The sequence below is a fragment of the Gorilla gorilla genome, chromosome 6, assembly GCF_029281585.2.
Source record: "Gorilla gorilla gorilla isolate KB3781 chromosome 6, NHGRI_mGorGor1-v2.1_pri, whole genome shotgun sequence".
Taxonomy (NCBI): domain Eukaryota; kingdom Metazoa; phylum Chordata; class Mammalia; order Primates; family Hominidae; genus Gorilla; species Gorilla gorilla.
The window spans coordinates 99393827-99682184 of record NC_073230.2 but is presented as its reverse complement, the minus strand read 5'-3'; the positions used below and the strand labels follow the sequence as shown (position 1 = coordinate 99682184).

Sequence of the window (288358 nt, the reverse complement as noted above, 5' to 3'; positions counted from 1 at the left end):
AAAATTTGTCCCTTCAGTCTTCTGACCAACATTCTCCATTCATTACTGTAGAGTTTCCCTCTGAAAGAGGACTACAGAGATAAGATGAGGTCAGTGATAATGGCGATGATGATGGTGATGATGATGACAAATCTGACATTAAAGAAAGTTCAACTGTGGAGAATTCTATTGTGCATTTCCAGTCACCTCTAGGTCAAAGTCAGATTTTTTTCATCGTATATACTTTTTTGATCTTATAAGCCAATTGTATCAGTTAAGTCATCATCATTAGACTGAGTTTAATGAAAGAGTAAAGGTATAACATTTTGAGTGCTTATTATGTTTTAAGCACTGGGCTAGCCCCTTGACCTACCTGACCTCAAATGGCCACTGTCATCTTTAGTATTATTAATGGTGGTTTTCTGCCCTTGCTGCATGTCAGGCTTATCAAGGGACATTAAAAATTATTGATGGCTTAGGCCCTATGACAGAAAAATTACAACAGAACATTTCAAAAGGTCAGTTACAGCCATCAGTATTTTTTAAAAATTAAATTAAAATTTGAAGCCAAGGGAAAGGAAGTATCATCACCTTCAAGATAAAAATGTTATTCCCTCTTATCTCTATTTGGCCAGTTTAGAAAATTCAGGAAGACTGTCTTCACTAAACTACCTTTCCAGCAAAAAATAACCCTATGAAGTATGAGATATTGAAATATTAATTTGCTTTGCTTTTCTCCATTCTTCCTCATAGTCAAAATAAATCAATAATTATAAAATTATTCACCCAAGGACTCTTGCCTCTGAGTCTGATATGCTTTTGTATGTCTTTTCTGTACTAAATTTACTGTTTCCTTTTATAAGTCAAAAGCATGTGTCTGGTCTGGGGAATTCAAGTGAAGAGAATTCAAAATTAGAATGAGGAACATAAAACATAGCGCCTGGCTGTGCCCAGTTACTTAAATCAAGCAAGCTAATAACTCAGGTAGAACCAACTAGCCTTGTTTGATAATCCTGGCATGGAAAGTTACTAAGACATAAAAATCAATTAAAAATACATAATTTAAAAAATACATGTTTTAAATGAGTTTCTATATTGTTTGTTTGTTAATCTAACATGTTCATATGGATAGCAAGGTTTATTCCCAAGTGGGTTGAGTTCCTTTGACTTGTGTAGCACCTTTTTTTATCTAAATTTTTTTTTAATGGAGCAGACATAGAGTTACTAGAAAAATTCAGCTAATGCTCTTCACAGAAGAAGCACAGAAGAGATCTCACAAACAGAAAATCAGCCATCGTAAAATGGTACTGTCAGGTGCACCTTTATCACCTTTATCTATCCATTTAAAAATGAAGACTTAAAAATGAAGTTTACACACTTACCTGTAATCCCAGCTACTTGGTAGGCCGAGGCAGGAGAATTGCTTGCTTGAACCTAGGAGGCAGAGGTTGCAGTGAGCGGAGATCGCACCACTGCACTCCAGCCTGGGCAACCGAGCAAGAACTCCGTCTAAAAAACAAAGAAGGAAAACCAAACCAAACCAAACCAAAACAAAGCAGAAAACACACTTACCAAAGATTTCTAAAAAATTAAAAATCTGGCCAGGTGCAGTGGCTCATGCCTGTAATCCCAACACTCTGAGAGGCCGAGGCGGGCAGATCACGAGGTCAGGACATCGAGACCATCCTGGCTAACATGGTGAAACCCTGTCTCTACTATACAAAAAATTAGCCAGGCGTGGTGGCGGGTGCCTGTAGTTCCAGCTCCTCAGGAGGCTGAGGCAGGAGAATGGCGTGAACCCGGGAGGCGGAGCTTGCAGTGAGCCAAGATCGAGCCACTGCACTCCAGCCTGGGCGACAGAGCGAGACTCCGCCTCAAAAAAAAAAAAAAAAAAAAAATAGAAATCCAAAAATCTACTTTTAGTCGTCAGCACCTTATGTCCAATGAATTGGTTTTTAGTTTTATTGTTTTTAATTTCCATTTTGTTTGTGTGGCAGAAGATACTACTTTTTAATTACACTTCAAATAGTTTGCAAAAGAAAATAATAGTAGCAGTAATTATTATTATTTAAAAGTGGGTTTTTCAATAGAGGTTAGACATTCAAATATGTTAATGACCAACATGCTGAGACAGATACTTGAGAAGCTACATTGCTTTATCCAACAAAAATATAGCCACTATTTCTGTGACACCTACTGTCCAAGACATTTTGCATATATTAAATGACTTAGTCGTTATAAAATGTGCTCCTTATTTCCATTTTGTAAGGATGATAAACGAAATCCAGAGAGGTTAACGAACTGCCTGAGAGGTAGACCAGGTGATTCCCCACCTGTGTCACACCCCATACCAGCAGGCTTTTTGCTCCTCAAGGCTTTATGGCACATTGGTAGAGAGCTCATTGCTGTCTGGCTAGATCAACTATTTGCTTATTTGTTTAGGAGTCATGAAATCCTCTTTGACTTTCTATTGGGTTGGAACTATATATAGGACTTATATATTTCCTACAATTTTACCTGGGAATAAATATATTCTATAAAGACTGTGAGTCGTTAAGATGTCTCTAGTATGGTGAAATACCTAGCATATTTGACAGCTCATTTTTAACATTTTTCTCTATAATACAAAATTATTTTCAATAATAGCCATGGAACAAAATAAATGATAATAATGGCCATAAAAGGAATACAAACAGTTAAAAAATTATTGAACTTTTATGTATAATCTGCCAGAAAAATACCTAAAATAAATGATATAGTATGAAAAAGAAAGTAACATGTTAGTACTTTTAAATTACATTAATGTATTGGACTAAACTATTAGTTATCATAGTAATGGATTAAAATATTGACATTTCTGTTTCTTAGCTTCTCCAAATTTCTATACTTTTAATTAATAAAGAATCTAAAGATTTACCCAGAGGTATAGAATTAAAGTAAATCAAGCCCTTCCTTTATTTGGATAATTGTTGTGTTATTAGTGTTTATTTCTAATTTATCATTTAAATGCAGAACCAGGTGGTACCACAGAGACACAAAATGCACAGAAAAAATCTGGACAAAATATTATGAACTTACCCTAAGGACAATTTTTGTGTAGCTGGGTCTGTGAGTGTTGGATATCAGCTGTGTAGGTAATAGTTATTTGCATTAACTTCCATGTACTATACAGTGTTTATTAGAAGATTAGTAAAAATGTGCTAATTTAAAATTTATGTGCCTATATATTTATACATGTGTATGTATATATTAATTATGCTATATGTTAAATTATGTGTAAAGTAATATATATATTAAACTATTTATTTATATAGTTAAAATACAATAGTAACCACAGCAGTTTTTTAGAACTGTCCTGTCTGATATGACAGCCATTGGCCACATGTAGCTACTTATACTAAACTTAAATTTGTCAATATTTAAAGAAAATCAAGAATATTAAAACTTACTTAAAGAAAATAAAATTTCAGTTCTTCAGTCACATTAGCCATGTTTCACATGCTACATAGCTCATGTGGCTAGTAACTACTGTATAGGACCTCATAGATACAGAACATTTCCATTACTGCAGAAAGTTGGTTGGGCTGCATTGATTTAGAATTTATATCGTCCAAAGATTTTCTTGATTAGAAATACTTTATTACTAACATTGTTTAGAATTACCAGTGGGAGAAGATGAAAAATCAAAGTGACTTTTGGTAGGTATTATTATTACATAACATTTCTCTACAGGCAGTGCAACCCTTATTCCTTTCATTGGGAGCCATCCATTCCCACCACCTTGTCCTGAGGTTGCCATTGCTCCAGTGACCTGTTAATGCTTCTATGGCTTTCACATTCTTGTAGACAACTGGTGCCTTGCCACTTAATCAGACCTTATGCAGAGTATTATTGGTGTGGTTTTGATGCCAAGTTGTTCTACTTCCTCAGAGGATACACCCCATCAATCATTCTCCATCTTTTCTCTCTTTACTGTCAATTCACCATGAATCGAAGCAAGCTGTGTCTTACCTTCATACAAATTTACATTATTGTGCCTTGGTTTATTTTCTCTCTCTAGTCAACTTTGAACCATTTTCATATCCTACTTTTCTGAAATTGAATTTTATGATTCTGTTTGCCTCCCAGTCATTCCTAGTTTCATTATAATCTGCCTTCCGCCTAATCTGTCCTGGCTATTGCCATCCCAATCTCTACAAGAACTCATCCCTGACCGAACCCTATGGACTGAGCCCTAACACCATGATCCCATGGTGTCTATAAAACTTGTCACGGTATACTTGAAAGGTGGATTTGTTTGTCTCTTATGGGCAGGACAATGTAAACTCCTAGAATATGTAAGTAATTCTGAGCCCCAGGACCAAGTTCAGCTTTTTTTTTTTTTTTTTTTTAATGTAGAGATCACTAAGCAAATATTTGTAGAAGGAAGGGAAGAAGGGAGGGAATTTTGATATTATTTTGAATAACCTAGTTGTGAACTCAAGTAGGGGGCAAGAGGACAAGCAATTAAAATAAAGACCATGCATGTCTGCTATCCTTAAGACTATGGAGTCCTCAAGAAGATATACTATGATGGCAAGCAAATTACTCTGCATTTGTGAAGATGCACCTCCTCCAATGATCAGATGTATTACAGATGCATCAATGATACACTGTAAATCGATACCTTGAAATTGTCCATGGCTCTATTCATTTAATGTAAGAAGTATAATAAAGGGTTTGCCTTATGCTAAGCATTGTGCTAGAAACTGAGGATAGCAAGATGACTAAGACATTTCACCTGCCCTTAAGAGGTAAATTTATTTGTTAGGAACAAGACACAAATATTTAAAATAATTATGATGATAATGATAGTTAATGTTCATTTAGTACTCCTAATTTTCCAGCACTAAATGCTTCTCATATATTTTACTATATAATTTACTTAACAGCATATGAGATAAGTATTAATGTTATTACCCTTTTATAGGTGAGGAAACTGAGACAGAGAGGATGAGTAAATTGCCAAAGATAGTACAATTAGTAATTGGTTTAGTTGGAATTGTATCCAGGTAGCCTGGAAACTTGGAATATTTGTAAGGATTTATAAGACTCTGTGGAATATATTTATATAAGACTTTCATTTTAACCCAAATATACGATGTGGCAAGAGAAGGAGTGTACAGGCAAGCATGGGAAGTCTGAAACACAACCAAGTGCAAACTCCTCCCAGGTCCTTAGCCACACATGGATGGACTTTGCCTCCAGAAGGAACCACGGTGAATTGTGCCATAACTCTTGGCTCCAAGTGAACTCAAGGTAGAAGTTACCAGGAGGATATGTCATGTCCCTCTGGCTTCTGGTCAAGCCAGACTGTCTAACAGGTTATGCTGGGTGGAAAGCATCAGTAAACAAACTTGTACTGCAGTTAGCTAGGGAATTCTGGACTTTAAACAGCACATCATAAGTCCCACTATTCTTATCTTGAAAAAGATTCAAAGCCAGTCATCCAGGCATCTCCAGAAATAAGAAACAATAATTCCCAGTCTAGCTTTGTATTTACTCTATCCTATGCAGAAGAGCTAATCATGGTGATGGGGATACAAGGGAGAAAAGTTTAGGAAAAAGCATACTGATGATCCATGAGTGAAAGCATATACAAAACTGCAGAAACAAAGGCTGTTTTCCTAGTGCTCTGCTGGGACAAGGGGTGGACTTGAAATGACATTAATTACTCTAAGCCAGTAAATGTGTTCAGCACTTCAGGTATGTAATATTTATCCACATAACAACCCCATGAAATCAGTTTCCCTTCATTTATAACTGAGAACATTGAGGCTTAGTGAGAAGAAGTAATATGTCAAAACTTAGATGAAGAGAAAATAGAGAAGCACTATCACCCTGTCTCAAAAATAGGTGATTATGATTTTTACAATGTTGTCTGCAGGTAAATGTGGAAAGAATTGAAGGGTTGTAGGTAAAGGTCAATAGAGACTTGTGGTTTTATTTATGACCAAATGCAGTAGAGGATCTTGTTGGTGACTAATAGAATTTTTTTTCAGTTCTTGATAACTTTAAAGACCTTGATGAAAATATTGGGAGTAGTCTCAGGTCAGAAAGACTTGTTCTCATTCAAGAGTCCATCCTCTTTTTGTCTATCAGGAAATGCCAGGACTGGCTAGATAGTGTTATGTTTTTTATTGCTCCCATACCAGTGTTTAGCATGTGATTGACCATCACTCTCCTGAAGAAAAGGACTTTGGAGACAATCGTTGTTTTTTGTTTTTTTTTTTTAGTTTTATCAAGCTGTATTTAATTTTGGTGTGTCAATATGACAGATGTCAAGGAAACTTCTTGGCTTTTTTTCTTAATCTCTTCAGCTTAAGGGGGTGTCTGACAGCCTGATTTTGGTGATGAGCTGGCTGTCACAGCTGTAAGTAGCACCAAGGAGAATAGATAAAAAGATTTTTGAAACTTAAGGGTATATTGGTAGAATTATTGTGAACAGAAGCAGTCCATTTTCTGAAGTGGTTTCATGAATATACTCTATCATGTAGATATAGATATTGATATGAATGTATGTATATTATATATCTATGTGTATATGTGAATATATGTAAAATGATCAAAATAATTTATGCCTGGACTAACTTTCAAACTTCTTATTTTTATTGTTTTTCTTAATCTCATATCTCAAAGAAACCAATTTCTACCAATTCTTTCTTTCATTAAAAAAATTCTAACAGTCTTAGCCATAATTGATTACTATTGTCCATTCATAAGCATTCCATTAAAAAAGAAAGAAACCAGGCCATGGGTTTTAATTTAAATTTTCTTAGCTTAACAAATAAAATTTAAAAATTGAGTAAATTGTTCTTCGAATGCTTAAAAAGTAAGTTTTTATTATTTCCGATGTAATGGGTGCTACTTCTTCCTTCAATATCTTAGTGTGTTTGGTACAGAACAGAATGAGTTAACAACAGTAGCCTGTCTCTGCCTCCTTTGTTCAAGTGACTGCAACTAACTGCAAATTTTAGGGGGCCATGTTGAAACTCCAATAATCTAAAATAATTTAAAATGAATAATACATAGTATTTATGATAAAATGCATTTTATGCCAGATATATATTTTAATGCATGTCAGCTACATGCTCAAGACTGTGGAGCACTCAAGAAGATACACTATGATGGCAAGCACATTACTCTGCCTGTGTCAAGGTTCCCCCTAATGATCAGATATATTACAGGTGCATCAGTGATGTATTGTAAATCAATATCTTCAGATTGTCCATGGCAATTCAATTGATTTGAGTTTCTGGGAAAAAATGACTTGACCAACATATTGGTATTCTGGTTTCATGAAATGTTAATGGATTTTTTTTAAGAAAATGAATTTCTTGGAGGGAATTGAGTAACTTGACATTTCAGCTTTTTTAACATATTAGTCTACAATATGACAGTTTTCCTGATGAATATCAAAGAGAACAGTGCTGTATACTGGGTTTTCCCAATATATTTTTGGAATAAAGGTATTTCTCAAATCTCTCTTTAGGAGGAAATTCTTGATGGCTGAGTAAACCACAGCCATGGGAGAAATACTGAATTACACCATCTTGAGACTACTGGGAAGTGAAGCTAACAATATTTTGGGTTAAAATCAATCTGCAATCAATACACAAAGAAATCCCCACACACATTGTGGAGTTTCTGCTTTATTAATAATCTCTACTGTCTTACAAATAATATACTTCGGAACTTCTTCATGACAAAAACTTAGAATATCCATCAAGAGAATATCATTAATTATTGAAAAAGAAGTACCAGAATTTTACATCTCATTATTAGAAATTTTTCTTCTGCTTTCTGCAGATTTTTGAATTATGGTATTTGTGTGTGGGGGGGGGGTGGCCCTTTTATTTCTGGAACACATAAGACTAATTCACATCCTTTTATAGATTCGGAGTACAGAGATTCTTTATCAACCTTTTCTGAAACTAAGCTATTTCTCTTCTTTAAATTATACACTGTGTGATCCACATGAAGATTTGTAGGCCGTAAAAGCATCATTAGTATACTGAGATGGTAACATGATAAATAGATCTCACACAGATAGATTTAACTTTTGCAACTCAGATCTCTCACAGGAAAATGGTACCTGCTCTGCCTACCTCACAGGGATGCCAGAAAACAAACATGAAAATAATGCAATATGTGTGAAAATCTTTTGTAAATTGCAAAGCAGCCTACAAAGACAAATAACTTTAATAATGATAATGATCATGACTCCCAAACGTACCTGATCATTTCTGGAAAATAGAACAGCTTATAAGTTAGCCAAAGACAAAACATCCTCTGGCTCAAATAGAGATTGTGTCAAAGAATATGTTTCCTTTAAAACATAATTCATTTTAGGAAAACACTAGAGGAGAAAAATAAATATTGATATTGGCGTTCAAGATATTTGTAAAATTTCAGAAATCAGCTCTTTAAGAATCTATGAATACAAAAAGAATTGAGATGAGTAATCTTTGTTTGTTTGTTTTTGGTCTGTTTTTCAACTATTTTTCTTCTTATAACATTGGAAGAGCACAAATCCCAAAACAGTATTTTTTTGAACGTTATTGTGTTGTCCAAGGTAGAGTCATCTTAAGTGAAAAATCTCTGAAGCAGTAAAGAAAATATACTGAAAGTGCCTCAATGATCAGAATGTTTTCTTGTTGAGAAAGTTATATAGTACTTTTAAAAGTACAGGTCAGAGTATGTCTTTGCACTCAATTTTGATTTTTATATAAAATCCTAGATGTTTCTACCACAGCTGGATCTCTAAGGAAGTAGTTAAGAAAAGAAAAATGTAAGCGCAGATAACATATAGTTCTTTTTAGTCCCATAGGAAGCCATAGTGTCATGTTACTGAATAAAATATTTTGAGATTCACACAATTCACATATAAATCTGTCTTAAATATAATTAATATATTTAATATTTTTCAAAATAAACATGACGGTATTAGGTTTGCCATTAAGTAATGGCAAAACAGCAATTACTTTTGCACCAACCTAATACTTTCTGATGATAAATTCAGACAATAAAAAAAGTAAAAGATTATTTAAAATCCATTTTTATCTGTAAGTATATATAATTATTATTTTCATATAAAAACTTCAGGATTTTTTTCTACCATTTTTGATCAGTTTTACTTTAGAAAAATGAAATAATACTGTGCATAATCTTTTATAACTTGTTTGGCACTGAAGTACTTTTGTAGGTATTTTTGTGAACATCATAATTATGCAGCATAGTATTTAGTATGTATATCCAATTCTATTGTAATTAATAGTGTAATTTTTAATAAATTCCTTTTGGGCGTTTGAATGTTTTGATTTTTTTTAGTATAAAATCTAATTGGTGAACATTGTTAAACTAACATCTTTGTACTTTAGACAATTATTTATTTGGGTTAAAGTCCTAGACATGTAGTTGTTAAGCAATATTAAAATTGAACACATATAAAATTGTATACTTATTGCTAGATCTTCATTAATAAATTGTAGCAATTTCTCCCCAATGAAAGCTAGATTTAACCGTTTCACAATGTATATATACTTTAAAACATAGTATTGTACACAATTAGTTATATAGAATTTTATGTGCCAATTTAAAATAAATACATTAATTTGAAAAGTATGTGAGAATGGCCTTTAGCCCATCCTTTTATCATTATGAAAGTATTAACAAGAATGTTTTTTTCTTTCCCAGTCAGATGCAGAAAATGTGAAACCTCATTAGCTCAGTCTGCATTTATTTTATTAATAATGAGGTTGAACATCTCTTTATGTTTATCAGCCATTCTTTTTCTCTGTGTGAAATATGTTAATTTCTATTTTTTCTCTTTTTCATGTTAATTTGCTCAAATTTTTCTAATGGATATTAACACATAACTAGTTTAACATATTTTCTCATCTCTCTGTTTTTTCTACTTCTCTGTGTAACTAAATCACTATCTTTGCATTTGATTAAAAATCAAATACTCTTTTTATTCTGTAAATGACAGGAATCCCTAAGGGAGTGAGAACCAGCTCTGTAAAAGAGACCCTGATACACGTAAAATGAGACCCTAGTTGTATCTATCATGTCTGTGGCTAAGTGCCTCATGCCAAGGTGAAAGCATTCACGTTCATGTTTGGTTGAGTGTTTCTGAGAGTGTGGTCTTAGCCCTCCTTGCAGCAGAATTCATTGTGCTGACTGCTCCACAATAGATTCCTGTTCCCTCTGTATCCTTGTTATTTCCAGGGACAGGCCTAGAACCTGCATTTAATAATTAGGTATTTCTTATACCTGCTAAAGTCTGATAACCTGTAAGTTGAATAATTATTGGGTATTAATCCCTAGATAAATTCAGGACATCATTTGAAGACTATTTTTTACCTTCAGTGCCCCCTCCTCTATGAATGGATCATTATGGAAAGAGATCCACCTTATATATTCAATACATTAAAACATTTAAGTAATTCAATAAAGTGATATTATTGTTTTGTTAGATGAGAATAATATATCATCATATTTCCCTTGTCAGTATGGCTTCCAGTAAGTCCAAAATTAAAATCAATGCTCAGTTTAAGAAATCTCATTGATTTACATTTCTTTAAACCACAAAGTACAACAAAACATTTGGGAAGCCAGGAAGAAATGAAAATAAATGTGCACTTCCCAAGCAACCTAACATAACAGGATATTAAAATGGGCTCCTCTCTTTCTAGCTGGACTAAGGCTTCCAAGATTGAGAACAATACAGTAGTTCTCAGAGTCTTAGATGAGTAATAGCTAACATTTTCAGTGCTCATTACATTCCAGGCACTCTGCTAAGACCGCTAAATTTATTAACCCCTCAAATGATTTGATGAGGTAGAATACTATTATTTACTATTATTTCCATTCACAAATTAGAATATTAGGCATAGAGAGTTTCATTAACTTTCTCATGGTTATTAGGCAGTCTGCTAGGAAAGCTGGGATTTAAACACAGGCCACTGGGCTCCAGAGCACGTGCTCTTAGCTACCAATCCATGCTGGATACTTTATATCCTGGGAGATTATAAAATTAGTGCCAGTGGCATTAGCCCATGAAGACAAAAATATATATTTGGGTGAGTAAGAAGATTCTTAAGGCTAATAATGAGGAATTCATTATTCTGAGAAGAATTATATTCCCTTTAATTTCTCATGGTAAAATTGTGTGTAGACTTCTCCTTCACCTTAAATAAGGAAGAAGTTTAAAGTGAACCTCTGGGAAACTGTAATATATATTCCCAACTGTTGGAGGGTTATACAGAGATTAGTGTCAATTTTCACCAAGAGAAATTGAAACACAAAAGACTACTGGAGTGGTTTTCCTGGCCATAGAGTGAAGAGGGAGGATCTGCATCCCAATTGAAAGGTGGAGGCTTTATCTTGGAGGCTGTATGAGAGAGTTATGTTTGGAAGCTGACTGTGGCCCATTTGCCATCCTAAAAGAGACTTGCTCCTGGAGAATGGCTGAAACAGAAGTTACCCAGGAAAGGAGTAGGAAGCCAACTTGGAAGAAAGCAGCTTTCTGAAGGAGACATTGACCATAGTAAGGGAATAGTTATATGGAAGATGACCTAGAGGAAGTGTTCCTTAGAAACCCCAGATGAACCCCAAGAAGGAACTAGAGAGGGGGCATCTGTCACATCCGCCTATGATGCAACTGACAACCACTCCAGCTCCATGAAACTTTGCTCATCTTTGTGAATCTTCTATTTCTCCTTGTTCTGACCCCTGAAGGTTAGAAATAGCATCATGAAGAATAAAAGGGGTGAAATGAATAAGAGAAAAGACACATCTCCAAATACAGCATTATGAGACTGGGACTGGCCCATGCTGAGGAGAGGGGAAGCCTTTAAAGAACACATTGAACATTTTTAGTAAGAATGAATTTGATTCCTTCTTTTCATTTTAACTAGAAAACAAAATGACTATTTACTTTTTCAGAATGACAGGAATAACTAAGAAACATGAGGTGATTTTTATACCAAGGTAGAGAAGGTCATCCCTACAAAGCATCTAGGGGGTGTCTTATTACTAAAGAAACAATCATCTAAGCAGTCTTATCCCAATCTTCCTGTATTTTAGGAACTGAACGACCAAAGTTTATGAAATTCTTTTATTAGTTTTGTGTAAAACTGGGATATAGCTTATACTTTTGAAGAAGTGTTACATCAACTACTTTTAAACTAACTCATTTCTATTTTCTGTATAGAAGCAGGGGAGCACATTTCATAAATTGTCCCTTCTTCAGAATCTTTTTTCCCCTTCTTATAAAGAGAAGTTCATGTATCTGAGATCTTTGATTTGTGGGAACATAAAAATCAAATTGACTTTACTCAGCATTTTTATAGAGAATTATGTTTTTTGAAAGCCCAATATCAAAGTCTGCTTTGTTCTAATTTAAAAGATAATCAAAGTATCTTCAACACTGGGAAGTCTCCCAGTAAACATGGCTTTATATTTAGCACAATTTATTTGAAAACCGGAAAGTCTGCCAAAGTGGTATAAACATTAACTTATTTTGATTTTAGAAGACAGATATTAGTGAGAAGTAATAAAATATTGCCAGCCTTCATAGGCAACTCATCATCACTGTTAAAACTAAATAAGAAGAAAAGACCCAGTTATGCCTAACATGGACCAATGTTGGTTGAAAGGTAGATAGACCCCATAACTGGCTAGCCACATTTGAAGGCTATAATCATAGAAGATGGGTGAAGGAAATGCACAACACCAAATTTGCAACGTAGACTCATTTGATGAAGGGGAAAATATGGGACATTTTAAGGAAAATGTCAGAGGAAATTGCTTGATAGTAAGAACTACTTATGTGTGATTCTTAAGAAAATTGTCTCCTTAGGAAATTGTGTTCTCAAAATGTCTTAAATAAAAATAGACATAACTGAATATTCTATATTGTGGTCAGACATTAGAAAAATTGTTTTTACCTGTCATAACTCCTCATTCTCCTGAGGAAGACTTAGGATTTGTCTGAGTTTGAGGGTTCTGGAGACGTACTCAACCTGTTTCCCATTCAAGCCTGATAACATGAATCTTAGGCTAAGACCCCATTAAAACCTAATTGGATAATTTTGTACATGAATAACTAAATGCAAATTCAAATGCAAATAGCATATATAAACTGCATAAAGGCAAGGTGATATTACCTATATGATTATTACATGCATACAGCAATCTCCACTTATTCACTGAGAGTTTATTGAAATAAACTCAATACTGTTCTCTTCATGGGAAGGATAAGGAAGTCCTAGCTTTCAATGTGCTGAAAGGCCTGTAGGGAAAAGAAAATAACAGGAATGAGAACACATGCACACACACACACACACACACACACACACACACACACACACACACACAGTTTGATCCAATGAGTAATTAAGTGCTACATTATGGAACACAAGACTATAGGTGTTCAGAAAAAAATAAATCAATGAGAACTGGAATACTGCAGAGGAATTTTCTGAAAACAAAACAAAACAAAACAAAGACGCTATCTTGAAGTGTGCCTTGAAAAGTGAGTAAGTTACAGAACACCAGATTGGAAGTGAGGAAATTTCAAGAAACAGAAATAAAAGCCCACAGGTCCAATGGAGAAAATGACAAGGAAACTGGAGTAGGGAAGCAGCATAGCACAGTGGCTACAAACAGAGTCAGGAGCCAGATTTACCTGAGAGTCCCAGCTCCACTACCTACTGCTGTGACCTTAGGTATTATGTCATCATTCTGTACACACTTCCATTGTCAGTAAAATGGAGATAAACTATCATATCAATTTTTTATGTGAGCAGTTTTGAGAATTAATGAGTTGATATATGTATAAACTTATGCTAGGACTCAGTACCTAGAAAGCATCCAACAATATTGTTGTTATTGTTGTGCAACGGTAGAAGATGTAAATTGTCATGGCTAGAATGAAGCCAAATTATGTAACAATAGCAAATGCCACTTGTTATAGACTAACTGAGCAATAGACCCTAGGCTCAATACTTTGTGTACATTTTCTTCCTTATTCCCAACCACAGTGCTGAGAGGGAAACATCATTTCTCTCACTTTAGAGAGGAAGGGGCTGAGACTTCAAGAAGCAATTTTCTTAAGAATTCCACTGCTGGTAAAATATAGCCAAAGATTTGCAGTCAGATCTTTTGGCCTATGCACCAGTGTTTTTATCTGCTGCATTATAATGCCTTAACCTAAATCCAAGACGGCCCCGAGATTTAGGCAGGGGGCGTGTATCTCAGACCGAAATTTACTGGATGGGTTTGAAGCAGAAAAGAGTTCATATTCTGGAAAACCAGCCAGGTGGCAGCTGGAGGCTGTTGGAATACTCTAGGAAGGGAGGTAAATGAGCTTCTTGTCTATTGGCAGTGCTGAGACCTGCAAAGGTAGAACCAGGATGCTAGATTTGTTCACCACAAATTTTTCACACTATTTTTCACACTAATTTTCAAATAAAATTTACACTATTTTAGTCTGGGCCCTGAAGATGAGACTTCAGTTAAGTATGACTCTTGTTTGTAGAGCCCACCTGACTAAGGATATGGTTGCTTCTGGAAGGCCAACACTGAGAAAGCCTGCAAGAGGGACCTAGGTTCCTTTCACATAAGGCCAGGGCTAAGAGAGTCTGGTGTTAGCCCATATACTTTTCACAGTGCTGGCTGGGTGCATCTACCATTGCCTTCATGAGACTGGTAGTTAGCTTTCCTGTTACCTTGTATTGCATTTCACTTGCCCCATGGGAGCTCATGTTCACATTCTCTGAGCTGCGTTCCATACAAAAGTCACTTAAGAAATAACAAAGTTGTCCTGGAAGACAATGATTGCTCCTAATACAGTTGAGAATTCTATGCTTTGTAGCCTTAGACCCTTTACAAGCAAATAGTAGAAATAAACATCATGGCTAATGCACTTCGGTAATATAAAAGGTTTCTACAAGGAAAATACTGCTAACAGTAAACTGTTTATATATAGAAAAGATAAATCATAATGGAGTGGTAATTTCAGTTTATTTTGTATCTCATTGTGTCTCTCCTTGGGGAACTCCAAGTGCTCTAAAGACACTATCTCATTACTATTTTGAGTACCTCTGAAAAATATGCAGAAAGCATTTTCTCCAATTTTTGTTTAAGGATCTAAGTCACGGAATTTATGCAGCTTTTCAGTGGATGAAAGTGGATTATTCCTTTTCACAGAGAGGATTGTTTCAGTGAATGGCTGATTGTCTGGTAAGATTAGTCACTCAATTTAAGAAAAACAAAAAAAGAACACTGTCCCCAACAAAAACAAATAAGCAAACAAAAAATACCCTGTTAATCTATTTCAATACATGTTTTGGCAACATTTTGTAGACTTGTTTGAACGTCATAAATACAGCCAGGAACAGAATGTGTTTTTCTGCCTTTATCTGCTAGGTAACCAACCACACTGTTAGGTGAAAGTTGTTGATAAGTAAGATGAAATTTTTAAGAAAAAAATTAGGAGACTTGAGGTTTCCAGATAAATGTGTAAAACAGTGGGAATGGAGCTGCTTTTTTCTGTTTTCTGCTATCTCAGTGAGGCCAACCCTAATCAATGACATATCAACATCCCTAACAGAGCATAATCTCTGCATCCAGAAACAATGAATGAGGAATGGTAGATCACTTCCTTAGAGTTTCTAAGGAAATTGTAACGGAGCCTACTAACTGTTTTAGGCATGTGACTCCCTTAAAGCACCTACCTCTTCATGCATAGCTGGAGGGTTTGATGTTGCTGCTTCTCTGCCCACCTTTTCCACAGCGTTCTGCTTCCCCAATTTCCGGCCTTGACTCAGTTGAATAGATTCAGGAATTACTTAAGTTGCAGCATAGTTCTGGAAGATTCTAGTGCTTGTCTTCTTGGTTGATCCTTTTGGGTAAATTCTTCGTAGAACAACTTAACTCAACTTTATTCCCAGATATAATAACCCATATTTTATTGCTCTTAATCTTATGTATAACCAAACATCCTGTTTTTTTCTTAACCGTCTTTCAAAGAGAAAATGTTTTTGAGCTACTATGTACTATGAATGCTGATCTCTGGCTAATAATTAGGAAAGGTAATGTGCCTGTTATTTTTAGTCAGTTTTATTGCATTGACCTTATTTCTTTCAATAAATATTTCAGTGGTGGAAAAAGAGATATTTGAACTGTAAATTCTACATTAGTGTTTTGTTAAATCATTCTACATAGGCACTAGTTTTCAGCTACAAAGTGATTAGAAAATATTGGTTGTATTTGGTCATTAATGAACTGTTTCAAAGCGAATCAAGACCAAGCTCAAGCATCCATCACCATTTCTTTTCCATGACTGACTTACAATAGAAATCTACAGATGTTAATCACCAAGATACTTTTCCTGATTTGTAAAACCTGAGAAAGTTGGGCATTCTCTTATGGCTGCTTTAATTTGCATATTTCCATACAGTGTAAAGCCTAACAGAAGCCAAGAAATTGCTTAATTATTTGCTGATCTTGAATACAGCCCAAATGTTGCTTGAAATGTCTGTGCAATGGTCTTCTCTGCATGATCACCCACTTAGTCTGCTCCATGACTCCTCCTTCACATCTACTGATAGTCAGATTTTCTTCTGTTTGTATCAAGATTTCATGTGATTTATCACATTTTTTTACTTTAAAACATTATAATTGAGTAATATTTGTTTTAGCTTATGCAGCTATTTCCTATCACTTTACAAAGGTCTTTGTTAGGTTGTAAATTTTTTTAACTACACAAGCCATTAGATGTGTACATACTCTTACATCTTTCTTGTTCTTTCCATAAAACGTGTCCTATCTGATGCACAAGGATGATATTAAGGTGAAAGCTTTTTATCATCTAATTTTCATTTTACTTTCACAGTCAGACTGGATTTTCAATGTATTTTTGTTATAAAAATCTGTTACATATCTCTTGTCTACTTTTGGCATCATTCCACCTATTCCTATATAACAGGAAATACGAATAGGCCTCTCACTAGCTTAGATGAATGTTCTATAAGAGAGAAGACAAGATCACTTATTTTTATATTTCTAAACACATTTGAGACTGGTTAAAAGAATATAAAGCTATCTTTTGGCTTAATATTCTTTACTGATAGATCAGATAAAGTAGAAAACTGAGAAATAGCAAAAATTTATGTTTTTGAATTTCTTAACCTTCAAAAATATTTCAAAATTTATAAACTTTGAATTTATTTGTAGCTTGCTAACATCATGTCCTGAAAACTAACAATATAGCTGTAGATATAATGTTGATTATTAGAATTTATAAGATTTTTAGTATAACTTCAAATATTTTAAATATTCTTCTTTGCTTCCTATTGAAGAGAAAACAAGCTCAGGCATGATTATCTCTTTTAGTTGAAGATCTCTTGCCTGTTTGTGTTGTGTGCAGCCTAATTAATTCCATTGAAAAGAATACTTACCATATTCACTGTATTCAGGTAAGAATGTTATTTCTTTGTGTGTGTGTATTTTTTGGGGGGGTCTCAATTTCTTTACTGTGATAAAATATGAATAATATAACATTTGTTACTTTAATAATTGTTGAATGTACAATTCAATGGCATTAAGTTCATTCACATTTTTGTGCATTCATCACTACTCTCTATCTCAAGAAATTTTTCATCTTTCTAAACTGAAACTCTGGATTCATAATACGATAATTCCCCTGCCACCTTTCCCCCAGCTTTTAATAATCACTATTCTACTTTATCTGTATAACTTGATGATTCTAGGTGCTTCACATCGGTAGAATTCTACAAATCATACAATCATTTTGTATCTGGCTTATTTCACTTAGCATAATGTTTTCAAGGGTCATTTTTGTTGTAGGATGTATCAGAATTTTTTCTTTTTAAGGCTGAATTATATTTGTGTGTGTGTGAGTGTGTGTGTGTGTGTGCGTGTGTGTGCACGTGTGTGATGATTTGGCTGTGTCCCCACCGATATCTCATCTTGAATTCCCACAAGTTTTAGGAGGCACTGGGTGGGAGGTAATTGAATAATTGGGGGAGGTCTTTCCTGTGCTGTTCTCATGATAGTGAGTAAGTCTCATGAGACATGATGGCTTTGTGAGGCAGAGCTTCCCTGCAAAAGCTCTCTTTTTTTTTGCCTGGTACCAACCACGTAAGAAATGACTTGCCCTTCCTTGCCTTCTACCATGATTGTGAGGCTTTCCCAGGCACATGGAACTATAAGTCCAATTAAACCTCTTTCTTTCTCAGGTATGTCTTTATCAGCAGCATGAAAACAGACTAATACAATAAATTGGTACCAGTAGAATGGGGTGTTGTTGAAAAGATACACAAAAATATGGAAGATATTATGGAACTGGGTAACATGCAGAGGCTGGAACGATTTGGAATGCTCAGATGATGTTAAGGTGAAAGCTTTTTATTATGTAATTTTCATTTTACTTTCACAGTCAGACTTGATTTTCAATATATTTTTGTTATAAAAAAGTATTACAAATCTCTGAAATTTGGAACTTCCTAGAGACTTGTGGAATGGCTTTGGCAAAAATTCTAATAATTATATGAATAATAAGGTCCAGGCTGAGGTGGTCTCAGATGGAGATGAGGAATTTGTTGAGAACTGGAGTTAAAGGTGACTCTTGTTATGTTTTAGCAAAGAGACTGGCAGCATTTTGTCCCTGCCCTAGAGATCTGTGGAACTTTGAAATTTAGAGAGATGATTTAGGGTATCTGGTGGAAGAAATTTTTAAGCAGCAAAACATTTAAGAGGTGACTTGGGTGCTGTTAAAGGCATTCAGTTTTAAAAGTTTTAAAAGGGTAACAGAGCACAAAAGTTTGGAAAATTTGCAGCCTGACAATGTGATAGAAAAGAAAATCCTATTTTCTGGTGAGAAATTTAAGCTGGCTGCAGAAATGACCATAAATAATGAGAAGCCTAATGTTAATCACAAAGGCAATGGGGAAAATGTCTCCAGGGCATGTCAGAGGTCTTCAGACAGGGCAGCACCCCTCATCACACACCCAGAGGCCTAGTAGAAAAGCATGGTTTTATGGGTCAGACCATGAGTCCCCATGCTGTATGCATTATAGGGACTTGGTGCCCTGTGTCCAGGCTACTCTAGCCATGACTAAAAGGGCCAAGGTACAGCTCAGGCTATGGCTTCAGAGGGTGCAAGCCTGAGCCTTGGCAGCTTCTATGTGGTGTTGAGCCTTCAGGTGCACAGAAGTCAAAAATTGAGGTTTGGGAACCTCTGCTTAGATTTCAGAAGATGTATGGAAACACCTAGACATCCCGGCAGAAGTTTGCTGTAGGGGCATGGCTTTCATGGAGAATCTCTGCTAGGGCAGTGCAGAAGGGAAATGTGGGATCAGAGCCCCCCAACACAGAGTCTTTACTGGGGCACTGCCTAGTGGAGCTGTGAGAAGAGGGCCATTGTCCTCCAGACCTCAGAATGGTAGATTCACCAACAGCTTGCACCGTGTGACCTCTTGCCTCAGCGTGACCTGGATGTGAGACACGGAGTCAAAGGAGATCATTTTGCAGCTTTACGATGTGACTGTTGTATCTAGGAAGTAACTTACTTGCTTTTTATTTACAGGCTCATGAGCAGAAGGGACTTGCCATGTCTCAGATGAGACTTTGTACTGTAGACTATTGAGTTAATGCTGAAATGAGTTAAGACTTCGGGGGGGACTTTGGAGTTAATGGTGAAATGAGTTAAGACTTTGGGGGACTGTTGGGAAGGCATGATTGGTTTTAAAATGTGAGGACATGAGATTTGGGAGGGGCTAGAGATGAAATAATATGGTTTGGCTGTGCCCCCACCCAAATCTCATCTCCAGTTCCCACATGTTGTGGGAGGTACTGATGGGAGGTAATTGAATCATAGGGGGAGGTCTTTCCCGTGCTGTTCTTGTGATAGTGAATAAGTCTCATGAGATCTGATGGCTTTATAAGGCAGAGTTTCTCTGCACAAGCTCTCTTTTTTTGCCTGCTGCCATTCATGTGAGACATGACTTACTCTTCTTTATCTTCCACCATGATTGTGAGGCTTCCCCAGCCACATGGAACTATAAGTTTAATTAAATGTCTTTCTTTTGTAAATTGCCCAGTCTCTGGTATGTCTTTATTAGCAGCGTGAAAGTGGACTAATACTGTGTGTGTGTGTGTCTATATGTGTGCACGTGCACGCGTGTGTGTGTATACGGGCATACCTCAGAGATATTGCAGGTTTTGCTCCAGACCACTACAATAAAGCAAATTTTGCAATACAGTGAGTCAAGGAAATTTTTTTTGTTCTCTCATGCATATAAAAGTTATGTTTACACTATGCTTTGGTCTATTCAATGTGCAATAGCATCATATCTGAAAACAATGTAAATACCTTTTGAATACTTTATTGCTTAAAATTGCTAATAATTATATCAGCATTCAATAAGTCATAATCTTTTTGCTGGTTGCGGCTCTTGCCTTGATATTGATAGCTGCTCATTCATCAGGGTGGTGGGTGTTAAAGGTTGTGGTGGCTGTGGAAATTTCTTAAAATAAAACAATGATGATCTTTGTCACATCAGCTGACTCCTCCTTTCACAAAAGATTTCTCTGTAACCTGCAATGCTGTTTGATAGCATTTCATCCACAGCAGAACACCTTTAAAAATGGAATCAACCCTTTCAAAACCTGCCACTGCCTTATTAACTAAATTGAGGTAATATTCCAAATCCTCTGCTGTCATTTCATCAATGTTCACAGCATCTTCACCAGGAATAGATTACATCTGAAAAAAAAAAAAAACACTTTCTTTGCTCATGCATAAAAAAACACTCCTCATCCATTCAAGTTTTGTCATGTGATTGCAGCAATTCAGTCATCTCTTCAGGCTCCACTTCTAGTTCTAATTCTCTTGCTATGTCCACCACATCTGCAGTTACTTCCTCTACTGAAATCTTGAACTGCTCAAAGTCATCCATGATGGTTAGAATCAACTTATTCTAAACTCCTATTAATGTAGATATTTTGATCTTCTCTTATGAATCACACATGTTCTTGATAGCATCTAGAATGGTGAATCTGTTCTGGAAGGTATTCAATTTACCTTGCTCAAATCCATCAGAGGAATGACTGTCTGTAGCAACTATAGCCTTACAAAATGTATTACTTCAATAATAAGACTGAAAGTGCAAATTACTTTTTGATCCATGAGCTGCAGCATGAATGTTTGTGTTAGTGGGCATCAAATGGTATTAATCTTGTAGAGATCCACCAGAGAACCAGGATGACCAAATATGCTGTCAATGAGCAGAAATATTATGAAATAAATCTTTTTTCTGAGTAGAAAAAAAATCCTGGGCTTAAATATGTAAAACCATGCTGTAAAAAGTTGTGCTGCATTCCAGGATTTGTTCTTCCATATATAGAGCACAAGCAAAGCAGATTTACCATAATTCTTAGTGGCTCTAGGATTTTCGGAATGGTAAATGTGCATTGGCTTCAACTTAAGGTCACCAGGTGCTTTAGCCTCTAACAAGAGAGGTGGCCTGTCATTGAAAGCTTTAGAGCCAGATTTTGACTTTTACTCTCTAACTATGAAAGTCCTAGTATTTCTTATCTTTATCCAATAAAAGGCAATAGAAGGTTCCTTATGCTACATTGAAAATGTGTTGTTTAATGTAGTCTATCAATGATCTTAACTAGATCTCCTGGATTACTTGCTGTGCTTCTACATTATCACTTGCTGCTTCACCTTGCAATTTTATGTTATGTAGATGGCTTCCAATGAACCAACCTCTGCTAGCTGCTGACTTTTCTTCTGCAGATTCCTTACCTCCCTCAGCCTTCATAGAACTGAAGTGAGTTATGGCCTTGCTCTAGATTGGGCTTTTGTTTAAGGGAATGTTGTGGCTGGTTGATCTTCAATGTAAAACTTTCTTGTTATCAGCAATAGGCTTTTTTGCTTTTTTGTCATTCATGTGTTCATTGTAGGAGAACTTTTAATTTTCCTCAATAATTTTTTTTTTACACTAACAGCTTGGCTAAGTGTTTGATAAAGAGACCTGGCATTCAATCTATGTCAGCTTTCAATATGCCTTCTTCAATAAGCTTAATCATTTCTAGCTTTTGATTAAAAATGAGAGAAATGCAACTCTTGTTTTCACTTGAACCCTTAGAGGACATTGTAGGATTATTAATTGGCCTAATTTCAATATTGTTATATCCCCAGGAATAGGAGGGCCAAAGGAGAGGAGGGGAGATGGGGAACAGCCTGTCAGTGGAGCAGTGAGAACACACAGCACTTATGGATTAAGTTGGCCATCTTAGATGAGTATGGTTCATGTCATCCCAAAACAATTACAATAGTAACATCAAAGATCACTGATTAAAGATCACCATAACAAATATAATAATAATTAAAACATTTAAATATTGCAAGAGTTACCAAAATGTGACAGAGAGAAGTGAGCGCATGCTTTTGGAGTAATTGGGCTAATACCCTTGGTCAACACAGGATTGCCACAGATCTTCCATTTGTTAAAAAAGACACCTTCTGTGAAGTATAATAAAGTGAAGCACAATAAAATGTGGCATGCTTGTTCGTATATGTGTGTGTATTCCATTTTTTATTGATATATTCATCAATGGACATTTGGGTAATGCTCACCTTTTGGTTATTGTATATAATGCTGTTATGAACATTAGTGCTCAAGCATCTGTTCAAGTCCTTACTTTCAATTCTTTTGGGAATATGCCTAGACATGGTATTGCTGGATTACATGGTAATTCTCTGTTTAATTTTTTTGAGGAATCACCATATTGTCTTTTGCAATAGCTTTACCACTTTATATGCCTACCAGCAATGCCCAAGAGTTCCAATTTTTCCACATCTTGCCAACACTCATCTTCTGTTTCTCTCTTTTTAAGTAAAGAATTTTAAGTGCCAAAACAATATATGGGAGATTTGTAAGTATATTTTTTTTCTAGGAATTTTGACCACAGCAATATCTAGGAGGGGACTTCCAAAAGCTCCTGAAATAATAGAATTGAAAGATTAAAAATAATAATAATAATAATAATAATAACTGTATTTCTCAACATAAATTTCATCAAGTTCAAGATAGTTTTGTAAACAATGATACCAGACATTTATTCCATCCCTAAAGAATTGAGGGTCCTGAGAACGTAACCATGTCAATGCTATCTTTTTTACATTATTAATGGAAGAAAAACAAGTGCCCTTTAAAGATTTTTTTAAGATTAAGAAACAAAGCAGTAGCCAGAGGAGCCAAATCAGGACTGTAAAGTGTATGCCTAATGATTTCCCATCAAAACTCTTGCAAAATTGCCTTTATTGGATGATAGGACTGAGACAGAGCATTGTCCTAAAAAAAAAGAAGGATTCTCTGGTGAAGGTTTCTTCAGGGTTTCTTTTTTGTTTGTTTTTTGTTTTATTTTTCTTTTGTTGTTGTTGTTGTTGTTTGTTTTTGCTAAAGATTTGGCTAAATTTCTCAAAGCACTCTTACAATAAGAACATATTATTGTTCTTTGACCATCCAGAAAGTCAACAAACAAAATGCCTTGAACATTCCAAATACCATTGCCATGACCTTTGCTCTTGGCAGATATGGTTTTGCTTCAAGTGACTTCCTCCTCTTGGTATCCATTGCTTTGATTGTGCTTTGTCTTCAGGATTGTACCAGTAAAGCTATGTTTCATCTCCTATTATAATTCCTGGAGTAAATTCTCAGGATCTTGATCCCACTTGTTTAAAATTTCCCTTAAAAGCTCTACTGTTGCCTGTAGCTTGCCTGGGCGCAATGGTTCTGGCACCCATTCAGTGGAAAGTTAGTTCAACTTTTTCAGTCAGAATTGGGTTGAGATGTTTATGATGCTGGCTATTTTTTTGTGCTATTAATTATTAGTTCTCTTCAGTTAGAATACTGATGTTACCAGGAATTCTCGGTTGAGATGTATTATTTAACTGAGGACATCCACACAACTGGAGCATTGGACCGGCAATCTCAGTTTTTGTGATAGTGAACAAAGAATTGCAAACTAACACCAAAATGCAAGTTCAAAGCAGAGTTTATTGAAGCACTGTAATATACTCTCAGAGGGAGAGCAGACCTATTTCTGTGAAGTGAAATCAGCCCCTCTTTACAAAACTCAGAGGACTTTCATGGAGGTTTTGTGGGGAGGAGTTGAGGTTTGGGCTATGTGTGAGTGACAAGATGAAGTCATTTGATTGGCAGTTTACGGATACATAGCTAAAATTAAACTGTACATGTTTTTACCCATAATTTGTTAAGAAAAGCCAACTTGGAGGGTGGGGGGGTTGGTAAAGGCACATGTAAATTTTATTATAACGATGGTATAATGAGCTTGGGAATGAACTTGAGGACATAGTTCTGTGTTAGGGGATTTCTACCTGTGCCCTAGTTTCTCCTTCTCCAGGATATGTTGGACACAGATTTTATTACAAACTCCATCCTTTAGGATGGATGGAGTTAGGGAAGTTCTGGGGCTGAATTTAGATCAGCTATGGGCTGTCTTAGTGATAACCTTTTTGTTCTCTTTTCTTACCCGCTCCCAGCTTCTAATATCTATCTAACTACCTAACACTAACAAAATTATATTTTTAAAGACATAGATGTGGATGATCTGCCACTGTGGGATTCATCTTCAACATCAACTTATCCTTTTTAAAATGAGTTATCTATTTGTAAAGTGCTTATTTCTTTAGAGCATTTTCCCCAAAAACTTTTTAAAGACATAAATGATTTCACATTCTTCCACTAATCTTCACCATAAATTCGATGTTTGTTCTTGCTTTAATTTTAGCAGAATTCAATTTGTTCTGATAGGAACTCTCTTCAAATTGATGTCTTATTCTTTTTAGTGTCTCAAACTAGATTCTGTTCAGAAATGCTATAACAAGTAAGTATGAGTTTATTTAGGTACAAAAATGTTTAAAATGTATGCATAGTTTTTTCATAATATGCATTTTTCATGAACTTTTTGAAAACCCCTTGTATCACATTCTCTTCCCATTATTCTAACATGGGCTGGTGGCAATAGCCTTAAATTAATGCTGGTATAAAAGTCAAACCAAGTAGCTATATTCTCTCCAATAATATTAGCTACATCTTATTACACCCGTCTCCTTTTCTAAAAAGTGTCTAGTCATAATTACTCCTACTGAATGAAAAAAGTAGATATTTATTTGTGTAAATTCTTATAATGCAGTATTTATGAAACCTCTACAATTCTCCAAAAGCAGAGAATATACATTTGAATTCATTTAAAGAAACAAAACAATTTCAATTTGATTCAGATAGATCACATAAACTTAATCCCCTCTTTATATTTTTCTTTATTTTCAATGGATCCTATAACATATATATGTCATTTCTATTTTGAGAAAAAAGTCATACAAATAGTCGTAAGCTTTAAGATCTGGATTAATATGCATTATTTTATTTTAAAGTAATGAGTAGGTGAAAGTCAGTGTTATCTAGCATGGAATTTGATCTTATTCTGCTCTTTCAAAAAAGAAATTACAACTGTAAGTAACATATTTTAAGAAGACTATTAGCCAGGCATAGAAAGAAAAATATTGAATGATCTTAGCTATATAGAGAATTAGAAAAAGTGGAACTAATAGGAATGCAGACTAGAAAATGGTTATCAGAGGCGGGGAAGGGTGATGGACAAGGAAAAGGGAGATGTTGATCGAAAGGTATAAGGTTTCAGTTAGACAGGAGAAATAAGATTTAGTGATCTATTATGCAACATGGTGACTAGAAGAAATAATAAGGTAGATTTCAAAATTGCTAACATTATAGATTTTAAATGTTTTCACTAAAAATTAAGTATATGAGTTAATGAATTTGTTAATTAGCTTGATTTAATCGTCCAACATTATTAACATATATCAAAATGTCACATTGTATCCTATGAATATATACAATTATTATTTGCCAATTAAAAATAAAATTTAGGCTGGGTGCAGTGGCTCATGCCTATAATCCCAGCATGTTAGGAGGCCAGGAGTTGGAGCTCAGGAGTTATAGTCCACCTTGGGCGAAATGGAGAAACTTCATCTCTATAGAAAATATAAAAATTAGCTGGGTGTGATGGTGCATTCCTGTAGTCCCAGCTACTTGAGAGGTTGAGATGGGAGGATTGCTTAAGCTTGGGAAGTGGAGGTTGCAGTAAGCCGTGTTTTTGTCATTGCACTCCAGCCTGGGTGACAGAGTGAGACTCTGTCTCAAATAAAATTTAATTTAATTTAAAAAACTAAAATAAATGATATAAACTACAACAAATAAGACTGACATCTAAAATGACAATATAATTTTAATAAATCAAATTACACATAATTATATATTTAATAGTTTAAAAAATATTGCCAATTAACTGACAACTGAAAAGCAGAGAAGGAGCCATTATTCATAGATAACAGATGGGCACATTTAAAGATTCAGGAGTAGAACCATAGCTATTTCTTGATAAGACAACAATATAAACAGTAAGGGGCTTTTCCACAAATGAAGGCACTATCTTAAAATAGAGATATTTTAAACATGAGGTTTTGATTGCTTTAATGACCTAATGCATTCATACATTTAAAACTTACTTAATATCTACTATGTGTCCAGTACTGTGCTAGGCAAGAGCAGACTCAAACAATTCTTTGGTTTTCTAATTCAGGTATTATTCAATTCTTTACAGCCATCATATTTTTATTTAAGAAATGGCTTGTACTACCTAAACTAACTGTAATCTTAAATGAAGTAACAACTTGTAATCAATTTAATACATTCATTGACTAATTCCACAAACATATACTTATTTCCCACTCTGGACCAGACCTTATACTCCATGTTAGTGAGCAGGGATGATGCTTTTCCCTCCCTAAATAGTTCAGAGACATTTCATTATAATTGATCCTGGATCAGTGCACTAATCCAGAGGATAAATCCTCTTTTTTCATTTTTGGTTAGTTATATAAAGCTTAGGATAAGGAACTAAAAAAAAAAGCTGTTTCTTAACCTTTAAAGACACAAGAGTTGGAGAGATTTTCTATTTATTTTCTCAATTCTGTGCTACATTAGCTAATCTCAAAAACTTTCTGGCATGATACCAAAATGAACTGAGATCTTCAGCATGCTTTGAATCAGTCTCCAAATAAAGAGATCATTGAGCTTCCAAATGATGTTGAAACTCATTATCCTCCAACAGGGAAGCATTAAGCCATTATCCCCTGGAAACATTATTACTATGAAACATCTGCAAACATCAGTACATGGTCAGAGATTGATGAGATCCACTTTTTTGTAGATTTAAATATATTCAAAAGGTGAAGAAAATCAATGAACATTTATAAGTAATGAGAGAAAAAAGATCTTATAGCTTAAGCCCATTTTGTAGGATGTAGTAATGTACCCATAAAACTACAGAATTACTTATAAGCCTATTAGGATGTGACATTAATCTTAATGTGGAGATAATGAACATAGCTATAGAAATTGACAATCAGGAATTTGTAAGAGTGAATGCATTGAAATTATGAGCCATCTAAATGAAATAAATTGGAAATCAACAATGGATATAATTGAGAAGCTGGAAGTAGCTTCCCTGTTAGAGGTCACGTAGACTTATGGAAATAAAATAAAGTCATTCAAATATTAATAGCCAATTTTTCTTCCTAAAATCTTTCAGATGAATAGAAAACTCTCAAAATGATCAACCTTGAAATATTTCAGAAGTTCTCTCAGCTTTCCTAAAACTAAGGAAATCAAAATATTCAGAATAACTGTAAATGAGATAGAACTGTATTCTGTGGCTCAGTTGAATTAGGATAAAAAGAACTTTATGTAAATTAAATTAAGATATTAAAAATAAATAAGATAATTGGCCAAGTGTGTTGGTTCATGCCTGTAATCTGAGTACTTTGGGAGGCTGAGACGGGGTAGATTGCTTGAGCTCAGAAGTTCAAGACCAGCATGGGCAACATGGCAAAACCCTGTCTCTACAAAAATAACAGAAATTAGCTGGGCATGGTTGTTTGCACCTGTTAATCCCAACTACTTGGGAGGTCAAAATGGGAATGATCACTTAAGCCTGGGAAGTGCAGGTTGCATGAGGCAAGATTGCACCACTGCACCATAGTCTGTTGCAGTGAGACCCTGTCTCAAAAAACAAACAAAAAACCACAGAGTAAGACCTTGTATCAAAAAATAGGATAATCAAGTATATATTATATATATATATTTAATGTTTAATATATTAACATTAATATACATTTAATGTAATAATAAACATTAATATACATTTAATGTTTAAAAAGTACAGGATCACAAAGTGGTTCTGTGAGCAGTCCTTAAAAACATCTGTCATATTACAGCTACGCTGTATGTTTCAAAATGTTGAACAATTATCACCTGAATCTCTAACCCAGATATTGGAGAGCAATGACCAGGTCCCTATTGGCTTTGCTGGCAATTAAAAGGATGGTAAAGATTTCTTTTCTCATCTTAAAATTGTGTTTGCTTTCCTATTAGCAAGTATTAACATAATATAAAAAGTGATCTAATATTACAGATCAAGGTGTCAAAATTGTTTTCATGTTGAATTAAATCATTGTTTTAAATTATTGAATGTAGAAACTAGCAATTATTACATTATTTCACATACACAGAACAAGAAAAAATGTAGAGTATAGAGCAGTGGTCCCCATGCCCTGGGCTGCTACCAGTCTGTTGCCTGTTAGGAGCCAGGCCATACAGCAGGAGGTGAGCCATGAGCGAGAAATCTTCATCTTTATTTACAGCTACTCTGCATGGCTCACATTACCACCTGAGCTCTGCCACCTGTCAGATCAGCAGCAGAATTAGATTCTCATGGGAGAACGAACCCTATTGTGAACTGTGCATGCGAGGAACCTAGGTTGTGCGTTCTTTATGAGAATCTAATGTCTGATGATCTGCCACTGTCTCCCATCACCCCCAGATGGGACCATCTAGTTGCAGGAAAACAAGCTCAGGGCTCCCACCAATTCTACAATATGCTGAGTTGTATAATTATTTCATTATATATTACAATGAAATATATAATAGAAATAAAGTGCACAATAAAGAATGCATTTGATTCATCCCGAAAGCATCCCTTGCCCTGTCTGTGGAAAAATTGTCTTTCATGAAACCAATCCCTGGTGCCAAAAAGGTTAGGGACCACCTACATAGGCTGTGCTTAGGAGTCATTTTGATATAGATGAATATGCCAGCTCTGCTATTTTTTATACCTGTAATCTGAGACAAATCTATTAAACTTTCTAAATTTAACTGTTCTCATCTGCACAGGGTATATAATATCTATGTCTTAGGATTGTTATATATGGTTACTTCTTATACTTAGTAGACCACCTCACACATAGTACTCTTCCAAAATCATTAGCTATTATTAGTGATTATTATTTAATCATATTAGTTACTAGTGAAGGTGTTTGCAGTGTGTATGGTATAACTGTGGCTTCCAGATACTTGTAGCATACAGATAGCAAATAAGAGTATTTGAGCAGGAAAGGAAAGAGAAATAGGCAAGGCATTCATTCTCTTGGAAAATTCCATGTCATTCTATTTGCATTTTACATTTAACTATCTCTGCTTGAAACACAGAAAAATGTCACTTATACTATTTGAAGTTATTCTAAAATAATGTTATGTATTTAAAAATATTAATACAAGTAGTTGAACAAAATGAAGCTAATTTGAAAATTAAATCAATATTATCTCTAAAGACATAAAAATCCCAGATTTACCCAGGAAAACTTCTGCTATTGAAATGTAGTCACTTAAGAGGTTTGTGAACAGAATTTTTAAAAATCCCAGTCCACAAACCATCATGTCAGAGAGACAATACCTAGAAAATCTAATAAATTATGTTGTATTGACTACATCTGCTGAATAGTCCCTTATGTGAATTCATTCAATCTATTCCATTCTTTGATGAATATCCTTGTTCTAAAAAAAGTCTCAATTTTTATTTCTTTTCTTTCTATTATTGGCTGAAAGAAGCTAGCCATAAACAATCAGGTCCACAGCTGCCTATGAGAATTATGAGGCTCTTTCAGAGTTATTGGGAAACTCCCTGAGTTGCTGCCCTGCAGACTTAGGCTGATTTTTTGCTTTTGGCTCCTTATCTTGTCACTCAATAGAAGAAGGCATCAGAAGGTTACCACCAAGCTGAAATTGAAATAGTCTCCACTGACCGCATGGCATGAACCTTTCATTTTGTTCTCTGGGATGGGTCACTTCTTATTTGTCCATTGTAAATTTGTAGTGTCTATTCACTGAATTCCCTTTCAGTATTTTAAATCAATTTCTCAGGGGCTTCCTAGGAAAACATGCACAAAAGAACAGAATTTGAGATGCCACTCATGAACTTATTTGTCTTGTCTTTGCAAGTAGGATCCAGTCCAAATAAAGGTACAAAGCCTTGGTCAAGAATTTCAGTTTTTTAAACCTTATATAAAGAAACTCACAAATCTGTCATTCCCTTAAGTTAATTATAGTTACCCTATGTTTGCCAGCCTTATAGTGTATATAAAATTGGCTATAAATTAATATTACTAATAAAGTTATTATTTTACTTCTTTGAAAGTAATTAATTGATACATAGTGAATTAATATGCACAGGCAGTTTTATTTCATCAACTATTCTATTGCAAAAATACCAAGTCACTTTTCAAATCTTAATGTTAGAATAGTCATTATCTAAAACTTGAGATAAGAGTTTCATTACTTAACATATAGTGAAAAAGAATTCTTAATTCTATTTTCATTGTAAGTACTTAATCTCTGAGATTTCACCCTTCCAAAATTTCCCACATTCCTGACCCCATGAAGCAAATGGTGATCCCCATTTTGGCATACCAGATTGGCAGGAGCAAGAGGCTTTTGCAGGGATTCCTAAAATTACATGAAGTCATTACTGATATTTGCCCAGTAGGTACTTATTTCACATATTCACTGTTGACAGTTGAACTCAACTACTGGTCTCCTTTAGGACTAGACTTGATTCCACTCTCATTGGTCCATATCTGTGCCATGATAATTGTTAATTTTGAATGCAGTAGTCTACCCCCACTATCCATGGTTTCAGTTACTTGCAGTCAACCTTGATCCAAAAATATTAAGCAGAAAATATCAGAAATAAACAATTCATGTTTTAAATTCCACACCATTTTCAGGAGTGTGATGAAATCCTGCATTGTCCCACTCCATCCCTTTCAGTCATGAATCATTCTGTTACCTCGCCTATTCAGCTGTATTTACTATTTGTCCAGGAGTCAGTTAGGAGCCATCTAGGTTACTGGATTGAAAAAGCCTAGGAGATACAGAGTTCGGTACCATCCGAGATTTTAGGTATTCACTAGGAGTCTTGGAATATATGCCCCTAGGATAAGGGGAAGCTACTGTAATATGTATTGTTGCCCCACTAGAAAACCTGATGCTATGTTGAGGCCCAGGAAGCTACAAATGTATATGCACACACATTATTTCTCTTTCAGATTCTAGTGAGTGCATTTAGAGAGAAAAGCATTGTCTTGTTAGAAAAAGCATGGGGCTGGGAATTTGTCATCCTGGCCTCCAGACACATTTTTGCATTAATTAAATTTCTGCCCTTAGGTAGATCATTTAACCCTGTCTGCATTCCATTTCATCTGGAAAGTGTGAAAGTTTTAAGTGTATATAAAAGATCTAAGATTTATAGAGAGGATATATGTCCATCTAATATGCTTTTCATTTAAAAATTATATTTCCATTTTGGGTCATTGCTAAGTAGAAGAGATGCAGTTGAGAAATGAAATGCTTACCTACCAGTGGACAAATTGAGAAATGTTGAAAAAAGTCCAAATGAAGAGTGAGAGACGCTGAAGGGGAAGGAAGGACAGAGAGCTTGGCTGAGGCTTTCTAAGAGGCCAGTGCTTCCCAGAGAGCATGGTAGGCTCTTTGGATGGTATACAAATATTGTGAGGCCTTTAGTTATCATTTGACGAGTTTCTACTTCAGTAATTAGTGCACAGTTTAAGCACTTAAATAACTGAAGTCTTGTGCTTAAGGTGTAATTAGTCTGAAGAGCAAATGTAATATTATTAAAAATAAGATTGACTTTGTACATCAGAACTATTAATATATTAATAGTACAGCTCCTATTGCATATGATGTAGTAGGTGCTTTAGAAAGGAAAGAAAGTTTAGATGTAAGAGATCTGGAAATCAAACAGTTAGATTATAAAATATAAATTTAAAGGCAGCATAATCAATTAAATATATCCAACCATCACTAAATCTGAAATTTGGAATACTACAATTGACTCCTCTTCTAGCAATTTAAGGAAACAAAATGTGGTATATAATGACCATTGAACATTTATCATTATTAGTAAAGTCTGAACAGGAATTGTATTGCTTTTATTTTATTAGAAACTTCTTGATGCCATTTATATTTATTCACTTAACAATAATCTGATCTAGCATTAACGTCATCATCCTCCCATCCCCATATGATTTTGAGACATATTGTACAATCTAGAAATAACACTGGTAAACATTGAAAACACCTGTAATCACTTCATGACTTAATCATCAACGTAGAATTGAACTCACAGAAAATAATTTGTTTCACTGAGAAGAGAGACTATGGATGTTGTCCATGATTATTGCCATTAAATTTCATCATTCATTATGTGTTTCTGGCTACAGAATGATAAATGAATTTACTGTGAAAGGTAAAACTGCTACATATTCAGGAATATAAAATAAAATGTGGCTGAGAATAAGCATCTAAGTAAACTTCTTCAGATCCCCTGAAAAAAAAAAAATAATTTTCCTGAAAGTGAGTGGCACAGCCCCATAAGCCAAATTTAAAGAACCTTTTGTTAGGCTCTTTAACATGGCAATGGTATGATGTTGGGGGAAGAGGGGATACATGAAAATTCACACTCATAGGCTATGATCTACCTCCTAGGCAGGAACTACTGTCTGAGGGTCACATGATAAGATACCTAAGTGGGTTTGTTTATTGGTTTCCCTGTTTTAGTCTTGTATGGGTGTGGAATATTATTGAATGTTGGGCTTTTTTGGCATCAATTTTTATAATCTTTTGTTCTTGTTTTTTCTCTGTCTCTATTTTTTATGTGTTAACATATGAATAGAACTAGCAGAACTATCAATGTTAAACTACCCTGGTGTTCCTGTGATTAACCCAACTGGGACATTATGCAGTACTATTTGTATGGATTTGGCTTACCATCTTTTGCTTAGAATTTTTCCATCTATTTTAAATGAGATAAGAGAGCTAAGTTTTAAAAATCTTTCATAGCAAATAGTCAAGTAATGTTTCAGACTACTGCATGGTTTTTTCTCTCTTTTTTTGTATTTGTATACATTTATGGGGTACAGGTATGATTTAGTTTCCCTGAAACTACCTATTTGCTTTGCAAAAATTTTCTTCTTACTGTGGAGAGATATTTTAGGAACTAATAGGTCTTTTTAAGGAAACAGTTGTCTGAAGTTTAGAAAATTTTTCAGCTTCAGTTTTTTTCTATTAAATTCAATTAAAATTAAAACATTTTTATTAAAAAATGTGTATGAATGTATCCCATTTTTCAATTCATTATGCATTCTATCTGAACATATGCAGAAAGAGGTGTCTAAATAATGTTTACACATTATTATGATCTTTATGTTTCAGTTTTAGGTGATTCAAAATTTTATTTAGTCATTTCTAGTGCATAAATTTATGTCATAATCATACATAGTTTTAACAGCAAAGAAAGCTGTAATTCTTTTTAAAATAAAATATATAGTTGCCTGTTTTCTTGCCTTTAACATCAATATTGAATCAATGTGCCTCAATATTTTCTTTTTCTACAATTAAGTCTAAATTATTATCACTGCAAATTGACAGCTTTGTGCATAACCTGTGCATATGCTGGGCTGATGTTCCAACGACAAGCACCCTTAGGGTCTGAAGGCTAGGGTCTGCTTGAGATCCATGACCATCTGTTCTGATTGGCCTTTGCCCCTGCCACCTTTGTCTTTAAACATTTGGGCTGTCATCCACAGGTGTATGAAAGAAAATGTTAACTAAACTTAAATGTCATAAATCTTTGTAAATAAAGATTATAAGATATTTTAATATTATTATAAACTAAGACTCAAAAGCAAATACTATATTTTATTTTTCACCATCAGCATGAAAATAATGTGTGAACTAAGAGTTCATTTATCATTTGCTTGTTCGAAACCTGAGGAAAACTCTGACCAGATGACCTGGCTCATAGTTCTAGCAGAATGAGGCAATGACGAGGGGTAAAAAAAGAATCATGAGGAAAAATGACTTGAGTTCCAGATTTGAAACCAACAGAGGTCACCAAAAGGAAAGAAGAAGAAGCTATCAATTACCATAGCAAGATGTTGATTCTGAGTTGGCTCTCAGATCTTCCTGTCTCCCTGCTCCTTTCTTGTGGCAGTCAGGGACCGGTGAATCTGCTTCTTTTTCTGATGCTGGTACTTTAACACTACTACTAATGATGATGATGATGATAATAATAATAATAATAATAATTTTTGCTCTGTTTTCTTTTTCTGAATAGAGGTTTACTTTTGTACCTTACCCAAGAGCAAAAAAGAATTTCCGAAGCCTGGTTATTAGTCTCTAGAGATATAATAAGGTTTTTCACCACTAGCAATAATAGCAAAGAAAAGTTTAATATTTCTAGGTATCATAAGACAAGAGGTCACGATGAAAACTGGAATCAGACCTAGGACCAGTTCTGTGGAAAAGTAGAATCACTTTCTCACATCAGATTTTACTTTCTAGTTCTTTGCTTGCTTCTACTTGTATCTCTCCTCTGAGACTGTTCTATTGAAGGTCTTCAGTTATATCAATGCAAGAATTAAGCATATACACCTTTCAGCTTTTGACTGAAATTATTTCATTTCTCTAGGCATTTGAGACAGTAGCCTATTCTGTTATCTGTGACAGGTTCTTCATAGATGCTGACACAACTTCTCTCATTTTCTTCCATTTTGACCATTTACTCAGGTGCTTCTTTGCTTATATGCTGTAGCCTTCCCCATCACCTTTTAAAAATTATTCTTTTCAGAATATGTAAGGAACACAAACAAATCCATAGGAAAAAATCTAATAATCCAATCAAAAAATGGGCAGAAGTTTTAAATGGATATTTCTCAAAAGAAGACATACAAATGGCAAGCAGGCATATGAAAATGTGCTCAACATCATTGATTATAATAAAAATGCGAGTTAAAACTACAGTGAGATATCATCTCACCAGTTAAAATGGCTTATATCCAAAACACAGGCAATAACAAATGCTAGTAAAGATGTATAGAAAAGGGAACACTTATACACCACTGGTGAGAATGTCAGTTAGTACATCCACTATAGAGGACAGTTTGGAGTTTCCTCAAAAAACTAAAATTAGAGCTACCATATGATCCAGCAATCCCTCTGCTGGGTATCAGTATATCAGAGAGATATCTGTATTTCCATGTTGGTTGCAGCACTGTTTACAATAGCCAACATTTGGAAGCAACCTGTCTCCATAAACAGATGAATGGATAAAGAAAATGTGATACTTACACACAATGGAGTACTATTCAGCCATAAAAAACAATGAGATCCTGTCATTTGCAACAACATGGATGGAACTGGAGATCATTATGTTAAGTGAAATAAGCTACCCACAGAAAGACAAACATCACATGTTCTCACTTATTTGTAGGATCTAAAAATCAAGGCAATTGACCTCATGGACATAATGAGTAAAAGGATGGTTACCAGAGGCTAGGAAGAGTAATGGGGGGCTGGGAGGGAAGTCGGGATGGTTAATGTGTACCAAACAAATAGTAAGAGAGAATGAATAAGACCTACTATTTGATAGCACATCAGAGTAAATATAGTCAATAATCAATATACATTTAAAAATAACTACAATAGTATAAATATACATATAAAAAATCCTGTAATTGTGTTACAGGATTTTTTGTAACACAAAGGATAAATGCTTGAGAGGATGGATACCCATTTCCCATGATGTGATTATTACATATTACATGCCTATATGAAAAATGTGATATGCTCCATCAATGTATGTACCAACTATGTACACAAAAAATTAAAAATTAAAAAATATTCTATTTAAAAAATCCATATATCTTATTGTATGTTTCTTCTAGAGTCACCTGCTCTACCCTGATGCTTTCAAAAACTACCTATTTGTTGACAAATTGCTTCAGATTTCCCTCTTGGGGTTTATAACTGTTAATAGCTACTCAGTTTTTGGTTTGATATCACTGGCTGGCTGCTGCATGTTACTTCACACTGGATAAATCCAACAGAGCCATTTGATCATCCAACAAGAAAAAAGGAGTTAGCTTAGATTTTTCCCTTTGCTGAATGTTCCACTTTCGAACAGCCTCTAATTTCGTAAATGATATGATTTCTCGTCCATAATATCTCATCTTTCACCCAAAAACCCATGCTGTTCTCTTTGCTCAATATCTTACCATCTCTCTCACCTGGATAATTGCAATGGACTCCTACCTGGTCCCTCAGCTTCAAACCTTATATCCTCAGATCTGTCCTGCACTCTGCTGTCAGTAAGGCTTCTAAAGCACAAAACTAATAATTTTGTTTTCTTTCATTGTTTTGGTCCATTTTCTCCTGAATCAGGTATGTATCATGGCAAATGGGGGCCCTTCATTATCTGGCTCTGTGCCTTCCTTTCACTCTGTCCCGCCTTGCAGTTTGAACTTCAAGCACACTGAATTCTTACCAGTTTTCGGAAGATAACAAACTCTGTTGAGTTGTTGTGTCTTTATATCATTGCCCATTCTATTATCTTTCTCTAGAATGCCTTCCTCTCAATAGGAACATTTGCTTTTTTTCTTCCCAGCACTTTGTTTAAATATTGTCTTTTCTAAAAAATTCCTTGACCACCCCTTTCTTCCTTCCTTCTCTCTCTTTCTTTCTTTCCCTTGCTTTCCCTTTCTCTCCCTTCCTTCCTTCTCTCCTCTCTCTTTCCTTCCTTCCTTTCTCTTTCTTTCTTTCTTTCTTTCTTTCTTTCTTTCTCTCTCTCTTTCTCTCTTACCTTTCTTTCTCTCTTTCTCTCTTTCTCTCTCTCTTTCTTTCTTTCTTTCCTTCCTTCCTTCTTTCCTTCTTTCTTTCACGGAGTTTCACTCTTGTTGCCCAGGCTGGAGTGCAGTGGCACAATCTGGGCTCACCACAACCTCCACCTCCTGGGTTCAAGCAATTCTCCTGCCTCAGCCTCCTGAGTAGCTGGGATTACAGCCATGAGCCATCACACCTGGCAAATTTGTTGTATTTTTAGTAGAGACGGGGTTTCTCCATGTTGGTCTGGCTGATCTCAAACTCCCGACCTCAGGTGATCAGCCTGCCTTGGGCTCCCAAAGTGCTGGGATTACAGGCCTGAGCCACTGCACCTGGCCGACCACCTCTTTCTCAGAAGGAATTTACTCAGCTTTATTTCAGTGTTACTTCCATTGTAACGTTTGTGTACATCAATACTGCAGTCCTAATAATTCACTTTACAACTACAACATGCAAAATAATATAGAACTCTGAAAATTGTTGGGAGTGTAAAATGAGATAAGTATGTGAAAATGCCAGGAACATAGCAGGTGCTGAGAAAAGCATGAACTTTTTTTTTTCTATCTATATATTTGCAGAAACTGACTATCTCTGGAGCAATTTTTGTTATTTTTATTAGTTTCTCTAATTAAATTGTTGCTTTTGCACCATTTCTCTAATACAAAAATTTAAAAATATATTTTATTTTGAAGTGTCTGTATGTTTGGAAGATAATGACAGAATTGTGAATGCTGGCGCCTAGATATACAAAGACCAACACCTATCAAGGTGTTTCTTACATTTCTTTTTCAAAGATGGCAATTACTGAATATTTAATTGCTGCATTAAGAAAGATTCGGAACTTGATAACCAGTGAGGGAGGAGGGAGGAAGGAGAAGGAGTTGTGGGGTCTACCCTTTTCGCTTATCTCTTCCTTTCCAACACACCTGCCACTTGAAATCACCCTCATTTACCCGAGACTGCCACAGATGCAGGAGAAATAGTAAGAAAATCTTTTTTGGTACAGGCTCTCTATTGGTGATACTGTTTATATTTAAGTCAGCAGTAAAATAAGATTTGCTTAAAACAAATGCCTAGGGTAGCTTCCTGTGAGTATGGGATACATTTAGGTTGGACATAGTTAGGTTCAATATTTCTCTTATTCTGTAAAGTCACTTTAAACCAAAATCATGTTATCTGAAATACAAATTAATTAACACATCCTATTTAACAAAAAAAAAATGTCAAGGTCTCCTAAGCTAATTAGTGATTCATCTTTCTCAACTATCACTTTTCATCCACAATTAGAGAGAAAGCTTTTGATTGTTGTAGCTATCATTTTTCTAAGTTGTAAAACATGTACTAGAACACATCTTTGGTGAACATATTGTCATCTACCAATATAATGGCACATTAATTTTTTTCATCAAAATGATAAAGTCTTTTGATGAACATATTCTTTGATTTTATAAAAGTGATTAGGTTTCCAGTCCAGTGACTGCGATTTTAAAGGGATTCATTAAACACAGTGGACTAATTATCTTGAGCAGTCATCTTTCTCTGAGTTTTGAAAAGCCAGTCCAAAAGTGAATTTTATTATAGAGTTATTACAGAGAAAGATCTGTAAGTACAAAAGCAGTATTTGAAAGGCAGTATGTAGTGAAATAAGCATAGTCCTATAATCATGTTAGGATCACAAAAGTTTATCCTAAATCCACCATTAAATTGACATTGACTCTTCAACATGAACAAGTTACAAGGTGATGCACAATAGATGATGTGTAGATGAACATCAAGGGTTTTTACACTGAACTATGATGTACTTCAGTCAGCTCCCCAGGTATGCCTCACTTTAAAAACAAACTCATAAATTAACTCTATGGGAGGCACACACATCCAAATCTTTTCTAGTGTCTAGTTCAAATGTTTTTCCATCTTTTTTTTGGTTTGTGCACACTTATTTAGAGAAGGTAAAAGACAGGTCAGGTGTGTGACTGTGACCTGTACTAGAATTCTCTGCCAGGAAAGCAGTTTTGATTTGAAAAATTGCTTTCAAAAAAGTCTGAAAATAAGTAATTGAAACTAAAGTGGAAAATATACCAAAAGTTAATACCGTAAGTTGAGCGAATAATTTCTTGCTCAAATATACTTGGTTTAATGACTCACAGCGTAAAATACAATTATTGTAAATTAATAGCCTATTCTTCTAATGTTTTGGAATATGTATGTTAATTTCAGGAAGTCTCATAAGCGCTGTTTTTCTCATGGCAATGAAGCCAACTTAACCCTAACCTTAAATTGGGGCTTAACAGAAGGATGCATCTCAACAATCTCATAACATGATTCTGGTTTGAATCACTTTCTTGGCTCTGGCCTCAAACTCTCTTCAGCTCCAGACTCTGGTTCAAACATCTACTAAATGTTCTAAAGTTCTTCAATGAAAAAGATTTGTCACTGACTTTCTTATCTTCTTAATGCAAATCATCAGACTGCATTCTCTTTAAATTAATGGCACTGCCCTCCGTATAATCTTCCCAGCTAAAATTCTCAGAGTGCTCTTTAGTCCTCTTCCTCCCTTAGCCCTCCACACCCATTCCCTGACCATATCCTGTTAGCTTCATATCTGAAATACTTCTCAGATCATTTTCTCTTTTCCGGTCTCAGGACCATTGTGTCAATTCCTGCTCCCACCTTCTCTGACCTTGATTATTGCTCTTGTTTTCTAACTGGTGTATCTGCTTCACCCTTACCTAATTTATTTTTATTTTAACTGCCACCAACTTAATGGAATAGAATACAAATCTTCTTCATCTTGCTTAAATACCTAGTTTTTCTCGACGAATTATAGTTTATACTCATTAAAGTATGTAAGTTAGTGTATGGCCCCAAACTGTTTTCCTAAGGGCATCTCCTGCACTTCTTACTTCTCTTTCCAGCCCAACTTTTCATCCTCCATGTCTTTGCACAAACTTTCTTTCTATTAAAAATTCCCTTTTGTGACTTTACTTGTACCTTTCTTTACCTATCACATTGATAGTCATTTTAAGACAGTTAAAATGTTCCATTTATGAAGATCCCCCCAAAAAATTGAACCTCTCTCTATTGTGAACCTCATCAATAGTTTGAGAAAATATTTCTCATATCATATAATACAGAGATTGTCCCCAAACTTGGTAATTCCCAGAATAACTTGAGGAATTTTAAACAACTGAATTTCACATGCCTAGATTCCACTATAAATTTCTGAGTTATTATTCTGAAGATGAGGTCCTACAGGCTCCCTAGTACCTTGAGAGGAATGAATTTACTAAGTCATCTCTCTATTCTCAATCTCCTGGATGATTCTTTGCACAAAAAAGTATCTTAATGAGTAGTTGCAAAATAAAAGATGAACTAATTAGTTATTTAGTTTTTCATTCAAATCTACAAGCTCATTCTGCCCTACTCTCCATCCTGAATCTGGGGTAGGTTGGGCTAGTGTCTACTGAAACTTGACGAGGGTATTTGGAGATCCTTTGGCTCACAGACCTCTGTAGTGTTAAAGAGACCCTGTTAAAGTGAATTGAGCAAGGGCTTTAGAAATAGAACTGGATTCATGCTTGGCTTTACTTTTTTTAGTACTATGATCTTGGACACATTACCTAATCAGGCTGAGCCCCAGTTACTTCACATGTAAAATGGTGATTAGATTAAATGCTACAGAGAAGAGAGCAGGGAGAATTAAGTTAAAGGAGATGGTGAAGGTAAAGCATGGAACAGAGTGGGCATGTATCATATGGAGGTTCCTATTACAACAAATCTTTAGTCATTTTCACTAACTTCATGAGTTAACATCTGATAATAGTTCATCAATGAACTCTTTCTTCCAATATTTAACACATTAAATCTGTAACTATAGGCACAGAATTTTGCTCACCAATTTGAAATAAGATACACAGCTCTCACTCAATTATCATTCAAGAGGAAAACATCAAGGGTAAAATAACTCTGCATCTATGGTCTACAGTCCTGCTTTAGTCTAGGGAAGGTTAAAGAATGAAGACCAATTTAGGGAATATAAAATATTTGGGAAAGTCTTTGGACACCTACCCTTTGTACAAGGCCATTGGAACACTTTCTGGGCTCCCAAAGGAAAGAAGAGTCCACTCACACTAATGTGTGGTATAGAGATACGTCTAGCTGAGCGATGATATAAGAACATTTGTGTATGATGGAATGATGTTGCAGCATTTATATCTACTCATCACTCTCTCTTAATCTTGATACACTTGAACAATAGTAATTCCAAGGTAAGCCATATCATTTAGAATATTCCATTGTTAAACATACTTCAGAGGAAGTTATTAATTGATAATTAATTATTCTATTTTAATTTGGCCAAGAAAACCTATCATTTTGACAACTGTACTTTGAGACCATGCTTCACATGATATTTTTGTTTACACACTACATCTGTGCCTATGTGCAATAAATCAGGCTCAATAGTGTCTTTCCTGTCACATTCCATCATGTCACACTAATAAAATTTGACATGCTCAGGGATGTGGCGATGAATAACCGTATGTGATGACACCTTGGGGAATGCTTAAAAATGATGCTCTGTGATGGTTTCAAAACCTTATGTATACTTCCAAGTTGTCTAAGTAACCTTAACTAAATACATTGTTCCAGCCATGAAAAGATCAATTTAGTTCTTTAGCACCAATGTCACTAAAAGAAATTAACATTTAAGCTGATTAGTAATCACTAAATAACACAGGATCGTAAAATAGAGTACACCTAATATTTCAAAAAAGCTCTACCATATTTCATGTGAATGAGCAGACCAAAGCTGTAAGACACTGATAAGGAAAAACAAAGACATTTATCATAGGTTTAAAATAATAACCATTTGGGACTTCTGTGGTTGTTATTAGCTTCTTTATTATTATATCTCCTAAAATAGTCATTATTTCTAAAACTACTAATCTGGCTTCTGAACTAAATCCCCTCTTCATGCTAAGAACATCATATCATCTAGTCTTTGTCAACATTCTGCATCATTATTCCCATTTACTAGTTGATTAAACAGAGACTGAAGAAGTGGAATTAACAAGCTGAAATTCACATAGCTAATAAGTAGCAGAATTAAAACTAGAATTCAGATATTTTGTGCTGTGTCCAAACACTGCAATTTCCAGATCCTACCAGTCTCTTGTGCCCCTTGGAGCTGAACATTTTCCCAGGACACCATATCCTTGTGGGACTCCAACCACCTTTCCTGGAGACATTGCCTTGTGGTTAGGATTCTCTTCACTAAGAGAAGAAGGGCTAGAGACCTCTATCTGAGAACTGAGAGCTGACTCCTACAACTGTGCAGAGAAACCTCCGCAGCCTGTGAAAGCACACTGGGCAAGCCTACTCTGATTAGTAGCACATTATGATTTCTGAAGTAAAGCAGTCTCTAAAACCCAGCAGGATGCATCTAGAGGAAGTCCTCTTTACACTCTTCTTGAACCTATATATACTAGATTTGGTGCTAAGCTTTGAAAATGAAGCCAACAGAACATTACCTAGGTTACATGATCTCAATAGTCTACAGTTGTATATTAAAAACCACTTCCCCATTGGAATAAACTAATCCACATGAAATAATGGCTTATGTAATATAAACTATTCCTGATTTTACTACTATTTAACTTGGAAGTGGTGAAAGTGGAATATATACTGTAGACTATTGAGATCATGTCACCCAGGTAATGTTCTGTTGGCTTCATTTTATATGTATCTTTTACAGAGATGGGGTTTCATTATGTTGCCCAGACTGGTCTCAAAGTCCTGGGCTCAAGCGATCCTCCCACCTTAGCCTCCCAAAGTGCTGGAATTACAAGGCATGAACCACCACACCTGGCCTTAATAGGAAAGTTTTTGTAAAGAATTTCTTGCTTTTTATGGAGAATTGGTAAAATATCCTAATATCTGGTTAAAGTTGACATTATATATTCCAGTTTGGATAAATATTATCAAAACATTCACTCATATGTTTGTTATTTGTAATACTTTTTCTGATATAGAAAATGCAATATCATAGTGATTTTTAGGGGTAGTTTCTGTAGCAATATGAGATAGTAAATTTTATCTACATTTATTATATATGATTTGTCATAAACAGCATGTTAATAATGATCTACACAGATAATGAATGAATAATGTGATGAATAAGAGGAACATATTTAGGATTTGTCATATGATATGTCATCTTTGAAAAGCTAATAATATTCTTCACTCTCTAGTTTAAGATTAGTATCTGTATATTTCAGTCTGTAGCATGTGGACAACATCCCTTTTCAGGGGCGGGGGGAAGTCTTATTGAATGGGAATATAATTTGCTACAGCTGGTCACCATTTTTTAACAAGTATAGATACACATCTCCCTAGCCCACTTTCTTTTACTTTTTTTAAAAACATTCAATTCCCCAATGAGTTCTGAAGATTTATCATGATTTCATCTCATAAACAAATACAGAACTTTAAATATTGGGATTGAAAATGACTATGAAGATACCATCTAACCGTGTAGTTTTTCCAAATGCATTTTATCTGTCTAACCAAAGTCAAATTCCTAAAAAGCTTTTGACCCAAAAATAGAATATAGAAAAATATAGTTCATTTGTTGATTCAATGCAATGTAAGGTAGATCTGAAATAAAATTCCCAATTGTTTGGGAAAATAATCCTAATACTTCTCATTTACTAATACCTTTAATTTTGTTCCTAAAGTGAAACCACAGCTACCAGCAAAAGCATTTGTTGGGTTGAACTTTTTTTTTTTTAATAGGTTGGGCATCTTTTTATATTTTTGGGCTTTAAATATTCTTTTATTATTATTATACTTTAAGTTTTAGGGTACATGTGCACAATATGCAGGTTAGTTACATATGTATACCTGTGCCATGCTGGTGCGCTGCACCCACTAACTCGTCATCTAGCATTAGGTATATCTCCCAATGCTATCCCTCCCCCCTCCCCCCACCCCACAACAGTCCCCAGAGTGTGATGTTCCCCTTCCTGTGTCCATGTGTTCTCAATGTTCAATTCCCACCTATGAGTGAGAATACGTGGTGTTCGGTTTTTTGTTCTTGCGATAGTTTACTGAGAATGATGATTTCCAATTTCATCCATGTCACTAGAAAGGACATGAACTCATCCTTTTTTATGGCTGCATAGTATTCCATGGTGTATATGTGCCACATTTTCTTAATCCAGAACTTTTATAGTTAAAGCCACAGATTTTTTAGAAAGTTCTTAATCAAAATGCTAAAGATAAAGCTAAGTTTGGTATTGAGTAAACACATGAGAACATATTTTCAGTATTGTTTAAAGACATGGTGGAGAGTGTTACCAGTAAGTAACATTATCATCAAGAATAATAAAAACCACGGATTTTGTACCTATTGTGTCCCTATGCCAACCACCAAAATAAGAGCTTCATGTAAAAACTTTATAGTTAAAGCTCAGTATTTTTTAACTTACAAGCTTTGTTTGTTGAATGTCACTTTTTGAATTGTGAAACCTTGTTTCTGTTATTCCTTTCTTCTTTTGATTTTTTGGTGGGGGTGAGAAGTAAAGGGCTTAATTTATCAATTTTTTGCCTTCAGAACAGATAAATTATTAAAGAATCAGGCAAATGCAATGGCTTATTATGTGTTTTATGAAAAATAGGAAAGAGAGTTAACTCTAATGTTTCCATTTCATTTAGTGTTATCTTTTTTTCCTTTGCTTATCTGTTTGATTTCTATCACTTCTGGGTTATCAGTAATAAGTCTAGTCAAAAGCAGTTATAACAGAAACAGTATTGGTCACTTTTAGCAAAAAAATATATTTTTAATAATTTATGAATTTTCAATGACTAAAGTTGAAGTGGATAGTAGAGCAATGTGTTGAACCTATACCTGCTTCATAAACATTTTCTGCATAGATCTTCAGTTGAAAAGAGACAATAATTCTGAATGCAGGTGTCGTCCTTTAAATGAATTAGATCTATTTTCCTCTTCTCTTCCTTTCTTCTTATTTCCTTCCCCTTTTCATTTTTCTTCCTTTGTTTCTTTCTTCTTCCTCTCCTCCCTCCATTCCTTCGCACTAGATAGGTTGGCAAATATAAGCTGATATTTTTACACAAGGGAATGACCATTTTTACATTTTGTTAGTTTGAAGGGATTTTTTTTCTACACCTAAATTACTCTCTCTCAAATAATGCTTCTTCAAGCATTCTTCAAGGGTTTTAAAATGTACCACCGAAAATACTCATTTTGTTATAAAATGAGCTTTGATAACACTACATATTCTACTATAGAATAACCTTATTAGCATGTAAATGACTCCTAGAATTACGATAGTAAGAAAACCTGATCAAAAATACCCCTTTCTTGACTATTACCATCTTGTGAAGTGTCACAAGATGTCCTATGTGTCCAGGACACTAATTTGAGAAACACTAAACTCAGCCAATTGTAGTTATACATCAGGACCCATATGTTCTCACAAGTGCCCTGTTTCTTTTTATTTTGAAAGAAACTATCATGGAAAACTGGGGGGAAAGTCAGTAAATAAACTTAGGTGGATTGGTATTTTGTAAAGCAATCAAAATGCTAGACAATTTTGTGTCGGTTGCCATAGAATGAATGGTCAGCTCATAGGGAGAAGAACTCAGGAGTTTACATGAAGCTCTTATTTTGATGGTTGGCACAGGGACACAATAGGTATAAAATCCGTGGTTTTTATTTTTCTTGATGATAATGTTACTTACTGGTAACACTCTCCACCATGTCTTTAAACAATATTGAAAATATGTTCCCATGTGTTTACTCAATACCAAACTTAGCTTTATCTTTACCATTTTGATTAAGAACTTTCTAAAATTTCTTCTCTTTCATGTTGTAATCATATAATTTTGATGTATTAGATACACAGCATAACATTATGTTGCTGTCTGAAGCATTAAAATAACATCTGTAAACTTTTAGATATCAGTACCATTGTCTCTAGGCTAAATAATGAGATTAAGAATAATAATAGCACAAATGTATTTGGTGTTTTTTATTTGTCTTGCTCTATACCATATATTTTACATATGTTGTGTTATTTAATCCTCAGAACAGCCATATGAGGCACATGTCATTTCAAGGTATAAATTTCTGTGTTACTTCAAAATATGAAGAAAATGTGATTCATTAAGAGATAATAACTTACCCATTATCACAAGGCTGTTGGGTAGAACCTTCGGGATTCAAATCTTGGTCTATCATATTCAGAGCTGGTGTTCTAAACTCATTATTCTGCTTCATGCTACAACTGAATGGCTAAAAAAAGAAATCAATTTGACTTTTGTAGTGCTTTTCTGCCATTCTTACAGTCTGAAATTTTAAGCATAATTGGGGTATTACATTTACCACTCAGCTATCTCTGAATTTCAAGTGTTCTGCTGATGAGACATGAACTATACAGATGGTGATATGTCTGGGGTTTATACAAAAGATAGAGGATACACAAAGAATGACTTCAGAAGGTGATATATGCAAAGAGGTTAAATTGAATTGATGAATAAAATGATAAAATTGTATTTCACAAAAAAGAAAAACATAAGAAAATTGCAAAGCAGAATGGGAGAAACCAAGAACAAATGAGAAAGCTTTTTTGGCACATTTGTCAAAAAATGTGTATATGAATAATTTTTTGGAAGGCAGAATCCCTTAAGATAGGAGTTTTATCATGTAACTTAAGGGAAGACATATGTGCAAACCCATGTCATGCTAAAATTAATAAACACACTGTACATAAAATTAAATGTCTTTATATACACAGTCTGTAAAGAACTCTTGCACTTCAAATGGAAGATTTGGTTTAAAGAGTGTGATTATGAAGTACTATATCTAGTTTAGATGCCGGGAACCAGAATTAAAAGGAAACTTCAACTTGGTTCAACTTTTCTTAGGAACTAGGAAGTAAAACAAGCCAAACATACAATTATGCTGTTAGATGCCTTCAGAAAAGAAATGAGAGAGTTTCTAAACAGAATCACTGCACCTCAATGTTGACCTATTGTATATCATACCATGTGTTTGTTATCAGAATGTGTTTTGGGAAAGTTTTACAAAACATTTTAATTTATACCTTGAAAATGACATTTTATTTGTATATAAGTTTTATATTACTGGTGGCTATTTTCTGTTAAAGAAATAATTTCAGAATGTCACCATATTTTTCACAATTGTGAAAAAGACTTTCTAGATTTGTGTCCTGTCCCCTGGCGTCCACAAATGCAATGTCTTCAAGTTAGACTGCTTAGTGTGCAATTATTTTATTGAATATTCATTTTCGTGCATTGGGATTCCAACATAAAGTGAATTCCTGTGCTTCAAGAAAATATAGAACTTAATCACCAAGTTGTACATTTAACCTTTGAACAATGTGGGAGTTAGGGGCACCAAACCCCTGCACAGTTGAAAATCCAGGTATAATTTTAAAACGTAACTACTAATAACCTGCTGTTGACGGGAAGTTTTACCAATAACAATATATTAACACACATTTTATATGTTATGTGTATCACATACTGTATTCTTACAATAAAGTGAGCTAGGAAAAATGTTGGTAAGAAGATCATAAGGAAATACTCTAGTATATTTATCAACACCTTAAGTTTGTGTTGTCTGTTTGCAAGACGAATTGTCTGTCTGTAATAGTAGGCAACCACAGCTGCAGACTTTAATCCATGGTACATATCAAGCAATTCAACTTTTTCTTGTAATATCATGACTTTTCTCTGATTTTTGAGAGTACTTTCAGCATCACTACTGGTGCTTTATGTAAGTCCCATAGCATTATTTAAGGTTTATGGCATTGCACTAAACGTGACGAAAAGTATGTGAAAAGTGGAAAGATCACTTTTTACTTCCACACACAATTTATTGGAGAGATGAACTTCCCAAGTGGAGATGATTAACAGATTCTTGTAATATTTGAGCTCACCACAATAGTAGTAGGAGAGGGTTATGAAATTATTACAGCAGTATGTATGTATCACAGTTATGTTTTATCCAGTTATGATTTAATACTGCATCTTTACATTCGGTTATATTTCTCTGGACTGTGAATGGTACCAGGTAGGGTCGGTATTTGTGTGAATGAGTTTTCATAAATTTTAACTTTTTATAATAGATTTGTGTATATTTTAAATGATAAAATAGACTAATTTTTTGCAATTTTTTATGCATTTATGACATACCTTTTTCCTTTTTATATATATTCTTAGACTATGTGGTTTGTCTGCCAGTTTTTTTGAATTGCCACAAATTTCCAAAGAACTTTCCAGTATATTTCTAGAAAATAATTCATGTATGGGAGGCTGAGGTGGGTGGATCACCTGAGGTCAAGAGTTCGAGACCAGCCTGGCCAACATGGTGAAACTCTGTCTCTGCTAAAAATTAAAAAAAAAAAGTTAGCCGGGCATGGTGGCAGGTGTCTGTAATCTCAGCTACTTGGGAGGCTGAGGCAGGAGAATTGCTGGAACCCAGGAGGTGGAGGTTGCAGTGAGCCACGATCGTGCCATTGCATTCCACTCCAGGCCAAAAACAGCAAGACAGTGTCTTATAAACAAATAAATAAATAAATAAATAATCCCTGTATAAGTGAACTCCCGCAGTTCAAACTAGTGTTGTTCAAGAGTCAACTGTATTTTGAACAAAGCAACCAATTCTTGAAAAATGAAGTTGGAATATAAGCAGGATGTACTTTTTATAACGCTTTTAAAGGATTGTGAACAATTGGGAAAAGAGTTTCTAGAATTAATGACTTTCATAAGGAGAATAAAAGAAAAATACTGCAGTAAAAATGTCTTAGAGTTTGAACTCTGCATATTCCAGCTCAGGTGAAACTGCAAATTATGGTAGCTATTATTAAACTAAGCTAAAATCTCAAACAGAAAAATGAGAGGTCCAAATGGTGATTGTTAAGTTATATAACTTGTCACAAAGTTCCTTATTATAAAAGTAACCTCATCTTTTATTATATCTTAAATGCAAATTAAAGAAACCACAAAATAAGACCTTCTGTGGCAATAGCAGTAAAGCAAAATAATCATTAAAGCATAGATATGAAGATTTAATAATATCATACAATATCTATTTAAACAGAAATAGTACATTGTACTTGACTTGAGTAATAGTACATTGTACTTGACCAATAATATATATTTAAGCTTGTTTATATTCAATGAAATCATTAGGGACACTAACTGTCTTGTTAGCAACGAAAGGCTTATCCACAGAGAAAAGAAAATAACTATCCCAGTACTCTTTCTCAGAACGGGCATTTTTCTTCTATATTTCTCTTTGTAGCCTTTCTAGTATTTATAAACTGATTATCATAAGCTTTTTCAGTAGTAACTCCTGTTAAGAAAACACAAATCAATGGTACTAAAATAACTTAAAGCTACATGAAGTCTTTTTAGTGTGTTTGTGCATATGTGTGTGTACTGTGTCTGTGTGTGTATATATATATCTATATATGTAGATATATATACAAACTGTTCCACTGCATTATTTTAGCATATCTGTGAGCTAAACTGAAGGAGGGAAAAAGTAAAAGGATTCAGCTCTAGTTGTACTAAGATACTTAATTTTTATTTATTTTAGGTGTTTAAGAGCAAACTTTGTATTTCTTGCTGTGTGCCTCAAAAGTCCTAATGGGCAATGAAAACCTTTCTAGCTAATGCTATTAGGACTTGTGGTCAGTTGGTTAGTAAAAAGTAACCCCTTAAAGCTGGAAATTGTAAGATGATACACACAGAGCTAACCATTTTAACTTAAGACTATCCCTGAATCCCTTGTAGTAGAGCTGAATACTCTTTTTTTTTTTTTTTTTTTTTTTTTTTTTTTTTTTTTTTTTTTGCACGGGCCTGCTCATGCTCAAAGTGGAGTTGCACATTGTCTTTTCTTGCATGAAACATATCCTTATTCATCAACAATAACTACTAATTTGGGTTCTTCAAAGTACAGTGAGAACTTAATTGATACTTGTGAAGCTATATTGTTACAGGCCGGTCTTTGTTCTTGGAGCTCCCAAGATGGGGGCGGGCCACTCCCAAGATGGCATGAAGCCTTTTGTTCTCTGACCTGGGGTTCTTGGCCTCACAGATTCCAAGGAATGGAACCTTGGGCCATGTGGTGAGTGTTATAGCTCTATTAGAAGCCATGGGTCAAAGAAGAGAACCATGGAACCCAGTGACTAGTGTTCAGCTCAATTAGGACGAACCCGGGCACTTAGCCTTGCAGGAACAATGGCGAGCCTTTAGCTGGATTGAGAGCAGCAATGAGAGCCTTGCTGGATTAGGAGCACAGTGGACACCCTGCCCCATCCGGAGGAGTGAAAGTCAATGGCAGGTCTGTGATGGTGGGGAACAGCAGTGGTGGACAGTGAATGAAACCTCAGCTCGAGCCGGAACAAACACGGACCTGAAGAGTGTACACTTGCAAGATCTAATAGAGTGAAAACAGAGCTCCCATAGGGGACCCAAGGGGGTTGCCCCTCAAAGGGGGTTGCCACTCGCGGCTCGAATGCCTGAGATTTATATCCCAATCATTGTCCCTCCACCCGTGCTCTCAGGCAGTATATGATTTGACTATTTCTTTACCTCCTGCTTTTAGCCTAATTTGTATTTTAGTGAGCCTTCTTTACTACCTGATTGGTCGGGTGTGAGCTGAGTTACAAGCCCGGTGTTTAAAGATAGGTGTGGTCACCTTCCCCAGCTAGGCTTAGGAATTCTTAGTCGGCCTAGGAAATCCAGCTAGTCCTGTCTCTCAATATGAATGTGAAATCTTTCTAGATTTATACTATTTCTTCAATAGTCTAAGGTCATTGTTCTCATACATAATTCGATAATATCTATTCCTGAGCCTTTCCAAAGCACTGAACCTAGTTTTCATAGAAATAGCTCTTTCATTTCAAAAATATTTTATCAGTAAAAAAATATTCAATTAACTTATATAATTAGAAGTAACAAGTATAACTGCCACAAACAGGCTGGGGAAGAAATATATATTCTTATAAGCATACAGGTTTGGATGGTGGGAAGTCAAGTGCTCAAGTGCCCAAGGATGGTATACCCGTCACCTCATCCGAGCTCTAGATACTATGGTTTACAGAGAAATAAGAAGCTATTGGTAAGCCTGCAAGTCAGTTATTTAGTGATAAGTTAAGAGAGCTTTTACTCAAAAATTTCGAAGGCCTTGGATAAAATAAGAAAACAACTTTTAATACACTTCAAATATACTTCAACATGCTGTTTGGACACTTAGACCCCAGACTGTGCAGATCTGTGGAATAGTTATTTAGAAGGCATGCATTTACTGATTTTAAAATGAAGTCACTAAACACTTTCTTTGATAAATTTTGTATGAAAACACATTTCAAGTTGAAATTGGGTATGACCAGAAATCCAAAATTTTACTATTCATTTCAAAATAGGGAAAAATGGATATTTTATCTCATTTAGGCCACAGTGATACTTTAAGTTTTATGTCATGGCCCAAATTGAGTTACCTAACCAATGAAAGTGTCAATCCATTGCCTTTGTAGATGCAGAAACTATGGCCTTGTTCTTTGCAATAGTAAGCACAAATGACAAACTACTTCTAGACCTCCCTGAGCATGGGTAAATCTTTGTTAATAAACCTATGAAATGTGAAAAAGTAAAGGTTTCTTTCTTTTAGTTTATATCTGGAGTGAGCTGGGAATATTGAAGTTGAGGGAGTTGTAGGGAGAAGTATTGGACAGTCTGCCTCCTTCAGTAGAAGGATTTGTGAGTCTCCAGTAGAATCAAGCTTTGTAACACAATCTCTTACTGAGGCTGAATTTTTTCTTGTTTTCTTGTTGCTTTTTATGTGCTTGTTTATTTGGTTTTCCCTGAGGTCCTTGCCGTGGTGGTAGGTTTGTAAAGAAAAAGTCACATAATCCCCATTATATTGCTTGAAGCAAAAGAGAACACTCAGCTCTGCTTCAACACTTTCTCCCCTACAGGTGCCACCACCAGCAGCACACTGCCAATGGGCTTTCCCAAGTTATCTCTGTTCTGCCTTCACACTTCGCAGATGGGTTTCCTCTGCTTCAACAATACTTTGCTCATTCAAAAACCCAACCATTTTTTTACTCATCTTTCACCTCTCAGCCCCAAAACAAACATCTTCTGGCCTTGCATTATTTACCCAGAAAAATCTGGCATGATCAAATCCTGGGCTTATTCTTGGTAGGATTAACACTATGGAACAAAATGCACCAGGAAAAAAAGTGTTTATATGAATGACCAATAAGGCTGGTCTGCCTCTAGCCTTAACTGAACTGTGGTTTCCGGTCAATTTATAACATGTGGTTATGGTGTGAATTTCTATTTAAAAATGCAACAACAGCAGTAATAAATTATTTGGGGTTCAAAGTATTCATTAGGGCATTTATGTCTATTACCTTATTTGTTACTTGTAGTAACTCAATGAAGTAGGCACAAATAATGCTCCTTCTTCTTCTTCTTCTTCTTCTTCTTCTTATTATTATTATTATTATTATTATTATTATTATTTTGAGACAGAGTCTTCCTCTGTCACCCAGGCTGGAGTGCAGTGGCGCTGTCTTAGCTCACTGCAAGCTCTGCCTCCTGGGTTCAAGCATTTCTTCTGCCTCAGCCTCCGGAGTAGCTGGGACTACAACCTCGTGCCACCACACCTGGCTAATTTTTGTAGTTTTAGTAGAAAATGGGTTTCACCATGTTGGCCAGGCTGGTCTCGAACTCCTCACCTCAAGTGATCCGCCTGCCTTGGCCTCCCAAAGTGCTGGGATTACAGGTGTGATCCCCATGTGTGAGCAGCTCCATATTATTATAGATTAAGAGACTAGGGCTTTGGGGGATTAATTTGTTCAAATTCCAATAGCTAGTGTTGGCAAATGTGATCTGAGCCTGGATCATCTTATTTTGAAGTCTGAGATCTTAATCCTGAAGGACATTGCTGTCTCTAATTAATAATTGAGTTATTTTAGACTTGGGGGAACTCTGAGATGCCAAACAATAGGATTTTGAAATCACAAAAGGATCTATTTGAAAGATAGTCCCTGACACTTACAGAAATTGACTTGTTGTATAATTGACCTAAAGTAAGGGGTGACTGGCAAAAGATGTCATGGTCTCATCAAACCCTGTAGCTGAAAGGGCACTTTGAGTTCATGGCACTATATAATAAAATCAGACAAAGGAAGGAAGCATAATAAGTTGTGAACTAGTAACTATGACACTCAGAGACCAATTGAAGAAACAGAGAACATTCTAGAATATCTGGATGAGGATTTAGAATATGTCATTTGATTTGTAAAATATGACTTTTTGACAACATTCAAGAGAATAGTTCCAGCAAAAGATGGAAGAGGGCACCAGTTTGCAGTAGTAAAAGAGTAAATGGGAAGTGAGAAAATGACAGCAGTTAGTATAATCTACCTTTCAAAATGTTTAGCAAGATATCCCAGTTAAGCAATTCAGTTAAGCAAAAATCATGTTGAGAGTGATTGCGGCTATGTCAGTCAAGTTAATCTATACGCAGGAGGTCATTTACCATACTCCTTGTTGACTCTTCCCGCCTATGAAATTCTTTTCTTTTGCCTTGTCAAGTGTTTTACTAACTGTACAGCCACCACTTTTTCTCATTCCTGAATACAGTAAGCTAAAAATTTCTTTCTGACATGTTTTATAGCAATGTAACAAATTTAATGTTCTTAATATACCCTTGTAGAACTTGAAAATTGAAATATAGGTATTTATAAATAACCAGAGTTTATTATGGTTAAGCAAAATTCAGGGAATTGTATCTCACTTATAATTTGAAATTTAAATCATTTGAATCTTCGTTTTCTCCATCTCATTTTGAAGTAATAAAACATGATCTTAGCTTTGGAATTGGTCTTTGACTAGAATAAAAATTTAAGTAAACATTTTGATCCACTAGTAGTGCATATTTCATTCTCACCTCCCTCAAAAGGAATAAACTTTAATAAGTAGAGCTAATTATATCACAGTGCTTGGTGAAAACGCATTCAACAGAAGGTAAGGAGTATAGTATGTCTAGCGGTACCATAGAAAACCAGGGCTTTGAGAGACGATAATTCAAGGCAATGATTACAATTTGAGGCTGCTGCATGAGCCCTCCTGGGGTATGAATTAATCCTTTGAACCTTTCTGTTTCACGTTATTTAACAAAGGACCTAAAATTAATGGTAATACCTCTTTGACTCAAAAAATTAATCCCTGACTATGTGAAACATGTGTCTGGCTCTCCTTATAAAGTTAGATTGAACATTATGAGCTTTTTATTATTTTATAATCCAGCCTACACCATTCCATAGTAAGTTCCTCTCTTCTCTGTATTTATTAATTGTTATAGAGGTAGCTGTTTTTTTATATTTACCTGAATTTTAGTATTTGAGTAATTTAAATAAGTTAAATTATTTTAGATTTTAGAATATCACATAAGTATGAAAATAATTGTGTTAAATCTATACATCAAATATTTAATAAAGCTGATCTTATGTGTACCCTATGACTCAGCAATCCCACTTTAGAAAACAAGTTAAAGAATATTTATTGCAGTTTTGTTCAATTTAGTTTCAAACAAGAATTAACCTGAATGCGCTTCAAGAATGAAATGGATAAATAAATAGTGCTATATTTCTGAAATAGAATACTGTATCAGAGTGAAATGAATAAAATATTGTCACAGGCAGTCATATGAATGGCTCTGAAAACCATAAATGTGAGCAAAAGAAACCAGACACATATACTGATGAATCCACCTGTTATCTGTCTTCTGTCTATCCATCCATCTATCTATCATCCATCCATTTATCCATCCATCCATCCATCCATCATCTAGCTGTATATCTAATCAACACAAGCAAAACTGGCCTATAGTGGGATGAAAAGTTAGAGTAGTGATTCTTATGATGAAAAGGGACTGTGACACAGCATGATGGATATTACAGAACTCTAACAATATTATATTTATCTTTTTTAATGTTCAAATGATATTTTTATTTATATTTTTAATTTTTACAGGTACTTAGTAGGTATATATATTTATGGGGTATGTGAGATATTTTGTTACAGGCATTCAATGTGTAGTAATTACATCAGGGTAAGTAAGGATCCATCGCCTCAAGCATTTATCATTTCTTTGTGTTACAGACATTCCGATTATACTGTTTTAGTTCTTTTAAAATGTATAAGAGATCCATGTTGAATGTACACAACTTTTTGTGCTATCAAGTACTAGGTCTTATTTATTCCATCTAACTATATACTTTTCTGCCCATTAACAATCTCCACTTCCTCTCATCCCACCACTCACTACCCTTCCCAGCCTCTGGTAACCATCCTTCTACTCTCCAGCTCCCTGAGTTTAATTGTTTTAATTTTTGGCTCCCACAAATGAGTGAGAGCATGCAAAATTTTTTTGTGTGCCTTATTTATTTCACTTAATATATTCTACAGTTCCATCTATGTTGTTGCAAATGACAGGATCTCATCCTTTCCTTTTTTATGGCTGAATAGTACTCCATTGTGCATATGTACCACGTTTTCTTTATCTCTCTGTTGATGGACACACAAGTTAATTCCAAATTTTGCTTACTGTGAATAGTGCTGCAGTAAACATGGGAGTGTAGATATCTCTTCAATATACTCATTTACTTTCTTCTGGGTATATACTTAAAAGTTAGATTGCTGGATCTTATGGTAGTTCTATTTTTGCTTTTTTGAGGAACCTCCATAGTACTCTCCATAGTAGCTGTACTAATTTACATACCCACCAACAGGGTATGAGGGTTCCCTTTTCCATGTCTTTGCCAACATTTGTTATTGCCTGTCTTTTGTATAAAAAACACATAACTAGGGTGACATTATAACTCATTTTAGTTTTGATTTGCATTCCTATGATGTTCAAGGATGTGGAGTGCCTTTTTATATACCTGTATGCCATGTTTATGTCTACTTTTGAGAAATGTCTATTCAGATATTTTGCCAATTTTTAAATTGAAACATTATTTTTCTATTGAGTTGTTTGAGCTCCTTATATATTCTACTTATTAAATTCTTGTCAGATGGATGGTTTGCAAATATTTTCCCTCATTTTGTGCATTGTTTCTTCACTTTGTTGATTGTTTCCTTTGCCATGCAGAAGCTTTTTAAGTTGATGTGATCTTATTTATCCATGTTTGCTTTGGTTGCCTGTGCTTGTGGGGTATTACTCAATAAATCTTTGCCCAGACTAATGACCTGGAGAGTTTCCCCAAAGTTTTCTTTTCATATTTTTATGGTTGGAGGTCTTAATTTAAGTCTTTAATTCATTTTGTTTTGATTTTTGCATATGATGAGCAATAGGGGCCTAGTTTTATTCTTCTGCATATGGATATCCAATTTTCTCAGCACCATTTATTGAAGACTGTCCTTTCCCTAATATATGTTCTTGGCACCTTTGTCGAAAATGAGTTCATTGTAGATGTAGGGATATTTTTTTCTGGGTGCTCCATTCTATTTCATTGGTCTATGTGTCTGTTTTTATGTCAGTACCATGCTCTTTTGGTTGCTATATCTCAGTAAGATAATTTGAAGCTAGGTAATGTGATTCTTCCAGTTTTGTTCTTTTTGCTCAGGATAGCTTTGGCTATTCTAGCTCTGTGATTCCATATACATTTTAGGATTACTGTTTCTATTTCTGTGAAGAAGTTCATTGGTATTTTGGTAGGGATGCATTCAATGTGTAGATTGCTTTTGGTAGTATGCACATTTTAACAATATTAACTCTTCCAATCCATGAGCATAAAATATCTTTTCACTTTCTGTGTCCTTTTCAATATTTTTCATCAATATTTTATAATTTTTATTGTAGCAATCTTTCACTTATTTGGTTAAATGTATTCCTAGGTATTTTATTTTGTTTATAGCTTTTGTAAATTAGATTACTTTCTTGATTTCTTTTTCATATTGGTCACATTTAAATGCTACCAATTTTTCTATAATGACTTTGTATCCAGCATCTTTAATGAATTTGTTGATCAGTTCTAATAGTTTCTGGTAGATTACTTAGATTTTTCCCAAATATAAGATCATATCATCTGAAAACAAGGATAATTTGACTTCCTATCAAGTTTGGAGGCTCTCAATTTCTTTCTCATGTCTAATTGCTCTAATTAGGACTTCCAGTATGATGTCGAATAACAGTGCTGAAAGTGAGCCTCCTTGTTGTGCTCTAGATCTTAGAGGAAAGGCTTTCAGTTTTTCCCCATTCGTGATACCAGCCGTGGGTCTGTCATATACAGCTTTTATTGTGTAGAGGTATGTTCATTCCATACCCAGTTTTTTGAGGGATTTGTTTTTAATCATGAAGAGAGGTTGAATTTTATGAAATGTCTTGTCAGTATCAATTGAAATGATCATATGATTGTGTTTTTCATTCTGTTGATATGATGTAGCACATTGACTGACTTGCATATGTTAAACCATCTTTGAGTGATTGGAATAAATCTCACTTGATCATGATGAATGATCTTTTTAATGTGTTGTTGAATTTGTTTTTAAAAAATATTTTATTGAGGATTTTTGCATCAGTGTTTATCAGAAATATTGGCCTGTGGTTTTCTTTCTTTTCTTTTTTTTTTTTTCTTTTTTCTTTTTTTTTTTTTTTTCATGTTTCCTTGCCTGGTTTTGGTATTAGGGTAATACTGGCCTCACTGAATGAGTTTGGAAGTATTTCATTTTTCTCTATTTTTTGGAATAGTTTGAGTAGGATTGGTATTAGTTCTTTAAAAGTTTGGTGTAATTCAGCTGTGAAGTTATATGATCCCAAGTTTTGCCTTGGTGGGAGACTTTTTATTACAGCCTTGATCTCATTATTTGTTATTCATCTTCTCAGGTTTTGAATATCTTCATGGTTCAATCTTGGTAGGTTGTATGTATGTAGAATTTGGCCATTTCTTCTAGGTTTTCAAATTAACTGGCATATAGTTGCTCATAGTAGTCTGTAATGATTATTCGAATTTCTGTGGCATTAGTTGTAGTATCTCCTTTTTCCTGTCTGATTTTATTTACTTGAGTCTTCTCCTTTTTTTGTTAGTCTGGCTAAGCTTTTGTTCATTTTGCTTATCTTTTCAAGAAGAAACTTCATTTCATTGATATTTTGTATTTTTTGTTCGAATTTATTTCTGTTCTGATTTATATTTTCTCTACTAATTTTGGGAATAGTTTGCTTTTGCTTTTTTAGTTATTTAAGATACATCATTAGGTTGTTTATTTGAAGTTTATCTTCTTTTTTGACATAAGCACTTATAGCTAAAACATAAACTTTCCTCTTAGTACTACCTTAGCTGTATCTCATAGGTATTGGTGTGTTGTGTTTTCATTTTCATTTAAGACACTTTAAAAATTTTTCTTCTTAATTTCTTCATTGGCTCACTGGTCTTTTAGAAGCATATTGTTCAATTACCATGCGTTTGTATAGTTTCTGAAGTTCCTCTTGTTACTGATTTGTAGTTTTATTCCCTTGTGGTTAGATACTTGATGTGATTTCAATTTTTTCGAATGTTTTAATGCTCGTTTTGTGGCCAAATATGTTATATCCTTAAGAATTTTACATGTGCTGAGGACAATGTGTATTCTGCAGCCATTGAATGACATGTTACATAGACATCTATTAGGTCCATTTGGTCAATACTGCAGAATAAGTCTTAGGTTTCTTTGTTGATTATCTGTCTAGGTGATCTGTTCAATGATGAAAATGGTGTGTTGAATTCTCCAGCTATTATTGTGTTGAGGTCTCTCTCTTTGGCTCTAATAATATTTGCTTTATATTGGCCAGGCGCGGTGCTCACGCCTGTAATCCCAGCACTTTTGGAGGCCGAGGTGGGCGGATCACGAGGTCAAGAGAATGGCATGAACCTGGGAGGCAGAGCTTACAGTCAGCCGACACAGCGCCACTGCACTCCAGCCTGGGTGACAGAGCGAGACTCTGTCTCAAAAAAAAAAAAAAGAACAAAAAACAAATATTTGCTTTATGTTTATAATTACTATATCCTCTTGATGAATTGACCCCTTTATCAATATTTAATGACATTTTTGTCTCCTTTTTTGTTTGTTGTCTTGAAATTTATTTTATTTGCTATAAGTATAGCTGCTCCTGCTTTGTGGCTTCTATTTGCATGAAGTATCTTTTTCTATTCTTTCATTTTTAGTCTTTGTGTGTCTTTATAGGTGAAGTATATTTCTTGTAGGCAGCAGATTGTTGGGATTGCATTTCATCCATTTGCATCCTCTATGTCTTTTGATTGGGTAGTTTCATCCATTTACATTTGAGGTTATTATCGGTAAGCAAGGACTTACTCCTGCCATTTTTTTTTTTTTTCTGGTGGTTTTGTGGTTTCTTTTCCTTCCTTTCTTCCTTCTTATAAAAGTTATTTTTTATGGTGCTATATTTTAATTTCTTGATTTTTATTTTTTGTGTATCTGTTGTAGTTTTTAAAATTTGAGAGGACTATGAAGCTTGCAAATTACTTCTTATAACCCATCATTTTAAACTGATGGCAACACTGATTGCAAAAACAAACAATAAAACATGCAAAGTGAAAACTAATAAAAACTCTACATTTTAACTTCATCTTTCCACTTTTTGACTTTTGTTTCTTTTTGTGTCTTATTATAATGTTTATATCTTGAAAAGTTGTCATAGTTATTATTTTTGATCATTTCATCTTTAAGTCTTTCTACTCAAGATATGAGAAGTTTAGATACCACAATTACAGTGTTATAATATTCGTATTTTTCTTTGTGCTTACTATTCCCAGTGAACTTTTTGCATTTAAAAGATTTCTTATTGCTTATTAACATCTGTTTCTTTCATATTGAATAGCTCTCTTTAGCATTTCCTGCAGAACAGGTCTCCTGTTTATAAAATCCTTCACCTTTTGTTTGTCTGGGAAAGTCTTTCTCTCTCCTTCATGTTTGAAGGATATTTTTCTGGAACAATTGATTCTAAGAGAAAATACTTTTTCCTTCAGCAGTTTAAATATGTCATGCCACTCTCCTAACCTGTAAGGTTTCTATTGATAAGTCTGTTGTCAGATATTTTGGAACTTCTTTGTATGTATTTGTTTCTTTTGTCACTTTTAGGATTCTTTCTTTATCCTTGGCCTTTGGGAGCTTGATTACTCAATGTTTTGAGGTAGTTTTATTTGGGTTAAATCTGCATGGTATTTAATAACCTTCTTGTACTTGGATATTGATATCTTTCTCTAGGTTTGAGAAGTTCTCTGTTATTATCTCTTTGAATAAACTTTCTACTCCAATCTCTCTACTTCCACTGTAAGGCCAATAACTTAGATTTGCCCTTTTGAGGCTACTTCCTACATTCGTAGGCATGTTGAATTCTTTTATATTCTTTTTTTGTCTCCTCCGACTGTGTATTTTCAGACTGTCTTTAAGCTCACTATTTCTTTCTTCTGTTAAAAAAAAATCTGCTATTGAGAGACTCTGATGCATTCTTCAGTATAGCAATTAAATTTTTCAGCTCCAGAATTTGGTTGATTTTTTAAAAGTATTTAAATCTTTCTGTTAAATTTATCTCATATAATTAATTCCTAATCTGTGGTATCTTGAATTTTGTTTAACTTTCTTAAAACAGCTATTTTAACTTATCTGTCTGAAAGGTCACGTATTTCTGACACTCCAGGATTAGTCACTGGTGCCTTACTTGGTTTGTTTTGTGAGGTCATGATTTTCTGGATGATCTTGATGCTTGTGGGTGTTCATCAATGTGTGGGCATTGATGACTTATGTATTTGCTGTCATCATCACAGTCTGGGCTTGTTTGTACACGTCTTTCTTTAGAAGACTTTCCAAATATTCGAAGGGAATTGTGTGTTGTGATCTAAGTTTGGTCTCTGCAGCCACATCTGCATTAGAGGGTGCCCCAAGCCCAGTAACACTGTGACTCTTATTGACTTGTAGAGATACTTCCCTGGTCATCTTGGCTACTATCCTGGAGAATTACCCAGATTATCATTCAGAGTCTCTTGTTCTCTTCCCTTACCTTCCCCTAAACTAACTGAGTCTCTTTCTCCATGCTATCCTGCCTGGAGTTTGGGGAGGAGTGAAACAGGAGTCCCTGTGTCCACCACACTGGGACCATGCTGGGCCAGACTTGACATCAGCACAGTACTGAGTCTCACCCAAAGCCTGTGTTGACTGTTGCTTAGCTACCATTGAGATTTATTCAAGGTCCAAGGGCTCTTTAGATAGCAGATGGTAAAGCCAGCCAGGGTTGTGTCTTTATCTGCAGGGCAACAGGTTCCTTTCTGGCCCAGGGTTGGTCTAGAAATGCTGTCTGATAGCTAGGGCCTGAAGTCAGGAACATTAGGAATTTACTTGGTGCTTTAGTTTGCTGCAGCTGAGCTTATACCCAAATTGAAAGACTAAGTCCTTTTTACTCTTCTGTTTCCTTTCATCAAGCAGAGTGAGTCTTGCCCCATGTTCACGCCCACCCCAGGCCAATGGTGGGTACTGCCTGAATCCTGATAATGCATATTCAAGACCCAAGAAAGAACTGGGTCCTTTCTTTCAAGGCAATGGGCTCCCTCCTGGCTCAAGGTGTGTCTAGAAATGTTGTCCAAGAGCTAAGGCCTACAATGGGGGTTTCAGGACTCTGCTTGGTGCTTTATTTTACTGTGGCTAAGCTGTTATCCAAGTTGTATGACAAAGACTTCTTTACTCTCCTCCTTCCTCTGCTCAAGTGGAAGAAAATAGTCTCTCCTGGAAATGTTAGCCGCACTGCCTGAGGTTGGGGAAAGGGTGATGCAAGCACTCTCCTGGCTGCCCTGGCTGGTGTCTCACTAGGTCATGTGCCCTGTGAACAGAGGACAGCATCAAGACTTGCCCAGGAATTGCATTCCTTGTGATCTAGAATGCCTTTTGTGTTTATTTAGGACACCAGAGTGCTTTAGCCTGTGGTGATGAGGCTAACTGGAACTCAGGTTCTGACAACTGAGATGGGGAGTCACCCTCTGGCTAGTGCTGGCCTGAATGTTCCCTCTGTGGGTATTGGTCTGAAATGGGGGCCTTAAAACTCTGCCTGGTACCCTACTCTACTGTGGCTGAGCTAGTATCGAAGTTGAAAGGTAATGTCCTCCTTATTCTCCCCTATGTTTTTCTCAAGTGGAAGGAAAGAGTCTCTTCCTAAACTGTGAGCTGCACTATCTAGGGGTGGGGAAGGGGTAACATAAGCACTCCCTTGGCTGCCCCAGCTGGTGTCTCACTGGGTTGTGTGAACCCCAAGTCCACTGACTGCAAGCCCAGCATGGCACCAGGACTTGCCTAGGAATTGCATTCCTTGTGGCTCAGACTTTCTTTCAAATTTATGTAGGACCTCAGCGCACTTTAGCCCATGTTGACGGGGCTAGCCATAACTTATGTTCTGACTTCTGGGATGGACAATTCCTCTCTGGCTAGGGCTAGTCTAAATGGTCCCACCATGAGTGCAAGCCAAATTATGCCTTGTGTTGCTTGCGCTGTAACAGAGCAGCACTGAGTTCCAATGCAATGCCCCACGATCCCTGCAGTCTCCCTTCCCCAAGCACACAGATTATTTCATCGTGCCATGCAGACACTTCTGCGGAATGGGGGAGGGGTGGTCTCCACAATTCAAGACTGTCTTTCTTCAGTGGCTCTTTCCTTGATATCATGTTAAAACCAGGTACTGTGATTGCTCACCTGGTTTTCAATTCTTATGAAGGTATTTTTTGTGAGGATAGTTGCTCAATTTGCTATTCCTGTAGGGGTTAAAAATCACTAAAGGATTCTATTTAGCCATCTTGTTTTGCCTACTCCCTTAAAGTTCTATTGATCAGGTTGCTGGCTATAAGGATGTGTTTACTTCATGAAAACTCATTGATCTTATGATTTGTTCCCTTATTGTGTATAATTTATGTTGTAACAAAATATGCACTTTAAAAAATTTATGTGCTAAGAGCAACATCCTAAGAGACCCTTTATATACCAGTTTATTCTCTATTATGAACCAGACCAATAGAATGCTTTAATATTTCAACCCGTAATCTTTCTGAATTGACAACTAATTGAAATGGAAACTGCAACAAATTAACATTGAGCAGATGACATTTAATTCAAACAGTATCAAATAGGAAATTACCCTTTCTTTAAAGTGCTATTACAAAGAGGTATGCTACCTAATCATAGATACTAAATCACTAACTTTTATTCATTCTGTTTTCAAGAAGCATAGTATTATGGATAGAATTTATGCATCTAAAATTGAGATACCATGTAAAAGACACTTAGAGATATGTTAAAGCACTTATTCCGAAGACTAAGCTAATTTGAATTTGACCTTTTCAGCAATCAAAATTCTGCTAATACAGCATATTTTCCTGTTCATAAAATGATATGTGACAATAGAAAAATTTAGTTCAATATATATCAAAACATGGAGAGGGAAGACTAACACAGTTGTAGCTACTGTCCTTGATAAGCCCATGATAATAAAAACCCCATTAATATTTCCCTCTTGCTGTTGACCAACACTCTTGAGGGAATGTGTTTTGTAATTAATTATCAGAAGCACAATTTTGAAATTACATAAAAGAAGAACAATTAAGTTCACTTTTTCTTGATGACCTTGTACAAAATAAACTTGCCCATTACTCCAGAGAACTCAAAAAGAGCTGAGTTTCTTCTCTCCATTACTGTAACAGTAGGTAGTATAGAGTTGCGCAGTGGTTATGGAAAATTATTATTCTCTGGAAATTATTAGAATTGAATGGAATGTTTTTATTGCTGATTCATATACTCTGATTTGAGCACCAATCATCTGCTTCTGCACAGGATTGTACTTTGGTTACATCTAGAGTTACTTTGCCCATTTCTTAGGGGAAGATATTTTTTCAAAAACATATATGAGTGCATTGCATGTCTACTCTGCACGAGAAAATTTGTTAAATTCTAGCAAGATACTGGAATGAATGCATTATCTGTGTTTTCAATAAATTTATACTAAAGACAAGGCATAAATGCAAGGAAGAAATTAAGAAATTGATACAGGTTATATGTAAAGAATAAAATACAATGGGGGCTCATGTCTGGTAAAAATTAGTTTTGGCAAAAGTGACCAGAGAAGGCTAATAAGTTGAGCCTTTCATGTTGGCTAAAATATAAACATGTGGCAATAGGAGGATAGCATTCCTGGAAGAAGAGTTAGAACAAGGTGCAGTGGATAAAAAAAATGGGTATTAATGGTAATAATGAGTCATAAACCTTGACAGGAACATAAGCTATGTATGGGAGCACCCTGAGGAACAGACCAAAAAGTGTACCGAAGCCAGATCCTGGAGAAATTAAACATTTGTATGTTGTTCATTAGATAAGTGACCTAAATGGTATTCATTTTATGGTAATTATATATAAATTAAACTAGAGAGTAAAAAAAAAGATCCTAAAAACCCAAAGGAGTAATCGAATTTGGTCTGTTCATCTATGCAGGAGAAAAGTAAGGATAAATACTGGTATTAAAAAGTCTGCAAAAATCATTTGCTTTTAAAAATTATTTGTTCTTTCTCTCAGGGAGAAATGCTGTAGATTTCTTTCCAATGTGCCTAAACATTTTTCCCCTTAGCTTCAAATACTGCATTCCTAAGTACATCCACAAGTTCAGGTAGAGCAAATCTTAGATGTGTATAAAAAGTTGAATGATTTTAATTTTCAAATAATACCTTCTTTTATGGCACAATGGCTGTGACAAGATTAGCCAGAATCACAGCACTCATTTTGTGAAGAAAAATATGAAGTCAGTGACAGTCATTTTATTTATGCATCTGTCTGCACATTCACATCTAAATCCTTCTGGCATTTGAATATACAGCTTCCAAATTCAGGATCTTGTCAGGAGGCATGAGTCATTCAGAATCCAGCAGAAATGACAAGCGCTGGAAAATCTTTTTGTGGGTCCTTAATTTCAGTCTTTTATAGAGTTAGCCTTTTTATAAGCTGATGTCACTGTGGAACCAAGCAAACACCAGTAGACAGGCAAACAGCTTCTTGGCTCTCTAACATGCAAAGGCTGGTCTGGTCTAAGATTAGACATATGGAGGCCGGCTCCAAATTAAATCAGAATAGAATGATGGAGTCATTTAGTTTGTGATGTAAGGAGCCCTTAGAGATGGCCTACTTGAGCACTGACACTGTGCAGACATGTTGTGGAGTACTATGGACAAACTTATGGAGTGGTAGGACTGCAATCTTACACACACATATCTTAATCAAAGCAATGTCCTCTGATCTGATCTAATTTAAATACATTTCTAGATTTTCATCTGATGAATAATTCAGAAATCTGCAAACCAAGTCCAGCAGCTTATGGAATCCAGGTTCTAGATTCATCTTATAGACTATGCAACAGTTAGTAAAAGAATAAATGGCATGTGTAGGATCACAGCTTATTACCCCTCAGCCTTCTCTTAGAGAAGAAAAAATGGTTAACAATGTAGTCTATAGTATTTATGATAGCGTAAGTTAACTTTAAATGTCAGTTCTTTCTCTTGTTAAGTTCTTTATCAGTTTGGTGTTCATGTAATTTCATGCTTTCTGTTTATTAATAATAATTTAGTGCATACGTTTCTCTTTTATTTAAGGAATACTCATAATTCTCTCCCTTTACTACAGAAATGGATTTGATCACTGATTTATGTTGTTTCTATCACTCTGTGTTATCTTTATGCAAGTTATTCTATCCACCCTTTATCATTTTTAGAAAGTGACTCAAGTTACTCTAGAGAACTATATTTGGAACAACCCACAAGTTATGTATGAACTTAGATACCAATTTAATATCCATATTATAATTAACATATTTGCCAAAACTAATTGAAATGTACATTTTGACAAAAACGTGTATATTCCTATGGGCAACTAGACAGAATATTTGACTGTTCCAGAAAATCTGGGAGAAAATTTTAATATATTTATGTGGATTTAACAGTGACTTGGCTTAGACAGGTCTTAAGTCAACAGTGACTTAGCTAACGACTTAGACTGACAAGTATTGATCAATGATAAGTATCCATTATTGAATTATGGATTCTAAGGGATACAAAATAAGTAGCAGAAAGAATCTTCTCAATTTTACAAAATAATGAGCAAAATAAAGCCTATTTAAAGATAGCAATTAGAGAATGATACACAAATGTAATTATGGCTTACCATATATGTGAACAGATCGATTTCAGAAAGTGAAAGAGAGTTTGGGACAAAGAGTCCATTAAACATATGGCTGAAGCTATAAACTTGATTTGGACTTTGAAGGAAAAATGTTGTTTGGATATAGTACCTAACACAGAAGTCTTACACATAGAAGATACAAAATATTTCTTGAAGTAAACATTCTTCCAGAGAAGCAGGAAAAGCATGGAGTGACCATGAAGTTTCACTGTTCCTATAAAACAGTGGGAACAGAGAGAACACCCCTGTGCCATAGTAACTCTGAACCTTTTCTGTGTACCTTAGACTTACCCATTTATAAAACAGTTAGTCCAGTAAATAGTAAAAGTGAGAGAAAGTTCGTCTTCAAGTCTCAAAGTAAGCTACTAAAACAACGTATTGAAAAGACAGGATCTGGTCAGGCGCGGTGGCTCATGCTTGTAATCCCCGCACTTTGAAAGGACGAGGCAGGTGGATCACCTGAGGTTGGGAGTTAGAGACAAGCCTGGCCAACATGGTGAAAACCTGTCTTACTAAAAATACACAAATTAGCCAGATGTGGTGGCTTCTGCCTGTAATCCCAGCTACTTGGGAAGCTGAAGCATGAAAATCGCTTGAATCCTGGAGACGGAGGTTGCAGTGAGCCAAAATCACACCACTGCACTCCAGCCTCAGACTGCTGACTGCATTCCAGCAACAGACTGAGACCCTGTCTCAAAAAAAAAAAAAAAGACACAATTTTAAAAAGTTAGTCCTTATATAAGACTTAGTGCATCCAAAACTGTGGAAGTCATGTAGAATAATACGGTCTTATATTAAAATCTATTATGGCTGCACAGATATTGACAGGAAAAACTGACCATTTGAAGTTGATACTTATATAGTGAAAAGTTAACTCTTAGAAAGAAAAATATGAAAAATTAACAATCAGAAAGAATATGTACATATTATCAATTTTATTAGTGATAAAATAATTTTGTAAATAGAAATTATAAGAACACCATTTATGCACAAATAAAAAGAATTTATAAAACAAATTATCCCTACCACAAATGAGACTATCTTAGAAATATTATACACAGTATAGCTAAAAGACTAATTCCTATTCTATCTAAAAAAATAAAATAAAATGGATGCATTTTTAAAAGCAAGTTTGCTCTGACCTACCTAAAAGTTAGGCTTTGGGTGAATAAGAAGATATAACACCTTTTTTATTTTGTATAGAAAAAGTCTGCTTGTTTGATATAGTAAGATTTATATGATAGTATTTTATAAGAACTAGCCCCATATTAGCAGAAAAAAAGGTGAAAACAGAAAGAAATAAAGCAATTTCTGTCATGTGGCCAAATGCATGTAGCCAAAACTAAACACTTAAGTATGAATACTTTCGGATTTTATTTTTCCCTGTATTTGCATTGCTTTTAAGTGTTACTTTTTTTTTTTCCCAATCTTCTTTTGTATATAAAAGGGCAAACAACTTTGTTCGTGTCTGAGGAATAGTTCCTGGTAAAGCCTCTTTCAGCCACCTGGTTTTGAAATAAATGACTTTCACTCCTTCTGCAATAGTAATCTGTTCTTGATTTTAAAAAGATGTTTAGAAAAAGAAAACAAAATACTTGTTCACCTACATGAGCCTGGAGTAATATGATATAGCAGTTGTGCTGCATTTTTGGGGAACTGAGAAAATCATTTTTCTTCTGCTCACTTTGAAAATAATAAGAGCCCTTTGCAATGTAATCTCCCTGAGGAAACAACATGGGGACCTCCACAGGCAAACCACTTTTCTAGCCCCTGCCTTTCTAATCTAAATCTTTCCATCGATATCTGATATATTCTGTCAACCTTGATGACTGTCTTGGAATGTAATTCCAAATTTACTCTCAGCATTTTATTTGCAAGAGCACAAATATCAGAGTCCTTTGATTTTTTTAGAGATTGGCTTAATCTTTAACACTAGACTTGGAATGTTGCTATGCGGGGCTCTGCGTTTGAAAGCAAAACACTTGCAGGGAATTAACTTGAGCCCTTAGTGGTTGGAATTGACCCCCTCAGTTTCCGAATCTTTTTCTTTTGTTTCTGACATAGAAACTCATTTAAATGAAAAAGAATATATTTTCTTTTGTACAAATTTTGATGGATCATATTCTTTCTCACCAGTCGATTGCAAATGGGAAAGTACATCAGTAAAATCATTACATTTTAGTCACTTATCTTGAATGAGTAGAAACTAAGGGAGCTCTAAACAAACAAACCATGCAGAAAACTAAAATAAAGTAAAAACAGTCTAAACAAGTGGTTTTCACACATTCAAATTATAATTGTAAATCAGATGTCTTTTGGCACAAATTATTAGATTAAAGAAATTTGGGAGATATTAATGTGAGACATAAAATTTACTGTAAGCTCTTCTTGTGTCTTGGACTTTGTCTGCATGGCAAAAGTTTGGAGAAGCAAGTGAGTATTCATTTTTTCAACTGAGTAAATCATTGTGGAAACTAGTGAGCCTGAATATTCAGATTCCTTTCCCTCGAATTCTTGTCTCACTTTCATATTTTATTGTCAAAAATATTATATTAACTGACTTCTTTTTCTCCTCAAACATAACTTTGACATGTAAGGATCGTGTTCCAAAGTAACAAAAATTAATGACACTGTGTTAGAGTTCAAAAGAAACTTGTCAACTAACCAAACCCCTCTTTTAGAGGTAGGAAAATTGTGAATGAAGGAAGTCATCACTTCTAGCTGGTAGTAAGGCCAGATATGGACCAGAAGTCTCCTTGATCTCCTACCTGAAAACAGGACTTATACCACATTTGCTTGTGTGGGTTGAGAAAGTCATTTGATTGTGTTTCATTTTACTGTGTTTCTCAGATACTGCATTTTTTTTCTTTTTTTTTTTTTACAAATTGACAAACTGAAGGTTTGTGGCAATGCTGCATCAAACAAGTCTGCATGTGCCATTCTCCCGACAGCCTGTGCTCACTTCTTGTCTCTGTGTTACACTTTGGTAATTCTTACAATATTTCAAAGCCTTTCATTATTATTCTATTTGTTATGGTGGTCCATGATCAGTGATCTTTGATATTTATATTGTAATTGTTTGGAGGCACCAAGAACCATGTTCATATAGAACTGTGAACTTAACCAATAAATGTTGTAAGTGTTCTGACTGCTTCACTGAGCAGCAGTTCCCCTATCTCTCTCCTTCTCCTTGGCTCTCCCTATTCCCTGAGACACAATAATATTGAAATTAGGTCGATTTTTAATCCTGCAATGACCTCTAAGTGTTTAAGAAATAGGAAAGTCATAGTTCTCTCACTTTAAAGCAAAAGCTAGAAATTATTAAGCTTAGTGAGGAAGGCATGTCAAAAGCTGAGATATGCTGAAAGCGTGGCCACTTGAATCAAACAGTTAGCAAAGTTCTGAATGCAAAGGAAAAGTTTTCAAAGAAAATTAACAGTGCTACTCCAGTGAACACACGAATGATGAAAAAGCAAAACAGCCTTATTGCTCATATGGAGAAAGTTTGAGTGGACTAAAGAGAAGATCAAACCAGTCACAACATTCCCTTAAGCAAAAGCCTAATCCAGAGCAAGGCCTTAAATCTCTTTAATTCTGTGAAAGCTGGGGGAGATGAGGAAGCTGTAGAAGAAAAGATTGAAGCTAGGAGAGGGTAGTTCATGAGGTTTAAGGAAAGAAGCCATCTCTATAACATTAAAGTTACAAGGTGATGATGTAGAAACTGCAGCAAGTGATCCAGAATATCTAGCTAAGATCACTGATGAAGGTGGCTATAGCAGGCAACCGGTTTTCAATGTCAGATGAAAGAGGCTTCTATTGGAAGAAGATACCATATACAACTTTCATAGCTAAAGAGAAGAATTCCTAACAGGGGATAATGTGGCTGGTGACTTTAAGTTGAAGCCAGCATTCATTTACCATTCAGAAAATCCCAGACTCTTGATAATTATGCTAAATCTATTCTGTCTGTGCTCTATAAATGCAACAAGAAAGCATGGAAGACAGCACAACATTTTACATCATGGCTTACTGAATACTTTAAGCCCACTGTTGAGCCCTATTACTCAGAAAAAAAAAGATTAATTTCAAAGTGTTTCTGCCCATTGACAATGCACCTATTCACCCAAGAGCTCTGATGAAGATGTATAAGGAGACTGTTGACCTAAAGGAAGAAGCCAAGGCACAAAATATAATTTTAGGTAGTTTACTTGAACCAAGATGAGGCAGCTGCTCGGAAGCCTCGACCCAAGTAACCTTGTGGTATGAGCCCCATTTGGCCTTTGTTACAAGCAGGTTTTTAGAGGCAAAAAAGACAAGGAGCGGGCTGATACAAAGTTATTTTTTAGGAATCCTCATCGGTTTACAGAAATGACAATGATTAGTGATTATCTATACATTGTGAACTAGAGTGCATGGGCCACAGTGTCCAGCATGTGGCATTCTTAGGTTAATTTACAGCTATTTGTGGTGACAGTCTAGAGTGCATACAGCAAGCAGCTTCAAGCGGGGAAGCAGATTGTGACTGCTGCCTCATTCCCATTTCTCTCTGGGACTGATAATTAAGAAGTGGTTGGAATTCCTCAGATAAATTTTTTTCTTTCTTAAAGTTAATGTTTTTAATGCCTGCTAACACAACATCCACTCTGTAGCCTATGAATCAAGGAGTAATTTCAACTATCAAGCCCTACTATTTAATGAAATACATTTCATAAATTTATAATGCCATAGATAGTGATTTCTTTGATGGATCTGGGAAAGGTAAATTGAACACCTTCTCCAAAGAATTAATTATTCTAGATGCCATTAAGAACATTCATGTTTCATAGAAAGAGGTTGAAATATCAATATTAACAGAAGTTTAAATAAGTTGTTTCCAGCCCTCATAAACGACTTTGAGGGGTTCAAGACTTCAGTGGAGGAAATCACTGCAGATATGGTTTTAATAGCAAGAAAAGAGCCAGGCGCGGTGGCTCATGCCTGTAATCCCAGCACTTTGGAAGGCCGAGGTGGGAGGATCACCTGAGGTCAGGAGTTCCAGACCAGCCTGGCCAATATGACGAAACCCTATCTCTACTAAAAATACAAAAATTAGCCGGGCATAGTGGCGCACACCTATAATCCCAGCTACTCAGTAGGCTGAGGCAGGATAATCACTTGAACCTGGGAAGCAGAGGCTGCAGTGAGCCGAGATCGTGCCATTTCACTCCAGCCTGGGCAACAACAGCAAAACTCCATCTTAAAAAAAAAAAAAAAAAAAAAAAGCAAGAAAACTAGAATTAAAATAGGGGCCTGAAGATATGACTGAATTATTGTGATTTCTTAATAAAATTTTAACAGACAAGGAGTTGCTTCTTATGGATGAGCAAAGAAAGTGGTTTCTTGACATGTCGGAAATGAATCTACTTCTGGTGAAGATGCTATGAACATTGTTCAAATGACAACAAATAATTTAGAATATTACATAAACTTAGTTGATAATGCAGCTGCAGGTTTTGAGAGGATTCACTCCAAATTCAAAAGAAGTTCTACTGTGGGCAAATTGCTATCAAACAGCACTGCATGCTCCAGAGAACCTTTTCATGAAAGGAAGAGTAAATCAAAATTGTCAACTGTATTATTATCTAATTTTAAGAAATTGCCACAGATACCCCAACCTTTGGCAATCACCACCCTGATCAGTCAGCAGAAATCAACATCAAGGCAAGAAGACCCTCCCTCAGCAAAAAGATTTTTACTCGCTGAAGGCTCAGATGATTGTTAGCATTTTTTAGCAATAAAATATTTTAAAATTATGCCAAGTACCTTGCTTTATGGAAGTAATGCTATTGCACACATAATAGACTATAGGATACCGTAAATAGAACTTTTATATGCATAGGAAACCAACAAATACATGTGACTTGCTTCATTGCAATGTTTGCTTTATTTTCAGTGATCTGCAACTGAACCTATGATATCTCCGAGTTCTGCCTGTGTTGCATTTTCTTCATACGAATGAATTTTTAAAGTTATACATTCGATTTAGGAAATAAAAATGTTTGCTAAACAGAGAATCTAAAAAAAAATACCCGAACTAAATAGAAACAAGTCTTCAAGAACAACATAAAATAAAAACTAGCTGTGTAAAGTATTCATATAAAAGACAAAATTATCACATATATTTAAGAAAAGTAAATTTTGAAATTATAAAACAAATATTTGTCAATATATTTAATTTCCAGTATTCATTATGAATCTATGAAATATGCAAACAAGAACAAGTGATTAATTTCAATATGGTTGTTGATTAGCTCAGCAGCAACTGATAAGTGGCCATAAGGTACAAGAAATTATCTTCAATAACACAAAATTGCCATCTGAATGCTTTTAAGGCCTCATAAACCCTGATAGAGTGTAAGAAATAGCCCACAAATTATTGAGTTTGCTATCAACTAAATTCTGAATAACTCATCAACTTTTAAGGTTATGATTAGAGGGTATCGATTAACTGTCTTACCCACTGAAGCAGTTGTTATAACTTTAGCAATATTTTAATCTCTCTGTAATGAATCATGAAATCTATATTTTAAAAAAAGTATTTGAATGACATTCAGTGGTATTTGCATCATGAAATTAAACATTCATTACCACTACCATAAAGCAAAAATAAAATTTACCACCAGGACAAACAGCCTATATGAAAAAGGAGAAAATTAATTGCCTGAGGAAATTATGTAGAAAGCAGAAATGTCAAAGTGTGATAGGTGGCAGAGAGAGAAATCTAAACTGGATGTTTTAGCAGTTCATCCTGTAAGAATAGCTTACATGTTAAATTATACTTTGCTTACAGAAAGGTATAATTTACAAAAACTATGAATATAATTTTCATTTTTTGAATGAAATAAATAATTATAAACTCTAAAAAATATTGATCCTGTTATGTATGAGATAATATCTGTCTAGAACTTTTCTAAAAATGGGAGCTTAAGGATTCTTATTAGGAGGATGAAAAATAAATTAGACTCATCATTAACTGTTAACAGTTTGTTGAGATATAATACACTACACATATTTAAAGTGTACAGTTTAACTAGTTGTGACAAATGTATGCATCCATGCATCACTAAAATCAAGATAGTTTAATGTATCTATCACCCTTGAGAGTTATCTAATGCCTTTTTAAAATTCCTTCCTTCTCTCTTTTCACCCCGTTTACCCCTATACCGCTTCTTTCCCTTTCACCCCTCCCTGAGTTCAAAGTACCCCTGAAAACAAGCTAATTACCCATCCACAGGGGAATGGATAAAAAATGGTGGTATGTCCATACAATAGAATGCCATCCAACAATGGAAATGAAGAACTGATATGCACAAAATGGATTAAACTAAAAAAAAAGCTAAGTGAAGTCAGACAAATATAGTGCATGTTCTATGATTCCGTTTATATAAAATCTTATGAAATGCAAAGTAACCTATAGCGACTTATTGTTTTTGAAACTACCAGATGTATATTACCATTACCATTTATACTGAAACTATTCCGGAAAATTGGGAAGGAAGGACTCCTACCCAATTCATTCTATGAGGCCATCATCATTCTGACACCATACCTAGCAGGGACACAACAAAAAAAGAAAACTTCAAGCCAGTGTCCATGATGAACATCAATGCAAACATCCTCAACAAAATACTAGAAAACCAAATCCAGCAGCACATCAGAAAGCCTATCCACCATGATCAAATAGTATGTATCCCAGGATGCAAGGTTAGTTCAACATTCATAAATAAATAAACATGATTAATCACATAAACAGAACTACAAACTAACCACATGATTATCTCAATAGATGCAGAAATGGCCTTCAAAAAAATTCAACATCCTTTCATGTTAAAAATTCAATAAACTAGGTATTGAAGGAACATGCCTTAAAATAATAAGAGCCATACATGGCAAACCCACAGCCAATATCATACTGAATGGGCAAAAGCTGGGAACATTCACCTTGAGAACTGGCACAAGACAGGGATGCCCTCTTTCACCACTCCTATTCAGCATAGTATTGGAAGTCCTGGACAGGGAAATCAGGCAAGAGAAAGAAATAAAGGGCTTCTAAACAGGAAGAGAGGAAGTCAAACCATCTTTGTTTGCAGATGACATGATCCTATGTCTAGAAAACCCTATCATCTCAGCCCAAAAGCTTCTTTTTTTTTTTATAGTCTACTTTCTATCCTTATTTTTTTTTATTCGTATTATTATACTTTAAGTTTTAGGGTACATGTGCACATTGTGCACGTTAGTTACACATGTATACATGTGCCATGCTGGTGTGCTGCACCCATTAACTCGTCATTTAGCATTAGGTATATATCCTAATGCTATCCCTCACCCCTCCCCCCACCCCCCACCCCACAACAGTCCCCAGAGTGTGATGTTCCCCTTCCTGTGTCCATGTGTTCTCATTGTTCAATTCCACCTATGAGTGAGCACATGCGGTGTTTGGTTTTTTGTCCTTGCGATAGTTTACTGAGAATGATGATTTCCAATTTCATCCGTGTCCCTACAAAGGACATGAACTCATCATTTTTTATGGCTGCATAGTATTCCATGGTGTATATGTGCCACGTTTTCTTAATCCAGTCTATCACTGTTGGACATTTCGGTTGGTTCCAAGTCTTTGCTATTGTGAATAGTGCCACAATAAACATACGTGTGCATGTGTCTTTATAGCAGCATGATTTATAGTCCTTTGGGTATATGCCCAGTAATGGGATGGCTGGGTCAAATGGTATTTCTAGTTCTAGATCCCTGAGGAATCGCCACACTGACTTCCACAATGGTTGAACTAGTTTACAGTCCCACCAACAGTGTAAAAGTGTTCCAATTTCTCCACATCCTCTCCAGCACCTGTTGTTTCCTGACTTTTTAATGATTGCCATTCTAACTGGTGTGAGATGGTATCTCATTGTGGTTTTGACTTGCATTTCTCTGATGGGCAGTGATGGTGAGCATTTTTTCATGTGTTTTTTGGCTGCATAAATGTCTTCTTTTGAGAAGTGTCTGTTCATGTCCTTTGCCCACTTTTTGATGGGGTTGTTTGTTTTTTTCTTGTAAATTTGTTTGAGTTCATTGTAGATTCTGCATATTAGCCCTTTGTCAGATGAGTAGGTTGCGAAAATTTTCTCCCATTTTGTAGGTTGCCTGTTCACTCTGATGGTATTTCTTTTGCTGTGCAGGAGCTCTTTAGTTTAATTAGATCCAATTTTGACTTTTGTTGCCATTGCTTTTGGTGTTTTAGACATGAAGTGCTTGCCCATGCCTATGTCCTGAATGGTAATGCCTAGGTTTTCTTCTAGGGTTTTTATGGTTTTAGATCTAACGTTTAAGTCTTTAATCCATCTTGAATTAATTTTTGTATAAGGTGTAAGGAAGGGATCCAGTTTCAGCTTTCTATATATGGCTAGCCAGTTTTCCCAGCACCATTTATTAAATAAGGAATCCTTTCCCCATTGCTTGTTTTTCTCAGGTTCGTCAAAGATCAGATAGTTGTAGATATGCGATGTTATTTCTGAGGGCTCTGTCCTGTTCCATTGATCTATATCTCTGTTTTGGTACCAGTACCATGCTGTTTTGGTTACTGTAGCCTTGTAGTATAGTTTGAAGTCAGGTAGTGTGATGCCTCCAGCTTTGTTCTTTTGGCTTAGGATTGACTTGGCAATGTGGGCTCTTTTTTGGTTCCATATGAACTTTAAAGTAGTTTTTTCCAATTCTGTGAAGAAAGTCATTGGTAGCTTGATGGGGATGGCATTGAATCTATAAATTACCTTGGGCAGTATGGCCATTTTCATGATATTGATTCTTCCTACCCATGAGTATGGAATGTTCTTCCATTTGTTTGTATCCTCTTTCATTTCCACCATGATCAAGTGGGCTTCTTCCCTGGGATGCAAGGCTGGTTCAATATATGCAAATCAATAAATGTAATCCAGCATATAAACAGAACCAAAGACAAAAACCACATGATTATCTCAATAGATGCAGAAAAGGCCTTTGACATAATTCAACAACCTTCATGCTAAAATCTCTCAATAAATTAGGTATTGATGGGACGTATCTCAAAATAATAAGAGCTATCTATGACAAACCCACAGCCAATATCATACTGAATGGGCAAAAACTGGAAGCATTCCCTTTGAAAACTGGCACAAGACAGGGATGCCCTCTCTCACCATTCCTATTCAACGTAGTGTTGGAAGTTCTGGCCAGGGCAATTAGGCAGGAGAAGGAAATAAAGGGTATTCAATTAGGAAAAGAGGAAGTCAAATTGTCCCTGTTTGCAGATGACATGATTGTATATCTGGAAAACCCCTTTGTCTCAGCCCAAAATCTCCTTAAGCTGATAAGCAACTTCAGCAAAGTCTCGATACAAAATCAATGTACAAAAATCACAAGCATTCTTATACACCAATAGCAGACAAACAGAGAGCCAAATCATGAGTGAACTCCCATTCACAATTGCTTCAAAGAGAATAAAATACTTAGGAATCCAACTTACAAGGGACGTGAAGGACCTCTTCAAGGAGAACTACAAACCAAAAGCTTCTTAAGCTGATAAGAAACTTCAGCAAATCTTAGGATACAAAATCAATGTGCAAAAATTTCTAGCATTTCTATACACCTACAGTAGGCAAGCAGAGAGCCAAATCATGAAAGAACTCCCATTCGCAATTGCTAAAAAAAAAGAAGAAAATACCTAGAAATATAGTTTACAAGAGAAGTGAAGGACCTCTTGAAAGAGAACTATAAACCACTGCTGAAAGAAATCAGAGAGGACACAGGCAAATGGAAAAATATTCCATGCTCATGAATAAGAAGAATCAACATCATGAAAATGGCCATACTGCCCAAAGTAATTTATAGATTTGAAGCTATTCCCATTAAACTACCATCGACATTCTTCACAGAATTAGAAAATACTATCTTAGAATTCATATGGAACCAAAAAAAGAGCCTGAATAGCCAGTACAATCCTAAGTGTAAAGAACAAAGCTGGAGGCACCACACTACCTGACTTCAAACTATACTTCAAGACTACAATAACCAAAAGAGCATGATACCAGTACTAAAACAGACCCATAGGCCAATGAAATAGAATAGAAACTTCGGAAATAAGGTCACACACTTACAACCATCTGATCTTTGACAACACGTAGACCAATGGAACAGAATAGAGAATTCGGAAATGAGACCACACACCTACAACCATCAGATCTTTGACAAACCTGACAGAGACAAGCAATAGGGAAAGGACTCCTATTTAATAAATCGTGCTGGGAAAGCTAGCTAGCCATATGCAGAAAATTGTATCTGGACCCCCTCCTTACACCTTATACAAAAATTAACTCGAGATGGATTAAATACTTAAATGTAAAACCCAAAACTATAAAAACCCAGGAGAAAATCTAGGCAATACCATCTGACATAGGCAGAGGCAAAGATTTCATGAGGGAGATGCCAAAAGCAATTGCAACAAAAGCAAAAATTGACAAATGGGATCTAATTAAACTAAAGAGATTCTGTATAGCAAAAGAAACTATCATCAGAGTGAACAGACAACCTACAGAATGGGAGAACATTTTTGCAATCTATCCATCCAAAAAAGGGTAATATCCAGCATCTACAAGGAACTTAAACAAAATAACAGGAAAAAAAACCCTATTAAAAAATGGGCAAAGGACATGAACAGACACTTCTCAAAATAAGACATACATACGATCAACAAACATATGAAAAAAAGCTCAACATCACTGATCATTATAAAAATGCAGATCAAATCTACAATGAGAGAGCATCTCACGCCAATCAGAATGGCTATTAGTAAAAAGTCAAAAAACAACAGATGCTGGCAAGTTTGCAGAGAAATAGGAATGCTTTTACACTGTTGGTGGGAGTGTAAATTAGTTCAACCATTATGGGAGACTGTGGTGATCCCTCAAAGAGCAGAAATACTATTTGACCCAGCAATCTTAATATCTAGGTGATGGGATGATTTGTGCAGCAAACCACTGTGTCACACATTTACCTATGTAACAATCCTGCACATCCTGCAGAGGTAGCCCTGAACTTAAAATAAAAGCTGAAGAAAAAAAAAAAAATTATCTTTATATCTTTCAACTACTAACACCTAAAACAAAACAAAACAGGACAGAACAAAAAGGCCTCAGTGCCTGACTGCAGCAGTTTTAAAAGTTTTTTCAGGGACAATATGCATTGCCACAAAAATCTGACAGGAAGAAAATAAAAAGCAGATGCAAAATATGTGAAAATAAAAGTGACACTACCAGCTCTCCCTTTGTTGATGGCTTCCTTTTGTAAATTGTCTTCCATTAAGTAATGTAGTCTGCATAAAAATCCTTTCATTTTTCTTCCTCTTTTCTTCCATTGGCTGTTTGATTATAATATTTTGTATATACTATAAGAGTTTTCATATTATCTACTTTTTTGTAACTGCTACATGAAAATAAAAAGAGAAGCGCTTTTGAAATTTTAATTATGAGAAAACCAGGAATCTTAGATCTTGATTCAATCTATGTCACTCGGTTACTCATTAGAATTTATATTTTTCTCTTAACAGCACGCTTAGATTCTTGATTTTTCCTTTTCTTGTTATAATAGTATATGCACAGGTTAGTGGATTTAGATTTAGTTTCGTTATATAGAGTTAAAGATATCTTTAGTTAAAGATAGGTGACATTTTTGTACACTTTAGTTTTGAATACTGAAGAAATATCTCATTTCTATGTGAATAAATTATTCTTCAATTGAGTAGCAAATTGGATGCTTAGACATTACTAAAAGTTATTTAAATAATGACACCTTATTAGTATGTTTCCACATACAGATCTGGCCATTAAATAGTGATGAGTAGAACACTGACCTTAGAATGTCCAAGTTTTCATGAAAATATTCACTAAATGAACAATAGGATTAGCAAACAAACGGTTTATTAAACCTTTGCAAATAGATTATTAAATCTTTGCAAATACATATTTTTATTGCAATACTAGCTTGATCAACTAATGATATGATTTAAGGCATATAGGTTAAAATGGGGATAGTTTATGGAAATGCTACTCACACATATGGAGTCATATGTAATTTTTAAAGCTTTTAACTATTAAACAGGCAAAATAATTGGTGTGAATCTAGACATTCTTTTAGTTAGAAATGTTATAAATTGATACCTTTCATTTTACTATTTATAGTAAATGCATAAAGCCCAAAGTAATTTCTAATCACCTTGCATGTTCATGCTCACTGAGTATTTATGTTTACAATAATATTAATAGCGTTTGTAAGACTACATGTTTTCTTCTAATGAAAGCATTATAGAATCAATTAGATCACATTGCAATTAGTGAAAAACACTATAAGCTAGTGTGTTTTATACTAAATAAAAAATAATGTGACCTTGAGGTTACCTGTCACTACTCAAGGAATATTTTCACTGTAAATGCAATAAAAATTAATACATGTAATTACAGAGTGATTAAACATTATTTATTGTTCATCTTTGAGTAGATTTATCTGTTATAAATTGATAAAATTTTAAATAACTGCTTTTTTATAAAGTAGTAAGAATACAACAGAAAATATATAAAGCTTTCTATCAATAACAAAAACAAGTACAAAAAAAAAAAAAAAACCTAGTCCATGTGTACTCCAGCCAAAGGCAGAAATCCAAAAGACATAGTAGCAAAAGGTCATGTCAGGAAGCTAGCTCACCATCTGTAGCAGAAAGCAGAGCCTGTTTTCAGTAAGGAAAATGTATGTTTAATGCAAAGAACATTATTTCTAACAAGTAACTTATCGGGAATATGGAGCCATAAGGAGTTTAGAAGTAAAAAAGTCAGCAATAAAGGGCACTGGTGTCCCCAGAAGGCCATGATTAAGTGTTTGGCTGAGGCTTCTGCTTGCACAGGATTTTTTTCTTCCCTCTCTTAGTTTGCAGCACAAAGACTGGCCCCATTGGAAGAAAAACTTGTTATCCATATAGTGTATCACTCAGTTGGGTACAGTTAACTACATCTCTTCCCTGTGTGAAGAAATCCTTTTTATTAGGCTTTGTGGGCCCATTCTTTACTTACATTGTTTGGGTGCCAGTTATGGGAGGCCAGGCTTTCCCTTTCCCACTGGAGTCAGCATTCTTCAGGGCAATCCTCAAAACTGCAAGACTCCATACTCTAACATGCCAATTTTTTTAAAATTATCACAGTACAGCATATTCAAATCTAATGTCATGTTTTTATATTGCTGTTAAAATCTGAAAAAGACAAAATAACCCAAAACAAAACTTAGAAAATATAAACAAATTAACAGCATAATAGAAATATAAGGCTTTTACTATACTAAGTATTTACTTGAATTGTTTCTATAATCAATATATTGGCCTGATGTGTTAGTTACACTTACACATTTATTTAACAGATGACAAAACAGATCAAATTTCTGAGTGTCCCACACCCATGAGAAACTGAAGCTGTGATTTAAACTCAGGCTGACTCCAGAACGATACTCCTAACCACAAGGATGTACTGCCTTTTCATTTTTAATAACTAGTTTCAAAACTCAGATCTTCCTAGATATTATTCTTACTGGAATCTTTCTATTTTTGTCACTTCCTCAGAATTTATGACATTTTATATACATATACATACATATACATATAAACATCCATATGTGTGTGTATATATATAATATATGTATACATTATATATGTATTATATAATATATGTATAATATATAGGTATATGTGTATATATAAAATATGTGTGTATATGTTATATATACACATATAGATATAAATACATCTATAATATACATATATATTTAAAAATGTATTTGTTCACCTTTGTGTGGTGCTCAGAACTGTGCCTTGTGCTTTTCATGTTTGAACTTATTTAATCATTAGAACCATTCTGTGAGAGTGATATTGTTATCCTCATTTTATAGAGGTTAAGTGATGCACTGAAGATCATTGAGTTTGCATATGGTTGAGCTTGGATTAAAAGACTTTTGTCCTAATCTCTGTACAACCCAAATGCTCTTTACTCTTAATTAGATGTAACATGCTTCCTTCGTTTCTCAAGTTTTCTCTCTATTAGTTAACTATACATTCTTTTAGTATAGGGACAATACCTTCCAAGTCATAAACAATTCCTATAGCCCCTAACACAGTAAGAGTTTAATACATAGTTGGTGAATTTATTTCCAACCTTAGGATTCCTGTCCTGGTTTGTAGAATCTCCAGCTGAGATCATAAATCTCCTCTTAAATTTACTACAAATACTTAGACTCCTGAAAAATGTCTCATGACAACAAACTTCTTACCAAGGAGCACTGATGATTTTGATCATACCCAGAGAATGTCAAGGTCAAGACTGATACAAGAAAATATTGATTCCCATAGATGTAAATATTGTTGACCTTCCTATACTTTCAAGTTTCTACCAATAAATTTCAAATCATGAACAATCTTAGAAGAAATATGTCCCCCACTCCCACACAAATAGCCTTTGGCTAAAAAATTATCTAGGACTGAGGAAATCATTTATGGTTTCTTTCTTCTGTCCACCCCCAACATATTATTTTTAAGTTGTACTTTACAGCACCACAACCATGATTCTTTCCTCCATTCATTTTCTTTTTTACCCTTTGGTCACAAGGGAAATCTGGATTCTTTTGCCCACCTGAGGCATCTGTTTTCTCTTTCTATCTCCATGTTTTCATCATACTTCTCATGTATGTTTTACTTCCCCTTTTTTCTTTCACTTGGCATTCCTCCCTACATGGGCATTCCAGTGTGAAACCACAGTGATATTCAGGCATGCAACTAATGAAGAGGCAGACTCTTATCTGAGCTTTTGCTGACACTCTTAGGGAAAGCTTCATCGTATTTATTTAGATTTTTTAAGATATAGTTGTTTCTTATCAATGAAAGTTATTTTTTTCATTTTATATTACAGAAGAGACATTTTCTACTAAAAAGAGTGTAAATGTTCCCTGCCATCACTGCAGTTTCACAGAATAGAGATTTGGTGATAAATATAACCACTAATGAGGACACAGATTCCAACCCAGAGTAGTAACAGAGCATGTAAGCTGACAAATTCCAGAATTAGGATTTTTTATAGCATAACGGACAGAAGCAAAAGATTCTATAGAAATCAGTTTTTAAAATCACTTACTTGTGCTTTGACCAATTCGAAGTGAACTCAGGACATACAAAATGGAATAACAGACACTGGAGACTCCAAAAGTGTCAGCATTGGGAGGAGAGTGAGGGATGAAATATTACCTATTAGATATATTGTACACTACTTGGTTGATTGGTCCACCAAAAGCCGAGACTTCCAAGAAGCAGAAAGTCCAAGAAAGAAGTGCTGGGAAAATAATCAAAAGGAGCACGTAGTGGAATAATATGAAAAGGATAATAACTACTACCTAAGCTACTGGTCAGAAATAGTGACCAGCTGTAATAGAAGAGAAAATGGGAGATAGTAATAATATACTCTCTAAAGTTTGTATGACTTCCTCTTTATTAATACATGGAGTAAAATCTGTATCATTCTCATTACCAAATGTAGGTTTACTATTTCTCAGGAATACTTTGGTCACCTTCTTAAGCCCCAGAATTAAAAAGCTCATCAAGTGTCATTCATTTCTTATATATCTAAGAGTCAAATTCAAGCCTATTAATTTAGACCCATTATAAAATTGTAACTTAATGAGGCTTATTCTGCTTAGGTATGTACCTGTGTTCCAGATCAGCATGACTATTTCCTTTAAATACACACAGTACTTTAAATCCCTAACATATGATTTTGTACCCTTTATGTTGTCCTTTGTATCTTATGAATTAATCCTATCCTTGCAGGTGGTCTGGGAGTTTCTTGAAAATAGGGATTGTGTATTATTATCATGCACAGTAAAATGGCACAGTAACTCATCCAAGCATTCATAACATAACTAAATCCCTACCCTAAAGCAAGCTCTTTCAAGAGCACCATAGAAATGTGAAGACAATTTTAAAAATAATTTTAGGTGTGAATTCTTTTATCTTTTGATTTTATGTTTTCCTTTCATGTTAGACATCCCTCCTATATCAGAGAAAGGGGTAGCTTCCTCCTTTCTAAAACCAATTTTTAGAACTGGCTAAGTTCAGTGCTGAATTTATTATAGCTACAACTAGTGATCTATGGACTAGCAAAACTCTAAATGCATTTTTTAAAGCTTAGGGGGATAAAGGAAAGAGGAGGTCTCTATTGGGGATGATTCTGTCTTCTCTAGGAGATGGCTTGAAACAGAAAACTTTTATCTATGGCATCCCAAGAATATGAATGTTATTTCTAAATATGTTGTTAAATAGACTTTGATTTTGATTACATGGTTTGAAGAAAGAAAAAAATTCTACGTCTACATTTTAAAGATTCCAGAGATCCATGTATATGTCTTGAGTTTTAGAGACACAAAAATTCTACTCCTTAGACCAACCTCATTTTCCAGATGAGGAAATAGACCCTCCTGAATTAATTGCTCTGCCATTGGTCTCAAAGACAGGAGTCAGGACTTGAATTCTCATTCCAGATCTGCTATTTATCATCTTGCATAAACGTTTGACAAGCCAAAGAACTTTTCCTGGATTAATTTTCTTAAAAAATTGTGGAGATTGCTTCCAATTACCTACCTGTGTGATTATTCTAACTTTCTATTTTACTTTTTTACAATGGGCCACAACTTCTCTTCTATTGTAGCTACAATACATCTCTTTTTAGACTAGTTCTCTACACAGCACACACACACACATACACACACATGTACATACTCACACAAATGCACATACAGAATAGATTGGAGCCCAACTCAGTATGGCTTGTTGAGTTGACACCAGTGGTAACAGTAAGTATGGATTCTCCAAGAGCTGAAGCAGCTGTGACAATCTTGGACAAATGTAAGCTGTTTGCCACAGTATGTGTGGGCTACACCATCAGCGCTGCCATTACGATACACATAAACATTGGCCCCAGTTTCCAGCTAATTAGGCTTTCTGACTCCAGCTCACAAGCATTTTTAGTTAGTTCTCATAAATGCAGGTATATGTGCATAAACTGATGTACAGAACTTCTTTTTGAGGTTTTCTGACGTCACTTATCCAAGTTTTGCAGTTGTATGTGAAGACTATTCAATAGACAAGCATAAGTAGTTTATAGCGGCTCTTTTGGCCCTTGTAAATATCTTTCTCTCAAAGTAAACTACATTTTTTAATTTTTTTCTCACTTTGACACATTTTCTCAGCTTAAAGTTAGTATTTTAGATTTAAGACATAGAGCTTCTGTAAAGCATAATTTTTTTCACAATTTCTAGTATTCTCTAAGTTTGAAATTAAATTACCCACTAGAATTTCAACAGATAGAAGCCTGGAGCAGCCAGTTTGAAATAATGGTGTGCCTTTGTGAACACAATCACTTTTTAAACATCTCTGGTACAGAACAAGTAAACCAAGCAGCAGACTTATTATTAGACATGATAGCAGACGTTCAGGAGAATAGAGAGATGTCGTTGGTGTTTTGTAATTCATCTGACTTGCTTTTTCTTAAAAGCAAAGCCATTGGCTTTATACTATTTTAATATGTCATCTTAGGAGTTTGCAGGCCTGTGTGTAGCACATGTAGAACATAAACACAGCAGAGATTAATACCAGAACAATTTAAGAAGTTCAGAGGAGGAAAACTTACTTGAAATTCACTGAATCTATTTGAAGGGAACATATTTACAATGAATTCCCAAGGAAAGGTGAAGCAGTGGCTAGATCAGCATTGTTTAATGGTCATTTCTCTCATAGATGACTCTCACAAATTTTAAATTAAAAGAAAAATGGTTTGTAACTGAGCAGGTATCACTAGCAACTTTCCAGAAAACTTAGTTGTCCAACGTTTTTCATTGACTTTTCTTATATTAGGAAATGAAATGTCAGATGCTATTAATTGCATTTTTACAATAAGTAGCTACATCAGGAGTAATGGCTAAACGAAAGTACTTCCTAATGCACAATAGATATATTCATTTAAATGTATTCAATTTAGATGAATGCAATATGTCTGTATTCATTACAGTTATACCTACCTGTGGGCTGAATTGATGAGGTGGTAATTACTACCTTTATAAATGGAACAGCATTGTCAGTCTGGAGGAAGAAAACTCATTTTCTTATCATGTTTCACACACCCACACAATAGACACATTCCAAAATCTTTCTTCCAATCATAAAGATTTTACCCTTGAATTTCCAGTGGACCTAATGATTGTAAACATGATCACTCAGTAGGTCCTGCTTTTCTGGAGGGTTGCAAAGGGTTGGTCTCATGGGATATGATGGAGGGGAACTGACAGTCTCAAAATCTCTTCATGTAAAGTAAGTCTCATGTTTGTTATTCTGCATGCCTGCAGTGCAGCTGTAGGCATCATGTGGCATGGATTCGATTATTCTTATACCACACATTGTTTTCTGAGTTCAATGAAGGTAGGACTATTAAAATGTGACTTTGTTGAATACTTTTATTTTTAGAACACTGTTCTAAAAATATAGTCTGCTAATTAGAAAAAGCAAGTACACATAGTTCCTATACACTCTGCCCAATCCTAAACACTTTCTCTTATTATTTTGCATTGTGTGGTGAGTTAGTGTATTAGACTGTTCTTATGCTGCTAACAAAGACATACCCAAGACTGGATAATTTATAAAGGAAAGAGGCTTAATTGACTCACAGGTCCACATGGCTGGGGAGACCTCACAGTCATGACGAAAGGCGAATGAGGAGCAAGGTCACGTCTTACATGGCAGCAGGCAAGAGCGTATGTGCAGGAGAACTCCCATTTATAAAACCACCTGATCTCATAATTTATATTCACTATGACGAGAACAGCACAGGAAAAACCCACCCTCCATGATTCAATCACCTCCCACCAGGTCCCTCCAATGACACATGGGGATTATTATAATTCAAGGTGAGATTTGGGTGGGGACACAGAGCCAAACTATATCATTCTGCCCCTGGTTCCTCCCAAATCTCATGTCCTCACATTTCAAAACCAATTATGCCTTCCACTGCCCCTCAAAGTCTTAACTCATTCCAGCATTAACCCAAAAGTTCAAATCCAAAGTCTCATCTGAGAAAAGGCAAGTCCCTTTCACCTATGATCCTGTAAAATCAAAAGCAACTTAGTTACTTCCTAGATACAAAGGGGGTACAGGCAATGGTTAAATACATTCATTCCAAATGGGAGAAATTGGAGAAAACAAAGGGGGTTTAGGCCCCATGCAAGTCCAAAATCCAGTGGGGCAGTCAAATCTTAAAGCTCCAAAATGATCTCCTTTGACCTCATGTCTCACATCCAGGTCACAGTGATGCCAAAGGTAGGTTCCCATGATCTTGGGCAGCTCCTCCCCTGTGACTTTGCAGGGTACATTCCCCCTCCTGGCTGTTTTCATGGGCAGACATTGAGTGTCTGCAGCTTTTCCAGGTACACAGTGCAAGCTGTTGGTGGATCTACTATTATGGGGTCTGGAGGATGGTGGCCCTCTTCTCACAGCTCCACTAGGCGGTTTCCCAGTGGGGATTCTGTGTGGGGGGCTCAAATCCCACATTTCCCTTCTTCATTGCCCTAGCAGAGGTTCTCCACAAGGCCCCACCCGTGCAGCAAACTTCTACCTGGACATACAGGCATTTCCATACATCCTCTGAAATCTAGGCGGAGGTTCCCAAATCTCAATTCTTGACTTCTGTGCATCTGCAGGCTTAATACCACGTGGAAGCTGCCAAGGCTTGGGGCTTACACCCTCTGAAGCCATGACCTGAGCTGTACTTTGTCCACTTTTAGCCATGGCTGGAGCAGCTGGGACACAAGACACCAAGTCCCAAGACTGCACACTGGAAGAGGGGCTTGGGCCTGGCCCATAAAACCATTTTTCCCTCCTAGGTCTTTGGGCCTGTGATGAGAGGGGCTGCCATGAAGGTATCTGACATGCCCTGGAGAGGTTTTTCCCATCGGCTTGGCGATTAACATTTTGCATCTCATTACTTATGCAAATTTCTGCAGCCAGCTTGAATTTCTTCCCAGAAAATGGGGTTTTCTTTTCTATTGAATTATCAGGCTGCAAATTTTCTGAACTTTTATGCTTTGCTTCCCTTGTAAACATAAGCTCCAATTCCAAACTATGTATTTGTGAATACATAAAACTGAATGCTGGCCAGGCACGGTGGCTCATGCCTGTAATCCCAGTGCTTTGGGAGGCCGAGGAGAGTGGATCACCTGAGGTCAGGAGTTCGATACCAGCCTGGCCAATGTGGTGAAACCCTGTCTCTACTAAAAATACAAAAATTAGTCAGGCATGGTGGCTGGTGCCTGTGATCCTAGCTACTCAGGAGGCTGAGGCAGGAGAATTGCTTGAACCCAGGAGGTGGAAGTTGCAGTGAGCTGAGATCACGCCATTGCACTCCAGCCTGGGTCACAAGAACAAAACTCCATCTCAAAAAACAAAACAACAAACAAACAAACCCACAAAAATGAATACTTTTAACAGCACCCAAGTCAGCTTTTGAATGGGTTGCTGCTTAGAAATTTCTTCTGCCAGATGCCCTAAATCATCTCTCTCAAGTTCAAAGTTTCACAAATCCCTATGGCAGGGGCAAAATGCTGCCAGTTTCTTTGCTAAAACATAACAAGAGTCACCGTTGCTCCAGTTCCCAATGAGTTCCTCATCTCCATCTGAGACCCTCAGCCTGGGCTTTATTGTCCACGTTGCTATCAGCATTTTGGTCAAAGCCATTCAACAAGTCTCTAGAAAGTTCCAAACTTTCCCACATTTTCCTGTTTTCTTCTGAGCCCTCCAAATTATTTGAACTTCTGCCTGTTACCCAGTTCCAAAGTGGCCTCCACATTTTTGGGTATCTTTACAGCAGCACCCCACTCTACTAGTACCAATTTACTGTATTAGTCTGCTATCATGCTGCTAATAAAGACATACCTAAGACTGGGTAATTTACAAAGGAAAGTGGTTTAATTGACTCACAGTTCCACATGGCTGGGGAGGCCTCACAATCATGACAGGAGGTTAATGAGGAGGAAGGTCACATCTTACATGCCTGCAGGCAAGAGGGCATGTTCAGGGGAACTCCCTTTTATAAAACCATCAGATCTCATGAGACTTATTCACTATCATGAGAACAGCACAGGAAAAACCCACCCCCAATGATTTGATTACTTCCCACTGAGTACCTCCCATGATACATGGGGATTATTACAATTCAAGGTGAGATTTGGGTGGGGACATAGAGCCAAACAATATCAGTTAGTATATTGTAGTTGATGAACCCATATTTATACATTATTATTAGCAAAATCTACAGTTTGCATTAAGATTCAGTCTTTGTGTTTTACAGTTATATGAGTTTTTATACCACCATATATATTTCAGGAATTCCAATTCTCTCCCCTTTAGCACATTAAATAACTGGATAAAAATAAATCAATCAATCAGTCAAATGTATTCGTTCTTTCAGTCACTACATTTATTAATTCATGTATTCTTTAATAGACATTTGGTAAACATAAACTCTAGGTGAAGAATTCACTGTAATTTAATTGCTTCAAGCATTTTCCCGACCCAGGCTTAATATGCATATTTTTTAGTCACTCTTTTTTCTTCCTCACTCAAGGATATTGTCTGATTTTACTGGTGAGTGCTGAAATGTTCTGTATTAGAGAGACTGATAGTCTTTGCATTTTGGTGGGCTAATACTGCGTTGTGTCAGCAAAAGTTCATTGGTTTATGTGTGTTATATTTACTATTTTATTGGTTTTTTTTTTTTTTTTTTTTTTTTGAGACAGAGTCTCTCTCTGTCGTCCAGGCTGGAGTGCAGTGGCACAATCTCGGCTCACTGCAAGCTCCGCCTCCCAGGTTCATGCCATTCTCCTGCCTCAGCCTCCCGAGTAGCTGGGACTACAGGCGCCAGCCACCACGCCTGGCTAATTTTTTTCTATTTTTAATAGAGACGGTGTTTCACCATGTTAGCCAGGATGGTATCAATCTCCTGACCTCGTGATCCACCCGCCTTGTCCTCCCAGAGTGCTGGGATTACAGGCGTGAGCCACCGCGCCTAGCCCTGTTTTATTGGTTGTTAAGCAACTCTGCAAAACAATCTACGGCCTTTATAAACTTGTGCAATGTAGCATCTGTATCTGATCATTAAGAAATCTGGAAATTATATCCTCCCTCTTTTTCCTTCCATTAGACAGATAAGCATGATTAAGCGATTAAGCAATAAAGCAGTAGCTGCTGTTATGATTATCTTTGGATTCACCTGCACTTCCTTATTTCCTTTCTAACGTGTTTTTCTGGTGGAAGAACTGTATATTAATTCATGCTGAGGAAGATGAAATTGGTGGTGGCCAACGTTGATAACTGTGGTTCTAACGGAAATGCATGTGTTCCTAAAAAATAATCCCTGTTTAGACTGGGCGCGGTGGCTCACGCCTGTAATCCCAGCACTTTGAGAGGCTGAGGTGGGCGGATCACAAGGTCAGGAGATCGAGACCATCCTGGCTAACACGGTGAAACCCCGTCTCTACTAAAAATACAAAAAATTAGCCTGGCGTGCTGGCAGGCGCGTGTAGTACCAGCTATTCGGGAGGCTGAGGCAGGAGAATCACTTGAACCTGGGAGGGGGAGCTTGCAGTGAGCTGAGATCGCGCCACTGCACTCCAGCCTGGGCGACAGAGTGAGACTCTTTCTCAAAAAAATAAAATAATAATAATAATAATAATCCCTGTTCAATTGCAGTCAATTAAGAAACATCTCCAAAATAGGCAATTATTTAAGCAAACTTTAAATATTTCTTTCTTTATGTACAGAAATGTAGTCAACAGTCTGGCATCCTGCCTGTAAGTCAGAAATTTGTCATTCTTTCCAAATTAGAAACAATGCTGAGTTGTCCCCAGGGAACGCCACTGAGCGACAATTTCACATGTTTAATGTGCTTGTATTTATCTTTTAATGTGGGCATCTTTGATGAATCATTAATAAGAGGAGAAAAAATCCCTTTCAAAACTAGTTAGTGACTGACATCACACCTTACCTGGGCATTGATGGAAAAGTCAAATTTTGTTTATGTCTCATTCCAAGTCTGGCTAATGGATAGTTGGTTCACACTGAACTATAAGAAAAACAATTGATTATGGTAAAATGGGAACAGCATTGGAAAACAAGAATCTGCAGTTCTGATTATGGATTTGTGTGCAATTGCCACTCTCCATTACTTTAGGAAAACTCTTCAATATGCAACATAGATCTCAGAATCTACGTAAAAAAGATTGTTCTAAAAGTCTAAAACTACCATGTGTTTGGAATTATACTTACCTACCTACTCTAACATTATTCCAACAGTCTAATTCTCCGTGATATGACTTGTGTTGCCAGGGTAGGCCATACTGTCTATGAGTGTAAGAGAAAAGCATTCTCTGCCTTTTTATTATTATTATTAATTTCACTTTTCAATAAATAGTTACTGAGTTTTTCTAAGTAACAAGTACCATGTTAGATATTGTGGAATGCAAAGACTATCCTTTTTACAAAAGAAGTCAATCAGCCCAGCACAGTGGCTCACACCTGTAATCTCAGCACTTTGGGAGGCTGAGGCAGGTGGATCACCTGAGGTCAGGAGTTCTAGAACAGCCTGGTCAACATGGTGAAACCCCATCTCTACTAAAAATACAAAAATTAGCTGAGCGTGGTGGCATGCACCTGTAGTCCCAGCTACTCAGGAGGCTGAGGCAGGAGAATCACTTGAACCGGGAAGCAGAGGTTGCAGTGAGCTGAGATCATGCCACTGCACCCCAGCCTGGGTGAGAGTGAGACTTCATATCAAAAAAAAAAAAAAAAGAAATCAATCATAACTTTGGAGAAATCAACATTAGTAATATTAATGTTAATTAAGTACTTATGATGCTCTCTTGACTATGTTTGGAATTATTAAATAGGTAAAAGTAAAAAAAACAGAGATTAAAAACTCCTGAAAACCCTAATTATGCAAAGAAAATTAAATTTGCTAGCTTTATTTTTATTTTTATTTTACGTTCCTGGGTACATGTGCAGGATGTGCAGGTTTGTTACATAGGTAAACATGTGCCATGGTGGTTTGCTGCACCTATTAACCCATCACCTAGGTATTAAGCCCAGCATACATCAGCTGTTTATCCTAATGCACTCTCTCCCCCCACCCCACCCCTGGAGAAGCCCCAGTATGTGTTGCTCTCCTCCCTGTGTCCATGTGTTTTCATCATTCAGCTCTCACTTATAAATAAGAACATGTGACATTTGGTTTTCTGTTCCTGCATTAGTTTGCTGAGGATAATGGCTTCCACTCCATCCATGTCCCTGCAAAGGACATGATCTCATTCATTTTTATGGCTGCATAGTATTCCATGGTGTCTATGTACCACATTTTCTTTATCTAGTCTATCACTGATGGGCATTTGAGTTGATTCCATGTCTTTGCGATTGTGAATAGTGCTGCAATGAACATAGTATGCATGTATTTCTGTAATAGAATGACTTATATTCCTTTGGGTATATACCCAGTAATGGGATTGCTGGATCAAACGGTATTTCTAGTTCTAGATCTTTAATGAATTACTACACTGTTTTCCACAATGGTTGCTAATTTACATTCCCACCAACAGTGTAAAAGTATTCCTATTTCTCTGCAACCTTGCCAGCAACTGTTGTTTCTTGACTTTTTAAGCATCTCCATTCTGACTGGTGAGAGATGGTATTTCATTGTGGTTTTGACTTGCATTTCTCTAATGATCAGTGATGTTGAGCTTTCATTCATATGTTTATTGGCCACATGAATGTCTTCTTTTGAGAAGTGTCTGTTCATGCCCTTTGCCCACTTTTTAATAGGGTTGTTTGTTTTTTTCTGGTTAATTCGTTTAAGTTATTTTAGATTCTGGATATTAGACTTTTGTCAGATGGATAGATTGCAAAAATTTTCTCCCACTCTTTAGGCTGCCTGTTTGCTCTGATGATAGTGGGGGTTTTTTTGTTGTTGTTTGTTTGCTTGCTGTGCAGAAGCTCTCTGATTAGATCCCATTTGTCAATTTTTGCTTTTGTTGCAATTGTTTTTGGCAATTTCATCAAGAAATCTTTGCCTGTGCCTGTGTCTTGAATGCTATTGCCTAGATTTTCTTCTAGGGTTTTTGTTGTTTTGGGGTTTATATATAAATCCTTAATCCATATTGAGTTAATTTTTGTATAAGGTGAAAGGAAGGGGTCCAGTTTCAATTTTCTGCATACGGCTGGCCAGTTCTCCCAGTCCTTTCCCGATTACTTGTTTTTGTCAGGTTCATTGAAGATCAGATGGTTGTAGATTTGTGGTCTTATTTCTGAGTTCTCTATTCTGTTCCATGGGTCTATGTGCCTGTTTTTATACCAGTACCATACTGTTTTGGTTACTGTAGCCTTGTAGTATACTTTGAAGTCCAGTAGCATGATGACTCCAGCTTTGTTCTTTTAGCTTAGGATTGTCATTGCTACACAAGCTCTTTTTTGAATCTGTATGAATTTTACAATAGTTTCTTCTAATTCTGTGAAGAATGTCCATGGTAGTTTAATGGGAACAGCACTGAATTTGTAAATTACTTTGAGCAGTATGACCATTTTCATGATATTGATTTTTCCTATCCATGAGCATGGAATGTTTTTCCATTTGTTTGTGTCCTCTCCGATTTACTTGACCAGTGGTTTGTAGTCCTCCTTGAAGAGGTCCTTCACTTCCCTTGTTAGCTGTATTCCTAGATATTTTATTCTCTTTGTAAATTTGCTAGCTTTGTATGAGATAGTGGACTAAAGATGATAAAAATTCCTCTCACCTGCCCAAATTTCCATCAGGAATTTGCTTTGTAGACTCAGGGGAAAATAGTATTTTGTGAAAAATAATTTTATAGTGTCACATGCATTCAGTGATACACACACACACACACACACACACACACAAACAGACTGCAGAACATCCAAACATTGAGTACCTATATAGGGGAAGAAAAATAATTTTCTTCTTCTCAAGCGTTTTGCTGTGACTTCCTGTAACAAAAGACAAATTAACAAGATAAGAAACAGAAGTTTGATAACATGTATACCTCTTGTGCACATGGGAGATAACCTGGAGAAATAAATAAACTTCTAGACTAAATTTCAAAGAATTGTCTTAGACTTCAGGCTTAAATATCATCATTCTCCAAAACAAAGAAGTACGCAGTGAAAAGTGAGGTAAGTACGCAGTGAAAGGTCAGGTTAAGACCCATGAAAAGTGTTACTACAAAACAGGAAAGTGTTTGTTATGCAGATTTAAGTCTATGCCTTTTCCATTGATTAAGAGTCTCTAGTAATTTAGAGCTAGCCTTCTCTTAGGTTGTCTTAGGTGTCTTAGGAGACACCTTTACAAGTAAAGATTTCCTTTATAGGTGTAAATTTATCTAGAAAAGGGTAGGTAACTTTTCAAAGCTTCTCCTATGTCTATAATTTCTTAAAATAACTAGTTCAAAATTATCCTTATGCTAAGGAGGCGTACTGGAGTGGCATAGTTAGGTTTCCTACAGTCATATTTTGGGGTGGCATATTCTGAGCCCCATCACCTATATTTGCCATGTGGTATACTTAGTACTTCCCTAAAAATTATCCAATTTTTTCTTCACAACAATCTTGTAAGCTACTTATTATTATCCCCCTTAATCTATTCTGAGATAACTGAAACCTTCAGAGTTTGAACTTCTGTAAGACAGAGGCTGACATTCAAGCTAGTCAGTTCTCAAAGACAAAGATTTTTTTTCGTATTATAAAAACGAATAAATAAGTGAATGAAACCTCGAAAGCAAGTTTTCTGTTATCCAAGCTGTTACAGAGATGCAGGAAGATGATGGGTGCCAAAAGAGTGTTCTGACTCAGCAGCAGCCACTTGATTGGAAGAGGGGAAAATTCACTTTCTTTGAAGTAGGATTTCATTTGGGGCTAATATAATAGAACGAGTTAGAGAATATTAGAATTCTTAAAGCAATCTCTTACACATAACAGTGAAGGGTCAAATGTGGGCTTTCAAGCAAAGAATATGAATTCAATTCTCACAGCTCTGTGCTGGTATTACCCATAAGGAGCTATGAAGAACAGCAATTGATTTCTTCCCTTTCTTTTTCATAATCACAGCACATATTCACAACCAATGCAACAAGACTACTAACTTGCATTTTCCTAGTACCCATCTCTCAGCTTCAAGAGCATTATACATTTTTAAAATTATAATTAGTTCTCTCACTCTTCCTGGGATTTAACTGCTCCATATCATCCCGAACCCACAAATGAGTTAGCGGAGACAGCCTGGACTTATATGGCATCTGGATAAATGCTAAGTAATTGGAACAGCCTTGAGTATGGTGAATCATACCTCTGAAGTCAGGCAGATCTGAGCTTTAATCCAGTGAATGAATTTCTAAACATGTTTGTGCCTTATTTTCCATATCTTTAAATGAGATAATAATAGAACATACTTCATAGGGTTATTGTGAAGATTAAGTGAGTGAACAAGTGTGAAGTGCTTGGCACATTTCTAGTTTACAATGTAGTTCATGAGGAGTTTATGTGTAATAATAATTACAATAATAATAACAATTTGATAGCAAACATATTTCTAAGTGCATTACTCTAGTCAGAACACTAGCCACTTTAAAAAACATACCTGTTTTACGCATTAATGTAAAATTTTTGGTGTGAAAAAGTACATATTCTCTCCTTGCACCCAAAACATTAATTATAAAAAGTAATTAATTACTACGGAATTCATACTGAATGACAACAAAAAATGCCCATTGGCATTACCGAATGTTTTAAAAATGACTCTTGTTAAGATAACTGTCATATTCAATATTCAATTTGTAATTTATTTTCAACCTTTAATGAATCATTGAGAGTGATTAACAAGAAGCTTTCTTTTATGTCATACATTTTTTTTCTGTCAGATAAGCTTTCAAAACCTCTTCCTCTAGGCAAACTGTAAGAAGGGAAATTTAAATAACTGGCAAATGAATGAATTAATTATATATCAAATCTTGCATCTATAATTCTTTCTTTATTTTAAAACTTTACTGATACTGAGAATAGGTCATCATTTTTTACTCCTTTCATATATGACACTTCATCTCTAAATATATTTAAAGATTGTGTAATTATTTCAGAGAGTAAGTCATCTTATTTACCTTCAGGCCCATTTTTTCAGTAAAAGTATCCTGTCATTCAACAAAAAGCCAAGAAATAGTGTGTGCTAATAATGTGTATATAATGCTATATGAGAGAGACATTAACTTCTAATTATTCTTAAGTAGTCTGATCTAGGTAACCCTTAATAGCAATTTGTGATTATCACTCTTATCACAACTTATAGTTTTTACCTCTTTACATGTAATTCTTTCCCATTAAACTGTAAATTAATGAGTGTAAGACCCAGTAAGAAACTGACATTTAGAAGTTGCTAAATAAGAGATTCTTGAATATATGAATACTTAATAAACAGTTGAATGAATGGATGGTTACATGTGTGGATAGACCGTTGGATGGATGAGGTAGCATGGAGACAGTGAAAAGCATGTCCCCCTTTACCATTACCTAGCCATTAGATTTTATACAAAACATGAAATTACTAAATATCAGTTGCCTCTTTTGAAAAATAATAGAGATTTCTATCCTTATAATTCAGTCTATGTTTGTATGTTTTGTGGTAGAATTTATACTTCACCTGTTCACTCTTTCTCTCTTAATAAAGAGGCCAGAATATGCCCTGGAGATTGTCATTAGCACCTTAGAGGTAAGAAAGATAAGAATATCTGCATAATTTCCTGGCAAGAATAATGAAGCAAGAAATGTGATATGTAGTTTAGTCTAACGACCTTGTAAAATATAAGTGTTCAGAAAAAGATGGTATTAAACTTAAATTTTGGTGAAGCTGTCTTAAAATTGTAAAATTTTGAATTAAAAATCATCAATATGATACTTAAAGAACGTTTTAGAAATATAGAATGTTTAGATGAAGGTAAACATTCACTCTTGACCATTGAACTACTGTCATAAAATCTCCTACATAATCTGAAAGAATATAAAAATACATTTTTAGCCTCAAATCTATCCTGAATTTTCAGTTGTTCCCCTACTCCAGCTCATGAGGCTAAGGTATTTTTGAGCACTAAGGCAGTGTTGACCAATGTTTAAGAACATTGTCAGTTTTCTAAGGCTGCTGTCATAAGGAAGAAAGAAGAACTATGATTAGGCCGGGGGCGGTGGCTCACGCCTGTAATCCTAGCACTTTGGGAAGCCGAGGCGGGCGCATCACGAGGTCGGGAGATCAAGACCATCCTGGCTAACACGGTGAAATCCTGCCTCTACTAAAAATACAAAAAATTAGCCGGGCGTGGCAGCGGGCTCCTGTAGTGCAAGCTACTGCGGGAGGCTGAGGCAGGAGAATGGCGTGAAAACGGGAGGTGGAGCTTACAGTCAGCCGAGATCACGCCACTGCACTCCAGCCTAGGCAACAGAGAGAGCCTCCGTCTCAAAATAAATAAATAAATAAATAAATAAATAAATAAATAAATAAATAAATAAGAAGTATGATTAAAACAAAGGAATCCCTAGTTTCAATCCAGTCCCTGTGATTATACTAAGAAAGGACATGAAAAATAAATAAATAAATACCGGCTGGGCGTAGTGGCTCACGCCTATAATCCCAGTGCTTTGGGAGGCCGCGGCAGGTGGATCATCTGAGGTGAGGAGTTTGAGACCAGCCTAGCTAACATGGTGAAACCCCGTCTCTACTAAAAATACAAAAAAATGTAGCTGGGCGCGGTGGTGTGCGCCTATAATCCCAGCTGCTGGAGGGGCTGAGACAGGAGAATCGCTTGAACTCCGGGAGGGGGAGGTCGCGGTGAGCCGAGATCGCGCCATTGCACTCCAGCCTGCACGACAGAGTGAAACTCCATCTCAAAAAAAGAAAAATAACTTAGCGAGAAAGAGTGGAGAAATAATGGTTTCCCTTGATTCTAAGTCTACTAAATCAAGGGATTTAGCACCATCTCAATGCTGTATTCCCGTCTCACTTCTCAATAGTGATTGTATCAGCTGGCAATTATCCTAGTTCTTTCAACAACTGGGTTTTGACCTTGAAATCAGTCTCCATTCTCATTACTGGCTACAGCCTGTCCACTAATTTTCTATATCCGCCATTATTCTAGAATGTAACCAAATTCTTACTTTAACTGTCTTAGATAGGCAATCCATATACTTGGTCTAGTTGTGCTGTTAGTTAATGGTATCATTCCCTTCTTTCTTTTTGCCATGTGTTTTACCCTCTTATATTTGGGCTTAAATCATTATGTTACACACGTCTAAATTAATTGTCCCATTACTTCACCCCATTCTGAAAATATGCGTACATTATTTCTGCTTACTTTCTTTTCTGGTCAGCTATTTGCCTATGATGTACACTTATGACCCGATTTCTTTCTATTGAGGGTAGTCGTTTTGGAGAAACAAAGATAAAATCCATTCTTTAGTTTGTTCATTCATTCTTTACACATATTTACTTGGTATTCTCAAAGTGCCAGTCACTCTTTTATTTGGTATTGGGATAATAGAGCAGAAGTTGTAGAATGGTATGAGGCATAAATATATAAACCATGATTATCCATTAATTTACGTAATGCATATTAAGTAGCACATATTCTGGGCTAGACAATATGTTGTTTAGTATTGTGTAACAAAAATGAATAAAATAGCTTCTTCCCTCAAAAAATTGGTGGAATAAATAGACATGAAAACAGATAATTTAATGCTATGTGACATATCTGGTAATAGAATTAAAGAGGAAAATATAGAAGCAGGGTTTGATAAAATATGATACAGGCAAGGTAAGAAGTTTTTCTGGTATATTGAGAAGGTTGGCTTTAAAGGAATATAGCAAATCACAGCTGTTTACTAACAAAGCAGCCAGGCATAGGTTGTTTGAATTCAAATTCCTTCTCCACTTGTTAACTTGGAGCCCATGAGTGTGTAATCTCTCTAAGCACTGGTTGATGCATCTATAATGCAGATGAAAATAGAACCTTACTCATAGGGTTGTTGTGAGGAATGATGAGATAATTCATATACCTTGTGCATAGTTTATACTCAGTAAACATTTGCCACTATTATTCTATAATCAAAGAGATTCTATAATCAAAAGAGGATTTTAAGCAGGAGAATTATGTAGCCAAAACTGTTTTAAGTGGAGCATACTACAAATTTTCAGGAGAATATTTTGAAGAACATGGACATAAACCCATTGGTAATGTGCAGCAGGAACTGATGCTTGTGGAGGAGGCTTTGGCAATGTTGCACATAATGGATACATCAGGCTCTATCTATAGTGTGAATGGGGACACCCATGGGAGAGCATATGAAATGGATAAATCATTTGGCTGAAGATAGAATTGCATAGGACACTAAAATTTAAGGGATAATACCAGAAAAACAGAGGGCTATGAAGGATATAAAGAAGAATGGCCAGTGATGTGCTTGGTAATAGGCACAATCACAACCTAGAAATGGGTGGCAAGAAGAAGGATGAGGAAAAAACCAAGCTCCAGGCCAGGGCTACTTTAGAAATCATGATATGTCAGTTGATAAGTTAGTGATGATCCTAAACTAAAAGTTATTTTCACAGTGTCATGAATTCCCAGAAAAGAATGTGCTCCATCATATTTCTTTAAGTTAAATACCACCTTGATTAATACGAGATCTGGTTATGCTATTAGAGGGAAGTATAACCAACATTTTTGTATTTTTTCTTAAAGGATTTTGCAGAAAAGAAGTCCACAGCAAAGGCCCTGGAAGATGTAAAGGCAAACTTTTACTGTGAATTATGTGACAAGCAGTATCACAAACACCAGGAGTTTGACAATCATATTAATTCTTATGACCATGCTCATAAGCAGGTAAGCCAAAGTGGGAAAAGTCCTTCATATTCCTGTATTTATACCTTCAGAACAGAACTGTATGAATTTGACCTTATTTACTGCCATATAAGACTGTGAGGTGAGAACATTTTATGTCTTTTTCCCCCCTGGAAAGGTTGTGTTTTGTGTTTAAATGTTATCCAAAGTCATTTTTTCCTAGAACTACTATAAAGCTGGAGGTAAACTTAGAGATAATCTGAGAGTAGACTGACATATTTATTTTAGAATTATATTCAGTTAACCCTTAAACAACACAGTGGTTAGGAATGTCAGTCAAAAATCCGCATATAACTTTTGCAGTTAAAAATCTGCATATGATTTTTAATTCCCTCAGAAATTTACTAATAGCCTACTGTTGACCAGGAAGAAGTTTACTGTAACATAAACAATCCATTAATGCATGTTTTATATATGTTACATGTATTATATACTATATTATTACAATAAAGTAAGCCAGAGAAAAGAAAATGTTATTAAGAAAATAAGGAATAGAAAATATTGTTACTATTCATTAAGTGGAAGTGGATCATCATAAAGGTCTTCCTCTTCATTGTCTTCATGATGAGTAGGCTGGGGAGGAAGAGAAAGAGGAGGAGTTGGTCTTGCTGTCTCAGGGGTGGCAGAGGTCGAAGAAAATCCACATGTAAGTGGACCCATTCAGTTCAAAGGTCAACTGTATGTAGGGAAACCAGGACCCAGGAAAAATAATGTCTTATTCAAAGTTACTTAACTAGTTAGTGACAGATTTAGAATCCTGGACTAGTACTAGGACAGAATCTATTACAGAATCTATTATAGTCTACATCTTTGTTCAAGGGTCAACTGTATGTAGGGAAACCAGGACCCAGGAAAAATAATGTCTTATTCAAAGTTACTTAACTAGTTAGTGACAGATTTAGAATCCTGGACTAGTATTAGGACAGAATCTATTACAGAATCTATTATAGTCTACATCTTTCAAGGATTCTAAGTTATAGGAAATATTAGGTCTTTGGGAAAGCAATTCTCAATAAAAGATTACATTTTCCTAAGCATACTCTCTTAAGAAAGTCAAAGTTGTTATTTAATAAATGAAACATTGAAAACAGGCAAACAAAAAATCCAAAAGGGAAAAGCCTAGGGGTAATCACAGGTGAAAACATTTCAGTTTATTTACTTGAAAGATCATATGGGCATCTATATTATTAGTGTGGATATACTACATATGGCTGCCTATATTACCTACTCTCCAAATGTGAAGGAAGAGGCTATTGTTCTCATCTGGTTAGATGTTATCCTTGCTGATTGAGGTATGGCGATACTGGCAATTTAGGAATGTTAAATACCACCGACTGAGAAAAAAAATTTCATGTGGGCAAAGATTATTGCTAACAGCTGTAACAAGGTACACATTCCTGATACCAAATGGACCTGGCATGTTGGAATGTGTGGGTAAGTCTTGTATACTCTATCTCAAATATTTATTCAGATTAAACAAAAATAAATATTTCGTCAGACATCACTAGCATTGTATTGAGTGTATACTAAATATATATATGTGTATATGTGTATATATGTGTGTATATATAGTATATGTGTGTATATACGTATATATGTGTGTATATATGTATATACGTATATATGTGTGTATATATGTATATACGTATATATGTGTGTGTATATGTATATACGTATATATGTGTGTGTATATGTATATACGTATATATGTGTGTGTATATGTATATACGTATATATGTGTGTGTATATGTATATACATATGTGTGTGTATATGTATATACATATGTGTGTGTGTATATGTATATACATATGTGTGTGTATATGTATATACGTATATGTGTGTGTGTATATGTATATACATATATGTGTGTGTGTATATGTATATACGTATATGTGTGTGTGTATATGTATATACGTATATGTGTGTGTGTATACGTATATACGTATATGTGTGTGTGTATATGTATATACGTATGTGTGTGTGTGTATATGTATATATATGTGTGTGTGTGTATATGTATATACATGTGTGTGTGTGTATATATATGTATATACATATGTGTGTGTGTATATATATATCCTTGGGAAATGCAAGCCTGACGAAGACACAGCTTTTATCCCTAAACGTAAGATATATGTATATAGTTGGCTTCATTTCTCTGACAAGGGCAAGATAATGAGATAAATTGTTTTAGGATTGTAATTCCCAAATCCTAGTGTGCATAACAATGAGCTCAGAATATGTTAATTGTTCAGATTCCCAGAATCTTCATCAGATATTCTAGTTCAATAATTCTGAGATGGGATCTAGCAATCTATATTTTAAAATGAATTGAAAATGAAAAATTTCAAACGTATATAAATGTGAACTAATGGCTATCACCCAACTTCAATGATAATCAGTCTTGCTTGATTTATACCACCACCGCTCACCACACCTCCACCATTGTTACATTATTTTGAAGCAAGTGCCAGATGGTATATCATTTTATCTGAAAGTATTTCAAGATATATGGTCATGCTTTAAAATTGATGCTTTGATTATTATCTAACCTAAAAATCAACAGTAAATTTTTAAATACCAGTTAGTGCTCTTGTTACCTTAGTGGTCTTATAAATGATTTGTAAATTTGAATTCATTGAAATTAGGATCCCTAAATATCCACACTTTTGGTTGGCATGTCTTGAAGTTTATTTTGGTATATTTTAATCTATAGGTTTTTCCATCTCTTTTAAAATTGTACATTTTGCAGTTCCTTTCCCACATTTGGGATTATGCAAAATTCTACTCACTTTTGTCTTTCAACATTTTCCTTGGTTTCCTTTTCACTGGTTTTTATGGATAGAGATTTGGCCAAATTCAGACATATTTTTTTCATGGCAAGAATATATTAGAGGGTATTTTGTGTCCCTCCATAAGGAGGCATATAATGTCTGGTTGTCTCTCTTTTTATAATCTTAAGTTTGATGAGTGAGTTGAGGTACTATCAGATTATTGATCCATTTATCATTAAGTTTCCACTGGCTTTTTTCTCACTAATGATTTCATAGACATCAATGATCATTTGCTCAAATATCTTTATTTGTATTTATAAAATGATGATTCAAATTCTTTTACCCCTGCTACATATATTAGATAGACTATGTCTGTAAAGAGAAACTTCTTATAAGCACCACCGCCTGTGGGATTTTATGCAGGTGGCTTTCAGGCTGAATATTAAGAAAAATTTCTTCAGGGATTCGGAGAAATAAAAGACCAGGAAAGGTCTCATGCAACAGTGGGATTTGACTTGTGCCTTACACATGTATAAATGGATGTTAAAATAGAGGATCAAGGTGAGATGGCATTCTTGTCAGTGGGAATAGAAGCTAAGGTGAGAAAATCGAAGAGCATGAGGCATCTTTTGAGAACTGTAGGAAGTATTGAACTACCTGGGGTGAATCTTCCATATCAGGTCTGCATGCCACAGCATCCCGTGCACTCTGGAATCCTGCCTAATCAATTTGTTTTTTATCATTTTCTTCAATCTTATTTCTATTAGCTATCTAACATGTTGATAAACAACCTTCCTCAATCTTTCTATTCTATTCTATCTATATGCACACTTCCATCTTTCATTTATTTGCTTGTTTCATTTGTTTATTGACTTTCTGTCATTCTAACTTTCCTGGGTATTCTCCTTCATTAAACAATGATTCGGTTTGTACTGTGTGCTACTGTGTCCATTGTGAAAAAGCGACACATTTGGCTTCCACTTTCAGGGAGCTGGTAATCTAATTGAGGAGAAGACAAGTCAGTAGATCTTGTGATACATTAATTTAAGTGTTGTAAAAATTTTATACATAGGACACTTAAAAGAGAGCACACAAAACTGATTCCAGAAAGAAGAGAAGATAAATGAGCTGGATTTCTTAAAGACTGAATAGAAGCTAACTGTGTACTCAAGAATAATAGGTCCTATATGGTAGAAAACCTATTATCAAGACATGGGGGCAGTTAAAAAGCATAATCTATGAAGGAGCAAATGATTCACTATGGCTGCTTAAGGCCATCATCACTCTCTTGGGGATCACTTTAGAAATCTTTGAAACTGCATCCTATTTACTTCTGCTTTTTGCAGTGCATCTTGTCCTCATTTTTCATTTTGCATTCTCATTTCCACCATCATAATTAATCTCACTTCTAAATTATTGCTCAGGTCTTCAAACTGGACTCCCCACCTCCAGTATTTTTCCTGTTCCACACCAACCCATCCACTTATGACCAGATAAGTCTTTTCAAACTATCCCATTTATATGATCACTCTTTTCCTAGGAAATCTTTAGTGCTTGATGACTGATTTTTGAAAGGGTCTGAACTACTTATCATGCTATTCAAATCCACAGTCTGGCTCTTGACTCCGTTTCCAGATTTATCTTCTGCAAATCCAGAATTTCCTTACAGTTTCTTCAAACATGTCTTATGCTTTCCCACATGCTCATCTTGGATCATTATCTTCCCTCTCCCTGAAGTGCCCTCTTGTCTTGTGTCTCTTTTTCAACACATACTTCTGCATATTTAATGCAGAAATTGACAACTTATATGGGATATTAAAATAGCTGAGATTTCATGGTAAACTAATTTAACACAGAATTTTAAAAATACCTTTGCTTGAAATCTATTAATATTATTGAGAATTTTTGTATACGCTTCCCACTTTAAAAAACATTGGAATAATTAAATTTGCTATAAACTTTGTTAGACTGCTTTCTTGGATAATATTGAAATACTTCCATTTAAAGATTTATTTTAGCCCAAAATATTTTGAAAATTACCTCAATTTTGGATGAAGCTGAGTTACACTGAAGTAAATCATGCAAAAGTATATATTTTTTTCTAATTTCAAAGCTAAATTTGTCCATTTGGTTCTTTCTTCTTTAAGAGCTCTTCTTGATTATGATCATGATTATAATGGTGGTGGTGGAAATTTGGCTATTTTTTGGCCTGAGTAATGTGAACAGTTGCCATAATTTTATTTTCCGTGTAGATTCAGATGAACTAGCTGGATTCTTCTGTTGACCTTCCAAAAATATGCTCTTTTTGGTACACTTAGAAGTAAATCCAAACGCTCATGAAATCCATTCTATTACTCATCAATAGAACATCTTAGATCTGATAATGAAATAATCTTTGAATACTCTTCTCTGCTTTTCCTTCATTCATGTATAATTACTCAGGATCCCACAGCTTAATAAGTAATTTCTGAAGCATTTGTTATTATCTTCTGTCAGCATCATGTGTTTATTTTATCACAAAGATTATATTTTCATGGTTATATTGTAATTCTAGATGAGTAAGTCAACACACAACTTCAAGAAATAAAGTAAAAGAGTATGTGATACATATATTTAAATGAATTCCACTGGAGCTTTAAAAATATTTTTCTATAATTTGAATAAAAATTAAGATTTATTATTTATTTATTTTTGCCTCATGGCACTCCAGTATGGGCAACACAGTGAGATCTGTCTCCAAAAAAAAAAAAAATTAAGATATTTTCTTAAGTATTATTTGTAGAGAAAGGCAGCTCATCAATAACAAACCTGATTTTTTAGATTTCCTCAGTGAGGAAAAATAATGAATTTCTAGCTTTGACAAGCCACTCTATATATAGCTCACGTTTTTGGAAACAACTCAATATCTTAGCTATTGCCTTGAACTTCTTAAAATTCTGTGTAAATGTTGAGTATTATTCCTAATGCAGTTTGAATGTGTATACAAATTATAATCACTTAGATAAAGACAGAACTGTAACTATTAATATAGGTAACATGTCAATAACAGCTAATTCCTTGTGAGACTACCTAGAAGTCATAATCCCTTTCTCAAGATTGTTAGCTGCAAATGTATTACTGGAATGAATAATACACATCCTCACATGCAGCAGAACTCTGTCCTGCCCCAGGGACATTCTGACTCATCTCAATTTTGAAAAAACAAATGAGCCAGATCCCTGTAAAATTAACCCATAAAAAATATCTTTACTAATAAAAAAACAAATCCACTTTGAAACCCTCCACATGTGACGCTTCATCCTTCTAATCTCCATTTGCTTCACAATAGGATTTATTTTTACCCAGAAGGAGCTGTTCACTTGTCAAGCCCTGGATTTGAACTCCAATGGATTCATTGTTTAAAATACTGTTTTGGATTCACCCCATCTCTACTTGCTCTGGATAACATATGAAAACAGAACTACCATTGTCATCTTGACCTTAAGAGGAAAATACCCCAAAATTGCTAAAAGAATTTAATCTAATTCCCTTTTTTTTGTTTCTGCAATTTGATTTATATTTTCCCCAAATACTGCCCAAGTGATATATAGTATGTTTAAGTTATTAGTCCTCTAAAAGTGGTAACAAAATGTCAAAGTGTAGATGAGTGGTAGGGTAAGCAACATTGAAGAAATAAAGACTGGAGTGCCTGGAATGAATACCTTCAGTACCATAAAATAATACTCTCTCCTGTTCCATTTTGCATTCTGTAAACCAATATTTCTGGCAATGTGTGTGTGTGTGTGTGTGTGTGTGTGTGTGTGTGTATGAGTGTGTGTGTGTCTGTGTGTGTGTGTGTCCTGGGGAATCACCCAGCAGTAGTTGCAACCTTTATTAGCAGAGAAGTACAAGACAAAAGAACCAAAGGTGATCTTAGCTTCCTGCTCCTATTTAACTCTCCCAAATTACTGTCTGTATCTTAGCCAAGAGGCTTTTTGCTCTCAAGGTTCTCCTTACTGAAAAATATATTAAAAATTCTGCATTCTGGCTCCTTCTGACTTCCAGATATATCAAGTAGTTTCCTTCTACCTTATGACACTGGCTATAGCTGACTGTTCCCTCTGTCTGGAAAATTCTTCTATCTGACCTTCAGTGTTCTCATTCTCTTCATTTGTGTCTCAGCTTAGATGTCACCTCTTCAGTAGGACATTTCTCTTTTACCTTAAGTAGTCAGTTACCAGTTTTCCAGTTCTAATGTCCTGTTGCCACTATCAGTGGGGGTGTACCTTGTAATGGCCAGAGCCAGCTGTTCAATATTCAAGAACTTTGTGAACTGGTTGTTTAACTATTGGTAGATTGAAATCAGCCATAACAGGATATCTACAAACACTACAAGTCAGGGATTTCTGTGTTTTGTTTGGTTTTTTGAAAGAGTTGATAGACCAGTAGAAAACTGCTTATTATTCTTTAAAAAGAAAAAAAATTACTTTTTAAATTTTGTCCTCATACTCCACTCCCAGCTATTAACCTTATAAAGGGAAGGGCATGGTTCTATTAGCCACTGTGTCTCTAGAACTTAGAGCAATTTCTGGCACATAGTAACATTCAGTAGATTTTTTTTAAATGAATAAGTAGCTGAATAACTTGGTTTTTAGAGTAGACCATTTCACTCTGTCCTATGTCAATATATTGACCTATCATTGACTAATCATTTCTTAAGTGAACAGAGTAAATACTGTGGTAAACATATGGGGTGCCCAGTCTCAAGTTATTTATGATTATTGAACAAAAGGTGTCATGAAATGACATTTTTATAATTTAAGAAAATATTTGATCCCATATTATTGTTGACAAGGTGTGCCACCCTAGTATGTTCAGACTTGACTTTGTGGCAAATTGCTAATCTTCAAGGACTTTTAAGCAAGCAAATGATATGACTAGATTTGTGATTTAGAAAAATAATCCTAAAAGCAGTTTATGTTGGTACACAAGAAGGAGAGCTTGGCTCTGTGATGAGATAGGCATTCAAGAGTTCAAGAGAGACAATAGGAGTCTTTCTAACAATGACAATGAAGGGAAGAGAAAGGGATAGATTTTAAAAATTGTCAATGGATTACAAAATGTGAACACATGTTTTGCATAACTAGTAATCAACGAATACAAATTTGAAGAGATTTTAAAAGGTAAATATGTCAAGCGTGAAAAAAAGAATCATACCACCCGGTGTTGACAAGGTGTGAGAAAACATTGCTTATGAGAGTATAAATTGTCTTAATTCTTCAGCGTTCCACTTTTGATTATTATGAAAAGGCTTAAATTTAAATTTTTCTTACTAACAGTTCCATTTGGTAAGTATCCTAGGAAAATAATCAGATGAATTTCAAATATTTATGTATAAGGATATTTAAACTAGAAAAATACTAGAAACAATCTAAACATACAATGAAGAGAGAGTGGCTAAATTATGGTGGACTTAAACTGGAGTAATATGCTAGAATTAAACTTATGTTTTGGGTCTACTAAAAATAGATGATGTAAAATGTAATTCTTAAAAGTTATTATTAGATAATTTATGTTAAAAATCAAGAAATACAGAAGTGTAGAAAAATATTTAAAATTATTTAATAATAATTTGGTTCACATCTTTTCAGATAAGTCTCTAAATGTTTACTATCCAATCACAAACTATGATGTAACAACATAAAATGTGGTTATGCTATAAATAATAGTCTTCATATATTTTCACTTAATGTTATATCTCATAAGTCCATAGAGATCTATATTTTATTGTGTTGTTAAATAAATACTCGGAATTTACATTATTGTGACTTGTAAATATTTTTCCAACTGAGCTTCATAACATACTATGATGATTTTATGAGTATATCTTCTTCCTGGAGTTAGAAATTGGTTAACTCTTATATTTCATCAATTTTGCATCACTGCCTATTACTCATTCTTTCCTGAATTATATACCATATATAAGAACAAAGTTTCATTAAAAACATCACATAAGTCAGATAATCAATTAGTCCTTTCTCCCTCTTCCCTTACACATATATAGTAAAGGCCTCCGTCTTTCTGCTCCAATCCTGACAATTTGTTCATCAGGTCAGATGCATAGCTATTGTTCTAGGACTTATTTTCACCATTATTTTGTAAATGCTTTTGCTTCTATCCTGGATTATACTTCTTGTTTCCTTGATCCCATTGCTTTCTATGTTTTCTTTATTTCCTTATTTTGGTGGAACCTATCCTCTAGGGCTTCCTAACAAAGGATACATATGAGATAAAATTTGGGGATCCTTGTCTATCAGTAAATGTGTTTATTCTACCCTCGCAGTTGATTTATTTTCAAACTGAGTTGTAACTTTCAGTTTTATTGTTGAGAAGCTATATGCCATCTTGTATCCTAATTGTTCCTTTCAGGAAACCTTTAAACTTTTCATCATCTCTTCCTACAACAAAAATTGATCTAGTGCCTTCTGTATGCCCAGCACCATTCCAAATGCTGGAGATTCATTACGGAGTGAACCAGACAATCATCTCCATCCTCATGGAGCTAACATTATAGAGAGTATATAAAAAAGAAAGTGAACATATAAAATAAGAAAAATATATAGGATATCAGATGTTCTACATGCTATGGAGAAAAATAAAGGAGTGAAGTGTACAGAGAATACAGTGGGGTAAATAGCATTTTAATTAGGGGTTTTAGTAAAGACCTTAATTAAACAGCAATTATGAACAAGGGCCTAAAGGATATGAAGGAGCAACCCATAGAGCCATCTCTCTGAGAGAGAGAGTGTTCCACACAGAGGGAATGCCAAATGGAAAGTTTGGGAAATAAGGCCATTTAGTGTTCCAAATACTCCTAACACATTAACAGTCTAGAACAACTTGCCTTTGAATGGCTTTCCAGTTATTGTGCAGGGCATTCCATGAGATCTCTCAATAGGGAAAAAATATGTCATTTGTTTTAGAAAAGTGGTATTTTAATATTATTTCTTTGATAATATCTTCCTCTACAATCTGTTTCTCTGTTTTCTTTCAAAATCTGAATACACAATTAAAAGACAAAGACTGTCATAGTGTGTCCAGAATTGGTGGGTTCTTGGTCTCACTGACTTCAAGAATGAAGCCGCAGACCCTCGTGGTGAGTGTTACAGCTCTCAAGGTGGCACGTCTGGAGTTTGTTCCTTCTGATGTTCGGATGTGTTTGGAGTTTCTTCCTTCTGGTGGGTTCGTGGTCTCTCTGGCTCAGGAGTGAAGCTGCAGACCTTCGCAGTGAGTGTTACAGCTCATAAAGGTAGTGTGTACCCAAAGAGTGAGCAGCAGCAGGATTTATTGCAAAGAGCGAAAGAACAAAGCTTCCACAATGTGGAAGGGGACCCCAGCGGGTTGCCACTGCTGGCTCAGGCAGCCTGCTTTTATTCTCTTATCTGGCCCCACCCACATCCTGCTGATTGGTAGAGCCAAGTGGTCTGTTTCGACGGAGCGCTGATTGGTGTGTTTACAATCCCTGAGCTAGACACATAGGTTCTCCACCTCCCCACCAGGGTAGCTAGATACAGAGTGTCCACACAAAGGTTCTCCAAGTCCCTACCAGAGTAGCCAGATACAGAGTGTCGATTGGTGCATTCACAAACCCTGAGCTAGACACAGGGTGCTGATTGGTGTGTTTACAAACCTTGAGCTAGATACAGAGTGCTGATTTGGCGTATTTACAATCCCTGAGCTAGACATAAAGGTTCTTCATGTCCCCACCAGACTCAGGAGCCCAGCTGGCTTCACCCAGTGGATCCCGCACCGGGGTGCGGGTGGAGCTGCCTGCCAGTCCTGCACCATGCACCCACACTCCTCAGCCCTTGGGTGGTCGATGGGACTGGGCACCATGGAGCAGGGGGCGGCGCTCCTTGGGGAGGCTCCGGCGGCACAGGAGCGCACCAAGCAGGTAGGGGGAGGCTCAGGCATGGCGGGCTGCAGGTCCGGAACCCTGCCCCACGAGAAGGCAGCTAAGGCCGGGGGAGAAATTGAGCACAGCAGCTGCTGACCCAGGTGCTAGGCCCCTCACTGCCCAGTGCCGGCGGGGCCGGCGGGCTGCTCCGAGTGTGGGGCCCGGGGAGCCCACGCCCACCCGGAACTCGCGCTGGCGCGCAAGCACAGCGCGCAGACCCGGTTCCCGCCGGCGCCTCTCCCTCCACACCTCCCCGCAAGCTGAGGGAGCCGGCTCCGGCCTTGGCCAGCCGAGAAAGGGGCTCTCACAGTGCAGCGGTGGGCTGAAGGGCTCCTCAAGTGCCGCCGAAGTGGGAGCCCAGGCAGAGGAGGCGCTGAGAGCGAGCGAGGGCTGTGAGGACTGCCAGCACGCTGTCACCTCTCAATAGTTCACAAAAAAGACTCAACTCTGAGATGTCTACAAGAAACCCACTTCAAATATAAAGACTGATGAAAAGAAAACTAATAGAGAAACATGCGCCATGAATACTAGCTGGAAGAGCAGCATTAATTTCAGGCAAAGCTGAGTTGAGAAGAAGCAAAATTTTCAGAGATAAAGAGGAACATTGCATAATGATAAAGGAATTATGTCTCCAAGAAGACATAATCTTTCATGTGTATGTATTCAACTCACAACAGAGCATGAAAATATGTGATGCAAAACCTGATAGAAATGCAAAGAGAAACAGATGAATCCACTATTTTACTTGGAGATACCAATACCTGTTTGTCAGTAACTGACACATCTAGCAGGCATAAAATCAGTAAGAACATCGTTGAACTGAACAGTTCCATCAATCAATTGGATCTAACTGATATCTATAGAATACTTCATCCAACAGCATAAGAGTATACATTCGTCTCCAACTCACATAAAACATTCACCAAGAAAGACTAAATTATGATTACAAACTACACATTAAAAGTTTTTAAATAAAAAATCATACAAAATATGCTCTCAAATCACAATGTAATTAAACTAGACACCTGTAATAAATATTTGGAAACTCACAAAACCCTTGGAGATTAAAAACACATGAATTAAATAAATATCAAAAAAGTACAAATATTTCAAGCCAAATGAAAATGAAAATATGTCATAGTAAAATTTGTGGAATGTGGCAAAGAGTGCTTAGAAAAAATTATAGTGTTGAATGTTATATTGAAAAAAATATCAAAAATTGATAATCTAAGATCTTACCAAAAAACTGCAAAAAGAACAGCAAATTAAATTCAAAGTAAACAGAAGAGATAAAAATTAGAGCAGAAATCAATAACACTAAAAATAAGAACCAATGGTGAAAATCAATGAAACTAAAAGCTGACTCTCTTAAAAATATACAGTTAATGTATCTTTAATCAGGTTAACTAAGGAGAGAGATAGACATGGGGAGGGGGAGAGAGAGAGAGTGAGCGAGTTAGGATAATAAAGAAACAGTATAAGTGACTGTGTCCCCCCAAATTTGATAACTTTGATGAAATGTCAATTTCTTAAAAGACACAATCTATCCAAACTCATACAAGAAGAAAACAGATTATCTGAATATTAAAGGAGAAAACTAAAGTTGGTGAGCTAACACGATCCAGTTTCAAAAAGTACTATAAAACTAAGTATGTAAATAAGTAAATAAGACGGTATGGTATCGTCAAGAGAATAGATCAATAGATCAACAGAGCAGAGTAGAAATCCCAGAAATAGACGTGCACTAATATAGTCAACTCTTGCTCTTTGACAAAGAAGTAAAGGTAATTCCATGGAGAAGATATTCTGTTGAACAAATGGCGCTGAAACACCTGGACATCCACATACATCTGATTTTCTAAAAGAAGCTACAGGCCTTTTCCTAACTGTACATTATTCAATCATTATAGTATGTGTGTAGTGGTATCTCACTGTGATTTGTTTTGATTCCTCCAAAAACTAATAATATGCAACATATTTTCATTTGCTTATTTAACATTTACATATCTTCTTTGGTGAAGTTTCTATTCACAAATTGTGCTAATTTTTCTAACTTGGTTGCTTGCCTTATTGTTTAAGAATTTTTAAAGTTCTTCATATATTTTGAATGCAAATCCTTTATGAGATACAAGATGTATAAATATTTTCTCCCAAAATTGCAAAGTATTTTTATATTTCTCTGAATATTTTATAATTTTAGTTTTCTAATATAGGTCTATGATCTAATTTTGAGTATTAATTTTTGTGCATGGTGTGAGGCAAGGGCCCAAGTTCAATTTTTTTCTTATAGATATCCAGTTGTTCCAACATAACTTGAGGAAAATACTATTTGTGTCTCATGGATTTACTTTGGAAGCACTGTTTGAAGATTATTATTCATAAATGTATACGTTTATTTCTAGATTCTCTATTTCATTACTTTGACTTATATGTTTATGCTTATGCCAATACCACGCTATCTTATTTGCTGTAACTTTATAGCAAGTTTTGAAATTAGATAGTATGAGTTCTCCAAATTTGCTCTTGTTTTTAACAATTGTCATAGCGATTCTAAGTCATTTGAATTTTGATACAACTTTTGGATTCTGTTTGCAATTTCTACAGCAAACCTATTTGGATTTTGATAGGAATTGCACTAAATTTAGATTAATTTGATGGAATTTTAATCCTTAACCATATTGAGTCTCCCAATTTATACATATATGTCTCTGTTTACTTAAATTGCCTTTAATTTATTGCAGAAATCTTGTGTAGTTTTTATTTTACACATTTTTTCTTGTTAAATATGACACATATTTTAGTGATTTTTATGCTATTTGAAAGGGAATTTTAATTTGACTTTCTGATTGTTTGTTGCCACTACATGAATATCCAATAGATTTTTTATATTAATATTACTATTTTATATTGATCCTGTAATTTTGTTCAACTTGGTTGTTAGTTCTAGCATCTTTTTTGTTAGACTTTTAGGATTTTATGTATATAAGAACATGTCATCTACAAATAAAGCCAGTCTTACTTCTTTCTTTTTGAGCTATATGCCTGCACTTATGTTGTTTCTTGCACAGAATTCCAATGTGGTGTTGAATAAAAGTTGCAGAAATGGCCACTTTTGTGTTCTGAATCTTAGGTAGAGATAATTCTTTTGACATTGAGTATGATGTTAGTTATAAGTTTTTAATAGAAACCCTTTATGAGAATGAAAGCATTTTTTTTACTCCTAGTTTATTGAGAGGGTGTTTTATTTATTTTGAAATTATAAACGGGATTCTGTTTAGCCAGATGCTTTTTTTTTTGCATCTACTGAGATGAATGTGTGGTGCTTGCTCTTTATTCTGTTAATGTGGTATAAGATATTAATTGCATTTTTGGATATTAATTCAACCTTGCATTTCTGGAGTAAATCTCACTCATGGTGTATAATATCTTTTTATAATTTATAGGATTTAAAATTGATGATTTGTTAAGGATTTTTGTGTTTCTGTTTTTGAGAGAAATATAGTTCACTTTCTTGAGATATGTGTGTGGCTCTGGTATCGAATACTAGAATTAGAAATGAGTGGGAAATTTTTCTTGCTCTTCCAATTCCTAAGTTTCTGTAGAGTTATTATTCATTCTTTAAATGTTTAATAGAATTTACCAGTGAAGCTACTTTTAGGTACTCGTTTCTTTACTTACTGAAAATTTATTGAGATCATTCTATTTCTTCTTGGCTCGATTTTGGCGATTTCTGTCTTTATGTAGGTATTGTCCAGTTCATGTATGTTGTCAAAAACTTGTTGGCATAAAATTATATACAATATTTTATCATAATACTTTTAATATACCCTATCTAATATCCCCTACATTATTTGCTTTGGTAACGCCTGTCTTCTCTATTTTTCTCAGTAAGTCTAGCTAAAGGTTTATGAACATTAGTAATCTTTACAAACAAAATCTGTTTTCATTTATTTTTTTTAAAAATCTACTTGCCGTTGATTTCTGATTTCTCTTTTGATATGTATAATATACTTTCTCCTTATTTTGTGTGTAATTTATTTTTATTTATTTATTTATTTATTTATTTATTTATTTATTTATTTATTTTTGAGATGGAGTCTTGCTCTGTCGCCCAAGCTGGAGTGCAGTGGCACGATCTCCGCTCACTGCAAACTCCGCCTCCCGGGTTCATGCCATTTTCCTGCCTCAGCCTCCCAAGTAGCTGGGACTACAGGGCCCCACCACCACGCCTGGCTAATTTTTTTTTGTACTTTTACTAGAGACGGGGTTTCCCCGTGTTAGCCAGGATGGTCTCCATCTCCTGACCTCGTGATCCATCCGCCTCGGCCTCCCGAAGTGCTGGGATTACAGACGTAAGCCACCGTGCCTGGCCAGTTTATTCTTTTTTAAAGGTTTGTTTGCTTTTAACCAAACCTGAACCCTTAGAGTAACTGTTAATATAATAATGAGTTTCTTAAAGTAATTCTATGGGGAACCAATAAAATTGTGCCAGAGCACACAGACATGTGGTTGTCTGACTTAGAAAGTAACTCTGAACAGAAAAATAAATATATAATATATTTTTATGAAATCCTCTTTTGATAAATATTTTACAATCATGAATTTGATATTTTCTTGAGGAGTATTGATTATAGCCATTTTGTTCGCATTTTAAAGGTGTACTTACATGGTTTGGCCATATTATGAAATAAATGAAGGCCAAATAAGCCTACCTCAATGTGGGGGTGGGCTTCAGTTTGAGGGGTAGGCTGGAGGAACACTGAAAAACAGAGCTAAGTTTTTTTCTTCTCTTTTTTTTTTTTTTTTTTTTTTTTGAGATGGAGTTTCACTCTTGTTGCCCAGGCCAGAGTGCAATGGTGTGATCTTGGCTCACTGCACCCTCTGCCTCCTGGGTTCAAGTGATTCTCCTGCCTCAGCCTCCTGAGTAGCTGGGATTACAGGCACATGCCACCATGCCCAGCTAATTTTGTATTTTTAGTAGAGACAGGGTTTCTCATGTTGGTCAGGCTGACTTCAGGTGATCCGCCTGCCTCGGCCTCCCAAAGTGCTGGGATTACACGTGTGGCCATTGCTCCCTGCCAGTTTTTTCTTAAGAAGTAGTTTTGTGTCTACTCCAGTGCATAGAGTAAAAGCCTTAGCATTTTCCACAACGGAGTGTGAATCTATTAATTTTAGACATAATGTCATACCTGTTTGCAAAAGGGAGCTAATTCTTCAACTTAGCCAAAAAGCCATGTAAGTAAGTAATCATTAGGAGTTTTAACTCAATATAATTTTTTGACTTATAGTCCAAGATAAGCCTAGCTAATATAATGAGCTTGTTTTTAAGTAGAGGTATTAAAGATATGGCAATTAATTGTTGAGGTGTATATATGTCAAATGATCTGTTTCTTTTGAATTATACTTCTGTGATATTCCCTTTTCTTTTTTTTTTATTGTGGTCAACCCCTTTTTCTTTCATAATAGCTAGCTAAATGGGAGGAAGTGTATTAAATTGACTACTACTCTATACCCAGAGTCTTTACCCACTCTTAATATCAAACTAGATTCTAACTTTAGGTATAATCTACTTAACCTCTTTGAGTAGTAAATGATACCTACTATATAAGATTCCCATGAAATTAAATACCACCTGTGATGGTTAATATTAAGTGTCAGTATGACTGGCTAGAGGGATGCCAAGATGGCTGGTGAAGCATTGTTTTTGGGTATGTCCGTGAGGGCATTTCCAGAGGAAATTGGTGTGTCATACAGGACCAATAGAAACAAGCAGTTGAAAGCGAGGGGTTTCTGTCTCTTTCTCTTTCTGTTTCCTCCTCTCTCCCCACTCGCATTTCTCTCTCCCCATTCCATAAGGAAACACCTTTCTCCTCCTTTCCTTGGACATCAGACTCCAGGTTCTTTGGCTCTTGAATTATGTGACTTGAATTAGCAGCCTCCTGGGGTCTCTCGGGTGTTCAGCCTCAGACTGGGAGATGCACTGTTGTCTTTCCTGATTCTAAAGCTTTCAGACTTGGACTGATCCATGCCACTGGCTTCTCTGGTTCTCCACCTTGCAGATGGCCTCTCATGAAATTTCCCTGACTCTGTGAGTTCATTTCCCTAATAAATCCTCTCTCTTATTTCTTATTGGTTCTGTCTCTCTGGAGAATTTGGACTATTACACCATCATAAACTCTCTCAATGCAGTGCTTAATCCAATAAATACTTCTATAGTAAAAATATATTTTTTATTTTTATTTTTAATCTGCATGTAATTGTCTCATCTTTTTATTCTCTATGAGAGCATCAGTTTTCCAGTTTATCCAATATCGTAAAATGACAAAACAAAAAGTAAAAATATAATCAAACCTTTCCTCACTCAACTAGAAATTTCTGTTTATTTTTTCCAGAGAAATATAGAAATATCTGAATCTTAAAGAACCTTATAAAACCTTTAGGTGTTAGCAGATGCAGGTGTATATTGCACTTTCACATATTAAATTATTGTCAAGTCTTCTCCATAAAGTCAAAAGGTAAATGGAAGTAAACGAAAAGAGACCTTCCCATGAAGTAATGGTGGGACACAATGGTCCATGGTGGTACACATGGACTAAATCCATATCAAAAATCTGAGTTACCCTCCACTTAAAATAATTCCATATGTTTCAAACACAATTAAGGAAACTGGAATACATTTGAGATTCAATTTCGAATAACTAATGTGTGTTAAATTTGAGCAGTATAAAAGCTGCCCTTTGCAAAAACATCCTGGATCCAGATATATATTTGAAAAAAAGAACTTAATTGGCTATAATAATAGCAGTGATGATCACCTATTCTTTAGGACAGTTTTTTAAAAAACTGTTTGAGGATGAAATATATTTGCCTTCTGTGGGCAAAACCTGATGACTGTATTAATTTGGGCCCCATTTTTTTTTTTTTCTGAGGAATGTAACAATTGACTAAACTGAAATGAAATACTCTTATTTGAATGCTTCCCACAATGTCTTTGTACTCAGAACAAATATTTAGAAATAGGTAGTAAATAAATGTGTATCAAAAGAATAAAGTCTATTAACATTAAAATAAGAAGATAAAAAGAACATTTTAAACAAATTTTGTATCAAAACCACCCATCAAAACCACATTCTTTATGTATGTTTTGTGGGGGGAACCATATATCTGTTTTCAAAGTTGACTCCCAAATTTTTGTAGCTTCTCAAATACACATCAAGTTATAATGCTTAGTAGGTGTAATAATATTTGTGAATGACCTCAGCAGGTAAATTTTTATCATTACTTGGCCTCCATATTTGATTAAATTCAATCAACATTTATTTAGCTCCTACCATTTGCAAAGATCTGCCTAATGTGATTTGAGGAGAAAATTGAAGTAAGACATGTCTCTAGTCTTCAGGAAGCTTCCATATGCACGGTATCCAGATATCCAGATTTCATTTGGAAACCAGTAGACTCTTGAGCATATGTAATGATTCCTAGAGCGGTGAGGTGAGAAGAGGAGAGCATGTAAGATAAGTATACATGTAAATCTAACATATTGAGCCAACTGTCATGAAAATTACAAAATTCCCCATGGTGATTAAAATAAGAGAAAATAAGATCAATATGAAAATCATTAATGGACAGCAAAGTTCCATTCATACATATATAGAGAAAAGAAATAATTCTCAAGGCAATTAAAATTAGAACTTTCCAATTTATCTGATGCACATGTGACATTCACCTGGTCATTTAGTGTAATTAGAAATTCACATTAGTCATATTAAATTCATGGTAAAATACAAACAGTTCAGAATCCCAAACCATAGTGAGATTTAAAATTATATTTATGTTTGAGAGAATAAATTGAGATTAGCATACATAATTTAAGTTTTATGAAATCATTCTCTTAGATTTCATAGATGGTGCTTTTATATAAGGAAATGAACATGGCTCATCTTGCTGTATTCTTTTTGCAATTCCATAAAAATATTCTGACAAGTAATTTTAGAATCTGGAAGTCTTGTTTTTAGGGTTAGACTATTGTTTTCTAATTAATATAATTTTAAAGTTTAAATTTATTTTTCAGATTTTACATGTGAAACATTAGGAAAGATTAATACATTGCTAATGACATGAAGGTAGTATGGAAAAGTAGGCAGAATAGCAACCCAAAGTCTAAAGCTATGACTCCACCATTAATAAACACTTAGAATTTAGTAATGTCACATTGTGTTTCTTAGTTTTAATATTCATGTGAAAATTACGATAATAACACGTCTCACCCAGAAGAAAAAAAATTGTGAAGAAACTTAGAAGTTCTAAAAATATAAGGTATAATGTAAACATGAATAGCAATAACATTTATAGCTTGATGTTTTTTCAGGCCTTGTAATTTTCAAAATATGTGTATATAGTTAGCTGATTAGAAGAAAATATGGTTGACTCATTACTGTGGAAATAGCCTGATACAGTGAAAAGGCCATGTTTTCAGTTAGAAGACTTAGATTTGAGCCCTAGTCCAATCACTTTTTAGTTTTCTGGTTTCTGTCACATCATTCATCCTTACTGAATCCCTTCAGTTTCCTTAGGTGTGATCTATCTGAGGCTCATAGATCTGTCCCATCCACTTGAAAATGTTGATGTGATGATGATGATGAGTTCAGATGAAGCATGTTAAAGTACTTCATAAGTTCCTAAACAAATATAACTTTATTTTTCTTATCTTGATTTTCTAAACAAATTCATTTGTGTCGTATGTTAGCTCTAGGCAGAAGGTGCAGGAATAAGTACAGTTCAGAGAAGCTGTAGTGGGGTAGTCAGTGGCTTCCAAGCCTGAGTCAGAACTGTGAATCTTAGGTTCACAGCTGGGTGTGCTCCAGAGAAACTGGACCATAGGAACTGCCTGTCATGAAGTTTTAGAACTATTCCAACTATTCGGTGCAAGGTGATTGCTGCCAGCACTTCTCTATATGCTATGGGAAAATTACACACCAAAGATCTGTCATATACAATTGCTTTATTCCAGATACTCACAATCCAGACAGAGAGATAATAAACACAAAAGTACTCTAATAAGAATAAAGAGTTTAAAACCATTTACCAAGTTTCACAAAGAAGAAACTGTTAATTGACAAATGACAAGTTAAGAAAATAATTGCCCTTCTCACAAATACTAGAGATCTGAGCATATCTGTCTGCAGATGGGAAGAATCAAGTAGGGGAAAAAAGATTCAAAATGCACGAATGAATGCAGGTAAGGAGAGGGAGGATAATAGAGCAAGAGGTTTTCAGTAGGCAAAGTGGAATTAGATCAAAGCACAAGTAAAGCAGACATGGAAAGGAGGAGGGGCAGAACTCTGAGAACAAGGGCATTAATGAGGGAATGTTTATAGAAATGTATATTTTGAAATGGAGAGAGGAAGATGAGAAAACTGATGTCCGATGTTGATTTTATGAATCATCTGATGAACATAATCCCTAAATTTATGAAACTACATCTGATGAACACCATCCCTAAAATCATGAAACTACTAGTTTTCTAAACTAAGGGTTGTGATCTGTGAGTGGGTCATGACTCATTATGGAGTCATTGAATCATTTTAGTGGGTTGCAACTAGTAATGTTCAAAAATAAAATAGGCTGAAACAGACAATATTACATCCCACTGCATTTTGTAAGAGCAAGTTTGTTTTGTGAAATTTTGTTGCAGTTAAATTTATATGTATGTGTATCCTGGGTCATGAAATAAAAAGGATATTTTCTGTGGGGTGCAGTTAAAAAATCCCAAAAACCACTCAACTAGAGAATCTCTATAAACTGAACAGAAATATTGCCAAGGGGCAAATAAAGCTTGTACGTATCATGCTGGTTTAGATTTGTGTTGAGTAGTTAATACAATGTCTGCCTTATTCCAGTGGTTCTCAGAAGGCCAGAAGCACACATTAAGGAACTAGTGATGTTGATCAAAGGTTAGAAATTAGACCCAGTGGAGTTAGGGCTGTTAGGGAAATGAAGATGCCCTGGTTGTTGTTGAGGCTAGGTCAAGGTGGCAGACCTGACTTTCCAGACTATTGCAGGGGGATCCTCAATTATTAAAGCTTCAGTTGTTGGAAAATATTTTTTCCATTGAGCTTCAAGTCTACCTTCTTGTAATATCTACTTTTAATATCTATGATTTTGTCTTCTGGTGCCACACACCATAAATCTAATCACTTCTCTACAACAAGGAGTTTTATGTTTTTAAAAATAGCTATTGTCATTTGGGTTCACTTGGGTCTAAATGTAATGCTAGTTCAGGGAGCCCTAGAGGCCTGGAAGCTTATAAGGGTGGGTACAAAAATTTAGTTGAAACTGTAGGCATGATAAGGGACTGGTTTGTGCAGGACAGAGTCTATCAAATCTGAGGATGCCCAAACTGAATGGGACAGGTGTGTGGGTCAGCAGAGGGCACACACATATGCAGAACTGCCAATCAGGAAATGAGATGGCAACCACAACATCATTTCTGAACTCTTCTCCCTCTCTTTGAATTGGCAATATGCCTTGAGAGAAGGCCTGATACCCCAGAGTTCAAGTCGCTCTTAAATCTTCATTCCTGCTTTTTCTTCAGCTTTTTCTCATGGGTTTTCAGCCCTTCATATGTCCTCAGAACAGCACAGCCCTTCAACTTTTCCAAATCCAGCTATTTAGAATACCTTACATGTATATCACTGGCCAGTTTACTGTGCTTCTGAACATGTAAGGAACTTATGAATTGAATATATAATTAAGCTACTTAAAAATATTTGGATAAATCAACTGTTTTTGAATGACTGATTCTGTGTTTGGTCACATCGATAGACCCATTTATCTATGAGGGTTCCCATATGTAGATTAGTTTATTTATATCTACAGATACATTGAGTGGGGAATAGAAGTTTCACCTATAATTTTACTCAATTTTAACAATGTGGACTTTCTGTCTATATTATGTCATTTTTCTTTATATATATATAAAATTTAATAGATTGACATTTTTATTACATTAGTTTTGAAACTTTCATTGAAAAATCTAGTGTTTCATTGAAATAACTGTATTATATATGGTCTCATAATTCAACTGAGTGTTTAATATTGGGCAAATACATTCTTATGTCATTAATGGTATCTGACTTCTCAATTAAAATAAATTCTCTATTCTTGTGAGTTATGTATTGCACATTAAATTAGGATAAAATAATAATTAATTAATTGTAAATATTTTGAATAAAATGTCTTGATTTCTAGTTACTACTAGTATTTTTAAAAGAGAAGCATGATTTATTTTTCAGACAATAACTTACAAACAATCATATTCAAATTGTCATTTTATAAATAGGAAACTGAGTTCTACAGATGTTTAATAATTTTCAAAGTCATTTTGCTAGTCAGTAGTAACAGAACCTAGCCTGTATGTCTAGCTTGAATACGTGCTTTAGCTTCCTCAAACTGTTGTGAGTTAGGTCTGAAAGTGCAATAGAAAGGCTATGTCTATCAAATTCCCTTTTGGTTATGTGAGCTTTGCGTGGGTTTGTTCATGTAAATCCCATGCTGAGGTGAAAGATTTTTTCTTCTCTCTTTCTCTTTTTTTTCTGTAAAATGAGCGTTTTGTACTGCTAACATAATTCTTATATATTCTAAGTGAAAAATCATTACATAGTTGTCAATGTATCTCACCTCTCCCTAAATAACCTCTACTATTTATGATTTAGAACTGAATTCCCTCCTTACTTGACCTCTTGCTTGATTTATAATCGACATAGTTCCTATATTTTCTGCTTATATTCTTCATTTTATATTTAGTGCATCTCAATTGATTTTTCTTCTTTACCTTGCATTTTTTTCCACTTTTATATTCATCTTCCTTGGCTCTCTACACTGAGTATAAATACTAGACCATAGTCTCAACCCATGGGAGCAGAGCATAATTTCTTGCTGAGTACTTAAAATTTTCCTATTTCATTCTATTTTATAATTGCTTTACCCACTGGTTTTCAGAAGATAGGCCTTCATTATTCCAAAGTATGCTTGGTTTATTGTTTAAAAGACACAATAGGCTCACCCCACTTTAGTCCATTTCTAGCCATGCTTTATTCTTTGTTTAACTTTTAATTGCTATTCCAAACTCTACAGTGTCTGTAGCAGATGCTGGCACTGCCGTGTCTGTATTACTCAAGTCTTTCAAGTGTCCTCTAACTTTCTCCCAACTGTCAGTACCCACATCTCTGTCTCTGTGTCTGAGGCATTCGTTTTTGTTTTTACTGTTGTTTTACTTCCTAAAACCACTGAAGGCCATTCTGCTCTTACGTAGAAGAGATATGAGGCTGGACTTAACACAAGTTTACTCCCCCAAATCCCTAACAAATAACCCTACTGAATATAAACATTCCATTCCCTTTATAAACAGGAGAATTCTGAAGCATAGGTTTTATCCCAAGTTCCAGTACTTTTCCATGAGATGAAGCTTCAATTATTCACTCCAGGTAGCTGATTTCATAGCAACTTTGTTGGCGCTTTTTTCCTTCTCTGAACCACTACCACTACTCCCTGCCAGTGTTTCCTGGCCCCCTGAAATACGCTATTTACCCTCAAATCTTTGTTTCAGAGTCTGTCTCACTAATTTCCTTGAAGCTATAGCTCTCTGATTTATGAAGTAGTGACAACACTTGAGTTTTGGCAGAATTAAATAAATGTGCAGAACCTGATTGATAATAGGTACTCTAATGCTATTGTACCTAGTTAAAATAAATGCTGTCTTTAACCTCTGAGTACTTTCTCCCAAATATAATTTTGCTCCCTCTATATCTCAATAGAATGAGCTATTTTTTACTGCATGGACAGAGCCATGCCAGTGGTCACCAATGTGATAAATCTGAGGGTTGCATATGAAGAGTTCACACATTTTTCTTTTATGCCTGCAACTCCATTGCTAGTCACACATTTTCATGCAGTGAGAATAGTCTTTTTTTTTTTCTTGCAGTCCTATTTTAATCACTACAAACACTACAGGGTAATGTTCAATGAATGGTTATTGGAAGAGTCTACCTTTTTCTTTTTTTTTTTTTTTTCTCTTAAAGGAACAATATGCTATGATCTTTCACACTTTCCACCAACTTCTCTTCTCCAGGCTTTTCCTACTTATCCTGTAAAACTTAATTTACAGGTCTTCTACAAAGCTTGACCTCATCCTCCAAAGCTTTTAGTTACTTTTACTCTAAGTTGCCATAGCTTTTAATATTTATTTCAGTCAAAGTGCATAATCTACTGAGCTGTTAACTTATTTATCTCATTTGCAAGATCCTTAATTGATGAGACTGGGTTACTTATTATTGCAACTCAACACCTAGAACAATGTTTACACATACTGACACTGAACTGTTAGATGAATGGATTAAATTTATAAATATTGTTGGAAAGAAGTAAGCTATTGTTAGGCCTTAAAGTGGCTTTAATTGAATCTAAATTTTAATTGAATAAATTGGTACATCTCAATTGATTTTGCTTTTTTACCTTGCTTTTTTCCCCTATATATTAAAATTACTTTTAATTGCAAAAATTGTAATTACTTTTGTACCAACCTAATATATAGTTATGGAATATGTATTATTCCACTGCCTCAAATAGACACAGCTGACTATTTCTCATTTACCACCCCTATTTTTATGTTATCATGTAATTAACCATATTCTCCTGTTTCTAATGTGTGGACAACATTTAACTTGCTAATGGTTGATCTGTGAATATTTTTTACTTTGGACACAAAGAAGCCTTTAGGTCATATTATACATTGAAAAAAACGATAACTTAAAATAATACAGTATTAGGATTTGACTCAATTTCTGCTTAAGTAAAAGCAAAGAAACTAGATATCAAAATGCATACTTTTTCCAAAGTATATGTAATATAAAATTACATTTATTTCATTTTGTTATATTTGTCATAATTTATCACCTAATTTATAATGTATTGATCCTCTAAATGTTGGAATACAAAGTATATTAGTTTAATAAAAGGTTGAATAATGTGTTTTACTTACCAATTAAATCACTATATAGTATAGCAGTGCTGTAGGAGGAAAACTTAAATTATCAAACACCACTGAACACAAGCCGGTGATTGCTTTTGTCTTACGACAACAAATTCTAGTCTTAAATGTCAGCTTACATAATTCTTTATTTTAAACACACACATTTATGAAGACCCTTGGGCTTTATTAAGAAATGCTGTACCTGCCACAGTAGGAAAAGTGTTTTCTTATTGACAAGGAAAGTGAATAAATTAGTAGTTTTAGTATTGTAAAACATTATGTTTAGAATGACTTTACTTGAGGTACCAGTATCTAAAAAATATCTTAACAAAGCAATGATCCCTTTACATTTAATGGTTAGATAAAATAAGTTTGTCATTAAATGTTGGATTTCAGAGAAATTACATATGCCACTTTTTAAAGTGAATGCCAATCAACATGTAAATGAGCAATTCAACCCCCTTTAAATTGGAAGAAGAAATCCTTGGGATAGTTAATTTATAGTTGTTAGTGATGGTCAGATTATTGTAAAATGATTCTTTGTATTTCATTATAAAAGAAATTATAGAAACACATAATCAGACATTCATAGTTAAAACAGAATGAATGATAATCCTGCCTGGCAGAGAATATTGTTCCATTTTGTTTGTGTACTGATGTTTTAATTCTCCTCAAGGAGTAGAAATAAAAACATTAATAGCTGAAATCTGTGTATGTATTAGATGGGGAGTGGTACTAGAAGAAATGTTGTAATACTGTTTTGCATTACAGTGAACCACAAGATTGGGGTTAATTCAGGTATCAGAGTTATCCTAAGCACTGAGGTTTTCACTCAGATATAAAAAGCAGGCCCCCGCCTGCTCCTTGGCCTTTCAGGTTCTTGCATATGTAGCTCTCACTGACAAAGCCTCATAAGATTCAGATGCCAGCATCATATCTTTCAGACTAAAAGGAGCTAGAATATCTGATATGCCAGTGAGATCCACTATGTCAATCTCTCTCTCAGGTCTTGATCTCTACTTTTATGCTGGTTTGAGAACTGTGACCTAGTCAGTTGTTCATTTGATAAATATTTCTTCCAACATATACTCAGTATGCACTTAACAGTATTGCAGATATTTTGGTCCCTGTAAGTCCCAGATGAGAAAAGCTAACTTAAATTGATAACTAATGGAATTAACCTAAATGCCCATCATGGGTAGACTGGATAATGAAAGTGTGGTACAAATACACCATGGACTGCTATGCAGCTATAAAAAAGAATGAGATTATCTCCTTTGCAGGGACATGGATGGAGCTGGAGGCCATTATTCTTAGCAAACTAACACAGGAACAGAAAACCAAATACCACGTTCTCACTTATAAGTGAGAGCTAAATGATGAGAACACATAGACACGTAGAGGGAAACAACACCCACTGTGGCCTTTCAGTGGATGGAGGGTGGGAGGAGGGAGAGGATAAGGAAAAATAACTAATGGATACTAGGCTTAATACCTGGATGTATTAGTCATGGTTCTCTTAGAGGGACAGAACTAATAGGAGATATATATATATATAATTCTTCTCAGCATCCATTAAAAAGAAAACAAGAATCTTCTCCCATATAACGCTGTGACAGACAACTCTTCTAATATATATGAAAATTTTGATTTTTGGAAGAACTAATGAGAACTAATAGGAGATATATATATATTAGTTCTGTCCCTCTAAGAGAACCCTGACTAATACATCCAGTGAGTTTATTAAGTATTAACTTATATGAGCACAAGGTCCAACAACAGCTTGTCTGCAAGCTGAGGAGCAAGGAGAGCCAGTCCGAGTCCCAAAACTGAAGAATCTGGAGTCTGATGTTTGATGGCAGGAAGCATCCAGCACAAGAGAAAGATGTAGGCTGGGAGGCTAGGCATGTCTCATCTTCTCACATTTTTCTGCCTGCTTTATATTCGATGGAAGCTGATTAGATTTTGCCCACCAGATTAAGGGTGGATCTGCTTTCCCCAGCCCACTGACTCAGATGTTAATCTCTTTTTGGGCAACACCTACACAGACACACCCAGGATTAATACTTTGTATCCCTCCATCCAGTCAAGTTGACAGTATTAACCATCACACTGGGTGATGAAATAATCTGTACAACAAACCCTCATGAAAGGAATTCACCTATATAAGAACCCTGCACATGTACCCCTGAACTTAAAATTTAAAAAACACAAATATGCTGTAGCTTTGAATCAGGCACTCAGGGATGCCATATGATTGGCTAACATATGTCTGAGGCTTTCTAGGCAGCCTCTGAAATGTTATACTACATTTTTAGCAGCCCAGGAGGCTGAGGCAGGAGAATTGCTTGAACCCAGAAGGCGGTGGTTGCAGTGAACTGAGATCACACCACTGCACTTCAGCCTGGGTGACAGAGCCAGCCTCCATCTCAAAACAAAAACAAAAACAAAAACCCCTATTTTGTTCTCAAGTGAAAGCAACAGACAAAAGGTGGAAACCAAAAGACAAACTATTTTTATACAAATGAAATAATTTGAAAGATATGTTATCTTTCTTTACAAACCTTTCTATGTTTAAATAAATCGTTTGGAAGATGTTGAGAAGAAAGCTTTATAAGAGGAAGAAAATCCTTAAATGACACTCAATAGACCAGACTCTGCTGTGGAAAAGCTCTGAGCCCACAGAGACATTATGAACATCACAGGACTTCGGATCCTCATCAGGAAAGTGAGGTGATTGCACTAGACTTCTAAACCTCCATCTAATTCCAACTATTATTTTTCATAACTGGCACTTAGATTTTGTGTTCCATAAATATATGTATAATTGTGAACTAAGGCCAAATTAGACTGTGTTTTCCTAATCCTTGAAAAACTAGTTGATTTTGCAAAAAAAAAAAAAAAAAAAAAAAAAAGTAACAGGGTTGTCATTGTGCACATACACATATACATCCATAAAATGTTTCTGGACTTTTCAACAGTTCTATTAATGTGATTTTGATATTTAGGTATGATCTGAATGTTGAGAAAAGGTAAAGATTATAAAATTCAAATTATCCATGTTTGTAATGGGTATTTCTGCTCTACTTCCTTGTATTTCTTAGATGATATGAAAAGTTTCCATTATCCTTGATCTTTATGGCACTTATGTAGCAATAATAAAGATCATAGGTAAAATCAGTCTCATATATATGCATATATTTATATACATAGTTACATACATATTTGCTATTAAGAATATGACAATAGTCTTCCAAAAATCAAAATTTTCATATATGTTGGAAGAGTTGGCTATCACAATGTTACATAGGAGTAGATTCTTGTTTTCTTTTTAATGGATGCTGACAAGAATGCCTGAGAATCCTATCTGCTGGCATTGGAAGATTTTACAAAATACAATCTGATAGTATTTTCCCTACTTAACATTAATCTTCTTATATAAGCACCTGGTCTTCTATAAAATTATTTGTTAATTAAAAGAAGTCCTATCATTACTCTTGATACTGCAAAAAAATGGCCTTTATGAGTAAACATAAATATGTAACTAAAACATAAATGAAATCAGGCAGTTACAAATAAGAAAATTAGTCATTTGGGGCAAGCTAAAGAGTTAAGAAAACATGGGGATATAATTTACTGGCACTTCAGAGAAAATAGAAAGAAATAATGGGGCTTCTCTCTAGGTATACATATTATAAAATTATAGTATTTTGGCATATTTGTAGTGTTGCTATTTTTATCAGACCAGAATGCACCATTCTCAGCTGTATTTGAGTTGAGAAGAACCAAATAGTTTTTAATATTGAGTGTTCAAAATATTGCATGGGATATACTTATACTCAAAAATAATCATTATCCATCTGAAATTCATATGTGACTGGGCCTCCTTTATCTGGCAACCCTACCTAGTAGGAAAGAATGTTGTGTACATTTTTAAAATACTGATTAACCTAGTAATATGATTATTTGGCATTTAAGGAAACATAAACAAAGGACTATTTCTGAAATATTTTCCAGCGAAGTTTGGAAAGCAGTCTTATCCATTGTGTTAAGATAAAGAAGGGGGAAAGTCATATTTTGTTTTGTTTTGTTTATTAACTTCAATTTCTTATCACTTTTGAACATACAATATGTATTTACTTAGGAGTCAAAAGTTCATGTGGTAAATAAACACTGTAAATGTAAACCAAGGATCAATGCTTCAAAAGCAAATTTATTCAGTATAAAATGTCAGAGCAGCTTTTATATTTCCAAATACATAAGATGTAAATTGGAAAGTGTTTGCATTTTAACTAGCTTTAACACATCCATTATATAATAACATGAGAAGAAAAAGGATTACAGCTTCTATTTTACTACCCCTTCAAAATTCCTTCATTTTCATTTTTGTATAATGTGGTTTAGAGGAGAAAAATCAGAACTGACAATATTATTTAATGAAACTGTTTTAATTATGTAGATAATGTAAATCTAACACCAAGTCTGCACATTTATAATGCGGTTTTCAACATTGTAAAATTGTGGTATTCAACAGTTGGGAAATCTGGAGTAATGTTTGTTATCTCTCAGAATTTGCTATACAGCTTATGACAAAGAATTCAATGTGAACCACTTCTGAATTATGATGATTATATATAGATGAAATGTTTCAAAACTTACTACATGTGAAGCATTTTGCCTCATGCTTTGTAAACATTGTATACTTTAAGATTATGAGTTTTAAAATATTAGTATATTTGAAAAATCACATAAACACTTCCTTTTCAGATATGTTTTGCTAGATAACCCTCTAAAGATAACACTGAATAAAGTAAAAATCCATTGCTGAAATTGCACAAAAATAAAAGGTATGCAAAATCAAAAATAATAAAAAAGCTGTAACTCCAAGTGAAAAGTGAGGATTGAAGATGGTTATCACTTAAAGAATTTTGTATTATCCTAGAAAACTTCACCTTTTAAAAAACAGCTTCATAGCACCTGGAGACAAAAGATAAATACTGGGGAATGCCCAAGCTATAGAGTCTAAGAAGATAAACCCTGGACATAAGGTTTACATCCTCAGCTTCAAAGGAGATGGTGCAAAACTAAGGTGTGACAAAGTATGGATCAAAACATTACAAAGAACCTTGTCCATCATCCACAGTGCTAAGGGAATGTGAAAAAACAATCAATCTGAGAATTAAGTTCTCAGCAGAGTTTTAGTATAATTCACAATCTTTATGATATGAACAATCTCAAATTTACTTATTTTAAAATTGTGTCAGGCAACTTACACTGGCAAGAGGCAAATGTTTCCTAGAGGAATGACAAATTAAGCTATGACATTACATAATACTCAAAGTTCTAAGAAAAATAAAAATCTCATGGACAAAATTCACAAAGTGCAACAGGAATAAGGTGTGATTAATAAGAGATTAATACAAACATCAAAATCATACCCACAAAGATGTTAACATACTGAAAATATTACACCCAAAATTACAAACATAACTATGACTAGGAGATTTTAATAAATGAGAAGCTTGAAAATACAAGCAAGTAAATAGAATCTCAGAAATATTTAGAAAACAACAAATAAACTTCTAGGATTGAAAAATATAAATTAAAATTAGAAAGAAACGTCAATGAATAATAAGCTGTGGCCTAAAAAATAGACTTGAAGAAATTTCACAGAATTTCTCACAGAGACTTTGGTTGGAAAAATATGAAAAAGCAATAATAGACATACTGCTCTTAACTAGCTAAGGGAAAATAATAAAATGTAAAAATTATAGCCGTTTAAATAGCAGAAGAGTTTCAAGTGGCCAGTATTTGAACACAATGAAATTAAATCAGAAACCAATAAGTTTTAAGTAGGAAATTTTACATACTTGGAAATTGTAAAAATTACACCTAAAATTTCATGAATCAAAGAAAATATCAAAAATAATGATGGAAATTACGATATTTTATTTTTCCAAGATGGTGGATTAGAGGCTTTTAGCGTGCTTCAGCTGCTTTGAAATAGCAACAGTGCATAAATATTAACTCTGTGAGGTTTGATTCAAGAAAGACAATGGGAATCCACCAGAATAATGAAGGACACCCTAAATCCTGGGAAGGAGAACATGAGCAAAAAGCCCCTGTGACAGCATCCAGCTGTTAAAAGTGAGTGAAACCCTAGCACACGAGAAAGGCAGACAGCCTCCTTCTGTGACTCAACTTTCCACTGAGGATCTAAGTAACCCAGGGAGAGGGAGAGCCCTTTGTTTCACTCAAGCCATGGAGCTAACTTGGGGAGAGGCTTGGAGGTGCTGTGAGGAATAAACACTGGGAAAAGCTGCAGACATTTTCCCAGACCTGAGACCGAGAGCAGGATGTCATTATAACCTGGGTGCACACAAAGTCAGCCATTTTGTGGTGACTCGGCAATGTGGCCACATGGGCATTTTAGTCTTGGGCAGAGATAGAAGTACCTGCTGTGGACCAGGGTAGAGACCTCCACAACTAGAACAATAAAAAGTGTCGCAGCAGCAGGTGCTGGAATTGTGCTCCCCACTGTGGGACAAGAGGAGATATATGACAGCTGCAGTTTCTCCTGAACAGTAAGACTTGCAGCCAGGAGCAGTTTGTCAACCTGGAACTGTCATTATTCAGTGCCCCAGCTGCTACCCTGAGATCATGGTGCAGCAGGCCTCTTTCTGCTCCATCACAAGGCAGAAGTCTAGGCATTTGGAACACCTACTTGCCTGGACCAGCAGCTTAAGCCTCCTCACACTTCATGGACATAGACTGTGGTGCAGCAGGGCCCTCTCAGATTTCCAGGCATTTGAAGCAGCTACTCATCTGGATTAGCAGCCTGACCTGCCCCACATTTCCTGTGCAGAGATCCTGGTGTAAGGAGCTCCTCTGTGTTTTATACCCAGTGAGATCTCCAGGCATTTGAGCACCTGCTCACTTGGTTCAGCAGCCTGAGCCATTTCATTCTTCCTGGGAATAGATCATGATGCAGTAGGGTCCTCTCTGCTGCCCACCCAGGCAGATCTCCAGACATTCTGAGCAACCACTCACCTGGATAAGCAGCCTGAACTGTCCCACCCTTTATGGGCATAGATTGTGGTGCAATAGGACCCTCTCTACTCCATACTTAGGCATATCTCCAGATATTAAAAGCATATACTTGACCAGATTGGCAACCTGAGATGCCCCACCCTTCCTGTGCAGAGATCTGTATGCATGGGTGCCATCTCTGCTTCATGTCCAGGCAAATCTCCAGGAATTCAGACCACCTGCTTGCCTGGTTCAGCAGCCTGAGTTGCCCCACCACTCCTGTGAGGAGATCTTGGTGCAGGGGGCTCCTCTCCACTACATGCCTGCACAGATCTCCAGACATCTGGAGCACCCACTCTCCTGGATTAGGAGTTTAGGCTTCCCTCCTACCTGTGCAGAGAACTCAGGGCTGAGGAGATTTCCTAGTTCCACACACCTAGGCACACCTCTGGGCACTTGGTGGCGGCCCAGTGGATTCTCCTTTGACACTGATGTCTGTGCCTGACATCAGGAGAACAGAAACTGGACCTGCCTGGTCTAGCCTTGTTTATCAGGTTCCCCACCCCTCCAGGGATGAGTAGGGTGTTCAGGCCATTGTGCACTCCACAAATCAGGCCATTGCCTGAGGCAACAGAGAGCTTCTGCCATTAAACAAGGATCAGGTGTATACCTAGCTGTGTTAGTCGCAGCTAGCTCTTAACTATAAGCACCATCTACTGGCTGGTAGGTCCAACCACAGAGCCCAGTATTCAACTGCTGACAGAAGCGCAAAAGGCTATAGAAGTAAAACCAAAACAACCCACCCAACATTGTCTACAATCACATAACCAGGGATGGGTAAAGGGAAGGAGAAATAAAAAAATAATAATATTACAGAGAAATAAAGAAAAAGAAAAAAAATCTACCCACAGTAATATAATTACAAAAATTAGAAGTGCTAGTCTCCAGATGACAAGGAACCAGTGCAAAAATTAAGGCACCATGAAATATCTGAATGTAGCAACACCAAAGGATCACAATAGCTCTTCAGCCACATCCCTAACCAAAATGAAAACTCAGAAATGACACAAGGAATTCAAAGCATGGATTACAAGGAAGCTCAACAAGATCCAAGACAAGGTTGAAAAGCAACACAAAGGAATTTTGAATGCAATCCAGGAAAGGAGAGATAAGCATATTAAAGAAAAATTAATCAGATCTTCTGGAATTGAAAAACTCACTTAAAGGAATTTCAAAATACAATGGAAAGCTTTATCAATAGACTGAACCAAGCCAAAGTAAGAATTTCAGAGCTTGCAGACTGGTCTTTTGGAGTAAGCCAGTTAAACAAAAATAAAGAAAAAAAAGTTTTAAAAACAATGAACAAAGTCTTCAGGAAATATGGGATGATGTAAAGCAACCAAATCTATGAATTCCTGGCATTCCTGAAAGAGATAGAGAAAAGATGAACAACCTAGAAAACATACATAAGGGAATACTTCAAGAGAATTTTTCCTAATCTTGCTACACAGTAGACAGCAAGATACAAGAAATCCAGAGAACATCTGTGAGAAACTATACAAAACGAACAACACCAAGGCATGTAGTCACCAGTCTGTTCACGGTGAATGCTAAAGAAAAAATCTTAAAGGTAGTTAGAGAAAAAGGTCAAATTATGTACAAAGGGAACACTATCAGGCTAACAGTGAGAGTTCTCAGCAGAAGCCTTACAAACCAGGAGAGTTTGGAGGCCTATTTTCAGCATTCTTTGAAAAAAAAAAAAGAAAAAAGAAAGAAACAAAGAAGGAATTAATGAAATTCCAGCCAAGAATTTCATATCCTCCCAAACTAAGCTTCTTAAGCAAAGGAGAAATAAAATATTTTTCAGAAAAGCAAGAAGTAAGGCAATTTATAATCACTAGATTATTCTTACAAGTAACACATAAGGGAGTTCTAAATAGAGAAACAAAAGTACAATACCTGCTACCACAAAAATACACTTAAGTACCTAGCCCACAGCCCTTATAAAACAAACACACAATTGAAACTACAAAGCAACCAACTAAAAACTCATGACAGGATCAACCTCACGTATCAATATTAATCTTGAATGTAGGATAAATGCCCCACTTGAAAGTCATAGAGTGGTAAGCTGAATTAAAAAAAAGCACACAGAAGATCCATGTATCTGCTGTCTTCAAGACACCCACCTCACAGTAGCAGCACCTATACTGTCAAAGTAAAGGATTGGAAAAAGAAGTATCATAAAAACAGAACACACAAAAAAAGGCAGGGTAGCTATTCTTATATGAAACAAATCAGATTTTAAACCAATAACAGTAAAAAAAAAAAAAAAAAAAGGACAAAGAAGGGCATTACAGAATGAAGTGTTTGACACAACAAGAAGACTTAACTATCCTAAATATATACGTACCTAACATTGGAACACCCAGATTCATAAAACAAGTACTTCTAGACCTATGAAAAGATGTAGATAGCCACACAATAACAGTGGGGGACTTGAACACTCCACTGACAGCATTAGGCAAGGAACTAACAAATTCTCAGTTTAAATTTAACAGTTGGCCAGTTGGACCTAATATATATGTACAGAACACTCTACACATCAACCACAGAATATACATTATTCTCACCTGCACATAGATCATACACCAAGGTTGACCACATGTTCAGCTATATAGCAGTTTCAACAAATTGTTCAAAAAATCAAAATCATACCAAACATACCCTTGAACCAAAGGGGAATAAAAACAGAAGTCAATAACAGGAAGATCTCTCAAAACTACAAAATTACATGGAAGTTAAACACCTTGCTACTCAATGACTTTTGGGTAAATAACAAAACTAAGGCAGAAATTAAAAAAAAAAATATTTGAAATAAATGAAAACACAGTTACAATATACTAAAAATCTCTGGGATGCAGAAAAAGCAGTATTAAGAGAGAAATTTACAGTGCTAAATGCCTACCACAAAATAGTTAGAAATACCTCAAATTAACAATCAAACATCGCACCTAGGGGAAATAAAAAACAAGAACAAACTAACTCCTAAGGTAGCTGAAGAAAAAAAATAACTAAAATCACACCAGAAGTGAATGAAATTGAGACCCCAAAATCTACCCAAATAATTTATGAAACCAAAAGTTGGGTCTCTGAAGAATAAGTAGGATTGATAGACTGCTAACTAGACTAACATAGGTAGGCCAACTGTGGTGGTTCACAACAGTAATCCCAGCACTTTGGGAGGCCGAAGCTGGTGAATCACAAGGTGAGGAGTTCAAGACCAGCCTGGCCAAGATGGTGAAACCCTATCTCTACTGAAAATACAAAAAAATTAGCCAGGTGTGGTGGCAGGTGCCTGTAATCCCAGCTACTCAGGAGGCTGAGGGAGAGAACTGCTTGAACCCAGGAGGCGGAGGTTGCATTGAGCTGAGATCGTGCCGCTGCACTCCAGCCTGGGTGACAGAGCAAGATTTTGTTTCATTAAAAAGAAAAAAAATAGGTAAAAAGAGAGAAGATCCAAATAAGCACAATCGGAAATGACAAACGTGATGTTACAATTGATTCCACAGATACCAAAGACCCTCAGATATTGTTATGAACACCCCCATACACACAAATTAGGAAATCTAGAGAAAACGAATAAATTCTTGGAATCACACAATCTCCCTAGATTGAATCAGGAAGAAATTGAAACCCTTAGCAAACCAATATCATGTTCTGAAATGGAATCAGAAATAAAAAGAAAAAATCTACCAACTAAAAAAAGCCCTGGATCAGATGGATTCACAGCAGAATTCTACCAGACATACAAATAAGAGCTGGTACTAATCTTCCTGAAACTATTCCAGAAAATCAAGGAGGAGGGACTCCTCCCTAACTCATTCTACAAAACCAGCATCCCCCGATACCAAAACTTGGCAAAGACACAGCAAGAAAACAAAACTACAGACCAATATCCCTGATGAACACAGACACAAAAATTTCTCAACAAAATACTAGCACAGTGAATCCAGCAGCACATCAAAATGTTAATTCAGCATGATCAAATAGGCTTCATTCCTAAGATTCACTGCTGGTTCAACGTATGCAAATCAATAAATGTTATTCACCACATAAACAGAATGAAAAACAAAAAATATGATCATCTCAATAGACGTGAGAAAAAGCTTTTGACAAAATCTAACATGTCCTCATGTTAAAAACATTCAAGGAACTAGGCATCAAAAGATTGTACCTCAAAATAATAAGAGCCATCTATGACAAACCCATAGCCAACATCATAGTGAATGGGCAAAAACTAGAGGCATTCCCCCTTGAGAACTGGAACAAGGCAAGAATGCCCACTCTCACCACTCTTATTCAACATAGTACTGGAAGTCCTTGCCAGAATAATCAGGCAAGATAAAGAAATAAAAAGCATCCGAAGAGGTAAAGAAGTCAAACCATCTCTTTTTGCTGATAATATGATTCTATAGCTACAAAACTCTAAAGACTCTACAAAAAGGTTCTTGGAACACATAAATGACATCAGCAAAGTTTCAGGATACAAAATGAATGTACATAAATTAACAGCACTTCTATACACCAATAATATTCAAGGTGAGACCCAAATCAAAAACACAATTTCATTTACAATAGCCACAAAACAAAAAACAAATTAAAAAACAACTAGGAATACATCTAACCAAGGAAGTGAAAGAAACAAGACATCTACAAAATACTGCTGAAAGAAATCATAGGTAATACAAACAAATAGAAGATCATTCCATGCTCATAGACTGGAAGTACCAATATCATTAAAAATCCGTACTGCCCAAAGCAATGTACAGATTCAATGCTATTTCTATCAAGCTACCAGTGTTATTTTTCACAGAGCTAGAAAAAAACTATTCTAAAATTCATATGGAACCATAAACAGCCCAAATATCTCTTCAAACCATACCATAAGGCTACAGTAACCAAAACGGTATGGTATTGGTACAAAAATAGAAAGACCAATGGAACACAATGGAGAACCCAGAAATGAAGCTGCACACCTATAACCATCTGATCTTTGACAAAGTCAACAAAAACAAGCAATGGGGAAAGGACTCTCTAGTCAATAAATGGTGGTGGGATACATGGCCAGCCATATGTAGAGGAATGAAACTGGACCCCTACCTTTTACCATACAAAAATTAAGTCAAGATGTATTAAAGATTTAAATGTAAGACCTCAAACTATAAAAATCCTAGAAGAGAACCTAAGAAATGGCATTCTGGATGCCAGCCTTCAGAAATAATCTATGACTAAGTCCTAAAATCAATTGCAACAAAAACAACATTTGACAAATGGGATCTATTTAACTCAAGAGCTTCTGCACAGCAAAAGAACCTATCAATAGAGTACACAGACAACATACAGAATAAGAGAAAGTATTCGCAAACTGTGCATCCAACAAAGGTCTAATGTCGAGAATCTATAAGAAACTTAAATAACTGAAAAAGCATAAACAAATAACCCCCTTAAAAAGTGTGCAAAAGACATGAACAGACAATTCCCAAAAGAAGATTTATAAGCAGCCAGCAAACATATGAAAAAATATCAAAACCACAATGAGATACCATCTCACATCACTCAGAATGGCTATTATTAAAAGTAAAAAACAAACAAACAGAAAACAGTAGATGCTTGAGAGGCTGTGGAAAAAAGGGAATGCATATACAGTGTTGGAACATAAATTAGTTCAACTACAGTGGAAAGAAGTTTGGAGATTTCCCTAGAACTTAAAACAGGACTACCATTTGATCCAGCAATCCCATTAGTGGGTGGATGTCCCAAAGAAAAGAAATCATTCTACCAAATAGACACATGCACCCATTTGTTCATCACAGCACTATTCACAATAAAGAAGACATGGAATCAATCTAGATGTTCATCAATGGTGGATTGGGTAAAGATAATGTAGTACATATACACCATAGAATACTATGCAGCCATATAAAAGAATGAAATCTTGTTCTTTGCAGCAACATGAATGCAGCTGGAGACCATTATCCTAAACGAATTAGCACAGAAGCAGAAAATCAGATGCCTGCTGTTCGCACTTACAATTGGGAGCTAAATACTAGTTACACATGGACATAAAGATGGCAACCATGGACACTGGAAATACTGGGGAAGGAGGGGGACAATTTTTCAAAAACTATTGGTTACTGTGCTCAGTAACTGGGTGACGGGATCTATCGATCCCAAACCTCAGGTGTCAGATATTCCCAGGTCACAAACCTGCACATGTACCCACTATATCTAAGATGAAAGTTGACATTATTAAAAAGAAAAAGTTAACATAAATAAGGACAGAAAAAAATCTATAATTAAATAAATATGAAAATGCTGCTTTTCAAAACTTCTGGGATACAGCTAAGGTAATACTTATAGGTATTCTAGTTTTAAGAGCTTGCTTTAGAACAGAAATAATGCTAAAAGTTAAAGCTAAGTATCCAACTTAAAATTTAAGTATTTTTATAAACAAGAGAGTAATTTAAGCACAAAAAACTAAAATGTAAAAACTAATAAAAATTGAAACAGAAGATCAATGGAGTCAAAAGAAGGCAATTTGTATAAACTAAAAACATGCCTTGTTAAATTAATAAAGAGGCATCAGCCAAAAGTACATTAATATGAAAGACAATATAGGTATAAGTAGAGATGCTATTGATGTTATGCAGCTAATAAAAGAGTATTAGGAAAAACTTTATTCATGTCAACATATATATGAAATGAATACATTCTCATAAAAATTGATTTCACCGAAACTGATTCCAGAAGAAACAGTAAACCTTGATGGTTCAGTCAGAATCAAAATAACTGAAATTTCTTTTAAAATCCTCTCATTGTGTAAACACCAGTTCCAGGTGGTTTCAAGGTAAGATTTTCAGGTAGTTCTAATATTACACAAAATTCTCCAGACCATTTAAAAAAGAAAGACAACAAAAACAGAAGATTATAAAAAATAAAAAATGTATATTACAGGCCCACCTAGTCATTAACAGATACAAAAATAGTAAATACATTATTTGCATCTAAATCCATCAATTTAAAAAATAAAAATATATAGGTATAATCTAAGCTGAATTTCTCCAAAGAATGCAAACCCCGTTTATACTAGAAAATGGATGAACGTAGTTCACCTCATTATTCCTACTTTAGATGGAGGGGAAAAATTAACATTCAATATCCATTCAGAATGAAAACCTTAGGAAACTAAAAAAGAAGGGAACTCCCCTAGCATAGTAAATGATTTTTACTAAAATACAATGGATATGTTATTAATGGCACATGTTGAAACCTTCTTTTAAAATTCCAAACAAGAAACAAGTCAGTGGAAAGTTTCTGTTATCACAATTTCTATTTAACATTGCATTGACGGTTCTAGCTAATGCGGTGAGATAGGATTAAAATGTTCAATAATCAGAAGGGAAGAAACAACGCTGTCACTATATCTACAAAACATAAACTTACTGATTATTAGAATTAATAATTTAGTCATGTTACTGGATAAATATTAATATTCAGAAGAAAACTGCATTTCTAGATAATAGTAAAAATCACTTGCAGAATATAATTGTATTAAAAGAAAATTACAATAACATCAAAAGTATGAAATACCTAATAATTAAACTACCGTAAGATGAGTAAATCCTTTAGGAAGAAGACTATATACAATTTTATGGAAGGATATTAAAGAAAACCTAAATTAAAAAAAAAACCCACAACACATTCTTAGAAAATTTCAGTAATATAAATGTGTGGATAGTCCCTTAACTTAAAATACTCCTTCAAATAAAAATCCCACCAGGATTTCCTGTGGAATGTGGAAAATTTACTCCATATAAAGGATGAAAACAGCCAGGACACTATTTATTTTTATTTTTATTTTTATTTTTATTTATTTATTTTTGAGTCAGAATCTCACTCTGTGGCCCAGGCTGGAGTGTGGTGGCACAATCTTGGCTCATTGCAGCCTCCGCCTCCCAGGTTCAAGCAATTCTCCTGCCTCAGCCTCCCCAGTAGCTGGGATTACAGACGCCCACCACCACACCCAACTAATTTTTGTATTTTTAGTAGAGACGGGGTTTCACCATGTTGGCCAAGCTGGTCGCAAACTCCTGACCTCAGGCAATCCACCCACCTTGGCCTCCCAAAGTGCTGGGATTACAGGCATGAGCCACCACGCTCAGCCAGGACTGTTAAAGAAGAAAAATAAAGAGGGGACTTTTTGTTTGAAGTATTATAATATATTAATCTGTTCTCACACTGCTATGAAGAAATAACTGAGACTGGCTACTTTATAAAGGAGACAGATTTAATTGACTCACAGTTCCACATTGCTGGGAGGCCTCAGGAAACTTACAGTCATGGAGGAAGGAAGAGGAGAAGCAGGCGCCTTCTTCACAGGGGTGGCAGAACAGAGTGAGTGCAAGCAGGGGAAATGCCAGACGCTTACAAAACCCTCAGATTTCATAAGACTCACTCGCTATTATGAGAAGAGCATGGGAGAAACTGCCCCCATGATCCAGTCACCTCCCCTGGTCCTGCCCTTGACACATGGGGATTATGGGGATTACAATTCGAGGTGAGATTTTGTTGGGCACACACAGCAAAACCATATTATAGTGATTAAAACAGAACAGTGGTGAGGAAGAGATAGACAAGTAAAAAAATGGGACAAAATAGCAAGCTTTGAAACTATTCCATTCATGGATGCAAATTGGATTTACAGCCCAGTGGGCGTTGCTGGTTAGTGTGGGAAAAGAGAGCCCATTTCATTAATAATACTGGAAAACATGGTCATCTATTTGAACAATAAAATAAAATTGGACTCCTACATCATACTCTACACAAATAAATATCATGTAGATTAAAGACTTATCTGCAAGGGTATAGGAAAATATCTTTATAATTGTAGTGGAGGAAATAATTTTTTAATAAAATCATAAAAAGCAGATAGCCTAAAGAAAAAGATAATTTAAATGATACAAAAAAACCAAAAACTTTACAGAGAGGGAAATATAAGTAATAATCTGTAAAAAAGTGTTTCTAATATTTACAACTGTCAGAGAACTAGTATTCAGACTATAAATCAGTAAAAAAAAGATTCATAAAAATGAGTAAAAGATAAAAATAGGCATTTTGCAGAGGGGGTAATATAAATTGCTCATAATTTTTTAATGCTTAAGCTTAATAGTAATTAGCAAACTTCAAATTAAAACCACAACCCAATTCCAAAACATAACGACCTGACTGCAAAAAGTATTAAAAGCACATTAGTATTTGTTCAATACTAGTGTGCTGGGATGATTTTAATGATAAAAAACACTTTATTTTTCTGAAAATTATTTAGCATGGGTCTGCTTTGTGACCAAGCAAATTCATAATCATGTACATAGACTATAGTAACACTTTCACATTTGTACCAAGAGACATTTACAATATTCTATTCTTATCAAAACTGTTTGTAATAGTAAAAAATTGGAAACAACTCAAATAAGCCATTAAAAGGGTCTGGCTGCTGGGCACAGTGGCTCAAGCCTGTAATCCCAGCATTTTGGAAGGCTGAGGCAAAAGGATTGCTTAAGCCCAGGAATTGAAGACCAGCCTGGGAAAAATAGTAAGGTGCTAAATATATATATGCAAGCTGGGCATGCTGGTATGTGCCTGTGGTCCCAGCTACATGGGAGACTGGGGTAGAAGGATTGCTTCAGCCCAGAAGATTGAGGCTGCAGTGAGCTGTGTTTGGGCCACTGTACGCCAGCCTAGGCAACAGAGCAAGACTTTGTCAAAAAAAAAGTGGACTAGTTATACATTCAAATACTATAAAGCACTTAAAATAAACATTCTATCACTACCACATCCAAATAGATGAAGCTTAAAAACATAATACTCAGCAAACAAGCCAACTCAAGGATGCATAGGATATTATTTCATTTGCATAAATATCCAAAACACATGAAACAACACATCTAGGCTTGCTCATAGGTGGAAAAATTAAATGAAAGTTAAGTGAGTGATTTCCATACTCTTCAGAATTATAATGTCCTCTGGAGGAGGAGGATGGTGCAGCTGGCTACAACAGAGGCCTTTATGGCACTAGCAGCTAGTGACATTCACTTTCATAACATCTGGTGGCGATTATTCAGGTGTGTTTACAATTATTCTCTAAACTACATATGTTTAATACTTTTCATTTATGATAGATGTAAGAGTTAAAACTTTTTAAAAAAGAGAACATGTATATGAAACTTAAAATGCCATTGTGAGCCAGGTGATTGAGTTAGACAAGTTACTGCTGCTCCTAGTGTGTTACTACCCTGTAAAATGGCTCATTAAAGAACAAATTTTGGGATTTTTTTTCTCATCATCTGTGCTGAGTTTAATTAAAAACACACTTATTATACTGAACTATAGGATGGAGTTTCTCCTGTAGCTGGAGAAATGTCCCTCAGTTTTGTAGTGACTAAATACTGGAGTCAATTTCTGAAGGAAATTAGAGATTATCCTTCCATGAATTTTTTAAAATATGCTTTGAATATAGCATATTATATGTAAAGTTCTGCATGGTTGTTCCTTCATAAAATACTATATTTTATAATGCACTAGGCAGAATACTGTGATAGAAATCACAAAATTTCAGTTCTTGTTTTGCTTTTATTTCTTATAAGCTTAATATCTGAGTCCTAATTTAATGCATTATCTATCCAATGCCCAGATCATGTTGTATTACATAAATGTTCACATGAAATTATGCTAATAGTAATGTCCTTTACATATAAAAGGAGTCACTACTCTTTGTATTTAATCACTCTTTTAAATGAATAATTGGCATATATTTATAATTGTATATATATTTTTAACTTTTATTTTAGGTTAAGGGATACATGTGCAGGTTTGTTATAGAGGTAAATTGCATGTTGTAGGGCTTTGGTTTGCAGATTATTTCATTACTCAGGTAATGAGCATAGTACCTAAGGTAGTTGTTTTATTCTCACCTTCCTCCAACTCTCCACCATCAAGTTGGCTCTGGTTTCTGTTATTCCCTTCTTGTGTTCCTATGTACTCTGTGTTTAGCTCCCACTTATATGTGAGAACATGTGACATTTGGTTTTCTGTTCCTGTAATCACTCTTTTTTTTCCAGTGAGAAGTTTTACATGTTTTCAGGTGCATTATACAGATATTGATATCTCATAAAGTCACCCCATCCAAATTTTCCAACCTTGTATAAGATGTCATCAAAATATGATTGGCCCTTCATATTCATTGGTTCCACATCTGTGGATTCAACAAACTGAAGACTGAACATATTTGGAAAAAAATTCAATAAAAATAATACAACAATAAAAATAATATAAATAAAATATAGTATAACAACTATTTATATAAACTTTACATTTTATTAGGTATTATAAATATCTGGAGATGATTTAAAGTATACTAGAGGATGTGTATAGGCTATCTGAAAATACTACACCAATTTAAGTAAGGAACTTGAGCATCTGCAGATTTTGGTAACCATAGGGATCCTGGAACGAATCCTCTGAAGATACCAGGAGCAACTGTGTATATTTTTCACCCCCTTAATTGCTCAGAATCCTGCTCTGCTAGTCTAATGAATAATGAAAATTTAACTGTGTCAGTGTGGCTATGTGTAATAATAGCATGGTAGCTTAATTTTGGTTACATAGTTGAATTATAACAAAATAATTTAGGAAAAGCCATATAGTTGAATAAATGGTTATTCCATAAGCTGCAATGCTCTGTAATTGTAGAATCAAAAACAGGTGAAGATGGTAGCAATAGATATACAATTGACCCTTGAACAAATGGGGGTTAGGGAAACCAACCTCTCTTCCAGTCAGACATCCATGTATAACTTTTAACTCCTCAAAAACTTAGCCATTAAAAATCTACTGTTGACCACAAGCCTTAACAATAACATAAACAGTTAACACATATTTTGTAAATGTATTATGTACTGTATTCTTACAATAAAGTAAGCTAGAGAGACAATATTGTATTAAAATCATAGGAAAGAAAAAATATATTGACTATTGATTAAGTCAAATTGGATCATTATAAAGGTTTTCATCTTCCTCATCTTCACATTGAGTAGGCTGAGAAGGAAATAGGAGGAAATAGTGAAGGAGGTGGAAGAGGAGGCAGGAGAGGCAAACATACTCACTGTAATTTTACAAAAATACATAATAATTTGTCTGATTTTTTTTTTTGCTTTCTCATTTCTAAAAAAATGTTTCTACAGTTACCAATCCTTTCTCCAAAATTTGCCCATATCATAGAAGGGTTCGTGTCATAAGATAAGTCAAAAGTAGTTTTAAATAATCAGAACCCTTCTACCAGATTGTCTAACGTCAGTTTTGTTTTCTGGCACTGCTTATTTGATGTCTTCTTCCTCATCATCTAGCTGTGGTTCAGAAGCCTTAATTTCCATCATTATCTTTTGTTAATTCCTTTAGTGTGGTGTCTATTGGCTCTACTTTTTCTAAGATCCATATCTTGTAACCTTGCACCCCAACTGTTTTATTGTTGTGGTTGATTTAGTTTTGTTTTTGGTTTTTGCCACATCCACAATCTCTTTTATGATTTCCTTGATTGACTCTGTTGTAAATCCTGTGATGTCACGCATAATACCTGGGTACAGTTTTCTCCAGCAGTAATTTATTGTTTCAGACTTGATGACTTTCACAGCTTTTTCTATAACAATGATGGCATCTTCAATGGTATAATCCTTCCAGACTTTCATGATGTATTCTCTATCAGGGTTCTCTTCTATTGCATTGACAATCCTTTCCATAGAATGCCATGTGTAATGAGCCTTAGCGTCCTAATGACCCCCTGATTTAGCAAGTAGACTAAGTCATTGCCTTCAATGTTGAGCTCATGAAGTTCTGGGTGCTAGGGGCATTGTCCAATAGCAAAAGAATGTTAGAAAGGCAGTCCTGTATTGGATTCCAGCACTTTGGGAGGTCGAGGCAGGCAGATCACCTAAAGCCAGGAATTCAAGACCATGGTCAACATGGTGAAACCCTGTCTCTAATAAAAATACAAAAATTAGCCAGGCATGGTGGCAGATGCCTGTAATCCCAGCTACTCGGGAGCCTGAGACAGGAGAATTGCTTGAATGCAACCCAGGAGGTGGAGATTGTAGTGACCTGAGATGACACCACTGCATTCCAACCTGGGCGACAAAGCGAAACTCCATCAAAAAAATAAAAAGAGAGAGAGAGAGGGAGAGAGGGAGAGAAAGAAAGAAAGGAAGGAAAAGAAGAAAAGCAAGAAAGGCAGCCCCTTACTGGGGCTTGTGTCTTCATGGACAAAGCATCAGTGAAATTAATCCAGAATTCTCATTGTCCAGGCTTTCTTGTGGTACAGCGAAGACTGGCAGCTGGTGCTTATTTTTTTCCTTTCATGGTTCTGGGGTTAGCAGCTTTATAGATAAGGGCAGTCCTAATAATAAACCCAAGTGCATTTACAGTAAACAGTAAAGTTAGCCTATCCCTTCTTGTCTTAAATACTAGTGCTCACTTCTCTTCCTTACTCATAAGTGTCCTTTGTGGCACTTTTTTTTTGGAATAAGGTACTTTTTTCCTTATTAAAAATCTATTTAGATAGATATACTTTACCCTCAATGATTTTCTTAATGGGATCTGGGAATTTTGCTGCTGCTTGGTCTGCAGAAGTTGTTTCCCCTGCTGTCTTGACATTTTGTAAAGCCTAAAGCTATTTCTATAATCATCAAACCATCCTTTGCTTTATATCCTTCACTGTCCTTTTAAGTTTTCACATAATGACTTCATTTTTTCTCAAATCACATTAGAATTTATAGGCATGCTTTTCTTATAGCAATCCTGAAGCCACATAAAAGCTATGTTTTCAGTAAATGGTAAAACAAGTATTTCACAAAAAGAGTAAGATTTTGTGTCTGTTGGTATAACTGCAATGACAACTTCATGAATTTCTTATTCTGTCTTTACCATGGTTCTTATGTTGGAATCATTTATCTTGTAAAAGTAGGCAGCCACAGCTGTATCGTATCAAGCAATTCAACTTTTTCTTGCAATGTCATGAGTTTTGTCTGCTTCTTGGGAACACTTCCAGCATCACTAGTGGCACTTCATATGGGTTCGATGTTGTTATTCAAGGTTTATGGCATTTGCACTAAGCACAATAAAAATATGAGAAAACCATGATAGTTTACCTTTTACTGCTATATGCAATTTACTGTAGACAGGAACTGCTCAATTGAAATGAGTACTGTTACAAGGGCATTTTAAGCAGATAAAACACTTCAGCTCAAGGCAATAGCAACAGGAGGTGACTATAAAATTATTACAGCAATAGAGTAAGTACTATAGTTAATTTTATGCAGTTATGCTTTACTATTGCATCTGTACATTCATTTGCATTTCTCTGAACTGTAGTAGAGCCATGAATAATCCATTTGTATGTATAAGTTTTGATAAATTTTAACTTTTTATAATAGATTTGTGATATTTTTAGTGGTAAATGATAAAGCAGACTAGTATATACATATATTTTATGCAACATGACATATGTTTTTCTTAATTTTTGATATTTTTTGACCTATATTTTATATATATTTGTCAAGTTTTTTCAAATTGTCCAAAGTCTCCCCAAATTTTTCTTATATAGTTATTGAAAAAATGCTGTGTATAAGTGACCTGTGTAGTCCAAATCTGTGTTGTTCAAGGGTCAATAGTACACATACAGTCATGCATCTTTTTAAAGACATGCATATGTTCTGAGAAATGTGTTGTTAGGCAATTTCATCATTGTGGGAACACCAAAAACTGCACTTAAAAAACCTAGATGGTATAGCCTACTGCACACCTAATCTGTGTGGTATAGCCTATTATCCCTAGGCTAAAAACCTGTACCACATGTCATTGCACTGAATATTGCAGGCAATTGTAACACAATGGTAAGTATTTGTGTATCTAAACATATCTAAATGTTGATTATCTAAACATAGAGAAGGTATAGTAAAATACAGTATTATGGAACCATTGTTGTACATGCAGTGTGCATCAACTGAAACATGGTTATGCAGTGCCTGACTTTATTTTCCATGAGGTGTGTTATTATATAGCTTAGTCATTTGAATCCGCTTTTCATCAGAATCCTTCTCACTTTCCGGGTTTATTATAATGCTTGTATTTGTTTTTATGTTGGTTAATTAGAAATATTTTTGGAAAGTACAACTCTAGAACTTACGTACTCTACCTTAATGAACTCTAATTTTAAAGAGGGAGCTTTAGAAAGTCTTTTAAGGAAATGAAAATGCCTTGTGAACTTCCAAAATATTCATATTTCCCCCTTTTGCAACTTCGTTGATTGACCTGGAACCCTTAAAGGAGAAAAAAAATCTATCAAGTGAGCTGGATCAAGTGTAATTTTGGTTTGTTTCATTTTTTAATAGTTTTTTCTCTCAGGGAAGTTTCATGTCTTTCGTCAGTCATGGGAGTTTCTCTACTATCATTTATTCAGTTATGCCTCTGGCCCATGCCCATTATTTTCATGCTCTGGCAGTTTAGCATAATGGTTAAGAGCATGCCCTCTTGAGCCTCAGGTCCAATTCCTGGCTTCTCTATTTATTAGCTATGTGACCATGGGTAAGTTAATTACTTTCTCTTCCTCAAAGGCTTGCTGCGATGAGTAAGTAAATGAATATATGTAAAGTGCTTAGACAGTGCTCAGTATATTTTAAGTATTATGTAAGTGCTTGCTCTTATTATAATGATTACTTTTATATAGAGGTGTAAATCTTTTTATCTTTTTTTCCATTCCTCTTTCATACTTTCTATCTGTATAACATTTGGAATTGCATTATGAGCTACTAGGCTTGGTGCTCCAGAATATTTGTGTGCCCAATAGCTGTGTCCACCTTTCTTTTTTAGTCTATATAATTAGAGTTTGCTTAGTTTTTTATTACAATTTCAATCATTATATTTTTATATTTCAAAAATCTCTAATAATTTCTTATTGTACAATTGCTTAGTCTTATATAGGTATAATATCTTCCTAATCTCTCTCCAGATATTTGGACATATTTTGGACATTTTACGAAACACACTTTTTGCTAACTCTTTCAACACCTGTAAGTGTCTCTGTCATGGTTCTGATATTTGCTGCTTTCTTGTGCACTTCGTAGCTTAGTTGTCCTGTACGACTATCTCCTCTTTTCATTCAGGGAGATGGGTGTGAGCTGAAATGTGGCTTGGATACTTCATTAGTGACTGTGAGAAAGTGGCATCCCTTGGCAGCTGTTTTTCTGAGTATGGGCACTTGCAACCAAATGTTGTGAGCCATTCAGGACACATTATGCCTCCGTCTTCCTGACCTCCTTTAGTTAATATTCCTACCTCGGGACTTTTTCATTGTTGTTTGCCAAGGTTAACTTACCTGACTACTCCAGCTGTGAGACCATGCTAATAATTCTGGTTGTTGCTCCTTAGCATCTTATTCATTGGTTCCATGCCCTACCAGCACAGACCAGTTAATGTTTTATTTTAAAGTTGTGCTTTGATATGGCTTTTTTTTCCCTGCTTTTTGTTTCTCAGGATTCTCTAGACTCTGTAGTGCATCTAGAGTGACTTTTTGTTTTTAGTGGAGCTATGACTTATTTTTATATATGACAAAATAATGTCTATGAATTTGATGCAGAAGGAGAAAATTGCATAATGTATTCAAGTCTGCTATGTTGAAATAGAATTCAGTAGTGACCTTCAAAAAGATATGTTCTAACCACACGAACCTGTGAATGTGACCTTTTTTTTTTAAGGTGACTTATGCAGGTGTCATTAAGTTTAGAATCTGGAAATCAGGTCATCCTCGATTATCTGGGTGGACCCTAAAGTTAGTGATAAATGTCCTCACCTGAAACACACAGGGAGAAGGAACAGAAGATCATGTAAAGATAGAGGCAAAGATGGGAGTTATGTGGTCACAAGCCAAGGAACTCCATTAACCACTGGAGCTGGAAGAGGCAGGGAGGGATTCAACTTTAAGCTTTTAGAGGAAGTGTAGCCCTGCTGACATTTTGATTTTGGACTTCTGGCTGCCGGGCTGTGAAATAATAAATTTCTCTTGTTTCAATTAACCAAGTTTGTGGTAATTTTTAATGGAAGTCCTAGGAAATTAATAAAGGTATCTTCTTCTATTAATACACAATTTTAGCAGAAAATATTGTCTCTCATTTCACAGAAAATATTAAGACAGTACATGAAACCTTCCTTAATTTCCTCCTTGTCACTTACAAACATGTTTATATCCACATCTATACCTACCTTCCACATCCCACCTACTGTTCAAAGTTACATTTGTGTTAGAGATCCTCTGCCGTTTCTGCCTCTGCTTTACCAACAAACGTCTTTGTAATCTGGTAGACATTTTCTTTTTACATATGAACAGAGCCAAGCCTCTTTGAAATAAAAAATCCTGCAGGTTTAACAAATCACCCTTCAAATTCTGCTCTGGATTCTGTCTTCATTTTACAGCCAATCATTGAGGGAGAGTAGCCAGCACACACCGTCCTGTCTGTATCACATATCTCAAACTAATACAGTCTTTCTCTTGAGGCTAATATGCCACTGAAAGCTAACAGTACCAAGGTCCTTCACATTGCCAAAGCCTGTACACATTTCCTATGCTTATATCAATTGCCCTCACTTTGATATTTGACTCCCACCATTGCACACCACCCTTCAATCTCTGTTTACCCTCTTCTTCTGTTTCTTCTGATTGACTGTTTCTTCCCAATCTCACACATAGGTTTCTTTCTCTCCCCAATGCCTTTTAAATATCAGGAGTATAATCCAGGATTCTGCCTTTGTCCCTCACTTCTTGCTACATTGTGTGATCTCAAGGTGACCACATTCATACTCATGATTTTATCTTTATTTGATATACTGGAGACTCTCAAATATATTCTCATAATTTAGAACTCACTTTGGGCTTCAGTATTGAACATCCAACTGTCACTGGCACATCTCCATTAGGATGTCCCAAGGACACTTTAATCTTTATTTTTGACATCTTCTCATCCTGACTTCAGACTTGTTACTCTGTATTACCTTTTTAGTCAACAGATTCAAACAACTGAAACAGAATATTGTTATTATCTAGAAGTCCTTTGTGTGTTCTCTTATATCATGTCTTTGTACCTGATTTAAGCAATCATTTTATTCTGCTGTATGTCATGTAAAATTGGATCTAGAATGATAAATAGTTTTTATCTCAATCACCATGTGCCATTGATTTGTAGGGGCTGCCAAGAGTACAAAGTTGAGAAAGATAGTGTGATCACCTCTAGAGTGAGAGGAAAGACTTCCACAATTGATGATAGATGAAATGGCAAGGGTGAAGAAAAGTGAAGCATCTAGCTCTGATTGTATTATCCATGATCTTAGATTATAAAGTTCACAGGTTAAGTCAGTGTGTGTGTGTGTGTGTGTGTGTGTGCGCGCGTGTGCACATGCACGTGCACAGGCACACACTTGATTTGGGATATTATAGTAAATAAACAGATAAGCACAAAAAGGATGCTTTAGGCAGGAATAACAAAGTCAGAGAGGAGTCAAGTGGAACTTAGGGGATACTAATGGAACTCCATAATTTAATTTGCATAGAGGGAAGTTTGTAGTTGATGAGAGAAATTTAGATTGGACTCAAATTAGTTAAAGCCATTTGTGCCAAGTTAAATAATTTTTATTTAAGATAATACAAAAGGATAGTAAAGTCTCATTCTTTCTGGCATTGTGGAACTTTAAAAATTCCATTTAAATTTATTTTTAAACACTTTCCTTACAGGGTAATCTCAAAATAAAATGTCGCAGTTTAAAACAATAACAATTATTCAAAAAAATAGAAACATATTGTGAAAATACAGATTATTTCTCTATTTTAATTAAGAATGGTAGTAACAGCAGTAATGTATCTTCTGCCTGCAGTGTCACCCACCATCTGTGTGTTTCTTGACCCCTGGCAATAGTCCCAGGCAGGGATAGAAATAATCCCTGCAGTGGGTGCAGCCACATTAATTTTCACTAGGGTTTCATAGTAGGTTTCCATATTGCAGTTCTTTTAGGGAGAGACCTCTGGTCACTCGACTTCATGGCAGATAGCTCAGCTAATTGAAGAAGTGATAGTATTCTCTACAACCATGAGTACAATTAATGAAAGTATTCTGCTATTGCCTAGGCTTAGATTTTTTTTCTTCACATAATTTATCAGAGAATTTGAGGTTTGCAAATAGATTTTTAAGATGTCATTTGAGACTTTCACTGACCTCCAGAACAGGGCCATTTCCATTCTTCTTCTGAGCAGCTTGCCTATTTGACTTTAACAAGCCATCAGAATAGCTGCCCTAACACCCCTGCTGTTGCTATTTCTGATATTACCAGTCTAGCACCAAGGTTTACTTATTTTTTCTCTTTTCTCATCATCAGCCAGCTATGAAAAAATAACTGTTCTTCATGATAAAGGTCATATTTGCATTTCAAAATTTTGAGTGACTGTACTGCCTGATATTAATATATATTATAAATAATATGGACTCAAATTTCCAAGTAACAGCATTGACTATAAATAAATATATCTAGGTAAGAACTATAGGAGGCTCACCTATCAATGATTGTTTCCAGTTTTAAAGATATACTTTTAATAAACTATAATATGATTTCCTCTAAGATACAGTTTTTCATATAAAAACCAAAGTGGCAAGTACAGTTCAAGTAATTCCAAAGTTCCTCTTGCATGAATCGCCTTCTCACATATGTTATCCTAACATTGATCTTTCATTTAACTTCAAAGTATGCTCTATTTCCCTCTGTGAAATCGGACTTTGTACTTCATTGGTCATTTTATCCACATATGCTTTCTCTTTATGTTTCTTTATTTGGTTCCAAAAATATTGGCATTGTAATAAGTAGAGTTTTTATCGGGTATATCATAAAAATAATTATTTATCCTTTTCAGGAAATCAAAAAAGTGAGGAAATGGCTCCAGAAACTTAGTACTAATGTGTGTGTGTCTGTGTGTGTGTGTGTGTGTGTGTGTGTGTGTGTGTGTCTTTGGGAGTGTTGGCAATGGAAAGAAGTTAAACTAAAATTGCATACACTAAGTTGTACCAATATTTTGTGAATCAATTTAAATAATTCTGTGCTACTAAATTGGGAACATTATTTATTATAAAAAGGACTTCCCCCAGAATTGAGGAGTTCACTGTTTGGAGTGATTTGACCAACTGGTTATTTTATCATTCTGCAGACCTTGATTTAAACCACATTTTATGTCCTTATATTCCCTCCTTTTCATTTGTTGATATTGATCCTTTGTTTCACCTTTTTATCCTATTCCCTCAAAATATGAAATGCTTCTTTCTTCTTTCCAAGGCTATATTTCCCACCTGCTAGTGACTGGATTCCCTCTCTCCTTTGTGAACTTGCTCTATCCATTGTAATTTCTCTGTTTTGTATATTCTACACCTTTTATAGTAGCTATTTGATATCAGCCTATGTTATCAGGATTCTGGTGGTTGCAAGTGACAAATCAAATTTGTAAGTGTGGAAATTTATTGGTTCACAAATTTGAAAAGAACAAAGCAATAAGTAGTTTTAAACATGACTGCATCCATGGGCTCAGATGATAACATTTTTTTCTTTCATCTCTTCACTCTACTTCCCTCTATGTGTTGATCGAACTTATTTCCACCAAATATGGTCTAGTTATATATGGGACCTGGAGTGACCATAGATATCTTCAGACCTTATCTTACAAGCCAGGCATTGCAGAAGACAGGACTTCTGGTTGTCCACAGTCAGTTAATGGTTCTTAAGTTGTTGAACTACTGCTGAAATCGGTAGCAAGGAAGGAGTCATTTTCCAATAGAAGGATGTTTTTGCTTTTTCATTTGAATAAGAGAAGAAATGCTGAATAGTCAAGCAATAGGTATCCTCTAAATATATTTGTTTCTTAACATAGAAAGTACCTTGGGTAGGATAGAAACATAAAAGAGGAAGAGAATTTGGAGTGATTAAAAATCTGATTTGTGACATATTGTGGGGTTTCTGTATGTCTGGTGATAGGTAGCTGAAAATACAGATTGCACTTTAGGATAATGAAATTCACTGTCTTCAATATATTACTCTCTATTTAATTATATCTTTTCTGGAAATAATCTCTCTTTGGTAATCTAAAGGCTGCCCACATTTCACTTTGCTCTTCCTACACATGTTGCTGTGATGAACATTTTGGACCAAAAGTCTAATGAGTATCTTTCTCCTGTGTTTATTAAAAACTGCATTCTTACTAAAAGTAATGACTACTTTTCTTTCTTCATAGTACTTGATTACATTGTCTTTGACATTATTCAATGCTGTATTTCCAACTCCCTATCAACAGACATACACAAATCACAATATATCACAAATCCAATTTTTAATAATCACTTCCAGATTCCTCCTCTTTCTATGTTTTTATCATATTCAACGATTTTAACAATTCTTTATTAAAGCATCTAGGGAAGTCAGTCAGTATTGGCTTTCCTCTTTCTCATGTGTACATTCAGCATCCCAACAAATCCCACCTATGTTAGACTTCTTTAGAGTCTATTCTCTGCTTTCCAACAACATTGCAAATATTTCGTGACGAGATCTTTCTTAAACGATTCCAACAGCTTTTTAACAGTCTGCAGTCTTCATTCTTTTCTATTCCAGGCAGCAAGGTGCAAGGCTATTTGATTTATTTTTCTTTTTTTTTCAAGTAGACATTTTCTTTTTAATAAAACAGAGCGCAAATTTAACAGTCTTATAATGGGATTCAACATTTTTCCTTCACGCAGCTCAGATGTGAGTACCTGGCTTCAAAGCAAATCCAGTATGTGAAAATGGGGATGTGTACCCATCAGATCTGGGGCAAGAGATTCACTTCACAGAATGAATGCTTCTTTTCTTTACCAGAGGAATTTTCATAGTATTCTCTGGAAGGGATAAGCTTTCCTCATACATATAAACACTTCGTAAATTTTTAATTTAAGTACACTCTTTAGACAAGTGCTGTATAAAGAGAAGACTCAGATCAGGCAGATGGTGCCTGTTATTTTTCAAGCAATTACCTTATTTCAAATGAAATCCAAATGTTTTGTCAACATCTGGTTGGCATTCAGTGCCTTGCCTAGATTGTTCTTTTTTATTTTTTATTTTTTGGTAATAGAAAAATTTATTTTTTCAAATTAACATGTTTTCTTCTTTTTTTTATTATACTTTAAGTTCTAGGGTACATGTGCACAACGTGCAGGTTTGTTATATATGTATACATGTGCCATGTTGGTGTACTGCACCCATTAACTCGTCATTTACATTAGGTATATCTCCTAATACTATCCCTCCCCCTTCCCCCTACCCCACAACAGGCCCTGGTGTGTGATGTTCCCCTTCCTGTGTCCAAGTGTTCTCATTGTTCAATTCCCGCCTATGAGTGAGAACATGTCGTGTTTGGTTTTTTGTCCTTGTGATAGTTTGGTGAGAATGATGGTTTCCAGCTTCATCCATGTCCCTACAAAGGACATGAACTCATCATTTTTTATGGCTGCATAGTATTCTATGGTGTATATGTGCCACATTTTCTTAATCCAGTGTATCATTGGTGGACATTTGGGTTGGTTCCAAGTCTTTGCTGTTGTGAATAGTGCCCCAGTAAACATATATGTGCATGTGTCTTTATAGCAGCATGATTTATAATCCTTTGGGTATATACCCAGTAATGGGATGGCTGGGTCAAATGGTATTTCTAGTTCTAGGTCCATGAGGAATCGCCACACTGACTTCCACAATGGTTGAACTAGTTTACAGTCCCACCAACAGTGTAAAAGTGTTCCTATTTCTCCACATACTCTCCAGCACCTGTTGTTTCCTGACTTTGTAATGATCACCATTCTAACTGGTGTGAGATGGTATTTCATTGTGGTTTTGATTTGCATTTCTCTGAGGGCCGGTGATGATGAGTAATTTTTCATGTGTCTGTTGGCTGCCTAAATGTCTTCTTTTGAGAAGTGTCTGTTCATATCCTTTGCCCACTTTTTGATGGGGTTTTTTGTTTTTTTCTTGTAAATTTGTTTGAGTTCTTTGTAGATTCTGGATATTAGCCCTTTGTCAGATGAGTAGCTTGCAAAAATTTTCTCCCATTTTGTGGGTTGCCTGTTCACTCTGATGGTAGTTTCTTTTGCTGTGCAGAAACTCTTTAGATTAATTAGATCCCATTCATCAATTTTGGCTTTTGTTGCCATTGCTTTTGGTGTTTTAGACATGAAGTCCTTGCCCATGCCTATGTCCTGAATGGTATTGCCTAGGTTTTCTTCTAGGGTTTTTATGGTTTTAGGTCTAAACGTTTAAGTCTTTAATCCATCTTGAATTAATTTTTGTATAAGGTGTAAGGAAGGGATCCACTTTCAGCTTCCTACATATGGCTAGCCAGTTTTCCCAGCACCATTTATTAAATAGGGAATCCTTTCCCCATTGCTTGTTTTTATCAGGTTTGTCAAAGAGCAGATGGTTGTAGATGGGTGTTATTATTTTTGAGGGCTCTGTTCTGTCCCATTGGTCTATATCTCTGTTTTGGTACCAGTATCATGCTGTTTTGGTTACTGTAGCCTTGTAGTATAGTTTGAAGTCAGGTAGTGTGATGCCTCCAGCTTTGCCCTTTTGGCTTAGGATTGACTTGGCAATGTGGGCTCCTTTTTGGTTCCCTATGAACTTTAAAGTAGTATTTTCCAATTCTGTGAAGACAGTCATTGGTAGCTTGATGGGGATGGCATTGAATCTATAAATTACCTTGGGCAATATGGCCATTTTCATGATATTGATTCTTCCTATCCATGAGCATGGACTATTTTTCCATTTGTTTGTGTCCTCTTTTATTTCGTTGAGCAGTGGTTTGTAGTTCTCCTTGAAGAGGTCCTTCACCTCCATTGTAAGTTGGATTCCTAGATATTTTATTCTCTTTGAAGAAATTGTGAATGGGAGTTCACTCATGATTTGGCTCTCTGTTTGTCTGTTATTGGTATATAAGAATGCTTGTGAATTTTGTACATTGATTTTGTATCCTGAGACTTTGCTGAAGTTGCTTGTCAGCTTAAGGAGATTTTGGGCTGAGACAGTGGTGTTTTCTAGATATACAATCATGTCATCTGCAAACAGGGACAATTTGACTTCCTCTTTTCCTAATTGAAAACCCTTTATTTCTTTCTCCTGCCTGATTGCCCTGGTCAGAACTTCCAACACTATGTTGAATAGGAGTGGTGAGAGAGAGCATCCCTGTCTTGTGCCAGTTTTCAAAGGGAATGCTTCCAGTTTTTGCCCATTCAGTATGATATGGGCTGTGGGTTTGTCATAAATAGCTCTTATTATTTTGAGATACATCCCATCAGTACCTAATTTATTGAGAGTTTTTAGCATGAAGGGCTGTTGAATTTTGTCAAAGGCCTTTTCTGCATCTATTGAGATAATCATGTGGTTTTTGTCTTTGGTTCTGTTTATATGCTGGATTAGGTTTATTGATTTGCATATGTTCAACCAGTCTTGCATCCCAGAGATGAAGCCCACTTGATCATGGTGGATAAGCTTTTTGATATGTTGCTGGATTCAGTTTGCCAGTATTTTATTGAGGATTTTTGCATCGATGTTCGTCAGGGATATTGGTCTAAAATTCTGTTTTTTGTTGTTGTGTCTCTGCCAGTCTTTGGTATCAGGATGATGCTGGCCTCATAAAATGAGTTAGGGAGGATTCCCTCTTTTCCTATTGATTGGAATAGTTTCAGAAGGAATGGTACCAGCTCCTCTTTGTACCTCTGGTAGAATTCGGCTTGAATCCGTCTGGTCCTGGACTTTTTTTGGTTGATAAGCTATTAATTATTGCCTCAATTTCAGAGCCTGTTACTGGTCTATTCAGGGATTCAACTTCTTCCTGGTTTAGTCTTGGGAGGCTGTATGTGTCCAGAAATTTATCCATTTCTTCTAGATTTTCTAGTTTATTTGCATAGAGGTGTTTTTAGTATTCTCTGATGGTAGTTTGTATTTCTGTGGGATCGGTGGTGATATCCCCTGTATCATATTTGATTTATTTTTCTACATGAAAAAATTTGTCTTTTAGGAAGTTAAGGATTTTTTAAAAACCTTCATTGTGTCTTTTTAGCTTACAACATAAGGTTCAAAATTCTTAGTATGAAATTTTTAAATTATTCTCATTTTTTCTCAATAGTCTTGCAATTCCACATTCCATATTTCAACCACATTGAGAAATTTGCCATTCTCCCAACATATAATTCTCCTTAATGCTTCAGTATCTGCGCTCATACTGTTCTTTCTACTAGCAGCACCCTTTTTTATTGAATTTGATCTCAGTCTTCTAAGCCATAGGACCAAGAAAGCACCTAGCACATAGCAAATGGTCAATAAATATGTGTTGCATGTATGAATAAATTTGATCATACTTAATTTATTTTTATTTTACATTTTCTAAATTGGAATCATAATTTATGCCTTGAGTACTTCACAGGCAAATTCAAGAAGGTTTTGTTAAAATTGATTAATTAAAATTTATGTCTTAATTAGCCTAACGTAGTGAACTTGTTCCATAAAACACAGATAGAACAGGAGCCAAAAATACTATGGGAAAATCATTAGAAAGTTGTTCTTAATAAATCAAAACAAAGGTAATTGAAGTGAAATGCAGGGTTCTAAACAACAGATACATTCTCAAAATATGACTTTGAGCACATTTCACAAAATAACTAAGTTTTCCAGCTACCCCTTTATGTTCCTGTCACTTTTAAAAATGATCTTTTGAGCTTTATTTGTAGCACAGCAAGTCTCAGAGAGTTGGAGAAGGGAAAAAATGCTTTAATCTTCATCTTTTTCCCTCTTATAGATTTATAGGTGGAAAGTTTTCTTAAAAGAAACAATGTATACACCACCTACCATCAGATCAAGAAAACAAAACAAGCATTTAATTAACTGTCTTAGACAGAACATTGGAAAGGCCAACTCCAATTCTGTTTATCTATTCCCCAGCTTTGGGACGAATGTTGCCTTTATACTGCCCTCTTGTTTTCTCACAGTGTTTGTAATGCATGGAAAAAAAAATACTATTACATTGATTTTCAAATGCTATGTAGCTGCAGTTTTAAAAATAAACAGTTGTTTTTTGTAATCTTCAAAAAATGCTTTAACTGATTAAAAGACTACTTCTCACATATAGATAATTATAAAAACATGTAATCAATTTTTATAACAAACCTAAGCACTATGTCATCATAAAAATGCACAACCCTTCAAAAGTAGTTTTGAGGATATTTTACTAAAACCAGATTCTGAAAGAAAAAATTAACTTCAAAAGACAGACTAAAGCAGTGACCTCATGCTACTCACTACAAAGAGGCAACAGTAGACAATAGGGTCATCAAAATGAAAACCATGCCAAGCTAAATGAAAGGAAGACAATAAGCTCTCTTTCTTTCAAAAAAATGGTTTCATCAGCATTTCTAATGACATCTCAAGGGTTATAGATGAAAGGTAGACCAAATGGCTAGGTGGAGTTGTTGGTTAAATGTTTTATTTTGTTACAATTAATTTTCAAGTTAAAATTATTTAAAGTGGTCAAGTTCTAATTAAATATTAAAATTTTATTCAGTTTTAGCCAACTTATAAATATTTACTGCTAGAAGCTTACAAACAACATGCTCAGTTTAATATTTTCCATTTGCAAAGTATGACACAATTGAAGAAACAAATGGGACCCAATTCATTATTTCTGGAGTATTATTTTATATTTATGAAGCTTGTTTTATAACTATCACCTTGATGTCTAGCACATATTAAGAGCTCAAATACTTAATGTTTTATTGATGTGCCATTGCATGGCAGATCTCCTGAGTGGTAGATTTAAATTTGCTCCCAAACTTCAATTTAATTCTCATTTCCTAGGCCATCAGCATTTCCAATAAACAAAACAAGGCTTTGGCATTTCTCTAAATAATGGTAAAATGACTTTGCATGTTTGGAAAAGTTATTTTTCTGCATCAATAATGTTACACATTAATCTCAATAAGAGATTTTTTCTTTTTCTCAAGTCAGTAGCTACATTCTGCTTTTTCTGTTTCAGATAACAGTCTTTCAAATTCGCGTCTTGGCCACAAAGAGTAGACATACTAAAAATCCATTCTTAATGCACTCTTCCCCTGTGACTGATGACTATTCCACAACCTCTCATCTCTACCAAAATCGGCAGCACTATCTCCCTGCTTCATTCTTAACTGGTGACATTTTTCCTATTTAAGTGAGAAAATACACATAATGATCCTTAGAAGACATGTTCCCCAAAATCCCAACACCATGTAACTGACCTGCTTACTTTTGTACTTATCTCTTTTAACTGCACTCTAATATTATGAAAAAGTTTGTGTATCCATCTAGAGTCTTATATCAACTCTTCCACTTGCAGTTCTTCCCTTCTCATTTACTTATTCAGGTTTCCCTTGCAGGACATCACTCTACCCTGACTTTCCTCCATTGTTGCTAACCACTCTTTTTCAATCTCACTGTGGATTCCTTCACATCTCCCATCCTCCAAATATTGGAAGTGTTCTTGGGCTCAAGCCATGGTGTCCTCTCACTTCTATCCTTATTTATCCTTAGTAATCTCTTCTGTTCTCAGTGAGACAGAGAACAGAAAACTCTCAAATGTGTAGCTCTGAAATGAATTTCTCTCCTGATTCCAGATTTTAGGTAAGTCAACGACTTGCATCTGTATTTGGACGTCTAATAGGCATCTGAAAATTATCTAGACCTTACTCTTGATCTTTCTTCTCAAAAACCTGTTTTTCTTCAAGTCTTTCCATTCCAAGGAAGTGGAAAGTTCAGCCTTCCAGCTTCTCTGGCCAAAAACTCCATCTTCTCTTTTTCTTTCTCATTACACATGAAATCAGGAACACATGTTTCTCTACTTTAAAAATTTAGCAATTTCCAATCACCTTGTTAACACCCAGAAATACTGTAATAGCTTTATAACCAATCTACCTGCTTCTGCCCTTGTACATCCCACTTTTAGTCTATTCCCAAAAGAGTAGTCAACTTATTCTTATGATTGGGTCAAAACCCTCCAGCTCTTTTCCATATCACTCAAAGTAGAAGTCAAAATGGATAATGATCTGGTGCTTCCTGCTGCTTTCTTTGAATCCAGTGCTGTCTAGACACATCAACCTTCTAGCTACTCTGTCCTCCAGGCTCTTGCACTTGTAGTTCTCTTTGGCTTGAACATTCTGGCCACAGATATCTACACAGTTTATTCCCCTCTCTATTTCAGATCTCTGATCCAATTCCATCTTTCTTAATTTTATACCTATTAAATTTGCAATCTCTTTCTTTGCCATTTCACATTTCTCAGTTCCAACCATTTTAAGTAGATTTTATTGTGTTATGCTATATATTTTACTTATGAACTTTTTATTTTCTCCCTACAAGAAAGTGAGCTATAGGAGGATAAAGACTTTTCTTTATCCCACTTATGAATATATCCCCATCGCCTAGAAATGTTACCTGCACCTACTAGGCATTCTAAAGTGCAAAACCTCTTGGATTTGCAAAGACATGGAATCAACCCAAACGCCCATCAGTGATAGACTAGATAAAAAAATGTGGTACATAAACACCATGGAATACTATGCAGCCATAAAAAGGAAGGAGAGAGTGTTCTTTGCAGGGACACGAATGGATCTGGAAGCCATTATCCTTAGCAAACTAACACAGGAACAGAAAACCAAACACCATATATTTTCATGCATAAGTGGGAGATGAAAAATGAGAACACATGGACACAGGGAGAGAAAATAACACACACTGTGGCCTGTGGCAAGGGTGTGAGGGTAGGGAAAGCATCAGGAAAAATGGCTAATGCATGCTGGGCTTAGTACTTAGGTGATGGGTTGATAGGTGCAACAAACCACCATGGCACGTGGTTACCTATGGAACAAACCTGCACATCCTGCACATGTACCCTGGAACTTAAAATAAAAATTACTCCATGTGCAGTTATATAGGTAAAAGACCCCTTGGATATACACACATGTAGTATATATAAGTTTAGTGTTACACTGGTTCAGAATAAAAAGTCTCAGAGACTATACTTTGTTTTGTAAGGGGTTCACTAAAATATAAACAAAAACAATTTCAAATTTACAATATAATATGTGTTTATTTGGGAGACTACAGTGGACTTCTGAGACAAATTATGAGATAAATTGAAAATATATTTTAAAATGCTATTTTATGCATGTTTCAAAGGGAACATTTAACTATGTCTGTGACAATCAAAATAAAATCGTAAAAAATTCAGTAAATGTAATTGAGTTTTACTTTCTTTGAAAGTACATTTGTTAATAATCACAATACCTCTTTAATGGATATTTGACTACATTTTAAATAACATTAAAAATAATTTCCTAGCATTAAAATGTTTGTCAACTATATCATTTTAGACATAATCATATATTTGTACTTAGTATGACTCTAGAGGTATTCTGGAGTCTTTTTATCACTTTAATCTACTAAACAGTGTAGACAGTATACTGTATATCACTAAGAAGTGTTCACAAGTTGTTTTTTCCCTCCTTCTGAAAAATATTATGTCTGTGTTTTAGTGTATATGTTTGTGTCTTTTGGGCTATAGGTGTACATCTGGAATTTGCTAGCATTAGCACACAGAAATGTACACTCAAGTGATTTGAAGCAACTTTGGTCTGTTGTCAAATTTAATAGACATTTTCAGTTTATTATGTATACAAATATTTATTATATATAAGTATATAATATACAAAAATATAAAATATATAAACACATAAATATAAAATGTTATATATAGATACAAAATTTTACATACACACAGAAGAGAAATTCCTCAAATGCAGAGCTAATGCACCAATAAACAAACATTTGTGAGTATATTTAGCTCATTAGTCATATCTGATGCTAAGATCTACCATCAAAAACATCTAAAGGAGTTTTTTTCTTGTTTTTTTCTTTTTTTTATTATTATACTTTAAGTTTTAGGGTACATGTGCACAATGTGCAGGTTAGTTACATATGTATACATGTGACATGCTGGTGCGCTGCACCCACTAACTCGTCATCTAGCATTAGGTATATCTCCCAATGCTATCCCTCCCCCCTCCCCCCACCCCACAACACTCCCCAGAGTGTGATGTTCCCCTTCCTGTGTCCATGTGTTCTCATTGTTCAGTTCCCACCTATGAGTGAGAATATGCGGTGTTTGGTTTTTTGTTCTTCTGATAGTTTACTGAGAATGATGGTTTCCAATTTCATCCATGTCCCTACAAAGGACATGAACTCATCATTTTTTATGGCTGCATAGTATTCCATGGTGTATATGTGCCACATTTTCTTAATCCAGTCTATCACTGTTGGACATTTGGGTTGGTTCCAAGTCTTTGCTATTGTGAATAGTGCCAAAATAAACATATGTGTGCATGTGTCTTTACAGCAGCATGATTTATAATCCTTTGGGTATATACCCAGTAATGGGATGGCTGGGTCAAATGGTATTTCTAGTTCTAGGCCCATGAGGAATCGCCACACTGACTTCCACAATGGTTGAACTAGTTTACAGTCCCACCAACAGTGTAAAAGTGTTCCTATTTCTCCACATCCTCTCCAGCACCTGTTGTTTCCTGACTTTGTAATGATTGCCATTCTAACTGGTGTGAGATGATATCTCATTGTGGTTTTGATTTGCATTTCTCTGATGGCCAGTGATGGTGAGCATTTTTTCATGTGTTCCTTAGCTGCATAAATGTCTTATTTTGAGAAGTCTCTGTTCATATCCTTTGCCCACTTGTTGATGGGGTTGTTTGTTTTTTTCTTGTAAATTTGTTTCAGTTCATTGTAGATTCTGCATATTAGCCCTTTGTCAGATGAGTAGGTTGTGAAAATTTTCTCCCATTTTGTAGGTTGCCTGTTCACTCTGATGGTAGTTTCTTTTGCTGTGCAGAAGCTCTTTAGTTTAATTAGATCACATTTGTCAATTTTGGCTTTTGTTGCCATTGCTTTTGGTGTTTCAGACATGAAGTCCTTGCCCGTGCCTATGTCCTGAATGGTAATGCCTAGGTTTTCTTCTAGGGTTTTTATGGTTTTAGGTCTAACGTTTAAGTCTTTAATGCATCTTGAATTGATTTTTGTATAAGGTGTAAGGAAGGGATCCAGTTTCAGCTTTCTACATATGGCTAGCTAGTTTTCCCAGCACCATTTATTAAATAGGGAATCCTTTCCCCATTGCTTGTTTTTCTCAGGTTTGTCAAAGATCAGATAGTTGTAGATATGCGGCGTTATTTCTGAGGGCTCTGTTCTGTTCCATTGATCTATATCTCTGTTTTGGTACCAGTACCATGCTGTTTTGGTTACTGTAGCCTTGTAGTATAGTTTGAAGTCAGGTAGCATGATGCCTCCAGCTTTGTTCTTTTGGCTTAGGATTGACTTGGCGATGCAGGCTCTTTTTTGGTTCCATATGAACTTTAAAATAGTTTTTTCCAATTCTGTGAAGAAAGTCATTGGTAGCTTGATGGGGATGGCATTGAATCTATAAATTACCTTGGGCAGTATGGCCATTTTCACGATATTGATTCTTCCTGCCCTTGAGCATGGAATGTTCTTCCATTTGTTTGTATCCTCTTTAATTTCATTGAGCAGTGGTTTGTAGTTCTCCTTGAGGAAGTCCTTCACATCCCTTGTAAGGTGGATTCCTAGGTATTTTAATCTCTTCGAAGCAATTGTGAATGGGAGTTCACTCATGATTTGGCTCTCTGTCTGTTATTGGTGTATAAGAATGCTTGTGATTTTTGTACATTGATTTTGTATCCTGAGACTTTGCTGAAGTTGCTTATCAGCTTAAAGAGATTTTTGGGCTGAGACAATGGGGTTTTCTAGATATACAATCATGTCATCTGCAAACAGGGACAATTTGACTTCCTCTTTTCCTAATTGAATACCCTTTATTTACTTCTCCTACCTAATTGCCCTGGCCAGAACTTCCAACACTATGTTGAATAGGAGTGGTGAGAGAGGGCATCCCTGTCTTGTGCCAGTTTTCAAAGGGAATGCTTCCAGTTTTTGCCCATTCAGTATGATATTGGCTGTGGGTTTGTCATAGATAGCTCTTATTATTTTGAGATACGTCCCATCAATACCTAATTTATTGAGAATTTTTAGCATGAAGTGTTGTTGAATTTTGTCAAAGGCCTTTTCTGCATCTATTGAGATAATCGTGGTTTTTGTCTTTGGTTCTGTTTACATGCTGGATTTCTTTTATTGATTTGCGTATATTGAACCAGCCTTGCATCCCAGGGATGAAGCCCACTTGATCATGGTGGGTAAGCTTTTTTATGTGCTGCTGGATTTGGTTTGCCAGTATTTTATTGAGGATTTTTGCATCAATGTTCATCAAGGATATTGGTCTAAAATTCTCTTTTTTGGTTGTGTCTCTGCCCGGCTTTGGTATCAGGGTGATGCGGGCCTCATAGGATATGCAGGAATTGAACTCACCTCTGCACCAAGCGGACCTAAGAGACATCTACAGAACTCTCTACCCTAAATCAGCAGAATATACATTTTTTTCAGCACCACACCACACCTATTCCAAAATTGACCACATAGTTGGAAGTAAAGCTCTCCTCAGCAAATGTAAAAGAACAGAATTTATATCAAACTATCTCTCAGACCACAGTGCAATCAAACTAGAACTCGGGATTAAGAAACTCACTCAAAAGCACTCAACTACATGGAAACTGAACAGCCTGCTCCTGAAAGACTACTGGGTACATAACAAAATGAAGGCAGAAATAAAGATGTTCTTTGAAACCAATGAGAGCAGAGACACAACATACCAGAATCTCTGGGACACATTCAAAGCAGTGTGTAGAGGGAAATTTATAGCACTAAATGCCCACAAGAGAAAGCAGGAAAGATCCAAAATTGACACTCTAACATCACAATTAAAACAACTAGAAAAGCAAGAGCAAACACATTCAAAAGCTAGCAGAAGGCAAGAAATAACTAAAATCAGAGCAGAACTGAAGGAAATAGAGACACAAAAAACCCTTCAAAAAATTAATGAATCCAGGAGCTGGTTTTTTGAAAGGATCAACAAAATTGATAAACCGCTAGCAAGACTAATAAAGAAAAAAACAGAGAAGAATCAAATAGATGCAATAAAAAATGATAAAGGGGATATCACCACCAATCCCACAGAAATACAAACTACCATCAGAGAATTCTACAAACACCTCTATGCAAATAAACTAGAAAATCTAGGAGAAATGGATAAATTCCTCGACACATACACTCTCCCAAGACTAAACCAGGAAGAAGTTGAATCTCTGAATAGACCAATAACAGTAGCTGAAATTGTGGCAATAATCAATAGCTTACCAATCAAAAAGAGTCCAGGACCAGATGGATTCACAGCCGAATTCTACCACAGGTACAAGGAGGAACTGGTACCATTCCTTCTGAAACTGTTCCAATCAATAGAAAAAGAGGGAATCCTCCCTAACTCATTTTGTAAAGGAGTTTTTTTCAAGATGTTTATATTTTAATGTGTGTAACATGAAGTCTAATCTTTGTTCTGCCATCAGTGTTTTGTAGTAAATTTCAAAAATATCATGACCATCTGCACCATTCTTTCACTTCATGATTGATGTTGAAAATTTAACAGCATAATTGTATTCTGAAAAGCTAGTCATGTCGTATATCCTATTGTTCATGGATTTATATTGTGGAATGCATTTCTTTAAGGAATTCTTCTTTAAGACCTGTATATAATTAAGATCGCTATAGATGATAAGTTGGCATGGTTATAAATTTATTATCAAAGTTGGGTTTAAAATGTTAATTAATAATCTTTTATTTTGGCTCCCAGGGGAGAAAAAACCAATAGCTCTGTATTAATTATTTCATGAGAGAGTCTTACAAATTTTGAAGAACTGCATTTTCATCAGCATTTTCTCAAATTATGTGAAAACATTTAAATGTTACTAACTAGTGCTACATTACAGTAGAACACATAAGAAATTATATGTCTGATATTAACATGAATTTATTTCAACCAGAATAATTTGGATGATTTGTAAAAATTCATGATATTAGGAGTTTTTTAGATAATACAATTAAAAATGTAAAATAATAAAAACAACTATAGTTTCTGCTCTATATGATGTTTATAAGCCTAGATTACTACACAACTCTCTGCTTGAAGCATATGGCAAAGTCAAGTATAATATGAATATGGATAACAACAAAAAGTGCCGTGGCAAGAATCAAAATGAAATAAATATCTCTGTAGACTTTATAAACAAGGTCTTTCTTTGTTGCCCAGACTGAAGTGTAGTGGTTGGATCATTGTCTATAGACTATAAACAGGTAAGAAACCCAAAGTAAGATATAGTATTAATGGGCTCTGGATCTAAAAGCAAGCAAAAGTACTTCCAGAATTGTAAAGTAAAGGATAATAAATATAATCCACTCAGACAGAGTCCAAAAGTCTCTGCTTAACATGTGGCCCTGGGGTAGGCTTTCCCACAGTAGAAAGAAGAGAGCCTAAAACAATGTAACTTAAATAGTGGCAAAGCACAAATCTGGTTACTGCTTTTAACCAGATCCCAGCCTATGGAAGCTACCAAATTCATGACTATGAAATGGCACATGTGCCTGTGGTATTGCAAATATCATCAACACAGAGAGGCTAATTACTACCTAAGACATGATTTGGATGGAGGCCCCAAGGACAGGTAATTTAAAAACTTATTTAAAAAAAAAGTTGACAAAAATAACAAAACAACAACAGCAAAAAAAGACTTTCCACTCAACATGAACCTCAAAATAAAATGCCAAAACAAGTAAGAAATCAAATAATAAATGTGATGGGCTGAATAATACCCCTCTCCTCTTAAACAGGAGGTCCTAATCTCTGCAATCTGTATACGCTATCTTATTTGGAAAAATGGTCTTTGCTGCTGTGATCAAAATGTGTGTCTTGAGGGGGTACGATTAACCTGGATTCAAGGGGGTTGTAAATAAAGTAGAATATGTCCTTATAATAAGAGGCAGAGGGATATTTGATGATACACAGAAGAGCCTCTTTTCTGGTGTGATCATGGAGGCAGACACTGGAGTGATGCAGTCACAAGCCAGGGAATGCCAGCAGCCACCAGAACCTCTAAGAGGCAAGACCCAGAGTTTCCCCTAGACCCTCTGAAGGAAGCATGGCCCTGCCAATGTCTTGATTTGAGCCCAGTGAAACTAATTTTATACTCCTGGCTGCCAGAACTTTGAAAGAATAAATTTCTGTTGTTTTAAGCTACCAAGTTTGTAGTGATATGTTATATCAGCCGTAGGAAATTAATACAATAAGAGATACAGCTAAGAAAACCAATCAGAACATGAAATTAAATAAAATTGTCTCCATAATGAATTCATACTCTGAAAAGACAAAAATTTGAAATATGTTCAGGATACTTTAAAAACTTGATAAATTAACAACAGAAGGTCCTGAAAGTAATGCAAATGTTGTCATAAAAAATTATTTTATAAAAAAAGAAAATTAAAATATTCAAGAAGAATCTCTAAAACTGACACTACTGAAGGAAATATTAATAAATTAAAATGTGGTGTTGAGAAGCATTAAAAAAAGAGATGAAAGTTTTATAAAAAACTGTTAAGCGTCAGGTGGTTCCAATGATCACATAATACTTGGTATCACACGTATGCTTGCAGTAAAAAAACTATAAATGTGTATGTGTATTAGAGCCCATTAACACTATATCTTGCTTTGTGTTTCTGTTGTATTTATAGCATGTGGACTACAAATGAGCCACTGCACTCCAGCCTGGGTGACACAGCAAGAACCTGTCTATATAATCTGCAGGGCTATTTATTTCATTTGATCCCTGCTGTGTCACTTTTTGTTGTTACTATTTATATTCACATTGTACTCGGCTTTGCCATGTGTTTAAATCAGAGTGTTGTGTCATGATTTCAGCTTATAATATATCATCTAGACCAGAAATTATATTTGTTTTTATTATTTTTTATTTTTAATAATTTTATTAACTAAAAATTCCCTAATATTATGAATTTATACAAATTATCCTATATACACATACGTATACAGTTGACCCTAAGTAGCATAGATTAGCATTGTATGGGGCCACTTATATGTAGATTTTTTTCAGTAAATTTATTGAAACATTTTTGGAGACTTTTGACAGTTTAAAAAACTTCAAGTCTCGGCCGGGCGCGGTGGCTCACGCCTGTAATCCCAGCACTTTGGGAGGCCGAGGCGGGCGGATCACGAGGTCAGGAGATCGAGACCATCCTGGCTAACATGGTGAAACCCCGTCTCTACTAAAAATACAAAAAATTAGCCGGGCGTGGTGGCGGGCGCCTGTAGTCCCAGCTACTCGGGAGGCTGAGGCAGGAGAATGGCGTGAACCTGGGAGGCGGAGCTTGCAGTGAGCTGAGATTGCGCCACTGCACTCCAACCTGGGCGACAGAGCCAGACTCCGTCTCAAAAAAAAAAAAAAAAAAAAAAAACTTCAAGTCTCAGACATACTGTGTAACTTAGAAATATCAAAAAGGTTAAGAAAAAGTTAGATATGTCATAAATGCATAAAATACAAGGAGATACTAGTCTATTTTATCATTTACTGCCATAAAATATACACAAATCTGTTATAAAATGTAAAAATTTATCAAAATGTACACACACAGGCCATACATAGCCCCATTCACAGTTGAGGTAAATGTAAACAAACCCAAAGATGCATTATTAAATCATAACTGAATAAAAGTGACTGTAGTACATACTATATTGCTGTAATAATTTTATAGCAACTTCCTGTTGCTATTGCAGTGAGCACAAATATTGTGAGTATCCACTTAAAAATGCCTTGTGATGCTGATCATCTTCATGTGGGAAGTTCGTCTCTCCAATTGCCTATTGCAGTAAAAAACGATATCTCTCAGTTCTCACATATTTTTATTGTGTTCAGTGCTGTACCTTGAGTAACTCCATGGGACCCATATGAAGTAGCACTAGTGATGCCAAAAGTGCTCTGCAAAGGAAAAATCATGACATTATAGGAAAAATTTGAATTGCTTGACATGTACCATAGATTGAGGTCTGCAGCGTGGTTGCCCACTATTTGATGATAAATGAACGCAGCATAAGGACCGCTGTAAAAAAAAGAAAGAAAGAAAAGAAAACTCACAAAGCCATCATTGCAGCTACCTCATCAGCTGGAGAAACCTTGCAGTTTTTGTGAACTACCATTTTTATCTCCTCTGGAAAGTGCAACTTTTATGTGGGGGCAGGATTGCTATAAGAAAGGCACATCTGTAGACTCTAACAGGATTTGGAAAAAAAATAAAGTTATTATATGACGACTTCAAGCAAAAGTAAGGTGAAAGATCTAAAGCTAGCTAATTTAATGCTAACAAAGGATGGTGTGATAATTTTAGAAACATTTTTGGTTAAAAAAAAATCAAGATGTCAGGATAAATGGCTTCTGGCAACCAAGTGGCAGCAGATGAGTTCTGAGGGGCCATTAAGAAAATAATTGGAGGGCAGGGCATGGCAGCTCATACCTGTAATCTCAGCACTTTGAGAGGAGGCAGCAGGAGGATTACTTGAGCCCAGGAGAGCAAGGTTAGTCTGAGTAACGTAGTGAGACCCTGTCTCCATTAAATAAAAAAATTTAAATTTAAATTAAAAAAAATAGCCAGGCATGGTGGTGCACTCCTATAGTCCCAACTATTTGGAAGGCTGAGGCAGGAGCATAGCTTGAGTCCTGGAGGTTGAGGCTGCAGTGAGCTGTGATCATGTGACTGTACTCAAGCTTGGGCAACAGGGCAAGACCCTGTCACAAAAAAATAAAAGAAGAAAATAGGCTGGGCACGGTGGCTCACGCCTGTAATCCCAGCACTTTGGGAGCCCGAGGCGGGCGGATCACGAGGTCAGGAGATCGAGACCATCCTGGCTAACACGATGAAACCCCGTCTCTACTAAAAATACAAAAAAATTAGCCGGGCGTGGTGGCGGGTGCCTGTAGTCCTAGCTACTTGGGAGGCTGAGGCAGGAGAATGGCATGAACCTGGGAGGCAGAGCTTGCAGTGAGCCGAGATCACGCCACTGCACTCCAGCCTGGGCGAGAGAGCGAGACTCTGTCTCAAAAAAAAAAAAAAAAAAAAAAAAAGAGAAGAAGAAGAAGAAGAAGAAAATAAAATGATTATTGAAGAGAAGGGATATCTGCCTGAACAGATTTTTAATTCAGACAAAAGTGCCCTATTGTAGAAAAAAAAAGCCACAAAGGACAATTATTAGTAAGAAAGAGAAATGAGCACCAGAATTTAAGATAAGAAGGAATAAGTTTACTTTTCTGTGCAAATGCAGTTGGGTTTGTAATCAGGACTTCCCTTATCTACAATGCTTTTAACCCTCGAGTCTTGAAAGAAAAGATAGACACCAGCTGCCAGTTTTTGTTTGTACAAGAAAACCTGGACAAAGCCTCCACCTCTTTTGCCTCTGTCACCCTGAGACAGCAATACCAATCCCTCTTCTTCTTCCTTCTCCTCAGCCTACTCAATATGGACACAATGAGGATGAAGATTTTTATGATGATCCAATTCCACTTAATGAACACTTTTTCTGGATTGGTTCAATCAGTGTTTTCTCCCTGAAGTCAGGAAGGTGTTTCCACTAAGAGACTACATTTCTAAAGTTCTTTTGATGTTGAAAAATGTCCCTGGCTTCCCAGAATCCCATGAATTCAGCAACTAAGGTGTTGAGGTGGTCTGCTTGTCCTCAAATACGGTGTCTCTTCTGTAGCCTCTAAATCAGGACTTTAGGACTTTATCATTAGGACTTTAAGGCTCATTACACACAATCCTCTATGGAAAGGACAAAGTGCAACTCTGTCTCAAAAGAAAAGAAGAAGAAGAAGAAAAGAAAAAAGCTGTCAATAGTATGAAAGATAAACCTGAAAGTGAGAACAACATGAAAGTCTGAAAGAATTACATCATTGAAGATGCCATCATTATTATAGAAAAAGCTGTGAAAGCTACCAAGCCTGAAACAATTAATTACTGCTGGAGAAAACTGCTGAAATATTGTGCATGACTTCATAGGATTTACAACAGAGCCAGTCAAGAAATGACAAAATAGACTGTGAATATGGCAAAATACGGAGTCGGTGAGGTTTTCAAGATATCGATCCTGGGGAAATTCAATAGCTAACAGATACCAATGAGAGGAGTTAACAGAAGACAACTTGCTGAAGATGAATGCTTCCAAGCTAATGCTGGACAATGAGGAAGAAGACATAGAAGAAGCAGTGCCAGAAAAAAAATGACCTTAGACAATCTGTCTGAAGGGTTCTGATTATTCAAGACCACTTTTGTGACATGGGCCCTTCTATCATATGAGCATTGAAACTAAAGAAAATGGCAGAAATATTGATACTAAATAAAAATATTTTTTAGAGCAAATAAGAAAGCAAAATATAGACAGAAATACAATGTATTTCCATAAATTTACACTGGGTGTTCCGGTCTCTCCTGCCTCCCCTTCCACCTTCTCCACTTCTTTTGCCTCTGTCACATTGAGATAGCAATGCCAACCCCTCCTTTTCCTCCTCCTCAGCCTACTCAATATGGACACAATGAGGATGAAGATTTTTATGGTGATCCACTTCCACTTAATGAATAGTAAATATATTTTATTTTTCTTATAATTTTCTTAATAACAATTTATTTTTCCAGCTTTAAGAATATAATACATACTATATATGACATACAAAATATGTGTTAATGAATGTTTATATTATTTGTAAGGCTTCTGGTAAAGAGTAGGCTATTAGTAGTTATGTTTTTGGGGAATCAGAAGTTATACTCAGCATGGGGTTGGTACCCCTAACCCCTGCATTTTTCCATGGCCAACTATATATATACATATGTATACATACACGTGCACACACACGTATGTTTGTATTCAGACATTAGAGAGCTCAAGGCTATTGTCTTTGTGAGAAAGGAGGTAAGTGACATGAATCTCAAATTTTCTCAGATTTTCTCCCTGAAGTCATTTTCTGAAGGTTGTGGTGCCAAAAAATAAAGCTAACTCTAGCAGCAACAATCTTGCAGGGTGTCAGAGACTAATAGTAAATTTCTGGACTATTAAATAAACTAATGGTTAATGGATAAACTATTTGTTGGGGGCACCTAAAGAAAACTCTAGAAGACTGGATAGGATAGGTATTTCCCTCAGGCCTTGGCTAACTTTTGAGTTGCTCACAAATGTAGTGAGATTCCATAGTACCAGATAAAACAGTCAGACTAGGAGGCTGAGAAATGAGTAAAAGTTACACAATGCTGAGGAGACACTAAAATTTGGATCCAGCCAAAGGGAGAAACCTCAGTGAACACTGGGCATTTATGTGCAAACTCAGAAAAAAAATCTTGAAATAAGATCAAATATCTAGCAGTAAGAACAATGCTAAAATAAGCTTTCCCTAACAAAGCCTAAAACTAAGTCTCAACAGCATCAAAGTATTTCAGATAATTTAATAGATTTTCAGGAAAAAAAAAACACATACCACTTTGTAGCAAAAGATAAATATCCAGAGCCTGTACAGTATATCATTACAATGTTCAGCATACCATCAAAATTACTAGATTTGCAAAGAATACAACCAAAGATGATCTAGATATTACAGTTAACAGATAAGGGCTTCAGAATAATTATGCTTAATGAGTTGAAAAAAGAAAAATATGAGTAAAAGCTATGTATGAAAGTGTAGTAATTTACACAGCAGAAGGTAAGAATACTGTATTTAAATAGAAAATGTTTATTGTGACGCATAAAGAGAAAAAAATGGAAAGAACCGATAAGAATATGAAAATATGGGTAGAACACAGTCAGAAGATCTAACAGATATATAAGGAGTTCCAGAAAGAAAGAAGAGAGAGAAAGGGACAGAATTAATATCTGAAGAAATAGTAGCTGAGAATTTTTCAAATCTGATAAAATATATTATCTCATGGATTCAAGCAACTAAGCAAACCATCAAAACAATAAATACAGCAAAAACTACAACTAAGCATAAAAGAACACAGCTGACAAGATCTAAGAAAAAGAGAAAACCTTATAAGACAGGTTACTTTTAAAGATGCAATAATCAACAATAAATCTTTTGGCTTACTTTCTAGCAGTAAACAAAAAACAATGGAAACACATCTTTAAAATGTTGAAAGAACAAATAATTGTCAACCATAATTTGACACTCAGATGAATCCTTCAAAAATATTGTAAAAATAATTACATTTCAAGAAAACAAAAAAACAAGACTGAAGGGATTTTCGCCAGCCCACATGTGCATAAAAATACTAAAGGGAATGATTCAGGATAAAGGTTAATTATGGCATGTAGATGCATGAACATGTAGAAAAAAGTGAAGAACATCAGAAAAGGTAAATATATTGGTAAATATAAAAGATGATTGACTTTTGAAGAAGGAACAATAAAATATTTTTGTATCTCTAAAGTATGATAATAATAGGTCAATGAGAAGAAATAGAGTTTCATTATGGAAAAGCAAAATATTATTAAAAGTTTCTTGCATTGTTTTTAGAAGTGATAAAAATGCTAACATATGGTAGATCATAATAAGTTAAGAGTGCATACTTTAATCTCTAGTGTGATTACTAAAAGAATAATGAAAGAAGACACAAATTAAAAGAAAATAGAGGAGGTAAAATGTAATGATAAAATGATGTGGTTAATCTATTACAATGTAAGAAATGAAGAATGAAGAAACAAAACAGGTAGTAGAAATTTTAAATATTAGCAAAGTAGTAGCCATAAACTCAACTGCAATTGTCATTACATTAAATATAAATGGAGGAGGAGTGCAGCAAGATGGCCAAATAGAAAGCTCCGTTGATCGTCTGCCCCATAGGAACACCAAATTTAACAACTGTCTATGCAAAAAAAAACCAACCAACAACAACAACAAAAAACCTTCATAAGAATAAAAATCAGGTGAGCACTCACAGTATCTGGTTTTAAATTAATATCCCTGAAAGAGGTACTGAAGAGGATAGAAAAGGTAGTCTTAAATTGCTAATGCCACCCCTTTCCCACCCCTAGCAGCAGCCATGTGGTACAGAGAGAATCTGTGTACTTGAGAGAGGGAGAGTGCAGTCATTGAGAGACATTGCATTAAGCTCAGTGCTGCCCTGTCATAGCAAAAAGCAAAACCCGGCTGAACTCAGCTGGTGCCCATTCATGGAGGGAGCATTTAGACCAGCCCTACACGAAGGGGAATCACTCTTCTCAGTGGTGGGAACTTGAGTTGCTGCAAGCCTTGTCACCATGGGCTAAAGTACTCTGTGGCACTAAATAAACTTAAAAAGTAGTCTAGGCCACAAAGACTCCAACTCTTAGGCAAGGCCTAGTGCTGAGCTAAGCTCAGAGCCAGTGGACTTGGGGGACATATGACCTACTAAGATACCAGACAGGTGGCTAAGAAAGTACTTGCACCATCCCTTTCCCAATCCCAGGCAGCACAGCTTGTGGATCCAAGAGAGATTTCTTCCTTTCACTTGAGGAACGGAGAGAGAAGAGTAAAGAGGACTTTGTCTTGCATCTTGGATACCAATTCAGCCACAGTAGGATTGGACACTGGTCAGGATTGTGAGGCCACCCTTCCAGTCCCTAACTGGATGATGACATTTCTAGACATACCCTAGGCCAGAAGGAAATCTGCTGCCTTGAAAGGGAGGAACCAGTTTCAGGAGGATCCATCACTTCCTAACTAAAGAGCATATGGGCACGGAATAACAGGCAGCAATACCCAGTTAGTATCATAGACCTTTGGTGAGACTCTGAGATGTGCTGGCTTCAGGTGAGACCCAGCACATTCCAAGATCTGATGGCTACAGTGAGAGAGAACTTCTGCTTGAGAAAAGCAGAGGGAAAAGCAAAGGGAACACTGTCTTGCACCTTAGGCACCATCCCAGCCACAAGGGAGTATAGCAAAAGTGGGCTCTTGGGGTCCCCGATTTCAAGCTTTGACTCTTTGATGGCACTTTCTGGGCCTTCCTGGAGCCAGAGAGCAGCCCAATTCACTGAAAGGTGGGTCCCAGGCCTGGCAGTATTCACCACAAGCTGACTAAAGAGCCCTTTGGTCTTAACTGAACATCATCAGTAGCCTGGCAGTACTCCCCGGGGGTCTGTAGTGGTGGTAGCCATTACACCTTTGGTAGTAGAGACTCCTTTGCCTATAGAAAGGAGAGGTAAAAGGGGGAAGGACTGTGTCTTGTGGTTTGAGTGCCAGCTCAGCCACGGTACAACAGAACACTAGATAATTTTCTAAAGTTTCTGACCAGTCCCTGGCTCCTGGATGGCATCACTTCTGAGAGCCTTGAATGAATATAGGTGATAGTTGGGTAGTAGTTACAGTGAGCCTTGGGTAAGACCCAGTGCTGTGCTGGCTTCAAGTAAGACCTAGTAGAGTCCCAGTGGCCACAGGGGTACTACAGTCACTCCAACCCAGCTACAAGTGACTCACCACAGAGAGACTCTGTTTTTTTGGAAGAACATAATGGAAGAAATCAAGAGTCTCTAACTGGTAATCCAGAGAATTTTTCTAGATTTTATCCAAGACTACTGTGGCAGTACCTCTATAGGTCTGCAAGAACCACAGTGTTACTGGGCTTGGAGTCCCACCCAATACAGATACAGCTTAGATCACAACACCCAAGTCCTGTCAAATACCTGAAAAATCTTCCCAAGAAGGGCAGGTATGAAGAAGTCCAGACTGTGAAGAATACAATGAGTACCCAACCCTTCAATGCCCAGACACTGACAAATATCCACAAGCATTGACACCATCTAGAAAAGGTGACCTCACCAAACAAACTAAATAAGACACCAGAAACCAATCATATTGAAACAGTGATATGTGACTTTTCATACAGAGAATTTAAAATAGTTGTTTTTAGTAAACTCATAGACATTCATAACACAGAGAAGGAATTCAGAATTCTATAAGGAAAATTTAACAAAGAGACTGAAATAATTAAAAAGAATTAAGCAGAAATTCTTTAGTTGAAAAATGCAACTAATGTACTGAAGAATGGATCAGTCTTTTAATATCAGAATTGATCAAACAGAAGAAAGAATTAGTGAACTTGAAGACAGGTTATTTAAAAATACACAGAGGACACAAAAGAAAAAGGAATAAAAAAGGACGAAGCACACTTACAAAATCTATAAAATAGCCTCAGAGGGGCAAGTCTAAAAGTGATTGGACTTAAAGAGGAAAGAGAGAGAGGGATTAGGGTAGGAAGTTTATTCAAATGGGTAATAATAGAGAACTTCCTAAACCTAGAGAAAGATATTAATATCAAAGTACAAGAAAGTTATACAATACCAAACAGGTTTTACCCAAAGAAGACTATCTCAAGGCATTTAACAATCAAACTCCCAAAGGTCAAGGATAAGGAAAGGATCCTAAAAGCAGCAAGAGAAAAGAAACAAGTAACATACAATGGAGTTCTAATATGACTGGCAGAAGACTTTTTAGGGAAACCTTACATGACGAGAAAGACAGGCATAAGATATTTAAAGTGCTGAAAAAAAACCAAAATACTTTCATCCTAAAAGAGTAAAAAATTGCTAGTAAAAAAAATTCTTCAAAAATGAAAGAGAAATAAGGACTTTCCCAGACAAACAAAAGCTGAGGGATATTACCAACACCATGCCTGTCTGTCCTACAAGAAATGATAAAGGAATTTTTTCAAACTGAAAGAAATGGATGTTAATGAGCAATAAGAAATCATGTGAAGGTATAAAACTCACTGGTAACAGTAAGTACACAGAGAAACACAGACTATTTTAACACTGCAACTGTGGTGTATAAACTACTCTCATCTTAAGTAGAAAGACAAAAAGTTGAATGAATCAAAAATAATAGCTACAACAACTTTTCAAGACATAGTACAATAAGATATAAATAGAAACAAAAAAGTTACAAAGCAGGGGAAAAAGTTAAGGTGTAGAATTTTTATTAGTTTTCTTTTTGCTTGTTCATTTGTTTGTTTATGCAGTGTTAAATTTTTATCAGCTTAAAATAATATTTTATAATACAGTATTTGCAAGCCTCATGGTAACTTCAAATCTACAAACATACAACAAATACACAAAAAATAGAAAGCAAGAAATTAAATCATACCATGAGAAAAAATCACCTTCACTGAAAGTAGACAAAAAAAGAAGTAAAGAACGAAGACCACAAAACAACCAGAAAACAAATTAAAAAATGGCAATAGTGAATCCTTACTTACCAATAATAACATCGAATGTAAATGTTATTTACATTCTACCAATTGTTAAAATTATCTTAATGTAATGAAATAATTGGATGAAAGGTCAACATAATAAAAATTAATTGTATTTTTATATATTAGTAATAAACAACTGGACTTTTTTTTGTAACATCTGAAATAGCATCAAAAAACCTAAAACTCAGGAACAAATTTAACCAAAGGTATGTAGGACCCCACACTTAAAACTATAAAACAGTGGTGAGAAAAATTTAGAGGCTTAAATAAATGGAAGGATATTTCATAGTTATAATTAAAAGCATGAGTCCTGTGATTATATATATCTGTAGTTATTTCTACTCTATTGTTTCATGCTTTACATTTGTTACATTTTTCTGGAGGTCATTTTTTATCTTCTGAACTTTTTTTGAATTTTTAATTTTTTTAATGATTTTTAAGTTATATATCATTTTTTCTATTCATTCTACAGTTACCCACAGTATTTAGCCAACATGTTTAATTATACCCTTTTCTTTTAGCTTTTTTGAAATGTATAATACGTTATTAATAAGTATGGTCAAATGTTCTCACCACAAAAAAGATGAGTATTTGAGGTGATGGATACGTTAATTAGATTGATTTGATAATTCCACCATATATACATGTATGAAAATATGACATTTACTCGAAAAGTTATACAATTGTTATTTGTCCCAATTAAAAATAAAATAAAAGTAAATTTTTAAATAAATAAACTTTTCTTTCAATGTCTGGAATTACTAGATATTTATATCCTCCATCAGTAATAATGCAGAAATGGGCCAGGCGTGGTGTCTCACACCTGTAATCCCAGCACTTTGGGAGGTGTAGGCAGGCAGATCACAAGGTCAGGAGATCGAGACCATCCTGGCTAATATGGTGAAACCCCATCTCTACTAAAAATACAAAAAAATTAGCCAGGTCTGGTGGCGGGCACCTGTAGTCCCAGCTACTTGGGAGGGAGGCTGAGGCAGGAGAATGGCGTGAACCCAGGAGGCGGAGCTTGCAGTGAGCCGAGATTGTGCCGCTGCACTCCAGCCTGGGCGACAGAGTGAGACTCCTTCTCAAAAAAAAAAAAGAAAAAAAAAAGAATGCAGAAATGGAAACATGAGAAACTCAATTGCATTTTGCAATCTCCACCTCTTATTTTGAGATCACATGCAATATTTTTCCATTTGTTTTAATTTACACACTATTAGTTAATTTTAATTAAAATTGTTTTCTGGTTTTGTTAAAAGTTTGTACCAACATTCTTTTAGCTGAAATTGTCCTACCCATTTCTATGGCAACTCTGTCATCATTTGGTAGTCTTCCTTAAGTGAGTCAAGGCTCACATTCTTTCTCTTCTTGGAGGTTCTTCTCTCTCCTTCGATTTTGGGTTAATTGGTTTTCCTGACACTGCAACTCTTTGATGCATTCAAGAAAAGTAGTTACGATTCAGTAGATTTTCTAGCCTTTTCTTATGGTTGGTGAGCACAGTGACCTTATCAGATTTCTGCATTTTAAGTAAAAACCATAAGTTTGCTTTAAACTCTGTAACGCCAAATGTCTTTGTAAATAGTTATATTTTACCCTCACATGTAAATGCTAATTTAGCCAAGTACAAAATTTGAGATTCAAAATGATTTTCCCTCAGAATGATACTGCTTCATTGTAGCCCAGTAACCAGTTTCGATAATGAGAAATATAATGACACTAATTCTTGCTCTATAAGAGATCAGTTGGATTTGTTTGTTCAGTGTTTTTTTCAGAGAGTTTAGAATTTTTCTCACCTATGTTCTGAAATCTCACTTGAAATATGTCTAATTGCTTTTATATCTTGTTACTTTTTAAAAAAAAAAAATACTTCTCTATACCTGCTGGGTCTCCTCAATGCTTCCCTTCTGTTCTGATCAATTTTCTCCTGTTAATTCTTTGATAATTATTTTCCTGTCTCTATTATTTCCTTTTATCACTCTTAATTCACTGATATTAAAATTTTAGGGCCTTAGTTTCATGTCTTAATTCTTTATACTATTTTTCATATATATTAATGTATATGTTAATTTTTTAAGTTCTGGGAGAATTCCTAGTTTTACTCTTTAGCTACATTCATTCTGACATTCGGTTCTATCTACATTTTTTCCTTTCACACAATTTTCATTACTTATTTTGGTTTTTCCAATTAATGGGGATTCACTTTCATATATCTAAGGACAGTAATTATAATATTTATATATTTACTTACTCTGTTTCCTCATGTTCTTTGTGTGAGGACTTTCATGATACTAGTTTTCCTCAACTGCTTGCCAATTCTTGGCAGTATATAATTTTTGTATTTGAGAATTCCTGCTGCCTATTCTTTGGATGGTAGTTCAATATACCTTTCCTGCCTCTGCAATTATATGAGCACCCTGAATGTATTATTATCTGGGGATTCTGATAGTTTTTATTTTGACAGTGAGGGTTTCTTGCTTCTTCTGAGAGTAATTATCTGGGCCCATTTTTACATTTCTCTGGTCTCAGTGCGTGCACCCTATATTTGTTGTAGGAGAAAATATCACTGCTGCCCACTGCTCAGTACAAGATGCTATGTAGTACAGTTGCTCAAAATGCAATTCTGCAGCGACTCACCTTTCAGATTGCCTCAAAGCTTTCTTGTTGACTTTGACTTTGCATATTCCCTGGGAATTTTTCTCACCATGAAGACCATCTTTTCGTGCAAATGCTTTATACTCCTATTTTATGCTGAATGGTTTTTCTCCAAATCTCTTTTTGTTTCCATCAGTTTCTCTTATTCCTGAAATGATCAAAACAATCAGTCTGCTAATGGTACTCTTTTGTGTTTGTTTTTCACAGTTATCAATAATTTATATTTTATAAATTATACTTTGTTCTCATTTTATTTGATTTGGGGCATATTGAAAAATACAGATTATGTACACAGTCTGCAAATTTGAATCGATCTCAAGGTCCTAAAAATATATTTGACTTTTTTAGATTAAAATAGGCCCTTTTAATGTGAAGTCAATCTAAGTACCCATCAACTAATGAGTAGATAAAGAAAATGTGGTATATATACACTTTGGAATACTGTTGAGCCATTAAAAGGAACAAAACAATGTATTTTGCAGCAACTTGGATGGAGCTGGAGGACGCTATTCTAAGTAAAGTAACACAGGAGTGGAAAACCACAAACTATGTTCTCACTTATAAGTGGGAGCTAAGCTTTGAATACGCGAAGGCATACAGAGTGGTATAATGGACTTTAGAGACTCAGAAGGAGTAGGGTGGAAGAGGGAACGGATAAAAAACTACACATTAAATACAATGTGCACTACTTGGGTGATAGGTACACTAAAATGTCAGAATTCATCACTATATAATTCATCCATGTAACCAAAACCACTTGTACCTAAAAGCTATTGAAACAAAAATAAATACATATGTACATACATAAATACATAAATAAAATAGGCTCTTTTAAAACACTAAACTTCCTTGTTAAATAAATCAGTTAATATTGCAAAATTCGATTATACAGGAAAAAAATCTCTATCGATGATTCTTAATTTATCTAGATCTATAGATATGTAATTTTAAAATAAAATGTTTGACCTCTTTATTTTCATATAATTTTTGGTGTTATGAAGCTTTCTGCTTGGCTATTAGTTCTAAAAACTAGGATATATGATGGATATCCTTATTTAAGTTATGTCTTGTTAGAGAGTCTTTGGGAGGACAGAACTCCTTCTACTTTTGAGAGCCACATTTTCCCTGGGTCTAAAGTATAAAATGACTATCTTTTTCTTATAAATTGTAGGTTTTTCTACAAGGCTCATTAATGATTCCTTTCAGAGCTCATTTTCCTACAAAATACATAGGAGATCTCAGTGTCCTAAACCAGATTAAACTTTTGAATTGCTGTGTGTGGTAGACCCCAATACTTGACAAATTATCCACTCCAATTAACTATTAACGTAAGTTCTTTAATGTAGAGTCCTAGCATGTAGACTGATAAATTTTTAAAAAGAGCCAGCCACCTTTCCTCTCCCTAAACTGTAAAACAGAGAACTTAATAGGTAATTCTGTAACACTTTCTGATAGCTTTCTCCTTAATGAGCTGCTGGCCTGAGTCTCAGAGTCCACTTCCTTAAATGAGAAGAGCATGGTTTTCATGTCAACTATTTTAATATTGACTTCTTTTATACTCATTTTGTTAAGAAATCAATTGAGTCAAATATGACTACTTATAGTTTTTATTGCTTTGCATTAACCAATAATTATGTGTACAAAATTGAGCGGTCAAGAAATATAAGCTTAACATAACCCCTCAGCTGTAAATGCTTTCATGAATACTAAATCATATAAAACTATCTTAATTAGTATAGGTAGATGTGTTCTGCCTGACCAGGTCACAATTTCAAGTAGCATGTACTAAAACTATGTTTTAATTCTCCTTTTCTAGCTCCTTTTTAATGGCTTCCTACTAAGTTCAATTAATTGGACACATGCTGTCCCGGAGTAGCAAACTTAAAAATATGTGTGTTTTTATGTTGATGAAATGTTTTCTCTTTAGGGTCTAAAAGTTATTACCAGAGGCAACTGGTCTTGCTGTCTAAATAGATAAGAATTGCTTACTATTAACTATGCTAAATAATAACCATCATTCTTAAAAGTTATTCTCCAAAAATGAAGCATTCATTTTAGTCATACATCAGTTCTGGAGACAAATGTACTGGAGACAAATGTACATAGTCCACAGAAGCCTATGTTGCTATATCTACGATAGGTAAATCGTAATATATTTTTTGAAAGATTTTAGGCCCAAATTAAATATGCTGCAGAATTTTGACATTTCTGAGCATTTATTACTTTATTTGGGGGTAGGGTACCTTTCCTTTTGATGTAGTTTCAGATTTACAGAAATAGTACAAAGAACTCTCATATATCCCTAGATTCACCAGTTATTTATATTTTCTCTATATTCTGTATTATTCTCTATGAAGATATGGATGTAATATTTTTTCTAACCATTTGAGAGGATATTGGAGACCTCATTCCCCTTTAAGCCTAAATATTCACGTGCACTTTTGAAGAGTAAGGACATTATTTTACATAAACAGAGTAATTCCAAAGTTGGGAAATTTAGATAGCACTATTTTTAATCCCCATATTCAAATTCCATAAACTGTATCAATAATATTCTTTAGAGATATTGTTTCCTGGGTCTAGGATCTAATCTAGGATCAGGCATTACATTTACTTAATTTTTTTTTTTTTAGTTCCTCTAATCTAGAACACTGTTAACCTATGCCCATATGTGTGCAGTTTCTTTTTCTTCAGGTAAAATTTCCATACAGTGAACTACACATATTTAGAGAGTTGACAAAGGCCTCTATTTCATATAAATATATATATATTTCATATATATATATAAAGTATATATATATAAAGTATATGTATATATAAAGTATATATATATATATAAAGTATATATATATATAAAGTATATATATATATACTTTTAAGTTCTAGGGTACATGTGCAGAACGTGCAGGTTTATTACATAGGTATACACATGCCATGGTGGTTTGCTGCACCCATCAACCCATCATCTACATTAGGTATTTCTTCTAATGCTCTCCCTCCCCTAGACCCTCACCCCTGACAGGCCCTGGTGTGTGAAGTTCCCTCTATTTCTATACCAGCACTACTATTAATATACAGGACATGTCTGTTCTCCTCAAAAGTGGGATTACATAGTATATGCTATTTTATGTTTGGCTTTTTTAGTTCAGCATAATGACTATGTAATAATACATCTGTGTTTTTGCATGTATCTGTTGTTCATACCTTGTATTACAAAGCAATAATTAATTATCTATATATGGCAAAAATGACTTATTCCTGTGTTGACAGCTGTTTAGACTGTTACAAAAAAAGCTTCTTTGAAACTTTTTGTACAAATTTTGTTATATTTGGTGCATATGTATTTTCATATATATATTTTTAGTAAATAGAAACAGAATCACTGTATCATAAGGTAAATATATGTTCAATTTTACTAAAACCTGGCAAAACCTTTTTCAAAGTGGTTGGTCCATATTACATCCCTACCAGCTATGTGTGAAAGTTGCCAGTTCTAAAGAATGGGCAAAATGGATCGATGTGAAAAAAAAAAAATTAGAAAATGGATTGTCTCAGAGTTGGGATAATTTCAGAGTGACTAATAAAGTGAATTTTGGACTTGACTTGGAGACCTTTATGGCCCATTTTTCTCAGATACCACACCTACTTCTTATTAAGAATTCCAGTCAGACTTCTCAAGTTTCATAATAGATATTCCATCCTTCTTTTCACCTCTTTATTTTCCAAAGCTTAAGAACTACCAGATATATAGATTGCTAGCATTTTAAACTCATGTCCAAGATTTTATGAGCAAACTGTCTGCTTTTCAGTTTTTAATCACAAACTTAACTAAGAGAATTGATATTCAAAGAAGATGGTCTATTTGACCAACTATTCATGTATTATTCTAGGAATTCTATGTTATGTCCTATTATCAGGTCACACAGCCCAAATGTCAGTTATCTGTAACATGTTATTTTGCATATAAAAAATCTATGTTGCTAGATTGCAATTTAAAATAAAAGTTCTTATTTTTTATTTGCTTGTTTGACAGTTGAAATTCTATTGATGTTTATAATGAAAATACTTGCTTTTTTCTCCTCTCTAGGATTCTGATTACTATTTCAGTTTTATTCATATATGCCAACTAAAGGCATTTCTGAAGTGAAATATCACAGTTTTAAACCTTCAAATACAAGTTAAAAGAAAAATATCCACAGCAACAACAACAAAACTCAGCTGGCTTATTCAGAGTGCTTTTCAGCAATTTACTCACTTTGGGAATATCTAGTGTTCTTTGTGGATTAAACACGTCTGACCTGACTCACTGCTCTAAAATTCCCAGTTTTGAAGTAATATTTTGTTTTTTTGTCCTAAGAGACTGAGGGTTAACTGCTTTCTCCCATTTAGCTCTTAAAATGTATCAGTTTATTTACAGTATTTAACATACATATATTAGGACCTTCTTATTCTATAAAAATAGAACTACTTGTTTAATTAAACCACTAATTGCCTTAACCAAAGGAAAACATCTTACTGAAATAAATGATTTGTCTTGGTAATAGAAGTGTCAAAAGTGCAAATAGATCCCTAATTGATAGATAATTTCCCAACAATTAATTCTGCTGCCTAAGTATTCCCCAGCTAGCTCCATGTTGCCTCTCATTTTAGATCAGCACATCACCATCTCCTGCTTGATTATTTCTTTGCCTCCAGTCTTGCCTACTTTATCTACGCTACTACCTTTCATCTTTGTAAAGTACAGTTATGGCCATGTCACTCTGCTGTATGAGACATTCCATTGTCTTCCTTCTCACACCACTATATAGTTCAAAATAAAGCCTAACCTCTTTATGTTGGCTTAAAAGCCCTTCATAATTCAAGTTATTTCTGTCTCATCTCTTACCTTCCCCTATTTTGCACCCCTACTCCATTTATAACCATTTTCTAGCCTTATAAGTGTCCTTCTCTTCCATGTAATCTTTGTATATGCCCTCTTTTTTTTTAACCTGGAACACTCTACAGCAGCTTTTATACTTCATGCACTTAATGACTACTCTTCCTGTGATGTACTACTGAGTAGAGGAAAAAGTTAGAGCTATTTTTAATTAGTGGTGAAGGTAAGCCTCTGACAGCATGATATTGGATTCTGAAGATGAGAAAACAGCCTTCTAAGGAGAAATATGAGTGGTCTAGAAAGGGCAGAAGTCCTGAACTGGGGAAGATTATGGCATATTTGAGTCATAGAAAATAGTCAGCATAGCTGGAGAGCATTGGAATGGAGAGAGAGGCAGAGTAGAGAGAATGACAGAAGATGAAACTGGAGAGGTATATACTGAGTGCCTAAATCGTGTGTGATATCACAGACCATTCCAAAGACCTTGGATTTTAGTCTAAGATCATTTCTAAGCCACTAATAAGCTTTAGTCAGGCAAAAGGCTTAATCTGAAAAAAGTTTTGAAGTGATTGCTCTGTTTGTATTATAAACAGTGGTTAGAAGTGGAGGAGGGTGAAATTGGCAGCTGAGAAATCTGCTAGATCTCTCTAGCAGTAGGTGGCATCCAGGAAGAAAATAATGATGGCTTGGGTAGGTGTAAGCATTGCACAGGGATAAAAGCTACTAATATATAACTTAGGGGATGAGCTAAACAGAACTTGCTGAGGAATAGGGAGTTGATAAAAATCCTCTTATATTTCTGTAGAGAATTTCAGAGATTGGAATTTTTCAAGCGTGTTTTTTTTTTTTTTTTTTTTTTTTTTTTTGGTGGTGGTTCTCTTTTTTTTCCTCAACAGTAACAATGCATCAACAAAAAATTCTGATAGATACCTTAAACTTACCACACACTTATTTTGACAGATTTCATCTTATTTTTTAGAGTTTAGCTGATCTCCTTGATAAACAAGTTTATTCATGGATGGCTGAAACATGCTTATTATTTATATCAACTAAATAAAGTGGCCTGCAGTAGTTGATCTTGACAGGACAATGCAATAGCTTTCTTGCTGATGTGACTCATTATTTTCTCTTCCAGACTCACCCTGTGAACCCTATGCACCACCATCACAATTTCCTCAAGAACCATTTCAATTAATTTTCTTTTCTGCTTAATATAGTTTTTATAGCCCACTATACTCAGGACTAGGTTTATCTTTCAGGCTTCATTTCTCTTTTCTTTTCCTCATGAATGCAATGTTTCAGCTAAAAATAGCTAGTTAGTATTCCTTGAATCCTCCAGAATTTTATCATTATTTTGTCTTTACTCTTGCAGTCTTTCACAGGACATATTAATGTCGTATCTCTAAAACAAAATTCTACCATCCTTAAAGCTTGGAATGAGAGTAATGCATAGTAGTTAAGAGAATTAGCTTTGCAGTTAAAGAATCATAGGTGAGAATTCTGCCTCTGTCACTTAATAGGTGTGTGACCCCAGCAAGTTCTTAGCCTAAGGACCAGTTTCCCTTTCTCTGAGATGGGGAAGATGAGAGTATCTACTTTATGATGTTGCACTAAAAATTAAATAAGATCTTACCTGCAACACATTTTATAACATTGTTTGACATAAATTAAGCACCGAACAAATGATAGGTATCAATATCTTTATTAAGGTTCACTTTAAATGCTATGACTTTATATGAAAAACCCATGGCATCAGCTTGAACTATCAACTTGAATGTGATGTTATATATTCCCATTGCTGTTATATATATTATAAGACATATATACATAAGCACAAACAATGTCTTACATGTTTATTATCATAACCAATTGTCTACATCTGTTGCATTATTCTTACCACATTCTGCTGTGCAATAAGATTGTGTGTATACCAAATATATGATAATTTTTTTTGTCCCATATCCAATTCTTAGATAAAGATTTATACCCTCCTTTCATATTGCTTGTACCTGTATTAGAGTTAAGCCTCAGGTCTCTGAACTCTGCATGAGAGTTAAGCCTCAGCTCTCTCCAACCCTGTCACAGCTATCAGGGACATGGATGGACCCTTGGTGTTAGTTGTTTCAGGTACATTCTTTTCCTCCATTACTTAGAAATCAGAGCCTGAGAATATGTCATCTTGGGCAATGTTAACCTAGAGCTTGGAATGGCCGTGTTCAGATCTAATGCATTATAAAATAGAGGAAGTTATGCTAGAGAGAGAGAGAGAGAGACAGAAGAATGATATAGTTGATCACAGAGAAGGAGAGATGGGAGACCATGCAGTCCTTTATTGACAGATAAAATAATTTCAATTCATAGCTTCCTTGTTCCTGGTGTCAGTCCATTTTGCAATCTGGCTACACTTCCTGCCAGGTCTTTTGGTGAAATAGCCTATCGTCTTCCATGAAATTATCTTCAGTTTTAGTAGATTTTGTTACTAACACATAAACCATCTTTGTAAGAGGCCACATGCCTATCTCCATTCCCTTCAAGCACTGTAGCTGCATGAATATCTTTTCCATCTTCATCTAGGTCAGTGCCTAACACAGAGCAGCAGTAACAACCTGATGGCAATAAATTGGTTTTACCGTTGCTCACAGTCTAGAATTTAACACAATACTATTCAGGCACAAAATCAAGCTGATTTAAAAGTAAATTTAAATTAATTTTCTTTGAAAACATTGGTAGTGTTTTATAAAAATCCTTGAGATTTTCTCTGAGATCCTGGGCTGGGAATTACTATATTAAACCAAAGTGTAGTAAGTATCAAAATTGGCTTTACTTATGAGTGTGTCTCATGCATTTGGAAAAAGCAAAGATTTTTCTGGATTGAGATCTTATTCTAGTAAATAATAGCTTCTTTGAAGCTGTGTTGTATTCCAGACATTTCACTTATTAACCAAGGAGAAGGCAGATATTTGTATATTGCTGGCATGAAGACATTCTAAATTTCACATTCTAAATCTCAAATGGATATTTCAAAGCTTTCATAGTTGTGTTTTTTGAAACTTCAATTTATGTAGACTAGAAAATATAACTATTTTGAAATATAATTTAAAATTATTGGTCCTGTGAAGATGGCAACGTCGTGATTCCAAGGGAGAGTAATGATGTGTTAAAAGGTACACAAAAAGTTAATCAGAGAAAATAGATTGCAGAGGTTACCAGCTAGGGCTCAGGAGTCAAGCAGCTTGGACCTCAAATAAATTCTGTAAAATTAATTGCTACTTGTATAATTCTGAGCAAGTTATCCAACATCTCTTAGCCTCAATTTTCTTATCTTAAACATCAGGATGTAGATGCAAATAGTACTCACAGAGGTTGGGAAAAATTAAATCAAGCTATTTAAGCAAAAGTTTTGGCATTATATCTGACATGTAAAAATCTTACAATTCATGTGGGCTATTGGTGGTATTTCATTGTAGCAGTCATTATGGACAGATTTTCATCTGATTTTACTTTTTTCCTGGCTTCAGTAAGAATTAGATGAAAAAGACTATAAAACTGCATCTATGACAAAAATTGTATTTATAAATTAATTATGCATAAACATTGAAAGGGCAAACTCCAATATTTTAACAGGGATCTTTGCTAATAAAGATAAGAAACATTTTCAATTATTTCTGCTGGTACACGTATATTTTCCAAGGCTCTACTAACAAAGACAGACTTAATTTGCCCTCAGCTTAAGTGAACTTTAGACAGGTTTATTCCGGACTATAGGACCTTGACTTGACCTCCCTTTTTAGAGCACTTTTTAATGAAAACTTTTAATTATAAATTATTTATCTGCCTCTTTGAAATGTAAACATTCTATATTCCATAGATGTCTTTCCCAAAGTCCTGGGAGTCATCCCTTTGAAATATAATCATGGAAGGACATAGGATCATTGTCTCCCAGTCTCTGTGGGACCATAGGAACCTAACTTTAATAAGCAACAATTGACAAGCACAGGTGACCTAATCTCATTGATGGACTTCTCCCAAAACATCCTGCAGTATTTTTCCATTAGTTCACTCCTGCCTTTAAAAATTACCTGCCTTAGTTCAATGGGGTTGAGTTCAATTTCTCTCCCCTATTTCAATAGTCTCTCTCCTTTATTGTAACAGTCTTGAATGGAGCCTTCCTTGCTTGTTTAACTTATCTGGTGCAATTTTGTCTTTTACATTACTAGGATTATATCTATGGTAAAATAGAAGTGCAGAGGATGTGTGGGTATGTGTGTGTGTGTGTGTGTGTGTGTGTGTGTATCTGTCTAGACATAAGAAAATTTTTGTTAGCTAAAAAAGCTAAACAGGAACTGAAGTTCAATGTCGTTAAAGTGTTTGTCTTCAAACTTATCTCTTAATAGATTACAATGATTGTATTTTAGGAGAACCTGCTAAATTCAAACACTCAGCTATGTCATGGCAGTATAGTGTCAGTCCCAGAGACTTAGCAGCTAATAGATTTCTTTCTAAAGCACAGACCTCCCATCTAAGTCCAAGTCCCCACTGGCTACTGATTTATAGAGTAGCATTTGGCAAAAGACATGGTCTTAATCTTACCTGGGTCTCATTTTCCTGTTTATAAAAGAGAAAAAAGAGGTTCTGAGAAGAAGTACAAAATTCGAAATTGAAAAAAGAATAAAATATTTTCACCTAGAAAGATTTTCTCTCCTTTGGTATGCAAGACGGGCTTGCATTAGAGACAGAATAGCATGGCTGGTTAGAGCCACTCTCTAAAGTGGGCTGGCTGCCTGGTTATGCCTTTAAGTGTCTGTGTCTCCACTGTGTAATGAGAATGATTATAACAGCATTTATGTCATAGTTTTCTTGTGGAGATTAAAGGGATTAATACTAATAAAGAACTTGCACTTTTAATGTGCCTTGTACATAGTACTTTGAAGTCATCCTAGCTTTGTATGTTTGCTCTTATATCATTATTATTATTAAGTATTTTGATACACGTTAAGGAGGAACACAGTGGCCACCAGTCAATTTGATTTTGAACATGAAAGCAGAGTCTGTTATGATTTTCTTTTGGCAAAATTGTAGGATTTTCTTATAACCATGACAAGATGAGGGTCACATGCACTTCTGAGATCAAGAAATTACTACATTATATAGTTTGAAAGAAAAATTGTGTTAACAAAGTAGAAAAGAGGCTGGTGTAATTTTGAGTAAGTAGTGTCTCTGTCATAGTGTCCATTTCCAAGGTAATTAGGTGTTCTTCCTCAACATAGTTTGTTGTTGTTGTTGTTGTTTGTAGCATGTCTTTTATTAAATGACTGCATTATAATTTGAATAACAAATTTCCTATAGTTGAAATATTCTGGATAGTTTCCAATTTTTTATCATTATAATAAATGTGATAAACATAAATGTTATACATCCACAAGGGAAATAAAAATGCATGATGATAAAATATTAATCTTCAGCAGATTATTTTATAAATTCTGTTTTTTCCTTATACTTCTGGTGTTAATTTTTGAAAGAGGATTTTTTTGATACACATATTTATTTGAAGATCCAATGACATTTATTCATCCATAGATTTACATCTATGTACATTGAATAAAGATGTGTACTTTTTATGGTACACATTTTTATTCTGATACTTTGTAAAGATACTAAAGGTTAGATTCCTTTGTTTAGGAAAATTAAAATGTATGGCTTTCTAAAATTATCATTTTTAATAGATGTAATAATTGTCCCAATTTTGAAGTAGTGTAGTTAATACAATTTAGGAATTTTGTTTTAAAATAGACTAAACAAAATAAGGGATATATAAAGAGCACCATTAAGTATCGCCAAACAGCTGACTTACCCAAACAGATTTCATCTCCAAGCACAATTTGTATCCAATCAGCAAACAATTCAGAGGTCAAAGAAGATGATTTTTACCTGAATTACAAATTACAGTTAATTGCATAATCATATTAACGAAATATCTTATCCCATTATTGTTGTGTATTCATAATAGTTTTCTGAGATTTGAATGTGAAAGCAGGTCAAATACTTCATAAGGAAGGAAATAGAAAGAGGCCCATGATATTTTCACAAAGTCAAGGACTCCATGCATGACCGTGCCTGTGTCTCACTCTGCTCTTATTAAAACTCAACACCTACAATCATTATTTTTGCTTTGACATATAATATTGAATTTTCAATTTTAGTTGCTTAAAACATTGTCATCTCAACTGATCGTGTCTTTTATTTTATTTTTTCTAGAAGTATTGAAAGCTGTGAAATTATGTGAGTCTGGCCTTGAGAAGGAAAATTTTGGGGGCCACTGATACTTTAGCACTGAGTTTGATGAATTTTGCTCTATACTCAAATATTTCTGAAGGCAATAAAAACAGCAAAAGTTATGTAGTTGACTTTCTTTGTTAACTTAAGCTAATTTTAGGACTGGGTGTAGGGAAGACACATAAAAATCAATGAAGAAAATACAGTTTATAGAAATGGTTATAACTTGTATATCATTCCCCAAAAGAAGCAATCACAGGCAACTTCAGTAGTGGTTTAGAACACAGATTTAGGAATTATACAGACATTTTGCCCCCAAACTTAGTTCCATCACTATTACAAGGAACAGCCATTGTTCAGATGTGTAATGATATGTGAGAGATGCATTTTTAGATGTGGAACTGCAGAATCAGGATGATGATACATATAGAAATGTAATTGCTATTGCCCAATTACCCTCTAAAAGGACTGCATGCATCCGTCTACACTCCCAAGAGTAAATGAATGTGCTTGTTTCTTCATACACTCAATGATACTAGGTTGTATAAAAACATTATGACTTAGTTTAATGAGAGAAAAACATGAAGCCTCTAATGTTTACATTAAATTTCTTTATGAGTAACATTATTTTATTTTTAAAAGTCAGAATAAATCTAAGGAAACTTTCTTAGTGCTTCTGCATTTCAAACTAAAAGTTTTACATAATAAATATTTGAAGATATAAAGCACACAATGAACCATGCATAGAGTATTAGAAAAAGTATAGACATAATCCAAAATATCCTTTTAAAATAATATTTTAAAGTGGTTAATTGCATTCATGAAATTATTAAGTCAGTTAAACACTATCCAAGTTTTATATAAACATTCTAAATTTGCATAAATGCACACATTTATATTCTCCTTGAATGTCATACTTTACTGGAAAATCTGAGAATGGCCAATATTGGAACAATGCAGCTCTTCCCATGTATTTATGAAATACGTTGCCACTTAAATTATAAATTTGATTCTAGTGGCAATTCATTCATTTAGAGTATCTTTTCAAGAGATTTTGCATTAACTAAAAGAAACAGTATATAAAATCTTATTTTTGAGCAGTAATAGCTATATATGTAAAGTTTTATTCAAATAATTTTAATTTTAAAAACAATACACTTCCAGTCACGTTATTTGCCTTTACATGAGGCACTAATTATTGAGAAAATAACTAATATAAACTTATAGAAACATTTGTTTTTATGGTTCAGAAAATGAGAAATTTAAAAAGAAATTCCACTCTAAAAATACAACCCAGTTTATTTAGGAACACAGATAACTCAAGAGTTGATTTAAAGGAAAAGATGCTTGCACAGCCTTGCCTAATAAGCTTTTTTCCTCAAGTATATACTCAGCTAAAACCTTAGATTCCCAGGTTCTTGCAATTAGTAGTGAGGCGTATGACAATAGTTTCCCAAATGTGCTTAATAAATAGAGTTATACTTTTGAAAAACAAACACAGAATAAAAGTATTTTTAAAAGACTTCTGATCAGTTTCACTTGCAAGAAAAAAAGTGAGTCTTCTGAGTATTTTTCAAATACAATGCTCCTTACTCTTGGAATATTTGAACGCTCTTGACAGAACTATATTTTCCTTATTTGTTTGTTCTGCAGTACCTTCATGCAAAACTAGGTAAGGCATTAGAAAAGACCATGAATCTCTCAACTGCCTCATGCTGTTTTCTGTGAGCAATACTAGTGAAATGCATGAAATAAGAGATGATTCATTATTTTGAGTTCTGAAAATTAGTTGTGCATTTAATAGTTCTGTGAGATCCTATTCAGTGAGAATATTCAGGGCTTGTTTTGATAACAAAGTCAAATTTGATTCAGTTAGACTCCTGAAGGAAGTTGGGAATATAAAGACTAAGTCAACATCCTAATAGGAATTCCCAGTTATTCTGTATATGCACTGGTATTTTTGCATTCTAGAGACTCAAATATATTACTAACAGTTAAATAATACTGATATTTTTCTGCAAATATAATTACCTCTTTCTTTTACCACCATCTGCTTTTCTACTTTTCCATTCACATGGATATCACTCAGGAAAATTCTCCCATAAGGTATACAAATGTGGAACTAACCACCTCCCTTATCCTGAACTAACAAGAACAGGGTGTTTCTCTACCCAGTGTTGGCGAACATCTTGGAAAGGCTCAGATAGTAAATATTTTCGGTTTTGCAGCTCATACAGTTCCTGTGGCAAGGATTCAACTCTGCCAATACAGTCTGAAAGTAGCCTTATGTAAAAAAGTAGAAGTGGCTGTTTTTATATTTATTTACAAAAGGAGGCTGAAGGCCAGATTTGACCCATGGGTCTTAGTTTGCTGACTCCTACCTGTAACACAACATGCCTAAGAAGAAACTAATCCTAAAACTTCTTTTGAGAGAATTAGTAATTTTATTTATTTATTTAACTTTTATTTTAGAATCAGGGGGTACATGTGCAGGTTTGCTACATAAGTATATTGCCTGATACTGAGGTTTAGGGTTCTAATGATCCCATCATCCAAGTAGTGAACATAGTACCTGATAGGTAGTTATTTAACCCTTGCCCCTCTCCCTTCCTTCCCCCCTTTGAAATCCCCGGTGTCTATTGTTCCCATCTCTGTGTCCATGTGTACCCAATATTTAGCTCCTGCTTATAAGTGAGAACAGAACATGTGGTATTTGGCTTTCTGTTTCTGCGTTAATTCGCTTAGGATGAGGGCCTCCAGCTGCATCCATGTTGCTGCAAAGGGCGTGATTTCATTCATTTTTATGGCGGTGTAGTGAGAATTAGTAATTTTTAATTAAGGATGTAGAGTAAAATGATCTAGAAACTTATCTGTATTTTATTTGGCAGTTCAGTGACTTAAACTATGTGGAGAGGAGTTTTAGATTTGAAAGAAGCAATATGCAGAGGCCAGGCATGGTGGCTCATGCCTGTAATCCCAGCACTTTGGGAGGCCAAAGCAGGCAGATCACAATGTCAGGAGTTGGAGACTAGCCTGGCCAATATGGTGAAACCCCATCTCTACTAAAAATACAAAAATTAGTCGGGTGTGGTGGCACACACCTGTAGTCCCAGCTACTTGGGAGGCTGAGGCAGAAGAATCACTTGAACCATGCAGGTGGAGGTTGCAATGAGCCGAGATTGTGCCACTGCACTCCAGCCTGGGCTACAGAGTGAGACCCTGTCTCAAAAAAAAAAAAAAAAAAAAAAAAGAAGCAGTATGCTTGGTTGAACACTAACAACTGTAACCCTTCCTTTTGGCATCATTTAATAATTTTAGTAGGGCTGACAATGCTGGTCACTTAATCAACGTCCATTCCACTCTCTCTCCTCACAGACAAAACACATATTTATTTTGAGGGATGGCCATATAGCTAGCTAAAAACCTGGATGTCTCGCATTTCTTACTTAAATGTCAATAGCATGTGAAGTTCTTCTAACAAGTTGTGTGAGAGTGGAAGTCTACTCAGGTTGACTTCCAAAGCTGTTGTTTTTAAGGCAAAAAAAAAAAAAAAAGAGTCAGCTTTTGCTCTGAGCCCTTCTTCCTGCCTTCGTGGAATGCAGTTCTGATGCTTGACATTTCTCAGGCATATTGTAACCTTGAGGATAAAGCCACATGTTTGAGTTGGAGGAAACTGAAAACTGGGAGAAGACTGAGCTGTGGACTCCCTTGAGGAGGTGTAAGTATCATGGTGTGATTGAATATAGATTCTTGGTTAGGAGTAAAAGAAACCTTATTTGATTAAGCCACTGAAGCCAAGATTCTGATATATATAGCTCAACTCAATACTATCTTTAGATTTAAAATAGTGTCTCTATTTTATGTAAAAGGAACATGATCCAAAATTCAATTTTACACCAGAGTCTAATTTCATTAATTTCATGTTTCTCTTCCTGCTTCTATTTTAATAGTTATTTTTTCAAAGAGTTCTATTTCAGAAGATTTAGGTAGGAAATTAAGGAAATTTCAAAAACCCTTTCACTGTGCTAAGGTGCTCTTACTTTGCAGGTATGTTCAAACTAAATACTTCTGTCTGCAATATTCTCAGCAGTAGGCATCGCTGACCCTAAACTAGAGTATAAAAGAGTGGGAGGGTGAAACAGAAATTGAAAAAGCTCTTAAAAATCAATAAAATGTTAGGTTGTACAAGATATTGAAATACAAGACATTGCTCTTAAGAAAACAGCTAGATAGCTAGGTCAGAGTGCAGTAGGTCAAGTCCTTTTTATGAACTGAGCAGGGAGGTTGTGACCATGAAGGAGCTGCACAGCAGGGAAAGATTGCTGCAGAGCAGGTAACAGCCTGCCAAATAAAGATGGCTTCATGTCAGGAACCACACAATCTTCTAGGAGACCGGAGGTTTGCTAAAGGATTCTCTTAAGATTTTTTTTTTTTTTAAATTTTTGGGGCCTAGTGCAAATGCATTTCTTTCCCACAAGAAGCATGACTAATTCTCCTGATCTTTACAAATAAATAAATAAAGATTCCCTTAAGACCTTGGTCTTGTCCACACGTGACTTGAAACAATAGAGGTAGAAATGAACCTCACACAAAAAAAATATCCTTACTGATTCTCTTAACTCTACATTATAGTGCTTGGAAGTATTTCTGACAGTCAGAGATTTGAGAAATTTATTTGAGTACTTTGTTTTAAAATAATGAATACTTTTCAAGTATTAACTGTAGGGAATTTAAAAGGTAGATTATATACTAGACTATAGAGAATATACGTAACATTCAAACACTCTCCACTTCGTCTCAAAGAAATGGTGATAATTTTGAAATGCTGCTGCATGAGAAAGTGTCTGAATTTTTCTGTTCTGGAATCTTTCCTTTTTTTTTCTCACATTGAATTTATTCTCCATGGTATAGACTGTGATGGAATGCCAAATTATTTCTTCTGAAGCCTTATTAGTAAATATTAGTCTAATCAAATATTTAGTCAATACATAATCTTCCATTACTGAATTTTTATTTGTTCATTACAGAAGTGCTGGATATTTCCAAACCTGAACACACTCTCTGTAGATACTTCATGGGAATTAATATTATTGCACTATCACATGTATGTTCTTATCATGCTATGAACATGGCAATTAAAAGCCCTGTGACTACTACTACTAACTCAGTTGGAAAAGCAATTATCCACTTACTCTTCACCAAGGCACTTCTTAGGAATGCATTTCAGAACAATAATCAATAGAGATATTTATGTTGATATAGTATTGGTTATATTCATATCTGATATAATATGGGTTACAATGACACTACAAAGTTTAACTTTGGATATGCCATGGGTAGAAATTAAATAAACCTTGTAATTAAAACCAGATAAAAGTTCATGCTTTGTACCACAGCTGACTTGGATCTTGGCCACAATAACTAAAAGATGAAAGGATCTGGGTAATGCCTCAGAGGTAGTGGGAAACTAGAGCTACCCATTTGCCATTTAAGAATTTCTCAGATGATCCTGAGCCTTGAAAAGGAATGGTGTGGCTTGCCTGGGGCACATACCTTCAACACCTTACCATGTGCCACTCCCTCAGCCAGGGAGGTGACTCTAGTCCACTCTGAGTTATAAAGAATTTTTTCTCTTTCATGCACCACATTTTCAGCTTCTCCTAAAATCTAGAAATATCCTCAAACTAACATGTAAACCAACAGTGGTGTCTGTAGGCCTGGCTGTATCGCTCCAGAACACTGGGCTCAGCCAGTTAAACTCTGACAAGCAATCTTTATGTCCTGATTGTCCAAGCACAAATGGCTGACCATCAGCAATTAAACATAGCATCCAGCAATTCACATTCTAGCACATGTCGAATGAATCCTCCAGGAATTATCATAACCAATTTAACTCAACACTTCCAAGGAAGAGGATTAAGATGTGCACACCAGAGTAATTTCTTCTCGCTCATTCTTTTAGCTTGCTTGTGGCACAATTGGTCCTTAGAGCAAGAGTCACATCAGAGAAAGTATGCTTGGATGCATTTATTCCAGCAATGTCAGAAAACTCATCCTGGTTAGTAGCCCAAACTGTAGCTTCTAACGTGGGAGATCTTTTAAAAATACTTTAGCCCATTTCACTATGTGTTTGTATTGCAACCAGAACACATAAAAAATAATGGCATGCAGAATGGGTGCTGTGATGCATGCCTGTAGTCCCAGCTACTAGGAAGGCTGAAGAAGGACGATTGCCTGAGGCCAGCCTGGGTAACATAGCAACACCTTATCAAGAAAAGAAAAAAAAAAAAGATAATGACATGCAAAGAGGCAGAAAATAAAGAAAGTCCCATTTTAATCATGAGAATTCATCTGGGAAATAGTAGACTTTTTAACAGAATTTAATTATCTTATTTTGATTGTAGTGTTATTCAAATTACAACTTATCCTGTTCTAGATTATTGTTAGTGATCTGTAAATGTCTTCCAAATCATTTGATAAAAACCCTTTCAAACAGTGAGCAGTATTTCAGAACAGGCTGGATTTTTGAATCCACAAAATGACACTGTTATAAATGTCCAGGATTCTGCATAAACTCAACTTATTCTTCCTTACTCTTAGGAAAATTAGATAGTCTGTTTTCAAGTCACAGTCCATTTTCTGGTCTCTCATTTGGTGTGGATCAAGTCACTTAACCTTCTATGTGTTTGTTTCTTCATCTTTAAAATTAGGTTAATAATTTTGACCTTTTGCCTTGGCGTTTTACTCTGAAGTAAAGAAAAACATTAACACATGGAAATTATCCTGGGATCTGTAGATGAAAAGTGCAGAGATGGAAGGAGTTATTCTATTTAAAAGAAAAAATTAGACACACTTCAGTGAATTCACTTCACATGTGTGTTCTGCTTCAGTGAAGTTGAAAGAAAGTGGTTACTGGAATAGACAGATGTTTACATGCATGTTTGGACTGGTAAGCAATGATATTGAAAATATTACTATTCCTAACACATAGAGACTTACTGGCCTGATCAATTTGATTCTTCACTTATTTATTCACAGCTGAATTCTGCTTGCAATACACATTCAAAGCATTCTTGCTGGCAGGTAGGGGAATAAAGATTTTTTAGTTTGTGTTTTTAAAATGAGCTCAAGAAGAAAATTAAATTCCAAATACTTCATAAATATATTTTTACAAATATGTTTCTATAAATTTTAGTTTACCTCTTGCTGAGAGAAAATCAAATGCATTGTGAAAAGTGGAGAGGATATGTGAAGACCACCTTCCCTTTCTTTTCCTTGACCTCTGCAACTGTCCTTTATTGCAGTGTTTTTGATCTGGGTAGAGGTTATGGAAGGTAACTGCTCTCCAGAACTATGAAGCCTATCTGCTTTGTCGTTTCTCTTTAAGTCCCTTTAAAAAATCCAAGGACGTGAATTAGATGCTTGGACATGTCTTTTACTTTACATACCTCTATTTCCCTATTTCCCTCTAGGAAATATAAGAAATCCAGTTTTTTCCCCCTTCTGTGATTAATATGAATTTTGTGTAGTATTAATACCCAACAGCACAATTCAAAAAAATTTATCAAAGAAAACCCTGATAACAAATCACATTTTAATTCAAATTTTATAATTTTACTCTTATAGTGACATGAAATCTTGGATTTATGGAAATTATAGATGTTTGGATTAAACACATAAATTATTTAAGACAAGACAGACCATTTCTTACATAAAATTGACCATAGACAACTGACAACCTTAAATTCTTAGGCTCAAATCTAAAGTGTGGCAAGGTAGAAGTATGCCCAACATACTTCCTTTTTTTTAACTTCTCCTTTGCAAAAAAACTACACCTACCAGTCATACTGTCCAGATGAAAGCCACTCAGTCTGCTTTCAATAAGAACATGAATTAAATACTCTCAATGGAATCCCACTGCTGGTTGAGTCAAGCATTCTTTGCACATCCTGCTTCACAAAGTTCCACAAAATCTGACCATTCCTTATATTTTAACATGATTATAATTCATAAATACTGAGCATTTGCTATATATCAGGTGCTATGCAAACGATTTACTTTTCCAAACTTAAATAATAATCCCAAGAATTCCACAAGGTAGACACTGATAGTTTGCTAAGTTACAAATGTGTAACTAAATCTAGAGAAAATTGAGTAACTTTGCAAGAGGCTCAAGGTTAGTAAGTGACAGAAACAAAATATAAACTCGGATCTGCCTGATTTAGGATGGTTTTCTTAATACTTACACTGTCTTGTCTCCTGTCCAAATAACTCTGGAAATTGTTTTATTCTCCCTGTTGTTAGTTGCTGCTCTCTGTCTTCCTCACTTCCACTTCCAGAATACTTCAAGCTCTTAACTGCTCTAACCTGTTCACCAAGTTCCTACTGGTGAACAGGTGTGTGTTAGTCCACCTTGCATTGCTATAAAGAAATACCTGAGACTGGATAATTTATAAAGAAAAGAGGTTTAATTGGCTTACAGTTCTGCAGACTGCACAGGAAGTATGATGCTGGCATCTGCTTGGCTTCTGGGGCAGCCTCAGGAAACTTACAATCATTGTGGAAGACGAATGGGGAGCAGGCATGTCACATGGTGAGAGTGAGAGCAAGGCGGGGTGGAGGTGCTACACACTTTTATACAATCATGTCTCATGAGAACTCACTCACTATGATGAGGACAGCACCAAGTTGATGGTTCTAAGCCATTCATGAGGAACTGCCCCCATGATGCAATCACTTCACACCAGGCCGCAGCTCCACCACTGGGGATTATAATTCAACATAAGATTTGGGTTGACATAGATCCAAACCATATCAAGGTAAGCAAGTGATTATTGTTCTAGTAGTTTTTGAAAAAGTTTATAAATGACTATCTATAAATTATACCTCTGCATTTGATTACAGATGCTAAGCAGTTTAGGAATCTGAAGTTAGTAAGCTTTTCTTTTTAAAATATTGATACATCCAAGAAGAGAAGATAATAATTAAATATAGCATTGTTTTAGTTTTGTGCTTATTATATATTGTTGATTTTTATATTATATACATTGATTTTATTGATTTTAGCAGAAAATTTAGCTCTGATGGAGTTTTGTCATCTTGATGGTGAAAACAGTCTCATCATCCTTTTAAATGAGTCACTGCTAAAAAAAGTATCTGAATAGACACATGGCTCTAAATACACACACACACAAACACACACACACACACAAGCTGATCATGTCAAGTTATTTAAAGTCAGAAGACTTACCAATTGATCCCACGCTGGCAGAATTTTATCCGTTTGGGGAACTAACTGGGGCCTGATCATCACTGGTAAAAATATGTGCTATATAATGATAATTTCTTTGTCTTGTGAAAACACTACAATTCCTAGGAGAACTGGCTAACTCGTATTTATTGTCTGCATTGTAGGAATGATGTAGAACCAGAAAATAAGAAATACCTCTGTACAATTGTGTGTGTGTGTCTGTGTATGCATGTGGGTATCACCAAAAAATATTAAAATATTTTCCAAACAAAACTAAGCATGTGACTTAATATTAGTTCTGTTGGTCTTCATGCCCATTAAGATGTTCTTAATCAGTGGATCTCTGTTACAAAGGTGGTTCTGGATAGGGGTTAGCAAGATTAATATGTTGAAGGGAAATATAAAAATGAAGCTGTGTTCTTCCTAACATTATGAGGAAGCATACTTGAACCCTAATAAAATTCTAAAAGAATTTTCCTCTTTTCAGTTTCCCTAAATGTACTGCTATCTCTGACCCTCATCATCCTGGCATTTAAGTCACAATGTTGACAAAATCTAATCAGGAAATGGCAACCTATAAATTTTGTGCACCAGTGTAAAAGGGCTCCCTTTATCATAATATATACCCGGGGTCCCCAACCCTTGGGCCACAGGCAAGTACACACTTTTTTGGGGAGATTGCAAAAATAAAGGGAAAAGCCACAAACGCAGAAAAAGGAAGGGAAATTAAGATATGTAAGCTGAGTCTTCCACTTAGGTTATGGAAAATCACAACAAAAGATCACCTCCCATCACAGCAAGAACATGCTAGATGTTCTACAAAACCTAAATTTTGTAAAGACCATCAGAAAGCTGAGGTTGCAATGTAAACTAATGAAATGAAAGGCTAATGATGGACTAGTTGAGAAGAAATCCTTCCACAGGCAAGTCTGCACTCATCCACACAACCCACTCTTTTATGTGGTCTTTACTTAAAAGAGAGCTCATGAAGATTCTGAGCAGCACGGAGGCATGAAAAAGACCCTTTGTACTGCAAACGGGAGAAGTTTGCCTAAGTTTGAGGGTGAAACAGGAAAAACAAGGAAAACCCTCCCACATTCTGGATTCTGCATGAGTTTAAAGGCAAAGATCTTTTGTCACTTAAAGAGGGGCCAGCAAACACTCCCTTTACTTTCAGCCTAGCAGCAAGTACAGAGAAATGTTATCTACAATGGAGGGAGGTCAGGACTATTGAGAAAGCCCAACCCCAGGGCATAGGTATACAGAGACTAAGACTAAGGCTGAAACAAGAGAGCCAAAAGAAGTCTTCTTCTGATTTAGATTCTGCCTGAGAGTGAGGTAGGAGGTCATTAGCCACTGTGGGAGGGACAAGAATTCTATTTGTATTCCAGAACTTGTACAGAGAAGAAGACAAAGGTTTTCTCCTGCCTATACTCTTGATTATAGGTTGAACCATGAGGCAGAAGTCATCTGTTACTAAGTGAAGGGGTGGAAAACATGCACATGGTGTAAAGTCTGCAATGACTAGGAAGAAGTGTATGCTTCTGGGAAAAGAGCAGAAAAATTGAGAGTGATTTCCTCTGGGGTGTAAATGTGTATGAGCCTGCACCCAATATGACTAAATGCGAAGCAAAGAACTGGACTAAGTGAGGGCTACTGCCAATGAGCAGTTAACTAGAGCTTTTCTATGAGAGAGAATATCAAGTAAGGAGGAATATTCTAAGACAAAGCACCTGGCTAAGAAGCTGGAAAAGACAGGTGGAGTGATAAAGAAACGGATGCATTTTGCAAAGAGCAGCTGGCTAGAGTAGAGGAAAGGAACTCAGAGTTCTGCAAGGTCACCACTCAACATAATTAGAAAGCTGCTGAAGAGGTGGCAGGAAAGTTCAAGTGCATAAGTCTCATCCAGTCTTTACTGATCCATATGCCACAATTCTTCAGTATTATCACCAGAACACCCCAAAACTCTCAGCTGCTCTGCTCTGGCCAACCAGTATAGCCAGAGCGTGCTTGTGAAGGGAAGATAAAATGAACTTTTAGATCATGCAAAATTTCTTCAACATTAATTCAAGGGATTCAACATATTTTTTTTCCTAGTAAGAAAATAATCTATTTGAAGAGAAGAGCATCAAAAATTATTATGTGGCAGATTCAACAGAATTATATCACATCTTAATCAGCAACAGTTTAAAAAGCCAAGGCCTAGATCAGGGATCAGTCATCAAAGAACCCTTCAATATTAGTAAACCTAATTTATGGTGATTAAAAGAGAAGGACAGCTCTCTCCACATTTTTGTATTTTTAACTTAACTTCTACTGATTATAAATTATTTCTCTTGTAATTCAGCTCCATCATTCGGTGAACCTACATTCTAGCAAATTTGGAGTTTGGGTGGCAGGGGCTAATAGGAATGGAAAGAGGAGGAGGCAAACAATCTTGGGGCAACAGTGCTATGTGGAATTGTCTAGACTGTGGCATGTTGATTTTCTCTCTTTTGCTTTTTTCCTTTGATTACGTAAGAGCTATCTCATTTTAACTTCTAATAGTGATCATGCAAGCAAAAAGACAAAAAGGAGAAAAGATGTACCTTTTTAATGGAATAGTATTTATGATTACAAGTCAAACAAGGCATTTTTGTCAATATAAAGGCAATTTTAGCCAGGCACAATGGCTTACACCTATAATCCCAGCACTTTGAGAGGTCAAGGTGGGCAGATCACCTGAGGTCAGGAGTTTGAGACCAGACTGGCCCACATGGCGAAACCCTGTGTCTACTGAAAATACAAAAATTAACCGCGTGTGGTGGCGAGCACCTGTAATCCCAGCTACCTGGGAGACTGAGGCAGGAGAATTGCTTGAACACGGAGGCAGAGGTTGCAGTGACCTGAGATGGTGCCACTGCATTCCAGCCTGGGTGACAGAGCAAGCCTCCATTGCTGAGACCAGCTCGTTTGGAGAGACCCTAACCCAGCGGCGCTAGAGGAATTAAAGACACACACACAGAAATATAGAGGTGTGAAGTGGGAAATCAGGGGTCTCACAGCCTTCAGAGCTGACAGCCCCAAACAGAGATTTACCCACATATTTATTAACAGCAAACCAGTCATTAGCATTGTTTCTATAGATACTAAATTAACTAAAAGTATCCCTTAAGGGAAACGAAGGGATGGGCGACTTAATTGAAGCAGGAACATGCCCTTAAGACACAGATCGCTCATGCTAATTGTTTGTGGCTTAAGAATGCCTTTAAGTGGTTTTCCGCCCTGGGCAGGCCAGGTGTTCCTTGCCCTCATTCCTGTAAACCCACAACCTTCCAGCTTGGGCATTAGGGCCATTATGGACAGGCTATAGTGCTGCAGAGATTTTATTTATGGCCAGTCTTGGGGCCAGTTTATGGCCAGATTTGGGGGGGCTTGCTCCCAACCTCCATCTCAAAAATAATTAATTAATTAATTAATTTAAAAAAATTAAGGGAATTTTGGCTTACACAACTTCTCCTTTACCATAAATACTGTTATATTCACACCATTCACTATCAGTAATAAATGTTTTGTGATGAATATTGGCATTGTAAAACCAAAAACTCAAAAACCCTCATCCAAAAACTTTATGGGCAACTGAAAACCCCTCCCATACAGGGAACTGCATAGAGTACCAAGACGCAGCTGTCTGCCGCTGGTAGACAAGAGCACTGAGAAAGATATAGCTCTACTCCTGTGTCCAAGTCACAGGTGCACAGAGCCTGTTTACGCGTGAAAACATACACATTGAAACAAAACTTCTCACAAACACATACTCTAGGACTTTTAGCAAGTACTACACAATAGTAATGTACTTCTGAGATAGAAGAAGAATACTGATAGAAAGTACTTCTGTGATGCACGCACACAGGGCCAGCTGAAGTATTAGTGTACAGAACTAATGATAAGGTAGTGTCTATATGCAAATCAGGTACTTGAAGGCTGTGGACACTGATCTTAAATAAAGCAACAAAGACCAAATGCAGCTCAACTAGAGATTGAGTTTGCCCAACACTCGTACTTGAGGGCTCACAGAAAAAGAAGCATGTCTGTTTCTGGGTATAAATATTATATGCATTAATCTATACTGTTCATCTACAAACAATGTTCAGTATTTAATTAAAAAATTATTTGGCACATATAAGTCAAGAACATATTGCTCATCATCAAGAGGTATAATAGTCAATACAACTAGATTCAGAAATGGGGTGGGGGGCTAGGGGAGGGATAGCATTAGGGGAAATACCTAATGTAGGTGATGGGTTGATGGGTGCAGCAAACCACCATGGCATGTGCATATCTGTGTAACAAAACTACACATTCTGCACATGTACCCCAGAACTTAAAGTATAAATAAATGAATTAATAAAAACAAATAGCCTACATGTTAGAATTATCAGAAACTTTAACAAATAATAATATGTTAAAGGATTTAGTGGAAAAAGTAATGACATACAATAAAAATGAAAAATTTTTAAAGTACTATAAAAAAGAATAAATAAAAATGCTAGAGACTAAAAACATGGTATCAAAGATAAAGAATTTTTCTGATAGTCTTATCTGCTGATTAGATATAAGAGAGGAAATAATCAATGAACTTGAATCCATGCTTATAACCTAACTAAATAAAAACACACACAAAAAAACAGTGTCAAATAACTGTAATGGAGCACTTGTGATATTTAGCACAGTATAAAATCATTTAGCGTATACACTATTGGAGTGCAAGAAGGATAAGAGAGCATGAGGTAGAAAAAAATTGAAAAGATACTATTTGAGGATTTACCAAAATTAATAAAAGATACAAAACTACAGATTCCAGAAGCTCAGAGTATCCCTAAAAGGACAGATATAATGAAAAACATGCCAAGGTACACCATAGTCAAACTTATAAAAAATAAAGAGAAAATCTTTAATCCAACCAAGGGGATAAAAAAGAAACTTTACATACAAGAAAGCAATAATAAGAAGATAGCAGACGTTTTAGAAAAAGCATGCAACTAAATGATGTTTTTAAAGTGCTTCAATTAAAAAAGAAGCTAGAAATACATATCCAAAAAATGTTTCCTAAAAAGTAGGTAAGATGAAGAAGTCATACAAAAATGTATAAATAAAACAAGACAGAGTAAATATGTTAGGAAATACAAAAGTTCTTTTAAAAGTATTCTTAACATATGATTTTTGAATGCATCAAGTAAAATAATAAGAAATAAAGAGTTTACCATGTATACTGAAATGAAGTATATGACACCAAAGCATGTCATATTGAAGAGTATTAGTTGAAAATATACATTAATATTATTTTAAATGGATCATATTATAGAATTTTAACATAAACTGTAATAAATTTATGATGCGGCCGGGCACGGTGGCTCACACCTGTAATCCCAGCACTTTGGGAGGCTGAGGTGGGCGGATCACGAGGTCAGGAGATCGAGACCATCCTGGCTAACAAGATGAAACCCCGTCTCTACTAAAAATACAAAAATTAGCCAGGTGTGGTGGCAGGTGCCTGTAGTCCCAGCTACTCGGGAGGCTGAGACAGGAGAATGGCATGAACCCGAGAGGTGGAGCTTGCAGTGAGCCGAGATTGCACCACTGTACTCCAGCTTGGGCAACAGAGCGAGACCCCATCTCAAAAAATAATAATAATAATAATTTTATGTTGCATATTTTAATGTCTAGTGCAACTATGAAAGTGACATAGGTAGACGTAACTAAATAATCAATAGAAAAGATAAAACAGAATTCTACAAATGTTAGATCTACTAAAAAGCATATAGAAAAAAAGAGAAAAGAGAGAAAAGAGCAGATTCACCAAGTATACGGATGGTATTTTAAGTATACAGATGGTATACACAAATACAAACATTGAAATAATTACATTAAAGGTAAATAAATACCTAAATTAAAAGGAAAAAAATCCTGAATGAATAAAAACACAAGATCCAAATAAATGGCTTTTAAAATAAATACATTTTAAAGACACAATCTGTTTTAAATTAAATGAATAAAAAATGATATACCATACCAACACTAAGTAATAGAAAAGAGATATGACAGTACTAATATCAGACAAAGTAGACTTCAAAGGAAAGAGTATTTTGAGATGAAAAGTGGGATATTTCATAGTTATAAAAAGTTAACTAAATAACAAGATATAGCAATTCTAAATCCCTGAATATGCATGCATCTGATAAGAAAGTTCTCAAAAACACTTAGTAAAGATTGACGGAAACAAAGGGAACTATGGACCAATCACAAAATGTAAGTGCAGAATTTTATATTTTTTCACTAGTAATTGATAAAACAAGTAGGCAAAAATTTCCGTAAGGTAATACATGATTTAAGCAAAACTGTTAACCGCTTGACATAATGATATTTATAGAACTTGAAATGCAGCAAATAGAATAAATATTTTCTGCTTTCAAGTGCACATGGTATATTTGCCAAGATAGACCATAGGCTGAGTCATTATAAACGTTTCTACAACTATCTTAAAAGCATTTATGAAACTGTCCAAGACCTGACATCGTGCAGAATATGTTCTCTGACCAAAATTGTATTAAAATAGAAATTAGTAACAATAAGATATCCAGAAAATGTGTGAATATTTAGATGTTATTGAAAGCATACTACTAAATAATATCTGGTTCCTTTAAAATATTAATAAAATTAATAATCACTAGGAAGACTGGTGAATAATATAGAATACACAAATTGCCAATATCAGGTTTAAATGAGGTAACATTGCATTAGATGCTTCCAATATCAAAAGAACAAAAAGAAAATTTTTGGAACAATGTTTCGACAATTAAAAAAGCTAATTTAAATAAAATGTAAAACAACCTTGAAAGAAACAAATTACCAAAACTCACTCAGAAAAGAATAAAAAATCTATTTTGTCTTATATATCTTGCATAAACTGAATTCATGATTTAACAAGTTCCGACAACAACCAGAAAAAATACTCCAGGAAAACATGGCTTCAGTGGTGACTCCAGTATTTTAGGAATATGTAATATTAATTGTATGCACAGTCTTTTAGAAAATAGAGGATAAAACATTCTCTAACTCATTTTATTAGGCCATTATTACCATGGTAGTTGTTATAGACCATAAGTTTATGTTCCCTCAAACCCCAATATAATAGTATTAGGAAGTAAGTAGACTCTTTGGGAGGTGATTGGACATGAGGGCGTAGCCTTCGTGAGTGGGATTAGTGCCCTTACAAATAAGACAAGAGAGCTTGCCTCTTCTCTCTGGCCTAGGCCATGTGAGGATATAACAAAAAGATGTCCATCTGCAAACCAGGAAGAATTTCATAACTAGACACTGGATCTGTCTGCAGGCACCTTGATCTTGAACTTCCCAGCTTTCAGAACTGTTAGAAATAAATGTTTGTTAGCTAAGCCACTCAGTCTATGGTATTCTATTATAGCAAACTGAATTGACTAAAACCACACTAGAATGACACAACAACTTTGAAAGATAATACAGACCAATATCACACATGAACATAGATGCAAAGTTCATAATGAATGTTAGCAAATCAAATTCATCAATATTTCAAAATGTTAATATAAAAACCAAGCAATATTTATCCTATGAATGTGAAGTTTAACACATTAAAATTCATAGAAGTTATTCACTACATAAAGGGAAATTAATAATGTGATCCTTTTAATAGATGCAAAAATGTATTTAATAGTATAACACACTTGTATCATAATTATGTTGCTTAGTTTTCTTTACTATATGGCCATCTACCTTTATCATTAAAGGATAAGAATGCAAGGTATTGTTCTAATCTTACCTATGTTACCTCTCTGTTTATTACCTAGACTGTAAGGTAATAAAGCAGATTCACTCTTTACCACCCACTTTGCACAATACCATATTTGTTTTCCCATTATTATGTGTAAATGTGTAAAGTAGCATTTTTTTCTGAAATATGTATGCCATGTGCTGTCTGTTCTCAATAAGAGCTGATTCATTACACACCCTCAAAGAACATTTTTCTTCCAAATGGATTATATTCTCTTTAAATGGAGGAAGGTTACTGACAATCATTATATGTGCCATGGCTGAAGTAAATGAGTTCTTGTCAGAACAAGGGGAGAAAAATAGAAATTTGGGCTAAGCCAAAACATAAGGCTGGCAAAATTTGGCCTCTGGATTCTTAGAAGTCTTCCCCATCTGTCCAGTGATTGATAGTCCTCTTTTCATCATACAAAGACACTTTTGGAAGGGTCTTTTATAAGAGATACAATCACTTTGGTGTAACGTTTTCCGTAAGTATTGGATTTGCAATTAGTATTTTGTTGATGTTTAATAGCAAGACATTGAAATATTCTATAATAATTGTCCATTTTTTCCTCCATGCAGTGGGTATCCATTTTCACTTTGTGTGTTTTAATGCTCCATCATCATTATGAAGAAACCTTTTTTATTCCTGGTAAAATATCTTTGCTCTGAGATCTAATCTGTCTTACAGTGATATGGCCCCCCTACCTTTCTTTTGACAAGTGTTGACATAATATATGTTCTTACATTCTTTTCTTTTAACTCAGTTTGTCCTCCTTTTTAAAAAAGCTTGTTTGTGTAGTCAACAGAGTTGACCTCACACTTTTATCCAAATGAATACTCTCTGTCTTTTAATTTTGGTGTTTAGACCATTTACATTTAATATATTATTATTATGTTTAGGTTTTATTTATCTTGTTATTTATTTTATAATTGTCCAGTCTACCTTACCTTCTTACTTTTTTTTTTTTTTTTTTGCATTTTCTTGCACTGAGTACATTTAATGATTTTCTTTTATCTCCTTTGTTGTCCTCCTGGCTAAAACACTTTATCATTTTAATGGCTGCTGTAGAGTTTATAGTATATTTTTCTTTAACTTACAGACCAGTTTCAACTGCTATTACATCCTGATAATATTTGATTGGATACAAGATATTAATTTTTCTCATTTCTGTTGGCTGTTTTTTTTTGTATTGCAATACATATCCCAGTGTTTGGTACTATGATTCAGCTAGTTATGTGGAGTCAGTTTTATACTTTTATTTCCTGCTTTTATGATTTGTTAAAGCAACTCCAAAGTAGTGCTGAATCTATGACTAATTATACTCTACTGATGCATGACTTTTCTGAATTATCTATTCAATATCCTGTCATTTTTTCCAGTTTTGTTAGTGAAAACAGCCACTATTCCTGGCTTTATATGAATGCTAGACGCTGTTTTTCTTAAACTTTTTCAGATGATTTTTTTTTCCTAAACTGGAACAGTTTCCTCACAGTGATGCATTGTTCAGTACACTGAAAACTTGCGGCAGATCTCTGGGTGTTTTTTTCTCTACTTAAACTTGAGCACTCAGCACTGACTAAACCAAATTTGTGGCTAGATGTCTTTAAACAAAATCTCTTCTTCCAGTTTTCTGTGTTCTTTAAAGACATTTTAACTTTGCAAACTTCCTAAACACAATTAATCTTTTAACTATTCCTGTATATTTCCAAAGCACATTGTGTGCACCCTTATTAAGAAACTCAACACTATCTTACAGAAGTGTAAGCACTTGTCTGTCTTCCTTGAAGGGAAAAAAAAATTGATTTGTTGATTTGTACATTTTTACACTTCATAGTAAGAATAATAAGGATTAACATAGTAGCAATTAACAATATTTGTTGTTAGATAAACAATACAGAATTCTCAATCATTTCTGTAACTCAAAAATAAAAGTATAGTCCTGGAATCTAGAAGGCTAATAAAAGAAACAGAGGTACCCCAAATTTTCAAACAGGATTCCAAAAATGAACCAAGTGTCAATTGTTGTGAGTAAATGAATCAATTTCCTTCTCTTTATTATACAAGTTTTGTGTGCTGGTAATACCTAATATTAAATAAATATAATATGGAGTATTTATATTCAGTACTAACAGAGTGTTAAAAAAACCCTCTCCTTTTTTTCCAAAATAGCAATTTTCTCTCTCTGACACAGTTGAACTATAGTTTATGTGTGTTCTTAAATCATTTAGGACAATTTCCAAAAGGTCTTTATTTGTAAGACAAGGCTTCACTCTAAGAAATAGGCTTTCAAGTACATAGGGTCCGAGGAAGGGAGTAGCAGGGTACGTAGCAATAAGGATTTTATAAGCCTTTCTTCCTGTCTTCTGACCAAGGCTATCCACTCTTTAATGCTCAGATCATCTGTTGTTTATAATTTCCAGAGAACTATTGATCTTTTTTTTCTGATAACATATAGAGCATAATTATATTTCTTGAAATTTTCTATTTTTAGAAGGATTTGAAGTATTTGTCAAAAATTGAATTCAGGTTGAGTCCACTGTTCTCCCTGTAGCTGTTTCTAATTCCGTGAGGTTCTTGTTCTTTGTGCTCAGAATATTCTCTCTTTGAAAGACCGATCTGCCTTCTTCTTCAAATCCTTAGCTTAGATGTAGTTATCTCACCACTGTCTACCATGAGCATGTTTCATTTAAAGAATGAAGCTAATGAAAGGTTTTGGCCCTTGCTCTGAGAGTGAGTAACAGTCGGCTACAGTATTATTACGTCACATGATAACTATGTAGTTTTCTCCATACCTGGGAAACATCTCTTATACTTGATATGGGAAGTGAAAATAATTTCAACAGATACAGATTTTAGACTGCTTAAAATCACTTTGTATGAGTTAAGAGGATAATCTTTAAATACACTTCCAATTCAGGATTAAGCCCCAAACTTCAAGAGGTTCATTTGATTTTGGCTGTTTCTCAGTTCATTCAATATCATTAGCTGTGCTTAGTGGCAGATTCTTAAGAAGAGGTCTTACTTGCATGTAAGTCAATTGTTTTAGAGAAAATATTAATTAAAATAAGTGGTGAGTGAATTTAAATCAAGCAGGGCCATGCCTCTATTCTGAGTTTAAATCCCTGACTCATTTTTTTCTGTCTTCCTGGATACAATATAGAAATATGTATTTGATAAATATCTCCATCCAGAAAAATGAATTCAAAATCACATTTAGAGCTTTGAACCAAATGTTTCACAGTAACAGATGCTCTTTCCTGAAACAAGCTTATTTCACCCAGTGTATTTAATAGCATCACTTTTACAAGTGAGGGGCAGGTGGGTGGAAGAACATGCATCTCATAACCTGCCTCCCTTCATACTCATTCATATATTGCATGTTTTTCCCATTTGTGTTTTTATAAGCACACAGATTATTATAGTTGCATAGCCAGGGTGATACCAGCAAGGCCTGGGGCCCAGCTTTGCAGTGACTGTGACAAGCTTGGAAAAATAACCTGGTTGACAACACATTTATCTGCTAAATGTGTCTTGGAGCAGAGAATAGCAACAATGGAGAAGATACTTTTACTCTTTCTGTCCAGAAAGTCACCTCTGCGCTTAGGATAAAGAATAATAAGGAGCCTTGTGGATGGAAAAGAATATATTATTTATTTATAGTACCTTTTTGGTTTTTCTTCTTTTTCAAGAGACTGAAAGAATTAAAGCAACGGGAATTTGCTCGAAATGTAGCTTCTAAGTCATGGAAAGATGAGAAAAAACAAGAAAAAGCACTTAAACGACTTCATCAGCTGGCTGAGTTAAGGCAGCAATCTGAATGGTAAGAATTAAAGGTGTCTGGGATGCTTCAAAACTCTCCTCAACCTATGGGGAAATTTTAAAGGCAAATCTACTGTAACAATGTAAACAAATAATAACTAACTAATAGATATGTCTGAAGGGCAAATATAGTTAAACATACATACATTAATTACTTTTGGCCTTTGATATTTTTCTTTCCTAATATTGTTAATTTAATGTACTCTATAATGAAATGATCCCAGAATGATTCAAATACATTAGCATTTATTCTATCCAGTTGACTAAATGGATTAATATCACTTCTTAATATATTTTTTAAATTTTGTAATAATAATTTTAAAAACCATAATTAACAATATATCTTAGGGGGTGGGGAATAAGTCTTCTGAACATTTCTGTGTACACACCTGTGTCTAGTACAAATAACACGATCATATAGTCTGGCTGACAAACAAGATGTAATTAATGCAGTTAAATTTACCACACAGTGCCATTTAAATTGATAATTATAATATAACAAGTTTTATACTAATACATTCTTGTAGCTGAAAAATAGCAGTTTTACCAAAGCTTGGAACCACTGGATGTTTCAAAGTTGTTACTTGGAATGCAATTAAATTTGTGGATTGTGATTTGTGTTCATATGAATCATAATGTAAAACACTAATGTAGCTAATTAATGTGTTTGACAGCAACCTAGTGAATTGTGAAACTTATGCCTCTGTGCCAGAATTTAAACGCCTATTGCTTAAATGGAAAGTAATATATAATAAACAGGAGTGAGTGGCTCAATTAGTTACCACAAAATATTAGACTTAAAAGGTAATTTTAAGGAAACATTTATTTTTGTAGGACCAATTATGAGTAAAAATACAATTAATATTCAGCTTGCATGTATTTATTTATTTATAACTTTTAGAATAATCTAATTAATTTATGAAAATACATAAAAGATAATCATATTAAAAAGAAATGAGAAATTTCATATGAAGACAAAATAAAGGTACAACATGTAGCCAGAAGTAAGGTTAATACAAAAATGCATGCTCTGGGGTCTTACACAACTCCAGAAGCAACACATCCATTTGGTACAGAGCTTTCTACAGCCAACACAATGAGGGACTTACAATATGTTGTTCAAACATACTGTTAATGAGAACTCAGTCCTTGCCAAAATAGGGTTTAGAAGGAAAAGTTCTATTGTTGTTAGGGTAGCATCCAGGAAAAAATCTAGGGAAAGTGTCAATTCCTGTGATTAATAATGAGATGCAGTAAGTCAGATCATAACAAATGGTACAAGTTCTAACATAGATATACATCTTTAGACAGGTCCCTTAAGGCCACAACAGTAAATCTAAATAGTCTTAACAAATATAATTTTGGTTGTTTGTTATTATGAAAGTTGTCACACTTCTTTTTTTTTTTTTTTTTTTTTTTTTTTTGAGACGGAGTCTCGCTCTGTCGCCCAGGCTGGAGTGCAGTGGCGCGATCTCGGCTCACTGCAAGCTCCGCCTCCCGGGTTCACGCCATTCTCCTGCCTCAGCCTCCCGCGTAGCTGGGACTACAGGCGCCCGCCACCACGCCCGGCTAATTTTTTGTATTTTTTAGTAGAGACGGGGTTTCACTGTGTTAGCCAGGATGGTCTCGATCTCCTGACCTCGTGATCCGCCCGCCTTGGCCTCCCAAAGTGCTGGGATTACAGGCGTGAGCCACCGCGCCCGGCCGAAAGTTGTCACACTTCTACATTTCTACTTACCCATTGTATATTTTCCTCTGGAGTAAATAACAAAGAATCAGAGGTGCCTTGCTGATGGCAGTGGTCATGGTGATGGTGATGATGATAATGATGGTGACAATGATAATGATGTTGATGATGATAATGATGGTGATGATGATGGTTTGTTTAGAAGTTCTAAGTTTGCTAGAGCTACCCATTAAGTTTCTTCCAAATAAAAAGGTCCACTCTATTAAGTTTCACCTGTCCCTCTGGAAGCCTTATTCACTAAACAAACACAAACCTAACCACTCCTTTTGGTGATTTGATAAAATAGGCAAACTCTCTAGGTCACAATGTGCCCATATTGTTATGGAAAAGACAAGTGTTCAGCTTTCTAGATATAGAGCCTGAAACTAGGAAAATAATTTTTTTTTATCGTCTACTGCCCATCACCTGCCTCTTAGCCAATTGCTCTCTCTGCTTAAACAGCCTCATGGCTGAAGGAAAGTCACTTAACAGAATTATTAAATACTTTATTTTGGTAGGTGAATTGACAAGTGAAAGTTAAAAATAAAATAAAAAGAAAAAATCACTGGCATTACCCTTCTCCTGGACAATCTTTTCTTTGTCCTTTTTCCTCATAATGAGGGCTTCTGAATAGGATGATCCAGGTAACACAATTCTTCTGTGACCCTTTGGGAGAAGAGAGGTGAATTTACTGGTAGTGCATAAAATGATGGCAAAAAAAAGGGTCATCAAATTTGACCGTCTCTTAACTAGTTCCAGCCAACCTGTTTCCTCAGCAATAGCAGTTATTATATGGGGCTGAGGGTTTAGTCCCTCTCTGTATGTAAACTTCTTATGTATGTAAGTTTTAGTACATCTTAATATGGAAATTTTTCCAAAATTTAAAAATTTTAGGGCCACTGATTCTGAGACTATGAATTCTTTAAATGGTGTCATTTCTTAATGTTCCACGTTATCTAGCTCTTATATGAAGTTTTTCATATAAGAAGTTTTTCATATAAGAGCTGGAAAATGGAACATGAAAAAATGACACCATTTTAAAAAATCATGTTGTTTTGATATGTTTTTCTTTCTGTTTGGTAAAGATGCTTTTTGAACAGGAGAGAATCAAAATGTGCATTTGTTAAGCTGCAGAGTATTAGAATTTTTGGAGAACAATTTGAATGGAATATCCATTAATAAGAATTAAAAAACAAACTCTACAGACACTTTATTAACCATTATTTTAATATAAGTAAGAATATATTTTAAAAACTAAAGAAAGTTCCAAAGAAGTGAGGGAAATATTAAAGGTGGAGAAAACTATAAAAATTGAAGTTTCATTGAGAATGCAACTGTGGTTTCCAGGGGCGGGCTGGTGGGAGAAATGTGAAGGTATTGTTCAAAGTTTATAAACTTTCAGATGTAAGATGAATAAGTTTTGAGGATCTAATGTAGAGCATGATTATCTTAGGTAATAATACCGTATTGTTTACTTGAAATTTGCCAAGAGAGTCAATCTAGTGTCCTTATCTCACACAAAATGGTAACTACGTGTATGATAGATGCACAAATTTATTTGTTTGCATACATCAAATGATCACATTGTATACCTTGAATATATACAATTTTTATTTTCCAGTTATATCTCAATAAACCTAGAAAAAGTTAAAGCTTTAATAATGTTATAATACACAAACTTGTATTAAAATAGTAGAATTTAAAACCCCACAAAGATAAAAACAGGATTTTCCAAAATAATAAGAATAACTTTGATTTAAGAAAAAGCAAATTAAAATTTATAAAGCAACAAGATAAAAAGTTTAAAGAATAAAAGTAAGAAGTGCCAAAGATTAACAATAAGGACAAAATGTTAAAACTTGTGAAAAAATCTGTAATTATAAATGCAATTTAAATTGGAAAATGAGAACTAGAATTAAGGTCAAGAAGCTAGAGAACATTATATTAGAAAAACAATAAGAGCAAAGAAATTTTAAAATATTTAAAAGAATGTAAAAGGAAGAAGTTTACATATTAGAGAGCTACATGGTAAAATAAAACAGCAGTACAGAAAAGAACATTTAGATTAACATAAAGCAAGAAAATCAATAAAACAGTGTCAGGATAATCAGCAAAATTATTATTAAGAAAAGTATATATATAATATATTTAACATGATATAATAAATACTAAAATAACTGCATAATAATAGAATTGGGAAAGGAAGAACAATAGTATCCATACACTAGACTTGTGGAATAATTTCAACTGTGTTTCATATAGGTGATAATGTCAGATTGATTGAAGCTTCTGGAGAAGGTTAACTTAATCCAGTAGTTCCTACTTAATCCAAATTGTGGCTACAAATTTGGAAAATAATCTCTTTGGTACCAAGGCAAAGTTGAATGCTGCAGCTGTTTCTGGATCACTTCCTTCTATCTGCAGGCTGGAGGCACTTTCAAAGGCCAGTAATGTTGTAATAAGGTCTCTACACTCCTTATTTACTTTTATGCTTGAAAGAAACATTCAGTAACTCATATACTATCTTAGAATGCTCCTCACTATTCATTTTATTAAATATGCCTAATGAACATAAAAAATTGACTCAATAAAAGGAGATTAATGTGATGAATAAGAACTTTCCGTTATGAAAGAGTTACTGTAAGGAAGATAATACAGCTTTTAAAAACTTCTAAATTTAGTTTTTTACAAGATTTAAAGGAACTCTGTAATTCTAAAATTACAGCCATTCATGAAGAGGAGACATTCTAAAATCATTAAAAACTAAATGGTGGCTAAAATTAGTGTTTGCAAGTTAAAATCCATATAGTCATAATTTGTAAACAGATTGAATATTGTAAAAATTTGAGTCAGTAAAATAGAAATAAAATCAAAGAAATTCTCTCTGAACTGTAGAAAAAGACTGCAGACAGAATAAAGTACTGAGATAAATATCAATACCTAAAGGATATATTCAGGAGAGCCAATGATTTTAAAACATAAATTCCAAAGGAAGCAATAATCAGATAAATCAAGGAAAAAAAATGTATCTGAACTGAAGAAAGTTAAATTGAAAGTGCCCAAGAATAAAAATTCACCCAAATTAATCAACCTTAACTATGTTCTATTAAAATGTTATACATACATATATGTATATATTAATATACATGTATATATACTCTTTATGTAACAAATCTAATGAATTATATATATTTATATTTTTACACTTTATAAGAAGGGAAAAGCATACAAGCACATAAGCAGATTCATCTCAAATAAAGGGAAGCTAATTAAATATGTCTGTAATATTATTCATCTAGAGACAATGAAGCAAAGTACATGAAATTTGGTGGACAAAAGGAATGTGATGACTCTAGAGTTCGATGCTGATTTGCCAAAGAATGGTAAAAGAAACCAACAAGAATTTGTTAGACGAGGACTCAGAAAGCACTACTCTACATTAGAACTTGAGCAACATATGGAAGAGATACCAGTTGGCTTAGTATTTTATATTCAAGCAACAAATGACTAGATGAAAGTACAATAAAAATCAAAATTAGAAATAAGCAAACAAACACATCCAAGTATATGGAACAAGAAAAAGGAAAAGAATGCCAGTTCAAAGCAAACAATAAGAAAAATGATGTGATTTGTATTGTCTTCTTTCCAGTGAAGCCTTCTTTTATAGTAGAGGGTATATAGATAGACTGTTAAAGGGCATATAATTTTAATCTAAAGAATTTTATCTCTTATATATGTTGATATTTTCAATCTTCTGTATGAATTGCTAATGAAGCTCAGTAGAACAAATAACCTTTTGAGACCTTTAAAAGATAAAACATATAATGCAGAAATGGTAGAAAAAATATTTTGGTGAGTAAGAAGCAGAAGAAAAGATTTCAAAATCATTGAAGATATTTAGATTGTACATATGTCTTATTTTATTATGCATTTATTATAATTAGTCAAATTACTGACAAGTCATAAAGAAAGAACTTACCACTGTGTTTCAAAAGTAAGTGAATATGAGGGAATTTTAAACTCAAGGAGCTAAACACTATAAAATGTTAGAAATAATATATAAAAGCAAATTTAAAAAAATTTTTATATTTTTAAATGACTTTTAATTCTATTTAATTTCTTATTTAATGTGAATGCACTGATTGGAAAACTATTAGTGAAATAATGTTAAATCTGTATTCCAAAGATTGATAGATTCTGCAGGACATATATTGTGATGTAAATGCGTTAGAAGCAGTAGCATAAGATAATTCACTTGCTATTGCTTTTTGGTAATTGCAAAATACTACATGTAAACAACTCATTTTAGAAATAGCCACTATACAATTTATCCTAAGCTATATAAGGACAACAAAAGGTTATGTTTTAGAAGATGTAGCTCATAAAATGTAAAATAACTCATCTTAGAAACACTATGAAATGTTCATATGTAGATATGATTCCAAAGCTAATCTGTTAATCATTTAAATATTTATTGTATTTACAGTGTTTCTGGAAATGGACCAGCATACAAAGCCCCCAGGGTAGCCATAGAAAAGCAACTCCAGCAAGGAATTTTCCCCGTTAAGAATGGCAGAAAGGTATCATGCATGAAGAGTGCTCTTCTCCTTAAAGGAAAAAATCTCCCCAGAATCATATCCGATAAACAGCGGTCCACCATGCCAAATCGACACCAATTACAATCAGACAGGCGTTGTTTGTTTGGAAATCAGATACTGCAAACATCTTCAGATCTCAGCAATGCAAATCACAGAACAGGAGTATCATTTTCTTTTTCCAAAAAAGTGCACCTAAAATTAGAATCTTCAGCATCAGTTTTCAGTGAGAACACAGAAGAAACCCACGATTGTAACAAGTCACCCATTTATAAAACAAAACAAACTGCAGATAAGTGCAAGTGCTGCAGGTTTGCAAATAAAGATACACACCTTACCCAGGAAAAAGAGGTAAATATCTCACCAAGCCATCTGGAAAGTGTTTTACACAATACCATCTCCATAAACTCTAAAATTTTGCAAGACAAAAACGACTCTATTGATGAGACACTAGAAGATTCAATTGGCATTCATGCTTCATTCTCTAAATCTAACATTCATCTTTCAGATGTAGATTTTACTCCTACCAGCAGAGAAAAAGAAACTAGAAATACATTGAAGAACACTTTAGAAAATTGTGTTAATCACCCATGCCAAGCAAATGCTTCCTTCAGCCCACCAAACATTTACAACCATAGTGATGCCAGGATATCTGAATGCCTGGATGAGTTTTCATCACTGGAGCCAAGTGAACAAAAGAGTACAGTGCATCTGAATCCAAATTCCAGAATAGAGAACAGAGAAAAATCTTTAGATAAAACAGAAAGAGTTAGCAAAAATGTTCAAAGACTTGTAAAAGAAGCATGTACCCATAATGTGGCATCTAAACCACTACCTTTTCTCCACGTTCAAAGCAAGGATGGCCACACCACTCTTCAATGGCCTACAGAACTTCTGCTCTTTACAAAAACAGAACCCTGTATCTCTTATGGCTGCAACCCACTATATTTTGATTTTAAGCTTTCTCGGAACACAAAGGAAGACCACAATCCAGAGGACTTAAAAACAGAATTGGGTAAGAAGCCCTTGGAATTGAAGACTAAAAGAGAGAGCCAAGTCTCAGGTTTAACTGAAGACCAACAAAAATTGATCCAAGATGATTATCAATATCCGAAACCAAAGACGATGATAGCTAATCCGGATTGGGAAAAATTCCAGAGGAAATATAATTTGGACTACGGTGATTCTGAGCCAAATAAGAGTGAATATACTTTTAGTGCAAATGATTTGGAAATGAAAAATCCTGAAGTGCCTCTTTACCTCAACACATCTCTAAAGGATTGTGCTGGAAAGAATAATAGTAGTGAGAACGAACTTAAGGAAGCTTCAAGGGCCCATTGGCAAGGCTGCAGAAAGGCAGTTCTAAATGATATAGATGAGGACCTATCTTTTCCTTCCTACATCTCTAGGACTAAAAAGCATAAATTGATTCCCTGCAGTCCTCATTTGGAATTTGAAGATGAAAGACAATTCAACTGCAAGTCCAGTCCTTGTACAGTAGGGGGTCACAGTGACCATGGGAAAGACTTCAGTGTAATTTTGAAGAGTAACCACATCAGCATGACCAGCAAGGTTTCCGGATGTGGAAACCAAAGATACAAGAGATACTCTCCACAGTCATGTTTGAGTAGATATTCTTGCTCTTTGAACACATCCCCTAGCAGCATGTCTAGCTTGAGAAGTACTTGTTCAAGTCATAGATTCAATGGTAACAGCAGAGGTAATTTGCTCTGCTTCCATAAAAGAGAACACCACTCAGTTGAAAGGCACAAATGGAAATGTCTAAAGCACAACTGCTTCTACTTGTCTGATGATATAACAAAGAGCAGCCAAATGCAGTCTGAACCACAGAAAGAGAGGAACTGCAAATTGTGGGAATCATTTAAAAATGAAAAATACTCAAAACGTAGATATTGTCACTGCAGAGAAAGACAAAAACGGGGCAAAAATCAACAACAATTTTCAGGGCTAAAATCTACCAGAATCATCTATTGTGATTCTAACTCACAGATTTCCTGTACTGGAAGCAGTAAAAAACCACCTAATTGCCAGGGAACTCAGCACAACAGATTGGACTCTTACTCAAGAGAGAAAATTTATTACTTGAATAAAAGTAAGAGAAATCAAGAGTCTTTGGGCAGCCCTCACATTTGTGATCTGGGAAAAGTCAGGCCCATGAAGTGTAACTCCAGGAATATCAGCTGCCTTCTAAAGAACTGTTCCAGTGGCCCTTCAGAAACCACAGAATCAAACATTACAGAAGGAGAGAGGACCCCTCTAACAGCAAAAAGCCTTTTAGAAAGAGTACAAGCCAAGAAATGTCAAGAACAATCAAGTAATGTTGAGATCTCTTCAAACAGTTGTAAAAATGAATTAGAGGCTCCTTCGCAAGTCCCATGCACAATTCAACTTGTACCATCAGGCTGTAACAGACAAGCATTGCCTTTGTCTGAAAAAATACAGTATGCAAGTGAGAGCAGAAATGATCAAGACAGTGCAATTCCAAGGACTACGGAGAAAGACAAAAGCAAAAGTTCACACACAAATAATTTTACAATTTTAGCAGACACTGATTGTGATAACCATCTTTCTAAAGGTATAATTCACCTAGTAACAGAGTCTCAGTCACTAAACATAAAAAGGAATGCAACAACAAAAGAACAATCAAAACCTTTAATTAGTGAAATCCAACCTTTTATTCAAAGCTGTGACCCAGTACCAAATGAATTCCCTGGTGCTTTTCCGTCTAATAAATATACTGGTGTGACTGATTCAACAGAGACCAAAGAAGACCAAATAAATCTAGACTTACAGGATGTAAGCATGCATATAAATCATGTAGAGGGAAATATAAACTCTTACTATGACAGAACTATGCAGAAACCTGACAAAGTCGAAGACGGATTAGAAATGTGTCATAAATCTATCTCTCCCCCTGTAATTCAACAGCCCATAACATTTTCTCCCGACGAAATAGATAAATATAAGATCCTACAGCTACAAGCCCAGCAGCATATGCAGAAGCAACTCCTATCAAAGCATCTTCGAGTTTTGCCTGCTGCAGGGCCTACTGCCTTCTCTCCGGCCTCAACCATACAGACAGTTCCGGTTCACCAGCACACTTCTATCACCACCATCCACCACACGTTCCTGCAGCATTTTGCTGTTTCTGCTTCCTTAAGTTCTCATAGCAGTCACTTCCCTATTGCTCATCTACATCCTCTTTCACAGGCACATTTCAGTCCTATTTCATTTTCGACTCTGACTCCAACCATTATCCCTGCACACCCCACTTTCTTAGCAGGTCATCCCCTGCATTTAGTAGCTGCTACCCCCTTCCACCCATCTCACATAACACTTCAGCCTCTGCCCCCTACAGCATTTATTCCTACATTGTTTGGTCCTCACTTAAATCCAGCCACAACTTCTATCATCCACTTGAATCCTTTAATCCAACCAGTATTCCAAGGTCAAGATTTTTGCCATCATTCTTGCTCTAGCCAGATGCAGCAGTTAAATGAAGTGAAAGAGGCCTTAAATGTGTCCACACACTTGAACTAATAAGTGTTAAAGCCCCTCTTGTGGATAATTTTTTTAATTGTCACTACCTATAAAATCATACATTTAAAGAAGTCTGTCAATTATAAGATTTAAAATATTGCTGCCAATTCAAAATGTGACAAATATATAAATATGAACTGAATTGCTAATATTAAAACAAGAGCATTTTAATAATTTTTTAGCTTGCCAAAATAATAGGCAAATTTGAATAATTTTATGAAAGTGTAGAGGGAAGAGGGAAAGAGTTAAAGATTTGTTTTGGATGGGTTCTCGAATAATGTTATAAAATAGCAACAGAAAACATTAAAGCAGAGCATTAAAATTAAAAAGAAAAATCAAATGAAATATGGCACCCTGCGTTCTAAGTATTTGTTGTGTGAATGAATGAGTGTTGATTTGGCTTATTTGTTAGATAATAAAAGGTCAGTGAAATGAAGCAATTATTTAAAGTAATTTATATTGTTAACTATTGACTAAGTTTTCAATTAATGTAGTCTGTTACTGTATTTTCATAGGAAATAAGAACAAGACATTTTCTGATTAATTTAGGCTGAAAATTACATTTTAATGAAAAACAATCTTTATAGATTATACTTTTGAGTTTCTGTGAAAAATAAATTATCTTCATTTCACACAAATCTATGTCAAGATAATTTTGTAATTGTAAGAATCAGCAAAATCTAAAACTAAGAATGTTTAACTTTTGTATAAAAACATGTACAAACTATCATTAGTACCTGATAATGCAAACTCAAAAATAAAACATGCTCAGAATAACCTTTTAAATATATTGGTCAATCTGTCAAATATAACAGGAACTAAAATATTGTTTATTATTCTTCTACTCAAAAATTTTACTACGTTCAGCCAATACATGTATAAGGATAGAGGTAAAGGTTTGAAAATGTCAGTGTTTTTACATGTTTATTGAGGATATCTTATTAAATATCTGGTGTGTTTTATTCAATTGTACTAGATATTTATGAAACAATGAATAATGATGAATAAAATCACCATCCATGTAATTTTGCAAATAATTTCAGACATTCATTCAAAATGGTTTTTGGCCCCCAAAATTTGCATTTCATACATCTATATTGGTGCGTAATCCTACAGTTAGGTTTATTATTTTATGTTCTTAAGCATGAGTTTCAGAGAAATCAAACTTAACAGAAATGGAGGTAATCATTTATCTAATGCTGTCTATACGAAGATGCAAACTCTGCAAACTCCTCTACCACTAGAAGATTAGAGGATGTCTTCTTCAGCCTTGGCTGCAAAAGGAAGATAGCTATATTTAAGGCTTGTTGTGATTCAGGTACACTTACCCTATCCACTTGTTTGCATTATCTTCCTTAATTTTCACAACTGTATTTTGAAATCAGTATTATCATTCCTCATTACAGATAAGGAAAATGAAATAGAAAGGTTAAATACTAAATACTTGGTAAACAGTAGGAAAGGACATCATTGATTCAGGAGAGACAGGTGAGAGAGAAAGAGAAAGAAAGGGTGGAGGGAAGAAAAAGAATAAAAGGAGATAAAGTAAATTTGAAGTTTTAACAGAAAGAAAAACTGCAGTTCCCAAGATATCACTAGAAACTTGTGAGATGAGAGTTCTGACTGGTACATAACAGTGACAGAATCTAAATTTAAAATGAATGGAGAAATGAAGAAAAACCATCAAATAGCAAGGAGCTATACTTGCATGGAATTCCATAAAAACGATTACAAACGGTCATTGATGAACATTGAGTAAATCCAAAAAGAAGCAAGACAAATGAAATATTTCTTATAAAATGGATGACAAATGGTCTAGCAGATTTTTTAAGTCCTGTGGATAATTATTTCCTAAAGCAAATTACAAAGCTGATGCAGAGCCAAGATAGAGTAATCATGGGAACTCACTAGATGTCCTATTGTAAAAAACACTGACCACTTGACTGATTTTTATAATTGCCTTGGTGACAATTTAAACTCTCAGAAGGTTAGACCCAAGCACCTCTACTGAGCGCTTAATTTTGACTAACAAAGACAGATTGATATGAACGGATGACATGGAAGTGACTATTCCATCTTGTATTAACAGTGATGAGGTGTTCACTGGACAAACTAATTTGGACTATGTGGAAAGCAAACATCTCCCTTTAAATAAAAGATAATTTGTACTCCAGGGTGAGAAATTGGAAAAGTTGTGGCATCACGTGAGGAAAGACGCAATTATGCAACTTACTTCCGCCCAAATCAGTAACTGTAGGCTGAAACACTGTTTTATTTTCCATTTTACCTTGAGATAAACACACTCTGGGAAAAAAAACATTTGAAATATATATTGAACCCTAAAATAGTTCGATTTTAAAAAATTTGTCACTGTGATGGATTGTATTTTTAGCAGTGTTTCCTTCCATTTACATAATTATTTGACAGGTGACTTTTAGCATTAAATTTATTTTATGACTATTGCCTGATATTTACAGGTTAATTTTCTTTCTGGGATTACTGTTTCACAAGTGGCTCATGGAGGCAGTTTTTAAAAAATCTGTCTTAAGCTCTAAATGCTTAAGAAAGGCTGTGAAATCTTTCCACACAAGTACACACACATGCATGCACAAACACACATTTATCTATCTATATGTCTTTCTTACAGATTATGAACCAGTCTAGCATCAGATAGCATCATTGGATTCGAGGTAAACAAAATAAATGCTTTGTATGAAGGACTGAAAATTTGGGAAAGTTCATCTTCTTAATAATTCCCTGCCAAATTCAGCAAGAAAAAAATACAATGGGCCTATAAAAATGCAAAGGTAAACTTAAGTTTCATCTTCAAGAACGTTATAAATAAAATATTGGAAGTGATTAGAATATAGAGAATGATTTAGAAAGTCTCCAATTCCCAGAGTTTTTGCTTAGGTAGACATTTTATAAAATGATCCCTTGAAATTTGTTTCACTTCCCGAAAATGGATTTTACAGTGACTCCTTTTCTTTAGTTTCTGCCAGGACTTAATGGAATCTCTCTGTTATCTCTAAATGGAAATATACTTAAAGAAACTAATTCTGTAAAACGTTTCTGTTAAATGAAACACTTAACCAGTACAATTACTCAAGATTATATTGCTGAATCTGACTATCTCCTTAGTGCATGAAGTTATTACTTACACAGCTCAAAATGCTGGCAGCAACACAGCTTTCTGAATTTTACCACCATACTTTTAAGCTGATCCTAAAACATTATACATTTCAAATCATTTGATACAATAATTGGAGATATGGAGATGGCTCTACCCATTAGGATACCGATTGGTATTCAGGTGTTCTAGATGTATATGAATGAAACGTCCAGATCCCCTCCCCAGGATGTGTGGATATTTAACTCTTTAGTGGTGAAATAGTACTGCTGATCATCTCAAATCAGTAGCACATTTCTTAATCATTCCTAAAAAGTTCTCCACGTTTTCAGAGTTTCTGAGTTTTCAGAAACATAGTTAACATTCTGAAAAAAACATGTAAATGTCATATCCAGTTTTGTAAAAACACAATTTAAAGGATCTAAATCTTACATATCAATGTATGCAGATAAGATACTCAGGGGCAAAATGGACCTAATGCTCATCTCTGGCTTAGCAAAGCTCATGAAAAGGTTTAGTTTTGATTCTTTAAATTAGATGAAATTCTGAAGGAAAATGTGCTCTCATTGGCAAATAGAAACATTATTTAAAAGCATGTGAGTGGCTAGTTCCACACAATAGTCAGGAAAACAGATAGTTGCCTTTTGTGTTTCAGACTGAAACCACTTCAATAAGATGAGCATTTCCTACTAAAATACTAGTTCTCGTGCCAATAAGCCTGGGTCTAGAGGATTTTCAAAGGTTATCATTTCATTCCAGCAAAAATATTATCCACTTCTTCTATTAGGTAGACGTTGAAAGTGATTGTTGTATCTTTGGATTAAGCTATATTAAAATGGAAGCAGCAGCTGAATGGGTTAGGTTTAGAATAAGCCAGTATTAGAAAGATAAGCCAAAGGGTCATTTTCATTCTATGGAGCTATATATAAGGGGGAGAGCTCCCAATCCACTTTTTAAATTCTTTTCTCAAAGTCACTTCCTCTTTTTGCAACCCCCCATTTTTCTTAAATAGCAAGAGTAAGAATATCTTGTGAGAAGCATTAAAATAAAATCAGGCAAATTGGAAAACTTAAAATATGTATGAGTGCACATGTGAGTGTGAATCTGTGTGTGTTTTTGATAAATATACTCTTTAGTCTTTAATTGTACATCTTGATCTTTGTTGAAAATAGTGTTTTTTAAAACATATTCACATATTGAAACAACAACTTCAAGAAGAGGTTTCTTATCCCCAAGCAAAATTGTTAGTTCCTTCCATATGTGAGATAAAATAGTTGACAATGTAAATTAGTCGTATAGCTGTTTAAAGCAAATTCCCATCTTACTCAATTCTATTTAAAGTACTTAATTTGTAATTAAACTTGGTGATCCTCTGGCAATATGACACATAAACCAATAATTTTATGTTGCATTTTCTGTATAAATTGTCTTTTTAAACTATACTGTGGCTAAGTAAATTGCACTATTGTACATGCAAAGCAGCTTTTTTAGGTTATTCAATAAATTACTTGGACTGTAGTTCAATGCAATAATTTTTTTCGATAAAAAGCTTAATGATATAGGAGTGTTAGTCATGTATTTCTAACAAAAAGCATACCAAAATATAAGAACAAACTCAAATGCAAAATGGTGTGGAAATATTCTGTGTTTTACACTGCTGAATTAAAATGCATTTATCATTTTATTTATTACTGTATGTATTTATATTATATATTTAAAGGCTGGGATTTCTTAGACTATTTCTTAAAATTTTAGTGTTATTAAAATAAGCTGTTTCCTCAAACTGAAAATAAATATAACTTTAAAAATTCTATAGATGTATTCTTTGTTGAAACCTATCATATATATACATATACTGTAAAATCTGTTTCTTTTTATTTGCTTTTAAAAATGTGAACTAATGTTTTGCAATGTTCCAACAAAGCTTCATAAATAGTCTCAGGAATGTATTCTCTAGCTGGTAATATCATATAATATGGTAGCATTGTACACATTTATTATAACTTTCATATGAACTCTAGAGATACTTTAATTAAAAGAAACCCCAGTAAGTTGTTAGTCTCAGTAGGACTCAACTCACTAGGAAATCTCTTTAATCAAGCATGACCAATGTTGTGGGGAAATGACATTTCATGCAACTCCCATTCATCTTTACTTTCTTAATCTTTGAACCCCAGAGTAGCTGGATGCTACTCTGATATTTGTGCAAAATATCAGAACAGATGTTGTTAGAAATAGCCACTAGATACTCCCTTGTTCTTGAATTACATCTATCCTTGTCCTTCCCTTTACCCTTCAATAAGCTTTAACCAAATCCTAAATCTCCTTACTTTAGTGTTTTAATTGAATGAGCTGTCACTACCTGTGCATTTCAATGGAGCAGAACTTTGCAATGCACTCTCAACTAGTGGTAGAGTTTGAGTTTTCAGTAGATAAATGTTTCAGAGGCCAGTCACCTGCTGCCCTACACTTCCAGCCTAGATTCCCTACTTTTATGCTAGATCATTTATTAGAATTCTGCTATGTAATAAAAAAGTATCTTTTCACACAATACATACACATCCACACACAACTACATGCACACATGTGCATACCTACATTGTTGGTGGAGTCATGACAGAAACTCTCCTTTCTTTATAAAATTGTCACCATTTATTGAGTACATAATATGAGCCAAATACTGTTTATGTCCTCCCCACTAGCTATATTCCTGGATTCCCCCTGAGGAGAAAAATAAGTTTCTCCTGAAAATGAAAGTAGATTATATTAATAATTACACTAAGACAAAGGAGCAAATGGTAATCTATGGTCTCTATACTCAGAGCCTGCTCTTCATAATGTGTGAGCCTTCTGCCTTTGTTCACTCTCTGTGTCATTTTTTGGTTCATCATAAAAATTTTTGCACCAATAGAAAATGACTGTCGCGGCCGGGCGCGGTGGCTCACGCCTGTAATCCCAGCACTTTGGGAGGCCGAGGCGGGCGGATCACGAGCTCAGGAGATCGAGACCATCCTGGCTAACACAGTGAAACCCCGTCTCTACTAAAAATACAAAAAATTAGCCGGGCGTGGTGGCGGGCGCCTGTAGTCCCAGCTACGCGGGAGGCTGAGGCAGGAGAATGGCGTGAAACCGGGAGGCGGAGCTTGCAGTGAGCCGAGATCGCGCCACTGCACTCCAGCCTGGGCGACAGAGCGAGACTCCGTCTCAAAAAAAAAAAAAAGAAAAGAAAAGAAAAGAAAATGACTGTCGCATACTCTTTTTTAAAAATGTTTTAAGAGACAGGACCTCACTCTGTCACCTAGGCTGGAGTGCAGTGGCACCATCATAGCTCACTGCAGCCTCAAATTCCTGGGCTCAAGCAATATTCCTGCCTCATCCTCCAGAGTAGCTGGGACTACAGGCACATGCCACCACACTCTGGCTAATTTTTTAAATTTTTTTGTTGAGACAGGGGTCTCACGTTGCTCAGGCTGGCTGCAAACCCTGGCCTAAATTATCCTCTGAGCTCTTCATCCCAAAGTGCTGGAATTACAGGTGTGAGCCACTGTGCCCAACCCAACACATAATCCTGAGGTTGTTTTCTTTTACTACATTTACTGGTAGACTTGAGTCGTTTCCCAAATGTCAGTTTATTAATACTTTGAATTCTAGAGAGAAAACGTAGCAGAACTTTCTGAAGGTGCTTAGCAATAAATAAATAAATAAAACCACTCGGCAGACTGGCACACTCAAGAGAATACTATATATAAAGAATCATCAGTCAAACACCTTACAAGTTAAACGTTTTCTTTATATTCTGTTTATCAGAAAGAGATTTCAAAGACACAGGATTTCAATTATTTGTCTGGGATACAGCATGACATCTTCAGAAGAGGAAGCAAACTGATATCTATTCATGGAATTGCTTCATTCATTATCAGGACATTTTAACAGATGCTTTTGTCTTTTGTTATATTTTATTCATAGTTTGTGGGCAAAAATATTTCTTCCATATTTCCAGGACTTAAAGAGAGTAAAGAAAATATATTCTTAAAATAGGCAATTAGGAAATAACTGGGATGTAACTCTCTGTTCTTTAAACCCCTAACTCCCCAAATAGTTGCTTGGGAAATTGTATTATTCTGTTTCATACTGCTATAAAGAACTACCTGAGACTGGGTCATTTACAAAGAAAAGATGTTTACAGATATACACAGTTCCAAGGCTGTACAGGAAGCACGGCTTGGGAAGCCTCAGGAAACTTAAAATCATGGTGGAAGGGTGAAGGGGAAGCAAGCATGTCTGCCACGTGGTGGAAGGAGAGAGAGCAAAACTAATATACATTACGTAGCTACTACATGCAAGGCACAAATATAGCAGTAAGTAAACTATCTAAAAGTTCTGCTCTTACCGAGCTTCCATTTTAGTGGAGGGGTAAGAAAAAGAACAAAATAAATAAGCAAAAGATGTGATCAAAATTAGTAAGTGCTGAAGAAGCCAATGGCCATCTACACATAATGGAAGAGCCTATATTTGTTCCAAAATCTGTTTTATTATGAAATCTATGCTTATTCTTCTACATGAAATGGTATAAGATAGTGATGATTACCTGGGCAATGATGCATGTCTGTTTGGTTGCTCCACTAAAGAAGAATGATGAGTTTAAAGAAATTCATCTATTTTGAGTGGCCTGTAGAGAATAGTTATAAAATTTACCCTAATGTTGGCCATGTTAAGCCTATTTTGACTTTGAGCCTGGAATTCCGTAATTGCACTGCTTCAAAATGTGTTGCTATTGAATAATTTAAAATGCAATATATGTTTATAGGAGAGACGATGGCATATTTACAAAGATATGAATGCAACATTGTAGTCATCAGTAATTAATGCATGTTCAAAAAGGAAAAAAAAATGATTTCAGAGAATGACAAGTGCAGTAGTCATCTGAGTTCTCTGTTTTAGGAAAGCAGTTAGGTGTGAGGAAAACCTCTAGCTTTTGGCAAAATACAGGGAAATTCCATTTCATCAAAAGGATAGGCTCCTCAGGGTTTGCTGCCATTGTCTAACTAGTTGCTGTATTTATTAAAGTGTGACTGTTTCATGTCTCTTTGATGTGAAGCCATTTTCCTAAATCCCACAATCAATAATTATTTACTGGGCTTTTTGTTTTCTGTTATCCTAGTTATTTCTTTTTTTTTCCCCCACTGACTTAAATAATAGCACAATTCCTTTTTTCTCTGTCTAGGAGCAGAATGAAAACTGTAAAATCATCCCATATGAAAATCTAAACTATATGAGAAATGTTACTTCTTGATTTCTAATTGATTATCTTTGCAAATGATAAATAAATTAATTATCAATAAATGAAGCTGTCTAATAAATGAAGCTTTTTGGATTGTTGTTACACAGAAAAATGTATCTTTGGGGATGATATCAAGTGTTTCTCCTTGGAAAGCCAGACTCTGAATTGCAGCACTGCCTGGCCTTGGTTTCTTATTTCAAATTGAGCTGTCCCATTCTTGATGGCAGCATGGGGTTGGTTGTCACCACTTATATAGATGTTTCAGTGCTTCAGGCTGATTTCTGGCATGTCCTTGAAGGATTACACTGGCCCTCTTGGGCATGCCTGTTCTCCTTCTGCTCCTTAGATATTCTGCCCTCATCAATTTTTCTCACATGCCAATCCTGTTGGAATTGAGTTTTCACAATCATTGTGACAAATATGAAGAAACAAATGCATCCTGAACCCTGACTAGTGTGAATTTTATTCTGCCTACTGAGGTTGTATGGGTGGTAGTTGCACTAGAATTTAGTAACCAGCTGTGACAAGGAGACAAATTCTTATAAATTGAGTGTTTGTGACCACACAGTTACTTTGTCAACTTGAGATCTGATGTATGATAGTGTTTTATTAAGAGAAAATGAGTTGATGTGCCAATTTGAGAGGCGTGTCATTAATGACGATTTCAGAGAGATAACAGCTTAAATATTTTCATAGAGGAGTGAGCTTATCCAAAAGTTTTCAATGTTATTCATGTTTCCTCACTCAAGATGTACAGACATATCATAGGAAAAACATAGCAATCATAGTTGACTAGCAGGTTAAAGAGAAATGGTCACAATCTATTTGTCTCATCTACTTTCCCCCACAAAAATGATAAACATTTAATTGGCTATGCCAGGATTGTCAAGATCTAGAACAATGGTGTACTTGTCATTTTGCATCCTCCTTTTTTTTTAACTTACCATTATAACATTTTCCTTCTTGCTACATTGTTTCTTAATTAGCATTTTGAATTAGGAAGAAAAGTGCATGGAGTGTATATACTATAATTTACATAACCATTCCCCATGTTATTGCTATTTAGACTTTCCCCCAGCTTTTTGCAAATATAAAGAATGCTTCAATGAACATTTTTATAGATGTGGTATTTTTTCTTCTTATCATTACTGATATATGATTGGTTCTTGGAAATGGAGATCAAAACACACATATTAATGTTTTGTAGATATTACCAAATTGCTTTCCAATGAGTTTTATCAAGGTCATAAATATATCAAAAACCATGACAGCAATGTGTTATAATTCATTCAACTCTTCCTTCTCCTATCATTATCATTATCATCATCATCCTATTATTATTATTCTAGCTATAATATAATTATACCATAATTATATAATGATTGAAGATTTAAAAAGACTTTGGTATGTTATTTTGTCCTTTGTAAGTTAAAAAATAGTTATAATTTCTACTTTTTGAATTATCTGTCAATATCTTTGGGAATCTACGTAAAATAAGAATGTGTGTGGGAGTTTATAGCTCTTGTTCTTTAATGGACTACAAATAAGACTTAATCATTATGCTTCACAATTTTATTCCTAAACTTGCATACCTACACTTTATACCCCATCTAAATGTCTAATTGCCTGTCTAGGAATCAAATATCTTCCTGTAGGATCTTGTCTCTTATCATTACATATTTCCTTTACAAAGAAAAAATTATACTAACAATAAATGCTAACTAGTTCTTTCAAAGATATCAATAATGGTAAAAATGCTGTTCCCATATAGTAGAAAGTCATAGAATCTTATAATTAGGAGAGACTTTAGAGATCATTTGGGGCCGAGAACAGCAACTACAATCTTGTAGACACCCTGTTTGACTTACTGAATGAATGACTGAATCTAATATTGTGCTTTCATTTTTATAAACCATGAATTTTCTAAAAATTTCATTTTTATAAACCATGTGTCCCAGGAATACAAATGAATTTGCCAGTGTAAGCTGGTATTGAATAAAGAAATTTAACTCTTAACTATAATACTGTGCCATCCAGATTTAGATTGATGGCAAAAGTTAAGAGCGTTAGTAATAACTTAGATGATGGACCTTAGAACTGAACTACTCAGTTTCAAACCCCCTTTCATTTTCTAGATGTGTGACCTGAGGCAAATCAGTTAACCTCTCACAGCCTCAGTTTCTTTATTTAAAGATGTATATAATGATAATATAATCTGTATAATAAGGAATTTGACTGGAATGTAGCCTCTAAACCCTTGGAATAGGAAATTTGGCTGGCCTATGTCCTGGGTTTCTAGAAGGTAGTCTCTAAATTCTAGGACTTCCCTGAGTGATACGTGTGTCTTTGATATTTGTGGTTAGCCTTGATAGTTTATCCTTATGAGGTGACCCGTGGTCTGCTCCTAGACAGTTTAAAGTAATGAGATTACTCAGGATGGAAGCCCGCCGTGCCAAAAAGACAACATGTGGTTAGTGGGTTGTGGCTTTGAGCCAGATGATATCAGCCCAACCTCCAGAGAGGGGAGAGGAGAAATGGAGTTTGAGTGACATGGGCAAGGGTTTAATCAATTGTGCCTATGTAATGAAGCCCTGACATAACCTATGCATACAATGTTCTGGTGTGCTTCCTTGGTTGTTAACACTCTGTGTCATGACTCCAGGAAGAGAACAATGGAAGCTTTGCATTTCGAATCTTCTTAGAGGTTGTTCTATGCAACTCTTCTTTTAGCTGGTTCCGATTTGTATCCTTTTTGCTGTACTAACATTGTTATCAAATGTATAGTACTTTCGTGAGTTCTGTGAGTTGTTTGTCGTGAATTGAGCCTGAAGGGGTAGTAGGAATCCCCAGATTTGTTGCCAGTTGGTCAGAAATAAAGATGGCCTCTGGACCCTTGAACTTTCAGCTGGTGTCTGAAGTGAAGGTAGTCTTGTGAAGGATTGTGTCTTTAACCTGTGAAGCTTATCACAACCTCTGGGTAATTGGTGTAAAAAATTGCAATATCTCATAGAGTTATGAGAATTAAATAATGCTTAGAATAGTAACCATATGTAATAAACACTGTGTAAGTGTTAGATATTGTAATTATCATTAAAAGTTCAGGTTTTCTCATGACTGATAAATATAATGTCCATATAATAAGCATTGGTCATTTTTTACTTAGTACTTTTTATTTAACCATTAAAACAGTTCTATAAAATGTTTCCATATGGCCATTTTCCCAATTGTCTGTTTTAAGGAAACATCTAGTGAGTGGTAGTTCTGACATTAAAAAAAAATAAAAGGTCTGTGTTCTTCATTACAATGTAATATATAGCCTTTCCCACTTATTCCAACCAAAGGCTAAAATCTCATTTTCTAGAAACAACTATTACATTTATAATCACTTAATAATTTTTTGGCTGATCTTTTGCTGACAAAAGAATGGAAAGTTTACTTCTAGATTTCTGTACAATCTAAGCTAACTGACTCACTGTACTGAATGTTCAGCTATCTGTCATAGCCAATAGATTCCAGAAATTATAATAGTGCAAACTCAATAAGTGACTATTTTAAAATAAAATTTATTAAAATGTATTTGTAATAGAAGCACTGAATGAGTAAATAAATCCACAAGGCTCTTGAAGCCAGCAGGCTGATAGGTGTTCTTCCTCTTCAAATTCTGGCTCCCAATGCTTTCTTGAGTGTCATCTTTAATTCAACTGAACAGAGGTGGGGAAGGAAGTGAGGAGCAAGAGGACATGCAGGAGAGGAATGGGAAAAATACAAAACATTTAATATGGTTTAAGTCTAGAAGTAATTTCAGCTCACATTCCATTGACTAGATCTCTGTCAGGTGGACCCATCTAAGCGCAAGGGAGGCTGGGAAATACAGCATGTCTGTGGAAGAAGAGGAGAAAATGCAATACTAATAGTTTAATACTTCATTCTTAATTTTTCATATGCTTTGCTGCCCTATCAAGTCCTTGCAGAAAGTAGTCCATAACAATTCAACGCTGATTATTTTATTAAAATCCTTTCCTTCAGTGAAATACCCTACTTGCCTATCACGACTAAAAGTCTCTCTTTTTCACAGGTGAAATTGTAGTTCTGATTCTGGCAAATTTAAATATTTGTTTCTTCTTCTGAGTGAATGAAAACCAAAATGTTTGAGATTGTGCTTGCTCTTTTTCTTATCGTTTCTGCTTCTTATCCCAAGCCTTAACACTTGCTTTTCTTTCTCCTTCTCTTGACCCATATCATGTGATTAAAAAGGGGGGATGGGGAAATGATGTTTGCTGGTCCTGAGAAAATGGAAATGTGTAATTTCAGAATCCCAGGGTTTTCTAAGGGAATGTTGTGCTAAGAGCATGATCCAGGCCTCTATTTTATAGCAGGTCAGTTATTCATCCTCTGACCCTCACCCCTCTTTCTTCTGACACTTCTTGTCCTTTGGTTTCAAAATATTACCTTAGAAAACTATAAAATAATAAATACCTAGCACTGTCCTGTTGCAGAGCAGTTTCTTAAACATTGCACTCATTACTGAATTTTCCATACCGCACCTGCCAGTTCAATGAGAGATAGTCTATTTCATTGTATCATTCCTCATCTTGCAGATTTGCTTCAAAAGTCTACAAAATACACAAGCACAGGCTTTATAAAAGTCCTTACCTTTAGGTGCTTGGTGATGTTCAATTGACCTATGAAATTACATATTTATAATTGATCAACTGCTTATGGTTATAATGTTTTCTTTTACTTTACATTCCCAACAAATTAGCATATATAATCAGCTGAATTCCCTTTCAACAGAAGCTTTATCATTCTTGAAATAAGAAAAGAAAAAAAATCACCAAAATGATCACTTAGAATGTCACAACTACACTTTGTACACTTTGCAGTATGTGACCTATCCTGGGAAAAGGCATATTCTCAGCAGAATGTTGCCCTGAATCATCATTTCAGAACTGTTATGCCTGGGAACCAATATGATAAGTGTGAAATAAAACTGAAGACCAGGAGAGGATGGAGAAGCATCAAGAATTAGGTTTCACCTCTGATTTCTAGGAAAGTGGTGCATTCTTATAATGAAATGTAGATATTCCCACAGTTTGATCAATAGAACAAAAATTGGTAGGAGTATGAAATACATTAAAAATCAAGGCAAAAATATATGAATCATCCAAGACATTCATTATTATTTAAAGCTTTTGGATACTTGGAAAACTATTTGACCTTTGTTAACTTCCATTAAAAAATTAAGGCAATGAACTTTCATACTAAAATTTTTCCCCAAAGAAAGTGTGCACATTTTAAGTGTCTGAATACATTTTAGCTAATGCCAAAATGTTTCTGTCATTTCTTTTGCATATATTTTACTTTTTTATTTAGAATTCTGTAAACACACACACACACACACACACACACACACAGTGTAGTTTTTATTTCATTTTTTGTTTTTGTTTTTCATACAGGCTTGTTTTCAACCAGGCATAAAGGTAAGAGAAAAATAGAGATTCTTTTTTAAAAAAAATAGTTTGAACGAAACAAAGTTTTAGATTAGTTAAGAGACTTCTGGCTTTTTAGTACAGTATTTTTACAAACGTAGTTTTGCTTTCTCTTCATTCTGGTTCATTTGGGTATTTTTAAAAGAATGACTTTGGACAAAATAAAAACCTGCTTAAGGTCACATAAGTTAGCATAATATGCTAATAGCTTATATTCACTTTAAAAGATACATATTCAGGTCAAGTCCTTACAGATTTTAAGACTGAGTGACCTATGCCAAGTGGACATTTGCTGTCAGAAAAGTGTCCCTTCAGTATCTCTAGGGAGCAACGAGACTACAGGTGCTATAAGAAGCTATAAATAATAATGAGTGTCTTGGATGATTTATACACAATGTGACTAAAATAAAATAAGAGGTGATAGTTGAAAATTCTAATTTGTTTTGACCTCCAAATTTGTATCTTAGAAAGTATGCCTCCTAACAGGCAGTGCTATCGAGTAAAGAACAAAATCTTTGGACTGATACTATCTAATTTCAGATTCCAGCTCCATCCTTTACCAGCTATGGATACTTGGGAAACTACTTGACCTTTGTTAACTTCCATTTCCTCATCTAAATGAGAGTAATAAACGTAGGTTCTACCTTAGGAGGTTATAGTTAGCATTTTGTAAAAGTGTTTGGTACATATAGAGGTGTAGTCGTATTGGCTAATGGTTTGATTAAGCAGCATACCAATTTAAAAGCATATTTTAAAGCATATCTTTCATTTGAAAGCAATATACTATGCCAAGATAATAAAAATGGGAAGGAAAAACCCACAGTTTGGATTTTTCAAAAAGGAAAAAGCCATGCCCCTCACTGCCACCTTAGATAGATTCACTCACTCATTTTTTTCCTGTCTTTGGGCTTAGTCTATGGACTTTAGTGTAAGATAAGAACAGAACTCCTGCTTTTCTGAACTGTCCTGAGTAACCAGGCCCTAAACACACCTGCTTCTTCATACTGCACACTGCTATGAATATATAAAATAGCATCCTGATATGTCCTGGAGATTCAGCCTTTATTATTTTGCAGAAAATCTCTAATTGGGCAACTTACTATCCAAATTATTAATATTCGCAAGGATCATACAATCTTATTAAAAATTATTTTATTGATTTCTATCTTTCCACCTGTGCTTGTCACCTGAGAAGCAGATGCCAGATTGGTAATTACATGTATAAAGGATTTCTTGGAGAAAACATCTGTGAGGAAAAATCACCAGGAGGGAGTTAGAAGGGATCAGGAGAATTGTCAGACAAAGATGTAGGTATAATTCCCATAAAAGAAAGAAAAAAGCCAGGAAAGTTGAGTAGGAGAAGTTGTGCAACTCTAAGACTGTTTCCACAAAGCTAATGGGGAGCACTTGAGCCAAAGCCATTCATTATTGGAATCTTATATTTCCTTAAATAAGGCCTCACCTAGACTCCCTGTTGTATTTAATCATTGGCTATGAGCACCTGGTGGGAGGCATGGTCTCTAATCAAACATATCCCTGGATTTCCTAGTATATCAGCTGGGCCCATCTTTCAATTATGCTCCCTTCAATGGGAGACAGAGAATAGTTAATGGCCACCAAATGACCTGATGCTTGAGTCTCTTCTACACTATCTCCTCTCTGCAATGCTAGAGTTCCATCACCCCCTCTGCTGAGGTACCAGTTTAGCATTTACCCTTTGTTCCCTCCCTCTGCCTTTTAATCTATCTCAAATAATACCCAGATCATCCCTTATGCTGTTGAATGTATCACAATAAATTCCAAAGACAACAGCAATGTTTAAATTATTTTTTTGTTTAGAATTAACTATTAATCAAGAGATATAGAACATAAATAATAATTCCCAGAGCAAGCACAGTCTCCAGTTGTTATTAATCTTTGCCAAGACTGATAAATGATTAATTACATGAAATATTATAGACTCAGGAAAGCAGAGCAGAATGTTAAAACAGGGCATAAGCAACGGTCTGCATTAATATTGTGTTTTGTTCACTGATGCTGCTTGTGATCTGATTGTAAAAACAAATCAGCATTTAGATATTCCAAAGTTTCTCCAAACCTATAAAAATACCGTTTAGTTGTATTTTTTATTCTTAGTGTTTATAATGTAAACAATTATTTAAAATGATAATCGATGATAATAAAGTCATTTTCAAAACAGATTTAGAGTAAAGGGCATTAGACATTATAAATCAGTGACAATAACCAATTTGCCATGCTTTCAAATGTACATAGGCTAAACTTTTCTCATGAACATTTCAAAACATTCAAATTTGGTATAATTTTGTAACAAGTTATAATAATTTATGAAAATGACAATTGGTAGTCAGCCACTTTCTAGGGAAACAGAGAAACTCAGAGCTGAGCTTAGAGTGCTTTGCAGTTAGTTTTATTAATTCCATTTGCCTAAATAAGGTAAAGATGTGCATTTTTTTTCTAGAGTGATTTAATCAGTTCAAGCTGCTATAACAAAATACTGTACATTGGGTGGCTTAAACAACATAAATTTATTTCTTACAGTGCTAGAGGCCGAGAAGTCCAAGATCAAAGTTCCGAAAAAGTAGGTTTTATTCTGAGATCTCTTCTCTTGGCTTGTAGGCAGGCACTGGTATCTCACTGCTCAAATGACCTCTTTGTAAACACCCACAGAAAGACAGAGAGAGAACAAACTCTCTGGTGTCTCTCCTTTACAGACGCTACATGAGGGCCCCACCCTCATGACATCATTTAACTCTAATCATCTCCCAAAGGCCCCTCTCCAAATACTATCACATGTGTGATTAGGGCTTCAACATGTGAATGTGGGGGTGGGGGCACACAAACATTCAGTCTATACCATAGAGGAACTGCCATAGCCTCAGATCTCAATCTGTAACACAGCACAGATTCACAACATGATCAAATGACAATGTTTCCCAGGTCAATGGGAGGTACACTCTTTTCCCTCTGCAGTTGCTCTTTGCAAATTCTCCCATGGTTCCCCAGGGTTCTTTACAAAGATCAGCGTTTCATTCCTCCTTTGTACTGAAAACTATCTGCTAAGAGATTGGGATTTCAAGGATATTCTTTAAAGCCAGTTGATGCAATAGTGACCTCCTGTCTGTTGGTCTTGATTACTTCCAGGGCCACCATGACCAAATTGGAATCCTGGGTTACTGATTAAATCATTATAGCAAGAAGCAATGCCCCATATTTAGTACAGCATCACTGCAGTCCCGGTGCCATCTTGCTGTCGCCATAGTGCTGATGTGAAGCTCTGCTGATTCTCCCAGGACTCTGTGAGTAACTCTAGTGTCAAACTCAGTCAGTAACATCCTACAGCAAAAATTACCTGAACCCCAGCTATCACAGCTTTCATCCACACATATGCAGGTGTACACATGCATGTGAGCACGTACACACACACACACACAGAGAGCTGTTTTCTCAACAAGATGCCTAGGATGACATCACCAGGTACTTGCAAGGCAGAGCCCAAACTACTTCTGCCCTAATACATGGCTGGTATAGAGTGTTAAGCACAAGTCCAGACTCTTCCTCCCTTACAGTGAAGCTTACCTCTGAGGTTTTATTTTGCTTCTGTATGTCTTAGGTTCCTCCTGTTTAATCCTATAGATTTCAGTACACTTAAAATTTCAGAGAGAGGCTGGGTGGGCACAGTGGGATTAACTCACTGGGCACAGTGAGACTGTAATCCCAGCACTTTGGGAGGACGAGGGAACGGATCACCTGAGGTCAGGAGTTCAAGACCAGCCTGGCCAACATGGCGAAACCCCATCTCTACTAAAAATACAAAAATTAGCCTGGTGTGGTGGCTTGCGCTGTAATCCCAGCTACTCGGGAGGCTGAGGAAGGGGATTTGCTTGCACCCAGGAGGTGAAGTTTGCAGTGAGCCGAGATTTGTGCCACTGCATTCCAGCCTGGGTGACAGAGCGAGACTGTTTCAAAAAAAAAAAAAATTTCAGAATCTTTTGACAAAGTTTGTCTGATTCCACGTTCAGCCAGAAGTTTCTATTATATTCTTCATAACGAAATGAATACATTACTTATATCAACTTGATGTAAGACATATCAACATAGAGATAGATAGATGATAGATATAGATAGATATAGATAGATGATAGATAGATATAGATAGAGCTAGATGATAGATGTGGGTTCTTAATTTGAAAATTTAATATGATAAAAAACACTGCATTATATGAACGAAAAAGTAATAATGACACAGCCCTATTGTAGTCCTTGATGCCCTAGAGAAGTAGCTTTGATACCCTGGACCTCTTTGCCTCTGACTCCCACATTATTGCTACATTACAAATTTGAAATACAAATAAATAGAAATCACGACACTTCTATTTTAAGATATGTTTTCCACCAATTTGCTTTGAATTCTTCATTCGCAGGGGAAAATTCTAAACTCACTGAGTCTTAGAATCAATGGGTCTGACTTTTTGAGAAAGCTTTCTAAGTTAAAGATACCCACAGGCAAGTATCTGAGCTCCAAAGGAATGTACTCTTCTGGCTCAAATATTGCCTTGCAATGCTTCTGCCTGGTATCTAAGGGAATGCTTCCCCTACTCAATACCAGGCACTGAAATTCCTTCATGACCCAAAGCCCAAAAAGAAGCTGAGAGGTATGGGGTCAAAAGCAAGTGGAGATCTGGAGATGAGGCTGATGAAGCAATGCTCTGCAGGAGACCCATGCGTCTTTGCCTTTGCCCTATGGAGCATGGTCGTCAGGAAGAAGGTTCTAGGTGAAAAACTGTCCTTCAGTACTTGTCACTTAAAATTAAATGTGGCAAGTCCCACCAGGCTCTTGTTAAAAAAACCTAATGATGCATTTCCATTTTCAGTTTTATTTCTTCCTCCTGAACCATTGGCATTTCTTTAACATCAATCAGGTGGAGGTTGCTGTGAACTTTCCCTGTTTGAACTCAGTCAATTCTTAATTTGTTTTCTAGGTAGTCTAATTTTATCATTAAAAAAACCTCAGCTCTGAAATTAAAGCTAGGTTATATCAGGTTTCTTGGGAATCTGAAATGTATGCCATATTGGCCTCCTTAAGTTTCATTTCTTAATATGAAAATAAAATCTCACATTTTAAACTTTAAGAAGAGAGAGTACACAGGCTTTGGGAATTCAACAGCATCTAGTCACAGCAGCAATACTTGTAGCAGCAAATTTGTAGATACAATGGCATGAAAGTTCAACTGCTTATTACTCTCATTAATCTTTACTCTTACTTTTGCTGTCTTTGTGCCTCTGACTGTCTTGTTGTCCTCACTGGAGTAATGCCAAGCTACTATCCAGTTTCAAAGTTCACATGTTGGCCTCATTTCCTAAACTGTAGGCCCTTCCAGGATAGAGGCCACATCCTCTTGTCTATAGCTCTGTAGCACCTAGCATAATTCCTGGGACATTGTAGGTGATCCAAAAGTATTTAATTTTTAAAAATGAATTTTAAAAGACTTGCCAAACCTGCATTTAAACTGCTTCCTGGAGGCAACAATGCAGAATTCCTGGTCCAGGTGTCAGCATTTACCTGTTACTAATCTGATAACGGTGTGCTGACCATGCCTTGGCCTTCTGGCTGGGTTGGGTACAGTGGGAGTAGGGGGACCCATGAAATCTTAGACTCCTCATGACATGCTGCAACTGGGTATTTGAGGGGTGTAGGCATAGATGTCCCCCTTTTAATCTCCCAATGGAGAAGTATATAGCTTGTTATATTGTCATTAGGGATCTGATGTGGTCTGCCCACATTAGGGTGAAGGTATAGCACATGTAAATGGTGAGAATTCAGTGTCATTTTGAGTAATTTTAAGTAATTATGTTACTTGAACACTTAACATTTCTGAACCTTAGCTTCTTATCCGCAAAATGAGTAAAATAATATCTTCTTTTCTCTGAATTTTTATGTATCTGATGTAAAATAATACAGAAACGCTTTGCAGATCATAAAATCCTATTCAAACATAAGATATCAGTATTACTATCTTATCTATAGTAAGTCTATGAGTGGTAAGGCATCTGAAATTTTCCATCAGAGACTTCAGCAAAGCGGGTAACTAGGTATAAATTATGCAAGAATTTGGATAATTTTGTAGTAAATTTGGAAATAAATGCAAACTCCACCAGTTGCAGAATAAGAACACATGTTAGCATTTGGGTTACATGTTGAAGTGCAAGTGAAGTAAGTACTCCCAGAAAATGAGGCAATGATGGAGACCAATATCTGAACTACCTGACTCCAGTTAAAATACCAATAACTTTTTTCAAAGAAAAACTTCTACCTTCAAAACCACAACTGCTTACCACAGGACGATATGACTTAGAAGACCATAAAATAAGAGTGATGTTTTGTCTTTATATGCAATGAAAAATGACAGAATTGCAATGGGGGCAGCCCTAGGAATCACACCCCTCAGAAATATTCAGGAGCCCCAGATAATCATGGATGCCACTAAAAACAGGAAATGTCCTCATATAAAAGATGTAACAGCCCCTGTGGCATCCTCAGACTCACTGATGCCCAGATGAATCCTTCCCTCATCCAGGGTCAGGCTTGCAGCAACTGCAATCAAGCCTTCTCACAACTATCCCCCACTTCCCTCTACTTCTTGCCTTTAACAAGTGTTCAACCTGTCCCCCTACCATATGAATTGTTTTTCATGAGGATTTCTTATACTTAGATCTCTATACATAAATGTCAAGAAATTATAATTTGTAACAAAGCATACTCTGCATTCTCAAGCTGAGGTAGTCAACAGAAAACAGTATTGAAATATACATGCCATATGAAGTACTTCATTTGTGTTGACAAAGGGTAATATCATAAACTGTTTAATCATAAAGAGACTTCGCTTTTCAGGTCAAGTGCTGTGTAGTTTTTTTTTTTTTTTTTGATATTTCTCTATTTGACAGTAGAATTACACTAACTCATCAAGACTAGAAACCTAGAAATAAAGCACAAAGCTCCATAACTTTGTTGGAAGTTATCTTTCTGCACACTAAACAAATTACCCAAATGTTTCATTCTTTGATTACAAAATCATTTTTCCTAAGTAAATTTTCTCTGAGTGTTAAGATGTACATCCAACAGGAGTATCAATAAAGTGCCTAAGAATCTAGGGTTCTAGGGTTTTTATGTGTGATTAGATTTCTCTTCTTCTATGGCCTTCCTGAGCTAAAATATAGTTCAGGAGACCTGTCCTTGTTTCTGACCCAAAATTTTCTTGCATTGTGAAAGAATAACTCAGCTTTTCTGTTAGCCAACAATCTGCAGCTCTTTCAAGACTGCAACTCTCCCTAGGATTTTTTTCACAGGATCTGAATGCAGGTATACATTCACTCTGCCTCTTCCTTTTTCATTATTCAGACATTCTCAAACTATATATTTTATTTTTTTTTTTTTTGCCAAATGAATGAATGAACAGGTAATATAGAGAATTATAATGAGACATGAGATCACATTCTTAAATATCTTCGTCATCTAAAATAAAGTCAGCAGTCTACCACTTCTTTTGCTCACCATTGTATCTCTGGAAAATATTATAGACTTTGGCACATAGGGAGCCCTCATTATTTATCAAATGAATGAATGAATGAATGGTATAAGAAAATGGCACGTGCTTAGGAAAAGAAAACACTCCACCTCTTGTGATCATTTACTGCCCTTATCAGGGAACCATGAGTCACACTTTGGGCGAACTCTCCTCAGTTAAGACCCCCAAGCACATCTGGGAAAAATTAAAATCTAACATTACCTTATTTTATTTATTCCAAAATGAAGTGACAGAAATAGGTTACATGTACGGAAATACACAAGAAGCAACACATTATATACAGCATGTGAATATAAAGAATCTTGATATACCACCTTTCCTTAAATGCAATCCTTACCATTCATAGGCTCTGGAAAATCATAGCAATGAGAAGATTTTTTACTTCAAGCATACTCACTGATTAGCTCTGCTGCATCCCCTACTTCCAGAATGCAGGCTTGACATGCCTTCACCTGCGTGTTCTACTTAGTGGACTCCCTCAAATGAGCCATGGGCACAGTCTTAACATTGGAAGAACCATGGAAGTGTCCACATTTCTATTACTTCTTCAGTGCTACACTATTTTCTTTTGGAGGGGGAGGGACTTTCATTCAAGCTCACTAAAATGAGGATCCTGACACATAATTCAGTCCAAACACTTGCTAGAGGCACTGTATGTTTTTTTCTGATTGATGTCAGGTTCCATTGAATTGTAAAAACAGAGAGAGCTTCCCAGTGCAGGGACAGGCATCATTGTACGATAATGGAAGATGCTCATGAGTAAACTCCTGAGAGAAAAAACACACAACACATTTAGAGAAAGGTGAGAAACATCTTTCAGTTGGAGGTTGGGGTATTCTGTGAAAGAAGAATTAATGTGTGAACAGATAGGTTTGGGTGAGACCAATCTGCTTTTTTTTTTTTCCTTGATGTAGTGAAGTCATCCCATATCAGTGTCTTTGCTGTTTCTTCTTTTTGGAATGATATTTATCTACATTATTGCATGACTGATTTTCTATTTTACAATTTCCAGATACAACTCAAATGTTCTCTCCTCAGAGATCCTTCCTTGACTATCTATTTAAATTACCTCCTATGTCATTATGAAACATTAGCCTATTCTATAGTCTTCATAGAACTAACGGTATTTTTTTCTTTTTTAAAATTATACTTTAAGTTTTAGGGTACATGTGCACAACGTGCAGGTTTGTTGCATATGTATACATGTGCCATGTTGGTATGCTGCACCCATTAACTGGTCATTTAACATTAGGTATATCTCCTAATGCTATCCCTCCCCCCTCCCCCCACCCCAAAACAGGCCCTGGTGTGTGATGTTCCCCTTCCTGTGTCCAAGTGTTCTCATTGTTCAATTCCCACCTATGAGTGAGAACATGCGGCGTTTGATTTTTTATCCTTGTGACAGTTTGCTGAGAATGATGGTTTCCAGCTTCATCCATGTCCCTACAAAGGACATGAACTCATCATTTTTTATGGCTGCATAGTATGCCATGGTGTATATGTGCCACATTTTCTTAATCCAATCTATCATTCTTGGACATTTGGGTTGGTTCCAAGTCTTTGCTATCGTGAATAGTGCTGCAATAAAGATACATGTGCACGTATCTTTATAGCAGCATGATTTATAATCCTTTGGGTATATACCCAGTAATGGGATGGCTGGGTCAAATGGTATTTCCAGTTCTAGATCCCTGAGGAATCACCACACTGACTTCCACAATAGTTGAACTAGTTTACAGTCCCATCAACAGTGTAAAAGTGTTCCTATTTCTCCACATCCTCTCCAGCACCTGTTGTTGCCTGACTTTTTAACGATCGCCATTCTAACTGGTGTGAGATGGTATCTTACTGTGGTTTTGATTTGCATTTCTCTGATGGCCAGTGATGATGAGCATTTTTTCATGTGTCTTTTGGCTGCATAAATGTCTTCTTTTGAGAAGTGTCTGTTCATATCCTTTGCCCACTTGTTGAAGGGGTTGTTTGTTTTTTTCTTGTAAATTTGTTGGAGTTCATTATAGATTCTGGATATTAGCCCTTTGTCAGGTGAGTAGATTGCAAAAATTTTCTCCCATTCTGTAGGCTGCCTGTTCACTCTGATGGTAGTTTCTTTTGCTGTGCAGAAGCTCTTTCATTTAATTAGATCCCATTTGTCAATTTTGGCTTTTGTTGCCATTGCTTTTGGTGTTTTAGAGATGAAGTCCTTGCCCATGCCTATGTCCTGAATGGTATTGCCTAGGTTTTCTTCTAGGGTTTGTATGGTTTTAGGTCTAACATTTAAGTCTTGAAACCATCTTGAATTAATTTTTGTATAAGGTGTAAGGAAGGGATCCAGTTTCAGCTTTCTACATATGGCTAGGCAGTTTTCCCAGCACCATTTATTAAATAGGGAATCCTTTCCCCATTTCTTGTTTTTGTCAGGTTTGTCAAAGATATGATAGTTGTAGATGTGTGGTATTATTTCTGAGGGCTCTGTTCTGTTCCATTGTTCTATATCTCTGTTTTGGTACCTGTACCATGCTGTTTTGGTTACCGTAGCCTTGTAGTATAGTTTGAAGTCAGGTAGCGTGATGCCTCCATCTTTGTTGTTTTGGCTTAGGATTGACTTGGCAATGTGGGCTCTCTTTTGGTTCCATATGAACTTTAAAGTATTTTTTCCAATTCTGTGAAGAAAGTAATTGGTAGCTTGATGGGGATGGCATTTAATCTATAAATTGCCTTGGGCAGTATGGCCATTTTCACAATATCATACTGAATGGGCAAAAACTGGAAACATTCCATTTGAAAACTGGCACAAGACAGAGATGCCCTCTCTCACCACTCCTATTCAGCATAGTGTTGGAAGTTCTGGCCAGGGCAATCAGGCAGGAGAAGGAAATAAAGGGCATGCAATTAGGAAAAGAGGAAGTCAAATTGTCCCTGTTTGCAGATGACATGATTGTATATCTGGAAAACCCCATCATCTCAGCCCAAAATCTCCTTAAGCTGATAAGGAACTTCAGCAAAGTTTCAGGATACAAAATCAATGTGCAAAAATCACAAGCATTCTTATACACCAATAACAGACAAACAGAGAGCCAAATCATGAGTGAACTCCCATTCACAATTGCTTCAAAGAGAATAAAATACCTAGGAATCCAACTTACAAGGGATGTGAAGGACCGGGATAACTACAAGCCACTGCTCAACGAAATAAAAGAGGATACAAACAAATAGAAGAACATTCCATGCTCATGAGTAGGAAGAATCAATATCGGTATTTTTTTCTTAATTGTTGCCATCTCTCTGCGCCATAACGTATACACTGTTTCCATTCACCTCCTTTTTTTTCACTGCTAGATCCACAGCACCTAGAATAGTTCTTGGCCAAGAGCAACTGTGTGGCCACCTTACTGATACAAGTAAAGGTCTTGTAATACCAAGGCATTTCTGGTGGACAAAATGGATCTACTGGAATTTTTTCAGCTATGGGAGAACAGAGGTCCAGAATTGGGCCTCATGTTGTGGCAACATGCAGTCTGGAACTGAAAAGAGAGATCCTGGGTCAGAAAGACTAAAAATAAGATATTTTAAATGTATGTGTGGGTGTGTGGTTGTGTGTATATATATATACACACACATACATGTAATTTCTATATGGTTTTGCTGATATTGCTTTAATTTTTATTTATTTGTACAATATATTAGCTGTTTAAACTATAAACATGTTTTAAGCTAAGGTAAATCTATCCTTTAAGACCTGTTAAACATGATAGATTATACATATTTCCGAACTTGGCTATTAGTATTGTTCGTTGTTGCTTTTTGGTGGCTTAAGATTATCAGCACATCTCTGTATAAATGAAGACAACTACTAAGCAAAGCACCTAAGCATTTTAACCCAGACAATATAAAAAGCCTCATAATTCAGAATTTACTGTAATTATTGCAGTTAATAAATAGTAAAGGCTATTTAAAAACTTCCTGTTTTGAGATGGTATGCCCTTGTATTCCAAAAACTTAATAAGGGATAATAATAATGATTAGGATAATGATAATCACATTAAGATCATGAAAGTATGTTTAAAAAGCTTAAAACGAGATTCCTGCAGAGATGATAAAAAGGGTTCTCTAAGACTAAGTTGAGAATTGAATTTCCACATAGTCCAATTAATTTCACACAGAGGAAAGGCAAAAAAATAACGATTACATGGATCCATGCCATACTCTCAATCCTGTGTAGCAACCACAACAAATCAACAATATAATTATTCAGTACCTGATATGTTAGATGCTGATGGTCACATACAATTTGCAAATACATGCCACTGGACAAATAGAAAACCAGATATATCAGTGCCAACTGCAACCTCTGGCAGATGTCAGAAAAAAAAGTCACTCTGAGCAAGATCATCTTTTTTTTTAATTCAAGAGTTGGGTGCTGTTTTTTATCTCTTATGACTTCTCTATATGACTTGCAGTAAAACTTAAGGAAAAAATGTAATAATGTGTCCCCACATCTTATTTTTATCAGATGGCCCTCATCTGACCTCCCCTTCAATTCTGCAGAGTATATTTAAAAGGCAGATCTGATGGTAACTCTCCACTACTAATAAACAGTTAGTAGCTCTCAAGAATCAACTGAAAAAGACCAACCTTCTAAACCTTGCTTTTAACATTCTCTATTGCTAGTGCCTTGCTTAATTCTCGCTTCATAATGTATCAATACTAACTGTTTATAGTAGAGACAATTGCTTGCCTCTACTCATGCTGCCCAAAATGCCCACCTTGCTTATTCTACCTTCTTACTTCCTCTGTTTGCTAAATCTTACTTTATCTTCAAGATAAAGTTACACATCATCTCCTTAAGGATACCTTCCCCATATCTTGAGCCTTAGTTAACTGTCTTTAGTTGATAATTCCATGCACTCTGTGGATGCTTCTATTCCGTTTACGATTGACTTCATTCATATCCAGTTACATCACTTTACCTAATTTCAGAATCACATCTGTTGTCACTTTATTCCAAAAGTGTATCCATTCTCACTACTTCTTTCAAATGGCTGAATGACAACAAAAATTGATGCTAAATGTAAATCACCATTTAAATGTTGCTATATTGCTTGACTAGGTGCAATATATAGTTGAAACTTCTGTAATTTTTATTAAAATACTTAATAAATTATAAAATATAAAGCTGCAGAAAACTCCATGTTGTAAATATATACAGATCAACATAAATTTTTACAAATTGAACATACCCATGTAATTATCACATAGATCAAGATATTGAGGTATAAAATATTTTCAGCACCACAGAAACCTAATCCTGGACCTCCCTCTCATAATCATTAATTCCTGCTGAAATTTTGCATGATGTTTAACTTTATATAAATGAAATAACACAACTCTGTTGTATTTGGATTAATTCCCTCAAGTTTGGGTTTATGAGATTTGCCTGTGGCCCCCATGTAGAAATAGTTTATTATTTTACAGAGCTGTTTAGTATTCCCTTATATGAATATAATACAGTTTGCATATTCTTTGGTTGATGATTATTTGGTTTCTTTACAGTTTGTGGCTAGTGAGAAGAATTAATCTCTGCACATTTTTGTACTTGTCTTTTGGTACAAATACGTATGCATTTCTGCTGGGTATATGCCTAGGAGTAGAAAGTCAGGTCACATGATATGCATATGTTAATCTTTATTAGATACTGCCAAACAGTTTTTCAGACCGGTTATGTCAATTTACAGTTTTCTTTTTGTGTTTGTTTGTTTTTTTTTTTTTTTTTGAGACGGAGTTTCACTCTTGTTGACCAGGCTGGAGTGCAATGGTGCGATCTTGGCTCACCGCAGCCTCTACCTCCCAGGTTCAAGCAATTCTCCTGCCTCAGCCTCCTGGGTAGCTGGGATTACAGGCATGCACCACCATGTCTGGCTAATTTTGTATTTTTAGTAGAGACAGGGTTTCTCCATGTTGAGGCTGGTCTCGAACTCCTGACCTCAGGTGATCTGCCTGCCTCGGCCTCCCAAAGTGCTGGGATTACAGGCATGAGCCACCGTGCCTGGCCTGTCAATTTACAATTTTCACAGGTAGTGCATGAGAGTTCTGCTTGATCTACATCTTCACCACCAGTTGCTGTTTTCAGTCACTGATTGATTGATTTATGCATTTTATTGTAGTTTAAATTTGCAATTCCCTGATGACAAATTATGTTTTGTACTTTTTTAAAACTGTTAATGTTCACTTACGTGTCCTCTGTTTTAAAGTCTCTAACAGGTCTTTTGTCCACTTTTAATCATGTGACTAGGTTTTTCTTATAGACTCCAGGAATTATATATTCTGCATATGAATCCTTTATGAAATAAGTGAATTGCAATTATTTTCTCTTACTCAGTGGTTCCCATTTTCATTCCCTTAATGCTGTCTTTTAATGAATACTTTTGTTTTAATGTAAACCAACTTATCAATCTTTTCCTTTGTGGTTAGTGGGGGATGTGTGGTGTGTTTGTGTATGTGTGTGTGTGTGTGTGTGTGTGTGTGTGTGTGTGTGTTTCTTCTGAATACTTCTAAGATTTTCTCTGTTTTCTGCTTTAGCAGTTTTCCTAAAGTGTGCCTAGATCTTTTACTTTGAATTTATTCTGCTTGGGTTTCATAAGACTTCTTGAATATGTGCCTCAATGCCTTTTAATTATTTTTGAAAATGATTGGTCAATACTACATAAAATCTTGCTTCTGCTGATTCTGCTCTTCTCTTCTGGAATTTATATATATATATATAAATGAATTTCTATTCTTATCTGTATTTTCCATACTTTTATTCTTTAAGCTACAGCCCGAATGTTTTCTGCTGGCCCGTCTTCTAGTTCATTAATTCTAACACTCTTGTCTTGCCATGGTAAACACTTACATTAAGTTGTTGATATCTTACTATCCATTGTTGGATTTTTCTGTTCCAGAATTGGAATTGGAATTTTAAAATAGATTCTATCTCTGTGGTAAAATTATTCATATGTCATATATTTTCTTGAATATCTTATCATATTAACTTTAAAACCCAAGACAGATTATCACCAAAAACTTATATGTCATATATTTTCTTGAATATCTTATCATATTAACTTTAAAACCCAAGACAGATTATCACCAAAAACTGGGTTATTTATATGTTTGTTACTATTGTCTGCTTTTCTTTCAGATATATTTCTTAGACTTAGTAATTTTTTTCAATTTCTTAAAACTATTAAAAAGTGTAGATACTTTGCATGATTTATCTTTCCAGAGTAATTTTTAATAAAGTAAAATTTATCTTTATCCTGTCTTCTCTTTGGATGCCTGAGTTAGGGACAAACATTTTTAACATCCAACCATACTGAATTGTCTTGAATGTGAGTTGGCATTTGTGTAAGCCTGGATATTCTCTTGTTCACTCACTAAGAATCCCAACTGAAAACTGGAATGTATATGGGATCCTCTTCCTTGTCAGGGCCTCAACAAAATTTATACATCTTCAACACCATGACCTAATTTAAAGAAACAAAAAGGATTATAAGAGAATACTGTAAGTCAACAAATTTGATAACTTAGATAAAATGGTTAAATTCCTAGGAGGACACAAACTACCAAAACTGATACAAGAACAAATACAAAATCTGAAACAGACCTATAACTAGTAATTAGAGTAAATTAGTAATTTATTTTAAAATTTATTTTTTTAATTGACAAATAACATTGTTTTTTAATTATTTACAATATTTTTGAAGGTATATATAAATTGTGGAGTGGTTAAACCTAGCTAATTAACAAGTACATTACCTCACATAGTAATCATTTTTATGATAATAGCACACAACATTCTTTTTAGATTTTTCAAGAATACAATGCACTATAATGAATTATAGTATTCTTGCTGTACAATAGTTCTCTTGGGATTTAAAAACTTCACATGCACACACACACATATCAAAATTCAGGCTTTACTATAATCTACAAATACTTAAAAAAGTAATACCTACACTTCACAAACTCTTCCAAAAAACAAGAGAAGGAAAACTTTCTCTTTATTCTAGAAGGCTAGTGTTAGCCTGATTATCAAGTCAGGCAAAGGTACCACTAGAAAGGAAAACTATAGACCAATATGACTTATGAACATAGATGCAAAAATTTTCAATAAAATATAGCAACTTGACTCCAGAAATATACAAAAAGAGATTATACACCATGACCAAGTGAGATATAGCCCAGGAATGTAAGACTGGTTTAACATCTGAAAATCAGTGAAAATGATGTACCATGTTAATAAAATAAAGGACAAAAAATCACATTATCATCATAGTAGATATAGGAGAAGCATTCACAAAATCTAATATACTTTCATGATAGTAATACTCAACAACTTAAAAATAGAAGGAAACTTCCTGAAGCTGATAAAGGGCACATGAAAAAAAACCCACAGATAACATCATACTTAATGGGGAAAAATTGAATATATTCTTCTAAAATCGAGAACAAAACAAGGATGTCCATACTGACTGCTTCTATTCAACACTACACTGTGATTCTAGCCAGAGATATTAAGCAAGAAAATAAATAAAAACCATACACATTGGAAAAGAAGAAGTAAAACTATGTCTTCATTTGTTTTGTGTTTCTACAACATCTGAGGCTGAGAAATTTATAAAGAAAAGAAATGTATCTGGCTCACAATTTTGGAGGCTGGAAAGTCCAGAGGCATGGAACCAGCATCTGCTTGTCATCTAGTGAGGGCCATATTGCTGTGTCATTCCAATGACAGAAGATGGAAGAGCTACTGAATGCATGAGACAGAAAGAGAAAGAGGGCCAAAGTCATCCTTTTTCTTATGAACTCACTTTTATGATAACTAACCCCCTCCCTGATAACAGTAATGACATGCATTCATTCATAAGGGCTGCCCTTATGACCTAATACCCTTCTTAAAGGACTCACCTCTTAATATCACAATGGCAATGAAATTTCAACATTAATCTTGGAGGGGACATTCAAACCACAGCACTATTTTTATTGACAGATGGCATCATTTGGTATAAAGAAACTTCTAAGAAATCACACAGACACACACACACACACACACACACACACACAACTACCCCTAATAAAGGAGGATAGTAAGATTATATGATACAAGATGAACAAAATCAATTGTATTTCTACATGCTAGCTGTGAAAAATCTGAGAATAAAATTAAAGAAACACCTCATTTATAATAATATTAAAATAAAAACTTAGAAATAAAATCAACATAAGAAGTGAAAGAATTGTATGCCAAAATTATACATTATTTAAAGAAACGTAATAAGATCAAAAAAGGAAAAACATCCCATGCTTATAGATAAGAAAGATAAGATTTTTTTTTTTTTTTGAGACGAAGTTTTGCTCTTGTTGCCCAGGCTGGAGTGCAATGGCATGATCTCAGCAGCTCACTGCAACCTTCACCTCCCCAGGTTCATGCAATTGTTCTGCCTCAGCCTCCCGAGTAGCTGGGATTACAGTTGCCCACGACCGCGCACAGCTAATTTTTGTATTTTTAGTAGAAACAAGGTTTCACCAAGTTGACTAAGCTGTTCTCGAACTCCTGACCTCAGGTGATCCACCCCCCTCAGCCACCCAAAGTTCTTGGATTACAGGCATGAGCCACTGCGCCCGGCCAAGAAATCTTAATAGAAGATGGTAATACTCCTCAAATTGATCTGCAGATTCAATGCAATGCCTATCAAAATCTCAACTTGCTTTTTTGCAAAAATTGACAAGATTATTTTAAATTTTAACACTATGAGCTTGCCAAAATCTTTATTCTGTTTTTCAATATCTTTCTGCTTTTAGCATGTTAGTCACCTCTTCTGCAAAGTTTCAGAATGTCTTAAATGTCCTGATGGGGGATATACAAGAATAATGTTCAATTTGTTGTTCATCTCTACTCACCAATATATTCACCCTCAAACTTCTAGCAAACTGGGAATTCCAAATTCCATTTTTTTATCTCACCAGTTTCAAGAGATTTTCACATGCTCTACTGGCTTTTTTCGCTCTTAGCCTTGTCCCTCTGACTCATGACCCATTCCAAAATCAACAAATTCCCTGAAGGGTAAGGTAACACACAGAATGCTAGCTTACCTCTCTGCAGCTTTTTCTCTCCATTACTTTAACTCATGAGATCTCGTGTCTCAAGAGCTCTCCAATGCCTTATTTGTTTTTGGTTTTGTATGCCTTTCCTAGTTTCCTCAGCAAAAGTGATGGTTCAGGACTAATTTCTCTGTTCTGAAGTGAAATAGAGTTCTTAATTTTCTTTCTTAAAAATGTATTTCTTTTCAGTTATAATTCTCCTACTTACCATCACTGGCTATATTTCAGTTTCCTTTCCTAGTCCCTCTTATTAACCTGTACCATTTTACTGTTTCAAGAATCTTCCCTGAATTTTTTTTTCTTTTTTATGTGCATTTCTAAGCAGCTTTACCCAATCTCATGGCTTGAAGTCCTATTTATGAGCAAATGTCTCCCAAATTCTTATTTCTCATCCTGATCACCCTCTCAAAGCCTAGACAACTATATCAACCTTCTACTTGTTATGTTCACTGAGAGAGTTTACTTGGCATCTTAGTCTTATTAAGATGGAAATGAGAAATCTCAAATTCATAAATCTCAAAGCTGTTACTTCTACCATTTTACTCACCTCAGTAAAAGGCACCAAAATCCACTCAATTGTGTTAGCCAAAATTCCAAGTTTTCTTGACTGACTTTTCTCACCTTCTACATTGATGGCATCAGGTTCAGTAAGCTCTCCCATTAAAATGTGACCCAGTCTATTCAATGTATCCATCTCCACTATTACTACCTAGTCCAATCCACTCATATGTTGCCTGCATTATTAGGGTCACCAGTTGGTGGTCTCATTGCTTCTGTTCTTGCATAAACCCGTCACCACCATTATCATTTTCTCACGGCAAGCAGAGTGATTTTTTTTATATATTGGGTGGTTATATCACTCTTGTATTTGAAACCATCCAAATGCTTGAAAACAGGTAAAATCATAACCCTAGTTAATACACGTTTAAAAGGTTCTGCCTATGACTTCCTTTTTTCAGTTTTTACCAGCCTTGTACTTGTCCTTCCCTCCAGCCAAACTCACCTTCTTTTTTTTTTTTTGAAAGATAATTCAGTAGTTACTGCCTGGTACTTTTAAACAATTTGTTCTTTTTGATAAACTCAGCACTCCTCCTTCATTAACAAACACGTGAAATATAAACAGTGTATACTTCCTTTACTAGTATGTATGTTTGTGTTTTTACATTTATTCCTAAGGCCAGCATTATTTTTTTAATAGTCAAACACTGGAATATTTCCATCAATTCAGGAATAAGAAAAAAGTATCTATTTTCTTTACGATATTTAACATTGTTATAGAAGTACTGGCCAAATAAATTTCAACATAGAATTAAATAAAAGGCACAAATATTGGAAAATAAGATTTAAACAGTTTTATTTGCCAGAAATCTGATTTTATACACATTGAATCCAAGAGCATCAAATAGCCATCAGAACTAAATGAGAATTAGTTATTTAACTGGTTAAAGATTAACATGTTTAAATCCATAGGTTTCCTTTCTGAAAATTATAATAATTTAGAAAATATTATGAATAGTTACAACATTTGCATTGCTAAGCATATACCTCAGGATAAAGTGAACAAAAATTTCAATACCCATATCAGGAACAATTTAAAACTCTACTGAAGTGTACCAAAGACATTTGAGGAAATTGAGAGGCATGCTTTTCTTAGGCAGAAAGAGCAATATGATTGCGTCAATTATTTATAAAGCAGTCACAGCTGGGCGCGGTGGCTCACGCCTGTAATCCCAGCACTTTGGGAGGCCGAGGCGGGTGGATGATCTGAGGTTGAGACCAGCCTGGCCAACATGGCGAAACCCCGTCTCTACTGAAAATCCAAAAATTTAGCCGGGCTTGGTGGCAGGCGCCTGTAATCCCAGCTACTTGGGAAGCTAAGGCAGGAGAATCGCTTGAACCCGAGAGGCGGAGGCTGTAGTGAGCTGAGATCTGCCACTGCACTCCAGCCTGGGCGACAAAAGCGAAACTCCAGATCAAAAAAATCAATCAATCAATCAATCAAATTAAAAAAATAAAGCAGTCACACACACACACAAATGTAAAATGTACTTTGAAAGAAATCTGGTAATGAACGTGGGAATGAAGAGGATGTTGTAGCCCTATCTGTTATTAAAATATATGAAATGAAACTTCACAATATTAATGTTTGGTACTAGAAAACAAGTCAGGTTTATGGTATAACCCAAAATTATAAGACTGTTTAGCACATAAGTGTGATAGAGTTTCATAGCAGTGGAAAAAGTAGACACTGTTTAACAAACTTTTGTTAGGAACTACTTTGCTGCTTAATATAAGGACGTATTCCTAATACCCTTCTTGTGGATATTTTAAACAAAACATATGAGTGAACCTAACATTAAAATAGAGTTTTCTTATCATAATTTAATAGCCAGAAGCCAAAAAGTAAAAAAAACAACAAAAAAAGACTGATGATAAATAGATACTATTATAAATATTGCTAGTAGGATTGTAAATAACCTTCTGTAAAGAAAATGTAACACTCTCTGTCATAACTTAAATGTGCATATACTTTGACCCAGAAGTTCCGCTTCAGGGAATTTTTCTCATTCATATCCTAATGTGAATGAAAAGGTTGTGAACAAGGTTTTACACTGAAATAACATAACTGAACATAAGTAATGAAATTATTTATTATAAAGTTGTATAATGAGATTAAATATTACACTGTCATCAAAAATAATGAAATAGAACTCTGGGTACAGAAAAACAGAGAGTATTTTTTAATAAGTGAAACAAGGCAAGTTGTCGGAGTATATGATAGAGATGATATATATATTAATATGAATACAGATTACAAATATGCCTATGAGTGATTGTTTATGAATATTCATGAAATATGCACTCCATATTGATAGCAAATGCCATCTTGGCAGCATTTTGTTCATTTAGTTATTCCCTAACACTCTATGGATTTAAAGCTTCATATCTTCATTTTTATACTTCATTTTTATATGATGTATGATTTTATGTCAACCCAAACTCATGCTTTAAAATAATTGCCTTGATTGTATGTACATATTTATTCTTCCAATTAACTTTATAATTAGCTTGTGAAGTATCACAGAAATTATATTGGGATAGCCGGGAGCAGTGGCTCATGTCTGTAATCTCAGTACTTTCAGAGGCTGAGGCTGGCGGATCACCTGAGGTCCGGAGTTCAAGACTAGGTTGGCCAGCATGGTGAAACCCTGTCTCTACTAAAAATAAAAAAAAATTAGCCAGGCGTATTGGCACGGGCCTGTGATCCCAGCTACTTGGGAAGCTGAGGCGGGAGAATCGCTTGAACCTGGGAAGCGGAGGGTGCAGTGAGCCGAGATCCAGCCACTGCACTCCAGCCTGGGTGACAGAGGGAGACTCTGTCTCAAAAAAAAAAAAAAAAAAAAAAAGAAAAGAAAAGAAAAGAAAAGAAATTATGTTGGGAATTTGAAAGGTATTATTTTGGAGATATAGCGTGACTTAAAAGAAATTGATATCTGTATAGAGCTGAATCTTTCATCCTCACAATAGCGTAGCTGTAGAGTTCAAAGTTTTTCTGTGTTTTTATAAATTTTTGTAGATTGTCTTCAGAATAATCTTGCACCACTTTTTGTCATGATATTCCTAAACACATTAGTTTCTTTTGTTATTATGACATGTAATAATTTTCTACTGCAAGTTTTAATTGGTTGCTGCTCTTCTATATAAACATAATGGAATTTTATTGTTGATCATGTATGTAGTAATCTTGTTGAATTTTATTACTTTATTTCTTGAATTTGCTTATTTTCTTTACTTAGAGTTGAAGAAATAAATCATATATTTTCTTTTGTTCAATTTTTGTCTCTTTTGGTCTTAGGGCTTTGGTTAAAAAAAATACCCTGTAAAATCAATTGGTTAGTCATCTATCTAATTTTTTGCTCTAACATTCATATAGGACAATAGTTACCTTTATCTTGAAAATGTTTATAAAGATATTTGAACTTTTGATCATTTGTATGTGTGTGTGTGAATGTTGAGTAATATATAACTTTGAATGATATTTTAAATGTTTTTGATGATTTTTAGTATTAAGTCCCTAGAAGTTTGTCCACTTTATCTAGGTTTTCAATTTAACTGGTACAAATATACTGGTATTGCACTCCTATAATTTTTGCTCTTTAATCTACCAATGTTTAATTACTTTTTTCTTTTTAATCACTCCTGGTGTCTTTTTATTTCTCTCTTTGATTAAATTACAAATTTTCTAAGTTGTTATTCTTTTCAAATAACCACTTATAGTTTTCTCCATAATTTTCTGCTCTTTTGAAAAATTATTTCTAACTTTGTTTTCCCTTGATTCAGGAAACATTTCTTAGTTTGAGCTTTTAGTTCTCTAATTTATTTTTTTAACTCTATATAATCTGCTCTTCATCTAGTTGTTTTGTTTTCAATTCAACAATTAAATTCTTAATTTATTATATCTCTAATTTGTTTTATTTTATTGTCCTCAGTTTTTGTTTCATAGCATCTTGTTTTTACTTAACAGTGCTGATTCCTTTCATTGCTTTGTATAATCAATTTAAAGTGCTTTTCTGTTTTACTAGTAACTACTTTTTTTCTATAAGATCTCCTTATTGTTGTGGTTCTGTCATATTGGTCTTTCTCAGATGCTCTTTCTCTCAATTTCTACGAACCCTATCTGGCCTGTCTTTGGGAAGCTGCATCTGTTTCTTCTGTGGCTATAGTGGAGTGACCTGCAGTGGTTGGACTATTCAGTGTTCCCTTGTGGGACTGTGCAGCCTTTTGAAATAGCCTTGTCTATGGCAAGCACTTGGCTTACCCATGCAATATCACTTGTCAGGCATGCCTTACAGCTTCAGTCCACTGTGAATTCCTCTTCCTCTTCAGGAGCTTGCCTGTATATCACTTAGCTTAATGTTTATCTGGGCTTTTTCAGGTTACATGCAGGTGAGGGAGATTTCAGCATGAGTTCACTATCTGGTAAGATGAATTTACTATATCACCTTTGTAACAAAAATATTTTAAGCTTAAAATATCTACACAGTGCCTGGAATATATTAATTTCCTTGTAAATGTCTGTTGAACTGAAATAAATATTATAGTTTCAAATAATTAAATTTGATAAGCACAGAATTTGATGCTTGATCCAATTTATCTTTTTCAAAATCAAACAATTCTTTACTACTGTCAATTTCCAGACAATACACACTCTTATAATAATATAACGCCATTTAGTTTACTGAATGACAGAGTATGCCAGAGTACAGCTTCCTAGCCATAAAATCTGGATCTATCACATGCTCTTTTCATAGAAATTCTAATATTTATCTATTGTCAGTTTCACAATTCATCTATTTTTTATACGAAAAAACATATAACATTTTAGTGTGTCTTTTTTCATTGACTATCCTCAAATCATAATCATATATTGCAAATTAAAAATTGGCCTTTACTTGACAGAGGGGAGAAATATTTTCTTTGCTCATACCTTTTATGGTATGACCTAAAAAGTTATAGATGTCCATGCTCAGAAACTCGCTCTTACTTGACAACTTTTTCTAATGATTACACTTTACTTCCCTCTTGCTCCATAAGTTCCACAATAACCTTTGCTCAAAAGTAATGGAATGTAACCTGAAGATATAAAGAAGTTTGCTTTTGAGATAAACTCTGAAGTTAGCTTTCTATAAAAGTAAGCACACCTTAAAGCATCTGAAGAATTCAGTATTATCATATATTGGGCTATCTCAAAGAAAGGGAGATTTTGATATTCTTCTCATATATAGAATGTTATCTCCCAAAGTTTGAACCATAGAGAGATCATATGCTAAGAAAAATGTCAATCCCTTTTAAGAACCTTGTAGAAATGCTTTATAGACCTGGCAAAGTACTTTGAACTCTCAAGCTAGTTGTATTATTTTTCTTATATTTATACATATTTATTTATTTATTTATTTATTTATTGAGATGCAGTTTTGCTCTGTTGCCTAGGTTGGAGTGCAGTGGTGCGATCTTGGCCCACTGCAACCTCTGCCTTCCAGGTTCAAGTGATTCTCCTGCCTCAGCCTCCCAAATAGCTGGGATTACAAACATGTGCCACCACGCAGGCTAATTTTCATATTTTTAGTAGAAACAGGGTTTCACTATGTTAGCCAGGCTGGTTTCGAACTCCTGACCTCAGATGATCCACCCGCCTCGGACTCCCAAAGTGGTGAGATTACAGCCCTGAGCCACCACACCCAGCCAATTGTATTCTTCATACTTCAGGGCTCAGGCTTCCTCTAAATGCTCTGTGTTCCCTAAAATACTTGCAACAACCTCATGGCCAATGTGTCCATAGAATGATTTTGTATGATACAATACCTTCCTAAAAGTACACATTACTTGAAAACAACATAGAGCAGCTCAGGGCAATAGAGTAATAATGCAATTAAATGTTAACATTATCTGTTATTTTGATTCATTTTTATGCCAGATAAACCACATCAGAGAGATGTTGCTTTAATTTTAGATTTGGATCTATTTTCCTTTCCTCTGTTCCCATAGTTTATGTGGAAATTTTATTGATTTCAGATTACTTTCCCTACCACTGACAAGCTTAATTCTTTAAATTTAATTTAATTTTTCATTTCCATAGTTTTTAGGGTACAGGTGGTTTTTTGGTTACATAGATAAATTCTTTAGTTGCGATTTCTGGGATTTTGGTGCAACATATCATCTGAGCATTGTACACTGTACCCAATGTGTAGTCTTTTATTCCTCATCCCCCTCCCACCCTTCCCCTCCAAGTCTCCAAAGTCCATTATATCATTCTTATGGCTTTGTATCCTCACAGATTAGCTTCCTCTTATAAGTGAGAACATATATGATATTTGGTTTTCCATTCCTCAGTTACTTCACTTAGAATAATGTCTTCCAGCTCCATCCAGGTTGCTGCAAAAAACATTATTTTGTTCCTTTCTATGGCTAAGTAGTACTCCATGGGCTATATATATACATATATATATGTATATACATATATATATGTATATATATACACACACACACATATATGTCTATCTCACATTTTATTCCACTCGTTAGTTAATGGGCACTTAGGTTGGTTCCATATTTTTCCAACTGTGAATCATGCTGCTATAAACGTGTGTGTGTGTATCTTTTTCATATAATGATTTTTTTAATCCTTAGGCAGATACCCAGCAGTGGGATTGCTGGATTGAATGGTAGTACTACTGTTAGTTATAGAAGGTACCTCCATACTGTTTTCCACAGTGGTTGTAGTAGTTTACATTCTCACCAGCAGTATAAAAGTGTTCCCTTTTCACCACATCCACACCAACATCTATTATTTTTTGACTTTTTAATTATGGCTATTCTTGCAGGAGTAAGGTAGTATCTCATTGTGGTTTTAATTTGTATTTCTCTGATAATTAGTGATACTGAGCATTTTTTCATGTGTTTGTTGGCTATTGTATATCCTCTTTTGAGAATTGTCTATTCATGTCCTTTGCCCACTCTTTCATGGGATTACTTGTCTTTTTCTTGCTGATCTGTTTGAGTTCCTGTGGATTCTGGATATTAATCCTTTGTTAGATGCAGTTTGCGAATATTTTCTCCCACTCTGTAGGTTTTCTGTTTACCCTGCTGATTATTTCTTTTGCTGCACTGAAGCTTTCCAGTTTAATTAGTTCCCATTTATTTATTTTTGTTTTTATTGCATTTGCTTTTGGGTTATTGTTCATGAATTCTTTGCCTAAGCCAATGTCTAGAAGAGTTTTTCTGATGTTATCGTCTAGAATAGTTATGGTTTTGGGTCTTAGATTTGAGTCTTTGATCCAGCTTTAGCTGATTTTTGTATTAGTTAAGAGATGAGAATCCAGTTTCATTCTTCTACATGTGGCTTGCCTGTTTCCCAGCCCCATTTGTTGAATAGGATATCCTTTTCCCGACTTATGTTTTTGTAGGCTTTGTCAAAGATCAGTGGGCTGTAAGTATTTGGATTTTTTTAAATTGATTCTCTGTTCTGTTCCATTGGCCTTCATGCCTATTTCTATACCAGTACCATGCTGTTTTGGTAACTATAGCCTTGTAGTGTGAAGTCAGTTAATTTGATGCCTCCAAATTTGTTCTTTTTGCTTAGAATTGCTTTAGTTATGCAGGCTGTCAATATCCCTGATGAACATGGATGCAAAAATCCTCAACAAAATACTAGCTAACTGAATCCAACAGCATATCAAACGGATAATACATCATTATTAAGTGGGTTTCATACCAGGAATGCAGGGATGGTTTAGCATATACAAGTCAATAATTGTGTTTATGTGACATACCACATAAACAAAATTATAAACAAAAATTATCATCTCAATAGAAGCAGAAAAATAACTTGATAAAATCCAGCATCTTTTTATGATAAAGACCCTCAACAAAATAGGAATAGAAGGGACATTCCTGAAAGTAATAAAAGCCATCTGTGACAAACCCACAGCCGAGATAATACTGAATGGGGGAAAGTTGAAAGCATTTCCCTTAGAACTGGAATAAGACAAGGATGCCCACTTTCACCACTTCTATTCAACATAGTACTGGAAGTCCTGGCCAGAGCAATCAGACAAGAGAGAGAAATAAAGGGCATCCACATTGGAAAAGAGGAAATGAAACTGTCACTGTTCACCAATGATATGATTGTATACCTAGAAAACTCTAAAGATTCATCCGAAAAGCTCCTAGATCTGATAAACAAATTCAGTAAAGTCTCAGGGTACAAAACCAATGTAGACAAACAAGTAGCACTGCTTTATACCAACAGTGACACAGCTGAGTATCAAATCAAGAAATCTATCCATTTTACAAAGGCTGCAAAAACAAACAAACAAACAAACTTAGTATCATACTTAGCCAAGGAGGTAAAAAATCTGTACAAGCAAACCTATGAAACATTGCTGAAAGAAATCACAGATGCCACAAATATAGAGGGGTAGAATCAATATTGTGAAAATGACCAGAAAATAACTTCCTTTAGCATTTCTTACAGGACAAGTCTAGTACTGATGAACATCCTTAGCTTTTGTTTTGTGGTAAGTTTTTTATATCTCCTATTTTTTTTTTAAGAATGATTTTGTCAGGTATAATATTATTGGTTGGAGGATTTTTCTTTTAGCACTTTGAATATACCATCACACTCTTTTCTGGCATGCAAGGTTTCTGCTTAGAAATCCACTGACTTTATACCCTGCTTTTCCAGGAAACATTAGTATAAATCTGTCTAGTTATTCATATTAAATTTTCTAAAAATATAAAATGATATTTTTTCTCAACATTTATAATTTTAGCATTAACTAACATTCACCACTAAGTACTGTATTTGGCCTTGAGAGTTGAGTTAAATATTTTGTTGGGCAAGAATCAGAGGTGAGGTATAAAACACATTGTTGTGCTAAAAGGACCATGCAGATTATCCAACAAAGTTTTTCATTGCTAAAATATTACATCATATCCTGTATAAATGACCCATGATAATAATACTAATATTTTACATTTATTACACATTTGCCAGGTTCTATGCCAAATGTTTATGTTATTATTTTACTAATACTTGGGGCAATCCTATAAAGTAAGTACTATTGTTATCCCATTTTATAGATGATAAAACTGTGGCTTATAGAGGCTATCAGGATCTGTCTGAAAACAAATAAGAAGTTGCTGAAGAGAGGTGAAGGAAGGTGTTAAAGGAACCAACAAGGTACAAGACTAGGAACAGTAAAAAGTTATAATACCTCTAGGCTTGAGTGACAAGGAGAAACAAGATTATCTGAAATCAGTTAAGAGCCAAAATGGTGTAAAAAGCAATATGTTTCTGAAAGTACAGTTACCATCAAACAAGAACCCTAGGTTTCAGATTCCCAGGCAACATATCTTTTCACTACAGCCCAGGGGCAGAGCTTCAAAAAGCAGGTGAAAAGAAGTATCCAGTTTAGTTATGGTCATTTTCTCTGGGTTTAGCACCTTGCTTTTCCTGCAGAAAAGTAGGGTCTGAAGCACTAACTGCAATAGGAGTATAGCAGTTAAGCACTGGGTTCCAGTGAGCGTCACTTGCTTATGAAAATCAGATACACCATCTTAATGGCTGTTCATTCTTAGAGGCCCTTGGAGAGGAGCAGGAATGCAAATCAAAGAAAAGCATGCTAGCTTGAAATGAGAAGCAGAAATAGCCTGGTAAACATTCCACAGTAATCTTATAAGAACCATCAATACGTGTCTTCTAACAAATTGACTTGATATAGTTTATTGCGCTCTACACAATGCTGAACACTTCTGAAACATTTTCTAGAGCCTGTATTTCTAGAGGCTATGTTTTCTAGAGTTGTGGGCCAACATGCCTATGTCCAGAGGAAGTCAAGTAAAAAATGTGAGGTTCTGAAAAGCCTGTTTATTAGTTAAAGAAATAGAGATCTTTATCCAAGAAGAGAAAAAAAAATCAGTGGAGTCAAGTAGTATAAAAAAAATCCATAATTGCCATGGGAAAAACTGGGGCTTAAATGAGAAAAAATAAATTAATTAAGAAACAACTTAGTTTTATGTTAAAAAACATGGTTCTAATTATAATTCAAAATGCTAAATTCTGTCTAAAAACAAAATGGATTGTCTTGCAAGGTGATGAATTCCTCATCCCAGGAAGTATTTCAGCAGGATGTCATGAAAGGGCTTCCTATATTCAAATATCTGACAAGATTATCTCAAAAATACTTTTGAAGTACATGTAAGATTCTGGGCAATGTCACAAAAGTATAATCTTTAGAACATTGCAGGCCTCTATATGATCTCTTATCTTGCAAGGAAACATTTGCCTAGACAGTTCAGCTGGCTGAAAATGAGTTTCTAAAAGTTTCCAGAAAAGAAATTTTAAAAATATGCTTTCTTCTAAATTACATTGTTATGAATTCTAAGTAAATACCAAAAAACTTCAATAGGACTTTGCCAAAATTTATATTGCTTTTATTGTTCTATTTTCATTTGATTAGCTCTCTGCAGTATACATCAACCCTTTAGCCAGAATACAGAGAAAATGAGAAACTTAACATTTTTCTCCCATTAACATTCTATCATTAGGGCTGAGCAAGTTAAATTTCCACTGGTGCAGTGTGCTCTGCATAAGATAGCAGAAATCTTCCGCATTGAGGGAGTTCTTCAGGGTACAGGATATCATATCACTAATGTATTATCTGCTGAATGTAGTCTTCATTTTGGAGTATAATGAGAGAATAAACAATTGTCGGGGCTTGGAGTAGATGACACATATGGGATTTTGCTTGAACAAAAGGAATTACAATCACCTAATGGTTGGAAGGAGTCCTAAATATCTACAGATCAGATATTTCTTCTAAGATGAAATTGCTACTTACAGATAACCAGAGAATTTCTCAGTTTGAACTGTGGGTCATTGAGGGTCAAGGGCAGCAGCCCTACAGCCACAGACAATAGCTAACTCTTGCTAAATATCAGCACCCTCTGAAATCCTACTAAAATGTGTCCAATGGGAAAAAAGTTATTTTCTGCTGTTCTGATTAGCAGTCATCTCTTTTTCCCAAGTGTTCTTTAAGTGTCCAGAAACTCTAGGGTCTCTTTCCCCTTCTCCTGTTAAAATCTTTCTGAAGAAGAAAGCTGAGAGACTCATACAACTCATAGTGATCTCACGTACATTTGTATTTTAAAAGCACTTAATTTTATTTTGTTGCTCTTAAAACTTGTATTTACCTTATCTTAGCTACTGTATCACCATAGGAATAGTTCAATAAGACAAATGATGCTATTTATTTTAGTGATGTATACACTACAATAAGATAAATACAAACGAGTTGTACATGCTATAACCTAGCAAATCTGCAAACATATATACATGCATATGTACATTCAGTCAAAAAGAGAATCCAGAAAGCACTCATTTTACTTTATTTTAACCCACAGAATACAAACCTAAATTACTAAGACTACAAAAGGCCATTTAAGGCGCTGGTCAGAAGGCCCCACAGGACAGTAGCTATGTAACTAGAATATTCCTAACCCCACTTGTGCCTTTGCGTGAGCTGAAGTATTTCCCAGGTTAACAAAATACAGAATATTATTGTTTGAGGCAATCATAGCAAATTTGTTCAAGTCTCTCAACCTGGAGATAAAAATGCAAAACAAAATAAAACAGAACAACAGCAACAAAACCCTGAGACTCAAAAAGATGTAGGAATTGATTGTCACAAAACGACTGTCCAGTGTCAAAATCAAAATGAAAACTCAGATTTTTCCTACTTGTAGTCTTCAAAATATTTATATACCCCTTCATTCATTCTTTGATATTCTACATTTTTATATAATATCTTGAAGTTATGTGGATATTCTTTTTATGTGAGAAATTTAAGTGAAGATGTGATTTTTAAAGTAGAATTATGGTAATGTTATATATAAAAATGTATTTTTTAAGGAAAATATTTTGATGAGTGCATACGTGTGTGTGTGTGTGTGTGTGTGTGTGTGTGTTGGCAGGAGCAAGAAATTAATGTTTCAGAGTAAAGATGTGTTTTTATGCTATTAAGTACAACTCAAGTGTGTATTTATCATATCATAATGTATAAATCACTAAAATAAGTGACTACCTTTGTTTTATTGTCTTTTGTCTTATTGAGCTATGTCTATGGTAATACAATATAAGATAAGGTAAACACAAGTTTTAATAGGACTTGCTATAATCTAGCATACTTGCATATGTATAGCCACACATATATATATATTTTCAATCAAAGAGAGAATCCAAAAAGCAACTATGTAAACATAATTTAACCAGAATATGAAATCATTCTCAAAAATTAGATATTTTTCCAATATTTCAACCACATTTAACAACTTTGTAAAATATTGAAAATACTGACTTAATAGAAAAATTTTCTTCCATCAATTCTATATATTCATCAAACTACAACACTGTCATTCTCCAAAATTTTATCAGTACTTCTATAATTCATAAGTCAGTGACAACTTGTCATTAAAAGCTATTTTTAATAAACTATCAAAAGCACTACAAGGGGAGAGGGGGTTGTAAAAAAATAAAAATGAAAAAGCTTAAAATTGAGTTGATGCAAAATTAGATTATCCCCCTAAAAAATATAATGCAAATCATCATTGATAACTTGATTATAGGCAGGAAGTACATTATAGTCTTTGCATCTCAAAATCAGAAGCTGTCAAATGATGCTTGTGGGTTGATATTATTTTGAAGTTATATTGTGATTATTAGACACATTCTCAAATATTTGTTTGTAATTTATCTTTATTTGCAAAATAATAACCAGGCATGAAAGTTGAAATTTAAAAAGTGTCCAGAAAATGAAAATAGAGGAAAACATTAAAGCTGCTGCCTATGATTAATTTATTTCTCATTTCTCTGGGAAAGAAAAAAAAAAGCAGATGACTCAGATTAATTTCCTTATAAATTTGATGGTAATTGGACTTCCTGATATATAGACTATTTGTGTTTGCTAAGAGAAGAGCCTTTATCTATAGAAAGGTTTTATTAAGAGAATCCTGGATTAAGGTTGCTTATAGTAAACAAATATAGAACCTGTGGATTCAGCAGGCATGACTCCATGGAAAATGTCTGATATGGTTTGGCTCTGTATTCCCACCCAAATCTCATCTTGTAGCTCATCTTGTAATCCCCGTGTGTTGTGGAGGGACCCAGTGGCAGATGATTGAATCATGAGGGCGGGTCTTTCCTGTGTTGTTCTGGTGATAGTGAATGGGTTTCACGAGATCTGATGGTTTTAAAAACAGGAGCTTCTCTGTACAAGCTCTCTCTTTGCCTGCTGCCATCCATGTAAGATGTAACTTGCTCCTCCTTGCCTTCTGCTATAATTGTGAGGCCTCCCAAGCCATGTGAAACTGTAAATCCAATAAACCTCCTTCTTTTGTAAATTGGCCAGTCTCAGGTTTGTCTTTATCAGCGGTGAGAAAACAAACTAATACAGTCAATTGGTACTAGAAGTGGAGTGCCTTTGATAAGATACCTGAAAATACAGAAATGACTTTGGAACTGAGTAACAAGCAGAGGTTGGAAGAGTTTGGAGGTCTCAGAAGAAGACAAGAAAATGTGGGACTGTTTGGAACATCCTAGAGACTTGTTGAATGGCTTTGCCCAAGATGCGGATTACCGAAATGGACAATAAAGTCCAGGCTGAGTTGGTCTCAGATGGAAATGAGAAACTTGATGGGAACTGAAGCAAAGGTGACTCTTGTTATGTTTTAGCAAAGAGACTGGTGACATTTTGCCCCACCCTAGAGATTTGTGGAACTTTGAACTTGAGAGAGATGATTTAGGGTATCTGGTGGAAGAAATTTCTAAGCAGCATAGCATTCAAGAGATGACTTGGGTGCTATTAAAGGCATTTGGTTTCAAAAGAAAAACAGAACATAAAAGTTTGGAAAATTTGCAGCCTGACAATGCAATAGAAAAGCAAATCCCATTTTCTGAGGCAAAAATCCAAGCCTGCTTCAGAAATTTGCATAAGTAACAAGAAGTGGAATGTTAATCTCCAAGACAATGGGGAATATGTCTCCAGGGCATGTCAGGGACCTTTGAGGCAGCTCCTCCTATCACAGGCCCAGAGGCCTAGGAGGAAAAAGTGGTTTTGTGGGCCATGCCCAGGGTCCCTATGATGTATGCAGCCTAGGGACTTGGTGCTCTGTGTCCCAGCCTCTCCAGCCAGTAGCTGAAAGGGGCCAATGTAGAGCTCAGGTCATGGCTTCAAAGGGTGCAAGCCTCAAGCCTTGGAGGCTTCCACATGGTCTTGAGCCTGCAAGTGCACAGAAGTCAAGAATTAAGGTTTCAGAGGATGTATGGAAACACCTGGATGCCTGGGCAGCAGTTTGCTGTAGGAGCAGGCTCCTCATGGAGACTCTCTGCTAGGTCAGTGCAGAAGGGAAATGTGAAGTGGGAGCCACCACAGAGTCCCTACTGGGGCACCACCTAGTGAAGCTGTGAGAAGAGGGCCACCATTCTCCAGATCCCAGAATGGTAGATCTACTGACAGCTTACACCATGCGCCTGGAAAAGCCGCAGACACTCAATGCCAGCCCAAGAAAGTAGCTGGGAGGGAGGCTGTACACTGCAAAGCCACAGGGGTAGAGCTGCCCAAGACTATGGGAACCCACTTCGTGCATCAGTGTGACCTGGATATGAGACCTGGAGTCAAAGGAGATCATTTTGGACCTTTAAGATTTGAGAGCCCCACTGGATTATGGACTTGCATAGGGCTTGTAGCCCCTTTGTTTTGCCCAATTTCTCCCACTTGGAATGGCTGTATTTACCCAATGCCTGTACCCTCATTGTATCTAGGAAGTAGCTAACTTGCTTTTAATTTTATAGGCTCATATGTGGAAGGGAATTGCCTTGTCTCTAATGAGACTTTGGACTGTGGACTTTTGAGTTAATGCTGAAATGAGTTGATACTTTGGGGGACTGTTGGGAAGACATGATTGGTTTTGAAATGTGAGGATATGAGATTTGGGAGAGGCTGGGCAGAATTATTTGGTTTGACTCTATGTCCTCACCCAAATCTCATCTTGTAGCTCCCATAATCCCCATGTGTTGTGGGACGGATCCAGTGGAAGATGATTGAATCATGAGTGCAGGTGTTTTTCCTGCTGTTCTTGTGATAGTGAATGGGTCTCACAAGATCTGATGGTTTTTAAATTGGGAGTTTCTCTGTACAAGCTCTCTCTTTGCCTGCTACCATCCATGTAAGATGTGACTTGCTCCTCCTTGCCTTCCACCATGATTGTGAGGCCTTCCATGCTATGTGGAACTATAAGTCCAATAAACCTCTTTCTTTTGTAAATTGGCCAGTCTCGGGTATGTTTTTATCAGCAGCATGAAAATGGACTAATACAATGTCATATAAGCTGTGTAGCTATCTAACTATAAAATGAATATGTCTTATAACTTAAACACTCCTTACTCCATGAGTTAGCTCACATAGTTCAATAGAGACTAAATGTAATATTCTGGCCCAGAGTATATGCCTGATATGACAAAGATTTGGGAGGCTATCCTTGATGTCTCAAACCTCCCTTTGCTTTGCTTGTGTGTCTTGATAGAATGTATCCTTGAATTATGTAGCAAATCAAAATTCTGACTATAACCTTACCTTATTCATGTGAATCTGATTTGATAATATGATCTTTGTGATTGCTTGATCATCTGTTTATATCCTGCCTCTTAGAACATTGTCAGTATCAAATGTTCTCCCAAACTCAGTCTTATCACCACAATTTTCTTGACAAATATCATGGCACCACAAGACGTCCCAAATTCCCACATCATTCCCTTCCAGATTGTCATCCCAATAGGGCTCCAGTGTTACCTTATCTGCTTTTATTCCATACCCCTCCTGAGATTTCTAATGCTTCTACTGTGCCCTTAGTACTCGGAGGATATAATCAGCATAATGCTATGTTTCTCTGACATTTTTTTTTCTGAATGATTTTCACAGTAACTTTTTTTAACTGTAACCTGATTTTCTTCTGAGGCACTACCCACAGAAAAAAAATTTTCACATGGAGGCTGTTTTATCTTTCACATATTCTGTCTCACTGAGCCCAAAGATAGATGTCTATCTTGCTTCTCATTTCTTTTCATCTCATTTTGTCTCTATCATCCCGCAACTCTCACACTGACTACCCACTTTGGCACAATTTCCTAAAAAACTTTGACAATTCATTCCTTGGTGACTTTAGCTGTCACTCATTATAATGTGATGATTTGTCACATTTAGCTGTTCCTAGCAGACATACATTGCTATGAATAGTTTTATTTATTCATCTGGAAAAATTGTAAGTGTCATGAGATCCAAAGAATAACCACTTCTTTAGAATCCAAACCCTCTAACATCAAAGATACTTGCACCCTTGTCTCCAAATCTTTTCCACATTTTTAGAAAATATTTCCAATAACTTGGTCTTCCATTTCCTTGTCCTCCTGTTCTCCAATGGCCTTGACTTCTGGTCTATCTCAGCCACTCATTCCTATCTTTATACCATAACATTTAATGCCTAATTTTTTTAGAACTCTGAAGTGTCTATTATTATTTATAAATCTTTTATATAGATATAGACACAGAAAAAAAACACAGATCTATAGATACAGACATAAATAGAATTTGAGGAAACTTCTTGAGGACCTCCTGTCTCATTGGCCACCAACAAAATTAGGCATTTCTAACAGAGATTGGCAATGTTTATATACCCTTTTGTAGATAACAAAGTAATTCTTCAGACATTCCCATACAATTGATACAAAATGATTTCTCCTCTGCTGATTTTTATTTCCATATGCAATGGCATTCATTTTAAGAAATGTTTTTTGAAGATTCAATACTAACCCTTGATTTTTTAGCATAACTTTGGTACCTGATAATAACTTTTAAATTATCCACTTATTGTTTTTTGTACCTGCCACGTATTAAATGTGTATCTGAAGGAGACAGCGACCAGTGATGTGTTTAAAATAGCAGAGACACTGAAGAAGTGATTATGTGATCTAAATAGACAGGGATTGAGAAGCAGAAGGATGATCAGGGGAAATAACTAATATTTATTGTTTATTAAAGTAGAATTTACCTTCATCAGAATGTACAGGTATTAACTGTTTATCTCAAGGAGTTTTACAATCATATACACCCATGTGGCCACTACCCAAAACAAGATATAGAACATTTTCATGATTTAAGAGAGGGTTCTCATTCTTATTTTTAGTTCATCCTTCACAGAAAATTCTCTTCCTGACTTGTATCATCACTGCTCCTTTTGCCTTTGTTTGGACTACATAGGGATGGAGTTCATATCTTTTCATGCAAAAGATATTGAGAGAAATTCTAATCTTATAAGGGGAAATATGAATACTTATTATTTAAAAAATAAGCAGGAAGATAAATTCTCAACCAGTAAGAATTACTTTTTAAATAGAAAGAAGCTGTGTGTTTACAAGTAAAGCATGTATAATAGATGACAATTTCTCTTTCTCACACACACAAACACACACACACATACTCACGTAAATACACAATATTATAAAGACAATGGAAATGAATAGAGCCTTAAACTATAGTAGAAGTTGGATGGGCTATGGCTGAAGAAAGGAAGCTCAGACAGCAATCAGGGAATTTCAGGGAAACATAATCATCAGTGATTTGTAAAGATTAGGCTGTAGAGAAAGCCTGAGAAGCTATTTTTAAAATAAGCCTTATAACATCACTAATCAGCAGTAGTGACTGGCCAAAATATCAGCATCGCACTGTAGTTTCTCACCTAAATGTTGATTTCACATTTATTCAAAAGGTTTTGTTTTTAAAGAGAAAATATTACTGCACTCCATTCTGATGTGGTTTGCTAGTATATGGATCAGGAAAAAAATGCATACATTAAGAACAGTAAAATACCCTCTATTGAATCACATTATTATATTTATCCTTGATTGTAACTATTTTATCCCCTGCAGTATACCCATTAGGAACAAAATGGGTGTCCTAAACACATACTGTCCTCTTCACTGTGGGTTCATGCCCTATATTAGTCTTAAGGTTTTTGCATAATATGATAGCACAACAACCAATCGAATGTGTACTTTTCTAGAATATGTGCAGTTTATTTCCTAATTATATCCGTTGCTATTCCCGGTCTCACCTGCAGTCCCTGGACCTTTTTGAAACAAGTGAAGGACATTATTGTTGGTTATAGCACCTGAAATAAGTGATTCCCGCAGATTGGTCTTCCTCTTTCAGTAAGAGAGATCTCTTTTAAAAGGAGATATCAAAGCAAAGCCTAATGGGACATTTTTCGTTGTCCTAACTCTGCTTGGCATATCCAGTGTTAGACATTTCCCAAGAAATTGAACTGATGCCACTCTGACTCTCCTGGAACCAGTGCTCAAAAAAGCAACCAACCAGCATGTTCTTGTAAAGCACGCTTCAGTCCGCATCACTCCTCAGTTCATAACCTTTTAGTGGGTAAAAACAAGGTCCTTTTCTTATTAAATTGCTTCTTATTAATGTTGATTTCTTATTAATTTGTATGTTATTTTTATGTATTTTGAATACTAATTCTCCTTCAATAAAAAACATTTTAAAATATATTCTCCAAGTTTGTGGCTTATAGTATTTTCAAATCATTTTAATGTAGTCAAATTGGTGAATGATCTGTTTTAGAGTTTGATATTTTGTAGGTCTAATTTTTTAGTTCTTTCTCTATTCTAATATTCAAGTATATATTCTATATTTGTTTCCTTACACTTTGGAGTTTTGTCATTCATATTTAAGTCTTTAATTCAATTGGATTTTTAAAAGTGTTATATAAAATCAAAAACGAATGCCACCTTTTATATTGTTAACTAATTGTCTCAGAACCATTTATTAAACAGTCAGTCATTTCCCCACTGATGCCCATTGTTAATACATCAGAGTCTCTTGTCATTTATCATTTCTATTAGCTTTTGACTCCACTGCCACCTTCCCAATGAGGACTTTACTTATTTTCCTATAATTATACTCTACCCTTCACACAATCACAGATAAGCTTTCTATGTACCTTTCTTGGATAATTTTTCTCTGTAGCAATTATCACTACTGATGTATTATATGTTTTAGTTATTCATCTCATTGATTTATTTTCCCTCAGCTATACCACGTCCCCATAAGAATAGAGTTTTATTTGCTCTATTGTTGCTGTATCACTAAACTTTCAAACAAAATTAGAATACAGTAAGTGCTAAAAACATATTAACTCATGAAATTTATAGTCTGTATGTTTTTTGCCATTCCTATACAAAGTGTCTTAATTATTATTTTACAATGTGTCAATATTTTGTATCTCAATCTATTCACCTGGTCTTCTTCACTGAGAGTATCTTGGAACTGGGTTAAATTTACTTGCACAGCTATAAAAAATACCCTATTTAGGGGGATGTTAAATCAGCATACCAATTTGGGAGAAACTGAAAATTTTTTACATTAAGACTTCTTTTCCACAAATATTGTTTATCTCTCTAGTTGTGTAGGTCTTATTTAATTGCCTTTAAGAATATTTGTAATTTTGTATATACAATTCTTGCATACATTTTGCTAGTGTGTTTCTTAAGTTCATTTTGTATTTGTTGCTGTTGTAAATGATAATTTTTATTTATTTATTTATTTTTGAGATGGAGTTTCACTCTTGTTGCCCAGGCTGGAGTGAAATGGCACGATCTCTGCTCACAGCAACCTCTGCCTCCCCAGTTCAAGCGATTCTCCTGCCTCAGCCTCCCAAGTAGCTGGGATTACAGGCATGCGCCACCACGTCCAGCTAATTTTGTGTTTTTAGTAGAGACGGGTTTCTCCATGTTGGTCAGGCTGGTCTCAAACTCCCAATCTCAGGTGATCCGCCTGCTTCTGCCCCCCAAAATGCTGGAGCCTAAATTTTTTTATAGAGGTTAAATTAGCTTTTTAAAATACAGACTGAAAAATGACAGTTTTATTTTCTATTTCAAACATAGATGTACTTTGTATCTTCTTGTGTATTCTTTTGTCTTAATATGATGGTGAATACGTCTAATAAGTTGTTGAATGAAAACCATAAGTCAGTTTTATCTTTCTCCTTATTTTAACAATAGTATTTACAAGTTCACCACTGAAGTTATATTTGTTGTAGGAGTTTTCCTGGGGGTATTCTTTTTCAGATTAAAATTTTTTATTTGAATTATTTACTTCATATTTTTATTAAAAAAGAATATTTTAAAACTCTATTAATGTGTTATTTAGACTGCTATTGTGACTTCCATTTTTATGTTCTGTAGACAGCATTATAATGCTAGAATAAGACTTAAGTCATAATATTGTAGTATACTTTTGTATATTACTTGTTAATTTTTAAATAATTTTTATGTATATTCTTACATATATATTATGTATGTATAATAAAAACAGTCTTTATTAGTCTTTTCTCATTTGGCTTTGAGTTTGGTGTTAAAGATAAAAATATCCCATAAAATAAATTAGGAGGGGTTTTTGTTTATTTTTTCCTGGAATAGCTTATGTATATTTTGACATATGTATTACATTATGTTACTATATATTGAACTCACTCTAAAAACCATCTCAGTCTGAAATTTTCCCCTACAGAAGAATTACCAATTGCTGTTTCAATTTTGTTAATAATTTTAGGACTATTTAGTTTTTTTGTTTCTCCTGATTCAATTTTGGTTAATGTGGTTTCAGGAATTGTTCATTATTTCTAATTTTTAAAAGGATATATGTTTTTACTTTTAATCATCTATTGGAACATTGTATATATTGCATTTTACTTTTAGCTTTTTATTATGTAAAAATAAGACATCCACAAACGTAGATAAAATACTGTCACAAACTCCCATGTATACACATCTATCAGTTTATGTGCATTGCATCAATAAATAAATAATTCTACAGAAATTAAAGTTAATTAACTAGAACAACTTATATGAATAGCTATGATTCTCGAAAGAGTTGTATAACAGATGCAAATTCCCAGATGTGTATGATAGAACATCATTTAAGTTTAGATGTAATAATTTATAGCTAGTATTTAAGAAAATATATCACAAAAATATTGCTATAGGCTAGTTTTAATACTATTGCTCAATTCTGCGATAATTTCACTGTTATCCCTTCCAAAACTGTTCTTGCCATGCGCAATACTTTTAGAAACAATAATCTGCCTTCAATAGGCAGAGAAAAATCAGCTGAGATAAGGCTATCCATCCATTATGTCCTCACAGCCTGCAGCAACTTGTATGGCATTTTAGTTCTGAGGTCTTCCTTTTCAAATTGCTGGCAGAAGGCACCTGGTTTCTGGTTTTAGGGTTCACACAGGGCATTATCTCCCAAAAAGTTCAATCCAATGTCTTTTCAGTACTAGGAGGGATTTAAACCTTAGAGTTCAAATTCCCTCTAGAAATAAAAAGAAGGGATTTAACATTTAGAGTTTGATATGAGATGGAATGACAAGGCATGGCGTTGCGAATAATTTGGGCGGAGCTATAATTCTACTTCACTGTTTATGAATAGAAAACACTATTTTACATGACTGACCAATTTTTTTAAAAACCATACCTATTATTTTCTTCTCCTCGCAACATCATGTTAGGGTAAGAGTGGTGCTGGGTTTTTTTTCTTTTTTTTCTCTCCTTTCTAAGATTTGTTCTTTGTTAAAAGAGACAGAAATGCCATGCTTCAGTATTATTCAGAGACAATATATATTATATATTCCATAGTTTGGAATTTATCAATATTTAGTTGCATCTAATATTTCCTTGAAGCAAGTTGGAATTTTCCACTTAGCAATTTTTATGTAAGATTCAGATCATAAGTGCACATACTGGAACATGAGTTAAAGATGGGATGAGGAAGGATGAGATTGTTATTATCCTAGAAACTAGTTGATAGCGTTTGCCTGTGTCCACACCCAAATCTCATCTTGAATTATAACCCCTACAATTTCCATGTGTTGTCAGAGGGCCAGGTGGGAGGTGATTGAATTATGGGGGCAGGTCTTTCCTGCACTGTTCTCTGGATAGTGAATGAGTCTCACGAGATCTGACGACTTTAAAATGGGAGTTTCCCTACACAAGCTCTCATTTATTGCCTGCCGCCATCCACATAAGATGTGACTTGCTCCTCCTTGCCTTCTGCCATGATTGTGAGGCTTCCCCAGCCATGTGGATCCGTAAGTTCAATTAAACATCTCTCTTTTGTAAATTGCCTAGTCTTGGGTATGTCTTTATCAGCAGCATGAAAATGGAATATTACACTAATAATAGTTAAGTAAAGAATTTAGAATTTGAAAGTTAAGTAAATAATTTAGACGTTACCACATTGGGAAGTAAAATGGAAACATTAACTTCACTTTACAATTGTTTTTTTCAACTATATGGCATGTTAGATACAAGACAAAACAAAACAAAACAAAAAAAAACTAGAAAGCAAACACTAGGACCCATCTAACACCAACTAATTCAGAATCGCTGAGGGCTGGGCTCAGGTGTTGGTAATTTTAAAATTATCTCCTAAGTTACAAGGAGTGAGTGTTGAAATACTCACCAGAAAAGTATTTAAAATCAAACGTTAATAAGCAACACTATTAGATGGTAATTAACATATTAAATGTGCAGGCTTTAATTATATATGTGTGTGTGTGTATATAATATATATTTGGATTTAGACCCTCTATATTTCATAGCTAATTAAAATAATTATTATGTTGCAATATTTACTTCCTATAATGGGTCTTTAAATGTATTCAGAAATAACCAAACTATCATTTTAGTTTTTAATTGTTTAAAATTGGGGAAAAAAATCTTTGAGACTAAAGGATATGCAATTAAACTCACTAGCCAGTGTACAATTTCCATGGAAAATAAAACTAAATGTTCTGAACATCACAATATTCATCAAGGAAAAAAAAAGCCCTTTGCTATGGGCTTTTGTATGGTTAAATTTTTAGAATATTTATAAAAATAATCCATATAAAAAAGACATATTATTTAAAATATAGCAAGAAAGGAAGATGCTCTGGAAAATAGGATCTGTGTCATTTCAGTTAATAAAATATGATGACTCAAGAGACATAAAGGAAAACAATATGAAGACTACTTTTGAGCATCAGGTTTAGAGAATATGTTTATGTAAGAACTCCATTTCAAAAGACAACTCTTTTTCTTTAGGAAAATTTATAGACGGTCTTTTTGAATGTCAAATGTGACAGATGCCCATCCTCATAGCCAGAATGAAGGATAAAGAGATAGTTGAGTTACAATGATTAAAGTTGGGGAATTTTTAGCTTCTTGGGACAACCCGGTAGACTCCTGGGGGAAAAAAAAAGCCTCAACAACGTGGTAGATTGCCAGCAACAGTCTGAGAAGGGAAGAAGGACTCTTGTAGGATTTGATTTGCCTTTGAAGAGAGGCAAGGGAATAACTACGTAGCAGTGGGAAGAGGGTATCAGGCCAAGAAGGAGCCAGGGTTTTATAAACCCACAATTTGGAGTCTTGATCCATTTCATTTTATTTTAAATTTTAAAAAGAGTGTGACCCCATGTGTATGAATTACACACACCTAACAAGCCCTTCTAGATAGTCCGAAAATAAACTTCATGAATACCAAGACTATAAATCCAGGATTCTCAAATTAGGGCACTTAAGAATAGACTCCAGTGTGGTGTGAGAAGAGATGGAGTTAAAAGAAGGATAAATAGTCTTAAAATAGGGTACACAGACTATGGGTTACACTAAAACTTTTCAAAGAACAACATAGCCATAAATATTAAGATAATTAATCAGTGGATTCTAATTTTCATTTTTACTCCTTCCTAAAAGATACAGCTACAGTCCAGGTCTCTTGTTCATTTTCCATTTCCCTTTCTCTTTTCAAAATTACTCTTCTCTCACTTTACAAAAGAAAGGCATATTTGTCCAGCCTGCCAGAACGTTTTAGCACTCTTCAAGTTTTCAGTGTTGCTCAGCAGTGGAGTGCACAAAATTGTCGGGAACAAAGGGACAATTCTAATTATTAGTGTTGAGGGGCCTCCTTTAATCAAGACAACAAAAACCTTTGGTGTGTTTTGTATCTTTCTATGCTTTTTACATATTTTTGTTCAGGACAATGGATGGTATTAGAGATAGGATATTTTGGCCTGTGTAAGTGCGATACCATGGAGTTTGTCCCTGCAAACTTCATGTTAAACTTTGGTCCTCAATGTTGAAGGTGGGACCTAATGGGAGGTGTTTTGGCTCATGGGGACAACCATTCCCTCATGAACAGCTTGGTGGCATCCTTGCAGTAATGAGTTCTCTTTTTATTAGTTCCCAAGAAAGTTGATTTTTAAAAAGAATCTGCCACCTACCCCCGCTTCTTAAATCCTCTCTCATGTGAACTCTGCACATCCCAGCTCTCTCTTTTCTGCTACCACAAGTGGAAGCAGCCTGCAGCCTTCATCAGAAGCAGATGCTGGTGCCGTGCTTCTTGTACAGCCCGCAAAGCTGTAGGCCTAGTAAATCCCTTCTCTTTATAAATTACTCAACCTCAGTTATTCCTTTATAGAAACGCTAAATAGACTAAGACAGTTGGATAATCTGAATTCATGAATATTGCAGAGCATGGTGGTAGAATTAAGGAAAAATTCCCTTTAATGTCTTTCCCTCTACTCTTCAATAACTATTATCAAATAGTACATTATTCCTGAAGAATAGTTATTTGAGAATTTTGGCAAAAGTTTTTTTTTAGTACTATGAATCCATCTCCTAAAAATATTACTTACAAAATTTCTGAAATCTACGAAAAAGCTATTTTTAATTATAAAACATTAATATTAGTAAAAGTGTAAGTAAAGATAGAAATCTCATTTAGCCACCAACATTATCTTGGGAGCCTAATTTAAATTAGCTTTTCCCAGTGTGAAAGCTATGACTTAGTGTAGGAAAAATTATAATATCTGTTGCACTATTGATAGTTTAAAAATATTAGATGCAAAGTCTATCATGGAAATTAAATTGGCATCCTGTGAATACAGAACTATACTTTACAGATATCAGAAAACAGGAGAGAACATTGTTCAATACATTTTGTCAAAACTTGCTGTAAATAAAGAGTACAATTTGAGTGATGAGGTCCAGGGATGTTTCCAATCTCTAACTATTAAAATTGGATATTCATATGTATTTTAAAGAAAATCTTCATTAATGACTATGTGTGATGTGCAATTCTTGTCAAATAATATTATCCTAGTAAACATATGTCCAGAACACTATCACTGTTGTTTGAGTAGATTCTGGCTGGATGGGCAGTGATCAGGTACAAGAATGGTTTACCGTTCATCCTTCCACTTTAAAAATTACTTTATTTGAGGAATGCTATTTTTAAAATAATCTCTTTAAATTATGTGTCAACTGTATACATTGGTCAGTATTGAAAAAACAGAAATTCAAATATCTTAAAATAGTAGATTATAGCAACGTAAGAATCTGAGTAGATATGAAGAAATGTATGTGCTGATGTTTTAAATTAGGCATTCATAAGGAGCTATTAAAGTAAAACAGAAATAGTCAATCTGGAAATTGTGGAATGTAGTTGGAAGCTTTAGTAAGACATGAGTTTTACATTTATGAAGAGTAAAGTAAGTATAGGCTGGGTGTGGTGGCTCATGCCTCTAATCCCAGCACTTTGGGAGGCCGAGGTGGGTGGATCACTTGAGGTCAGGGGTTTGAGACCAGCCTCGCCAACATGGTGAAATGCTTTCTCTACTGATAACACAAAAATATGCCGGGCATGGTGGTGCACACCTGTAATCCCAGCTACTCAGGACGCTGAGGCAGGAGAATCACTTGAACCTTGGAGGTGGAGGTTGCAGTGAACTGAGGTCACACCACTGCACTCCAGCCCAGGACAGAACAAGACTCTCTGAAAAAAAAAAAAAAATTAAGTAAGTAAGTAAGTATAGAAAATACATACAAACTTATTGACTTATTTTTCTGGGCTGAACATTCCCAATCAAAAGGCAAAACAAAGTAAATATGTGTAATGTCCATGTCAAAATTAGAGCCTTAAAAATACATTGAAAGTTGAATGAGGAAATTTGATCACAGCAACAATGAACAAGTGTCTTCAGTCATTGCTATTTGATAAGATTATAGGTCTATAATCTCATTATTAATTCCAGAGTCCAAAAACTTCTGAAAACCAAAACAGTTTTATAACTTATTTGGAAACAAGACCTGATATAAACAGATGTGTGGCTATTTACAGTTTTTATCTTACTTTATCAAACTTAGTATGATACATTGTTATATGTTTCCTTACAGAGATAGTTATTAGTTTGAGTACAGGGCACTTCCCTAGACCCTGCTGAGAATTTATATAATTTATGGTGTATGTACTCTATTAAATTGTAATGTCTGAAAATTATGAATATCACAACATATGTGTCAGCAAAGAATTTATAAAAGAAACTGTTGACCTGCTCAGAATATTGATGTAAAATAAACTACAGGTATCAGTAGTCATTTTTCTACACTGAAAAGACCTTTGACTCAGGTTTCCCTGAGTTGGTGAAAGAACTCAACTGGCAGATGAAGGCACACTTCAGCCATCATAGGGAGTAGTTCATCTGAACTCACCAAAAGAGTGTACCTAAATAAGCATTTAACAACAGAAATCTGGAAAATATTGCTTTTCCATTCTCGATGGCACTTTGGAGCTCCAAAATACTGGAAAATACTCTTGCTGTATGAAATCAGAAATATATGTAAATTCAGCCCTCAAAATATTGTGACAACAGAGTGAAGAAAATACATTACCTGAAACATGAATATGATATATTCATTCATTCAATTAGCAACTATTACAAAATGCTTAAAGTATGTCTGGCACTGCTTCAGGTGCTGAAAATGCAGTGGTGACATGGACATTTGGCTTAATTTTTTTACTATGCAGCATGTGCTGAAGAGCTTCCTTATATTTAGGAGATGGATTTCCTAGGTCAGAGTTGCTCTTCTCAAATTAGAAGTCTGCAACTTGCTCTTTTAGATGCTCTTCATCTAGGGCTCATGTATGTCACTTACAATTTGCTAAACAGATGAACTCACCCAAGACTTTTGTCCAGAAGGAACAACTAGAGGAAGAAAACACTGAAAGGGACATTTTTCTAAATGTTTTAGCCGTGGAGTCATTGCCAGTAGCTGAGAAGTTGGAGTTCCCGAAGCAGCAAGTGATCAGTATGTAAACTGTGGTTATCTGACTCCCCTGGCAACAGAGGTGGGGTCTTTATTAGAGCATCCCTACTGTGAGGTTCCTGGTGGCTTAGCCTCCAAGTCTAATGATCTTGCCCTTTGGAGAGTCCATAAGCAAAGTTTCAGCTTTTAATAAATATATTACTTTCTGTGATAGCTATGTGTTTCTGCAATTAACAACTCTGAATCATATAAAAAGTGAAAAAAAGTTTCTGACCTCATTGGCTGGCATTCTAGGAGGGCAAACTGATGAATTCTTAAACTGATCAGTACCAGACATTTTTTCAAAAAGAGGATCCAGTGAATGAGGGGATACCATTTTAAAAGGCAAGGGCAGACCTCCCAGAGAAGATAGCATTTAAAACTAAGTGAGATGTGACAGAGAAGAGGGAGTTAGCCATGGAGATAGGGAGTTAGCTATCTAGCAGAGAACACGGTAAATGCAAAGTTGCTGAGGTGGGACTTTGCTTAGAATATTTGAAGAACAGCAAGAAAGTTAATGTGGCTGGACTAAGTCCAGATAAATTTAGATAAAATTAGGTCTGAGGGATAACTAGGGGTCAGAATTATGTAGATCATTGTAGACCATAGCATAGATAGGTGATTGGTTGATTGTTAGATAGGTAGGTAGGTAGATAGATAGGAGGTAGGTAGGTAGGTAGGTAGATAGATAGATAGATACATAGATAGATAGATAGATAGATAGATAGATAGATAGATAGATAGATAGACAGACAGATAGATAGATAGATATGGTGAGTATTCAGCCTGTTTTACATAATCCTCAGAATCAACCTAATAATATAATGCTCATTAATCAAAGTGACAACTTAGAACATTTAGTTTTGTGGCTTTTTATTAACATAATTTAAAAATAGTTTTATATTAAAATAAAGAGAAACATACTAGAATGCTGATTTTGCAGGAATTTGAAAGTTATTATGGGAGTCCCTAAGGATAGTTTAAGTTTGTGGACAATTTAGATTAAGTTTCCCAACCTCTTATTTGTACGGTATCTTTTGCAATTAGGTAAACTAAGTTAAAAAGTTTAAGAACTATATTGTTAAGCAACATACATTCAGAAAAATGAGTCAGTTTTTTTTAGATAAACATTTCCTCTTTTTTAGTTTTATACATTTAGTGAATAGAAGTGCAGATTTATTACATGTGTACATTGTGTAGCAGTGAAGTCTGGGCTTTTCGTGTACTCATCACCTGAATAGTGAACATTGTCCCCAACAGGTGATTTTTCAAACTTCCCCCACATCCTCCCTTCCCACCTTTTGTAGTCTCCAATGTCTCTTATTCCACTCTGTGTGTCCATGTGTACCCACTGTTAACTCCCATTTATAAGTAACAGCATAAAGTATTTGACTTTCTATTTCTGAGTTATTTTACTTAAGAAACTGGCCTCCAGTTCCATCCATCTTACTGCACAAGACATGATTTCATTCTTTTCTTTAGCTGACTAGAATAAAAATTTAATTTATAAAGATGCACTTGCCTATTTAAAATAAGTGTGGTCTAGTGAAAGAGTACAGACCTTCAAGTCACTCAGTCCTGGATTCAAATTTTGTTCTGCCCCTTATTGCTCATGTGATCATGGTGAAAGTTACTTAAATATTCCTCACTCTAGTTTCCTATTTGTAAAATTAGAAAAAATAAAACTTACCACACAAAATTGTTATATATATCAAATTAAATAAGGCAACTTTTTTTTTTTTTTTTTTTGAGATGGAGTCTCTCTCTGTATCCCAGGCTGGAGTGCAATGGCACGATCTCGGCTCACTGCAACCTCTGCCTCCCAAGTTCAAGCAATTCTCCTGCCTCAGCCTCCCAAGTAGCTATGATTACAGGCACCCGCCATCATGCCCGGCTAATTTTTGTATTTTTGTAGAGACGGAGTTTCACCATGTTGGCCAGGCTGGTCTCGAACTCCTGACCTCAGGTGATACACCGGATAATGCAGCATTTCTAAGGCACTAACTAAGAAGCTTTCCATAAGTCATGCAACAAATATGTTAATTTTCTTTATTACATTTAATTTTTTATCTTTCGATATCCAGTTTGTTTCACAGCATAGCTAAAGAGCCAGAAGGGAAAGGAGAAAAAGATGCTTGGAATAACATTTATGCTAACTAACCACAATGACAAAAATAAAAGACTGGTTTACCAAGAAACCTCTCTGAGAGTCTCTATATCATATCTTGAAAGCTTCACGTCTCTTGATAAATTCACAGGTTTTGAGTTTGTTGAATTTAGCATCTCACCTTCTTTAGTGCTTCCTATCTCTCCAAAGCACCTGGAGATATAAAAGCCAACAAGAATAAAACAACCTGCCTCCTTTACCTGACAGTAGGATGGAAATAAACTCAAGATAATTGGCTTTTAAGATAGCTAGTAGGTACGTTTATGTAAACATCATAGAGTTTTAGAAAGTACCAGTGACTGGAAAAGCTCAGAAGCTAACATCAAGGTCACACCACTCCAGAACAAACTAGGAAATACATATTTGGAGATGTGTTGGCCATCTAGAACTACAGCCAGCTAGAAACTGATAAATAAAGGTACCAAAAATAGGGATCAGAAGGGTTACACAATGATGTGTGTAGAAAAGAGGTCACAATCAGAAATGTAAGAAATTAAAATTCAATGCCAAAAGACAAATTTGTTGGATATTTCAGTGCAGTAGGAAATATGTGAGAGAGGACAAGTGAAAAGAATCTTCAGTGAAATAGTGTGATTAGTAGATTTTTTCAGTTAATAGGCAGCAAATGGAGAACATTACTAGTGCAAGGAGGACTTAGTGAAGGTTATGTACTACTTTAACAGACAAAAAAAAAAGCTCAGAATACGAACACAATTCCTCAGCAAAAGAACAGTAGGGAAGTATTGGTGTTGAACCTAGGGGCCTGTGTATATGAGTATCCACTAGGAATGGCTGATTTGTGTTTCATTTTGCTAACAAAGCATAAATCAGTGAGCTTATTTTGCAATGCAGGATTTTCAGTGTACTGGAATCATTACATGTACTGGTTCAAATTCTGCCTCCTCTGCTTAACTACCAGTATGGCCTTGGGCCACAGATTCAGTTTCTTCAACTTCCTTTGTAGAATGGAAATAATGATCCCTATCATATAGCATATAAGAGGCAACTGATATATTATTTACTTCAGTAATTATGTTATTTTAGTACTGATATTATTAAAAGTCAATATGAACATCTTTTTTTCTCACAAACCTACATATCAACCACATTTAGATATCCCTGCATATTATTAGCTCTTTTATATCTAACTAAAACATGAACAGCAAGAACATCAAACTAGAAGGCCTAAGGAAAGGATATGGTCTTTACTCAAGACATTTATTGCTAGTGCTTCTGCATGAAATGATTAAGACCTTGCTTTACATATAGGTCTAAATGTATTATCAGTTCAAATAAATCCCACTTAAATTTAAAGTGTTATTTATTTTCTTTTCTATAAGAAATATATAAGTTATTTGATCCTCCAATTCCCTACCAGTGCCAGACATTTCAGTAGCTATTCTGGGCATTAAAAATCCTCCTAGGTTTAACTGCTCTCAGTTAAAGGAATTATTTCAAAGGTGTTGAGTTCAGAAAAGAGGCTCCCTCTGAAGTATTCAAAGGATAGTGGTGCTAAAATATGCAGTGTTTATAAGGTTTCAGGCCAGCAAATTTTTCATCGGCCTTCTCAGAACACAGTAGGATTTTATCATTTCATATCTCTATTTTGAGATCTCTCAGCAATCAGTATTGTGGGTCCTATTTTTGATCAATCAACCTCCCTATTGGTTTGTGCCAGGAATTGAGGATAGTTGCTAGGCTGACAAATGTTCTTGGGGTTTAAATTTGGTGAATACTTACTCTCTAACAAAAAGAACACAGATACTACATCCAGTTCCCACTTTTTGCTCTTGATCAGGAAATAATTATAGCTTCTGAATTTATACAGTGATTTAAACATTTTCCCACCCAGGGTGCTGGCATTCTGGGAAAAAAGAACATATAATGTTTGATTTCAGGCTATCCTGTGAGTCTGGATTTTAAAAGTAGAGTCACCCTCTGCACCAGTTTATTGAGTATGCAGTAACTAACAACAGCAGCTCTGTGTGAAAACTGAAGGACAAGCATGCAGTTGGTCAGCTTGATACCACCACCCATGGTCGTTTAAATAAATGAGAGGAACAAAATTAGTTTTGCCACGACTTAGGCAACAATGGATACTGTCTAATGCTCTATGTGAAAATAGAGTCAGTAATCTGCTATTTGAAATTTTACTGACATTTAGACATTTATTGAAGACCATTTTACTTTATCATCAACAGAAAAATTTGTGTAGAGCTGCAAATGGCCTGACTAGACAAAGTCTTTTCTCCTAAAGGGTTAGTGCCAAAAAGTGAATAAATAACTGTCATTTCAAGGATTGGTGCCATATTAGAATTCTCTTGCTGGGGAGGAAATTGAGAACAGTCTCAGGAGAAAAGAGAGGAACAACCATGGCAATATTATATGGCTTTGTTGACCCAGCTAGCACGAAGCAATGGTTTTAAATGTGTTTTCTAAACAAATTCAACTAATCATTTCGATTCATCCATTTTGTAGGATGGATAGCTTTCAAAACAAATTGCCACTTGGATAGCTTAGCTCACAGGAAGAATATGCTGTGGACCCTGAGGAATGAGTGAGGAGCCAATTGTTAAGATTATTCCTTTGCCTACATTTTTCAGGATGTGTGTCACTATCCACTCTGCATTTAGATAGCTCTCAAACTGGGCAATAGTCACAGTGTATACTGCATGGGTTTTAAATTAGGATAAAATGTTAGAAGCTTCCTCAGCTTCATGGCCAGGAGAAAATAAATTTGCCCATGCCAGACAGAGATGGCCACAGTTGGATTAAGGGACTTTAAAAAGTTAAGAGAAGTATCCGAAATTTGCAAAGCACCCACTCAAGGGAATTACATGGCAGTGCTCATGAAAATAATATGAAACACCTTGCAAAGCTTTTCACTAAGCTTTGACCTTATCACTTGCTCTTTAACTTACTTCTGGAAACTAATGCTGTGGAAAAAAATAGGAGAAGGTACTTGAACAAACAGCTTAAATTATATTGTCCAAAAGTTCCTTACACAGTCCAAACACCTTGAAAACCTAGAGTTTCTTGGCTTTAGCATCGAGCAATAATCTTGCCTGATAAACAGATACATACTGATATTACCTAATAGCTGAAAATGTTTTTTCTCAGTTACCAAATAATCATTAGTGCAGAATAGATGTGAGGCCTATTTTCGGTGTCAGCCAGAAGCACTGTTTACTCCTCCACACTTACAAAAATTCCTCTGTTCTATCTTCCCGCTTGAGCTTGCGTTTTATTTAAATGTTTGTAATACATGCTGACACATAAAAAAAGTTGTTTACTTCAGCTTACTCTAATTGTGGCTGTCCACCAAGAACAAATCAAATTACTCAGTTTCTGTGAGATAAGCCTCTTGCTCTTTCTCATCTTATTTTTAACTTTTGACAATAAAAATGCATGGGTATGAGCTTGACCAAAGCAATAACTAGGAAAAATGAACTAGCAACCCTGGATCTAAACCTGACTCCTACTCACATTTCTAGCCCTTAATATCTTTTATATAAAATAAAATGATCTATATTAGAATGGTATCTAAAGTCCTTTTCAGCTATGAAATTTCACAAGTCTTTCATTAGACTTTCATCATCTGTGTATACACAGAAAACAATAATATCTTGCCTTTTGCAAGTTCTATAGTTTTTTTTATTTTAATAATCCTCCAATTCATCTTTCTTAAAAACCAGCCTCCTTGAAATTAAACTGACATGGATTAATATCTCACTTATACTCTAATGACAGAAAAAACTTTAAAATTTTTGGAAAGAAATCATTAAGAAAAATTTACATGTAAGAGAACATATATATTCTATATCAGTAAATATATAGGTGTGATACAGATCTGTGTCTATAATTATATAGACAACTATATCAGGATATATACCTTATCAGAAAACAGACTGAAAATACATCAATATAATAAAACTTAAAATGTACTAACTAGATAAAGCCAAGAACTGACGACTACTGAGAAATAAATAAAATGGTATTATGAATGAATTTGCATTGTTCTAACTACATCACATATTTCCAATGACAGCTTCACATTGATTTAATATTGGCCAGGCAAAGACTGGAAGAATGTGTTGTCCTGGACCCTAGAAAACTGCATCTGATTGTTATTGTGAATTGTATTTCATATGGCTGTAATTATTCTGAATTGTGTTCACTAATTTCTTGTCACAAAAAAATGCTTAAAATACAGTAAGAAATGGGCTTAAGCAGATTTTAAATGGATTAGTAAAAGCACTAGAGTATTACTTCTATTTTTAAAGAAATACCACGTATTTTGGAATCGTGAAGAACTGTGTCAGCACATTTTTAAACCACTAGGCTTTTGTTGTTGTTGCTTTTCTTTCCAATTCCAGCTTTTTATTATTTTTTTAAATTTTATTTTAAGTTCAGGGTTACAAGTGTGGGTTTGTTACATAGATGAATTTGTGTCATAGGGCTTTGTTGTACAAATTATTTCATCACCCAGGTATTAAGCCTAGTATCCATTAGTGATGTTTCCTGATCTCTCCCTCCTCCCACCCTCCACCCTCCGAAAGGCCACAGTATGTGTTGTTCCCCTCTACGTGTCCATGTGTTCTCATGATTTAGTTCTCACTTGTAAGTGAGAATATGCAGTATTTTGTTTTCTGTTCTTGTGTTAGTTTGCACTTGTAAGTGAGAACATGCCGTATTTGGTTTTCTGTTCCTGTGTTAGTTTGCTAAGGGTAATGGCCTGCAAAGGATGTGATCCCACTCTTTTTTATGGCTGCATATTATTCCATGATGTGTATGGACCACATTTTCTTTATCCAGTCTTTATTTTCTTTATCCAGTCTATCATTTAGTTTGATTCCATGTCTTTGCTGTCGTGAATAGTGATGCAGTAAATGTACATGTGCATGTGACTTTCTGATAGTATGATTTATATTCCTTTGGGCATATACCCAGTAATAGGATTGCTAGGTCAAATGGTATTTCTATCTTTAGGTCTTTGAGGAATCACCACACTGACTTCCACAATGATTGAACTAATTTATACTCCCACCAACAGTGAATAAGTGGTCTTTTTTTCTCCACAACCTTGCCAGCATCTGTTATTTTTTGACTTTTATATGATAGTCTTTCTGACTGGTGTTAGATGGTACCTCACTGGGGTTTGGATTTGTATTTC

General features: G+C 35.1%; 1 protein-coding gene across 1 annotated transcript; it reads left to right on the top strand.

Moving 5' to 3' along the window:
• The first annotated feature begins 84497 nt into the window (after positions 1 to 84497).
• On the top strand, positions 84498 to 226504 carry ZNF804B (zinc finger protein 804B). The gene is made up of 5 exons (XM_063708069.1): positions 84498 to 84560; positions 96458 to 96499; positions 99516 to 99656; positions 211552 to 211682; positions 217894 to 226504. Exons 1-5 carry the CDS (start codon positions 84498 to 84500, stop codon positions 221561 to 221563), a joined length of 4047 nt encoding a protein of 1348 aa, XP_063564139.1. The 3' UTR covers positions 221564 to 226504.
• Positions 226505 to 288358: the final 61854 nt, after the last annotated feature.

Bases quoted from the DNA above. Each gene is read 5' to 3' on its own strand.
- ZNF804B (XM_063708069.1), top strand. From the start codon at position 84,498: ATGGATTCTCCAAGAGCTGAAGCAGCTGTGACAATCTTGGACAAATGT. The intron at 96,500-99,515 runs GTAAGAAAGATA...TTTTTCTTAAAG, and splicing joins TTGTCATTAGCACCTTAGAG to GATTTTGCAGAAAAGAAGTC. The intron at 99,657-211,551 runs GTAAGCCAAAGT...TTCTTTTTCAAG, and splicing joins ATGACCATGCTCATAAGCAG to AGACTGAAAGAATTAAAGCA.